Source organism: Tachypleus tridentatus, chromosome 10, assembly GCF_004210375.1.
Source record: "Tachypleus tridentatus isolate NWPU-2018 chromosome 10, ASM421037v1, whole genome shotgun sequence".
Classification (NCBI taxonomy): domain Eukaryota; kingdom Metazoa; phylum Arthropoda; class Merostomata; order Xiphosura; family Limulidae; genus Tachypleus; species Tachypleus tridentatus.
The window spans coordinates 140879603-141103202 of record NC_134834.1 but is presented as its reverse complement, the minus strand read 5'-3'; the positions used below and the strand labels follow the sequence as shown (position 1 = coordinate 141103202).

The following is a 223600-nucleotide window of genomic DNA, read 5'->3' as shown; positions in this document are numbered from 1 at the left end:
ACTAGCAATAACTATCCAATGAAGTTTGTAGAGTTTGCAAGTTGGGAAAGAAATTAGAGATTTAAAGAGGATCTTAAGCTTTTACGTGCAATAGGTGCATCAGCTAATAGTGACTCCAACGTAATTAGAACCTGTACTACTAGGGTTAAAAGTAGTTGGTTTAATTGTAATAAGCATGTTCTAACGAGCAATGGATTTCAATTTTTGGTTTGGAGGGAAGGAAACAAAAGGGACAGAAAAGGATGCGAATGGTAAATTTCGAGAGGATCTAGTTAAAAGTAATTCTTTAATAAGGCATGAGGCTAGGGTAAAGATGGAGAAAATTAGATGCTATCTAAGAGCATGGATGGAGGCTATAACGAAGAGAGGAAAAGATATAATAAAAGAGGTAAGCAATACACTTAGAGACTAATGATGCAGGGAAGGTCAGCCAGAGGAACTAGTTGATGAGCAATTAATAGGTCTTATAAAAGCATTTAAATAAAAAAAAATCTATAACTTATTTGTGTCAGAAATACTGATGAGGATTAATTTTAGAGATGAAATTATAAGTAGGCCACGTGGACTAAATGCTAGGCTTCGGCTAGTATACTAGGATGAGCAGATTGATTGGAAGAACGAGAGGGCGTCGTTTGGGACAACAACACACCAATTACTACAGATTTATTTTAAAAACCGGGTTTACAGTCGTGAGTGGCAATTGAAGTCAACCAAATTGAGGAAATTTAAAAGTAAAGTAAGAAATAAATGATACGGAGTTCAATTATACACCCAAATATCTATTCTTTATCAACAAAAATATGGAAGTGTATAATAAATATAAAACGGTAACATCGATTACATAGAATTGTATTAGATTCATAATATTGTTAACCCTAGCAACATTACCTATTTAATGAATTTTGCATTATATATTGTACTTCTACCTGGCAGTATTTTAAGTGTAAGAAGAATAGCAATTAAAACGTACGTGGAATTAGTGTAGACTGTAGTGCGAGTCTTGTATGTGTAGATAAATTGCCATTTTATGCCTTTATACCTCAGGAACTTAACTAAGAGAACTGGAAATCTTGGAACAGTTCTTGCTGTCGGGGAAACAACACTTTGGGTTCAGAGATGTCTATTTTATATGAAAGTAGACTTTGCAGTAACTTGTCTTTTTTTTATTGATTGATACCCAATGTTCAGGTGCTTGAGTCAAATAATGTAAAGGTTTATGGGAAGGTTACTTGCGTATATAGTTTCTCATCCTGAGTAGTCTGTCTTGAATAAATAACTTTCCTTCAACACAGTTGCTTACACTTACATATCCATCTACTTAGAATCACGCTATGTGAGAATACATTTCAGTATTACTGATGTGAAGATATTGTTAGTTCTTGACAGTTGTGTCCATTGTTCATCTTTCGTTACTGTTTCATAACTATTATTTTGCTTTGTTAAAGCATGTGATTATTGTAAAGTGCACTTCAACTTGGAAGAAAGAAAGCTGAAACGTTTGTTTACTATTTTGTGACATTGCCACAAGCTCACGCACTGTAATTAGCCTGTGAGAAAGTATAGTTGAAATATTTGGTTATTCTAGGATGCTTCATTCCTTCCTCTTTAAGGACATTTTTATACTCTATAAATATTTTTACCACAGTACCTCCATGTTTGTACTCTCGCCTATAGTTCCAGTAATAGTTCATTAGGATAAACCAGTTTCAACATCCCCCTCAATTTACGTAAGAGCCCTGTTATTACTTGCAATCAACTGTATCATCATATAACTAATCGTGAGTTATTAAATGAATATAGATACAATACGATGCTATATAAAATTAACCGTAAGGAAAAAGAGAAATTAATGTAACAGAAATTAATTCATCTTGTCCAATCCAAATAAATTCTCATTACGACTACTCAAGTACAAAAGTTTGGTGTATAAATAATATACATCAAACAGCCCATAATTTGTAGAAATTTCTACCTGACTTACAACCGATCAAATGTGGTTCACACAAACAAAAATTTATTACCTTAACAAAAAACAACAACAACAAAATGCACATTTTCCATAATTTTACAATTTTTCTCTCTTTGATAGTTACAAGATATATTTTATTTTCTTGTGACTGTCCGATTTGCTCTGGTCCATTTCTAGCATTCTCTGTAATCTACTAGGTGGTAAGAAATGACAATTCAATTTTCCGTCAGTAGCTACGTATTAAACATGAACTAACTTAGCTAATTCTGTCCTACAATTTTCCACTGTAAATGCTAAGTGTTATGAATTACCCTGGACTCTAGCATTGAAAACCAGTGTTTCCGCTCCAGCTTTATGATCTTCTCTTTGTTCGAGAATGAACTATTTCACTAAAGCTACTGATACTCGTTTAATTTCTCAGTCATATGTTCAGTTGTTTGATTCAAAGAGTTAATTACAGTCGCCTGTCAAATCATCTGTCTCTGCTGCTCTAAAAAGAAATTTTAAAATACCTCAACTCGCAATAATCAGTGTAATTTTTGTTTGTGTCTGTCTGAAACTGAAATGCTATTATTAATATCGCCTAGTTCGTTCAGTAAGTTCTGGATGATATTTATGTATTAATCTACAATTATTTATTAATTCTGTCTGCACTATCCGTTAATATTTATATTAAGACACATCTTTATTTGTAAACGTTGTAAGTTCTTTGTGTTTATTTAATTTAAAATTGACACTGGGTTCTTAATTAAACAGTTTTTCGAATATTACCATTTCTTCCTGTAAACGACAATAATCTGAAGTATGGTGAAAATGGAATATCTTCTACAATTATTCATTTATATCCTGATAAAATAAAGTTGCAACAAACACAATTCCTCCTTATCTTCCACTGGGACAATACTCGTATTTTATCCTGCTATCATTCCGACAAGTAATATTACAAAACAACCTAGTGTAATTAAAATATACCGGTAACTAATCTGCATAAATTAAGTAGTAAAAAAGAAATAACATAACATAACATACACATACACACAATCACGCATAATAATACTCCACGACTAAAGGGCCTGGCATGGCCTAGCGCGTTAAGGCGTGCGCTTCGTAATCTGAGGGTCGCGGGTTCGCGCCCGAGTCGCGCCAAACATGCTCGCCCTCCCAGCCGTGGGGGGGTTATAATGTTACGGTGAATCCCACTATTCGTTGGTAAAAGAGTAGCCCAAGAGTTGGCGGTGGGTAGTGATGACTAGCTGCCTTCCCTCTAGTCTTACACTGCTAAATTAGGGACGGCTAGCAGAGATAGCCCTCGAGTAGCTTTGTGCGAAATTCCAAAACAAACAAACCCACGACTAAATATAGCAACTAATCATGCTTAGCGAGATAAGCTAACATATGGTTAACCACTCTCATGACATCTGCTTTATATTTATTGCTTTTATGTGAATTTGGTGTGTGCTGGGTCAAATCTTTGAGTTTTGGGGGCTAGTGTTGTTTTTGGTTGCTAGGTTATCGAACTTCGTGACTTTAAATGACAATAATGTTCAACCGGTGGAGGAACTGGTTCTACTGATGTTTCTTTAGATATAATGATTTATCCTGCTTTATCATCCCCTTTACTTTCTGGTTCACTATCAGGTTATCGTCTGCTGGTATTGGTTCTTTTTAGGTGTAGCTGTATCCGTAGGTGCTACTGCTTCTGAGTTTTCTACTTCAACTTTTTATGTTTCTTGTTCACTTTTGTCGTTTGAGTATGGTTGTCATTCCCTAACTTTCTTCAATCTATTTACATCTACTAACTGTTTAACTCTGCCATATACTTCCTGAATTCCATAATTAACTTGGCTTATTCGCTTAATTACTCTAAATGGACCTTTCCATAACTTTGATAGCTTCTTAGTACTTCTTTATAACACGAGGGGTGCTCAACAAAACCTTGTATCCTATTTTCATATCATATATTTGAGCTTTCATTTCAACTTGTTTCGCTCTTTGCTCTGCTGCTTTTCTTAATCGTTCTTCTGCTGATTCAAAAGCGAATTCAATTATCATTGCTCTATAATCTTCACTTATAACATAACTCATTCTCTTAAGTGTTAATATTTCCTGCATTGATAATACTACATCTCTACCGTGAAAAAGGGGAAAAAAATATTAGTTTTATGCGCTTCTATAGGCTATTAATAACAGCTGTATCTACTCATCCCAGGTGGGCTTTTGATATATTTCACAATATTGTGAGATCATATCTAACAATGTTCGAATGAATCTTTCTATCAAGCCGTTAGCATTGGGATGATAAGCTGCAGTTTCAAAGTTATTCATTCTCAAAGTTTGTGAAATTTCTTTTTTTAAGTGAGAAATAAAGTTACTACTTCGATGTGTTAAAATATATTGGGGCACTCCATACCTAGCAATTATTTGATTTGCAAATGCTTTTGTGATCCATTAAGTATATGGCTCCAAGAAATCTAGTAAAGTAGTCTGCTACTGCGAATACATAGTTATTTCCTGCATAGGATGTTGGTAGAAGACATAGCATATTCATAGCTGCTAACTGAAATGGTGTGGTTAAATTTGGCACTCTTTGCAAGGGAACATTTTTGAAATGTGAGCTTGTTTTTAGTTTTTGACATTCCATGCTCGATTCACAATACTTTTTAATATATTTTCTTATGTTTTAATCTACCATCTAAGTGTGTTGTAAAAGAAATGTCACGACAAGTTCTCATAATTTTGTACTTCAAGGAATGAGGTACAACTATTTGAATTATTTTTTCTCTAGTTTTTTTATTGCTAATTCGTTTGTATAATACATTTGCATTAAATATATATTCAGCTTCTAGTTTTTCTTCTTTTAACACTTTTCGTCTTAATGCGTTAACTACGGGATTCTCATTCTCCTTTTTGATTATAAGATCTAAATCTCAATGAGCTTCACGGCTGTTTGATCCAGTTTTTATTTTCTTTATGGGATTAATGAAATTTTCTTTATTTTCATCATCTTCTACACTAGTTTTACTCAATGATCCATGTTCAACTTTAAAATAATGGTCCTATTCAGCAGAATCCATAATTTTTGGTTGTCCTTAACGAATTGCTGATTCAGTATTTTTTTTAAATTTTTGTGAATATGTTGCAGCCTTTGGGAATTCTTGTTTCTTGAGTTTTTTATCACTCTGCAGTTTCTTGCCATTTGACCATGCATTCCACAGTTAAAACATGAAATCTGCATCTGTTACTTTTGATAATAGTTTTTAGTTAAATGCTTTGACTTACTGCATCTAAAGCATTTTAGACCCTTTTCTTTAGGCTGAGCTTGATTTTTGATGCTTAGTTTTAGTAAACTTCTGCTTTTTAACTACATTTAATGTTGAATGTTGCTTCTAATATATTTGTTCTTCTTGTAATTCTTCTTTGGTAGCTACTTCGATAAGATTTAATAATGTAGCATCATGTGTGTTTTCTTTATTTACGTTTCTTCTGGTTACACTGCTGATTGGCCCAATCTCATAATTTTGTTGCAGGATATTTTGAACCTTCTCTTTACCTGATGGATGTTCGTATGCTCTTCTTAATCTATTTCCTAAATTATGTAGCCAGTGTCTGAATTATCAGTCTGGTTCGCTTTTTACTTGAACTGTTGCTTGTATTCTTTTCATTATTGTGTTAAGTGTTTCTCGCATACCTTGTGTGAGAATCTACGAGCTACATACTCGAAGTCAATGGATTTTCTTATTTACATACAAGACCTGATAACATGATGAGCATTTCCAACTATTATTAACCTAGGTACATCTGCCTTTGTGGCATCAGACCAGTCAGATATATTTGCTGCTACTTTGATGAAGTTTAAAATCTATATACATCATCATCATGCTTGCCATAAAATACTGGTATGGCCAAGATTAGATGAGTAGCACCTCGTTATGTAGGGGCTACTAGCTATTTGTTTTCTTCATGATCATTATCAGCTCCAGTTCAACTATCGTGAATCGATATTTTGTCTGCTTTAGGCCAAGGTTGTGTACCTTGTTTGAAAGTAGCATCAGCACCAGCTGTAATCATTGTAACCTTTTATATCTATTTTTCTTAACTATACGACTTATAATTATCTCTACTACTCTTCTCTATACTAACATATTATTAAACATACACTACCTTTCTTTACAATGCTTAACTTGTCATTTATTTACCTAAAATATAATCTGTGGGATGAGCCATTTGTAACAGGTTGTTCTATCATGGGAACGACAGAAAGAATTGTTTGGGATGACAAGACACCAAATACAATAATTTATTTAAAAGCCCAGGGTACGCAGTGGCGAGTGGGCGTGTAAGTCAACCAACTCGAGAACATTTATTAGTAAAGCAAGGAATAAATGATAAAACGTCCAGTTCTACATGAAAAATATACACTTTTAACCCAATGAACGAAAATATAATGAACGAAAAACAAGAACGTTAGTTACATAAAAGTTTACACTTTGAGTAACTTATATTATGTTTATTAGATACATAATGTTTCTAACCCTATCTACATTACTTATTTAACTTTAATTACTTTTGCATTGTACATCATTTTTCATCCCGGTAATATTAATTATGAAAGGAAAATAGCAGTTTAAACTTACCTGGAGTTAGCGTAGTCCAAGGCTTGCACATATTGATAAACTGCCATTTTTCTCTCCGTATATCTCTGGTATTTATTTAAAAGAACAGAAACAACTGGAAAGATTGGAACAGTCTGTAACACTTTGTAGCAACCTCGATGCTGGAAACAACCCTGATGTTGGGACAACTACACTTTTGATCCAGAGACATCAATTTTTATATGGTTTTGCAGCATAATCCATTCAAATTCAAGGAGTTAGGCCTTGAAGTGATTGATCCAGCAGTTTCAGTGGACTCGTCTTCCTTTAGTGCTTGGTTTTTAGTGACCAAGGGCTTGACATCATATAACATGAAGGTTATGAGAGAGGTTATCTGTTTAAACAGTTTCTCTTGCTGTATACCTTGATACACCATGGCTTCAATGTCACCCATATAATATGAAGTAGCTATCTTTATTTTTGCTATGAGCAACTTTCTCATTCTTTCAACAGTTAATGCACGCAGGTGCACCTTCTCTGTCATCTGGTAGTCAGATACTCGACTGGTTATCACTGCTGCATTACTACACCTAGTGTCTCGTGGAACTTTCATTTTCTTGAAACCGACATCTTCTTCACCTATTATCATGTTGCCATTTGTTGGCATAAGTTATTAAATAGCAGGTATTAATAGATTGAAATTTGGTTAATGTTACTCCTATTTTCAAGAGAAGTGATAAAGATTGTTCCACTAACGATAAGCTTATTAGTCTTGCATCATTTTTGGGGAAGGTTTTGAAAGTCTGAATAAAAGATGTTTTGTAAAATCTTTGAGAAAGTATAGAATGCTATTGGATAGTCAATATGGTTTCACTAAGAGAAAAATCTTGCCTTACAACTTTTTTTCGATTCATTAAAAAGTTACTACTTATGGCGTATTTGGATTTTTAGAAAGCATTTGGCCAGGTGTTACCTAAATGGCTTGTAAAAATTATATCTGTAGGTATTGCGGATAAGTTGGCTAATTGGATAGAAATGTGGCTGAATGGAAGATAGCAGAGGGTTGTTATAAATGTAGTTCAAGCAAACTAGATTAATGTTGTTGTTTTGAATTAAGCACAAAGCTACACAATGGGTTATCTGTGGTCTGTCCACCACGGGAATCGAAACCCAGTTTTTAGCGTTGTAAGTCCGCAGACATACTACTGAGCCACTGGGGGCAACTGGATTAATACTGGAATATCTCGGAGGTTAGTGTTAGGATTCTTGATTTTCATAAATTACAAAGATGAAGGAGTAATCAATAATGTATTTTAATTTACAGATGACGTTAAATTTTTGAGTTTGTTTGTTGTGAGAATTAAACTATTTCTTTACAAAAACAGTTAGATTATTTGGTAAATTAGGTAAAAAATGACAGATGACTTACTTATAATATATGTAAATGAATGCATGTGGATATCACATGGCTATAGTTAGTATTAAGGAAGAAAAAGATCATGGACCTTTGGTTCATCAATCTCCTAAGCCATTTCATTCAAGCAATCTACTGTTGTTAGTGGTAGGGCGAAAAGATTTTTTTTCTCTAAAAAGGTTATGATTTCATTTTATAGAGATATTGTGTTTAGTCTTGGGTTCCTTACTTTAGGAAGGACACCGAATTGTTGGGAAGGGTTTAGAAGAGTGCTTCCAGGGTGATACCTGGGATTGAAAGGTTTTCATATGAGGAGAGGATAAGATTTTTGAAAGTGTGTACTCTTGAAAAAAAAAAGAATTAGAGTACAGCTGACATATGTTTAAGATTGTCAATGAATTAATAGTGTTAATTCCTCTTTTTCATTCTTATTGGTGAGAATGAGAAGATTAAGAAGCACAGATGTAAATTTTTGCATGGTAGGAGTCATCTCTAGCTAAACAGTTTCATTTTTCTAAGAGGATAGGTGGTAACTTAGTGTGGTATAGGTAGTAAATTTAAGTGGGTTTGAGGAAGACTTGATAAATATGTTAATGATAAAGTCTGGTTTTGGTTTTTTTTTTATAGTTTAATGGATGGGCAGCCAACTATCACTTTCAATGAGTACTTGGAGATCATTCATTTGGCTCTTAGGTGCAGAACCATTATTTAGACACACATTGAGTTACAGGAGTTTCCTTCTATCAACAGAGATCTGTACAGTCATTTTAAAGCAGATTACTTGGACGTTTAAAAATCTCGTTCTAATAAACAAAGTTATCTACCCCGTTATTCTCCTCCTAAATAAAAAATGACCACTTTGATACAGTGAAACAGTCGAGGTTTTGCTCTAATTCGGATGACATTAAGATATTGTCACATGTTTAGTCTTGCAAGAAACATTTCTTTAGTTTGCTGATACTGTCACCTTTAAATAGTTTTACTTGCACAGGAATAACAAGTTGTGTGAAAGTTGAGTGATAGTTGAGTTCATGGAGGCATGGTGCTGCTGGTTAACCAGCACTTACTCACCTTTTCTGTGCCAATTGATAGATCCAGGAAGGTTACAGTCATTTATATCTCTGTGGGTTGTTCCATTAGTGTGTGTTCTGTGAACCTGTCTCCAGGAAAGACTTGTGATCAATTATATCTTAATGTTGTTATAGAACAGTTCAACTTTCCACTTTTCCTGTTCATTCTATCCCAAAACCCTCGAAAATTTCCCATGTTATTTTCATCCATGATGATCTCCTACCTGCCAACAGGTACAGAAGTGGAATGTCTTTTCAGCTGCATTGGTTTTCACAGGCCCATGCCCTTTCTTTACTGATCAGAGTTGAATGTCAGATATCGTCTGGGAAAATATTTGGAAAATCAATGGGAGTATATTTTTTATCCTTTTTCTGTCTTGATCTCCAATAACTAGGAAGTTGCTGATGTACAGAACACTTCCGATACTCTTGGGATTTACTTTACCCACCTTTCCATCACTATTTTTTTTTCTCCCACCTTCTTCGCCATTAAGTCTCGGACTAAGAGATCACTATTTTCCTTTCGGGTAGATCATCTTTAAGATTATAATCATTAAGTTACACTTGTGGAACTTAATATTGCTCTTCAATGGGCTGGCAATACATCAAGTAGCACTTGATAACGTTCACTGTGAGATGCAATGCCATCTCTCTCCTGCTTCTTTTGCACTTTTTTTGGATATTTTTCTGATGCTTGGCACAATGATATTGTTCTCCCTTTTCAAAGTCTGAGAAGGATTCCAAAATTCTGTCTAATTATTATCTAATTAATTTGACTAGCTCTCTCTGCATGGTTTTGGAGAAGATTATGAATGCACGCCTTATTTCTTTCATTGAATCAAACAACATCTTCTCACCACCCAGTGTGATTTTCACTAAAAGAATTTTACTATGGACCCCCTTATTTGCCTAAAAACCTCAATCAGGGAAGCCTTCTTTAAGAGTGAGCATTGTGTCTCGACCCATTCCTTCACACAAATTTGGAATTTCTAAGGACTCTTTCTTTTGTGTTATACTTTTCACTTGAAATATCAAACTCATTACCAGTGTTTCCTACGGCTGCAAACAGCCTCTATTTTATCTACTTTTACATTTCTTGTCAATCATTAATCATTAAGTTATTAAGAAACGGTTTCAGACTGCTCTTACTTGCTTTGCTGAGTGTACCATGGCAAACGGTTTCACCTTCTCTCTTCTTCTAAGACCATTTTCATCCATTTCTGCTACAAGTAGGGTATGCATCTTGATAGGGAACTTCTTTGGGGTGATTATATTGTTCCTATGGTGGTTGAGATAAAGTTTTTGGGGCTTATCTTTGGTTGTAAACTTACCTTCATTTGTCACATTAAGCAGCTTCGTGTCAAGTGTACACTGATACTTTGAGTCCTCTCTTCCAGTTCTTGGGAAGTGATCAATGTTCTACGTTGAAGATCTATCATGCCCTCATATATTTCAAGCTGGACTATGTGTCCCTGGTTCAAAACATTGGACTGTGTGCTCCGATTGGGTGGAGGCTTTTTACACTTCGCCAGTGCAGAGTCTATACACTGAGTCCAATAAACTTACCTTCCATCTCAGACACTGCAACTTTCCTTGTTTTATGCTATGAAGCTTCAATTCTTATGACAGAATTCCACCTAGGTTTATTTCTTTTATCTTCAGTTGACTGTATAATTTCAAAATAAATAGTTTGCCCCTCCTCCTTTTGGCCTTTGCATCCATGCACAGCTGGCTAACTTGCATATGTCACTGGACAACGTTATTGGGTCCGGTGGTTAGCACATCCCATCATGACTCATTACCATCCTCACTTGTGACCTTTCTTTGAATCATCTTAGAAGGTTAGATACACCAGAATGGAAGTGTCATATTCTGTTTGCTGAACATATTTTAACTATTCTTTTGTTCTCGTTTTCATGGATGGTTCGAAATCAGGTTATTCTGCGGGCTCTTCCACGATTTATTGTGGCTTCGTGATTTCTCACAGAATCCTCTCTGCAGTTTTGTGTCTACTTCCGATCTATATCCTAATATGCTTGCCTTGGATCGTGTAGAAGCTAAGCATTACAATAAATGTACTATTTAAGCTGACTCTCTTAATTCTTTACTGGCTCTATAATCACTTAATGTAAGTTATCACTCTGTTCTCTCAAATATTCAGAAAAGACTTACTAAGATTTCTCTGTCATCCATATCTATCCAGTTTTTCTGAATACCAGGCCATGTCAGTATTCTAGAAAATGAACATACTGGCATAGCAGCTAAGTCTGTCTGTTCTGATGTTGACATAGTCTTGTCTCTTTCACATATGGACTATGGTTCTGTGACCAAGACCTGGATTCACGCCAGCTGGCAGTGAATTTGGAGAGAACAATTTCACAACAAGCCTTTTCAAATCAAACCTATTGGTGTTTTTGGCTGCTTAATTTGCGTAAAGATTGAAGAGAGGACGTTGTTTTGTACAGGCTCTACATTTGGTCACAGTTATTTTACTCATTGATTTCTTTTACCTGGGGCTCATCCACCAATCTGTGATCTTTGTGACACACAAGTCACAATTGCTTACATTTTACCTTCGTGCTGACATCATGTTTATGAGCGGTGGCACTATTTTAAACTTGCTTTTTCTTGGGGTTTACCCCTGACACTGACAGTGTTAACGGCAGTGGGAACATTTTTTAATTTTTGTAGTATAAATATCTGAACTGCAAAATTTTATTTCTTTAAGATCAACGAAAACAATGACCGGTCCACATTTTCATCTGTTATGGTTAGTTACTCAACTTCTGTCTTCCTTACAAAACCTGCTCCCCAGTGGCATAGCGATATGTTTGCGGATTAACATTGCTAGAAATCATGTCTTAATACCCCTAATAAGCAGCGTACAGATAGCCCTTTGTGCTTTGTGCTTAATTCTACAATCAAAGCCTACAAGTTTTTAATTCGATACCAAAATAAAAACAAATATCAGCGTGAAGGAAACAAAATCAGAGTTCTCCTATTCTCTGCGTCATTGTGGTATAAGTTAGTCACTGTGGCCTCTAATAAATACAAGCATCTCGGTAATAAAGACAAATTCTTAATTTGCATGAAAAGTTGTGCTATTCTATATATTTGATTAGTTTGCATATTCAGAGATGCACAAACCAGTACATATGTAATTCTATACGTTATCTGAATGCCATATGAACCAACGCATAAAATCACTGTTCTGTTGCAAACCTTACAACCACGAAATGAGTATTCGTATGCTGCCTGAAAATGTTGGACCATTCCAACTCAAATGATATCATGAAAATGATAGTTATCACAGTGGGAAAGAAGCAGTGATAGAGCAGAAGCCAAAATTATTCATACACATAATAATTCGTGCTTTAGACTTCAAAACAAAACGAATTTATCCAGTGTCTGGTACAATAGAAGTATTTTGATGCAATAGCGGCAATGAGCTCATATTTATTTACCTCATTAGTACCATTATTTCGAGGTCATGAGAACTCAGTACATTGGATAAAAAAGAAAGATAACTGGAAGATACAAATTTAGCAAATGGTTTACATTTTGCCCTACTTTATGCATATTGTATTAATTTTAAAGAACATTTCATACAAATGCACTTCAAGAAGATTGGTGTGGCCTAATAGATAATCAAGTGCAACCTCACGCATAAAAAGGATACAAAGTTATGTATGCTTGTGTATTCAAGAAGTTTATACAAGCAAACGTAAGAATCACTAGCTTCAAAACATAAAGCGTGATCAGAAAGCAAAGTCTTACATACTTATACTGACTTCTCGTCAAAGTGAGAATGAACATGATGTAATTGGCGTGACTTAATAACCATAGTCTCTTAAAATGTTTAGAAATTGATTGGAACAATGCAAAACTCAAGTTAGACTCCAGCAAACTAACACCGATTGTTGAAGTAGTAAGTTTACTGACTACTCTATTATAAACTGATCATTCAGTTTAAATTTTGAATATTGAATTTGTTTGTATTTTAAGTAAATAACAGAAATATTGTGCATATAAAACTTAGAAAGTAAAATTGATGATTTTAGCATCCACTCTGAATTTAAGCATATCAGCGATTATTAGATAAGCTAATGTGTAAAACTTGTACTCGAATAAATAATATTTCATTATCGTTCAAGTTTATTGGACTTTGTATTATTGTTTTACTGATTAATTCAAAAACAACTTCCATCAATAGAAATTAGTACTTGTGACAGGAGTGGGATTATTTTGATAAAAATAACCTATAATCCAGACTCAAGTTTAAGATATTACTTGTTAAAATCAGTCATAACAGCTCGAAAATGATAAAAGAGTTAAGATAGAATTGGAAATGAAGAAACAGAACATTAACATATCATTAAGAAGAAGGGTGAGTTAAAAGAAATCACAGAAAATAGATTAATATTTAAAGAACTGAGAGCAAAAATAAATGTGAACAAATACAAGATTGGAAAATTAAACTACAGATTTCAAATTAAAAACCATAGTTTATGTACAGAAGGATTACAATAAACAGAATAAGTTCATGAGGAAATCATTCCAAAACACTGGCAAACCATGGCGAAAAGGAAAGTTTGGAGGTATAGCAGATACAGTTTGAAATAATGTTTATATAACATGGATGAAGTAGTGAACATCTAGCTATTTATCTTTCTGCACTTTTGAAAGGACCACTTTTAATATTATTAAAAACCTTTCAGCATAGACTTAAAGTGACCACTTATCAAAGAGATTTGAAGCATCAAATTAGGTTTATGCTATTAAAGGAAAATTTAAGAAATAGACAAAAGACGAAATCCTGGTTGAATTTGCATAACATGAGGAATGACTTTCTCAGTTACTCAAATTCTGCAAGAGAAATGGTAAATCCTCTGCATATAACAATTTCATAGATGCCATAATAAATGAGGAGATATAAATTATGTTAATGCAAAGCAAGTGTCCATCCTTAAAGGAAATAATCAAATTTGCAATGAAACCTGAATCAATTAAAGCTGTAAATAAATAATTAAAGACCCAATCCAAAATTTACAGAACCACTTTCTTTTCATGGAAGTTTAGAATAACTCGAGGAACCATTAAACAGCCAGTCACTTAAATAAAATAAATAAACCGAAAACAGTGGATGTTAAAACTGTAACTTAAAATAACATATTTCCAGGAACTACAGACTAAAACCTATAAGAAATAAACCATGCTTCCAAAGGCTAACAGAAACACAAAAGTGCTATATGTAAAAAAAGGAAATTATAATTAAGATGTTAAAAATTAATGTATGGCAATAAGCAAAAATAATGATTATATGAGCATGAGGTCGAGAGCTTAAACAGATAAATAGAATTGACTAGATGCAGAAAGCTAGACATAAGAGGCAAAGTTAAGCTGAAAATTCTACATCAGCCACAACTAAAATAAGAAGTTCATTAATTCAAGAAACTAGCGAAAGAGTTGTTATATTAATTGACGGGAAGCCATGTAATAAATATTGATCAACACTGATTTTACAAATATTTTTGTTCTACTCAATCTGATAAAGCAAAGTGGAAATCGACTTTGATGTGATAAAATCATATACTTCATCTTCACGCCAAAGATGTTTCATTGGAAAGATTCTGATGGATCTAGCAGGAAGAAATGCCACTCATTAGTTTTGAAACAAAAACCATGACATCTAAATCAATTGTGTACAAAGAGTAATTCCACGATAAATACCATCAGATTTAGTCACTTTGGAAATAAGTCGAAAGAAATATAAGGTCGTATCTTCATATAACCCTTAGAATATGACCATTTAAAACAATTTCAGGTCAAACTAAATGAAAGATATTAGCTAATGGCATTCTTGATTAATATCAATTTATATCAAATAAAGGTAGCTCTTTCATAAATAAACGACAAGCTACTTTATGTGTAATATGTGACTTTTATAAACATAATCCTGGTTAATATAAATTTATATTAAATATATGTAGCTTCTTTTTAATAAACGATAAGTTACTTTACGTGTATTGTGTGCCTTTGACAAACATATTCTTGATTACTATCAATTTATATAAAATTTATAAAGCTTCTTTAAAATAAACGATAACCTACTTTATGTGTATATTCTGAATTTCATAAACATATTCTTCAATAATATCAGTTAATATCAAATAAATACAGCTTTTCTTTAATAAACGATACACTACTCTAGGTGTATGGCCTGGCATGGCCTAGCGCGTAAGACATGCGACTCGTAATCCGAGGGTCGCGGGTTCTCAGTGGCACAGAATTACATCTGCCGAGTTACAACGCTAGACCCCAAGTTTCGATACTCGTAGTGGGCAGAGCTTAGAGAGTCCATTGTGTATCTTGGTGCTTAACTACAAAGAAAGAAGACTGTTCTCATAGATCATTTTCGTTTATTAACATGTGTTTTTCAGATTATTTTTTTGTCAAAGTGAAGCCTAAAATTTTTCCTGATGTAGTAGTCTGGGAAATGTTCCATCTAGATAAAGCTCGGGTTTCTTTTTATGAGTTTGACTGGCTTTTGAGAACATTAGGACTTGTGTTTGTCGTACATTAGTTTTATTATTTCCTTTTGGTAGCATGCGGCTATATCATTAATCATGGACTGTAAATTTGTGACTGCTATGAAGAAAGTTTAGGAACTTTCTCAAACTTCTCCATCATTCGCAAATAGTTAATCAATATAGGAATTTGTGTGAGTTAATGGCATATCGCTTATGTACGTGATGAATAGTATGTCACTATAATATAACCCCCCTCCCTGAAAGACACCTGCCTCAGGAGAAATTTCTTGGACTAGGTGTTCTCTACATTTGCACGACATTTTCTATTATCTAGCTGGACAGCCAGCAAATAATTCCTCGTAGTATTTCCATCTGTAATATCTGGAACCTTCGACCTGAAGGACAAATTGTATCGAAAGCTTTCTCTATAAATGGAGAAGCTTTTTCTTTCCTATTTTATCCTTTTCTATTTAGCAGATATGTATACATATATATTAGTGAAGAGGAAGTGGTTCATGTCTGTATAAGCAAAGTTGTTGCGTAAAGCAATAATATAATTATTTTACCCTATTTACAGCTTAGTTAGGAAGCCAGTAATGTTTAGGCATTTAAGGTAAGTGGCTGATGTTTTGTTTTTGTGTTCTGAAATGTCTATTCGAAAGGAACGTAAGTTTTTGTTTGGATAACTAATTTAGAAAACAAAATAGGTGCCTACTTAGTTGCATTGCTCAATTTTACATCACCAATAGTTCACTTTGTGAGAACCTGCTAATATGTTCCCACTATGATGCTTTTCACAGAAGAATGAAGTGATTATGTGGTATCAGCCAAGCATTAAAACAATAAAACTAAATGGAAATGGATGTGAAAGATTTTTACACTTGAAATTGTGAGTATTATTAAATGAAGATGTGGCAATAAATTATGCATTCAAAAGTGACAGAAAGAAAGATGTTATTAATTTTTCTTTTCATGCTACTATACTTGGTAATTTAGTTGCATTTAGAGTTACGTTAGAGAAAATAAGAAATAAATTGAAAGTATGTTTACCGTTTAGATTAAGTAAGGCATCTGCTACACTTTAAAAATTAATGAATTGTTTTTCGTTTTTTTTCTGGACTAAGAAAGATTGTTCTATTTGTGTAAAATTGATGAGCCGAAATATAAAAAGGTCTTCAGTGATATTTTGATAAGCTGAAAACGAACTAGATTAGCGAAATAAAGTAGATCTTAAGCTGAATCCAAACATTATTAATTGTTCTGTCAACAATGAGTTGTTTTGGAACATATAGTCGGTAATAAGGGAGTGTATTCAGACCCAATCAAACCTAAATCTGAACAATTGGCAAATACCAATGACTCTTATGAGAGAATCTGTTTGAATTTGGCTGGACAGTTACAACTGTCATTTCACAAAATCATTATTTAACGCATCTCGTCCTTTACACAAACAATTGATTGTTGATTTGGGAAAGAAAAAAATCAACTAAAGAAATAACTAGTAACTGCTTCTGTATTAGTATACCCAATTACTGAAAACCTGCCTATGATGGATAGAGATTCAAGTGGATTTGCAGTGAGAGTAGTGTTATCATTAATACAACATAGGAAAGAACATGTAATTGCCTGCTATAGAAAGGCAATGAATTCTGCAGACAGAAGGTCTTGAGCCTTCACTATCTTTATGGACAAAAGCTAAAATGGCTGATAAATGTATGCAAAACAGAACGTCAGATAGCAAGGTGGCTCCAGAATCTTCAGTATAGCATCAATAACGTGAATCACCTGAGTTAGAATCGTATCAATGGTAATACATTATCATGAATACCTTTAATTACTAAAGAATATTCAATAAACACCATGGAAACAGGGAAGCACAGAGTAATTAAGACCAAAAATGTAACAGAACAGAACGAAAGATGAAATATCCACAAATGATAATATTTAATGCTGTTCATTAATCAACTGAAAGATGATCTGGCAAAAATGTTAAGCCAATTATTTAGTGAATGAGGAAGGATGCAGAATGATATTCATGGAAGAAACAACTAATGGAGACGTTAAGCAGTATTCCTCATCTTGAATGATTAATAGACGAAAACAAAGTTGAACAAGACAGTTACATAAATCCTGTGCTATTAAAAAAGTTGGGAAGTTTATAGAATGATAAGGCTCCTGTGATATGTTAACCACTTACAATCAATTTTAAGTCCTTGAATAGTGGACAAGTACCAACTCACTAGAAATGAGTTGCTGTTACCCCGTTCTTGAAGGGAGGTAATCAAAGTTGTTCTAGTAATTATAGGTCTAATGGTCTTACAACAGTTTTGAAAATTAATTTAACAAAGTTTAGAATTTTATCGAAAGGTTAAGATGGTTTCACTAGGGGAACATTTTACCTTACAAATCTTTTCACGTGCTTTGAAAATATTGCTACATGTGTGGATGAGGGTACGCGCGTATATTTTACGTATGTGGATTTTCAAAAAGCTTTTGATAATGTGCTACAAAAAGGCTTGTAAAGAAACTTATCATTATAGATGTGAGGGATAAATTAACCAACTGGACAGAAGAATGGCTTGATGGAAGAAACCAAATGTTGTTATAAATGGAGTTTAGTCAAACTGGATTAATGTTGCAAATGCTCAGGGCTCAGTCTTAAGACCATTGCCTTTTCTGACTTCCATTAATGACGTAGCTAAAGGAATGGTCAATAAATTGCTTAAATTTGTTGATGATATCACGTTTTTGGGTGTTTCTAGCTGTGAAGAGGATGCTGCTGATTCACAAAAGGATTTAGATCATTTAGTGAGTTGGGCAAATAAATCACAGATGGGTTTTAATTATGATCAATGAAAGATATTGCATGTGGGTTATTATAATTTGAATTATATGTACAATTTAACTTTAAATAACCTTAACAGTGTCATAAAAGAAAATGATCCTGGTGTAATGATTGATCAGGTTCTTAAGCCATCCAAGCAATGTGTTATTTCTCGTCGTAAAGCAAATTTTATGTCGCATTTATTGAAATATTGAATAAAAGTGTAAAGAGGTTGTAATGTAATTTCATAGCTCACCGGTTATAGGCCATATTTGAAGTATTGTGTTCAGTCTTGGGCTCCTTGCCTTAGGAAAGACATTGAATTGTTAGAAAGGGTTCAGAAGATGGTTACTAAAATGGTAGCTGGGACGGAGGGGTTGTCATACGAGGAAAGATTAATATCGTTAAAATTATTTTTACTTGATATAAAAAGAGAGTTATAGGGGTTCTGATTGATTGATTGGAATTAAGCACAAAGCTACACAATGAGTTATTTGTGTTTTGTTATCAAAACCCTGTTTTAACAGTGTGAGTCCGCAGACATATCACTGTATTATTGGGTGGGGTGGGGAGACAGATCTGACTGAAGTATTTAAGACTGTTAAAGGAATTGATAATGTTAATGCACAAACATTTTTCATACTTAACAGCGAGAATTATAGAACTAGGGGCACAAATACAGATTTAGACAATTTCATTTTTCAAATAGGGTAGTTGTCCTATGGAATGAGTTGTTTTCGGATATTGTGGTGTAAATAAGTTCGAGTAAGTTTAAAAGAAAACTTGATAGATATGGAAATGATAAAAAGTGGCTTTAATTTTTAGAAATTTATTTATTTAATAGTTTTAGTTTAACTTAGAGGATGAGACAGGGGACATGAACCAACAGGTCCCTTGTTTTTCCTAAACATTATGTTATGTTATGTTGTGTTAAGGGTTAATTTACTGGTAATTATGAAAGTTTAAGTTTAATGTAATATGTTTTCTATACGTTATACAATTATTTAAGGAGTTTACAATTCAGGAAGGGTCAGTTTTTAGGCTATGTTTTTAATTTAAATGCATGTTTTATTTTTTTTTCCAAATGGAGGTTAGAATTTATAGGTATGCATGACTTAATGACAAGAATTAAATCATTTTTTATTACAGTTGAATAAATCTGACAGCGTTTCTAATATTTCCTTAAATTTATTACGGTCTCTGGGTTCTCACAGATATACGATCTGTAAAAACCAACAACAGTTATACTTTTAAAGCTTTTAACTACAATTTTGTAAGCAGTTCCTTTCTATTTGCCCTTTATATCACTAAAGCTTCTTTTGACAAAAACTTTAAATTCTTAATCTCAAAACTAAAAAGAAATTCAATCCAGGTATTTAAAGACAGTTTTGACTTAAAGAACCTATTTACACAAGTGCCTGTTGAAAAAGCAATTCACTGTGTTCAGGCGTGTTTTCAAAATGACTCCAACACTAGGCTTATCTCAAGTGTTTCTGTTACCAAAAATATTCATTTTGCTGCTTTTCGAACGAATGTTCTTTTACAAGTTGTCAATTTTGACCAGTTCGATGATCTAGTTTAAACATGGAATATTCTGTTGAACCTGCTTTTACTAATTTATTCATGGTCAGAATTGAATAAACTACAATCTCCACTTCACTTCATCTGCTATTTTCCAAATACGTTATGTAGATGACATTTTTGTGACATTTAAGTAGAGTCCAGCAACCTTTACTCAAAACGCTATAATGTCGTGTAGTTTATACAGTCAGAATCAGTAGAAAATCCTGGAAATAAGAAATATATTTAAATACGCCTGCGACAATTGTGTTATATTATATATATATCATTATATACAACTGTCATAGCTAACAGTAGAGGCAAACCTAACTGTCTTTTATTTCAGAAAATCACCCTTAATGGTAAGTATCACATTCTATTCCTTCGAAAAGTACAGTAACTAAATACTTAAATAATATTAATAAATTCATTAACTATAGTAAAGTGATGGAGATTGTTTACGATGAGTGCGCTACTCGAAATAACAATCTAATTTAAAGTGAATCATTTAAGTTTTTACTGTTCACACGTTTTATTTGTTCTGACATGTTTGTGTTTATTTGTTTACAAGAAGAAGTGAAGAAATAGTACTTTCGTAAATGAAGACCACGGTTTGAATAAGCAAATATCCTTCTATTATGTTCATGCGTCGCATATTACTATCCATGAAGTATAAAAGTAAAATTTTGAGCATTTATCCATGTTATCTTACGAAAAGATATCTTCAACCGACGTGAATCCATTTATCCATTTACTAGGTACCGTAATTTTCCAATTAGCCGCACGGTGTACGAGCTACACTTTCTACAAGTCAACATTATAAAAATTGCAGCTGTACCACAACTGTCGTCGAGTTATCGATTGGCTTACACGAAAACATTTCACATATTTCACGCGCTAGTTCACGTTAGTTATTACTTTATAAGAAAAACGGCGGCCCGGCATGACCAAGCGTGTTAAGGTGTTCGATTCGTAATCCGAGTGTCACGGGTTCGAATCCCGCTAAACCAAAACATGCTCGACCTTTCAGCCGTGGGGGCGATATAATGTGACGGTCAATCCCACTATTCATTGGTAAAAGAGCAGTCCAAGAGTTGGCAGTGGGTGGTGATGACTAGCTGCCTTCCCTCTAGTTTTACACTGCTAAATTAGGGACGGCAAGCGCAGATAGCCCTCGAGTAGCTTTGCGCGAAATTCAAAACAAACAAGAAAAATGTTATAAAAAATTGTGACTTTTTAATTTTATTATTTTCCAATAAATTTTAGCAACAATTGAAGACAACAACAAATGTGAATGGTTTATTCATTTATATAAGTATTGTAACTGATATAAAATCTTGGATGGGAATGTTCGAAAGTGCTCAGAACTGAACTTTGTTTTAATAATATGCTTCGTCTAAAATTTCACTCTCCAAAGATCCATAAAACTCAGATCCTTTGGAATTTGAGCGAAACAGCTCGAGTAGGTCATTCGACAAGAGTTTGGTAACTTCGTCAAAGGGGACTGTATTATTTATACCAACAGAAAGCCAAAGTTTTGATCTATAGAATGACGTATTTTATTATGTTCTCTATAAAGATAATTGTCTATTTCAGTTCAAACTTCATTCTCAGGAGAAGCACTTCGGTAAGATTAGCTGAATTGTTAAGCGTTCTTATGGCACAGAAAGACAGAAATTATGGTAGTTGTAAGACATTTTGTGTGTTTGTGCGTGTTATTATTGCATATTATTAGGTGAATTATTTAATTAAATAAAACGTTATTTAGTAAGTTTAGATAGAAATAAATTATCGAAGCATATCGATATTTGCGGTAAACTTTTCATGTAATTTAATCGAGAAATTATCGTTAATTTAACAATTGTATCGTTTATTCTGCAAAATAGATTAATGTATAAGTCGCACATATGAATAAAACAAACTTTATGATTGTGCAGACAAAATTAATACAAAAACGCCGATTATAATTTGAAAATTACATGATTAAATTTAACAAACAAATCATGTTTTACTTTATACTCTGCTAGTATATAACTTCTTTTTATAAGACCTATTTCACGCGTTTAGCTACAGATAAAAGCTGAAGGTGGTCATGTGATTGACTACTCCGTTATGTGGTTGGCCAGTTAGCAGCCTAAAGTCAACAGTCTAAACGCTTCCTTTATAAGTAGTAGAACGTGTGATTTTTTGATTCAGGTGGAATTACAGGAATAATTAATCGGTCGGTTGGTACCGTTTTCAAAAATACTTTACCTAAATAATAGTTTGAGTTCCATTTGTAATTTCAGTCGTAGCAATTGGATTGTTATTTGGTTGAAGCCGAAATGTTTAAGTTTGAAATGTTGCTCGTGTTTACATCTGCTATTATCAAATGCATCATAGAAGGGAGCGCTAGCTCAGGTGGGTAGACTAATGTAACCATTTTAAAATATTAAGTAATTAAGAGTTGAATGGCATAACAGTATGTTTAAAGATTTTGAATTTACTTAATAAGGTTAAAAAAACATTAAGACGGTGACTGTCCAGTATTACAGACACTGAAGTAGCCCATGTAAGCAGATTTAATATTAATAATTTTATTGATAAAGTAAGACACACACAAAGAAATATTCGGAAGTTAAAGCTTTAAGTATAGGGATATTAAACGGTTATTGTAAATTTATATTATTAATAATTAACTGTCAAGGTTGGTAACTTTGTGTCAGCGATTTAAACTCTATGAATAATACTAATTAAAGTATTTTAATTACAGAAATGTGTGTCTTGAGCTTTCATTTTTAGTTTTTTTATATGTTAACGTTTTATATATATCCTTAATCCTTTTAAAATAAGGTCATTTAAAAAGTGTATCGAGTATTCTGCTGTAAATGTGGTTTTAAAAGTTATAAGAACAAACCTGGTAAATTCTATTTGTAATTTGTAATTAGTTGTAACGTGTATTAACTAGCACCTTCAGAACTATTAAATAAAACACAAGAGTTTTTGATGGCCGTTAACACATACATCGAGAAATTTTCTAAGTCTCCTTCTGTATTTAGATCACCGTTTCACATATCTTTCCCGTCCATAGACCTACTATATATTACAATAAACTATTAGTCAAACCTGCGTTGTGCTGGTATGGAACAATTTTGAACAAACTAGTGTATTAGGTAGGTATGATATCAATATATATTTAAACAAATCAAGTATTTTATCCTTTAGGGTGCAGTAAAAGTAATGTATAAAGTGTTCCTAGCATAGCAAGGTCCCCTAGTGGTAGAAGTAGTATAGTATCTGGATTGTAAATAAGGGAGACCGGTCAAACAAGTAGAATATAGGACATTGTGTGCTGTAAAAAATAAACGGGAAGTGTATGAAATGATTTATCTTGCCGTAAATGGCAGTGCTTTGAGTGTTAAAAAATACATACTTTTTGAGTGGGGAAAAACAACCATTGTATTACCTGCATGCACAAGTTTTGTAAATAACAATTTTAATTTAAGTGTTTCGTATACTAGTTTTAGAGAATACTATATCCTTTAATACTTTTCCTGCCTTTAGAACTATCACTTGTCTCGTAAATACGAAATAAAAAGCTAAAACACACACGCACACACATATATATAATTAATAACAATATACAAATAGTTAAAACAAGTAATGCCAGTAAACTATGCATTACGTAGAATTTGTTTTGAATTTTGTTTAAAGCTATTTAAACAAATTTATCAATTTATCAATGGTAGACACCCTTCATCAATTCTTGGGCTACTATGATCAAAGAACAGTGGGACTGACCCTAACATTATAACGTTTTCATGTATGAAAATTGAAAAGGCCACTATGCTCGATGATGGGGAATCTAATCCGCAGATTTCAAGTTTAACCCTGTAAACACCAGGTTTTGTCAAGCCGTAAGTAGAAAAATCACGAAACTAACTGAATGGGAAAACGGACTGTTTCAAGATCAAACGATTAAGTGGTTTAAATAGCTTAAGGAAAAGCAGGTAAACTGAACATCGAGTATTGAAAAAAAAAGCACTGAGTGGTGGTTGGACTGTAAACTTCGTGACGTAAAGTTTGACATGTTTGTTTGTTTGTTTTTATTTCGCGCAAAGCTACACGAGGGCTATCTGCTAGCCGTCCCTAATTTAGCAGTGTAAGACTAGAGGGAAGGCAGCTCAGCATTGACATGATTCCAATCAATTCTAAGTTAACTAAATTCCACGATTAACTTTTAATTTTTGTACATAAAGCCTAAATTACTTGTTTGTTTGTTATTAAGTGCAAACTAAAAGAATGAGCCATCTGTGTTATCCCCACCGCATGCATCGAGCTCCAAACTTTAACGTTATAAGACCTCGGAGTTGCTGCTGAGCTACGAAACATTACCTTATTTGATATTTCGTAATAACTGTCACAGATACGTAGCAACGATTTAGTAATTTCTTTATAACATATATTTCAACCTATTAATGTGTTCTAATCGCACTCTAAGGGTTGATATCCCACAAGCTCACTGAACCAATTGATAAAGTATCAAACTTCATTAACACCCATTTCATTAAATTAACTATATGTGTAAGTGTGTTTATTAGAAACGCTTACAACAAATTCTTATGCTCCAAAGCCATATTATATCATTTGTGCAACGTGTTTCAAGATCTTTATTTTAAATTGAGCAGGTTTTCAGAATAAAGTTGTGGTCTGCTCTTATATATTTGTCCATTTCTAGGTTTTGTTCAACACTATAGATACTCTTTCCTTAAATATATGGTCGACCAAAATGGAATACTTTGATGTCTACTGATTACCCCAACAGCCGAAGTACTTTCCATTATCTTTTTCTTTATTATTGAATAATTATTCGTTTTTTACCGCAATGCTACACAATAGATTATCTCAACTGTAGTTTGTTTTGTTTTTGAATTTCGCACAAAGCTACTCGAGGGCTATCTGTGCTAGCCGTCCCTAATTTAGCAGTGTAAGACTAGGGCTACTCTTTTATCAATGAAAAGTGGGATTGAGCGTCACATTATAACGCCTCCACGGCTGAAAGGGCGAGCATGTTTGGCGCGACGGGGATGCGAACCCGCGACCCTCAGATTACGAGTCGCACGACTTAACACGCTTGGCCATGCCGGGTCCTCAACTGTAGTAATTGATCTCCTAATTTTCAGTCTTCAAGTTTATACCATTGAGATACTTACTGTATAGAAACTTGTATTTTTGTCAGTGGCTGTCCAACCATCAGTGGAAAATGTATATGGTTTGTAAGCATGAGAATTCCAACTGTGTATTTTGATGTTGCTTGCGGTAATATTATTAACTGATCATATAAAGTATGTAAAGTTATACGTTAGATAACTGTGTAAAAGTCTTAACATGATAATGATTAAATTACATATAGATTATTTCATTAACATTATATATTGTATATTACTGCAGTTTCGTTTTAACGTCGAATTTGACTTGTATTAATGTCAACAACGGCTTAACTGGTGCTATGAACAAAAATTAGGGCTGTCCTGCTATTTAGCTGAACCCTCTGTGTACTTGGTACCACAGGAGACTCCTTACATTGCTTAACTTTATTGCTAGGCCTAGTTCTTATTTCAAAAGATTAAAAAAACAACAACTTGAACAATCTTCTCTCCTTTCGATATAAATAAAGCCATTACTACATTTGAATCACAGTAAATTAGTTTGTTAAGAAGAAAAAAATGAAGGAAGCGGCCAAGGACGACCAGTTAAACTGAAGAGATTCGGACGTGAAGATGTCACGTGACCACACCTGTTACACGAAATGGTTTTTGAATTAGGTATTCATAAATTATGAATAATAATCTACCTAGACTTAGGTAGATTTGTTCCTTTTGGAGTCGCAATCATATTTTTCTACAAATATGTAATGATAAAGTATTTTTGCACAATTATTAAATAAAAGGCTTCATAACGTTTTTAAGTTTGTAACGCATATTAGAATACCAAAACGACAATCATTTCAGAACAAAAAGGAATCCTCAATAGCCGTGGCTGTAATCAGATGTCAGGTTATAATTTTGCTTCTTTAACGTTTTTATTTACCTTTTCATCAATGACATTTTAACACACTTTAAACCAATACCGGATGACGGAGGCCCAAAACTTGAATGGTAAATAAAGTTTCTGAAATTAGTGATCACTTACTTTCATAAAATATTTCTTTTCCGAAATATCAGCTGTTTTGTAAATTTTTCCATCTCGTACTACTTTTATTAAAATCTAAGATACTCGTTGTAAAAATCATGCAAATGTACTAAGAAATGCATAATTCGAAGAGTACGCTATCAATGAATTTCTTACCAGAAAACATTCATGAGGCGAAACATTCAGTATGATAATAAACAATACAAACACAATAGTCATGAATAGCAATATACTGAACGTTTTGGAATATATACATTTCATATTCAGTAAATCCCATGAGTAAAAATTAAAACTATAATTAGAAATCATCACCAAAAATATTAATTAAAAGTTTATGTATTACGACATTAGTAAGGGTTAAAACTCAAAGTGAAGGAGTCTATAAAACAAAGGAGTAAACTTGGATATAATGTAAGTCTATACTCATTGAGATAGTAAAAGCATTCTTATAGGTAGTGAGAGAATTAAAACAAATTCAGTTATTACTGAAGCTATGTTTGTTTGTTTGTTTTGGAATTTCGCACAAAGCTACACGAGGGCTATCTGTGCTAGCTGTCCCTAATTTAGCAGTGTAAGACTAGAGGGAAGGCAGCTAGTCATCACCACCCACCGCCAACTCTTGGGCTACTCTTTTACCAACGAATAGTGGGATTGACCGTCACATTATACACCCCCACGGCTGGGAGAGCGAGCATGTTTAGCGCGACGCGGGCGCGAACCCGCGACCCTCGGATTACGAGTCGCACGCCTTACGCGCTTGGCCATGCCAGGCCCCTGAAGCTATGAATTTCTATAAACGGAAATTCCAAACCTTTACGGCCAGTGGCTAAAACTTTAAAGCCAGTTGACGATATTATCGTTTTGTTAGCTTTTGTGTGTATGGATAAAAGACGAGCGGATAGCTGATAGATTGGCTGGTTCTATAGGAGATCTCCATGTGCTCATAAATGTGTAATTTTTCACAATTGTAATTTTTATCATATCACTGATCTTCTTTAATTAGTTTTGTTCAATTTCGTGCAAACCTATTCGAAGGCTACCTACAGCTAATAGACTAGAGGGAAGAAAACTAGTAAATACCACCAATCCCAATCCTTGTGATATTCTATTCAAATTGTGAGATTTTTTTTCGGTAATGGGAGGTGAACAAAACCTTGCATTAACAGTCTAGTACGCTAATCACTTGGCACTCTTTAATCAATTAGTTATGCATTTCTAATCACCAAGAATCTTCAAAATATTTCACTCATACATATTTCTAGCTGCAAGTACAGTTTTAACAATAGACGATTACGAAATGGGACTAAGTTCCTTCAAGTACAGTTACTTATTGTTCTAAGTCATACCCCTATAGTATCAAGTGAGCTTTCATGTGAGAAACGTCGATGTAAACTTAGGTACACTTTGTAACGACTGAATTGTTTTAAATACTGGCATGTGAGTTTGATAGCTAGAGGCAGAGGAACAATGTTTCTTATTTTTCTATTGGAATGACCACTGTTAACAAACGATTAGAAGACGCATTACAGTATCTTGTATATAATAAGATCTCTTAGTTTTTAAGATATATATATATAGAGAAAGAATCATAGCTCTAAAATGACTTATGACTAAACTTCTTCAGTAAAAAAATGTTGTTCTCTCTCCAGTGTACTTGTAATTTTCATTGTTTTTGAAAATAAGATAGATTTTTTGATTCGTTACGCGTGTTCAGTCTCTTTCTTTCGCAAATTAAATCAGAGTTTATGTTTACTCAGTAATACATTTGCGAAAACTACCTTTAAGATGTTCTTGTGAACATTACATCAGCTATGAAAAACATCTAGTTATAAGAAGATGCAGTCAACTCTGTCAAAATAAAAATTCATACACAAATGTTACTATGAATTCAGTTTTATTAATTATTTCGATAGCAATACTTAACAAAAAGTATTTCAAGAAACATATAAATTCTTATAGGTCAATATAAAGTTTCAATAACATTTAATAAATTCAAATTTGTACTAATGCTTTTGTCTAAGCAAAGGTTGCATACCACAAATATTATTATGTAAGGGTTTTATTTGCTTGGCCCTTTTTACGTGTTACGTGCCTTTCTGGAGTGAACTTATGCGGATTTCAAGAGATGTACATATTAGTATTAGTTTGGATTTCATCTTCCTTGAATAGGTATGGTCGATGACATAGGTAACCTGGCATCGTAGTATATTGCACTAGAATAATGGTCTATCTTAGTTAAAGGCATCATATCTTCATAATTTTCTGTTGTTTTTATCTGGTGTGGACCGGCTTTTTTAGATCCAGTAACCAGAACGTTCAAAACATAACATGAAAGTTGTAACAACCCAAACATACTGTCATCTGTTAATAAATATTTTATTTCTTCGTTTATTTTACTTGTTTTTTACTTAGATGTCTCTGATCTCAAAACAAAATCTGCATAACTGCCATCTTGACTATGACTGATAATGATAATAGGATATATGATACTTTCTGATCGTGAATTTTATTAACTAGAACGAGTTAAATGATTTGGTAATGTTTTTTATACTTATGTAATAACAGACGTCGAGTAACGCTTAAAAATGTTTGTTTCCATAAAGTACGACTAAATTCATTCTGAAAACGAATATTCTTCTTGTACATTTTGATTAAAAGGCAGCAACAATAAGTTTGAAGAATTCGATGAAAATTACAAGTAGAAAATTCATATAAAGGAAATTTGGATATTGCGTAAATACTATAGTTTAATGGTAGCTTAGAATTAATATACACCGTTTGTTGCCATTATTTATAAACTAGTAGAATAACACAGTTTCTCGTAAATTAGTTCCTCTAACCCTTATTAAGACGCACAAAATTATGATTTAAGATAATCACTCAACTTATGCATGTTATTTTTTATTTTGAAAGATGAAACATGTTTATAAGCTAAAAACGAATTCTTCCTTATGCTACGGAATGCCCTCTGTAAAGTATAATAGGTTTCAACAAAGTTTAAGGGTGTTATTTAAAATCATTTTAAATCATTAAAAGCCATTTCCATTTTTATCAACATATCACAAAGGCTAGATCTTACCACATTATAACCTAGCAACTGACTACATCTTTATTCACTCGCATATCTAGGTAACTATAAAACCTTTCTATTACAGTTAATTTATGCTAAGTCGAAGTCGTAATTGAATTAACATATCTTCCCTCGGACGCTTAGTCACACGTAACACTTGGTAATAATCACAAGTTCACGGAGGTGATTGTTTTTCCCCTCTCTCAAAGAGAATTTTTAAAAAATGTTAAAATGGCAGTGTGAGAAATTGTGAACGTATTTAAATCTAAATGTTAGTGATCAAGAAATACTTTTTAAATACTGCATAGATGCACGAAAAATTTCTATACAAATAATTGTCTTATACATGATTAAACTCCAAGTTAAGTAAAATCGCTCAGCCTAAACTCCTGTGAAACAATCATTCCAGGTACAGAAGATGTGGACCATTTACAAGGAAATGTTTTCACAAGCACATATCATTGTTTTGTTGTCATTTTTATGATGTAAGTAAAATAATTAGTACTGTAAGGAGAAGTTGCATTCTTCCATTTCCTTCTCAACCCCCAGTTACAGTTTTATTTTTGAAGAAGCCTAAGACTTAAGAAACTATGTTCTATGTAAATCGCTGGATCAGATAGAGCTTTTTAAAATTGAAGGATTGTACGCTATAACATATTCTAAAACAAGTTTAAGTGTGCAGAGAAAACTGAAAGACGGTTCAGAAGAATCAATTCTACATTAAATTAGACCTAAATATTTAGATATTTTGTTTCATTTGTTATGAGAGTTGGGATAACTATTGTGCAAACTTTCATTTTGTGTTGTTATGAACTTTTGTACTCTTTCTATCCTCTAATCTACATCAACATATATTTTAACGCCTGAGATGATAGATCATCTCGTACTGTGTTTGTATAAAATTACGCACACACACACACACCTATGTGTCTGTCTGTCCGTTATCTAACTACTCCTAGGTCGCTGTGCCAATCTTAACAAAACTTTGTGGGATAATAATTTGGAACGAGGAACATGTTATTGATGGACTCACAACTCCCTCTACCCTCAATATTATTGTTATTAACGTAGGTTAACATTAGCTATATTCATAGATGGTGTTACTTCCTTACACCAAAAAAAAAAACCGCTAGTACAGCGGTATGTCTACGGATTTACAACGCTAAAATCATGGGTTAGATTCCCCGTGGTGGGCTCAGCAGATAGCCCGATGTGGCTTTACTATAAGAAAACATACATACACCGAAAACTTTCATTAAATTATGTGTAACAAAACATACGCACAGTGTAGGGGAGGGCACACAAGTGTCATATATCTTGTAGAGTGTGCTAGTACTATCTAGTGAAGAATGCAGTGTAAAAAAAGGTCACCACTATTATAATAATACATAAATTCAGCTGATTTTTTCTTCCAACAGCCAACATGAGATTTATACAAAAAAAAACCCTTTCTTGAATTGTATCTTCTTCCTACTTTGGCCCTAAAGATACATCTGGGGCCAATGACCATCAATTAATTAATCACATGAAATACTAGTCAAGAACATTAAGAAGTAAGTATTAAAAAGGGGTAAAAGAATGCTCCCACTTCTGCCACCAATTTGGCTGTTATCTCTTACTACAAAATTACCCTGAACATAGCGCAGAATACACAACGTTTTAAGTATATGCATATTGGGTTATAAAAGCTCGTACAAAACGTTTGGTAAGCTCATAACGAATACTGTAATAATATGTTATAAATAAATTGTGTGAAAGTTGTGATTTTTGTGTTATTTATCATGGTATCCACCTACATATTTTAAGTGTTTTAAACTGATAAAGGGCAGGTATTAAATAAACTGATGAAACTGTTATGCCTTTGACATGTGGATTTGTCTTCATCCTTTGTCCATAAAGAAGGCAGATCTCTTTGTTGAAACTAGTTTTCATCGGATTTGTTTGGATTTAATTTACCAAACGCCAGTAGGGTAACTAGGGCAGGCCAAGATTGGTAGGTAACCTAGGCACAGAGCTATAGCTTCCAACAGATCTTCGAAAACAATATATGATAAAATGATTGATTTGGAAAAGATTTTCACATATTTTTATTACCATTTATATTATGCTACAGTTTTTCAGCGAAGCCATGGTAACCGTGACTTAGCCATATGTTTTAATGAGAGACAGATAACGTTAAATAAGGTTTCGCACTATTTTGACAAACAACTCACTCTTTTTGTTACATTGCGCTATGGTATGTTTCTCTAAGAATATTTGTAAAGATAGTAGGTCTAGAATGGTAGCAAAAGTAGCCGTGTTAGTTGAAATTTAGCCCATGATTACTTTCAAGTTTCGATATAAAACAAACGATCTGTATATGCAGTTGTAATATTAAATGTTCACATAATTTATTTTAAGTCTTCGTAAAACAAGATGTAAGTGAAGTTTTTGTAGTAGATTAATCATACTACGTATTATTATAATCTGCTTATCAAAATAAACTTTTCGATTAACGCTATTAACTCTTTTTATTCATTCTTTGCGTTGCAAGGCTTAAGCATCTCAGTCTCAAACAACTTATGTCCTGGAACACAAGTATCACAAAGTGATAGAGATGTTGAAATATAGTTAATGTTACAGGATAGTTATTGCAATGATTATATAAAGTGGAGTCGAGTGGCAGTTCAACAGACTGCCCGGACGCAAAAACACCTTATTACGTCACTGCCAAACAGTTTTTTATTCAACGTATTTCTAAGCATTATCGATTATGCATGTTATTAAATTCTGAGAACGCCCTCAAGGTAGTTGGAATCGCACAAAACAAGTAAGTAATACATGACTTATTAATGTTTTACCTAATTAAGTGGAGTAAAAAGGATAAGTGATCAATTAATGAATTATTCAGTAAAGTTTTATTTAAGTGGAGTAAAAAAGATAAAAGTAATCCTATTTGGAAAGTGGGTAAACAAAAATTAAAGATATGATGAATAGGCATGTAACATGCTTAAAGCAATTCACTATTAATAACAATGATCATCTGTTAAAATAATATCTAAAAACTAGATTGTTTACGTAATATATACGTATTCACTCATACCGATAAAGCAGTTAACAACTTTGTTTGCATTTCTAATATATATATATATATTTTTTTTAATATAGAAAATTTTGATTATTTTGTTTAGTTACTCTCTATACAGTTTATGCACAAACGCGTGGTCCAAAAATCATTGAAGTTTTGTTCTAGTCGCCTTTGTACCTTTGTTTTCTATAGTAGATAATTTATACTCTGTGTAAGGGATATTGCAGTAAGTTGGTGCACTAGTATATCCACGTGGAGTTAGCACGTGACTGTTTGTCCTCTCACAGCTTTTGTCAGACGTAACATTCACGTGGTAACTTCATTATAACTTTTATTTCCATTCAATTCTACTTGGATTTCTTTATGTTTAGTCCCACAAATATTTCAACTTGAAAGACGGAAAGTTCCATCCGTAAATCAAGTAAAAACAATTGACTAAACGTCTATGCAGATTCACACACTTTTTTGCTTTGTTATATAATTAAAATTGTTTTACATTTAAAATCACACGTGTCGATTCTCGTTACTTCCCAACGCTTAAAATCAAGTTGATTTTCAAATTTAGATTATTCCACAAATTTCCTATTCAATATTCTAGTTCTTAAGCAGACCTATTTAATATCTGTATGAAAATCAGGTTATCTGAGAATACTGCATGATCTAATTAAATTTGGTATAGATTTTGTTATATTTTATACCATGGTACTTAAATTATTTTCGATTCCTAACTACATAAAATATAATACGAATATAGGTTTATTACTGGAAATAACAGAAATAAAACAAAACATAAACGACTGTATTTGTGAGTTTTAACAGATAATAGCTTGAAATACATTAAACAACATCTAAATAATTACTATAATATTATCATAGAGAACCGGTACTAATATATTCGCTTCCATCAGTAATTCTATTTAATGTTACGAGAAAATTAAAAGATATGAAGCGACAACAACAGAAGTTTTGATTTCAGTCATTTTTACACTAATCTTCTTATTTGTAAAAGGTTTTTTCATCATCAGTTGATGTTCTGTGTCAATAAGCAGAAGTTTTTATAACAATGCTAAAATCACCAATACAATATTAAACGAATTATTGTTGGCCATGTATTTTTTTACTTTACAACATATTTTTGTGAAATGTGACCTACATGTCTTCTAGCAAATACAAGAAACTCCAATGAAAGGTAATTTCAGCCCATAGGTTGCAGATTTATATTTATTCAAACTGAAATTTTGGTTTATGAAAAATCTTTGTGAGAAAGATGACAGTAATGTTTTGTATATCAGTCGTATCTGTGCGTATATTAAAGGTATTATTTTACCAAAGTATCAAGGTGTCTCTGCCATAGGTGAACATATTTATCAACTGGAGTTACTCTGAACGAAAAGCTCTTTCACTTAAAACGCAAACCTGGATTTAGATTCCAGCAAATTCAATCAAATAATCAAGAGCAAGGTTTTCAATAAAACGGATTCTTGAATAGATTTCATAAGCTTGCTCTCATTTTTCACAAACTGTTTTTCCTACGATATCTTAAGTAACTTTTTAGAAATACAATAATAACCTTGTTAGTAGCTATGGACTTTGACTTGGACATTTTTCAGAATATCACGACTTTTCTAAACGTCTGCACTATTACCTTAAACTATTTCAAATTAATTAGTGTATTGAGAACAACTACTTTTACCTTCTCTTGTTTTATGCTTATTACGTTACTTTATTTGCCACAGTACTTCCCTTGCTACAACAATTGAACTTCCTCAAGAGTTAACATGTTTTCTTCCACAGAATATTTAATTTTATTTATAACTTGCACTTTCCGAACCCACGAGTTTAAATTTATATGTTAGTTAAAGTGGGAGCAGTTGTGTTGGACACATCTCATAGTTTGTTTAACATACTATGTATTTTTGTATTACATTTAATATTTTTATAATTTAATTACAAAACCAGTATTAAAGGTGTTGATTGTATGATTTATTTATTCATTATTTTGTATATTCACAAGCGTTAGGTTTTGGCTGTACTCTTGATAACTAATATCCTTCTGCTTGACTCGGACATAAATAATAAAATATGTTGTAGTAGCTTGTCTATGAAGTTAAACTGTTGAAGTTTTGTGGGTTTCAATTGGTCACAAGACGTTGTAGGAAGAGTTGTGTGAAGTTAAGTTTATGCATGGCTATACTGATGTTACACTGGACAACGAACATTAAGTCTGACAGTACTTTAATCCAACAGTTAGTACAGTAAGATATATTATGTTATTATTTCTTTTGTTCCTTTCATTGATAACAGTGGTTAGAATGTTTAATATGCTTAATTTTATTATAATTTGTTTACATTTTGATAGCTTTACTTTTATTATTTTTGCATTGTTAGCTTAATAGTTGTATTTAGGATTAACTTAATCTCCTAATCTGGCTGAACTTATGGAAATATTACTGGTTTTAGGGCCAGAAATATTGTTAACAGATATTGTACCCAAATGATGAAACAATACATTATCATCTTTATAAGTAAGAACGTAAGGAAACTATATTTATTTTATTACTTAAGCTTGTGGTGATTGGAAATTAATATTAATTTATTAGTTGGTATACAAGAACAATATCTTGTATAATATATATCTCTCAAGGTTTTGTAGCACTCTATGTAGGGATGGCATGGATGTATGTGCTAAGGCAATAAAAAGTTCTTTTGTTCTTTCTCTGAGACTAAAAATGAAATTACTTGGTCCATTGCTTCATTTCCGGTGTATATTACTCTTTTCAGCTATCCATAGTCTTAAAGTCGAAAACTGGTGAAAAGCTTTAAACCGAGATTCCTTATTTCGTTCGTCGTCATCCTTCTTTGACAGACATAGCACCTACCTAGTTCCAGCAGTAATTATAAGTTTATCGTCATTTTACAGAGCAAAACAGTTTTCATGATTTGTTTTACCATTATTCAATGCAACATTTATAAAGTTTTATAATACACACTTAAAACTAGTAAACCACGGTTGAACAGTTGGATTGCTGATCTAAATACAAATAAATCTTATGACATTAATCAAGATGCTGAAATCAGTGATTTCCGATCATTAGTTTGTTCTCTGTCAGAAAAATTTTTTCCGTGTTTTTTACAATTTTCACCCCTAATATTTCTAATGCTTAACATAGACGATTAACATAAATAATATTTTTCATGATTGTCAGTTTTTATATATTGACCATATTCTTTACAATAGGTGTCTGTGAATTCTTGACAATAAGTGTCAACAACAAGCAAACTGCACACAATCCACTTGTTGTAAAATAGTATATTAAGACAAGTCCAACATATATACAAAAGTGCATTACTTTGCTGGTTATGAAGAGCTTCAAATAATTGCCTCTATTTGTTGTCAGATTTCACACAGGATTGTTCACTTACTATCTAGTTGACAAGACAAATTATCTGTTATATTCTCTTTTATTACAATACAAATCCGTAATGATTTCACTTTAGAAATCGCCAATAAATGATCTTTATGGCTAAACTTACAATCAAACATTTTAAAGCTATCTAACTAACTCGAACTATATTTTAGGCTCGTATTTATAGCCTGACGCTCTAAGATAATATGATGCAATAATATTCAATTAAAAGATCTACAAAAACTCAGAAGCTTCTAGTAACATGATGCGATAATACAACAATCGCCAATCTTCAACACTTAAAATACAAAGCATGTGATTTGTATACAGTGGTGTAAAAAATTACTATAAACTACTAAAAATAACTAAACTGAGCACTTGCATTGGACTTAAACTACCTAAAGCATAACTTTTACACTAAAATTAAACAGGCATGTATATGAAACCAAAATACCCTCGTTCAGGAATAGTATTTACAGTATTTTTCTTATACTATATACAAACTGTTTTTGGTTCTTGCACAAAGTATACTTATACAGTTTGCACCAACATTTGCAGCTCCTTCTTTGATGACTTCATTGCAAAACCGATAGTTCTGGAAGTATAACGCCTACCTCATGATCCTCGTACTACAAATTTTCGACTTCTGGATGCATGTAAAAGGCTGGCGTTTCATCTGGATGATGAACTTCTTTCTACTGAGGTAGTTTTAGAATTTTCTGATGTCAATCCCAATATTCTTATTAAATCACAGAGTAATTTCTTTTTACTCCTCAACAGGTTTTTATTGATGCACATTACAGTAAACAGTCTGTTCACACGTTCTTGCAGAAATACCGTTCCAATTCCAACATCTGATGCATGGGCCTGAGCTATGAACAGTTTGTTGAAGTCTTGTATTCTAAGTATTGGCGAACATCCTAAATTGTTCTTCAACCCCTAGAATGCCACTTCATTTTGTTGGGTTGGCTTTTTTTTTTGTTAGGTCAGTCAATAGTGCAGTGATTTTGGTGTAGTTTGGGATGAACTTTCTATATTATCCTGCTAACCACAGGAAGGATCTGATTTACTGCTTGGACGTTAGAGCTGATGCATCTTGTATCCAGATTAGTTTCTCCTCTTCCATGGCCATCTGTTGGTTGCACTCTTTGTTTCCAACAAAGTCCAGCACAGCATAGCTAATGTATCACTTAAGTGGCCTGATGGTCAAACCTGCTGCCCTCATTTGCCTCATCAGCTCTCTTAATTTTCTCCAGTATTCTTCTTATCTGGCTTTGTGGACCAAGATGTCATCCCTACAATATTTCATCTTGAATTGTTTTGTGCAACATCTTTGAAATCATGCAGTTTAATGTTGTTACATCATTCTCGGTCTTCTATTCTGTCTTCCCCCATTGTTGTGTGCTAAACTTTTTCAAAGTTTCTGCAGCAAAGTGTCTTTATTCTGTGCTTCCTTCAATTTCCATAGACTTGCATTTGGGATTTCACCTTTCAAGACTTCCAGGGTTATAATGTTTTGCTTTATTTTGTTTTCTTGAACTCTTGTGGTTACTGCAGAGGCATTATCAGTTTCCTAAGTCTAATTCCTCCAAACGTCTTCTGCCTAATGTGTTACTAATCACCACACCTTAAATAGGTGCGTTCATATGCATGGCCTCAAGGGCTTCCATGTATGGAGTGTCCATCTGTATTCTTGCTATGGGGAAACGTTTCACTGTCCCATTAATTAGCACACACAGATGCACCTTGCCTATCTTCAGGACGTCAGACACTAGACTGGTTCTTACTATTGTACTCAATGTCTTGTCCTCAACTACTGGCTGGTTGTAGTTTGTTAGCACCTCAATTTTTGTTATATACTTCGATCACCACTTGCACTGTTGACCCGTTTGATAAGTTGAGCTGACTATCAATCATGTAGTGTTTAATCATGGTGATTGTGTTTTATTATTGTGGTAAATCTGATGAATTGTTTCTATTCTGTTCTTTCTAGCAGCAGCATTCATTGTAACACTATCTTTGTAGATAGCTCCAGCTACTTTATGTTAATATTTTCGTAGTTGCTTGCTGGTAATAGACTTGCACTCACTTGCAGTATTCAAATTTAATAACAAGTATTGCACCTCTTTTCCTATTTGTCTGTTGATTTCTTTTCTACCTTAGTGGCATCCTGCTTTTAGTCAGCCACATATTGTTTATACTTTGACCTGTTTTTGTTGCTGTTTTTTTACTTGCCAGATATACACCCCCAAGAACTTTTATATACTCTTTTCCCAGCTTGATTATTTCGTCCATGTCTTTCAGTGCTTGTTGGATATTCAAGACTGTTTAGTGTAACCGTTTTTTCAGTTTATTTTGTAACCTGATATTTAATTATTGTTTTGTTTTCAAGACAGGGGTATTGAAGGTTGTCTTAAAAGCGTTAGTTGTAACAAATGTTACGTAACTGACTATAAATTACGTAAAGACATTTGTGTATGCAGTTAGACTGTTGTACTAGACTTCAGTAATATTGTTGACGTGAAATTATATTAGGCATTTTTCTCGATATCTTAAGCGAGTATTGTTCCATTATAGCATCGCACAGTTTATAGAAAATACGAGGTCTCAGTTGGGTAATGAATAAATGTAGACGAGCACAGTAGAGTAACATCCAGAAAATGTTAAGCTAGGGAAAGTGAAGCTAGACTATGAGGTTGTGAATTTAGCCATAATGAGCAATATTTCAAAGAGAACTTCAATTTCAACAGAGATAAAGAGAATAATTTGTCTTCTCAAAGCGTGTTTTAAATAACGGAACCCAACTCTGTGTACTTTGAAGAAAAGAAGTCAATTACTTAAAGTTCTGTATAGAACCCAGGGATAACATAAGTGAAGACTAGAGAAAAACAATTCATTGAATTCTAAAGTCATTGAATCAGTTAGTGTGACCTTTTAACTATAAGAGAGAAATATTTAGAGTTGGAGATGCAGCTGTTATGTTCACAGCGTAAAGAAATTTTGTGCATATATTTGACTTCTTTTGAATATATTACTATAAAATATGTGTGCTGTCTGTTTATTGTTAGAATTTATCGCCAACACGCCACAGACACTTATTGTAAAAAATTCAAGTGCATGTACAAAAAATGTTGCCTCTTTTAGGAACAATGACATGTCATTAGCACAAGATAATGAATTGTTCACGTTTTAGATCTGCCAGTCCTTGAAACTGTCTTCACAAAACTTGGCCATTCAGTCATCTGTGAAGTACTGCTGTCGATGTGCGACAAACGGAAATACAGTTTCTCGAGTGTCAGGTTTGACTTCTCTGAATTTGCAGTGTAAACCTTCCATAATGTTTCAACAAGGTCCTTTTTAGTTTGTCATAGTTCATGACATCTTGTAACAACATGCCCACATACACTTGTAAGCCTTTTTGTGTAAGAAGTGGATTGAGATCGACTGCCCTGTCATCTTTGTCTCAGTTCTGACTTTGAGTGAATCTTTTATACCTCTTCACGACAGCATCCATGTCATCTTTCTGTTCAACAGATTTAGGAAGTTTGGATTCTTGGATCCTCCACATTTCTGTTGGGTGAGCTTGATGATATGAATATATGTTCCTGTTCTTCCTATTTCTAGCTTCTTCTCTCTCTCGTTTTCTTATTTCTATTTTTGTCTTCTTATTCTTTCTTTTCCTTTTTTCTCTCTTTCTTCCTGTCTTCCTCGTTGATGCTCTTCTCGCTTTAAGTCTCGTTGTTGTTTAATCAACCCTCGTAAATCGCCATCCTTGAGTCTAGTTGCTCAACCAACTTATCAAAGTCAGTCAACATGGTCAAAGTCGCTATATATGTATTGTGACCTTTACATATTTTCACCAACACTACAGCTGTGCGTATATAGGTCTGCTTTTCCCAGTATTATTTACATCTACCACCATTTACCTTTGTATAATCGTAGCTGGCTTACCAATGTCAGGTTTTATTTATGTACATGATTCTTTACATTCGATGTCTCTGACGTATCGGCAATAAATTTTAACAGTAAAAAACAGCAAACAGTCCACTTATTATAAAAAAACACAACAAAACAAGTGAAATTTATATACAAATGTTTGTTACTCCGTTGATTATCACAGTTGTATTCAGAGCTTTAAATACAATCTAACCCCGAGTCACGCGAACATTATTAAAAAACTTCAGGCATTATGTCTATTGGAAATAGGGCGATAGGGGTATGGGACCAAGTTTTGATAACCTTCTTTTCTAATAAAAAGATGTTTAAACACAAAATAATGGAATTAGTAGCCTTATATTGTGTGATACAAAAAGATACGTAATAGGCCCACCTCCGGTATCGAAACCCGGTTTCTAGCGTTGTAATCTGCAGACATACCGCCTTATTAAAACCTCTACTCATAAATTATAGCTTGATTGAATTATTAATCAATAAACTTTTAACACCAACAAATTACAGAATAAGTTATTCGTATCGTCAAATAAAAGCTTAATACAACATAATATTAATACAGGGAAATAATTAGAGGAAGGAAAGATTTTTGCAAAGGTAAGGTTAAAGAGAGGGAGATCTAAAGTAAACACATCTATAGAAAAGATGAAGGATAAAACAGAAGGGAGGAAAATTAAAAGAAGGCCTAATATAGTTTAGTAATTATTTCAAAGTAAATCTTTTGCTTAAACCACATGGGGACTTAGAGTTAAATTGGAAGATAAGATGGTTTTTTTTTATATATTTTGAGAAGAATATTCATCATTACTGAGATTAACATGTCGGCAAGTTTTTGTTTTTCGTTTGTTTAGCCTAATTTCATTGTAACACAATCTGCATTGCCTCACAAAAAGCATCTATTCGAATCTTTGTATTAATAAACTAAACTTTTCAACCCACTGAAAACAGTGACCACATTTTAAAAGCATGTATACATGAATCAGAGCCCAGCATGGCAAGGTGGTTAGGGCGTTCGACTCGTAATCTGATGGTCGCGGGTTCGAATCCCGATCGCACCAAACATGCTTGCCCTCCCAGTCGTGGGGGCGTTATAATGTGTCAGTTAATCCCATTATTCGTTGGTAAAAGAGTACCCCAAGAGTTGGCGGTGGGTGGTGATGACTAGCTGCCTTCCCAATAGTCTTACACAGTTAAATTAGAGACGGCTAGCGCAGATAAACTTCGAGTAGCTTTGCGCGAAATTCAAAAACAAACATATTATTAAAATTGAATAGCTTTTGAATAAATGTTTTTACATTTATTTCTAGATCTAACTCGAGTTTTTCAAGCAACTTACTACTTTAGGATCTAACTTTTATGAAAATAGTGAAAAAGTATTTTATATAAAATCTAATTTAATTTTATACCAAATATCCGTACCTGTTTCTTTCCATTCCTTCTTCTTTTTCGTTTGATAAATTCGCAGTTGAAATATAAAAAATATTTTACTTGTAGTAAATTTGCAAGAGCTAGTACAGATTTATTAACTTGGGTGTGAGTGTAATACTAATAATAGTTATAATATGCAAGATATTGAAATTATACTTTGTGCGAAATTCAAAAGAAACAAAACTAGAATCCGTGAAACTTGATTTCGACTGCAACTGTTTCTTTTTTGTCAAATAGGCAGGTTCCTTTACTTTATAACACAATTGACAAGACAAATTATATCTTCTTATTGTGTTATTATAATGTGTGATAATTTCAAATTTAAAAGTCTCCACTATATTCTCTTTATGGTTGAACTCATAATTACGCAGTCTAGATTTATTTAACTATATCTCTTTATCTATATCTAATGCGAATTACTTTGTAGACACGTATTATTTATTAGCCTGTACAATCCAAGGTCTAGAATGTTCTACACACTACGAGACATACAAAGTTCTAGTGACATACATAGTAATACAACATTCGTGAATTTATAACAGTTAAGCAACACAAAATACATAATTCGCAAACAGTGATGTAAACAAACTTGCGATAAACTATTTATATTGAAAATAACTGCAACAATTGTGCTATACTTAACCTATCTAAATTATAACTTTTGCATAAGCATACGTGTAGATCTAACAATGACATCTCTTGAACAGTTTTTTGTAAAAATTCTTCGTAACTCTACTTTCTTTTACTTTATGAATACTCGATGTCTAAGTTCTGCTGTTGTCTCTTTACCACACCTCTGTTTCTATAAAACTGGTTGTCAGGGCCCTAAAAAACTAGGACACTTCGTAGACGATTTAACTATAAAAAACATCCTGCCCCCTTGTTTCACGTGTTAACAAGGTATTCATTACGTTTTTTGAGTAGTTGTGTAATATCTGTATTATTTTCGATTGATGATTTTGGTTTGTATCTCAAATCACTATAATATAAATTATTTAATTTTAGGTTATGCCTTTAAACCGTTTATTTGAAGTGTTCGTAAATTTTACTTCCGCGTTCCCATTTTCGTTATTGGCGGTTACACGAAATTCTTGCATCGTGAGAATCGCTAGCCTACTTTTAAGTAATTCAGTTTTTAATGTAATATGATTTAAAGTGATATTGAGCATTGTAAGAGTTTCATTGAACACCTATTTATTAATTATTAACTAATGTTAATAGTAAAAGTTGAGACTTCATGAAATTATCAAAAATATGAATCAAACGTTAAGAAAATGCGTTGCGTCTTGTATTTGACGTCAGTGCCAATAAGTCCGGTATTTACAGTTCGTTAAACCTTTTTGTTAAATTGGTAAATGTGATTTAAAAAACAATAAACATTGAAAATAAGAGAACGCTAACGTGAAACAAAATCTTATCTACTTTTATTACACCGATTTTCATAATAAAAAAGTGGGTCCGCTATTACCGTGTTATAATGTGTGTGCTGAAACAAGTCCATTGTATTGAAACAGGGGTGTATTATTGTTTTGTTATCGTACTTGTGTGAGGTTTATTCACAAGCATGTTTTGATTATGTAGTTGTTAACACTGATAGTGTTGAATTGTAACTGCTGTTTACTTTCTCTTTTTGCAGTAATAACCATTGTGTCGTTTCATAAAACACAAAATTAATAAGATTAGCGGTTCCAAAAGATAAAAATTGGATAAAGAATTACTAAATATGGAGGAGAAACTATTAAGGAGTCAAAATTATTTTGTTTTCCTTCATTAATTAAAGTTCAATGGCGAAAGAGCCTAAAAATCAATTTTTAGAGATTTGGTTCAAAAGCTTACTCAAGACCACTGTTGATTTAAGTTGGTATTGAAAAACAAGTTATGTGTGATAGTGTTAGCACTAAACTAATGATAACTGATAGACAGATTCTGAAATTTGAGATGATTGAAGAAGTGACATGAACTCAGTTTTATCTGATCCTGTCACATGATTGAACCTCTATGAAGACACTACTAACCGTATAATACAAAATCCTACCCAGTAGAATACCAATGTAACTGAGTTTGTGAAGCTGGATTCAGTTATTGGTAGAAGCTGTACCATTTGTCTGAACACAGAGTTAATATATAACATCATGAAATTATGAGTTTTATCGTACGTTTGAGTGTTTTTTTTTTCCTAAATCAGTATTCAACTGAACGAAACTACAAAGTGTAGTAAGAGTTATGAAAGTTTCAAGAAGATGTGGATTAGTGTTCCGTGGTATCAATAAATTATTTAAATCAATTATGAATGGAAATTTTCTAGGTCCTTAAGAAATAATTACCGAATTTGACCCATTTCTCACAGATCATGTTGAAACAGAAGGTAATTCCAGTAAATCAAGTGCTATTTTTATCAAAGACTATTTATAATAAATTCATATAACTCATAGCTAGAAAAGTGACTTTCTACACTAAAACAGAACAAATATTATTCTGGACTCATCACCAGATATCTCTCACTGACCAGTATGGCCCGGCATCGCCAGGTGGTTAAGGCACTTCACTTGTAATCCGAGGGTTGCGTGTTCGAATCCCCGTCACACCAAACATGCTCGTCCTTTCAGCCGTGGGGGCGTTATAATGTGACGGTGAATCCTACTATTTGTTGGTAAAAGAGTAGCCCAAGAGTTGGCGGTAGGTGGTGATGACTAGCTGCCGTCCCTCTAGTCTTACACTGGCTTATATTAAGATGTATAACAAATTACTGTTTATTATTATAATCATCAACATAGATTTAGAACACTATTTTTTGTCTTTTGCTGGAAGCATTCCTTTCATCACCTCTCTGTCGGTTTACTGTATTTTTTTCACATTTCTCAGTCCTATTTTTTTCTCTTCCTTGTGGTAAGGCCCGGCATAGCCAGGTGAGTTAAGGCGTTCGACTCGTAATCTGAGGGTCGCGGGTTCGAATCCCCGTCGCACCAAACATGCTCGCCCTTTCAGTCGTAGGGACGTTATAATGTTGCGGTCAATCCTACTATTCGTTGGTAAAAGAGTAGTCCAATAGTTGGTGGTGGGTGGTGGTGATTAGCTGCCTTCCCTCTAGTCTTACACTGCGAATTCGGGACGGCTAGCGCAGATAGCCCTCGTGTAACTTTGCGCGAAGTTCAAAACAAACAAACTGTACAGTTAATTTTCTGAAATCATTATGTTTACTAAATTTTAGTGTTTTTCCTCATCATTCTCATACATGATTAACATATGTGTTTAGAACTTTGTGCTAAAAACTGCATTAGTTCATTTATTGGGCTAATGACGATCAAATTCCCCTTATAAAGCCCCCCAGTGGCTCAGCGGTATGTCTGCGGACTTACAACGCTAAAAACCGAGTTTCGATACCTGTGGTGGGCAGAGCACAAATAGCCCATTGTGTAGCTTTGTGCTTAATTCAAAACAACAACCTTTTATAAAAGTTTTTTGATAAGCAAGTTGGGTTTTCTTGGTTGAGATCCTACTGATAAAAAAAAAAGAAGAAATTGTAAATATAAACTGTTAAAATAGACAATATGAGTAAATGGTGAGTTAGTTTATAACGATAACTCCAACCCTGTGTTAATGCCAAAATCCGAATTGTGAAACTGATGAACTTTACCAAGAAATATATTCATTTTCTGTTGAACGAAAAGTATACGATAAGATCAACAGTGCTTCTATGGGCTCGAGACGTGCGCGATCTTTAGGCAGTTTAATTTTGTTTTCATGAAAAACAACGGTTGTAAAATTGGCCGCAACAGTTTAAACCTGTTTACAATCGTTGGAATGTTGACGACACCATCACCATTGTTAAGAACTCTGATCATATTTTCCAGTCTCTTAAGTATCTTAACATTAAACAGGACGGCGCAAAGTTTACTGTGGCAGATCATAAACTTTCCTTTTTAGATACCTTAGTTACTACCAATAATGGAGGATTCGGATGTAAAATTATCACAATAAAATATTAACAGGCTCAAATTTTATTGTTGAAAGCTACTTTTTTATTTTTTAAATAAAATTTGGTTAAAATGTTATTACACTGTGTGTTTAAAATATCTAGCACTTACGAAGCTATGCATACAAAATTTACTAACATCAAGTATTTTGTATGCAAAAACGTTTCGATGTGATATGACTGATAAAATATTTCGTACATATTTGAAGTTTTGGTACTGTAAATCCAACTGAAGTGTCAAACTACGTTTTAGTCACTAGCTTCCCATTTATGGGTGACTGTATTAACAATCAACTAAAACAGGTTATCTGCAGGGTTTATACCAACAGCTACAATTAAGGTGTGTATTGAAACCTAACTGTCATCTGCTCCCTTCCTTTAAATATGAGTTTCAGATAACAATATTACGGTCATCGTTAGTACTTTATAAATTTAGTTGGCCTTGCTATCGGCAAGGCTGTATTGGTTCCTCAACAAGGAAATTGTTAACACGTATATAAGAAAACGCCAACATCACCCATTAAGTAGAGTGTATTAGAACATTTTCAAGTAAAACTGACGTTTTTGTTCATTGCAATTATTTTATTCATATAAAAGAATCTTTCTATTCACAACTTGGGTTTGAAATAAACGTGTTTAATACACCAGAAAAAGTTGGTAAAACTATCAAAGGTAAGAGTTAGAAAATCTATTCTTACAAAAACTCTTTAAAAAAATATTTTCTGATTTTGAGAAATTTGTAAATTTGCAGCTGTAATTCAAAACGAGAAAACTTCAACTAAAAATGATATTGCAAAGTTGAGAAAACTTATTTTCTCAAACTGGAGACTTCTAAATGGCAGCACAGTCTTGCTAAGAAAATGATGTTTTTGTTATTTTTTAACTAAAGCGATGAAAGACACTATAGAATTAAAAAACATACTTTGTAGTATTGCACAAAGTTTGACCTGTATGCCATGCTTTTGTATTGCATCAGTATTCATTTGTTTGAGATACTCACTCGTAGCTACATAAGTGCTATCGCACTAGCCATTCTTAATTTTGAACTAATATACTACAAAAAATGAATCTAACTAACAGCACTTGCTGGCAACTCTTGGGTTACTGTAGTTAAATAGTGAACTTTGATTGTCATTCTGATAACTCACATACTTGTAGTTCTTTTCCTGTGAGAAGTGGGCTAAGACAGACTGCCCAGTTGCCTTTGTTCCACTTGTGACTTTGGACGAATCTTTCATATCTCTCTACGAAAGCATCCATGTCATCGTTTTTTTAACCAAATTTGGACAACTTGGGTAGGCTGGCTTGAACCCCATTGTCATTCTTGGGTTTTCCTTTTTCTGTTAGGTAAGCTTTGCAATCTCAACTTTTCTATTGTTCTCTCTCTTTATATTTCCAGTCTCTTTCTTTCTCTGAGCTTTTATTCTTTCACTCTTATATTTGAAGTTTTTCCCTTCTCTCATTTTCTTCTCTCTCCTTTTCTTCTTTTAGTTTTTCTTTCTCTCTTCTCTACCTGTTCTCCTCTTTCTCTCTAGTACTTGTTGTTTAAGACTCTCGTAATTTACTGTCTTTTAGCCCGAGATGCTCTCGTCTTTCTATCCTTTTATCAAAATTTGATATAGTCATATAGTATGATTGCAACCTCCACACTGCTTGTGCTACTACTACACTTGCGTGTATACAGGCCTACTTATTCTCGCTTTAGTTCACGTCTTTATTATTTTTTCGTAACACTGTTTACCACCACATAATGTCTGAGTTTTTAAGCATGTAAGTATTAGTGTGGGATAAGAAATCTCGTTTGCGATAAATTCGACAATAAACAAACAGTACAAACTCTACTTGTTTTTAAAATAATATACATATTCGAAACAAGATAAATGGAAGTACGAAAGTTCTCTACTCTATGGATGTCATAGTTTTATCTTAAGTCCTATACAGTCCTCTTCTTGTTATCATAAGTCCACTTAGGCTAATTCATTTGGCAAGCCAAAACAATTTTTTCTTTATTTTCTTTACTTTTATCGCAATTGTATCCGTGTAAAAACTGTCGCGTGAGTTACCGCAGTTGTATCCTGGACTTTCAATAATCGTCTGCCTTTTGTCGAAGTCCACACAGATGAATTCAATAGGATTAGAAAACAGGACAAATTATTCTCTTTTATCTCTTTCAAACTGTATATCTCACTTTAGCATATCAACTGCTAGGCCATTCACTTCCATGATGGTTAATTTTACGTTTTCTAACTTTTCTCTCATTGAACTTTCCTTTCACGTAGCTTTAGTTTTTATATGTTTACGCTCATTTGTCTAGTGAGACGGCAGTAAGTCTTCGGGTTTACAACGCTAAAATAAGAGGTTCGGTTCCTCTGGGTAAACAGAGCAGATAGCCAGATATGATTTTGCTAGAAGGAGACACATACGCTTGTCTAGTCGCAGCTATTTATACATCTATCACTTAAGACTTTCTACAAATCTGCATAGCCTCAACATCAATGACTTGCAGACACTAAATAAATAAAGTAATAATAGTAGCTACACTAAACAGTATTTTATATCTTACAAACATTAATAGCATATTTATATTTAAGATACTAATATGATTTATGATACCAAGTGTGATACTTATGATAAATATTATATATATATATATATATCAAACACTAACAAGACTTGTTATAATATATGCGATATTAATGGGACATAACATGCGCAACACCAGTAAGATATATTTTTACACTTAGAACTTACCTTTATGTGTGAGACACTATTAGGCTTTATTTTTACGTGTAAGCCATTAAACACTTATGTGTGACACTAATAGGATTTACCTTTACATGTAAAAAGTGATGGGACCTATCATACACTGAATTACATTAACGTGACCTTTAATAAATGAGACAGCACTGGGCTTTTTTGACGTGTAAATTGTATCTTTGGTCTACGATACTGAACACTAGAAAATAAAGCACTTTTTCGGTAGTTTCGCTGTAGATAATACTCTTATAGATGTGTATATTTCTTTGCATTGCTACAATTTGTCACCAGTTTCCAGTGGATAAACCATTCAGTGTCATCAGTTTGGTTCTAGCCAATACTGCCTAGCTCGTTGGTGTTGGAGTGAGATATTCATTTTCACAAGTTCTATCGTCTTTAATACAAATCCTCTATGTACTTTTGGGTCTCCGAAGTTTCATACTAATATGTCAGAAGCGAAATTTTGGTATATTACAATTAGCAAATATAAAACTGCTGTTTCTATTTTCATTTATTTATGTCTTGATTAAACAATATCATCAGATTACAGACATTATGGAATGCGTTACTAATTTCGTGTTTTTACTGACCTAGAAATATTAATAAATTTCAAGAAGTGAAACCGGTGGTGCTGTTACGACTGATGAATATCGAGATAGAATTTACCATATTTATAATTACACTCATATAATAAATACTTTTAAGAACTAGAATCACATATCGTAATATCATTTGAAACAAAAATCCAATAATAGTCATAGCACACAGTCCTACGGGTTCTTGTAGGCCTTTTGGGGCGACAGAGCGCTAGAATGCGAACCTTGACATCAATAAGTTTTGGCCGGAGAGTTGTGGATTTTGTTCTCCCATGGTTATCAATTGAGTAACTAAAAGAAAAACGAAAACTGTTTTATTCTTTTCTAGTTGTTTAATCACTAACGTACATTAATGATATTTATTTTGTTTAAAATCCAAATCCGTCATTAAATGCGGGAAACTTAGGAAAACATTATTTCTTTATCGGACCATACAACCAGACAAGCTATTAAAATTTATAGAAGGAACATTCTTAAAATCGTGCATATAGATTAAGTTAAGTCAGTTTTAATTATTTATTCTATTCAGGACCGCTCTTTATTTACAAAAACATAACAGAATACATTCTCTGAGGTTACAGGATTACAAGTCGAAAGCTAGCGAGAAGACAGCCATTCAAGATTATCCTATTATCACACATATTATTTTCCACATTAAAATGAATTACGAAACAGACGCATTTATAACGCGTTCACAGTTGAAAGTGCGGAAAATGTACAGCGATACAGCGTCATGAACCTTGGTCCTTACGATTCATAGCTTATCAAGTTATAAGGTCACACCCAACTCTGTACTGCGCATAAGATGTAATTTTAAGCTTTTTTTTGCAGTGTCTGGTAATAAAAAAAAACTACACTAGCAGTAATACAAACAACAACAAAAATGTTATGTAAAAAGTATAAACTTTCGCTGCAGGTTTTTTTCAGAATGAACAACACTGTTTATAATGTTTCCTTCTACTTTTATTATTGGTTACATTTTTCCGAGACTTCTGCTAGTAGTTATGATCGATGGTCTAACCTAGCTTACAAGTTCAAATATCGAACGAAAGGCTTCTTGGGCAGCGACTTGCAGAAATGTTAGATGATATGTTTGCTTTTAATTTTGCGTAAAACAACACGAGGGCTATCTGCGCTAGCCGTCCATAACTTAGCGGTGTAAGACTAGAGGGAAGGCAGCTAGTCATCATTGCCCACCACCAATTCTTGGGCTACTCTTTTACCAACGAATAGTGAGATTGACCGTCACATTATAACGCCCCCACAACTGAAAGGACAAGCATGTTTGTGACGGGAATTCGAACCTGCAACCTTCAGATTACGAGTCGAGAACCCTAACCACCTGGACATGCTGGGCCTAGATGATATGAAATGAAAATTTGTACATCTCAGATGTAATATACGTAATGAAGAGGAATATGAAACAATATCTGTCTAATTTACTTTTTGTCGTCGTTTATTGTTTGATCTGTATGTTGTGTTAATCTGATTAATTCTTACGAAAATATTCAGAGCTCTGTGAACTAAGAACTATGAATTATCTTGGCTTCAGGCAGATGATTTGATTGTTATTTTTATAAAGGTGTGTCAGTAAAAAAAATGTTGTTAATATTATTATTGTTTTTTTTAATTATACTGAATGATCAATGGCGTTGTTTGCTATATTTCTATGTGACAAAAGTGCATTTACTTTCCTTATATTTTTAAGACAAACAGCAGTTAACTGTAGGTGGCACTTGACGCTAACTAACTGGAAGGTTGGCTTTCAGCGGCCATACACTCCATGTTTAGTATACGTTTTCCCGTCAGTGGGAGTGCGATCAGAGGCGTTCACTTTATTGGTAAAATCGTTTATTTAAAAGGAAGTGAATTTTTTTTTTTTTTATTTTATACGTGGATAAAAGTTGGGAAGTTGTATCGCGTTGGTTGAATTATCTGATGTAATTAATAAAGTTGGATAAAATGTATAATCAATAGTTTGTATTGATGGACGTTGCATTTAGTATTATGACTTATAATACCACTTAGAATCACCCATGAATGTTGACCAGTGGGCTGGCGTTTGTGGTTCTAGTTTTAAACATCCTGGCCTGAGGTTACACCTTTTGCAACTGCTATATAATTAATATATGTACGTGTGTGTGTATTCGTCTTGTTTGTCTTATGACATTTATTTATAATTGTCATCACTACTACATTTGTTTTTTCGCTGGTTCGTTGAGCTAATAGTTTGTACACTTACAGTTGTTACAGATATACACATTCTTTTGAACCTTTTCTATTATTATTCAAGCAAATTAAGATTAAATCTCAGATATGAACTAACTGCCTGATGGTATTAAAATTATAAATTTTTAAAGTAAGTACCTCTCTCTCTCTCTCTCTTTGAAAGGATATTTTTATTATGATTTGTTTAAAAGCAACAACTTGCGGTATTTACTTATTTTGAGTATATAAATATAAATGATGAAATGCGTTGACAAAGCTGAAAAATTAGTTAAAAAACGAATGTTTTATTATGTCACTGTTGAAGAGAAGTCTTAAAAACAAAGAAAATGTTTTCCTTAGTGTAAAGATACACAATGGATTAGCTGTACTCTGTCTACCACAAAGAATCGAACCCCAAACGTTAACGTTCTAACTATATAACTTTAACCCTGTACCATTGGAGAATAAAATAAAAGATAACATTAATTTAATTATAAAGAAAAGCGTTAAAAATTTAAGCTGCACTAATTGTACTTATTATCTTCACGTTCCCCGCTGGTACAGCGATAAGTCTACGTATTTACAACGCTAAAATCAGGGGTTCGATTCCCCCTCGGTGGGCTCAGCAGATAATCCGATGTGGCTTTCCTATAACAAAACACACACACACTATCGTAACGAGCTTAAACAAACAGATGAGTAACTTATGGTTATAACGATAGATTTCATCAATTGTTTACAATTCCTCCTGTATGAAATGTCTGATTGCGACTCGCGTATTTCACAAAGAAAACTTCTCAGTTCATTACAAATAATAATTTTATTTGGTGCCTGTTTCAGCTGTTGTCCATTTTGAATGTACATTAAACATGTTAAAAGAACAAGTGTACAATTTTTTTTTTTTTGGCGGAGTTGTTTTAATGCTTGTTGTTTAGTTCTCAATACGTATGTAAGTCGTGTGTTTGTGTATTCTGCTGAGATTTTATTGCGTGTGTTGCACCGAAAGTGATCAGAAAAGTAAGAGTTGTTTAGGTATTTATTGGAATATGGTTAAAAGTGTCTTTCAATTACGTAAGTTAGTATCCCAAACTCAACGGTTGTACATCTAAAAGAATCGTAAACTTATAAATAAGTGAACTTCTAATTATTGCACAAAGAAAATACAAGATTAATACACAAATAACGTCTAAATTTCCTTTACTAATAGCTGCCTTTTCTCTAATCTGTGTCTTTAAAATAAATGAGGGCTAGCACAAATATCCCCACTTTCTCCTAATAGCTTTGGGTGAAATTCAGCAAGAAAGAACCAATTAATCTTTAACACTGATATTTAGCGTAGGTTTGGCAGCTTTCTAGCGTTGTTACATGTACTTGGTGTAGAGTAGTTCAATTTCTTAACCTGTACCCATAAATTTAACATTGTTGATACATGCGGCAAGCGTGGAATCCAGCTTTATCTCTTTTTCAGATAAGTTACACATTTCTTGAAAGCGTGTTTGAGGTCATTACCTTCTTGAGATATAAAATTTGGCCAATTCGGCTTCTATCTAGAGAGTATAACAAGACGATATAATATACTGTGACACTTATGTTTATTCTTGATTCTATCAATTTTGTGACCAATACCATTCGTAGATTTTGCTCCCCAAACTATCCTTGTGTTTGTTTGATGTTTTGTAGGAGTAACTCCTTCTACCTTTTGTTCACTCTTTAGTGAACATGTACACGCCAGTAGGAACTTAACAGTTCATAAGTATGGTAGTACTTATAATAATAATTCGTGATACAAAATACATGCAATACAAACTACTTACCCATACACACCTTCAACAACCAATAATAAGCTTTAAAAGATAGTTGAGAGATACCTTTGGGTGACTGTTAAACCACATACAAAATTAAAGTCATACAACTACTTGAGAAAGTAAGAAAAGCAGATACAAAAAATAAAAATAAAATTCACAAATTTAGAAAGTTTTCAATCTCACTGACTAGGCCAGGTGGTTTAGGTACTCGACTCATAATCCGAGGGTTGCGGGTTCGAATCCCCTCGCACCAAACATGCCCTTTTAGCCATGGGTGCGTTATAATGTGACGGGCAATCCCAGTATTTGTTGGTAAAAGAGTAGCCCAAGAGTTGGCAGTGGGTGGTGATGACTAGCTGCCTTCTCTCTGGTTTTACACTGCAGAATTAGAGACGGCTAGCGTAGATAGCTCTCGTGTAACTTTGCGCGAAACTCAAAACAAACCAGACTCACTGACTGATATGTTAGACGCTTGTAACTATGTAACAAACAGACATACCATAGTTATAAGTGTACCAAATACAACAAAAACATAGGAATTATGTGCTATTCCTCTCTGTCTCCAAAGAGACATTCTTCATCTCGTGGCCATATCAGACTTTGATTCAACACCATAAAATGATTAAATGGTGGACAGGACGACAGAACATTTACTGTTTAAAATACAAAATAGAGTTAATAGTAACATTGCTAGCGTAATTTCATAATGATAAAATAAAAACTGCATACACAGTTCAATGCATTCAGGCGGGGATGAATGAGAACCTACCTTTGTTTATATGCTGCTATTGGTTAGTCCAGATTTCTGTGGTTGGCTCACTCTAAAGTTTTATTAATCAGTGATGACGAGAAAACCCACTTATAGATAAAAATATATATGTTAAAATGGCTGGTTTGGGTTGATTTTTTTTTTTTTTTATGCAGAGGAGTGAACAACGTTTCGACCTTCTTCGGTCATCGTCAGGTTCACAAAGAAAGAAAGAGGTAACTGACCGATAGCTGACCACATGTTTGAAGGGGTTGTGTAACTGAGTGTAGGAATGTAGAGGGCGTGTTTAGATGTTTGATTATATTTATTAATATAGGTATAATGGTGTTCCTTTGTATTGGTTTATTTTGGGCTTGAGTTGTTGTATAAGTAAGGCTTCTTTAATTTTGCTTTTGTTTATGTTTGATTCTTTATTTAGTATTTGAGTGTTTTCTATGGTTATGTTGTGTTTATTTGATTTGCAGTGTTCGAAAACGTGTGAAGGTGACTTTTTGTGTTCTTTGAATCTGGTTTCCATTTTTCTACTTGTTTCTCCAATATAGAAGTCGTGGCAGTTATCACATTGTATTTTATAAATAATGTTGGTGTGATGTTTGTCAGTGTAGTTTTTACACAGTATAGACCTTAGTTTTGTGCTTGGTTTTTGAATAAATTTGGTATTAACTGGAATGTCATATTTTGTTGCTAGTTTTTACCAAATGTTGGTTATTTTTCTGCGGATGTCGGGAGTATATGGTGTGCAGCTGTATATTGTTTTGTGATGTTTTGATTCGTGGGATATATTTACTTTTGTTGGTTGATTTTGCTTTTTGTCTATGTGTGTGCATATAATGTTTTCTACGGTTTGTGGAGGAAACTTATTGATGTTGATGAAGTATTCTTTTATTTTGTCTAATTCGTCGTTAATTTTATCTAGTGAGCATAGTTTTATGGCTGTGTTTATTTGTTTTCTTAGTATGTTGAGTTTTTGTTTTGTTTCATGTGCTGAGTCCCAAGGAATGTATAGTCCTGTATGGGTGATATTTCGGTGGATTTCTGTTTTAAATTGTGTATCGGTTCTTGTAATTTTGAGGTTAAGAAATGATATTTCTGTTCACATGTGAAGTTAATGTTGGGATATATAGAGTTAATGTGATTGAAAACATTAAGTGTGTGTTCTGTAGATGTGAATCCCGCAATCGTGTCGTCTACATATCTGTACCAGTATAGTGGTGAATGTAATGCTGTGTTAATTGCTTATGTTTCAACTTGTGTCATAAAATATTAGCTAGAACTGGTGACACTGGGCTGCCCATGCTTACGCCATTTGTTTGTATATAGTTGTGGTTGTTGAACATGAAGTTTGTCTTCATCGTGGTGAATTCTATGAGGGTTGCTAATTGGTTGCTGAGAATGTCTATTGACGGGTTAGGATCTCGTATGTAGAGTTCCAAGGCTACCTTGCAGGCTTCAGCGGTTGGGACTTCTGTACAGTTTTATTGTTCAACAATAGGCCAGTCACAGTTTATTTCAATTCCTGAAGAACTAAACGCAAATAAAATTAAAACCCCTCCCACACTATATGGTCGGATTGTCAAAGAAAATTATCTGTCAAGTGTTACTGTCAATTAAAATTCCTATTTTTTTTTCTTTGGAACGACTAATGAATCATAATCACTTCTGAACGTTGTGGACGTGGAAGTAGTAGTACCTTACTTACTTCTTGATCACTTACTAACATATCAGAAAAACAAAAGGGTTCAGTTAACTATTTGCAATATATTTTTAACAGTAAAAATAAAAGATGTAAAAATATGTCCACTCAAAATGAAAATCGCTGCCAATGAAAGTCGGTTTGTTCTCTAATTCAACACAACGAACTTCACAATGACAATGAATGTAAACAGAAATGAAATACCATCTTTATACTGTTTTGCAAATGTGATATTCAAAAAATAAACATATTTAGACTCCTACATCCGATAGAAAATATACTCAAAAATATAATTTGTCAACAGCAGACAGAACCCAGCAGAGAGACATCAAAAACTAAATTGACTGCCCTTTATAACCATTAGCAGGCATAGCCAAACAAGCTTGTCCTATTGTGTTGCTATCTGTAGGCCATCAAACCTAAAACTGGAAACTTAAAAAGAAAACTATACTAAAGACGTTAGAATACCTGTAAACTTGCTTCCAAGTAATTATTTTATTGTGCTGTGGATCTGAGGTTATTTGCATCTCGTCATCATAAACAAAAATCATGCTCTGCACTTTAGGGCTGTGAGTACATTATAAGAATGATTTCAAATTATACTTTTCAGTCTGACAAGAGTTGTTGGTAGGAGGTTGACTAGCTGCTTTCCATCTGGTTTACTATTTCAAAATTAGATTAAAGTTAATACAAATAGAATTATGGGTTATATTAACTTTAGATTAATGTTGAAGCTATCAACTCTTCAATTTAAAATTATAAACTGTATTGAGGTAAATCAGGGTTTAAAGTAAAGTTAAAATTCAATATAGTTAATTTGTTTCAGATTGCGAAAATATGGTATTATATACAAAGAACAATAAGGTTAGTTTGCCCATGGCATAGACGTTACCCACTTGACTGAGAATTATTCTGAGATCCAAAATTATAAAGCAAAGGTTTTATAGCCTCAGACTATCATCCAGATTGCTGGTCAAAACACATCACTGTATGTTTGTACAACATGCAATATGTTGCAGCCATCTTTCCTAATACAAAGTTCTTGTGACACCTATTTGAAAACCCAGCTCCATGTGTAACTAGATATATAAGTACCTAGTTGTGCTCTTGACCTGATGTCTATATTGGGAGTAAAACATATTTGGTATTAATTTTTTATTGCCATATATCCCGTTTATTTCTACATCATTTAGTTACCACAATTTAATATGTTTCTATAGTAATAGTGATATTCCTTGTTGCCTTACAGACTCTAAGTTATACAAAGTCTAAATATCTTTTGTCACAGGGATTTCAAGATCAATAGCTGCATCACAGTTTGCGCACCATACCTGTTTATATGATACTGATAACATACCATGCTTCATTATTTTCCATTTAATTGAACAAGTACCAGCTGTTGTGGCCTTTCCCGGTGTTTTCATCATTCAGTGAAGCTCATAATTTACCTTGCACAGTACAAATTGTGCCCAAGGTATCCCTTAGCTCTTCGGCTGCCCTATCTAAATCCTTTGAACATAAATAATGTTGTCAGTCCCCAAGTATTATTCTTATTCCTTGCAGTTCTGGATATTTTTGCTGTAACCATGGCTTTTGTAACAATTATAATGCCTGAGATTTGTATATTTTACAAATGGGCATACTATCACCAGTTGACTGGAAAGCATATCTGTGTTATCATGCTGCTGTCCCGATTCATGCTGAACTGTGTATTGTTTTTCCTAAAATGTTATCTAAATTGAACCATATTTTCTGGGGGAATGAAGTTCAATGATCATGGTTGATTTTCATAGTGTTATTGTTATGCATAAAGGTAACTCACACAGTGATGTTTAGCAGTTCATCCTTCATCATTCAACAATTGTGTTTGGTAGTGCTAATGCGTAGTTAAAGTACACATGTCTTGTACCATATTGGACTTGCAGTAATCCTGCTATGTTACCATTATAACTGACATCTGATTCTAAGATGAATGATGTTCCGTTGGTAATAAACTAAGCTTCATCTATAGGTTGTATTTAAATTTGGGTGTTCATGTCTTTATAAAATACTGCTACCTTTAAAAGGATGACCACAAATTTCAACAGTATGGTAAAAACCAAGAACGTTTTAAATTCTTTATTTCATTTTGAAGTGTGTTTTCTTGTTTGTTGGAACATCGTACCAAACAACAGAGAAAAGTCATCGTTCCCGTAATAAGCTGAATAAAAGTGGTTGATGCATCAGACAAACTGAATTACTGAACAATGAACATTGAAATAAAAGTTCTGAAATCAGTCTATAGTCTGCCTTTGTCCTTCAGTTGTTATTTCCGAGTAGTCAGGCACAAGATCTAGTCTAGTGTTTTTAACAGATGGAATTTTTCCGTTGCATCTAAACATTCACTGGTGTGTGAAAGGAAAAATATAATTATGTGTATTTATGACATTTATCTGCCAAACTTCCAGTACAGGAGACAATAAAGAACACTGTGAAATTGCATGACATTATACCCCAACATTCAATAATGTATTTTACACTAGTTATATTGTCTCCTGGTGACCATCTATTTGATAAGTTCTTTCAGTAACATGCAACATACTTAATTCTTCAAACTGATCTTTGAAAAGGTTGTTCTCATTACTGGACTAAAGTTTGTTTTTATCTATGTATTTGTGCCGGATGCTGTGGTTAAGATTATTCTTGCTGTTCCCTTACAGTTTACATAAATAATATCTTCTTCGTGTTTATAGTCTACAGGCAAAATGTCCATAATTATAATATAATACAAACACTACACATGAGAATATTACACTTAAAGGAAGCATGGTATTGTATGAACAAAATAAACAGTATATTTTAATTTGTAGTTGAATGACTTTTTCTTTCCGTATAACCGCATGGGATTGCTTGTGCAGTAGAAAGTGTAACTTCTTGTTCATACACCTACACAGTACAATGTTCTTCAGTAAGATTTTGTTTGCATTGTGTTGTTTTATAACAACATTGAAGCTTACCTATGTCACAAACATTGCTAGTAGATAACTATTCCAATAAGCCCATCCAAAGAATACCATTTCCTTTGCCAAAATCGGTAATACCAGAAAATGTTACCAATAAATAGTCAAGGTTTTCTTTTTACTTTCAAGTTAATAACCTTACATTACCAAATAAAAGTTATTGTTTACTAGCCTCACCAATAGTTTAGGTTGGAAAATACGAGTTTAAGGCCAAGCAAAACCCTTTCTGTACTTTTGTCTACCAGGAATTTTAAGGGTAAATACTAAGCAAAAATTAATCTTGTCATAACCAAGTTGGCCACCACATCTACGAAAGTAGAATGAATTCTATCTTTATATATTAGAGTCCATAACAGATATTGGATATTTTATTTTAAACTCAGAGTGATGTAATTCCAAATAAATTTCTCATTAAACTTCCTACTAATGCTGGATACTTAGGCATAAGATATACGCAGTTTCTGCTTCAATATTCAGCCAATTCCCAATTGAAGCAAATTCTTTGACGTCTCTCAGTGGATAAATGTTTACAGTGACCTCTTATTACAATCACAACAGCAGGTTTATGTAGTTTTATACTGATTCCACCCATCTTGCTGAACAGGAATGCCTTGCAACATCAGCAGTTAAGGTAATATTTTAAGAGATCTATGCAGAAAACATATCCACTCCAGTGAATTTTGTCATTTGCTGTAAGCTTGACAATGTGTTTCAGGTGATGATGTGAAACCTTATTGCCGATGCCACACCTTCTATATAGCTCATTACATCCTTTATTTCCTGTGATGCCTAATGATTAGTTTGGCTGACTCTCTAAATATTTATCCATAAGAAGGTTCTCAGAGTTTACCACAGCATGTAAATATAGACTTACCTATGTAAACAATTTACATAACATGTATAGGAGGTTAAGATTTCACTGATCTGTAAAGCATTGAACTTAGCCTGATGAAAGATTCAGTTCTCCACAACTATCTCACTACAATATCACATTAGTAGACTTTGACAGAAGCCAGATGACATGAGGAGCTACATTGTCGTGGCGTAACAGTAGACATTGTATACCCTGTTTTTTAGACAAAGAATTCTATTTAAAGGCTTGTCATAACTACATGGTGAAACTGTTTAGATTATTTGTAACCATGTCTCTGATAGATGATTTATCTTCACATGTCTGAGGTAGCGAGGCATATTCTCAGGGGTATGTCATTTCTGGAGCCGAAAGAGTAGGAATAAGTCTAACTCCAGAGACCAAGCCCTAGCATCGGAAGAATCTTTGGTCATTGCTTAGATTTCATTGACGTGATTGGCTCCTTAGCAACTGTTACGTCTTAGCTTCATTAGAAATTAATTTTTAGTCCAAAATCTGGAAAAAATGATATGTCTCTCTATGAAAAGACTCACAGTTTATATAGAAGTTGTACGCGTCGTAGTGGGAATTTAGCTACCACATCTGGCAGCAAAGTGATTCAAGGAAATGGTATCTACCCTCCATCTGTATTTTCTCTTTGTAATTTGCCCATGTATCTATACACAGTCATAGGTCTATTGCCTACTGGAGGTCCATAACCAAAGTCCTAGCAAGTTGTGACTCATTCTGTTGTGCTTATGGCTGGTCACTCCAATTTTTTTTTACACTGAAACTATTAATCCATCCAATGTTAACAGATACCTGAAAAGGTTTAGGTTATAGTTTTGACCTTCTCATTGGGTAGCTAAATGATAATACTTCAAACTCTTTAGTTAATAAAGGAAGAAAAAAAGAAGAGTGAAAGAGTGTCTGTATAACTTACAAATAGATTAACACAAAGCTTTGTCAACAGTTGTAACTGAAAACGAAATAACAAAGCAACGAAGAAAATGGGATTTGGAATTAGTACAATGAAACCGAAAAGAGGTAAACATTTTTCTGACAAAAATAAATGTAAAATTTACAAACTGAAGGCTACAGTATATTAAATAAAACAGAATACCTAAGAACTAAAACTCGGAGATGAAATAAAAAACAATACGCAGTCGGTGAAATAAAAACACAAAACAAGTTTGTTTGTTTTTGGAATTTCGCACAAAGCTACTCGAGGGCTATCTGTGCTAGCCGTCCCTAATTTAGCAGTGTAAAACTAGAGGGAAGGCAGCTAGTCATCACCACCCACCGCCAACTCTTGGGCTACTCTTTTACCAACGAATAGTGGGATTGACCGTCACATTATACGTCCCCACGGCTGGGAGGGCGAGCATGTTTAGCGCGACGCGGGCGCGAACCCGCGACCCTCGGATTACCACAAAACAAGAAAAAGCAGCTTATAATCGAACTATACAACTTTGTACAAAACTGAACTACATAAAAATTTATAATCCAAGCCAAAATTTGGTTTCAGTATCGTCTTTGCTAGTTCAACCACCCACAATCACGAATTTTAACAACTATGTCTTCTCTCATAACAGCAGAGTCAGTAGCTTCAAATGACCAAATATAAATGATCATATGCTACTAGGAGAAACTACACACTTAGGGTCACGTTTGCACTTTGCGAAGAGTTGACTTCCTTTTTGCCAATTAAATCAAAAAAGAAATTTAATTATGTATTGAAAATATTATAGAAAGACATCTCGAAAGTGTGTCTTATAATATCATCATTATTTATTTGGAAAATTAATTTTATATCACAGTGTAGATAACTATTAATAAGAGTATTATATACAAATCAAAACCGGCCTTGCATTTTGAGGGTTGCGGGTTCGGTCAATGTCGCTACTCGTTGGTAAAATAGTAGCTTAAGAGTTTGTAGTGGGTGATGATGTCTAGCTGCATTCACTCTAATCTTACACTGCTAAATTATGGATGGTAGCGCAGATAGATCTCGCATACCTTTACGCAATATTCAACACAAACGAATACAAATTAAAATCAGACTCACAATACGATGGCTTTGAAGAAAAAAAAAGTGAAATTATTGTTTAGATATAACAACTAAATACTGCGTTTATTTTAAATATAATTCTAGTTTATACAGAATGTTTTAAAAGGTAAACAAGTATAAACATGTATTCCACAGACTTTATTTTGGTTAAGCCAACCTGCTAATGCTACTATGGTCTCGTATTTTTGGTTTTCATTTTGTTATAATTTTTCTTGAACTTTCTCCATATTAAAACCAGTAATAATACATTTTTTTTTCTTTTTCAATAGCCCTTACTTGCAACCACCCAGCAGTTCCTCTGTATGCCAAAGTCACCTTGACCAACCAAGCTCGTGCGTCGGGTACTGTAGCTACCTACGCATGTGATGAAGGATATGAGCTGTTTGGGTGAGAATATTTTTCTATAATAACAATAAAACGTGTTATCTGTAGGGTGATAGAGGGTTATCATTTTAATTGTATAGTATCATACAGAATAATCAGCAATATTAAATATTTATTAATACATTATTAAATGCTACCATATAGCAGAAGTGTGTCTGTTTGTAATTAAGCACAAAGCTACACAAAGGGCTATCTATGCTCTGCCCACCACGAATATCGAAACCCCGTGTTTATCGGTGTAAGTTCAAAGATATACCGCTGTACCGCTGTGGGGGCAGCGGAAGTGTAATTAGTATTTGGTAAGAGTAATAAGTTAAGTACTGTGAACTTCCAAAATTTATTTACATGAAGAAAGAAAGGAATTTCGTTTTTATGCAATTTTAAAACTTTCCATCACGCAAACATTAAGATAAATTTATGGTTTATTGGAAAAGTTGTTTAAAAAGTTATTTTCAAGTGTGTGTACTGTATAGAGAACACTCGTATTTAATTGTAAAATTTACATAAAATTTTTCATTTCTAAAGAACGTAACTGTTTGCACTGCATTAAAAAAAAAAACTCAACATTTTTAAAGGCTTATTTGAGTTAATAGACCGGGAATGGCCAGATGGTTAAGGTACTCGAATCGTAACCTGAGGTTTGCGAGTTCGAATCCCCGTCGTACCAAACATGTTCGCCCTTTAAGCCGTGGAAGCGTTATAATGTTCGGTCAGTCCTACTATTCGTTGGTAAAAGAGTAGCCTAAAAGTTGGTGATAGGTGGTAATGACTAGATGCCTTCCCTCTAGTCTTACACTGCTAAATTAAGGACGGCTAGTGCAGATAGCTTTCATGTAGTTTTGGGCAAAATTCAAACCAAACCAGTTGTAATATGTAAGAATGAACGTGAATACCAGTAAGGTCGTGATGAGGATCGAAGAATCTTTAACAGTAAGACATCTCACTAATGAACCTATTGAAAGTTTTGTGTATTCTGACTAATTCTTAGCTTAAACCGTTTTATTACCATTTCTCACCTTAGCATCTTACTTATCTATTTAGATTTTCAACTGAACCGAATCTGGTAATTCAAATCAAATACGAATAATTTCAAAACGCTATTATTCCAAAGAAGTAACAAAATTGTGATACAATTAAGTTAAAATATTGTCTTAACTTAATATAAAATGTTTTAGTTGAATACTAATTCCTTATTTTGAAATCTTTACTTTAAATTATATGACTCAATTTAAAACTATCCTCATTTGAATCTTGTTTTATGTCATAAACTCAATTTATGTTGACTATAATATAGTAAAAAATTGTAAACTGTTAACATCAAATGAACAAACAAGAATCGCTGAGTGTGAAAACATCAGAGGCTCCTCCATTGACCTTGCTTTTTTCTAACCTCACCTTGAAAGTCATCTATACCTCAAATAGAGGACATAATATCTGCAATGAGTAAATTGGGTAAGGTCACAAGAAGACTGAATGACAAAGTAATACAGAACAAGCTAAAAACGTACAGGAGTGTAAAGCTTTTTGGCAGTATTTCTACCCTTCAGTATTGTTCCATCATCAAGCTATCTCAAAGCAACATTATCTGCAAAACGAACACTCCATACTGATGAAACAGTGATAGATGGAGTCTGTAAAACATTCACTCAAGTCCAGGCTGAGTTCGTGCAGATAAGGCACAGGAACCAAATCCGCAAGGGCTGTCTGCGCTCGTCGTTCCAAATTTAGCAACGGTGGACTAGAGGGAATGCAGCTATTCACCATCACTCACTTCCAACTTTTAGGCTACTCTTTTACTAACAAACAGTAGGATTGGCTATCCCACGGCTGAAAGGGTAAGGCATGTTTGGTGTTGGGGATTTGGACCTGCGTCCCTCAGAATGCGAGTCGAGCGCCTTAACCATCAGGTCATGCTAGACTAATGGTATCAGAATTTTAATAATATTAAAAGGCTAAACTTCCAGATGATTGTGTGAACATAACTAAAATACTCAAAGTTGATCAGTAAAGTTTGAAATTGGTGGGTCTCAACAAGAATGTATAACAGCAATAAAACGTTAAAACTATATAAGCATAATTTTGTTTTAAATCACAAAAATAGGGAGTTTGCATGAACCTCTTCGAACCCACATTCTCCTGTATACGTGCATGATTTTATGTAATGTGGTTATGTGCACATTTTAAAATACCGTTATATTTCCGACATGAAGTAGTCATTAAATCCGAATAATAATAATTACTTTTAAAAATGAAACAAAAGCAGAGATTTTGGCTGGATTTCACAGCAGTGAATATTTCTTTGAGATGGAAGTTGTTCGAATAAATTGATCCTTTATCATTAAACCTGTTGTATAGTGTCGAAGTTGAACATCTCTCAAAAATGGGAAAAACGAGACTGAGAAACTAAACAAGTACATAGAATAACTTCTTTTTAAAATTTACTTTTTATCCTGACACATTGAGTTCACCTCAGACGCACCTCTGAGGACGTACGACGTTAAACATATGGTTTCGATACACTACAGATAACTCATTGTGTATCTTTGTTCTCAACAAGAAACAAACCCATTTAATTTATTAATATAAAACTTTCTTCTGTTTAGTTGTGACAAATTCACACAAATAAAAGAGAACCTTAAAAATAGGTATTTAATAAATACAAGATGTTCTTAATTTAAAGTTTAATAGTTAACTAAGGAAATACAACCTTGCAGTGTTCAATATCCTGTAGCCAAACGTAGAACACCCTTTAGATTAATGGAGCCTTCGATCAGTACCATATTATGTGACGCCAAAAGTCTTTTGGAAACAATAGTTACTTGCGTTTAGAGTGTTTAAATATTAGCACAATTTGGGGAAACATGAAATCCTGTAGGCCTACTAACAGTGATAAAATACTAAGTCGGCACAAGTGTTTTCTTAGGACCTTTCTTTAGATGTTGAATACTGTAGTAAATTAGTAACGGTGTATTACAGATAAAACACCCTCGGCTAATACAGCGGTATGTCTCCGGACTTACAACACTAAAATCAGGGGTTCGATTCCCCTCGGTGGGCTCAGCAGATAGCCCGATGTGGCTTTGCTATGAGAAAACACACACACACGTTAGAAATAAAATCCATAATTTTTATGGTAAGAGAAAGCTAATGTACAATGCAATATGTTTCTAACAAAACCGTCTATGTAAAATATAAAAAGAAACATTTTCAATGTATTATCAGACATCTGTTTTCAGTTTAAATTAATATAGGTCACGCCCTTTTTAAAAAAGAAAATTAAATCTATCCAGTTATGAAGCATGAAAGTTAGTGGTTTTAAAATTAGACTAATAGATTACAATTTTAATTCCTTCTTTTTGTAAATTTTGTATAATAAAAATTCAGAATATTATATGTGTGTGTTTTTAATATGATGGTTTCCAATATTTTTTGTAATGGTGTATTCTAAACCTACCCATTGACGTTTTAGCGAATTTTGTTGTTTTTGCCCAGCATGAATTAGATTGTTTGGTAGTATTATAAGAAATCGAAAAAATAAATATGTATAATAATTGTCTCAGAACTGTGGCCTAGAACACTGTTTCCCACCCACTGGTCTACTGATCGGTTCTGGCCTATGACAACGACCTTGCCGGTCCGTGGGATTTCACACACACAACATGGTAGAATATTTATATGTAATAGCAAATATTTTCGCTCTACTTGCATCTTAGGGGTCCGTAACAGCTTAGGGAGGTGGTAAAATCAGACCTAGTTTTCGAAAAGGTTAAGTAACTCAGGGAGAATAGCTTGCTGGACTGCAGATCCAAGGGTTATTGACTCTCATCATATCACAAAACAAAAAGAGAGAGAAAACAAGAAAAACTGAAAAATCGATCTCCACATTATGGGTGCATAGGTGCGTTTGTTATCCAAGGATTATCAGCGGAAGATTTCCCTCCAGTCTATCGGTTTAAAAATAGGAACAGCCAGATCAAATAGCCCTTCTGAAAAATCTTAAATAAACCTACAGAGTCTAAATAAACTGACTATAAATAAGTAGTTTGTTACATTTGTATACTAGTGTTAGTGGGTGTGTTTTTTGATGGGCATAGTTAATTTAAAACGCTTCACAAAAGAGAAATATACTTTTATATGCAATCCAATTTCAGACAATTTAACGTTTAACTCTATACACCCCTCATAAACGTTTCTGTTATGTAGAATAAGTAGAATTATTTTTGTATATGTAATATTAATTATCTTAAAGCGAGTACAATATTTTTTTTAAAAAAGGAGTGAAGCGTTTCAGCATTATTTATTTTTATGCTAAGCATTAAGGAAATGTTTAATATTTCTTTTTATGAAACTGTTTTGTAAACTGTTTGACAACATTAGTGCATTTCAACAAAACATGCTTCACTTTCCATAACCCTTACACACACCGGGTTGGTCTTATGTAGAGTTTCTAATATAAAATTATAATTTTTGACGTCAGAAACTTTATGAAGTTTCGAGACACTCTTAGAAATTGGAATGGGATAAATTGATTCTCGGATTACACATTTATATATATGTACATTTTATTATTAGAATGAGTAAACTGATGATTTCACCAATATTTGACAATTTTTAGTTGTCATTTATGATTAACCAGAATATATGTATTTTTAAAGCAAATTTAACAACGGAGAAAAATTATTTTATAATTCTTACATATGTAAATCAGACTTCTAAACAAGAAAATATTATCTGAGGCTTAATACCTTTTTCACATCAGTACAAATGTCAGAAATACAGAAGAATTCTTGTTAAAAAGCGACAACGAAATAAGTTTTCTACAGTACTTTAACAAAGTATTATTAAGTTGTGATATTACAAATTACTTAGAACGTGCGTTTTTTGTTCGGCTGCCTCCCCACTTTTATAGCCCTTCCGACGCCGTGAAAATGACTTTATCAAACTTTTTAAGTTTCTACATAACTTGACACGATTAAGTTAAGATACGATTGTTTTGAACTTCAATTACTTCAAAGATGTACAAAACTTAATTTAGTAGTCTTAAGACTATAGGGAAGGCAACTAGTCATCACTGCCAACTCTTGGACTGCTCTTTCACTCACAAATAATGAGATTGACCGTCACATTATAACACCCGCACGGCTGAAAAGGCAAGCATGTTTGATGTGATGGGGATTTGATTCCGACCTTCCGATTACGAGTCGAGCGCCTTAACCACCTGGCCATGCCGGGCCATTCAAAGATGTGAGAAAAACTTACTTAAAGACGTTATCTGTATATATATGCACTGAGCAGGAGGGAGTATTCTGTTTTAGGAACATAACATTGTTGATTTTTTAATGCAGAATGCGAATAATGATAGTAATGCACGTACACTTCTTCCCACAACAAATTGAAAAAATCATGTAAGTTTTCTACAGTACTTTAAAAACTCATATAGGTATTATATTATTAAGTTGTGATATTTTCTACTAGTAAAAACTCAGAATCAGACACATTAAAAATAATCTTTCGCACGTTGAGACCATGAATGCGTAACAAGAGAGACAGTCAAATCACATTTATATTTTATTCTAGTACAGTGCAGAATTTCTGGGTGACAAAACAGAGAATTAAAAAATATAACTTAGCAAATGTAGGATATAAATATTATGGTTGCAATTCTTTCGTAACTTGAGCATATTTTCAGATAGATTTTATGGTAGGTTGCGTTGTAACATGATTTACTCAGCTGTAAAGAACGTACAGTTGTACTCCAGCGTCGTGTGTGTGACTTTATGAAACTTAAATTTCTACATGACATGAATAAGTCAAGATACCATTTTTTGCCTAAAACCGGCTAATAAAAGTGTAGTTCAAATTTCATTTAAATTGTATCAAAGTTGTTACATTGGAGGTTTTGGCTAGTGCCTTAATAATAAACTCATAATTCTGATAGACTAGACATTTCAAAGATGTGAAAAAAAACGTACTTTATGACGTTATATGCATATTTAATTGGTTTGGTTTGTCCACAAAGCTACTCGAGGGCTATCTGCGCTGGCCGTCTCAAATTTAGCAGTGTAAGACTAGAGGGAAGGCAACTAGTCATCACCACCCACCACCAACTCTTGGGCTACTCTTTTACCAACGAATTGTAAGATAGACCGCCACATTATTATGCCCCCACGGCTGAAAGGGGGAGCATGTTTGATGCGACGGGGTTTTAATGAACAAAACATGTAGTTTTTGTGTACTACTAGCCATTAACTTACATTAGCTGCATGCATTAAATATACCATGTACGTAACCAGCCAAAAAAATGTCACTGCTGCGCCCATCTGACTTACGTTAAATAAATGGAGCATGACCTTCGTACTAGCAGAGTACTGGTTTTTAAAGTGGAATGAGCCCCCAGGGCTTGTAAGAAGATTAAAGAGAATATAATTGTATTTCAAAAACCAACGCAAATGTATTAAAAAAACAATTACAGATAACACTCATGTATTCAATGCTTTTGGATGCTATTGCCACAAAAAATCTTAATCATGACCTTTGAATTGCGAACTGTAAAGTGCGATGAGTTTTTATCTTTAAAAAAAAATTGAAATTTTATCATATTAAGTTCATTATTGATTGATAGTGCTGATTTTGACTGCCTATTGACAATTAATGTGAATAATATAATAGTTTGAAGCTACTGTATATATAACAGGCCCGGCATGGCCAGGTAGGTTAAGGCGTTCGACTCGTAATCTGAGGACCGCGGGTTCGAATCCCCGTCGCACCAAACATGCTTGCACTTTCAGCAGAGGGAACGTAATAATGTGACGGCCAATCCCACTATTCGTTGGTAAAAGAGTAGCCCAAGAGTTGACAGTGGGTGGTGCTGGTTAGCTGCCTTCCCTCTAGTTTTACACTGCTAAATTAGGGACGGCTAGCGCAAATAACCCTTGTGTAGCTTTGCGCGAAATTCAAAACCAAACAAACAAATATATATAATAAAAGAGTCCCCCGCTGTCTACGGATTTACAACGCTAAAATCAGGGGTTCGATTTCCCTCTGTGAACTCAGCAGATAGCCCGATGTAGCTTTGCTAAACAGAAAAACAAACAAACAATAAAATAAAAGCAAGATATTAGAAACAGGGAAACGAAACAATTCAGCAACATCAATATTAAACAAATTATCTGGGGTTGCTGACGACTGTAAAACAAAACCTACCAATACAGTTAAGAGCGGAATCCACTGCTACTTGTGACAACTTTACCTTATTTCAGGAATCAAAATAAAACAATTTGACTATTTAATGGATTTATAATGCGATAGAGAATATGTTGTTTTATTTTTTACTTTATGAATAAACATGTGTAAAAACTACACATTGGGCTGTCTTTACTACATCCACCACAGGGATAATTTTTTTAGCATGAATAACATACAAAATTAACTTGATAGAAACTCGTAAGAAAAATGACATTCTGTCAAAAAGTATTTGATAAAAGAAGTGAAAGTTTAATAACTAATAAAAATAGTTACTCTAGCAAAAGGTTTTTTTTTTAATTTCGCACTAAGCTCCACGAGGTCCATTTGTGCTAGCCGTCCCTAATTTAGCAGTGTGAGACTAGAAAGAAGACAGCTACTCATCACCACCTATCGCCAACTCTTGGGCTACTGTTTTACGAACGCCCCTAGGGCTGAAAAGGCAAGTGTGCTTGGTGTAACGGGGATGCGATACCGCAACCCTCCGATTACAAGTGGAGCGCCCTAACCATCTAGCCATGCAGGGCCTCAGCAAGAGGAAATAATCCAACTGTTAACTTCCCCCGCAGTTTGTCCCACATAAGATACAATTAGCTAAAAATAAACTGAACTACATCTAAACTACAACTGATTATCGCGATACATAACCTAGTTGGACCTTGCCATTACTTTTATGGAAGGAGTTTGCTCGTAGGTGTCTCTATTGTTTGCCCCTTATTATAGCCACGACCAGTTTCACACTAATTCGTGTGAACCCGGAAGGTTGTAAATAAATTGGAAAACATCTTTTCTTCCTACATTTTACATATATAAGTTATACAGTGTTTTATCCTCGTTTATGTGTCTTCGAAGATGTCTGCTAAAGAACTGATAAAGTTATATACATTAAGATTTTGATCAGTGATGTCGTTTATGGTCATATTGGGAATATTTATTCACACGCTTTATTTATGTTTATGTAATACCGGTTTGAAAGACTTAAATGCAGCATTTAGCAACTCTTAGTCGCAGTAGAACAGTGGTTTTCAAACGATAATGATAAACTCTAATTGATATTCACTTGATACAAATAAATCAAATTTGCTTTATTGTAGAAATTATTTAAAAAAAATTGAAAACTAATTCAGCCGGGCACTTTACTTACAGTTTAAAACTGACCTTCAGTATAGAAATCAAGACTTATGTTATACAACAGGAAATATAGAAATGTTTGCTCATATGATCGTGTAAATAAAACAATATTATAGATACAGTGACAGGAAACTCGTCAACAATAGGTATTTTGACTGTACATATAAAATGTACAAACAACCTAGAAATTCTATTTGGTTCTTTCAAGTTTCTTGTGATAAAAGATGATAAATACTTTTCCATTCACGTTTTATAAATCCAGTGTGTTTACAATCCAAATAAGCAATCACGTATATTATACTAAGTTTCGATCTGAGCTCGATCTGTATCATAAAGATACAGCTTCGACATGGACAGGTGGTTAAGGCACTCGACTCGTAATCTGAAGATAGCAGCTTCAAATCCCCGTCACATCAAATATTCTCGCCCTTTCAACCGTGGGGGCATTATAATGTGAGGTCAATCCTACTCATTGTTGGTAAAAGAGTAGCCCAAGAGTTGGCGGTTGGTGGTATTGACTAGCTGCCTTCCCTCTAGTCTTACATTGCTAAATTAGGGACGGCTAGTGCAGATATTAAAAGCAAACACAGAAAGAAGTCTGAACTTCTAGAAGGTGGAATCATTTAAAAACGTAAAGAAATATCAGTATTGACCTTCACACAATTTGGACAAATTTTATCCGACAGTGAAATTACTAAATGCATAACTTCTTACAATATTTCAGAAATCATTCACATTATTCAAACGAGAAAGTTATTATAATATAACTGATTATTTACCACCGAACTTTCAGACTGTCTAAAGTTAAACAAGACGCTAATAGCAAATCACACGCATACAATCTGGAAACAGAGGTTTAAGAATGATAAAGGTCTGACAAAAATTGTGTGGTCCTGTCTAATTTGGAGTGTGTTACGTGGTCACACATGTAGTGTATGGCTGCAAGATATTTCCAAAAGGTTAAGTCTGAGTTGACCAAAACTATCTCATTTGCAAAGTAAAGTACTGTGTTGAAATGTAGTAGTAGAGCAGATTTTGAAGAAATATAAATAAATCACGATAGTCTGAAGTGTTTCATATTTAAGGCTACAGACCATCTTGGTTAAGAAAATATACAAAATTAAAAAAAAAAAAACACAAGATTAGAATGACAAAGTCTATCTTGTAATCACCGACGAGCTAGCACAATAATTTAGTGATTTGATAATAATTCTGTGTTTGTAACAAAAAGCATCGGTTACTATAATCATTGATATTCACTTTTACAGATCACTAACTGCATTTGATTAGACCCTAATTATAATACACACTATCTGTTAATGGACTCTACGTATGTGCATTATACTTTAATTACTGAAATTTAAGTGTTTATGTAATGTTTAAATGATTAGTTTATTAATTAACATAGATTATTGTATAATGTGTCTGAAAAACTGTCAGAGCATTTCATTTTACTCAGAGTTAAATTAAAGTTTTTATTAAGCGTCCGACATTTTTGTTTACAGAAAACTTTTATTAAAATAAAAGTTAAATATAACACATTGTTGCTATCTATGTATTTACAATATGTTTAAAATAAATGGTCCAATGTAAATATATAGTGATGCATGTCGGTTAAATACATTTTTGTTTTACTTAATTAAAGTGTATATTTTTAAAACGGAAATATCAATGGTGAACCATTGTAACTATCTAGGTAAGTTCATTACATGTTCATACAAAACATTAACTATACATTCTCAATATCTGAAAGGTATGGCACAGTTGTTGTATACAATGCCTGATATACTGTCAGACTGTGTCAGTTGACTTATAACAAAATTAAAGATCGTTTCTACTTAAATATGTGATATTTTATTTATATTTTAATTACTTAATGTTTCGAAACATTCTTGCTATATTTCAAATGAAAAGTTCAAATAATTGAAAGCGGGGTGTTCTGATTTATCTACCAGCAGTGACAAGTTTATTTTAAATCAAAGACAGAACAAGAATTCTATTTGCAAAAATATTTCCATCAGGATTTATTATACTTACAATCAATGTCAAAACAATTAAGCACAAAACAAATAACTGTTTAAAATATCTTGAGACTGTTGGCATCTCCTCAAAAAAGAATTTCAAGTGTTACAAACCTTGCAATTGTTTTTTAAGATTAAAAATACGTGAATTATACGACTAGATTTGATTACATTACAAGCTTCCTAATTAATTTTGCTACAACTAAAAACGTTTCTATTAAAAACTACAATGTCTCTATTAAACGTTTACAAGACATTTAAACTAATGCATAGATCCACACAAACTTGATCAAAGATCATGCAGTCACTTTTGCTGTGAGCGAACGATGATAACATGATTGCCTCAATGACATCATCAATGGTCAGAAAGAAGATGCTATCACTGTCTTAAGAGTCGTTACGTATTATTCTTTAATCAGTTAGTTACTAATACTAAAATAGCATATTTACCATATTCTATAGATTATTCAATTTACATCATACCAAACAAATAAAACTCTTAAAACTTTGCAGCTATAATTCTTTGCCATTGAAAGCTGCTAAAGAGGTATAAAATTCAGTTCTGTGTGAGTTCAGTCAAATTTCGACACTGCTCTACTTCTAGGTAGCCGTCTTAGCAAATATAATGTTTCTGAAGCAGTGAATGCAGATTTAAAGCTATATTGACATACATGATAAAGGCCACTTCTAAGTGGACAAAGTCTATTTCGCCATACACAGTCGAACCGGCCCGCTCGATCGTATTTACATTAATTATCTTTCATTTAAACTATTATATGTGTAAAAATCATCAGAGTTTTGTGAATATCTTGTATGAAACTACTTCTCATCACAGACTAATAATATATTTAGTATACGTACCGAAATATTTGTTAACAAAACTTCCAAATACACTATGATACTGTTTACGAATATTTTTTAGTTTATATATTAATGTCAAGCTTAGTATGTTGTGGTTAAATTATACACCACTGATATTAGTTTCTAACAAATCTGTCACGATCTGACCCTTTCTTGATAAATGCCACCAGGATATTATGTGTAACACATGCTGTGTTCTCCATTAGCAAATACATTCATTACTGTGATGCCAGGACACGTTTATCTCAAGCTGCTATTTAATATAGTAATTACACAGTCAAAACCAGACTTCTTATTGTGCTGGCCTCAAGAGTTAGTCTCTAGTCAGCAGGTTCAACTATTAGTACCCACCATTAAGGTCCATTACCAAAAAAAAATAATTTGTACTGCAAACCAAAATTATGCAAGCTACTTTGCAAACAATGACAAAAGTTTATAATATTTAAAGTTTCATAACATGTCTTCACAACCCCAATCCTGCCTTGTGGTACACGGTAAGCATAACATGAATAAATAAAGTACAATTATGTTTGGTTTCACAATTAAATCCAGAATTATGTTCCTTAAGTTAAAACAAAAATTATGATATAATATTTTCAGTGAAATTTAGTTAGTACAAAAGTAATAAATTACAACTATCTTGGCTGATATAAATGTTTGTTTGTTTTGGAATTTCACGCAAAGCTACACGATGGCTATCTGCGCTAGCCGTCCCTAACTTAGCAGTGTAAGACTAGAGGGAAGGCAGCTAGTCATCACCACCCACTGCCAACTCTTGGGCTACTGTTTAACCAACGAATAGTAGAATTGACCGTCACATTATAACGCTCTCACGGCTGAAAGGGCGAGAAGGTTTTTGCGACAGGGATTCGAACCCGTGACCCTCAGATTACGAGTCAAACGCCTTCACTTCCCTGGCTGATATGATTTCGAGATAGAAAAAAAACAATGTTTGGAAATTGCTGGATAGTACAAGTCAAACATATTTATAAATCATGTTTCTCTATGTGTCATTATTTTCGAATGAAAATGTGTCATTATTTCATCTTTTAAAGCCTGAGTTGCACAATTTATGAATATCATATTTACCAAAGCAGAAAGATATTCATTCACACCGCTAAGGAAAACGGTGTGTTCACCATGGTATGGTGGAGATTTTATAGCAACCTCCTGTCTTTCTCTCGGTAAGAAATTACATGTTTATGAATATTTCAGTTCACGATTAAACTACACGTATTCTTTCCTGCATTAAGAAAACAGAAAACACTGTTTTCTATCTCTAAAGTAATCACTGCATTTGTCCATCAAATGTATCACCTCTCATGTATTTGAATGTATTTGAAACTAAAGTATCTTTATTAGTATGTATTATGAAAATATCACATTTATGTACATAATTATACAAAATCTTGTATAGATATGTGAAAAACATACTTTTGTTGTCACTTTTACAAATCCACCATCAGATATTAATTCACTAAAATGTACTTGCAATATATGCTATCTGTGGTGAATACTCCATCATTACCAACATTGTGATCAAGAAACTGCACTTTTGCATGTATATGCACATATTCATGGTTTAAGTTTTAAGCTTTCATCTCTGATGCACTGAGATATCATTCTCAGGTTCTCAGGAACTCATCTTCATAGATTAGATATTTCTATTACAGTCCTTTAAGTGTAAGCTCCATTTACCTTGTGAAGGTAACAAGCACGTGGGAAGACAAGGAATTCATACAGATGTTCTTGAGTGCTGCAAACATTTTAGCCGTACTTTTGTTGTTCAGTTTGACTTTTCAATATCTAGAAGATATACATGGGATACTGAAACAACAGGTATTTTCTAAAAAAAACATCCAGTCATCCCTTTGTGTGCAGTGAAGGAAAGATGTTGAGACACATTAACGTGTACACCAGTCCAAGTTTAACTCGAATCGTGGTGTTGCTTCATTCTGACAATCACCACTAAAGGTGACCATACATTCTCTGGATATTTTACTATCCAGTCTTTCAGTTTTTGCTTAGTTTAATATATGCCATCTTTCTGTTTGTCCAAATAAACCTGCACAGTATTTGATATATCAGATGGCATCATCTGTCTCTATACGATAATATGTGATGGATATCTAACCCAAACAGCCATAATGACCTTCAAACACGTCAGCAAACTCCCCGAACAATTTGCTGACTTCAAATATGTGTCCCAAGTTCATATTGTTTTCAAATCCTCAGCTAGAGACTTAAGCTGCACTGAACATTGTACATTCATTTCCAGATGTGATACAATGGCCGAAACGTTAGATACTTGGTTTGTTTGCATCACCTCTTCTCTATGTTACTGTTCTTATGAACATTTTAACTACAAGTTGAATAATCAAATGACCATAATTACAGACTCACCTGTGTTTATATATATTACTGTTTCAGCAATTGCATCCAGACAAAATTAGTGTTTCATGTGTAAGTTATATCACTGCATGAGAAGGCAACAACACACTATACTGCATTCATAGTACAACATGAATACTTCTTCCACATTGGGGGAGGGGGGAAATTACCACACGTTTTTTAAGGTGCATGCATGAGATCCACGACTCACGGGTGTCCAGTCTGGCAAGCACCATATGGTTTTTGTTGTAGAACTCCCATTCACTCATTCCACAAGAAATACTGGATGACAGTTCCTACAGTAGATCCATACCTAAAGTACTAATAATTGAGGCCAAAGCAGAGACAAGTACTTTCATTTAGCATGGTATTTCTGCCTGTCTACTCATATCTAGATCTTCTTAACTGACCAAAGTGGTTGGTTTATACAAAGCGCCTACTACATGACAATGTCACGTAAGGTTCTAGCTGCATCATTATCCACTACAAATTCAATCTTGTCACAACGTGTTATTGTCAGCACATAAAATGTTATGCCAAATATGTGGTTCTCTGGAACAGTCACAGTAAAGTTATGTGCAAACTGACTCATGCAACAACCAAAGTCGGTCATGAGATCAAACTCATTCATTTAAATAACTGAAAGTGTTTTTGTTTTTAGTTTTATTTGGAGATAAGATAAGAATAGCCACTAAGTCGGTGACCAGTTAATTGTTTGTTTCGAATTTCGCGCAAAGCTACACGAGGGCTATCTGCGCTAGCAGTCACTAGTTTAACACTAGGGGAAGGCAGCTAGTTATCACCATCGCCAACTCTTGGGCTACTTTTTATCAACTAATAGTGGGATTGATCGTCACATTCTAGCCCCCACGGCTGAAAGAGCGAGCATGTTTGGCGTGACGGGGATTTGAACGCGCGATCTTCATATTACTAGTCGAGCGCCTTGATCACCTGGCCATACCGGACCTAACCAGTTCATTAACCCTATTAATGCTTACTATAATTTCAAATTTTTTACGTGTACTTTAACGAAATTTGGCAAGTATTCGGTAAACATTAAAAGTACTTCATACACAAAAAATGTAGAACTTTTAATAAATTAGTTTTATTGATTCATTGAGACAGTCTAACTCAGGCCCTGAGTAATTTGAGTGCACGTTTCTTGCATTTCATAGAATAATTAATTATGTAGGATTATTTAAGTGGCAGAAAATAATACGTTTCATGTTAAATTTCGTTTATTAAAAAAAAAAAGTAGCTGAAACCTTGGGATATGCGTAATAAATAATTTCCGGTGCGAGAGGGTTAAACAGTTTTAGATAATTTGTTCTTTTAAAAAGTATAAGAAATATGTGCTATTTTTTCTACTTTAGTCAGTTACCAGTTACCCTCATATAAGAAGATAGTGGTGTGTGGAACAGTTATTCGGGGAGGAATTATTCCTACGGAGGCAGTTGTCTTACAACCCGTGAGAACATACCTTACCATCACATCTCCTCTAATTCTTCACCACTGTACACGATATCATGACATCATCAGTATCCCTTGCCGACTTGTAAAGCTCCAAACTAACCCCAAGTTCTCTAGGATGATAAGATGCTACCTGCATGGCATATCTTCATCCATCGCATGTCTCCTCAGTCAAACCAGTACCTATTGATGCCTGGGATCATTATCTAGCACCTTGATATCTAATACTGACTATCCTGCTAAGTCTCGTGACGTTTGAGCTGCCGAAAGCCACCATGATATCTCTCAACCTCCTGCACTTCAGTACGCAGGAAGTGGCAACTGATAATTGTTGTTGTATAGGAAAACCGGACAGATAAAGAACTTAAACATTGCTCTCACCTATGCTTGCAAGAAATTCTAGGTCTTATATAATGCTTTTTCTTGTCCGTATTACATTATCCAGTCCATTCCTCATTTCAGATATAGTTATCTCTTTGGCGTAAGTTCTACACGTTTGTACGTAAGTGGGGTGGGGTTTAGCTGAATCCCATATTTTTGTTTCTGGTATTTCAATAATATAGCAGTGTTGTAAAGAACCGAATTAGCTAGAGTGAACATAGATCGTTAGTCGCAACTTATCTTCAAGTAGCAGTAATGTTGCAAACAATTCTAATGTTAGTATGAATACCACGAGCTAGTCAACGACAAATCCAACGTGCAAGTGCAGAATATAGTTCCGTGGAGGAACACTTTGAGGAAACAGTAACCATTCCTTTTGTTGACCACATTATCAGTAATCTTTCCTCCACGTTTGACCCAATTGTAAAGTAATTTGCATCAATTCAGAAACTTATGCCTTTTAAACTTATACAAGAGCTTTCTATCTCTGATGTCAGACAAACTATAGATTTTTACAGTGAAGATTTGCCAACTTCATCGATGGAAGAGAAGATGTCTTTCTATACCTCTCCTGGTCAGGCTCGAGGTATTGGCTGATTGCTTAAAAACGTGCTTCAGTGTACCAACTATCTTTACGTTACCAAAATGCTTTGTTACACTGTCACTAAGCTCATGTTCATCTTGAGCTTCTGCTCTTCGACAATTGAATAATTTAGTTTTGATCTACGTTAATAGCTTTCTTTAACTATGTATTAATAATAATACGAGTGTGTTTTTCTTATAGCAAAGCCACAACAGACTATCTGCTGTGTCCACTAAAGGGAATCGAACCCCTGTTATTAGCGTTGTAAATCCGTAACTTACCGCTGTCCCAGCGGGAGACAATAATACGAGAGAGAAAGGAGAAAATTCGTGTCGTACAGTATATTTTGAAAGTGTTCCAATGATGCTCTTTTTCATAATAAGGAATTTATCATTTTGCGTTAAATTTGCTGAAAGGTCCTTATAGCAGCAGAAAAGTTTTCAAATACATATTGTTGTTTATTTCTTGATATAAAAATTCCCACTAACTTATATAACCCCTTTCAACACGTACTATAATTGTTAACTTTAATTAACTTTTTAACAACACTGATCTATTCAGCGCTGGTTTTCTTGATAGAAAAAAGGAATATTATAATAGGTATATAAGTGAACACGCCTTTAACAATATACAAGAACAGCTATAATAAAGATTGAGCGAGCAATGCCGGTATTCCTACCAAATAGTTGTGACTCCATGCTAAGGCCACACTAAAAGTTAGGGACTCAAATATTAAGTGTGCAGGATATTATAGTAGTTTAAAAAAATCGGCTTTAGTTACGTTATGTCAACTCTGATTCTATTTTTTAAACCTTACTTCAGTGACATTTAGTCCTGAAATCATCCTTAAAAATAAGTATAGGTGTTTACTTTACCAAGGCATGTACTCATGGCAAACGGTGTACCAAGTTTTCCGCAAGTTAATGATACATTTTTGTGCACTATTCAAATTGCGCTGCCAAGAAAAGCAAATTAATAATGAAAAATGGAAGTCAGCACCAATTTTACAATAAGAAATGCTAATGCACTTGATATTCAAGAAAAAACCAATAAATAAATGAATATGAGTGCTGAGTTCCATCAGAATTTCATTCATATTAGCATAAGTAGAAGTTTACTGAAGCAGGTCTAAGGTGATACGCTTCCTTTTTTTTTTGAGCAATTAGACTATGTAAACCTCCATTAATGTACTTTTCTTTATCAGTTACAAGTGTAAATCATTTCTTACGCCATTATAACTCAGGACTTTGTGTTATGATATTCAGTATGTGACGGTTATTATGCAGGATAAAACTTGACACTGTCAATAAAGTATTAGTAGAATCAGAATATGAGTCCTGTAAATAAGTAGAAAATACGTAACGTTTGGATATCAGTAAACTATCATGGAAATAGTCCTCTTTCTTTTTATGTCTACACTTTTAGAAACAAGAGAATTGTACATCTGTGATTATTCTCATAACAGTTTGCCGGAAAATTTGACTGGATGGAATATTAGTGTGAGAACAAGTGTGGAAGATAAGAATTGAGCAGTTTGACAAAAATAACGAAGAACCGTTTATTGTGTTCAGGTTGGGAGGACGAAATTAAAATAAAACAGAATTAACTTGACACTTAGAAAACAAAGATAAAATAAAATATGTGAATTCAGCAAGGAAAAGAATGTAATACAAAAACTGGGCTTCCGCTGCGTATCCTGGTTTTTCTCCGATCAGAGACGCCTTCCTCGAAAGTTGAAATAAATCTTATCTGAGAACCACAAAAGTACTTCATGATACAAATTTCTATACGATGGACCAATAAAAAAAGTGACGCCAATAGGCAAAAATATCTGTTCTGTACGACAGAATAGGCATAATCTAGAAGGAAGGATGTTAGATTCGCAATCTACACTCAAGATTTCGAATTCCATCATCAAATATGCTTGCCCCTTCAGCCTGGTGTCAGAAATAACAAGTAAAATACGTAAATAACATAATTTTACAATAAATAAATACCCAATAATGATATTGTTCTTTATATAATATTATTGTGTATCCCACTTTTAAAATTCCCTAAAACCGGTGTGCTTTCAAAGTAATAAAAGGTAACTTTTCATGTTGTTGTTTTTTTGCTTTGTTTGTTTCTCAAACACCACGTTAGTTCTTTTACGTTGACTTTAGCCGTCATTTCGTAACTCTACTGCTGTTGCTGAGATGTCAAAATAAAGTCCTACTTATTGAGATGTCAAGATAAAGTGCTATTTGTTGAGATGTCAAGATAAAGTGCTACTTCTTCCAGTCAAGTTGGTAGCACTAAAATCTTCAATTTAATTCGTTCTTAGTTTTCTGGAATTTTCGGGTACTTTTTTAAGTGTTAAAAACATCTTCGAGATTTTGAAGTATAATGTGGACCTGAATCACCAAGTAGAACGGAAATAAATGGAATAATTTATCACTGGGTATAGAATTCGGTTTCAATGCTGTATTTATGTAAATGGTATGACTCAAATAAATACATATTGTGTTAACACAGTACAATGGTGTACCATATATTCAGTTTTTCTGTTTTGGCTTTAAGTATATGATAAAACCTCATCGCGAATATCTTCTTCTACAACCTATTCATTTCATTAAACCCCTTTTCACATGACATTTGGTCTTCTCTGAAGAAATACAACAGAATCTTCGTTGTATAACAAAAAGAAACAACTTAATATAATTTTCATGCAGTAATTCTTTTATAATTTATATTTATTATATTGTTAAACTGATAGTACTGTTTATCAAACAGTTTCTGAGTTTTGATTTTTTTAAATGATTACGTACGACTGGCATTCATCACTAAAGCACGTTTATAAACTGATATATTAGTTTATTAACTGACTGTCCTTATTAAATATTTTGTTCCCTGGTGAGACAGCGATAATAAGGCTGCAGACTTGAAACATTACAATTCATCGTTTGATTCTCCATGGTGGACACAAGAGAAAGCTCCATATGGCTTTGTTCTAAAAATCAAACATCTTAAATATTCCAATGAACTTTACTAGTGTATTTAAGTAAAATGCTGTAAGATTCCAAAGCAGTGATTGCTTAAGATTACATTTATTTCTCTGTTATAAGGATAAATTAAACTTTTGTTTGACAAAGAAAGTTAAAACGGTACTCTGGATGAAACATTTTAAAGAAATTAGAATGAGATTTAATAAGAACATCATCATATATTTCAAAACCATTTCACATCAGTTTTTTCGTATGTCAAGGAGGTTTTTATTAAAAATAAAAATATCTGAATAAAATTATGTTGGTTTATTTAACTTTTTAGTGACTCAAGTTCAGTTTGTACTGACAAAGGTAAATGGAGTGGGGACCTTCCTTACTGCGGTATGTGTATTTTAATTTTATTAGCAATATCAGTTTCGCGTATGGATTATATGATTTTACTCTAGTGCTTTACAACGTTACTTATCTGGTATTAAAATCAAACTTTTATACATTAAATACGTAGTGATTGTATCAATTTCTTCATAAGTTTCATTATTTTAGATGGTACTGCCCGGCTAGAATTAAAAACCAAACTGATATTTATTTAAAATTGTTTATCTTGTAGTGAATTATCCTGTATATCTTGATAAGATTAATTTCCTTTACTATTGCATAGGTATATAAACTTCAATGTTTAACTTGAATTATGAAATTAAAATTTCATAAAATTTACATATAAATATATCTTGTATTAATACAAGATATATTTCTATTTTAATTTAACAAAAATCTGTATATAATGTGGTAACATTGCTTTGATGCTATTAAACACTACCCTTTGCTTAGGAAATGCGAATGTCTCAAAAAAGGAAAAAAGAGGTAAATTAAAATATTACTACTGAGTTGTACAATAGTAACTTAGAACAGTGTTTTCCAATGGGTAATAATTAGAGTTAACAATAAAAGTATCACGAAACAAAATTTTAATTTTAATTCTACTTTATCAAAATAATTCGCACTAGTTTTTCAGTTCTTTAATTAGTGTAATTGTTTTCATGTTTAATGTTATTTAACTTTTTTCTTTTATATTGCAAATGTTTAGCTGTAAATGTTGCTTATGGCAAGCCCACTCACCAGTCAAGTACCACAAGGGAAGGAAATGCTAAAAATGCTAATGATGGAAACGCAACAGCTGTGCACGATAGCAAGTATTGCACTGAAACGAGAAAGGACATGTCTCCTTGGTGGCAGGTTGACTTACTACAAGGATATGAGATCAAAGTGGTACGAATTGTCACTAGAGGGTGTTGTGGTACGTTAAATTATGGATAGTGTATATATCGTGAATGAGTTATGATAATGAGAAACACTCAGATATTATACTACTTAATCTGTTTATCAGCATATCACACACATTAGTCTTTGTCAACTGGTTCTTATTAGAAGTAGGGCTTTTTGATATACATAGTACAATGGGACATATCTTCATTTCATGATGCCCGAAATACAGATAAATCTCATCATTTTTTAGATATCGTCAAAACAGTACATCTTGAAAACCAATCAATTTATATATTCCATTCTCTTTACCTAAATTACTTAAATGAACGCTTCCCCGTCCTAAAATTTAAATATACATACGTACTTCATTGTTTATTTGTATTTAGTTTATCTTAATTTAACTTTTCATTAAATCAAACACAATTTTAGCGCAGCAATATTGTTAGATTGTATATATATATATTGTTATACGTATTTACCAAAGTACATAGTCTATAGCTCTATTCACAATTTGTTAGTTCTGAGGAAAAGTAGTAGCTCAAAACATTGCCTGGGCTAATAAATACATCTTTCATCCGTATTGCTTAACCAGTTTGTTTTTCATACTGATTTTCATTGTCGAACCGGCTTCTTTCAACTTTTTAATTGCAACCGAATTGTAACAATATGGATTATCTGACTCTCAGTCACTGCATAAAAATGTATTATAATACTCGTGGTTTCCAGTTAAAGAATATTGAAACATAGTTCAAGATTTGATAAATACAAGTATATACGAAGGGTTTGTAGCTTTTTAGAATCATCACAGTCAGCGCCCAAGTTTTCCATCCATACAGCAACATTGATAATAGAACAACTTGATACAACCTCATTTTATTTTGGATTATACGGTGTTGTTTTTTATAGCAAAAATAAATCCACTGATGAGTTACAAACCCTTCGCAGCTTCACCGCCTATGTTTAGCCACTATTGTTCATTGTTCAACTCGCACAACGTCCAAGGTGACATTTCGATAATGTCTTTATCAATGACGATTAAGTTCATGATTAATTTCTTCACAATTAAAATTAGCCAAACATTTTGTAACTTAAAGAAATAACTGTAGTAAAAAAACATGCAGTAATTGTACCCGCAAATCGCGGCATTTTCTAACCGAATTAGTTTTAAATTCTAAATCTTAAATTTCATGCGCGTCTCATCATATTCACATGAACTATTTGTCCTATTACACAATTTCAGACATACAGACATATGCTTTTACTTAGCACAACACTTTTAATAGTGACTTGCACAGGAGGATGGCTAGGTGGGCTTAATCCCTGCCTTCCTGCCCGTAGTTCCAAAAGTTCCCTTTTTCCCTGCCATAAAAAATGTCAATAGCTATGAAAAAGATAGTTCTGATTCAACACCTTGCTTGCTGCGAGTTATTAGATAAATAAAAGGATTTCAACTTTAAAATAAACAGTATACAGGGTCTTGTAGCACTTTACAGTAAAATAAGTGAAATTTTTGTAACCCCTTTCTATATGTTAAGATTGGAGTAAAGTTCTGATTATTTATAACAATTAGATCGATTATGTAACGAAAAGTATGTATCTATATATATAACTTGGGATTTGAAACGTGTTTCTTAAAACAATTTTCATTAAAAAACAAATTGGCCATATGTGAAGAGAAGTTCACTCCCATTGGAATATCAACTGTTTATATAACTGTTATAAACACATGAATGAAGAATATTGGACTTTATAAAATTTAAATATTGGAATATGTATTTCTGTGTCTATAAAATTATCAAATAATTCATTAGATGATTTGATTAAATCTTTCACATCTATTTTAGTATATAATATCGTAAAATCATATGCTGAAAAAGAACTGGCCATATCTGAAGCATTTAAGTTATTAAAAAATATTCAAACCTGGAATGTTATTCTTAATGATAAAAAAAAACAGTTTTATCGATTACTTAACCATAGCATTTTACTTTTTCAAACACAGCAATAATAAATACAGATTTAGTAACTGTCTTCAAATGAAAATAGAATAGGTAACCCATTGTGTATCTATGCGCTTAACTACAAACAATTAGATCAAATCACAAATAGTACAAAACTAAAATTTAAATATAATAAAACATCAGGAGTACAAATCCATGAAGACGTATTATTAAAAATTGAGTTCAAAACGTTTTAAACAGTGAAATTCTATCAGTGATGTCGAGAAAACCCACTTGTAGAGAAAAATATATATGTAAAAACGACTCGTTTGGGTTGAGAAAATATTTTACGTAGAGGAGCGAACAACATTCCAACCATCTTCGGTCATCGTCAGATTCACAAAGATTTGTTTGTTTGTTTGTTTGTTTTGGAATTTCGCACAAAACAACTCGAGGGCTATCTGTGCTAGCCGTCCCTAATTTAGCAGTGTAAGACTAGAGGGAAGGCAGCTAGTCATCACCACCCACCGCCAACTCTTGGGCTACTCTTTTACCAACGAATAGTGGGATTGACCGTCACATTATAACGCCCCACGGCTGGGAGGGCGAGCATGTTTGGCGCGACTCGGGCGCGAACCCGCGACCCTCAGATTACGAAGCGCACGCCTTAATGGGCTAGGCCCAACTCACAAAGAAAGAAAGAGGTAACTGACCGAAAGCTGACCACATGTTTGAAAGGGGTTGTGTAAATGAGTGTCGGAATGTAGAGGGCGTGCTTAGATGTTTGAATATATAATTTTATATTATTTATTTTATTATATTATTTTTAATATAGGTATAAAGGTGTTCCTTTGTATTGGTTTATTTTGGGCTTAAGTAAGTTGTTGTATAAGAAACCAAATAAGCCAGCCATAAAACTATGCTCATCAGATAAAATTAACGACGAATTAGACAAAATAAAACAATACTTCATCAACATCAATAAGTTTTCTCCATAAACCGTAGAAAACATTATACGCACACACCTAAACAGAAAGCAAAATCAACCAACAAAAGTAAATATATCTCACGAATCAAAAAATCACGAAATCATATACTGCTGCATACCATATATTCCCGACATCAGCAGAAAAATAACCAACATTTGGCAAAAACTAGTAACAAAATATGACATTCCAATTAATAACAAATTTATTCAAAAACCAGGCACAAAACTGAGGTCTATACTATGTAAAACTACATTGACAAACACCACACCAACATTATTTATAAAATACAATGTGATAACTGCCACGACTTCTATATTGGAGAAACAAGTAGAAAAATGGTGTTTGTGTGTTTTTCTTTTAGCAAAGCCACAAAGGTTATCTGCTCAGCCCACCGAGGGGAATCGAACCCCTGATTGTAGCGTTGTAAATCCGGAGACATATCGCTGTACCAGCGGGGGGCAGAAAAATGGAAACGAGACTCAAAGAACATAAAAAGTCACCTTCACACATTTTTGAACACTGCAAATCAAATAAACACAACATAACCATAAAAAACACTCAAATACTAAATAAAGAAACAAACGCAAAATTAAAGAAGCCTTACTTATTCAACAACTTAAGCTCCTCTACGTAAAATATTTTCTCAACCCAAAAGATCCGTTTTTACATATATAGTCAAGTTCTATATAAACCAAACTGTTTATAAACACAGTACAGTATATACACTCGACACAAGTAAACACAATCTGAGCTTTAATATTCGCTTTTGTAAGTTGACACAGGTTAAGGCTCGGCATGTCCAGGTGGTTAAGGCGCTCGCCTCGTAATTTGAGGGTCGCGGGTTCGAATTGCCGTCACACCAAATATTCTCGTTCTTTTAGCCGTGGGGACGTTATAATGTCGGTCAATTCCACTATTCGTTAGTAAAAGAGTAGCCCAAGAGTTGGCAGTGGGTGGTGATGACTAGCTGCCTTCCCCCCAGTCTTACACTGTTAAATTAGGGATGAATAGCTCAGATAGCCCTCGTGTAGCTTTGCGCGAAATTCCAACCAAACAACATTCTACTATTCAAGTTTTAGAATAATACAAAATAATTCTAATCGCAGATACCCAAATCTTTAAGTTCACTTGTCTTGAGCCTACTATTAGTTAATTCTTTAAGTATGGTCTAGATTCGAAAAAGAGAAATTAACATTTTATATTGTGTACATTTTAGTTTAGTTGGGACTAAATTTTATCGTACTTGATACTATTAGTAAATAAACTTCACAATGTTAGAAACACATGTGCGTTCAAGAAGTCTTGATAAAAATGAAGTAGAAACCCCATAACCCGAGCGCTTTCCATTGGTGAATCTTAATATTATTGTACGATCTAACTTTAGACCTTTTTTGAAAGTTTTTATAAGCTTTTTTAATATATTGTGAGTAAAATGTATTTATATCCGCCTTTTGTTTACATCCGTTGAAATGATGTTAACCTTCAAATTTTATATAGATTTAGAAAATTCGACGGCATCTTAAATTCATTACCGTTTAAACTCTCGAAGAAGGTTACATAAAAACAAGTACTATGAGTGCCAGTATTTGAAAGTCTGTCAATCCAAGATATACTGGACGAATCTACTTTTAGATGTATTCTTTGAAGCGTAACTATTCAAATAATTGTGTGATAAATCTACTACTGTTGGTGTATACTTTCCAAACTAATGCTTGCTCAACACTTGTAAACTGTTCATTAAACTGCTTTGAAATTTTTGTAAAAAACGTTTTTGAAAGTTTGCTGATACGTTAATGAGAATAATTTTTTATTTCAGTTTGTATGAAAATATGTGCAATCAGTTAATGCTAAGTTATTTAGCTAAAGGCTTTTGTTTCTTTGTTCATGAAAGATGCAAGCATTAATCTGGTTTATGCTATTTTTTATTTGTCTACAGGCCTCGATCCTCTTCGTGATTTAGAAATTAGAGTTGGAAACAGCTCCACTGTACAAGAAAACAGGCTCTGTGCTTGGTATCCTGGAAACCTTGGTAACAGAAACACTTAATATTTGAAAAAAAAAGTATTTAAAATTGACTTAGTTATATGATATTTGCTGAATAATATACGTTTTATAAGTTAAGATAGTGTATCATCATTGTGCTCATATTCAGGGCTTTAAGGAAGAAGTATGAGTTATGATTTGTAAGTGGTCTTAAATATTTAATATACATTCACATAAAAGATGCTTAATTTTTTAAAGTAGTCTTGCTTGAATTTAAATAAATCAGTTTTAGGAAAGTATAAATTAACAGTGAACCTATCAATAATGAACACAAAGCTTCATTTACATTTCCAGATAAGAAAATGATTTAAATTCAAAATTTCATTTTGACTTTACTTGTTCATTATAATATTATTTTATTAGAAGTTACAGTTTTTACAGTAAAGAAGAATATTTTTAAAACATGTACAACGTTTTGCTCACTGGTCCGATCATTCCCAAGTACACAAGTGTCAATGGTAGAGAAATATTTGGTATTTAAATCAACATTCAGTAATTTAATAATTTATTTAAAATTTAGATTCGATAGTGGTTACTTATGCATGAACTCCCAGTGGCAAAGCGGTATGTCTGCCGACTTACACAGCTAGAAACTGGGTTTCGATACCCTTGGTGAGCAGAGCACATATAGGCCATTGGTAGCTTTGGGCTTGACTTGAATAAACAACAACAAAGAATTCTTATATCAATCTGTGTGAAATAAATTATTTATTTATGGTTGAACAGATAAACAAACAAAAAGTGAATGAATGTGAAATGTTATGCGAACTATTTGCATAAGATTAGGAATATCTAGGGAAATAACAATCAGACATGTACAAGCTTTCCCCCTGTATTCGTTAATTGTTTGATTTTATTAATCGGGTTTCTCCGATTTTTATGTGTTAAATGTCAGGTTCATGTTTTAGTAGGATGATATTCTGTTCAAAATGCTGTGTTTCTTTTTATTCATATGTTCGTTGACTTGGAACAGGGATTTTTAGTGTTCATTGAACTGAATGTTCAAGTTATGCCCTGTAAGTTCATCTACGTAAAAGGCAGGGCAATTGTAACACTTTATTTTGTATATACTTCAGAGTGAAGTGGGTTCGTTATATAACTTTCTAAACATGTATTTGATTTTCATTTCAGGAGTGAAAATGGATCTAGTTGTTGTGGTAAAGATGTTTATGTGCTAGTCTTTTTCATATTTCTGATAAAGGTATGTCATTTTCTATATGGAGCCAGTGTAAGTGATTAGGATTTCTTTGTTTTGTGGAATGGGTTTTTTTTTTTTTAGTTTGTTTATTAATGTGTCTTTGTTTATTAAATATGTTACTAGTTTCTGAAACTGTTGTAGCAGGTAATCGATTAATGTTAGTAAAGTATGAAGTGTGCAACTTCTTCATTGAATGTTTTCTGCGATACATATAGAGTGTAGTAAATTTAGTAAGTTTTACAGAGTAAAATACATGATTAGAAAACCAGTTTGCTATTTTCACTGTATGTGTTGTTTTTCTTTATGTCGTTTTGTGGTGAAGTTTTGGGGGGCTCGTGATGTTAATGTTTAAAAATATATCGCGTTGTTATTTTCGTTTTCAACTGTGAATTGTGTGTCTTTTTGTAGGTTTTTTATGTGTTGAAGGAATTTTGTTTGTTCGTGACATCTACATACCCAAGCCATATTGCAGACATATAAAAGAAAGTGACTTTCACATGTAAGGAAAAAGTTGCCAAAGTACCTGATAATGGATTTTCCATTGATGGAAGTACGAATCTTTGTATTCAAACCAAATCAATATAATTAGTTGTTACAATTCTATTAGGTTTCCCTGATTCATGTTGATTCTCTTTTCGAGGTCTTGTATTCACCTAGTAACTGGTGGCTTGAGGGAATAGGTTTATGGTATCAAAGTAAGATATAAAATCATTATCTAGTGAAAATTTTTTATTACAAGCTCTGATAACCTGAAACTACGTTTAAAAAATCGCCTTTGTTTGGTATTATTTGTTGTCAGTTTATTATCAGCTTTAAAATATTTCTGAGCTCTAAAGCCGTATCCAAATCTAATGAGAGTAGTACCATCCTCTATGTATTAGATTATCCACTATATGCTAATAGTAGGACTATATGGTGTGTGCACAATAGAGCCATCTATGGTATTGAGCAAGAGAATCTAGAGATAAACATCAGGTTTCTTAATAGTTGGCATGTTCTCCCTCTCAAGTATAAAGTCAAATATTTTACTTCAGCATCTGAGGTGTCAAAATTTTTTGTTTTCTTTTTTTGTGTGTTACAGATTTTGTCTTACTGACTAAACTGGCGTGTAGTCTCGCTTAACATGTATTTTATGTTGGCTAATTTGTTTCCTTAAACAAAGTTGATGTTTAATCACAGTCTGGGTAAAACAACTGATAGAAAGTGTATTCTGGAACATTATTTTTTTTCATCAAACTTATCTAAGAGACAACCTCTTTGTTTTGGAAAACTTTAGAACGTACTCTTATGTTCTAAATAACAGAGTAGAGCAGAATAATAGTACTTGGTGGAAAAGTTCTGACTTCAGATTTAAATATTGTGCAGATCTAATTAATTGTATGAAATTGAATTTTATGTTTTTCTTTAAAGTGATTCCTCATTTTAGAGATGCTTACAGAAGTTCAGTATTTCCCAATTGAAAATTATATTTCGTGAACAAAGTCATTGTCATTTTCCAAAAAAAGAAATAAACATGCACGTACAACATGAAAGGAAAATGTTGTGAGGATGAACATTAAATTATTGATGAATGAAATTTATTAATCAAGTCAACCAACTGTGCAGATGAAAAAAAGGCAATCTCAAGTGTTATGACTGAAAATTATATGATATAGAGAGAACAAAAATATTACAAACAAACATCTACTGTATTTGGTAATCTACAATAAAATATGTTGGAGAGAGCAAGACAGACAGATAGAGAGTAAGATATCTTATCATTCATTACAATGCAGAAAACTTTGAAGTAAAATTATGTGCTGCCAAAATAATATGATATAGTTTGGAACAACTATTCAAGACAATCAGATATAATTAAATGTTATTCATTCTTTTAAATCATAATTTTGCATTTTAATACAAAACATACTTTTATAAAAATAATATGTATTGCTTGAAATACTATTGGGTTTTAGAGCAAAGAGGACTCATTTGACTGGAGGTACAAGGAACTCAATACAAAATTTAAAACACTACCTAATAATTAGAATGACAAATTCTACAGAAGCAAACAAACTTTGGAGCCTATGATCTTACTTATTACTGCTGCATAAAACAAATCAAATTTATCTGTTCTATAATACCCACTCAAATGATCTAAGATTTAAGCATTATCTGTGCACTACCTAAAGAAAACCTGAACTTAATAACCAAGTATTTCTAGTGCCAATAAATGCCAAACAACCAAGCAAGCTCTAAATTGTTCCAACATCAGTGCATTTTCTCCAGTTCTCTATACTTTGCCTTAAAATTTTAGTGACATGAGTTTCATTCACTTGAATATTTTCAGTGATACCTTTGTCTATGACCAAAGATGTAGCCTGTTTGAATGAGTTTTTTCCTTACTTCTGTGCAGTGAATAGAGTATCATCCAAGATGTTGATGGCAATGTTTTTTTTGCAAAAATGTGAACCTATTCTTTAGGTAGCTGATGGTTTTGAGCATTGTTTTAATCTTGTATGAACTCTCTGGAGCCCATTATATATGAATACCTGCTTGGGAGTTTAACTTGATTTGATTGCCTTTTCTTTGAAGACAAATTTAAATCTCTTTGACACATATTGGCAGCCAGTGAGTTTTAATGTTTTCTGATTTGAAGACTCATTCCTATGCAGGGGCATGCGATTTCCATTTATGATGTGGCTCTTTCTTTGAAGTTATAAAGAAATGATAGACTCTGTAAATGTTCTTCAAGAAGTTTACAATTCTCTCAACTTCAGTCCCCATCTTTTGGATAATATAACCTTTAGAATGAGAGTAAAGATCAGACACTGATCAGTATGAGTGAGCTGCAGGTGGAAAAAATATGAAAAAAAAACAGTGGAAGGACAACTTCAAAACCACCAAGAAGTCTAAGCAGTTTCACCCAGCAAGAAAGGTGAGCTGTAATATCCTTGCTTCTAAGGTCACAAATGCAATGACCACCAGAGAACCCATGAAGATTTGAGGAGCTACTACCATCACTATTTTAATGGTGTAATGCTTAGGGTTGTAGGTGTTATCAAGTTTTCTCTAAATAGCTTAAATAAACTATACAATATTACACTGTAACTACATTTTTAATCATGTTTAGTATTACAATATACTAGGTAGTTACTGATATTTCTGGCTTTAATTACTACTAGTTGTTATTTCTGTTCTACCTTTTCATAGTACTAGTTGTGCTTCATGTGTATTTTCATTTCATGTATTTTGTCTTTAAACTGTTAATTATATTGTAAGTAATGGATCAGTTTATTTGTGTGTGTGTGTTTATTATTTGTATGTGTTTCACATGTTTAATTTCTATAGCACAGTTTTATACTTATTTAACATTTATTTTATATTTGCAACTTATTATTGTTCTATTGTCCTGCAACCAATTTCTTGTCATCCCTTAGTTCAAGATTGATGCTTTTCTCAGTTTAAGATGAATGTTCGTCTTTGGGCTTGAACAACAAGGGCTAAAAGTTTGAGATGCATTTCTTTACATTCTAATTTGTTGATCATGAATTATGTCTTCTGGTTTTACGGTAATGGTGAAATTTTGTAGGTGCTTCCCTTTGGTTTGGCTATAGCCATGTACATTTTTGATCATGTTCTGAATGCATTTATGTGAAGGATACCTTCTGTGTCTTGGCTGCAGTTTCTGTTTTGCTTTAGGAGTCATCTTATTTGGCTTAACGATTCAAACTCTCTAAATCCATATTGAAGTTTCTGACTCAGTTTGAAAAGTTCATTTGTAAGTGTCAAAAACTTTTTTATTATATATATTAGTTGTGTATATAGGTGTGTTGGGCTAAGGATCCTTCTAGAATAGATGTACATGACTCATTGGCAATAAAGTTGATAACAAATAAACAGCATGTACTCCACTTCTTTTAAAATGACATGTATATTTAAAATAAGTTAAACATATATATATATATATATATAAAATCTACACTATGAAGATCCTAGTTATATATTAAACACTATACAGTCCTATTTCCCTTGTCAAAAGTCCATTTAGGCTAATTCAGTTGCTTTAGAATTGAGTTACAGCAATTTACTTTAAGTTCAAATAATTGTCTGCTTTTTTTATACACCCAATAATCATATGCCTTTTGTCAAAGTCCATTTACGTTATATCAATTACTTTAGAACACCCACTGATGAAAAAACTTATTCTTTTTATCAATTTCATTAAGTCTTTCACTCCCACAACTTTTAACTTTATGTTTAACTTTTCTCTGACTGATCTTCTATGTCATGTGACTTTCCTTTTTCTTGTCACTATTATTTATAAGTCTATTACTTAGGTCATCTAGAAGTCTCTGTAGCCTCAACATCAATGGATTGTACAAAACATTTGATACTCACATCATCGTTTATTACAAATACAAACAGTTCGTGATAACGAGAAACCCACTCAAAGTAAAAATGTATTCTCAAGATGACTGCTACAGGTGTTTGTACTTTAGTTTAATTAAAGTACTAATACCTGTACCAGCTGTCTTGAGAATACATAAATACAAACAATGGTGGATTTAAAGTTCTGTGGTCCATGGGCTAATAAGTTTTGTGAGCCCTCCATCCCATGTAATTTTACATAGAATAAAATTATCTATGGGCTCCCATTAAGACCATGGGCCCTGAGGCTGAGCCCATTCTAGCCCATACGTAAATAACCCACTGAATACAAAATTAATTAATAGTACTACATATACTATACTCTTATTCTAATACTGTTTAATCATAAACTAGGTCAGTTTATATATATATATATGTGTGTGTATATATATATATACACACATGTCAATACATGATACAGGGGTGGGAATTTCATTCAATACTTTGTGCATGTACAAAACTGTTTTTGGTGGTGGTGCAGGTAATAGCTTTTGGTTCTGTGGAGAGGTGAGTATATGCTTAGTTTAGCCTGAGTGTATTTTGAATGCAGTTTGATACTTTCAAAGAAGAATATTTTTTCATGTCTAGAAAGTGCAAATTGCTTTCAACTTTGAAGAAATTACAACATTATACAGAGGTCTTGTCTTTGTTTCCAACACCATCCAGCCTGGTGATTGCGTGATTTTTGTTGCCTCACTTTACTATTACTGTATTTCACAAACAATAATCTACTACCATTACTTGCTCATCCATTCCTTTATTTTCATGTTAAGTTAGTGTTTTATTTTTACTTCAGGTTTAACACCATGTCTTATCTTTTTCATTTCATCTGTGATAAATCATTAAACTTTTCTTTCTTCACGCTAGCAACTGTTATAGAATCAGGTAAGTGTATACTATGTGTAACCTTGAGGTGATGAAAACCTGGTAAGCTGGATGAATGTAATGTTATTTCATTATCTTTCTCTTTATTATGTTGGAATTATCATACCCTGATATTTGTTTTATGCTTTGTACAGGAATTTTACTTGATAAAAACTTAAAAAATCTTCCATCAGTACTCTTTGTAATAACTGATTTTTATTTCTATACATAGAGGATGGAGTAACCAGAGACTTTCCCTGTGCCTACCCCGTTAAAGGCCGTTATGTTTTTATTCAGATGGTGGGTATTGAAGGATCATTATCGCTATGTGAAGTGATGGTATTTACTACTGAAGGTAATGTTTGTTATTTATTACTTTGTTATGTAACTGTGCATGTATATTTTTATCTATATTCAAGTCTCAGAAATTTTATAAGCAGAATTTCATTTATGAGTGGTTCATATTTTAATAATGGATTTAGTGTGTTGCCTCAGTTAGAATGGACAACATCAATTATGAGATATTGTACCATCTAGATCTATCCTACCTTTTTTGATCTCCTGGTTCTTATTTAAGTTAATTTGGCAGAAGGAAGAGTTTTAGTGTATGGTATCAGGCTGTTGTCATTCCTCTTTATAGAAGCCTGGGAATGGTATCAAGATTCCACCAAATTATATAACTACTATGTTGGCTAACTTGTTTTGTAAAATTCTGAGAAGGATGATTAATGCCTATCTTGTTTGATTTGAGAAATCAAATAGAGTTCTCTCCATCACATAGTGCAGTTTCTACAAATGATGATCCACCATGTATTAACTTACTTTACAAAGAGCATCAATCAAAGAAGCCTTTCTCAAGAGTAGGCATCTCAACATGTTGCAAGACTTAAATATATATAGATTGCCTAGCCATTTACAGTGATATCTACCATGCACTTAGAATCTGTTTAACTGGGCTATGAGTCTCTTCTTTACACTTTGGTCAGGGATTTGGTACTGAAAATATTTGGATCTTGTGCATCATCAAATGCCTTGGCACAGAGATTTCCACATCTGTATAAACATAGTTTGTAAGCAGACCCATATAAACATTACTAAACTTCAAAAGTTTGAAATTCTCTTTGCTGTGTGCTAAAAACGATTTTATCACTGTTACAACATCTCACCTAACAATGTGTCTTTATTTCAATAAATTGCATTTATCAAGCACGTCTTCGTATTAATTGAAATGTCACTATGTTGCATTCTTCAACAATGGGAATAGTAGAATATTATTGTGTACATTCTTTAGTTATGATGCTTATAACAACCTCTATTTACTGCAATATGTTTTAGTCTTTTGAAAATGATCTTATATCAGTTTGAACTGTAATACAGTATTGATATTATTAGTGTCCTAGTTATTGCAAACTGTATACATACAGATACAAGAATTTTGAAATGTAACATTTAACAGTAAATTGATCAACAATGCTTTATAAGAATACTTAATGTGATTTTATATAAAGGACATATTACATGTTTGAACAATAACTTAAGAAGACAGATCATTGTTCTGTTGAAACATGTTGAAATTTCTCTACATAATAAATTTTGGTTGTAATTAAAAATGATTGTTAGTCATTTTGCTATTATATAAACATAATATGCTTCTATATACATATAAAACTAAAATTTGTACAACAGACTATGTGTGTATAATCACACATTTATGAAATGGAATTAATGTTTTTGGTTTTAAATTCTGATAATGGAGAGAAATACTGTGAACAAAAACATAAGCTAAACAATCTGTGCTTGCTAATAAATCATTTTAATGTGTTTTTGGATTGTTGTAAAATTATACAAGTATTTGCAGGAACACTGTTCGACAATATTAAATTTATTTTTTTTTTTTACCAGAGTAGGCTTTGCTTTTTGCTAATTAATTCTTTGCTTTTCTTACTTTTAGCTTTGTTATCCAGCTGTTGTTTTAGTTGGGTTTGAGAATATTTGACAGCACTGAATCTGATGATTAGCCTTCCCAGCTTGGTTTGTTACTAACCCATATGTGATCTTTAATGGAAAAATATCAAGACCTTAGATTCTTTTGAATGGAAGTTAGCCCCCAGAAACAAGTTGTTAAAGTGCAATAAAAATTGATGCAAGTTCAACTGTGTCAAAATTTCTGTTAAAAAAGTCAATTGCTCTATTAGTTTATGAAACAGAGACACAAAATAATAATAATAAATTGTCGTGAAACACCACTAATGACATATTTAATAACCACTGTGATAAAACAGTTATAACAATTGTCTAATAGAACTACTTTTTTGCTTTGAGAATGCTTCAGTTGCTGCCAACTTCACCTACTTCCTGTCATTGTCATGTAATCAAACAAGTAAGATAAAAATTTTTGCTGAATATAGTGTATACAAAAATTGAATTGCCAGTTAAAGAAGTAGAAAGTCAATGTAATTAATTCTTTATCTGATTAAGCAAACCTAGGTGTGGTTCTCACAGCATTTTCAAGGCAGAGTACTGGAACTATTTTGGACAACTTTACTATAGGAAAACTCAGCACAAAGGCCAATACATGTGGATATTGCAAACAGATTTGTGCTTCTGAGGTTTGGCACCAGCAGCATCACCAGTAATTACAATACATCTGCAGAAAAATTCCAATACTTTTCTTCATGTACAGAGTTTTCCATGATGTGTGCTTCAAAAATGCTATACAACATGATGAAGAGGATGATGGCAGTAACATTGTCTTATCTGAATGATACAGTTGTTATCACTACAAAAAACGCTTCCTTGAATGAACATTTGAAAAATGTGCTTAACATAAAGATCACTTCTGCTAGCATGTCACAGATTAGTTCAGTAGATTCTGGACTAAGGCCTGTTGATTTTAATTTTGTTTGCCTATGTTACTAATGGTAGGGATAATATATCTAGTGGGTCTACTGCCTTATTCTACATCTAGACCCAACATTATGGCTCTCTAAATGGTTTACGACATTTGTAAAGTCTATTTTAATATAAATGTACTAGGCCTAGCTGGAGCACATGTAGCTCTAACTCCACAGGATGATATAGGCATGTATCAAAGCAATTACAATATGTATGTCATATGTTTTATAACAAATCAGCCATAGTTTAAATCAGAAGTGTATAATAACTAAACTTCTGATAATGAATACATAAGCTTATAATACAAATGATAATCATGTTTGAATGCTTGTTTCTTGTTTTAATGATGCATCAGTGAAATCTGTGTTTTTTAATGTTCTTTTAGTTTTAATTTTTTTCAATATCAAAATTATTTTGATGTAATGCACTTTTAAGTTAATATTATTATACTAGTGTATAAGGATACACATATTTATTAACAATCACATAAAATGGTTAAACCCCTGTGCATATGTATGTTGTAGTGTGATCCACAAGCTGTTGTTGTACTGGATAGCCTGCCTAAATAGACAAAGCATAATTTAAGACAAAAGAAATCACTAATATTTATTTAGGGTTATTTTACTTTTTCCACAAACTTACAAGTGCTGATTTCAATAAATATAGACCTAGATTTGCTGTAGTGAAAACCACAGAGAAGTTATTTCAAAATTTCTCTATATGGTTTGTTCTTGACATGAATCTCTTTGTGAAAATTTAAAAGCTATCATTCAGTTATTTCTTTGTAAAGAATTTTCAATTATTACAGCTTCCTTCAGAAAATATACTGAGGAAAAATATATTCTACAAAGTATATCAAAAAATAACATTGGCTGCTATTCAAGAATTGAAACGTTATTTGAAGGGGAAGAATAACAAATATACTGGTACAAATTATTTAGGTCTATGTGTTTGTTTCTTCAGCGATGATTGGTGCTCTTGTATTGGTTTACCATCAGTAAATTCATCCCCTCCAGACTGTGAAGGCACAGCAGGTCATTTGAGAATAGAATTGGCAAAATGTTTCATCAACATTTCTTTTTAAAGGACAAGCAGCTTTATGCCATTCATGATAGAGCAGCAGCAGTAAAGAAAACAAGTAGAATTATGAAGTTGTAGAGGAGCCTCTGCAGTTCACATGCATTGTACTCTGTGCTTATAAATGATGGCATATCAAAAATATCAGACTTGAAGGGTTCACCACTAGTACAACGGTAAGTCTACAGATTTACATTGCTAAAATCAGGGGTTTGATTCCTCTCACCAGTCTTAGCAGATAATCTGATGTGGCTTTGCTATAAGAAAACACACACACAGACCTGAAGGAACCTTTGAAAAAAAATTGCAAAGAGTTTCTTCAGGCTCTTTATTATAAAGAGCATGTGTTGTGGGAAGAAGTTCAGAATCAAAATGATTATATAGTGCTTTTTCAACTTTCAAAACAAACAAAGGAGAAAAGAAGAAGAAAGCATAATGACTAAATATCTGGATGTAATTGAAAGTATAAGTGAAGCTCTGCATCTTGATGATGATGTTCCTGCAAGCTGGAAGAACCTGTTGAGCAAACTCTAACTGAAGACCATCAAGCGAACATATTACAGATTACAAGAAGATGTGGCTTACAGCAAGAAATATCTACTTTCTGGAACTCCTTGTGCAATGCTTCAAAGTATACTGCACCCAAATAGGGAAGTGAACAGTGTTATGAAGTGAATTAGGTCTGGTAATTTATACTTCCCTATCTTTGACATGAAACACACAACACAAGTGTGTAAATTTCAAAAATTTTGTCACCTCAGTTTAGTTACCTCATAAGCAGCGTAGCTTCCACACTGTTATACATTACCCTCATAAGATTAGACATTCAAAATGATTGTAGTGTGTATCCATATAGTGAGGGCATTAAAGCTCTGAGAAAAAAATTTCTGGGCTTAACAACCACTTCCCTCTAGATGATTAAGTAAAACTTGCTTTAGTTTGTGATATTTTATCCATTCCCTAAAAGAAAAGACAGACATGATAACTAGGTTATTAAGAAAAAAGCAAAAACCATTCTTCCATCTTAAAAGAATTAGCCTGCTGAAGACTGCACAATCACAGTAACAACAGCTTCATATGTAGCAGTTCTGATAGTATTCAGTCTGATGCTGTAGGAAGAAAATAGAAATATTAGCAGAGTTAACAGCTGTAACAAAGATAATGTAGAAACACAATTCACACTTGAAATATAGTCTTACTTGACTTATACTCCTTCTCCAGAAGAACAAGGAAATAACTTGCTGTACTTGTAAAAATGTTGTAATTCACCGCTTGCAGGTTCTGCAACAGAAATCTTGTCCTGCAGTACATCTTCTCTAACAGTTGAGACCATGTTTTCCAACACCAGTTTCATAGTTAATGACAGAAAATTACAAATGTATCATGGAAATTTAAACAAACCTCTTTTTATTCATGACAATTACAAAATTGTTTTTCTTATTTTTAAGAAAAAAACTTATTTTAAGCAAGGCATCATGTCTGTCTATGAATAATTGAGAACTTTAATACATCTAATATTTGGGTGTTCTAATTTTTTTATTACATTCACATTGAAATAAAAATCTTTTGATGCTGTTTAATATTTGGTTATGTTGTTCATCAGTTTCACATGTATGAATTTTATCTAGTGTAATGCTATAGTTCCTGGAAACTTGATGCTAAATTTACTTATTGAGTAAAACATCCCTCTTTTGTACAGACATGTACACTTTTGACATGCAATAACCAACTACTTTTCATTCCTTATTGGTCTTGTGATATCATATGCATATTATAGTAACATTATTTATATTTCTTCCTTAACACTCCCACTGTCTCTACACTGTTGACTGGTTTTCATTTTTTAGAACAGAATCAAACTATCTTTTGGCATATCTTCCTCAACAACCACAAGATAACAAATCAGTTGAAAAACTTCACACAGCTGGAGTTGTAAAAAGTTACTAGGTGAATAAGTTAGTTGAAACTTAATACAGTTGGTCAGAAATAGATTTGTGACTGATTTCAGGGGCTACTGGAAGTATCTACTTTTTCAAGACAAAGATAAGCCATCCTTTCATTCCCATTTTGAGGGATAACTTGAAATCAGGTAACACTTTGGACTCTACCTTGGTTTGTTGCAGCTCTATGTCCACTGCTGCATTCTATGCGATTTTATTTGCTCTGGGTCATACAGGAAGTATACAATACAGTAATTGTTCAATTATGCTGACCTACTAAGCTTTTTAAAGACCTTGTGATTGCTTTACGTCAGTCCTCATCTACTTCTTTTGAATATTCGGAAACTAAAGACTGGTGTTCTTTCTGAGATCTGTCTCTTTACATTTTTTCTGGAGCCTTGACCATGTAATAATGAAAGTAAGTGAGCTTTCTGATCCTACAAATGAATTGGCTTCCACTTGCAACACGACATCTTTGTCTTATTTTGATTTCAACCTTGTCATGAAAACATATTTCATGCCAATTAGCCTGACATGGGATGAGCAGGACACTAAGTTTTTTCAGGTAAAACCTGCTATTTCTATTTGGTTGTCATCTTTGTGCAATAATAAGAGGGAGGAAGATGTCTTTGCACAACTACATATTGACCAAAGCTATATTATGCATCATGTACTCTAGTTATTTCTAGTTTTGTTGCAGACCATAGCCCTTTTATTTCCAACTTTGTTAAACTATAACTTGCTATATGTATTTTCTTATATACATTTCTCTTTTACTTTTAAATTTACTTTTTTATTTTTTAAATAATAAAAACAAATCTATGGTATTGATAGCAAGTACTTTTTATGCCAAAGAAAAACAAGCAAAACTTGTAACTTCTGTTAAAAATTTTCTTCCCATTAATTATATATTCCTGAATACTAGCTTAAAGTTGCTTGAAAATTAATCATAGGTTGATAAAATGTTTTACATTATTATTTAAAGACTGTTATCTGCAAAATGGATCTTTAAATACTTATAGAAACACTTATGCATTTTGAAGTAACATACACTATTGTTTTGTGCAACAGTAAACTTAGTCTTTCACTAAACATTTTTTTAATGATATCAGTTAGCATTAGTAATACTGAACTGTTTATAAATGGCATTTTAAAATCCTGCATTGAAAATTGTCTTTATTAGAAATTTCTTCAGGAAGATGTATTAATCGGTTGGAGCCACTAGAACTTGTTACCTTTAACAGAACCTGCTATGAATTCCAAATCAAACGAGGTGGGGCATTTCAAGATGCTGATGAATATTGCCAATCTAAAGGTGGTCTAATGGTTCATCAAGTAGGAAATATTTCCCATTCCTTCTTGACAGGAGAGCTGGAAAGACTAAAAGACCAGCTGAAATCAAAATTAGTTTGGTTAGGAGCACGACGGAAGCCAGGTTTGACATCAGAAGATTGGCGTTGGGTAAATGGTGAGGCTTACAATTAATTAAGTATCATTTCTGTTTGTTTTTGTTGTTACTGTTTTACTTATAGGAATAAATTCTGCAACATATTTATTTGACATGGTGATCTATGTATCATTGACTGTAAAATAGAAAACTTAGAGCTTTTCTCTTGGTGAAAGTCATAATAAATTCATATAATTATGTGATATGAATATAATTTTGTTAATAACTTGAATAAGGCAAAGGACATTATTTTGTAGTAATTCTAAATCAAAATTTATGTTAACTCAAAATAGCGTTAAGTAGAATGTTTTACTTGAGTCTAAAGTAACTCTTAAAAACCTTGACTACTGTTGGTTACCAGATAATTAGTTTTACAGTGCTGTTCTAAAGTAACTTTTAAAAACCTTGACTACTGTTGGTTACCAGATAATTATTTTACAGTGCTGTTCTAAAGTAACTCTTAAAACCTAGACTCCTGTTGGTTACAAGATAATTAGTTTTACAGTGCTGTTCTAAAGTAACTCTTAAAAACCTTGACTACTGTTAGTTACAAGATAATTAGTTTTACAGTGCTGTTCCTTTTGAAGCACCAAACAATTTAACTATAATTACCGTTAGATAAATCATAAAATATACAAAGAAGAGAAAAATAATTATTTTACATTTCATTAGGATACTAGATCTTTAGATTTTTAGTATTAAACTCATAAACTTAGGAACGAGATTTTTGGTGTAAATTAAATTAACATGGATAACAAAGGATAATCAAATAAACAATATTAAAGAAATTAAATAGATTTTATTTGCAAATAAAGTTTAAGTTTGAACTCATCTTAGGTCAGTTTTTGTATTCATGATCTATTTTATGGTTATCAGGGACATAAAACAGGTTAGAAGCAAAACATAGGTATAGGAAAGAGATGAATTCAATAATAATAAATAACTACAGTGTTAAGAGGTACCAATATTCTAGTACAGTGCCTCAAAATTCTTAGATTACCTGCATCAGTGAGCATTTTCATTAGATATATTCAAGGGAGGTAATTTTGTATAATTAATCCCAAATATAAACTAATTTTTACAAGTTTCAGAACCACTAAATTAAATTAATATGATCTATGATCTTGCTTTAGAGAGTCATGACACTAATACAGGACCAAGCAAGTATAACTCATATTGAATACTCACAGTAGTACGTAACCTTTGTCTGAGATAGAGAGTACTGTAAGTTTATCACCTTTCCATATCCAGTGTACAAGTAATTTCCTAACTACATGCTTAATAACACATACTTGAAATATTTTCTTTAAAAATGTTCTGGAGAAATAAAATTGAATGATTTTTTCCCACTAATCACATTAATAAAAGGCAGTATTCTGTAAGGTTATGTTAAATCAGTGGTATCTGAAAAATGTTTAAGACTGTTTTATATTTTTAAATACAGTACATTTTTTCCAGGATCATATACATGTGGTCTTCTGTTAAAAAACGTGATATACAAGACCTAAATTATTTTTATTTGAGATTTATAAATTATTCTAAACGAAAAATACTATACTTTTATTTAGTCAGCCACTGAGACTTCTGGATTTGGTTTGTGAATTATGTGGTTTCAACATTTACTATATTCAAATATTAATTAAAATCTTGAACAGATACACCTTGAAGAGAGATATCTGTTTTTTTTCTTATGAAATCTAGTTTTAAAATGGAGAAGCCCTATCTTTTATTTTAATCATAGTCTGTTTTTATTGTTAACACTTTTTACATTTGTTGGAATAAATTATCACTCTTTTTACAAGCAAAATTCAATTTAAATAAAATTCTCCAATCTGTTTAAGGAGTTTTGTTCTGAAACTTTTCAAAAAAGATTAACTAGATAAAGGTTGGGACTTTAGGTTTGCTATAGCAAATTCTGGCCTTTATTTATCTAAGATCTTTTCTAAAACATGGCACATGGTATGACATGGAATTTTAAGTTGCTGTTAGGAGCATTGTCTTACTAATTTGAAATAGAGCTTCATTAATGCAGCCAATACAGCTTTTCTAGAATGTTGCAATATAGTAAAGTATTCATGACTCCTTTAACCATTATAGTTTATCGTGTCTAAAGTAGCTAAAGAGAACACATATCATGGTATTTTACCCATGATTTTCACAGCTGGAATAACACAATTTGAAATTTTTTCCAGGCTACTATCAAATCCTTTATCCTCTTTATCTAAAGTAAATAATGAGCAGAGGGGCTTGTCGCCTCTCAGTATATTTTTATGTTGTTCTTTATTATAGTTTTAACCCATAAACCAAAGACCTTATATTCATCACTTTGATTAGAGGCTTATAGGCTGCAACCTGCACAAGAAATTCAGCAGTATGTAGATCCCTATATAGCACATGTAGTGACCTATAAATTTAACTGAACTGTTATTAAAATCCTGGGAATTGATTTAATCCAAGATGTGCAGTTTTATTTTACATTAGATTTCAGAGTTTACATGTACCAGGAACTGATTAATTTTGGGTAGCCAGGTTGATATTTAACATAAACACAATAAATGTTTTATCCTTTTTCTTCAACAGATTTCTTTGGAGTTTGGTATGAGTGACAAGTTGAAAGATTTTAGACACATGCCATCAATGCTGCTCCAAAATCTAATAATTATTTCTTACTGAAGGCTTATGAGCTACTTTTATTCTGTAGTAGCTGATTATCTTAATAACTCCTACACAGCAGGGTACTATTGGATCCATAGGAATCTTCAGTTGGGACAGGCCCTTATAATGATTATTTATGTGCTTTCAGTATTTATGCTCCTTTTAGATTAGCAGTAAGAATGAAGGCTTACAATACTAAAAGTCTGGTTTCAATACCCATTTTGGGCAAAGCACAGATAGCCTATTGGGTAACTTTACTATTAACAACAAACTAATACTTATGACAACTTACTGTAGTATTTATATCAATGCTTTCATAGTTTAAACATAACTTGGTAAACAACTTTCTTATTTATATTTTCATTCAAAGATGATCATGTGGTAGAATATTTATGGGCTTCTGACCAGCCTAACAACTATAATAGTCAACAGAATTGTGTGGTATTAGATGGAGAGAGGAAATGGCTATGGAATGATGTAACTTGTGGCCTTAATTATTTATCTTGGATATGCCAGTACGGTAAGTTTTGATTTTTGTATCCTAAGAATATTAATAAATTCTTCTATTATTACTGTGATTGTTTTATTTTTCATTAGAAAATTTAAAAAGCATATTAACAGAAAAATTGCAAAAATCATTGAGTAAGTACCATATGCCTAATAATATGGTGTTTCTTACTGTCCAGCTCTCATGATCTTTATTTAATTGTCTTTTCCATAGGCATTTAAGAAACTAAATAATTATACCGAAAGATTTATTCTAAAAATATTTGTAACCTGAAAATGTTATCCATAGCTACATGACATAAAATAAATGTGTTGGTTAATTTTTGATTAATGCAAAGTACATGTAAATAAAATAACAATGTAAAATATCATTGTTTTAAGATACCACAGCATAACATCTGTCATTAACTTTAAAATACTCTGTAATAATTAAACATTACTACAACCAGGGTTAAATAAAAAAAATCATTAAAATGTAATGGAAATCCAAAGTAAAACTTTCAAACAACTACAAATTTCACCACTTAATAAAAACAAATGTACAAATGTTAGTAAACAATACAACATAAATCTCATTGTTATTAACTTCAATTAAAGCATTTAAGAAAAACACATTAAGGGAAGTATGTGTCAGTTTCATAATACATGCATACATACTCAGAATTAACATAAGAAGGTGAATTAGCACTTTAATATAAAAAATTAGGAGTTAATTTAATGTTAGGAGGAATAATAAAGAATAGCAACAATAACAAAATAAAAGTAGAGTTCACTACATCAAACTTCGTCTTCCTTAGAAAAATTAAGTGATGACATCAATCACTTCACACATGTTGTCCTAATATAACATCGTTACTCTGATCTCCATATTTATACTGCCACCAAGAATCTTTTACAGTTAAAGTACATATACCTAAATTACAAGAAGAAAACAACAAATTATGTTCTGAAATCTTCAGCATGATGTTAACTAGCTTCCAGTTCTAATTTGGCTTACTTTAAGTTTATTAACAGTTTGAAGATTAGCTAAACTGCAGTAATCAACTCTGCAATTTCTTTTGGAGAAAGTTACGTCATTAGCAGGATCCATTGAATGATGAGATTTGTAAAGTTTGAAATATAGTTTTATGAAGCAGCTTAAGCTTCTGAGGCTTCATGAATTTATTGCTTACTCTTGCAGAACCTTCAAATTGTGGAAGTCCAGACATAGAGGAAAATACAACTATAAGTGAGAATGATTACAGCATTGGAAAGTTTGTGACATACCAGTGTCCAGTTGGACACATGGTGATGGGAGAAAGAAGAAGAATTTGTGGATCAGATGGTTTCTGGACTAGCTCAGCTCCTACTTGCAAATGTAGGTTTTAGGAGTAATTGCAGTTTAAGATTAATAAATTGAGATAGTGTAGTACTAGATATATAGCTTTTTATCTTAAACCCTCCTGAGTTATAGAAATTACTAAATGACAAAAAATTATTTTTTTTAAATGAATAGCAAAGTCAATTTTAAGTACAGTTAATTTTAACTTCTTATTGGATCAAGATACCTGCTTATAGCAAAACTCAAAATTATCATGTTAATTATTAAAACAGAACCCCAGTGGCACAACAGTATGTTTGTAGACTCACACTGCTAGAAACTTGGTTTCAATACCTGTGTTGGGCAGAGCACAGATAGTCCATTGTGTAGCTTTGTGCTTAGTTCCAAACAAAAAAACAGTTATTAAAACAACTTAAGTAATTCATTTTGACTATTATGTAGTTTTATTTTTGTCTTCTCTACAATTAATTAATATATATCTCTGTGAAATAAAGTAATAAGTCCATAGCTCTTTATTATACATTTATATGATGTTTAGAACATATACATAACCTTGTTGAAATATTCTTTTAATGTCAGATGTCAACTGTGGGCCCCTTCCGAATATTAAAAATGGAAATGTGAATCTTCTTGAGTCACGTACTACTTTTAATGCAACTGCTGTGTACTCGTGTGACCAAAATTATACCCTAATGGGAAATCAAACCAGAGTATGTGCTAGTGATGGCCAGTGGAGTGGTGAAGAACCACAATGCTTGTGTAAGTAAACCTGAATCATTTTCATCTAGGAGAAAGTAATTATTAGAAATGACAAAAGATGAATTAGAGTGTCTGTATAATTCAGTACATTATTCTTCCTTTTGACACTAAACATTCCTACTGTGTTTGAATTATTACTATAAACCACATTTTCCACACAGTCTTTGTTCATGATGAATGAACCATTGTATCTTTCTAACTTACTGTCATTAATTACACTGAGTGCATAATTTTTCCTAGGAATGAACTGTGAGACTATAAGAAACAAAAATGTCTATTCTCATAAACATATTCGTATATTGAGGAACATGAAATATTTTGTGATTATTCCTTTTATGATTTGTGGCTATGAAGTTTTTTAACATTTTTTACTTTAACATGCATGTAGCTCACCCATTAACAGTTCTCCAGACAGAAAATTATTTGGAGCTTAAAAACTTTAAATTCATGTAGTAAAATAAATCAATCTTTTTTTTTTCTGGTTAATAAGTGAAAATATTAATAATGTAATTTTCTTAAAAGAAATAACATGCAGAATTAGTTGCAACTGTTGAAAGAATAAAAACGCCCATGAATTGGTTTACCTTTCTATTTAGAGCTTTGTATTGATGTCATTGAAATATTTTATGGAAAAACCACTTACTAATAATAAGAAAAATCATCTATTTGTCCAAAGAAATGTCTTATTGTAAAGGACTCTCATGAGTTAATGCCACATACCTCCATCATTCATAAAAAAAAATTAGTTTTTCTCTTAGTTTTTCTAGGTTTACAAGTTTTTACCTTATTTAGATAAAGTTTTATATTAATACTGCTCCAACATTTTTTGTGTTCATACTGTTATTGTTACACACAATTTACTGATTTGCTCTATCAATAATGACAAAGTATAGCTACAGAGCTATTGTAAGTTTCAAGGTCATTATGTGTTGCAACTGGCTGGTTCTGAAAGAGCTTCTTTTTTCTGTGGCACAAATATCAAGCAAATGAAATTGTATCTCCACAGGTTGCTGACTTTAAAATGCATATTTTTGAAAAAGATGAAAGCACATATTGTACTCAGTGTTTCACTGTTGGATTATCTGATTGCAATAGTTAAAGAATTAATACAAACTCAGGTTTGCAACAATATTTGTTTTTATGGAGGACAAATAACATCATTCTGAAAAATTACCTTCATTTTTTTTTTTAGAAATTAAATGAATTGTCAGATCTCTCTAATTGTTCCTTTTAATATTTAATTCTGTATTATTGTGGAACAATGAGACAGTTTCCATAAGTAATTTGAAATAGAAAAGTATTAATTCAGTGTCAATGCATATTTAAGATCTTCAACTAATTTCATTTGATGAAATGTATCTTCACTGCTACCACCTAAAGATAAGATAGGTTAATAGCTGTGATAGAAGAAATCATCTTTTGGTAAAGTAACTGTCAGGTCAGAAGTAACTCTCAGATTAGAATTTAAACATTCATAGTTTAGATGTTAATCATCTACATCTTTGTTTTCAGAGTTTTATTAGTTACAGACTGGAGCTGTATTATTTTGAATAGAATAAAGTTTATAGATTTTTTTTATCTTTCATTGCTAGACTGTATATATTTTTAACTACTAGTGGTTAGTACTTATGATCTATTAATAAGCACTAACATTTTTTTTGACAACACATATCAATAATTCATGACATGAAAGTAATAACCAACGTTTTTATTTTATTTTTATAATTCAATGAAGCTTAAAGATTCTTTTTTGTATACCATTAGTAAACTTGTTATCTGTTTTCTCAGTCAACTTCTGTCCCTTTATTAAACCTCCAACCAATGGTAATTTGGATATAACTGGACATAAACATGGGGACACAGCTAGTTATAGTTGCAAGAAAGGACACATATTGGTAGGTGATCAATTCAGTATCTGTGAATTGGGTGGAAATTGGACAAGCAAACCTCCTGAATGTAAACGTAAGTAAAAGTAAATCTCATTCTAAAGATAAATTCTGCATGGTATTAACTTTAATAAGGATTAGCTTAAAAGATTAAATAGCAGAGTTGTAGAGCCTTATTTGCTACTAGAACATCTAACTGGTTTTAATTCTATGAAGAATGTTCAATTATGTTTGTACGTATGTCAATCTTAACAATGAAACTGATACTTCCATTGTAAACTTAGGTAGTCAAACATTTAAAAAGTTTACAGTGTGTAAGGAATTATTTCCTGTTTGTTTAGTCTCATTATTTTACTTCTAAATCCATAAATAAAAGTTTTTAACTAAAATCTGCATCTTCATGATATATAACTGTCAGAAACTAAACCTTTCTATAAAGCGTAATCTGAACACATCTTTCTTGATATAATTTTCCACATTTAAACACAGTGTTCCAGCTTCAACAGCTGTGTTCAGTCTTTGGTTGTGTGATATATGAATACACCATGTGTTTTTATCTTATAGCAATTATATTAGTTCTTCTGAATTTATTCTTTCATCTGAATGTATGCAGATTTCACAAGTGGTTGAGAAAACCATTAAGTTGATTGCACTTCATGTTACCCTTATTTCTTTGTTATTCTCAAAGTAGATAACACATGTCACTGGCTGGGATGAATATTGCTGAATACAACGGTGTATAAAAATGTCACCAGCAGAGTATTTTTCAACAATCGTTTAGGTGGCATCTAAAGGTTACAGTCATACCTATGTGTAATGAGAATGACTAGTTATTTAGTTGTGCATGTTTCTCTGTTTAAACCAAAGTTTTTAAAAACTAGAAACCTGATATTCAGTCTGAAAAATTCTCCATGAGTTGGTCAAGTTATTTCTGGAACTTGGTATTGACCAAGTATATGTGCAAGAAATTACTCAATGTGATTATCCAAAGTAAGTCCTTCACAAAAGCATCCACTTTGTATTTGGATTTGATGCATTTAAATTAATAATGATTATTCATTTTATGTATTACTTGTATCCAGTTTATTTTATTTCAGTTGAAATCAATTCAGTTAAGTAAGGGTTTCAGTTACACTTTATAAATGATACCTTTACACCTATTATTAGTGGCCTTATTTGAGAGTTCAAACATATATTCAGTTCACATGAATATCCCACAGAATGGTTAGGGATAAGAAACGTTTGTTACCACAACCACAGGATATCATTATTACAGAGTGTGCTAACAGCTACTGAAGTGTGTCCTTATCTTCTCTTGAACTCTTCTGTGATTTAAGTTTAGAAATACTTCAAAGTAAGGAACTGGAATTTTTCATCACTGGAAGGACTTACATCCAGGTTGAAGAATAGTCAGTCACCAAAGGGAGGTATTGTTTGAGAGAGTTATTGGGCTGAAGAGAAGTCTTTTCATGGATGTTGGATGTTGCAAAAGTCCACAACTTTAATCTTGTTACTCCTTACAGCTCAGGTAAGAGAACAGCCAACATACATAGCACCCAAATCTATTGATGAAACTCTTTTTCAGGATGAACCTCAAAAAGAAAGAGGCGCTAAATGAGGATCATTATGGTGATTTGGCATTTGGAGAGCAAGACCACTTGGGGTGATCTGTATGGATCTCACAACCCCTCGACTAATATATACAGTGTTTCTTTGTGGTGATTTGATATTTGGAGAACAAGACTGCTTGGGGTGATCTGTATGGAACTCACAACTCCTAGACATATCTACAGTGTTTCATTGTGGTGATTTGACACTTGGAGCACAAGACCACTTGGGGTGATCTGTATGGGGCTCACAATCACAAAACTTGTGTCTACAGTTTTTCAACCCCAACACTGGTCAAAGCCACCTGGAGAATAACTGAGACTGAAGACAACATTGTTGGATACTCTGCCAACCTCAAGGGGGAGACAGTACTAAACCACAAAAGTAGGACATGGGACAAGGTAAACACGGTTTGTGAAGGAACATGAGACTAAACATACAAGCTGCCTAGAGAACCTCGTTTCTTTGTCACTCAGAATTAGAAACCTATTGAGTGTCAGAGCATCTGAAAGCTCTGTATACTATTCCAATAATGTCAAAGACATTTTGGTCAAAGGATGACTGAAAAGAGAGAAAGGGCAATTTTTGGTCATGATATTGATTCCCAGTGAGCAAATTAAAGCAGATTACTCCATCATTTATGCAAAGAAAAGGAAAACTTAGACTGTTTCCTGAAGCATTTCAGGAACAGTTGGACTCAGAACAGGCTGAGCCTGGTCCAAAGTCTAAACAGTCTGGCCTTTGACTCATTTCAACATTTGGAGGAGAAGCAACTGTATCAAGTAAGTGAACTAGTCTGTGTGGAGTTTTGACAATAATCCACTTGTTATTTATATATATATTCAAAACAAACTGAAAGAAATTCATAACTGAGTTGCACTGAAAGCTTGACTTTTTGGAAACCAGAGCAATACATCAGGTTGAATTCAAAACTCAAAAGAAGTGTGCCATAGAAAGCTTGGGTGCTTACATAGAATATCTGTCCCATTTACTCTGTAAATGGCTTTAGCATATTGAAAGGATATCCTTGAAGATAACTTTGTGAAAGGGATATGTGAAGAATGATGCAGCATCACCTGGATGTGTGAGACCTTTTCACCCTAACTGAGGTAGTACTTATTATAATGCAATATGTAGTGCTAACTTCAATTCATGCACTGGAAAGAAAAACGCCTACAACATAAACTGTAGTGATTTCACCTCAAGCAGATTGTCCTACCCAAGGAACCACATATTGCCTGGTTCAAACCCAGCTAAGAGTTAACCAACCACCCACACATGTCAATGTTGCTGTGTAGCCACAGTGATTAGTATTCAGTGAATGAGCAGGACTGTCCCAGTCCTTCTGTGGTGTATATGCTACAACCCCAGTCACTAATGCCTCTACTAAGACATCATTCTATTATGGATGAGCAAATTACTTGCTTTACCTGTGTAATATTTGGTCATTTTTGAGTGAACTGATCCTATCTTGCCAAGCAACAAAGTAGACAAGGTTATCAGTTTCATTCAATGGAACCACAGGTTCATGAGAGCTAATGGCAGTCAGTAAGTACCATAGTAGTAGCTCCAGCAGTGTACTGTCTTCAGAAATAGCAGTTTTATGGCCATCATGAAAGATCCAAGACTCAGTTACCATGAAAGTCTAATCTTTCTTTTCTAAGTCCTTCAGCCCACTGATCATGTTTATCTAACTTTATTTTACTCACTATTTCCATTTAAATGCAGTTTATGTTTATTATTTACAGTTTAATGTAGTTTTATTCATTTATGCTACTTTGTTTCACTTTGCACCTCATATTTTCTTTCACTTCTCTACTAACAACTCACAACACCTGTTCTTCCACAAACTGGTTTAAAAACTGTAGTTATTGCAGGGATTAAGTATCTTTTTACTAGCTTTATCCTTGAATATCAATAGCAGCAGTTTTGGATGGCATTAGCTAACAAAACTAAATATTATAGACATAATCTTGCATTTTTCAAAATATAAAATATTTAACAGGATAATAGAAAAAAAAGAAAAATCACTAACGTTTTTAAAAAGAATTTTGAAGTAAGGAATACCTTGGTCCTGATAATTTATCCCACAGTTGAATTCAACTGGCATTTACACATGGAAGTTTTAATTGTTTATAATGAGATACTAGATTACCATAAGATTTCTATTTCCTGATTAGTGTAATTTTTCATTTCAATTTTACTTAATGCAATGCTCATTTTAAGTTCAAGTGTAAAATAAAGTTGAATTTAAATAGCTTCTTGAGCCAAGGAAGGCCTAGAGACAGTTCCATGAACAGTGCTAGGAATTTTTCAGAATGTGGGAGAGTTGTTCCTGAAATCATTAATACATGTAGACATAAGTAAACTATGTGTTAGAAACAGCCCAGTATATAGTTCATAGCAAAGTTTGTGTCAGATTGAAAAACACATTAGCAAATGAAACAAGTTATAAACATAACATTATAATGCAAAGTTTAGAAGTTTTTGTGGCACAAGAATTCATTTTCTGAGATCATTGAAAAGGCAACTCCATTTTTGTGAGCTAACATATAAGACATATAAAGATACAGCTGAGATAAATCATAGAAAAGATAAATATACAAATAATAAAATCATAATTGAAAATAAAAATAGAAATTGCTACCTTACAAGCTATAATTTAATATTTTTTGTGTCATAACAAGTCAAACTTTTGGAAATAAAAAACTCAAAAGGAATTATTTTGTATTTAAATATTGGTTTCCTTTTTAATTTGATTATAATCTCTTTTTACGTAGTTCGTCTTTATTTTCACAGTTTTCACTACTTTTTGTGACTGGAAAAACGAATTAATGAGCAAATAAAGTACATACTTGTCACTCATAAAACACTAAAATAAACTGATGGCTAATGCTGAATTTTTGTTTTTAATATTAACTTCCACTCAGAACAAGAGTGAAAGTAAAAACCGAACAATGATGGCTATAGCTAATTTAATTATTATGTTCTTACGTATAAAGGTTAGAATGCATTGTTCACCAATTGGGTACTCACTGTTAGTGGTATTTTCTTTACAATAAAGTGTAGTAGTTGTATTAATTCACTTTTTGACTTCCAAAATAATTAAAAGACTGGTGAATCATTCTCTCTTTTTATCTGTAAATGGATAAATCCTGTTAATTTGGCTTATGCATGCTGTTGGCTGTGGCACAAATAAATTATATTCTTGTGATTGATCACGTATAGTTGTAACACAAAAGCTCTTATACAGTATATATGTGTGTGTATACATATATATATATACATACATACATACATACATACATACATACATATAGTATAAGAGCATGCATAAGCCAAAATAATATAATTTATCTATTTTACAGATAAAAAGAGAGAATGAGTCACCAAACTATTATAATTGTTTAGTTGTGGCACCATTAACATATATTTTGGTGGCTCATAGTTGTTGTTGTTTTTTTTCAAATTATGACAAAAATCATTCCTAATATTTATTCAAAATATCATTTCCAGATTTTAAGATATGATTTACATTTATATTTATTTTCAGACATTGATTGTGGCATACCACCAGATGTACAGAATGGAAAGTTTGTTTTATTGGATCAGTCCACCACTTACTTAAGTAAAGTTCGATATTATTGTGATATGGAATACGAACTGGACAGTCAGAATGAAAGAATGTGCTTAGATACAGGAAGTTGGGAAGGATCGGATCCTCTCTGTAAAAGTAAGAAAAAAATTTTAGGAAAATTTTGTGATTTCAACTCAATTCATTTAACTGTTGATATTTCAACTATGTTTTAAAATACACCATAAATGATTATACCATTATAGCAAAACATTATTCCCATATTAGAATCTTGATTCACACTATTAATTGTATATATAATAATTAATTGCAATTACAATTCAAAACATAGTTTAATGAAATATCTCATAATTTCTGATTTTAATATATGATCTGAAAGACAGTAATTAAAGTATTATTTAATGTGAAGAGGTATTTATGTGTTTGCTTTGAATTTTGTGCAGAGGTCACATGGTTTCTCTGCATTAGCTCTCCATAATTTGGCAGTGATAAACTAAAAGAAAGGTAACTTTTCAGTGATACCCCCTACCAACTTGTTTCTTACTCTTTTACTAATGAAAAGTTGGATTGAATGTCACATTATAATGCCCTATGACTGAAATGGTGAGCATATATGGTGATGAGGATTCAACTTCTTGTCCCTCAGGTTGTAAGTTAAGCTCTCCTACCACCAGACCATTTAGAAATCAGATTTATGTGATATGCTTTCTTAAGCATTTCTGCACATTTATAACTGCAATTTCTTTATAGAATGTAATCTTCTTATCTTATGTTTGTACAGTGATTGAGTGTGGTGAGCCTGAAGTTCTACCAGGGTCCTACGTAAAACCTCACAATGTCACAATTAACTCAACTGTCCAATACATCTGTGAACCAGGTCATTTCATGATTGGAAAGTCCAAAAGGAAATGTGCATTGAATGGATTTTGGACAGACCAGCCTCCAGTTTGTAAATGTAAGTATACCATTTGTAAATTGCAGCTGATTTTGTTTAGAAAATATACAATACTAAATGAATCTAATGTATTTTAAATGAGGTTTTAGTTGGACTGAAATATATCAGCGATGAAATTTCTCTTTACAATATCTTTTGATCACTTTAAAACGTTGTAACAATCAAAATGCAGTAATACTCTTTTCTTTTTTTTTAAGTAACAAGAAATTTTAGGTGATGATGGATTTTCCTGATACTTAAATTTTACTTTCACACAGTTATAAAAGTGGAATGTAATGTGGGAGTACATACATACCCCCACTTCTTGTGCTGATCATCTCATTGTGATGTGTTATTACAGATTACATAACAAAATGATTTAGTAAAACATGGGAGTAAAGGATCTTCATTGCACTAATGCACGGGGCCACAATTATGTACTGTATCATGATGCACTGTTTAACCATCCTCCATCCATTCAACCACACTTTCACCTCCATGTCTCATACAGTCTGTTACATCTTTGTGTTACAGAGTTTAATACATTTTCATCTTCAAATGTCTTACAGTGTGGAAATGAGTCAGAGTTGCCAGAAGTATCAAATTTCTTCATCTATTCACACAACTTATTTGAAAATAAATTATTATTCTCATTTTTTTTTTTTTAATTTATCTTGACTTTCATGAATTTGAAAACAAAAATGTCAATAAGGAAAGAGCATCCAGATTTTGAATTACAAAACACTATTCATGGAAGCCATAACTAAAAGCATTAAATACACTAATATTGCCATCCTTTTAATGCATTGTTTCCATATTGTTTAAAGCAATGTAATCAGTAATAATACCATACAATACAATTTACAGGTTAAAAGAGACATGCATCTTGATCATAAATTCTAAACACTGGGAAATGCTATCATAATTTTATGAATAAGCTTACTCCCACTTTTTGGCAGTCACAGGAGATAAACAAAGGAACATAAAACCTATATTCTGGTACATACACTAACTACTGGGCTGCACTTGGCCCAGTTTTAAAATTTTCACATAAGATGCATGTTATGCTAGCAAATGAACAAAGACCACTACATAGATAAAAAGAGATATTCTAATCTTTAATAAAAAATATATTAATTTATAAAGTTCAAATTTTGTTTCAAAAAATTACAATGAATTGTATATTTTTCACCATCTATAGATATTGATTGTGGTAAAGTACCTCTTGTGTTGAAAGGAGAGGTAACTTATCCAAATAGTACAACCTTCTTGAACAGTCTAGTGACTTACTCTTGCTCAAAAGGATACAAACTCATTGGTACTAGAATGCGCCATTGTGAAGAAAATGGCCTTTGGACAGGAAGTGCTCCTAGTTGTGAAGGTAATAAAGATATACATATGGCTTTGAATATTAACACTAGTAACAGTGGGTTTAAAGTTTCTTAAATCAATTTTTGAATGTGTATAAGTGTGTAATATGCAAGTACTATATATCTTACCTTTCTATACTCTGTATTTCTTATTTGTAGAATTTAAAAATTTTTCTGTGTTAAAATTTTGGAACATGCTATAGTCATTTGAGATTGTGTGCAAAATTCAACCTGTGGTGTTTTTAAGCTTAACCTATTGAGGAATCTATCTGCTGTTTTAATGGATAGTTACTATATAATCTGTTTAACTTTGGAAGATACCTTGAAACTGTCCCATAGAATAATAATAGTTCCATATATATCGTTTCACTATTCTTCCAGCAGAGCAGCAGTATGTTTGAAAACTTATAATGCTAAAAATCAGGTTTAAATACTAAAGAGTGGTAGTCAAAACACAGATAGCCTATTGTGTAAATGTACACTTAGCAACAAACAAACCAATGCCTTTTTTTCTGGTTGGTCAATAACAAAGTTATATTCAGAGGTGAAATTCTAACAGTACGGAATGCCAGGACTTATTTCTAAGGTGGTACAAATACCAGAACTTATTTGAGCTGCTATGCCACTTTATGTATACATTTTTTTCCTTTTAATAAATATGTCCATTTCACCAAGCTGAATATTTTAATTTTTCTTTGAGAATAATTTCATCCCTGGTTATATTGCAATTGCAGGGTTGGTACTTTCAAAAGAGATTGATTCTAATATTTGAGGATGACAGTTCTCTATTTCTTGAGTAAGAGTCAAGACTTGCTGTGAAAGTTCCTCACTGTTTTAGATTTTCTGTGCTTGCTGATTGCATACATTTTATTTTATTTTGTTTTATGTCAAGCCTATTTTAATTTATATTTCCATTTAAATACACTTTGCTTTATTTTTTCATCTTTGTCATGACACAGTAATCACCACAGTCACACTCATCTACTCCTCCTTTTTTATTTCAAATAAAGCAGCTTCAGTTATTTTGAGCCTCCAACATTATGCATTTTCTCTTTCAATTTACTTGTAGCAAATGTCTACACTTTTCATATATTACCTCAACAAATCTTTTAGGTCTATAGATGTCAGGTAACTGTAAAGAGATGTATTTTTGAAGTACCACAAGAGGAAAAATATAAAGTATTTTATGTCATAAAATTGTAGTTAAAAGTAAAATTAAATGCTGCTGTGATGAACAGGGGTAATTATAGGTTTGGGGTAGATTCTTTTAAAACTGTAGCAGTGTCCCAGTACTGATCTGTTGTTGGCCATGTGGTCAAAGGAATATCATTACAACAATATTTAAAGGCTGGAGTATAGAACTGGGTAAACCACAAGTTCTACCTATACATTTAAAACTTTAAATTGTTTGATAAACATGTTAGAAGTTTTGCTACTAACTTTATTCAAATAGCAACCAAAATCCTAACCACTACACTAATAAAACTTTGTTACTTGGTAATCTGCTAAATTGGAGTTTTTCTTACATAACTTTACTATTTACAAGTAAGTACTATCGTTATATTGATGAAAAAAAGTGTAATTCTTCTTAATTTATTGCTCTACCGAACTTTGTAAATAATAAAATGTATACTCTTCAAAACAAGAAACGCAAAAGAGATATTTTTGTTATTTTAAAGAAAAATATATGTAATAACGTTACAAGCTCAGAGTATGTGATGTTACACGTGTTAAGGCACTGATTATCAGACCAAAGTGACAATAAAAGTTGTGCACCTTGAAAACGGAGGAAAACATCGGATTTTTCACCAAAACGCATGTGTGTCCAATACATTTGTTTGAGAGATCTGCATGTTCTGCAAGTGCAACATGTGCAAAATCCCTATAAAAGTGACGGGTTCTCGGTTTCCATAGCTCAGTGTTAAGCCACCGACACGCAATACAGTTACGCCAAGACTGACTGAAGCACAACGCAACAACGCCATTGGTCACTTGGAAGCAGGAGAATCTTGATCAGATGTTGCCAGAGCTGTGAATGTCCACCCAAGCACCATCACATGGCTATGTAATTGTCACCAACAACATGGGTCAACTCGTGGCCATCCACGATCTGGCAGACCTCGTGTGACCACGCCCGCACAAGATCGCAACATCAGGTTACGTCACCTTTGGGATAGGAACACCACTGCGACGTCTACTGCCTCAACCATACCAGGGCTGCGTAGGATTTCCGATCAGACCGTACGCAACCATCTACGAGATTCATAGGCCCCAAGTGCAACCCATCATGGTGAACGTCAACGAAGTTTTTCAACATGACAACGCCCGTCCTCACACAGCCCGACTCACCACTGCCTGCTTGAGACACCACAACATCAACGTTCTTCCCTGGCCTTCCAGATCACCAGATTTAAACCTCATCGAACATCTTTGGGACGAGTTGGACCGACGTCTGCGACGGTGACAACCTCAACTGCAGACTCTACCTCAGCTTGCAGCAGCTTTGCAGGCTGAGTGGACAGCCATTCCACAGGACGTGATTTGTCATCTCATCACTTCCATGGGCAGGAGATGACAAGCAGTTATTGATGCTCACGGGGGGCATACTCGTTATTGACGTTGAGTGACATTAAACTTCACCTGGTGAGCGTGGACTTCGCCTTTGCAGACTTTGGATGTTCAGCAGTGAATGTGCAAAGTTTCACACATGTCATACAGAACTACCGGGAATAAACTTGTTAACAATTTGTCTCATATTTTGCCTTTTGCGTTTCTTTTTTTGAAGAGTATAGACACTCTATTCTAACTACATTTTTCTACACTTCAGTGCTAATAAGTATAAAAGAAGTTGATATATATAACTAATATTTACAGATTAACTTCTTGCTATTGATGTAATTCATTTAATTAAATATAATATTTAAATTATTTATTTTTCATAATAAAATCATGTATACTGCATTTCCTTCATTTTGTTTAGAATTTGCTCTTAACTTACTTAATTTAATTAAATGTGACTACTTGATCAAATTTCCAATATGCTAAGCTGATAGGGAAAGATTAAACAGATTTCACTTTGAAGATAAGATAAATTAATATCATGTAGTCAAAGACAGGTGCAAGAAAAATACTACCTTTCATGAAATAATATGTTCTTCATCCTTTTTTATATTGTTTATATATTTTTTCTGATGCACTCATACAAATGTACTGTGTTTGTGGAGAAGTCTTTCCCATAATAATCAAAGTTTGTCACAAAGTGAAACAATTTGAGGGTGAGTCAGATCATAAAAAATTAAAATATACTCTTCAAAAAAAGGAACGCAAAAGTCAAAATATGAGACAAATTGTTGACAAGTTTATTCCGGGTAGTTCTGTATGACATGTGTGAAACTTTGCACGCTCACTGCTGAACATCCAAAGTCTGCAAAGGCTAAGTCCACGCCACAAGGTGAAGTTTAACGCCACTCAACGCCTATAACAGAGTATGCCCCCGTGAGCATCAATAACTGCTTGGCATCTCCTGCCCATGGAAGCGATGAGATGACGAATCACATCCTGTGGAATGGCTGTCCACTCAGCCTGCAAAGCTGCTGCAAGCTGAGGTAGAGTCTGCGGTTGTGGTTGTCGCCGTCGCAGATGTTGGTCCAACTTGTCCCAAAGATGTTCGATGAGGTTTAAATCTGGTGATCTGGAGGGCCAGGGAAGAATGTTGATGTTGTGGTGTCTCAAGAAGACAGTGGTGAGTCGGCTGTGTGAGGACGGCGCTGTCATGTTGAAAATGTCGTTGACGTTCACAATGATGGGTTGCACATGGGGCCTAAGAATCTTGTCGACGTATGGTTGAGCCGTAAGATTCCCTCGAATGTGCGAAAGGTCTGTTCTGGCATTGTAGGCAATGGCAGCCCACATCATGACGCTGCCACCACCAAATCTGTCAACATCCCGCACTCAGTTTGCTGCAAAATGTTCACCTCAACGACGGTAAACACGGGTCCTTCCATCCTGCCTACAAAGCATAAAACGTGATTCATCGCTGAACCAAACATGCCTCCATCGTCGATGAGGCCATACCCGATGTGCCCGAGTCCACTGCAGCCGTGCTTGACGATGTTGCTGGGTGAGAATGACGTCTCTGCCTGGACGTCCAGGTCGGATTCCTGCATCTCGTAGACGGTTGCGTACGGTCTGAGCGGAAATCCTACGCAGCCCTGGTATGGTTGAGGCAGTAGACGTCGCAGTGGTGGTCCTATCCTGAAGGTGACACAACCAGATGTTGCGATCTTGTGCGGGCGTGGTCACACGAGGTCTGCCAGATCGTGGACGGTCACGAGTTGATCCATGTTGTTGGTGACGATTCCATATCCTTGTGATGGTGCTTGGGTGGACATTCACAGCTCTGGCAATATCTGATCGAGATTCTCCTGCTTCCAAGCGACCAATGGCGTTGTTGCTTTGTGCTTCAGTCAGTTTTGGCGTAACTGTATTGCATGTCGGTGGCTTAACACTGAGCTATGGAAAAAAACGCAAACTAACGTGGCAGGGGTTTTGTTAAAACTGACTTTCATAAGTGTCTTGCACTTGAAACCATTTACCACCATTATAGAATCCACAGGGCTTATTTTGATAGTCAGCTTTCTGAGTTTTACAGCGTCAGTCACCAGTACTCCTCCTATATGCATCGTACAAATAAAATTTTTGTAAGTATTTCTACTTTTTTATACAGAAAATGTTACCTGCTGAGCTACTGAAAGCTTCTTATGGGATAGTAGTCAAGCTTATCTAAAATTGAATGTTATGTTATAAAATTGTGTTTCGTATCAGATGAGACATAAAATCTCACAATGGCTCTTTCTGACCAAATATATCACTTCCCTGTGTGTGCATAAACCAAATTAATGTCACAAATTGTCAGGATTTTAGTACATATGGGCTAGGATTCTTTTATAGTAGATATTTGTGAATTTTTGGCAACAAAATTTAAACAATAAATGGACAGCACATATTCTACTTGTTTTAAAATATTATGTTCAAAACAAGTCAAATATATGTACAAAATTTTTTTTACACTGTAGAACATTACAGTTATTTCTAAACTTCTAAAGAATTCTCTTGTAAAAAGTCCACACAGGCTGATTTAATTACTTTAGATCCAAGACAGATTATCCTTGTTATTTCTGTTAAACTGTGAAAGTCACTTTAAAATATTGTCTATTTCAGTTGTAGTACCAATCACACAGACTAACTTCACTTTCACTAACTTAACTTCTGTTGATTATCCTAGTTGTATCCACAGCTTTAAATAATAGCCTTTTTTTTAATTTATTGTCAGAAGTTTACACAGGCAGTTTGAGTTACCTTATAACCTAATTAACAAGACATTATTTTTTTTATCTCTTTTGTTATAATACAGCTGTGAAAAACACTAGTAATTATCTGTTAAAGCTAATTATTCTCACACCAGCTATCTTTGTTTTCTTTCATTAACCAACTTTCTTTTATATATTCATTAACTTGCTGTATCTGCATGTTTTCACAACATATAACAGAAAAATCTGGAACTATCTGGCCCCCTGATAGCAACGATATTATGCATCACTAAAAAACTTGGGAGCTTTGAGTAAGATGACATCAACAATATTACTAAAACTTAGTACATCAATCAAACTCCATACACAATATACAACTCATACTGAGTTATGTAACTTGTTATAACTATTGCTTGTAAAATAATCAACTTAACACACTTCTTGTGAAAAGAAAATAATCATTAAATATTAAGTAATTAAATAGACTAAATAATAACTATAAAGCTAAATTGTCTTGTATATCTAACACAAATATATACTTCAGATTTACTTATTTTTAGATGTAAGACTTAATTCAGAATTTAATTTGTAAGTTCTAAGTTCCATAACTACTAAGAATTCCAATTTTTGACAAGAAAACTTGTCTTCAAATACTGGAAATCAGTAAAACACGTGGAAGCAAGTACATAATAAAATGTGACAATTTTCAAGACAGTGGAAGTGTACACGTGCTTTATCATATTTAAAGTAATCTATGCTGACTCTGAGCACTATAATGAGTGAACTGTCAACTGTCTGAGATTGAGTACTTGGACATACTTCCAAAGTTAGTTTGAATACTATAGTATATACCATTATTTTTGTTATTAAAAACCTAGAATGCTAACTGTATGATACGTTGGAAGGAAAAAATACCACGTACTTTAAACCACCAGAATTTCAGTTTTCTCAAGAATGTATCTTTCTTTTGTATATTAGTATTAAAGTTTCTGTATGGTAATATTAAAGTTCTATATGATAGTATTAAAATTTCTATATGGTAAAATTGGTATGTAACTTATATCACTAAGTATTGCTGCTATGTTGAGCCAGATGAAAAATAAGAGCTAAAACTTCTTTCAGCACTTAAAAAAGTTTATATGAATTTTATGTCATAATATTTGATCTTTGTAACATGCCAGCTACTTTTAAGAAGCTGATGAACTTGCATATGTGTTTTGCAGTAGGAACTGTCTGGCTTATAATGAAAATATTCTGGTATTTGGTCACATATTTCAGGCTTAAGTTTAAAACCAGACATGGTATTTCAATGTTCACAACAAGCATCTGTAAAAAGGAAGCTATTCACATTTCCTTTCATTTAGATGAATGTACAGATTCTTGGAAATATACTAAGTAGGAAGAAATGTCTACTGATCATGGTGTAATCTAAGCAGTGATAGATTGGCCCACATCTACAAATATAAAAGTAGTCTAAAGTTTTCTTGGCTGATTTTCTTATTATAAACATTTTGTGACAAACTTTTCAACTACAAAAGCACCACTATCATCACTAACTAAAGTTAAATCATATTGTGGCTAGACTGTAGATTGCATATAGTCATTTTGGTTTCTAAAATGTGACACTTATATACTGCAGTATTGTATTATTCTAAGAGATATATTTCATTCATTCAGGATACTTATGCCAGCAACAGGGGAAATGGAGCAGTGCTATCATGAGGTGGCAGGGCTTATGAGAGGAGGGGGGCAACTGTCCCAGGGTTGGGAGTCTGTTGAGAGGCCAGGCAGTGGAATATGACAAAACTCACCAGAAATGCATACTACTTTAATGAGCTAAAAATGCTTTTTGATGTTTTTATTAAGAAATTTGTCACCTAAATTTCTTTAATGAAAAATCAGCAAATGTTAATAAATATATTTAAAGGTAGCCCCAGTGATAATACTAACCCTGGGGCCTGACCTGGGCTGGTTCTTGATGCTACTACATAATAGTATAGAACCTGTTATGTTGTACATAAGCCACATGCTCATGCCTGTTGAATAGTGCTATTGTACCACAAAGAAGGAGCTACTTGCAGAAGTAGAGCTTATTAAGTACTTTTATCACTGTTTGAATTTACTATTAGAGTAAATCATGTATTGAAATGGCTGATGAATTTTAAATTACCCAAATTTTAAATTATAGGAAAATTGTGTTACTGTGTAGCATCATTTGACCTTACAGCATAGAAGTGAAGGTCAGCTTGCTTGCCAGAAAGTGAAAGCTTGTTTGTTTCTGGAATGTCCAGATCTTATCTTGAGAAGGTCTCAGCCATAACAATGAACTATGCAAGTTGTATGAATCTTACTGTCAGTTGAATATTTAATTTGATCAATAACAAAAACAGTTTAAAGATCCAGACTTAGCTGTGCTATTACTTATTGTGTAGTAATAAGATATTCTCAAGTCAGTGAATGCACTATACAGTTGTGCAGCCTCTGGCAGTTGTATGTCCATCTGAGGTACAAGAAGGAGTATGTCTTTTCTTTATTTCATTATTTCTGTTTAAATACATTCTACTCCCAAATTAACTGGTTTACATTTTAACTTCAACAATCAACAATTGTTATTCCACTAGAAATCAGTTCAGTTTGTAATATTCTTTTGTCTCTCTGTGTTTTTTTGTAAAAGTGTTTCAATTTTATTCTTATGCTAACTTTAATAGTATATTTTCTCTGTTTCAATGCACCTATCACAAGTCACTCATGTTACGTTCATGAATCTCTCATTTTTGTGGAAGTCAGGTAACTGTGCACAAGTATAATCTGGAATGACTACAGTTATTTAACTTGAAAAAGTATAATGACTTTTATGCATTGAAGTGTGATGATAAAAAGAGATATCTGTTCTACCTGTTTTATAAAACAAAATCTATCATATTTAGTTGAAAATATTTTATATACTGGTATTTGAAAACTAATTATTGCTTTTTGTATCATTAAAGATAATTACTCTGTAAAAGCTGTTGTTCAAGTCATGATAATTAAGTGTAAATTATGCTTACATGCAAGTTACTTTGTAAGGAAATATGATTTTACATCAGTTTTAGCTCATCATATTACTACTTTGAAACACACCTGTTATATTGGAGAATGAGTGACATTTTATGTGCAATAGAATAAATTGTTATAAAGATTCATGTATAGAAAATAAGAAATAAAGGTAGTTTTCACTTACATCATTCAATGTGCAATAGTGCATAATAGTACATCTCCTTTGTATCCAGTTTTTAATGAACAAATATTGAGATCCTGTGTAGTGTACTGATAAATACATTTGAAGATAATTTCTATTATTTCTTTCAGTTATTGACTGTGGTGTTCCATCCCTAATAAATAATGGAAGTTGGCAATTGCTTGGAAACACTACTTATTATGAAAGTACTGTAGAATATAGTTGTAAAGAAACCTATAAAGTGGAAGGACCAGTCAGAAGAATGTGTCTGGAAAACAGCACTTGGAGTGGTGAGGAACCAATATGTGTGGGTAAGTACATTGAACTGGTGCAGCAGTGAATACAATGAAAACAAAAACAGGTATAACTGCATAGGAAATAAATTTACGTTTTTTTTAAACTAAAATATTACAAGTCAGTAAATAAAACATAAATCAACATATTTTAAAGAAATTATAGAAAAAGGGTTGTTTTATCCTGTGAGTACATTTTGATTTTTAAACATATTTGATTTGTACAATTTCTTAAGATCCTTATTAGATCAATTTATTGGTGTGAAACAAGTGATTTTGCATTTTACTTATTTATGATATTGTTTAAAACTAAGAACTCATTCTGGAAAATATTTCTTGCATTTCTGTATATAGATCCTTGAAAAAAATGGAACGTAATATTTTACTCTAAATATTTTGTAAAACTTTCAGTCATAATAATAAGCATAGAACGAATGAACAATCTTAAAACGAATATTTATCAGAAATGTCCTGTGGTAAACCTGAAAAACAAAATCGAAAAATGGTAGTGGAAGGCCAGAACTTCTCTTTTGGTGGTGTTGTTCATTATTCTTGTGTGCCAGGATATCATTTGAAAGGTCAACTCACTAGGACATGTCAAAAGAATGGTCAGTGGTCAGGTGCAATGCCATCATGTATAGGTACGTTATTTTATATGAATAATTTACATAGTCCCAATTTTATAAATATTAATATGAAAATAAAAACAAAGTATAAAAACTTTTTAGAATTTAAAAAACCTTTGTTTTAAAGATTATGACAAATTCTTTATTTGTTAAAAGTTTATATTTTTTGTTTACATCAAACTTCAAATTGAGAGAAATGTTTATTGGTTTAACACAGAATATTCATTGTCTAAACCGTTTTAATAAAAGTATTGAACTTATGGATCCACAGATTCATTGAGAAAGATTAATAGCATTTAAAAATACATAGCTGTACAATTGTTGAATATAATTTTTAAACTATCCTTCCATTATAGTAAACACCACTTATATCTGTTAAATAATTTTAACTCAATTTTATTAGTGCAGATAGTTTTTATATATTGGTATTTTTATGTTAAGAAAATGTTTTCAAAATTAGCACCAAAAGGATAGAATGTAGATATTTTGCTTTATTTCAGGAAGTAGTGACAGTTATGAAATTGTGAATTATGTTAGGCCTAAGGACAATTAATTAACTGAAATTAAGTATACATTAATATTATTTTAGTGGTAGACTGTAAACACCCCAGTGTGGTTCTAAATGGAAGAGGTTTTCTTGTAAATGGAACTACCACCTTTGGAAGCATTGTGGAGTATGAATGTCTTCCAAATTTTAAAATGGTTGGAATACCGGTCCGACAATGTTTAGTGTCTGGTTATTGGAATGGTCAGGAACCAAGATGTGAAGGTGAGTCTATTGGAAAAAATAAAGAGATCTAATGGTGAGGAAGAAAATTTGTATTGCAGGTTATTAAATCTTGTATATAAATACAAATAACTAACATTTGAAAAGTCAGAGAAGATTGTAAAACATTTCATAAATGAGCATTTGTGATGGCTAATCATCTTTAAAAAAATAAAATAATTTCAAACTTGTTATTTCTAATTTTGAAAAATTATGAAATGAGTAAATTCAACTTTTTCTTGGGGAAACCATAAACAGAACAAATTAAATTGAAATAGTATGGAATAAATAATAAAATTACCTTGCGTTTTAACACATAAAAACTTAATATAATTTTAAAGAGTCAGACTGAAATTAAATAGAATAATTACTAAAAAATTGCATTTCTGACCATTATGAAGTATAGACTGACTAAGAATGTTGATGATGATAATGAAAATACTTTTGTTGAATAATAACACCACCACTAAGAAGCCTGGCGGTTAAGGCACTTGACTCGTAATTTGAGGGTCATTGGTTCGAATCCCTATGACACCAAACATGCTCACCTTTTCAGCCATGGAGTTATTATAATATTATGGTTAATCGTATTGACAGTTGGCAATGGTTAGTGATGTTTAGCTGCCTTCCCTCTAGCCTTACACTGCTAAATTAGGGATAGCTAGAGCAGATAGCCCTCAAGTAGCTTTGTACAAAATTCAAACCAAACTACCACTAAGAATTTATTATATCATGTTCAAATAGTGTTAGCATAAGCCCAGTAAGAAAACAGTATTACCAAAACAAAAAATGAAATTCGCTTTGCAAACATCACATTTTAAACTTACATTAGATTATTATTTTCAGCAGTGTAGTTAAAAATTTAGGCTATCTAAACTTAAGAATGGGCCATGCCATATCCTATTATCTACACAGTAAGATTAAAGTACAAAAAAATTACAATACAATCTGTTCTCATTCCACTTTAAAAACTGCTAGTGTACTCACTTTATGGTTAAACCTACAATCACACAATTTAGATCTAACTAACTTAAACTACCTTTTGAATGTATATTTATAGACTAACAGAAACCTTGAATGTTCTAAACACTATGAGATATTATGATGCAATAACACTCAATGAAAACAATAAGAAAAACTTAGAAGGTTCTAGTAACATGGTGCAATAATACAGTCGGTGCCAGTTAACAACTAGACCACACAACATATGTTATACATACACAGTTATGTAAACAAACCTGCAATAAGCTATTGCTTCTAAAAATGATAAAATTTAACACTGTGTCAAACTTAATTTGAAACAGTCATGTATGTCTAACAATAAGCCCCTCTTCATGAAAAATATTTACAATATTCTTTGTACAATAACAAAAACTGTTTTCAGTTCATGCACAAAGTTTACTCATACAATCTGGACCAACAGTTGCAGTCCTTTTAATGACTTCAATGTGGAATGAGTAGTTCTGGAGGTACAATGCACTATTGATTTTGCACTTTCAGATGTATGTGAGGGACTGATGGTCCATCTGAATAATGAACTTCTTCCCACACAGGCAGTTCTAGAATTTCCTCTGGATGTCAAATATGATGACCAGACACACTCATTCAATCACAAATTAGTTCTTTTCACTACTCACCAGTGTTTTTACCATTACACATTCTTGGGTCAGGCTTTCTTGGTCCGGTTAGCCAGTAGTTCAGCAACTTCAGTTCTCCAATGGCCAGGAAGTTGCTGAGGTGTGGAGCATTGCCAATACTCTCAGCAAAAGCTTTTCTCATCTATCCTGCACTTTCTTTTGCCCCTGCTGTCTTGGCCATCAAATCTCAGGCAGAGCAATTGTCTCTTTCCTTTAGGGCCAACTTTCTGCAACTACAATAACCCCTTTACTCTGGTGAAACTACAGTTCACTCTTCATAGTTCTGGTGATACTTAGGTCAAACCTGATGATATTCACTATGAGATGCTGCACCATCTTTCTTCTGCCTCTCTTGCTCTTCTTCTTTTGATTGTTTTTAAGTGGATCGAGCAGAAAAACAATTTTCAAGGTGCTTGGTGCAAGGTTATTGTCCTAACTTTTTCTATGCCTGAGAAGGATGCCAAGGTTCCCTCTAATTATTATTCAATTACCTTGATCAGCTGTCTCTATAAGATCTTAGAAAAAATTGTTAATACCCATTTTGTTTTGTACCATGAATCAAACAACCTTGTTTTATCCACCCAGTGTGAATTCTGTCAACAGAATTTCCTCATGGACCACTTAATTAGACGTGAAACATCAATCAAGGAAGCCTTCCTTAAGAGAGAACATCTTCTTCAATCTTTAGAAGGCTTATAACACTACCTAAAGGTACAGAATTTTGCAGAACCTCCATTCATATGGGTTGCATAGCATTTGCCCATTTTTATTTGTGAGTTTTTATTAGACAGGAGATTTGAAATGTGTGTAAGTTTGACCCTTTCTCTTTCTTTCTCACATGTATTTGGAGTCCCTCAGGGTGGTATCCTGAGTGTCACACTTTTCAGTATCAAGATTAATTCTGTTACTACACAGCTTCCTCCTACTTTTACAAATGGGCTCTATGTTGAGAACTTCCACATCTCATGTTCGTCATCAAGTATGAGGATTACTGAGAGGCAGCTTCAGACTTCCCTCAATCACTTGTTGAAGTGGACAACAGTAAACACTTTTACCTCTTCTTTTTCCAAAATCTCTTGCATGCATTTTTGCCACTAACAGGTTTTACACCCCATTCTGGAGCTCTGTCACAGAGATGTTCTTCCTCTGTTCCTTGAAGCAAAATTCTTGGGGCTTATCTTTGTCTGTAATCTTACTTTCATTTCTCACATTAAGCAACAAAGTGTCAAGTTTAGAAAGGCATTGAACATTCTCGGTGTTCTCTCTTCAACCTCTTTGGAATTGATGATCTGTGCTCAAGATCAATTATGTTCTCATTTGATCCAAACTGGATTATGGGTTTCTGGTCTATGATTCCTCCAGAACCTCAGACTTGAAGATGCTAGACGTCATTCACCATCTGTGGCTTTGCTCTGCATGGGGGCTTTCCACAATTCTCCAGTCCATAGTTGGTACACTGAGTCCTACAAACCTCCTCTTAACCTCAGCTATTTGCAACTTTCTTTGCAGTATGCTACTAAACTTTGATTCCTATCACAGCATCCCACCTGGGATTGTGTCTTCATTCCTCAGTGGGTTATACTTGTTTGGAACAGAAGGTTTGCCATTCTTCTTTTTGACCATTGTATCCAGGTGCAACTGGCTGAATTGGGTCTGTCATTGGATAACATTGCTGTCTCCAATAATTAGCCCATCCTAACATAGCTTATTACAATCCCCACCCAAAACCTTTCTTTGAGTCATCTGAGGAAGTTGAATCCTCTAAAATGGAATTACTACTTTCTATTTGCTGAACATCTTTTGAACAATTCTTTTATTCCATTTAACTAATAATATATAATTAATTGACTTGAACTACATATTGGATACATATTTTTAAAATGACAGAGACCAAGAACATTCTATACACTAAAAGATACTATGATGCAATAATATTCTATCAAAATAATTAGAAAACCTTATAAAGTTCCAGTAACATGATGCAATAACACATGTGCCAATTTACAACAGTTGAACTACATAACATATAATTCTTACCCAGTTATCTATACAAACCTCCAATAACCTATGACTTCAAAAAATAACAAACTTTAACGCTTGCATTAAACTTAAAACAGTCATCTATATGCAATATGGTGGAATGAAAGGTATAGTGTTGAGTCAAAGTAGCAATAAAAGTTTTTTTTATTTCGTTTGATTGACTAGTAGCAAACTATTGCATTATAATGTAGAGTAAAAATATAATATTAAATAATAAACCATATTAAGCTAATGACAATAAACTGTGTTTATGTTTAAGTGAAAATTACAGTGTGAATTATCAGCATGTTAAAAAGTATGGGAAAACACACGAGATTTTACAAGGAAGTCTTGATTACTTCAGGAAATAAAACAAATTTACTTTCTCTAAAAACAGAACAAGTCCAATTCATATTCTTTCTGAATTTGACCAATCAGCCTGTCAGTCATTCAATGAGAGAAATGAAACTGCCTTAAGGAAAATCTATCTTGTCTTTTGTAACTTCTCAATTTAAAATTATTAATCAGAGGCTTTTAGTTATCTTATCAATCCTTCAAATAATCGAGTAAAAATTAGTATGATCACCTCTTAGGCTCATAATCTTTTTTTTTCTAGAGGAAAACAAGTAGGGAAATTAACCTACCTCTCTAATATAACTTTTTTGTCCTAGGATCCATTATTATAGCCCTTCTCTGAATCCTTTTCAGTAAGTTAATATCCTTTCTAAGATAAGGAGGCCAAAAGTGTAGTGTTCCAAACAAAGCCTAATTAGTAATTTTTTTGGCTTTTAATCAACATGTCTATAAATACAGCCAAAATGCTATTGTACTTGCTGCTATAAATATTAAACACATGGTCCAAATTATGATAACCCAAATTTATTACCTTTAACTTTTTGTATTTGAAGGTCATTTGCCAAATATTTGTTCAAACTACCAATTTAATCAAGTCATTTTGTAATATCTCAACATCCTCATGCTAGAAGTGCCAAGGAATTTAATGTCAAAGGCCCAAGCACTGACCTTTGAGGTACTTGACTAGTAACAAGGACTTACTTTGACTGAACTCTATTAATAATGGCCCTTTACTTTCTTTCATCCAACCACTCAAATATTCCTAATAACTAGCTTGAGCAGTATTCAAATATGAGTGAGACCAAAGAAATAACCTTTATTGCTGGTTTCTCTTTTTTGTGGTTAAGAGGTCCATTAAAGTGGACGACTGATTACTAAGTTAGAAAGCTTATTTCACTTTATAAGCAACATTAAGCTTGCATTTCAGGAAAGTATCAGAAATACAAGGACTACTTAATGTACCAATAAAATATGCAAGTAAATAAATTTTGTATTTTATGATCTACTGAAAACTTCTGGAGCATTGTTTAATCCAAGTTGTAAAACTTGAAATTCAAGAAGTAAAATTATTTTTTTATCAATAAGTCTATTAAAATGTGGATTATAATAATCAAATATTTGTATCAGTAGTGGAATTATTTAAATAAAAATGAAATAACAACCAGACTGAATTTCAAGATAATGACACACACCTAAAGAAAAATTAAATGAAAATGATGAAACAGTGGAAAAAAGAGACAGAAGAGTAAAAGAAAGTTGCAAAATATTTGAAGAAAATTGCTAAGAAAGTTATAAAATTTTGAAAAAGATCAGAAAGAAAAATACAGAAAATTAAAAGATAATAAAGAAGAAAGAGACACAAGATTAGAAGAAACAGAACCAAATTGAGAGAAGATCAAGAAGTTAACACAGGAATAACAAGATAAATTAAGACATGATACTTACAGAATAATTATGAACAAAATTAAATTTTATTGAGAACAAGATTAAAAAAAACTAAAGAAAATTTACCTAATGAGTCTTGGTATTGGTAATCCTTGGCACTGGATATGATAGGTGTATATATTATCACATATACATGTCTGTATTCACCCTGTGGTTCTTAGAATTACAATTTAGGATACTAATAATTGAAATATTAATATATTGTTGAAAATTTGTAAATGGATTAGTTGAAAATATATATGATTATAATGTGTCTTATAGTGATGTCTTACATATTCCAAGCTGTAATTTTTACTCTTTTATCTAAAAAAATAGTTTTGGTCATATTATAACTAGAAATATGGAAAAAGAACTAAAAACATTTGAGTACTATTATTATTCCCTACCTTACATTGTAAATGATATTTATTTTCTGTTGTTCTGTAGGAAACCCTATTAATTTTAAACACACACACCTCCCATCCTCAGTGGCACAATTGTATGTCTACAGACTTATACTGCTAGAAACTGGGTTTTGATATCCCTGGTGGGCAAAGTAAAAATAGACCTTTGTGTAGCTCTGTGCGTAATAACGAGACAAACAAACAATTTTGCATAAAACTTAGTGCTGGTGCCTCACTCATATTTTTTCTATACTTCAATATTATTAAAACTTTCTCTCATCACTAGTATTCTCCATTTATAGCACTGCCTTAAATACATTTTGCATGTGAACAAAATTGACACCATTCATAACCTTTAACATAATATTTACACATTTAAAGCAAGGTACTTATGTTTATTTGAATTTTATGATAGTGAAAGTTGTACGAATATATAACAATAGCAAATTTTGATTATTTTTTGTGATATTTCATTGTTAAGTGTTTTGCTAAATGAAGTACAATACCTTTTTCATTCGTCAGATATCACTCAAGATCCTCATGAAAACACTGTGGATGAAAAACGTAAGTTTCATTTAAAATGTAAATTTAGAAATTCAGTTAAGTTAATCACTACATAATAAAAAATTAAAGACTTCATCTTGCTACTATTTAAATGCAGAAGTTTATTAATCTTATTTAGCATATTTTTGTTTTTTGATTATGTCTGCATTTCAATGTCATAAAATATTAATAAATTGTTTTGACAGTTGTTTTGTGGAAATGATTAAATTCAAACTCATGACTGTAATAAAATGAGTTTTCAAACTCTCAAGGCACATGGTTTGTAAATAGTTTGTTTCTTGTATTATGCTTTAATTTCTGTTTCTATATTAATATACAGATTAGGCATGTCACCATAACAGAATAACAAGTTGTATGGGCATTATGAAACTTAAATATTGGATTATGTGCTCAAGGAAATACTTAACCATTAGAAGAAGCTTTCATACAAAATATAAAAAAGAAATTGTTAAAACAACTGATGAAAATGTACCTAGTATACAGAACTAGAAATTAACTTTATTAAAAGAAACGTCTTAATATTCAATACAATATATAAGCAAAATTATTATATACAAGTTCAATCATTGTTGATTGTTGATATTTTTAAGTCTATATGTATGGTTTCATGAGTAGATGTTTCAGATAATTATATGAATTGTACCACTTAGAAATGTTCTACTTGTAACATATAGAAATGCTTTTTCTTATACAGAGGTTGAGTACATTATATTTAAATAATTTTAGAGCCTCATCACACTATTACAGTGCATTTTCTCATATCTGGTCATGCTGTATCCTATGATTGTGCATATTTACAATAGCTCTGCAGCATAATATCCATTAAACAATACTCTATCATAAGACTTTTATTTCCTTCTTATAGGCCTTTCATAATCTATCTATTCCCAGCACTTGTTTAAATGATTTAATTGAACAGAGGTTCATAGGTGTTGTGTCTGGTAACTTCAATGGAGTGTGTTTGTATAGAATAGCATAAATACCAGCTTCATTCCCAACAATTTTAAAGTGTGAAGTGGTTCAGCATGAGGTATGAATGAAACACTTATCAGATAGATAACCTCCTTTTTGATTGTGTTGCTTATTGTTGTTGCTTTTGTTTCCTGAGCAGCTTTTGCCTTTCCTTGGTGTTCATGAATTTTTCACCTATTACAAGATGTAACATGATGCTTACCATGGTTAGGATATGACTTGTTACAGGTCCCTTTGTAAATGGTCCTGGTGCCCAAAGTTGATAAAAAAGTTCTAATGCTTTTAAGTAAAAGGATATCTCCATTTAGAAACACATTCTTATGATCTGAGTACATGAATATTTTGTTTCAGAAAGTACTTCTATATACCCTTTCCAAAAGCAACATATCTTCAATGACATAACACTACCTATAAAGTACAAAACAATGTCAAAGACTAGTTCTAATATATATCATTGCATTGAGACTTTATATTGACTCAGATTGCCATATAACTTGTTGACATTCATATTCAAAATCATTTTTATATAACATACTCAATAATCTATAATACTTAGAAATTTTTGTCTTTTAGCATTACAACAAAGATACCTTTGTTTTAGCATTTAGACATGCCATTTTATTGTACATAGAAATGCTTTTAGAGATATATTATCTTTAACAATTAGTAATGTTGTTTTAGCTTTTTCAAGTGTCTTGTTTCTCAGTAGTATAGTGGTTAGTCTCGGGACTCACACTGTTAAAACCTACCAACTTTCAATACTTGTGGTGATCAGAGCAAAGATTGCTTCTTGTGTAACTTTGTACTTAAATAATAAACAAATAAAGAGAAATATTTTTTCTTCTGCTACATAAAGATGTGTTTTCTTGGCCACTTGTAAGTTAAAATTGTAATTAATAGTTTTGTTTTCAGCTACATTGTCAAGGTATTCACTAATGTTGTAAATGCAGTTTGTAAAGAAAGTATAGATGTAATACAAAACAACTTCTTAAATGATTATGAAACATTCATAATAATACATTATGAATGATTCATAATAAAAAGTAGAGATTTGTATATGTGATATATTAAGGATAGGTTAGTGGTTTATTTCATGAAATGAAAGAGACAAGGTGCAGTGTGAAGTTGAAATGAAAATGTAACAATTATTAATATAGCATAAAGAAATTGGCAGGTAATGATAACACTGTGTAACACAAATAAATTTTGTCCTGGATAGTACATGTTATTTCTTAATTACTTATGTTGTAAAAGTACAGAAAATGGCAATTATTCCTTTCAAACTCTGCTTTTGTGACCTGGATAATGAAATTTAGAAATTAACCTATTTTGTATGTAAAAATGGGCAAATTTGCACATATTCATTCACATAAGGCCTGAATAAAACAACATGTGAATCAAGATTTACATGTATTTATATTAAAGTTATACAAAAATGAACAAAAATGTTTAGAAGTGAGTAATTTTTCGAGATTTGCGACTGTAATGTAAATTACTTTCAAGTATCAGCCCCCAAATATAGTCTCCCATCATGTTTTTGTTATATGCTCATTAGTAGTGGTGTTCAAAGTCCAGTATATCTTGGTGGAAGTGCTCCCCCTGCTCCTCTAAGTATGCTTCCATGTTATCCTTGAATTTATCAAGATGAGCATCAAGGATATGGACTTTCAGGGACATCCTGCAGCCCATTTTGCCACAGTTCTTGTCCAGAGCCTCAACCAGTTTGACATAATTTTCAGCCTTATGATTGTCCAAGAAGTCCTGAACCACTGTGGCAGATCTGCCCCAAGCTTTTTTTTCATTCCTACTGAGCTTCTTGGGGAATTCTGTGCACTCTAGGATCTTCTTTATTTGTGGTCCAACAAAGACACAAGCTTTGACTTTTGCCTCAGACAGCTTAGGGAAGAAGTCTCGAAGGTACTTGAAGGCTGCAGACTCTTTGTCAAGAGCTGTGACACACTGTTTCATAAGACCAAATTTTATATGCAATGGTGGGAACAACACCTTTTGGAGGTCTACTAGTGGCTCACACTTGACATTGTGTTTCTCCACAGAGAATTTGGTCCATTGTGGCCTGCCCCCCAGTGGCTCAGCGGTATGTCTGCAGACTTACAATGCTAAAATCCAGGTTTTGATGCCCATGGTGGGCAGAGCACAGATAGCCCATTGTGGAGCTTTGTGCTTAATACAAAACAACCATTGTGGCCAGTTCTTCCTGTTGTAGCGTGCTGCAGTGTCCCTGATGTTCCAAAGGTAAGATAACAGGGAAACTTGGTAAAGCTTCCTTGGAGACCCATCAGGAATGCCACCATTTTGAAGTCTCCAAAAACCTTCCAGCCATACTCGTCATACTTCAAGGCTTCTAGCAAGATCTTGACGCTGTTGTATTCCTCTTTGAGGTGCACCGAATGAGCCAAGGGAAGAGATGGAAGCTTTGAGGCTTCTGAATAAGCTATCAATGAAGAGGTGCCACTTATTTAGGTTACAGGCAATTCCAATTGCCTAGCACAGACTGGAATACATTGTGGCAGAAGCAGAGTTTATCTTGACGAGTGAAGAAGCTTGAAAAATGTTGGTGATGCTTCCTCTGACTGGCGACTTGCACACTTTCATCTAACAAATCCCACTCCTTGAACTTAGATGTCAAAAGCTCAGCATTCGACTTTATTAGACCAAGATCTCTGATCAATTCATTAAGGTCTTTTTGTCTGGGGTGGTATGGGTTTCTCTCACCAGCTGCACCCCTGAAATTGTAATCTGGATCTTCAACATCTACCTCCTCTTCCGATTTGCTGCTCTCTTCTGATGATGGCTGCTTTCTCTCTGATGGAGTGGGTACAGGGAACTCAGGGCAGTGTGGCACTAGGGCGATGGATGATGGAAGGATGGATACATGATAGCAGATGCATTCTTGCCAGCCAGATGTTGGAAGGGCTCACCGTGCAGAATAGCAATTGCTTGAGTGATCAATTGGTTCATGCCAAATTCTTGGAATATTGAACTTTATGGCTCTCTTTACCCTCTGTACCATCCTGCAAAAGAACAAAATAAAATTATTATGAAGAATAAATTTATTTCATCCACAACTAATGTGTAAGAGGTTCATTCAAAATATTTTATATGTGATATTTTTTATATACTATTGGAAATTAAAAAAAAAAGATATTTAAATTTTAAAAGATCTAGAATTTGTATAATATAAAATTTTACTATTCAAGCAAGTGAAAATTGTCCGTCTTACCTTCTAGAGTTTTTTTGCAGTGCTCGCAGGTAAAATGAGGTGCCCATGGTTTGTCTTGATCCCCGATAGGTATGCTGAAATATATCTTGTAGCCTTCACACATTTTAGCAGATGCTGTCACAGAGTACTTTTTGCTCTTATCTTGATAAATTGGCCACATACGTTGCTGAATGCATCTGGAGAATGCTTGTAGTTTCTTGATGCCATTGAGATGGCATAAATTCAGATAAGTCTACGTGTTCACTTAGGCAGCGAGAATTAAATTGAAGTCGTGAGTGGTGAGTCCCTGTATATATATTACTATGGAAAGTTCTGGAAATTCTAAAAGGTTCTTGAAAATTCTCTTATGTTCTACAACATGCTAGAAAATTCTTGCAAGTTCTACAACATTCTAGAAAGTTCTTGAAAATTCTTCAGTACTGAATCTACCTGGAATGTTCTGGAAAATGGATTAAATTTGAAAATGTAATTACACAGGTCACAAAAGCAAAGTTTGAAGAGAAAAATAGGTCTTTTCCATTTGCTCTAGTCATAAGCAATTGGGAAATAACACTTTCTGCCCAGGAACAAGAAAAAGTAAAAATTTTGTTACATAGAGTAATGGAAGAATGGTTTTTGGAAGAATGGTTTTAAGGTACTGAAATTCAAATGTAAAATTAATAATGAAGCTAAAACGTATTTAAATAGAGAAAGTAAGGAACTGTTGTATTTAATTAATAAATAAATAGATGAAAATATGTTTAACTGTAACTAGGGTAAAAAAAATATACAACCAGCAGGCATTAGGAGAAAATAATGAACAGTAACAGAGCTTTGCAGCAACTTCTGGCTCTCTTAGATGAAACATTTAAGTAAATCTTTTGAGAAAGTAACAAAAATACATTTATAATACATATTTTCTCTGTAACTGCCCAATCATAAAGAACCAGAATGCAGAAGTACCTGTGTTTAGTGTTACAATTTCAAGGTAGTTTTCACAAGGTGAAACAGAAGATAAGTTCCTTCACTGGACAGTCTACAAGTGTAACACCTCAGGATGGACATAGCACAGGATCTCAACTGGATTTATAATGTTCCAAACTAGCACTTGTAAAAATTGAAAAGATTCTGGATAGGAAATATATACTATTGGCAACTTGAGGAGAGACTTAGGTATATTGAGATTTGTATAAAGTACAATATAAATTGGCTAGTGCTATTTTCAAATGAAACAGATATAGAACTTGCTAGAATTGAATTATTAAAACTTTTATTTCCTAAACAACAATTTCAAACCATGGGTTCAAGCATACTAAAGTTATATTGGTCATTAAGAACTGTAGCAACATTCCCTGTTTATAATATTGTGGATACTCATTTTAACATAATGCAGTATTGTATGATTTAGTTTAGTATCTTCTAAATCACAAGTATGTGTGATTTATTTTCTGAAAATATTTTTGTCAGCAACCATTTATATTTGTTACCTTCATCATATGTTTTTTTTTATTTTTTTTTCCCTTATAAATATACAGATTATGAAAACCAAACAGGAGCCAATCTGGATACATCTAAAACAATTGGTAAAGTCCTTATTACTTTATAATATTAATAATCTTTAAGTATTATTAGAGAAAAAAATAAAGTTGAGAAATTTAAAATCATATTGTGGAGAAAAATGATAAATAATAGCCAACAGATGATAGTGAATCTTATTTATGGATGACAATATAGCAAACAGTTTATCAATAACTGATAATTAGCATTTTAAGTGAAGGAATGTTGTGTCCTTGGTAAAATTAGAGGTGAAAGTGCATTAACAGTGTATCTATTTAACCTGAACTAGTATATGTAGCCCTTTATGATAAGATTTAATAACATTATAATGGAGAATTAGGATTTTTTAAATAATTTGTATGATAAAATGGCATTAGTATTGGAATTAACGACTGTTTGTTACTTGTCATTGTCAAAACTGATTAATATAAAAGTGCTTAATAAAAGAAAAATGAGAGAAATACTGAATAAAAGCATGATTTAGTACTTCAAGATAAATTGTTGTTTTCTCAACACTATTTGTTATGTTGTTACTAGGGTAACCTTTTTGTGCATCAAGATTGGTAGAAATGTTGTTTCTTTCTGCTAAGATGAATAACAATTTCATAACAAAATTTTTGCAAAGTACAATTTATCAAATAGGGATCTAGGAGTAATTTCCTAGAAAATTTTAAAAAATTTATGTTGTGAGGTGAATTATCATGCTTGGTAGAAAGAAATTATTTATTATTAATAATAGGAATATGAACAATTTTAATTATTTTTTGAAGGTGACCTTAAATTTAGTCAGAAAACATTTCCCAAGATAGTTTAAATATGAGTGCCTCTTTGGATTGCACAGTTTGTGCCACTTTGGGTTTATTACCTGATACAACACAGTGCTAGGTTAGAGGGGCATATTTTACAGAACAGCATAAGTAAGGTTATCATTTTTTAAATCAGCATTTTTCCTTTTTTATACAGAATCAGAATCTACTACTCTAATCCAGCATCACAAATGCACTAATTTGAGACAAATTAGATAACTTTTCATTTGATAATAAACATGACATAACTACACAAAAATAAAAATTAACCTTTCACACCACTTTTAATGGACTTCACATCCTTGGAACCTTCTACAAAAACAATACCACTATAGTTGGAGAAAAAAAAATCTTTAATTTTTGAGACTATGCTGATAACAATCCTTTACAGTATGAAAAAAAGAGCAAAACTAATAATGTAGCATCAACATGCTACTGCCTTACAGTTCATTACGATGTTTTCTGCAGTTTCTTTCTCATTCGTGTATTTTTTAAAATTCCATCCTTCCATTGCTTTAATAATTTTCCCTGCCTTCTCTTGCCACATACTGGCATCTCGAATGCTCCTAGACTATCATATTAGAGGAAACATATACAATATTGAATAATATAATGACAATAATAATAACAACTTTAATATCAGTTAATGCACATGTCAATGACTTTATCAAAATACAGTTGATACTTCAACATTTGATATTATATAAGTTTTAATTTATATTTTCAAAAGAAAATATTTAAATAAATTCTCAATCTTCACTTTTCTGTATCACATGACACTTCGTCTATCAATTGTTAATTTTAAATGTACCACTATATAACTTCTTAACCTTCCATGGGATTTCACACTTACTCTAGTTACCTCCCAGACTACCAGACATTTCTCAAATCTTCATACTAAATAAGATCAGTCTCTGAATTCTTATTAACTCCATGAACTATGCAAAACGTTTTTTTTCATGAGCAGGACAAAGGGGTTGTCCTGAACACCCCAGTTTTCTTTCCTTTATAAACTAAACACCTGCCAAGGTTTTTGTTTTTATTTGCTAAAATGGCACATTGTAGCCTCCAAGGTTCTTTTTTTTCATTGACATTATATAGATATATATATATATCTGTAATAACATGAAATCCACATGCCATACTTTCTTTCAAAAAAATATCAGTAATTCTCTATGACATCTGACATTGGATTATTTCTAATCAATGAAAAAAGAAGATTCCAATTTACATAATGTGGTGAGGTACAAGCTGTTGAGATAATTTTGATAAATTGGCTTGGTTTGTCTTCATTTCCTAGTTTTTCAACTGTGTTTGACCAGGTATATGAGTTATATAACAGAATTCTAGTTTAGTCAGAAACCCATATAAATTTTATTTGATTCTCTATTAGTGACATTATTTCATATTTTAAATTGTATTACTACAATTTTAAAAAGTAATTTCTGAGACCAATGTCACTAAAATTTGGGCCTAAAGTTTGATCTAGGCTTCTTTTCTGTGAGTACAAAAACTTGACAAAGGTAAGATTTCAGATGTGAGTATTACATTTCTTATATTTATGGATGCATTTTATTAATATAAAAATAGCTAAAGAAACTTGCCAGTTTAGACAAGAAAACTTAAAAACAAAATGCTGGTGTAACACATGCTCAGTGCAAGTATGACTGTGTAAATTCAACATTCATGCTGGTAACTGGAATTTTTATTTACATAAAGCTGTAAGGCTTGATAAATAGCACTACTGCAGCCCTCAGAAAGACTCTAGATATCACTGTTAAAAATGAAACTAAATAAAAAATGTATTGGTTTGGCTCTAATGATAATACAGGGTGTTTGGAAAGTCACTGTGCACGTATATATTTATTAACAGACATGTTTCAATATAGAATACAGGAGGTAAATATGAATGACAGTTATAAACAATGTTGAAAGTGACCGCCGTTGGCATCAATACAGGCCTGGATCCTTCTTATTTTGTTTCTAAACACCGCTATCAGTTGCTGGCTTGAAATAGACTGAATGAATGCTATTATCCATGCTTTTAAAACTGCACAGTGACTTTCTGAACACCCTGTAGTATCTAGTTATCTGTCACAGTGTTCAGTCATTCTAGGAAGAAATAAAGATCTGTATTTTTATAGGTGGTTACAAAATCATTCAAATCAATCAAGCTCTTATGTAGAATTAGCATAGAGAAATTTAACAGATAAAATATAGATTTATTGAAAAATAAAATGTTGATATTCTTTTGGGAGGCTCTAATGGTTATGTAAATGACATTTGAAAACTGTAAGGAGGAAATAAGTATTTTTATTCTTAGCATGAAAATCACCTCATGCTTGAACTAACATAAATTTACAAACCAGTCTTTAATGAAAATACTTAATTCGGAAATTAATGTTTTTGCAATCTGTACAACATTTTGTAAAGTTTACTAAAAGTCTACTACATTATGTGAAGATACACTTATTACATTAAAAGTTACAGTCTTTATAATTTTATGGTGGCAAGGTTGATCAGAATGATGAAAACTGAACCATACCAGATGTTAGAGGGTTAACTAAATTAATAAATATGATAGTTTCCGTTTTGATTGTTAAAATAAATGGAATCCTCTTTGCTAATCCAGAAATAGGAATTTGTAGATGGATTATTAATAAAAATCATTATGTGTATTAATTACATTTATTGAACTGCATTATTTTATTCACATGTGTGTGTGTTTATTGTAACCCTTATCTATTCCTCTGTTGGTTACCTGCACACAACAAAATTAAAACAATTGTGAGGGAGACTCAGGAGTCAAACTTTTTTGTGGCTATCAAGTTTGACTAAAAATATTTCATGTGGCAGTTTGTATTAACATGTAAGGAAATGCTCAAAACAATAACCTAACTTAAGATTTTGGAAATTTTCAAAATTTAACCATGGTATGGGGTTGGTTACTTTGCTAGAAATCTTTTATTATAAAACTTAGCTCTTGTCTGTCCTGAAAATGGGCAAGCACTTCATTTCAATGGATGTAAACAAAAGATGGATGTAAATATACCTTAATATCCATTTTAATCAACAACATATTAAAAGCTTATCAAAGTTTTAAAAAAGGTCTAATGTTAGGTCATAGATAACATCATAAATTTATCTATTGATAGAATTAAGTATGATAAAATTTAGCCTTAACTAAACTGTTGCAAAACCCTACCCTGTCACATCAAGCTTGCTTTCTCATTCAGAGTTGATGGTGGTTGGTGATTACAAGCTACCTTCCCTCTAATCTTACACTGTTAAATTAAGAACAGCTAACACAGGTAGCCTTCATGTAGCTTTGTGCAAAATTCAAAAACAAACAAACAAAGCAAAAACCTACACAAGTTACAGTGTTTATGTGTCTATTTTATCAATTATAAGTAGTATGTAACAAACATTTAACTAACGTTAGGCCTGAGACACACAGGTTTTGATGTCTGTTAATAAATTATTTTGCATTATTTTATTAATGCTATATTTAAAGAAATACTGTTGCAATGAAGATAATAATTTGACCACAGATGTTTTGTGGGTCTCTGACCATATATAAGTATATTTATGTATATATATATATGCACATATGATTTATTATAGGTATAGCAGTAGCTGTTGGATCTGGAGCTCTTCTAATACTGATCATCATTATTGTTGTAGTCTGTATAAAAACGTAAGTATTATTTATAATATACTCCCACATTGATTTTACTAAAATCATTTAAGTAAAAACAGTAAAAGAAGAAACAGGACTCACTAGTATTTTGTGCTTATATCTTATTCTTATTACACATTGACATTTAGGCTTATTACTCTTCAGAATTAAATGGTAAATATTTTACTTTAACCTGGACATTATGTACCTATTGAATTGGTGTCTAACATTTTCAGTACTCTTCTATAAAACAAATTGCACAAGTATTGTCTTTTATGATACTATGAACATGAAAAGGAAAGTTCTGTGCACATGTATGCTTTTGCTTTTTGGTTTTCAGAAATTTAAAATTGCCTCAAAATGGTTTTTAAAATTACCTAAATTTTATTGTTATTACCACTATGAGAAGCAACTTCAAAATATAAGTATGACCAAATGCAGTAGCAAATGGTAGACTGAGTGCTTGCAAGTCAAGCATCTAGCAACTACAAAAAGTGGACCTTACTTTAACTCTCACAGATTTTAAAATATTAGATTATGTTATTATCATAGAATTATTATGTAAATCCAGTCTATTACTACTTAGTTGAAGTGACTACCTACTTCTTTTTAGTTGTCAATAAATATTTATTATTGAAAGCCTGCCACATAAGTGGTGAACAAGAAAGAAGTTCAGTTGACAAAAATAAAAAATAATATTCTTTGATTTATATGGTCACTTTCATTCAGACAGATCATTTTCCATAGCTCAGCTCAGAATGAGCGTTATCTAATGTGACTCCTGTTTCCACCTCTTTCTCACACATTGTCTTCCTTAAAGGGTACAGATTTTCCAGCCCCAGTTAATATATTTGTTAATATGTGCGATATAAGCAATATCTTGATCTGTATGCCCATTGTATGAATTGTGCCCTTTTTAAATTGTACTTAAATAATAATGATTACAGTAAATAAGTTTGGTTTCATATAACACAGAAAACTCCATGATCCACAATTCTCCTTTAGCTCACAATTTGTGATATCTCATAAACACCTCAAAATAACAGCTTGCATAACTACATTCCATAATTTTATTTATGCACTATAAAACTGATTTTACAAGCATTTTAGCTTTTAATTTGTGGCATTGCATTACACTCAGTGTAACTCAGTAATAATTTGTAGATATAATCTACTGTTTGGATCAAAGCAGAATATTGACTTTTGCAACAAATATTTATGAATAAATTCCTTATGTAATGATACTTTGTACATTATTGAAAATCATTTTAATCATGATTTAAATTATTCTCTATAATGGCATATATAATGAAATAACTTTAAAGGATCATATTTGCAATGAGCTATTTAATCAGAAAAATAAGGTCATCTTTTTTGCTGCTTTTACTTCAAATCATTTGGTACATATATATATAAGTTATTTTCTGTCTTCAAAATTCAGAAGTTTTAATATGAACTGTTACTCTTTCTCAGGAAGAAAGCTAAACCTGTGAAAAATATAGAAAATGTAGATGTCCAAGGACAAGAAGTAAAAGATGCCACAGTAACCCCATATTCTAGGTTCAGTATAGAACCAGAAACATCTGTGGACAACTACAGTACAAATGAGAGTGGAGAAATCTACCACCACAATAATGCCCTTGTAACATACAGTGGTCATCCACAAACTAGATACACAAATATTACTGTTAATGGAGAAAATCTTGCCCTCCCTCACAATATTGGGAGACAGAGCAGGAGGCCCCAGTCATTTTCCATGCAAACCTATCCAATATAGCTTAATTATTTACCTTTGTGAATTACGTTTGTGTTATTAAGTAGTAATATATGTATTAATTTATAAAAATGTTTATGAAACTTCATAAACTTTAATCAGATGATGTTAGATTAACATACTTTTACTAAAGACAAGATAGTAGAATAAATGTTTTTGATTCTCTTAACCTGAGTTCAGTTTATAGTGTTTAATAATTAAATTTCTAACTTAGTCATTCTTTTGCTCATTGTATTTTTTTAATTATTTACCACCACAGTGACTTTGTGGTAAGTTGAAGAATTATACAGTATCATTCAGGGTTTGACACCCATGATGGGCACAACACAAATTACCCATTGTGTAGCTTTGGACTTAAACAAACTAATTAATTTTTAATCTCCTCATAAGATGCTTTATTGATAATAAGTTTCTATATGGTAATACAGTTCTTTAATTAACTAATATATGAAATTGTTACTCTTATTACTGTTTTTAATTTTGTGTAGATGTCTACAATAAATTTTTAGTTTAATAAATCATGGCTATTATATTAAATTATCCATCATTTAATGAAATGAGGCTACTTCTGTTATTAATATATATATAATTAATTATATATATAATGATATGTATTGTCCACTTGCATTTTTATGTGCAGTTATTGCTATTATTACTGTTGTTGTTACATAAATGAGATTGTTTGTATTGTAACTATTATACAATTTGTAGGAGTTTTCAAACTAACATAATTGTACACATTTTATAACGCTGTAACTCTTGTAACTGTTCTTAACAGTCCATATATTTATGTTGTTTTTATTTAAAAGACATAATTTCTAAGTAGCAAATGATTTAAAGATGTTTCTGAAAGGACAGTGTAATGATGTTCCAGTATATCATGATCATATCGTGACAGCTCTGTATGTAATAATTAATGTTAATGCTATGTTACTATAATATGAAGCTTATTAGTATGGGCACAGGAATTGTTACTTGTATGATAGTTTTAAATTCCTTTTTTGTTTAGGCCAATAGTGACTATATATTGCTAACCACTAATCTGAAATCTCTGTTAAGTTCTTTTTTATTCTTCTAACGTGGATTGATTGTTAATCTATTTGGTTCAATGTTTTGTTTTATTTTTCAATAACATGTTTGGAACTGGCCAATACCTAGTATTTTTAAAATCTTATAGAAGCCTTTATAATAATACCTCCAAGCTTGTATCTTCTTTTGCCATAAATATTGCATGAGCTTCCTGTGACTACAGAAAAGTTATGGTTTCCTTAGATGAAGAAATACAAACATTGAGCACTAACATATAGTAATTGACACTTTAAAAGAATATTACCTTAAAACCTGAAAACCTTTTAATTAGAGACCAAGGAGTAGTCAATAAGTTACTTACATTTACTGCTCATATTGAGGTATTGAGTGTTACTGGGTGTCAGAAGCTGCTGCTTTACAGAAGAATTTAGATCATTTGACATATTGAGCAAATAAGTGACATGTGGTAATGGAAGTTGGTTATCATAATTTAAATTATGGGAATAGCCTTAATAGAACTGTGGAAGAAAGGTTTCTCTGTGGTTTGGATGATCAGTATCAAATCAATCCAACTTCAAGCAATATGTTTTTGCTAGTGGTAAGGCAAACATGATTTTGAGATGTATTTACAGATATACTGAATGTTATTTCATGGTATGTGTCAATGGTTAGGTCTCATTTGAGTATTTTGTTCAGTCTTGGATTTTCAATGTAGGAAGGACATTGAACTGTTGGAAAGTATGCAAAGAAGGGCTACTAAAATGATACCTGGGATAGAAAGGTTATCATACAAGGTTAGAATAAGATCTCTAAATCTGCTTCCTGTTGCTTTCAGATCTAGTGAATGAAGTAAATTTATAAGAAGGTTTGATAAATATTAAAATTACAATATTTTAGTTAGTTTTAATTAGATATGACAGGTACAGTGGACCAACTAGCTCATTCATGATGACGAGAAGTCCACTTGAAGTAAAAATGTATTCTCAAGATGGCTTGTATGGGTACAAGCACTTTAATTAATATAAGAATAGAACAATGTTTTGACCTTCTTCTTAACATGAAGGTGACCTAAGAAGGTTGAAATGTTGTACTATACATTATTTTAATTAAAGTTTTAATACCCACAGCAGCCATCTTTAAATGTTATGCATTATGTATGTTATGAGCATACTCCTTTTTACTGCACATATGGATGGCATTAGTTTTCTTGTTACTACTGCCACCATTCCATTTTTTGGTATTGCAAATTTGATTGGAAACATTGCTCAAATATTATCTAGAGATCATGGCCTCCTTCACTATGAATTTGTTCAAATCTTTAAGTATTAGTGAAATTCACTGATTAAGCAAACTTCTGAAATAAAGAAAAGCTTAAAAACATTTTAAAAATTATAACTTTTTCTTTCTCGTGCTACAAGCTAATAAAGGCAATTTTACTGTAATTTTGGACAAAAAAAGAATCCAATTCTAGACAATAAAAAAAGTTAAGCTACAATCAATTTCCAATAAAAGAATAAAAAACCTAGTTGTAGCAAGTTCCAAACTTACACATAGGACCATATACAGTTGCCATAGAAAGCTGTCCCACTTTTATGTTAAATGTCTTAATTTAATACCAAGTTTACAATCTTAAAACAAATAGCTTCAGATTATCCATAAACTCAACTTCAAGTCAACGAAAGAAATGGAATGGTTTCCTGTCTTTATTAAAGTTTGAACTAGTTCATCTCTAACTGCTAACTAAGACATATTCAAACAACTTTCAGGGATTTTCTGTATCTAGTTCAACTTATTACACTTGCCATAAAAACTTTTAAAAAAAATAAAACCAGATCCCAGAACAGGATCACAGTTTCACTTATCCCAAAGTAAGATACACCACTCTAAATATTTCAAGAAAATTTTTCCATTTAAGCATGTTTCAAAGCTAAAAATACTTTATGAAATATTCTATTTAAAATAACTTTCAAGCTAAATGATCTGAGAAATAAAAGTTATATGTTAAACATTTTATATGGAGTTTTATGCTTTTCAGAAACATAGGTACCTAGAACAACTTTTCAAAGAACATTAAGACATTATTTACTTAGTGAAAACGAACACATCAGTTACTACTTAAAATGTTATTGACACAGAGAACCACATTGACTGAAAAACTTGCGACCAGGTTTGCCTAGTATTTATATCAGTATATGTGGGACTGTTTCAAGTACAAAATTTTACATGTTTCGTAAACTTATTACTGATATATTAACATAGTCTTCATATGTATGAGATTTTTTTGTTGTTATGACTGTTGCTCACTCTGTATGATTCTTCCAGTTACACTGTTCTTTCATGTTGTGTAAGGTATACTACTGATTTGAATATTCTTAACATAGTATATATTTATATATACGAAATACCTGTTATAACTATCACACATTTTATTAGATATCATTATAATGATGTTTTAACATCATACAAAAATGTCACATAACACTGATTAAAATTTGTAAAACCCTATTTGCATAATTTTAACTACTTGTGCATCTAATTATAAGTTAATTCCTCATTTCTTCAGTGTTATGATTGTTCTTAAATTTATCCATATAATTTTGTTGTTTTTATCAGTACGATTTTGGTTATGTAAAAAAAAAATTGAGACGTATCATTTATTATACACACCTTAACACATGCCTGAATAGTTTCTTCAGACCTTCAAAATTCCAAACAAATTCATCTCTCTCACTCATCAGAAAGGAATGGTGTGGAACAAATATCAGGCTATTATTTATTCTGTTGCAAGTTGACTGTCTTAGTACATTTTATTACTAGCTGGAATGCTATTGTTGTGATTAACTTATAGAAGGTAGCTGCATTTCTTGTTTTTTTAATAAAATATTCATGCACTTATTAAGTTTTACGTTTATGATATTCCTAGACTTACTTTTGCAATAGATTATGTTTTACACTGTCAGTGATGTTTATAAGGTTATTACTAGCATATATCATTATATTAATGAAAGTTTTACTTGTATTCAATGATGCTCATCAATCATATGATCCATAAACATATAGCACAGTAGGTATAATTTGTGTCCTAAACCTTATTATGAATAATGTTTCTATTTTTCATGTTTACAGTAAAATTCAATTGTTTTAAGAGAAAGTATCCTCAAAACCTAAAATAATGTTGTTTTGTATATTTTACTTACTTATCCATCTCTAGAAAGTCCAAGCAGTAAAAAGTTTTAAACCACTAGATCTGCTTTCATGAATAAAAGAGGAAATTTCTAAAACTCTGCCAGCTGTAAAGTTTCATCAAGTTGTGCTAGAATTTTTCTATTAATCTAATAGGAAATGAAAATTCAAGAATATTTTCCTATGTGGTTCTGATACCCACATTCAGGCCAAAGTTCTGAAATTAATCCAGTGGATAAATTACATTGAGTTGTCACAGTATTTCTACTGAAATTGATAAATTCTCTAATGGGACTGGCTACAAATCTAGACTTTAAAGCTTTCTGTATTTAGTTTTATAAAACTTCCAAATTTGAAATGTTGTTGACTTAGTTTTTTAAAACATTTTAATAGGTTATATACAACCAAAATATATTATTAAGAAACAATTACATTATTCAAAATTTACTTTAGCATTCACTTTAATTTATAAAATTAATTTATTCCACTCCTACAATGCATTTCTCATAATTATTGCCCATAAAGTATTACCATAAAGATTGATTTTTTGTTTTTTATCTATAATTGTCCATTTTAACAATATCAGTTCATTAAACAGCATTAAGTCAATACAATATCTCAGAAGTTTTTTGAGCGACTAGATTCTGATCTAGATTATCAGATAGTTTCCTATCCTTCAAGTTAATATATGACAGTTTCTATGATAATGAAGTTTTTTAACTGAAAGTAGTGTTACTTCAATTATGACATAAGTTTCTAAAAGAGTGATAAGTCATAATAATGTAGTTTGTAGTACACATGTGTAAGACTTAAAGATTCTAGAATTTGATTTTATTATTTTTTGTGACACTTTTTCTCTGTTTTAGTAAATTAGTTGTATACTTGTAAAGTAAATAAAAAATGTATTTTGCATATTTTATAAATCTTTGTGAAATAATCATGTACACCAAATAAACAAGTTATAAATGATGTATTTGATGATTTTTGTTTATGTTTCAATGAAATCTCACATAATGCAAATATTAATGTCAAAAAAATGTATTATTAGTGCTTCATCCAATTATAATTTAGAAGAAAAAATATCTAAAGTCAAAATAAGAGATAATCATAAATTTTATTATCTTGGAAATACTAGACTTTATCAGCAAATCTGAGAAAAGCTGAGGTAAAGTATAATATTAGAGACAACCATGTTCATGATAAAAAGTAAGCATATAATTTCACCTTCTACGTTTTAGGAAACATATCTAGTCCTTTCTCATTGTATGACTTCTAATACCAATGGCAATTAATTCCAAAAGCTAATCACCTTGTTTGAAAAATAAAACTAGCATAACTTGAACTTAGTCTATAATTGTCCAAATCTTAAATTTGTCCCCTTTTCATACTGTTTTTAGAGAACAGCACAAAAAAGTTGTAGAGGTCTTGATCATGTAAAAATGATCCCCATCTAATCTTCTAATTAACTTATTAATAATTATTAATAAATTTTAAGTAATTAGATTACTTCTTACACTCTTGCATTTGTTTTCACAAGAGAAAGTAAGATAAGGGATATTAAATTGTTCATATAAAATAACTTGTTTGAATCATTTCTAATAAGTTACTATCCTTTTTTAGATGTGCTAAGTGACAAAAACTGTACACAGTATCCTACGTGAGCTGTAACTAGTCATTTCTATAGATAGATAATTGCTTCTTTTGAATTGTAATCAGTATCTCTATAAACACATCCCAAAGTTCTCTAGCCATTACTAATAAGAACAGAACATTGCTATTCAAATGTCCTTTTGTTCATACACACTACTGAGTAGGCTCCAATCAAAAATAAACATGTGATCAAAATTGTGTATTATTTTACACTTACTATAATTATAGATATTTGTCCATCTGGAGCAAATAATCAACAATTAAAGCATGTTATGACTATCAGCCTTTGGGAGAGGACAAGCTATATCCAGAGCTATTTTCTGCACAGAAAGACCTTAGTATGACTAGCTTGTTCTTTTATTTTTGTACAATACGCACAACGTGGTGTCTATATTGTTTCTCATTGTCAGTATATGAATATAGCTAGATAAAAAGCATTCACATATTTACACAAGTTCGTGAAATACTAGTGTTTTCTAGTACTTGAATCATGTAAAACCTAAAGTATCTCACCCCAGAACTTTGGGGGACACTAGTTGCATTACTGTGTGTCATATTCAGGTGAACTGGATTAATATGGGATCTGTTTCAAATAACCCTACCAATCAAGGTATGGTATTAACAGTGCTAAACTGTTACTAGCTACATTTAAATTAAGGAATAAACAGACTTGGCACAAGGTGTAATAAACAGTCTTCATTAAACAGTGTGTAACATTCAACAGCTGCTTTCTTTGGATTGTTTCTAAAACCAGATCGTCCATCAGACTGATTAAATGTTAAGTTTTTATCTTCAAACAAACTTTACATTTGTACAACACGACATGCATACCATGTGAGTGGACATTCACATTACATGTAGGTGTGTCGTAACCTTCAGGTGTTACCTGTACGATCATTGAAAGGGAGTTTGTTTGACTTCTTGACATGAGATCGCCAGATAATGTTTACATGACTAGCAACAGTTATTATAACAATTTCAAAAATTGCAAAAGAAATAAAATGACTTGAAACATGATTAGTATAGTTTATTCTTAACCACATATTGTGTGAAAACCTACACATAGTCATAACTGATCTTCGTAGGTGTCTGGGAAATTATATGCATTTTACTGTGGAGTATTATATGTAGTTTAGGTTATATCAACATGTATTCATATACATTATAGATTATAGTGGCAACACAAATATTAATCCTGAACAAAATCATTCAAACTGAAAAGTCTTAGTCTGATTGAACTACAAACGATTGTTTCGTAATGGCGAGAAAATATGCAGTATGTTGTGGCACCAGAGCAATAAATACATAGGTAGTAGATACTGCCTTTGTAAGTTACCATATAAATGACATACGAACTGAAAGCAGTCTACAGATACTAGTTTATATATGTGTGTAATGTCCTTCAGATACATGTATAAATTAAGTTATGAGTGGAGGTTTTCACATGTGCACAGGCGTTAAACATAGTCATACATCTGTATGCAAAAACGGCTCGTTTGGGTTGAGAAAATTTTTTTACGTAGAGGAGTGAACAACGTTTCGACCTTCTTCGGTCATCGTCAGGTTCACAAAGAAAGAGAGAGATAACTAATCAGAAGCTGACCACATGCTTGAAAGGGGTTGTGTAACTGAGTGTCGTAATGTAGAGGGCGGGCCATAAAATTATGCTCACCATATAAAATTAACGACGAATTAGACAAAATAAAACAATACTTCATCAACATCAATAAGTTTCCTCCACAAACCGTAGAAAACATTATACGCACACGTCTAGACAGAAAGCAAAACCAACCAACAAAAGTAAATATATCTCACGAATCAAAAAATCACGAAACCATATACTGCTGCATACCATATATTCCCGACATCAGCAGAAAAATAACCAACATTTGGCAAAAACTAGTAACAAAATATGACATTCCAGTTAATAACAAATTTATTCAAAAACCAGGCACAAAACTGAGGTCTATACTATGTAAAAACTACACTGACAACCATCACACCAACATTATTTATAAAATACAATGTGATAACTGCCACGACTTCTATATTGGAGAAACAAGTAGAAAAATAGAAACCAGATTTAAAGAACATAAAAAGTCACCTTCACACGTTTTCGAACACTGCAAGTCAAATAAACACAACATAACCATAGAAAACACTCAAATACTAAATAAAGAAACAAGCATAAACAAACGCAAAATTAAAGAAGCCTTACTTATACAACAACTTTAGCCCAAAATAAACCAATACAAAGGAACACCTTTATATCTGTATTAAAATATAATATAATAAATAATAATAAAAAATAAAAAATATAAAAGTATATATTTAAACATCTAAGCCCGCCCTATACATTCCGACACTCAGTTACACAACCCCTTTCAAACATGTGGTCAGCTTCCGGTCAGTTATCCCTCTCTTTCTTTGTGAACCTGACGATGACCGAAGAAGGTCGAAACGTTGTTCACTCCTCTACGTAAAAAAAATTTCTCAAACCAAACGAGCCGTTTTTACATATATATTTCTCTACAAGTTGGTTTTCTCGACATCACTGATTATAGTCATACATCACAGTTGAAACTAAGAACACAACTACCAAGCATCATATGAATCAAAATATATTATTTTATCTTCATATTTAGATCTTGAGACTTGAATCTGCTTTTGGTCTCTGGTCTGTAAAGTATTATTTAACACAGAAACAGTTTTGCAGGTAATGAAGTTTTGTGAGAAATGTAAGAGTAATGGTTAAGTTTACACAATGCTTGTAGGAAAACATAGTTTGACCTGCTGTTTTTGCTGGCAGTAATGAGTAATAAAAAAAAACTGACAGTCACTGGAATATTAAATGCATGTGTTATGGTCACATAAGAAAAATGAGTAACCACATATTATTCAAATATGTACCTGTAATATTAATATGTATGTTATAGTAATAATGATGTAATGTTTTGTTTATTTATTGAGAATTAAGCATAAAGCTATACAGTGGAATATCTGTGCTCTACCCTTTATGAGCATCAAAACCTGGTTTTTAGCAGTGTGAGTCTGCAATCATACTGCTGTGCCACTGAGGGGGGAAATGGTGTAGATAGACGTAATATATACACCTTCTTTAATATATTTTTAAAATAGCTAAACTACAGATCTTTACTATTACCCTCGACGGATTTCAAACGCGCAGTCTTCAATTTAAAAGACTGTCTCATCATCCATAAGACAACGATGGCTTTGGTGTAATGTGAGATGAGCAAAAAAATAATTGTTTGCTAATAGAAATTAATTATATTAAATTCTATAAGTAAAAAAATTGTTTGTATGAAGAGCTTTTGTACTTACAATTTGATACCACATTTAACATTAACACTGCAGATACTGACACTGCTAAATTAGGGACGGCTAGCACAGATAGCCCTCGAGTAGCTTTGTGCGAAATTCCAAAAACCAAACCAAACCTTATATTAAGGATAGTGGCACAGCGGTATATATGTAGACTCACGCCGCTAGAATCCGGGTTTCCACACGCGCAGTAGGCAGAGCATAGATATCCCATAATCAGCTGTTAAAAATAACTCTTTTAAATCCCATGTAAACATTAATCTGAGACAATTGCTGCTGCTAAAATAAAATGTTTTCACAAGTTATGTAAAAAACATATGTTTTACTAACATTAATTTTTTTGCGTTATTAACAAAGAGGAAAGACAGTGTTAGTGCAATCTCTTTACCTTTATCATCAAAAGGAATAGCTTAATATTTCTATAATAAAGATTTATTTAAACGACAACATTGAGAGGAATGCATGTGCAAATATGCATATCCAAGCAGATTAATTATTATTGTTATTTTTTTTTATATAGGTTTTGGGATAAGTAGTTGTGAGAAAATAACAGTTTCCAAAACGTGTCAAGAACGTTTTTACTGTGAACAACAGTTTTTCTGAACTTTTATACACAATACTTAAAATACAATTGTATTGCAGATTTACTTATGAAAGTGAAACAATAGGCGTGATAAATATTTCTCAGAACATATGAATAAATTAAATAAAAGTAAAGGAGACACCATAGGATCATCCTAATAAACTAGTAACACTGTCTTTTATCTGCTTAAAGCACTTTAATGACACTATTCGACACTAGCAACATGCCTTCTTATGAGTCATTATTATCTCACCATTCCCCTAGCAACACGCTCTCTGATTCCATATCGTGGAAATATGAAATCATCCCTCAACTTACTGTGTTGCCAACAACTACTCAGAGAAACCTAAAATAAAAAAACTCTATAAAAGCAGGCATTATTAATGATTATGTTTTAGTAATTTTATAAGCTAATTATGTTCTATTCAGTACGTAAAAAGAGAGTAGAAATATGTTGGTTAGACAGTTACAAAACGTCCAAATTGCAAATCATTTGACAGAATTCAAGTTTATGGTTAGATCCTAAATGAGAATTGTGAGAGTATGAAATGAACTTATTATGGTACTGAGGATGAGTAATGTGGGATATATTTTACAGAGTAATCATTTAATATCGTTACATGCTTTGTACATGCATTTCACAAGCCTGTCAATTTGAACTTCATAAAATCTGTATTGGTTTTAATAGTGGATTTTACAAGCAGGTTTCCAAAATAATATTCTTTTTTTTATCCCATAAGAATTTTTTACAAATCGGAAAGAAAAAAATCTTACTTTAATCAAATTATTATATTATTATTTCGTTTACTACAATTAACATTTTTTAATATTATGTTTGTTAACAAAAATAGAAATGAACTGAAGAAAACATTAACGTCAAACGAATGTGCATGCGTATTCATCCTGATTTATTTGTGAAATCTGTCTTTTAGTCTTAAACCTAGGTGTTGTCATTTTGTTTCAATGACCAGCAGTAATCAGTCATCCCGTTGATGTGTTACATTCCCGGATACCTCCTCCTCATTTCCCTGATATCTTGATGAAACCCTTAGCTTTGTTCTTCGCTGATAGCAACGAGATTATGAGGAAAATAATCAATACATGAGTGTAAAAAATGAACTTTCAAGCTAATATTACAACCCAACTCTTTTAATTTATCGAGTGTGTAACTGACAATATTTCAGTAAATTAGGCCCTTGTAGTTTCCTCAAAATTTGTCAATAACATCTTTAAAGGTAATCTACGCTAATTTTTCTACTTTCTTCATTGTCTTTTGGAACTATTCATCTGAAGTTAGTTTTCTAATCTGAGGTCCAACAAAAAACCTTCATTTAAGTTTCGCTTCTGAAAGAGTTTGGAATTGTCCACATAGATACTTGAAACAGTCGCCTTCTTTGTCTGAGGCATTTTAAACTACTTCATCAAGTCCAATTTTTGTGAAGTGGGGGGTAATAGGACTTTCTCTGTGTCAACCAAACTTTGGCCATTTTGTTTCCAGAAGGATCAGAAGGAGGAAGTTATCCTGGTCACAGTTTTTAAAACTCATCAGCTTAATTTATCTGAGACTGATGCAACGATGTGTGGTCTTTGTATCACTCAAGTCACAATAGCGCACATTTTACTGTCGTTCCGTTGTTACGACTGTGAACGACGGCATCATTTTAAAAATGTTTTTTCCACAGGTATATTTCTGTTGCTAGGAAGTGCTATTGGCAACGGCAACACTGTCCACTTTACTTGTATTTTTAAAACTTTTAAGGGCCGTTGGCATTTTAAAATTGTATTTAAGTCTTCAAATTTCTTTAGTTTTACTTTGACTCATTTTTACATTTTACAATGTTTTTACTTACACGTTGTTTGGCGCATATAGCTCAGTTACTTTGCACTAGTTTTTGTTTTGTTTTGAATTTTACGAAAAGCTACACTGCGCTAGCCGTTCCCTATTTATTAAAGTAAGACTAGAGGGAAAACAGCTAGTCATCGCCAGTCACCACCACCTTTTGGGCTACTTACTCTTTCATAACGAATAGTGAGACAGTACGAGCATGTTTAGAGTTATGGAGATTTAAACCCACAACCCTCAGATTTCGAGTCAATCGCCCTAACCACTTGGCTATGCCGAATGTACGGCAATGGGAGTGTTCCTATGTGCACATTGTTAGCTGATATAATAGGATTAACTCACCATGACCCAGTTTCGACAAGATAGCATGAATTTATCATTATTATAATATGCAATTATATGTTCTCATGAGGCTAACACATGATTATAATATTTAATAATGTGATGGAAGAAATATTGAGTAAAAGCAGGACGTTTTGTTGTTTGCACTAGAAATCTTATATTCGTCATAATGTTGTTTAAATTTCAGATGGCACTTACAATGTTCGTCTAGATGATTATCGCAAGTCATTTACAAATTAACTTGATGGACATCAAATCACATCATGGGTCACTGGTGGGCCTAAGAATTATGAATACTTACATGACGATGGCAACAAGTCTTGGGGTATGATTTGTGAATTTACCCTTAATTTTATCAAAAGTCTGAACATAACTCTCTCTTCAATAAAGAGAAAAATATTACATATTTTAAATCTTCTCAGTATGGCATTACAATAAGAAATGACAAGAAAATAATCTGAATATGAAAACATAATCTATTAACAAATTCAAAAAGGAAAAAAAAATAACGTCCTTTTACACCAAAGACATGTTATCAGAGTGCCATACTGTTATTACATTAAATTATTTATTTATTTTACTTCATGAAAGGTAGGTTCTTTGTATAAAACACTATTCATATTGTATATATTGTCATTATAGTTTAAAACTGATTACCATTTATAACATCCTTTCACTTGCTTAGTGTTGGATTCAACTGTTAGCGGTAAAACTTAGTTTCTTAGCAATATGTTATTAAATTATCATGATATTCTTTACCCTACTCCAAAAACATTTTATGGTTCTGTAGTGAATTTCAACAGTTGTATGCTAACTAACTGCAAACCATTCCTAAAATCCATTTTGTCAAACGCGTATCTGAAAATTTCCATAATTGTGCACAACCCAAAGAAGCCAAATCTTTTATAATTGATATTCTTTTCTGTGAGGTGAAGAAAATAAGAGAATTTCCCAACTTTTTATATATGGAAGTCACCATTTGAACTAATCTATATTATATTATACGGAATCTATTTCATCAAGGTGAATAAAAGTGTAGCATTACTTTAAACTCTCAATACATAATTGTATTTATGAATGTCTCACCTGAATATTTTAGTGAAGCAAATGTTTCTGACACATGTCAAATCCTTCGAAGAAGCCTACCAAGATGCAGCCTGGCGTCCGTTTGAATATTTAATAATTGATTTGAAACCGCAAACATCTGACCAATTACGTTTACGAACTGTTTTATTTTCATTCTAAGAAATAAGATTGTAATCTACATGTCCAAGTGATATATGTACATAAATCGTCATGCCTTCGGCTGTGATAGATACTGAATGATCTTATCTGAAGAACAGACCAGCTTTACAACTGTGTTTATCAAGGGTAGTATTTATTTATTTGTAAACAAGCATAAAAGTACACAATGGGCCATTTGTGTTTTGACCAGCATGTGTATCGAAACCTTGTTTCTAGAAGTATATAAGTCTACAGACATACCACAGTGTCACTGGGGGCCAAGGGAAATGAGAAAACCAAAATGTTGAAAATCCTCTTTCAAATTCCTTGCTATACTTTGAAGTAAATTAGTTGTACCAAGGTTAATCAACTTCATAAATCAATTCTACACTGCCCAATTCACAACAATAATATAGCTTGTTATTGTAGTGTTTAAAAAGTCGATGTTGTATCTAAATGGATTGTAAACGATTTTATAAATGTATTTTTAAGTAAATAGATATATATATATATATTGTTCACATGTTATTTTTTGTCATCCATCATAACACCTAAAGGTAAACACCTTCATATTTGCTTGGAGGGTTAACTAAAACTACAAGAAACAAGTTAAAAATATTATTGTTGGAGCTAACAATTATTTTATAACTTGCATTTATGAATTCCTTTTTGTCACAATCTTATGTATGTGGGTTAAACTAAGAATTCTTCCAAAGTCGGTTTTTGTGATTTGTTGGCAATATATTTAGACAATAAGCATACAGAGCATGATCCACTTATTTTAAAATAGTGTATATTCAAAACAAGTAAAACGTATGTTCAAAAATTCTTTATACTAAAGTAAATCACAGTTTTATCTGAAAGTAAATAATTAATTCAATTACTTTGGAATCTAATTATTAAGATGAACTATTTTTCTCTACATTATTTCTTACTGTACAATCTGCAAAATATTTACTTACTTTACTTCATGAGTTACAATAGCTGTATTTTGAACTTTAAATAATTGTCTCTTTTTCGTCAAAGTCCACACATATGATTCAATTACTTTAGAACACCCTTTGACAAAATAAATTATTCTTGTTAGCTCTATTAAACTGTGAAACTCACTTTAAATTATCGTTAATTATAGCTATTCAGTCCCATGGTGATTAACTTAACGTTTTCTAGCTATTTTTCGTACTGAACTTCATTTTACTTTATTTTTTAACTTACGCTTACGAACCGCCTATAAGTATTTAGTTCATTGAGGCTTCTATTTTTCGCTAAACTACACAGGCAATGATATAATGTAACCACACCCACAGGTAACAAGAAAAACATTACAACAATTGAACCACACACACACACACAACGTTGTTCTCTCCTTGTTGAGGCCCAGCATGGCCAGGTGGGTTTAAGCGTTTGACTGGTAATCTGAGGTTTGCGGGTTTGAATCCCAATCACACCAAACATTCTCATCCTTTCAGCCGTGGGGGCGTTATAATGTTATGGTCAGTCCCACTACTCGTTGGTAAAAGAGTAGCCAAAGAGTTGGCGGTGGGTGGTGATGAGTAGCTGCCTTCCCTCTAGTCTGACACTGCTAAATTAGGGACGGCTAACACAGATAGCCCTCGTGTAGCTTTGCGCGAAATTAAAAAACAAACAAACTATCCTTATTAATAAAAGTGTTAATACCCATACCAGTGATTCTGAGATACATTTTTATTTCAAGTGTGTTTCTCGTCATCGAGGACTATGTACGAATGTCACTTAATTATGCTACCAGCCCTATTAGGTTATTACAATGTCTTTAAAATGATTAACTTTTAACACTTTTGTTATAAATTCTTGAGATTAAATATTAACTCACAAAACAAATTAAATAATTCAATAGCTTTAAATGTTTTAAAAGGTATGTTCCCACAAAGAACATAGAAAACCAGAAACTTAAACAGTACAAGTCATTATTGAGAGAGTTGGCTAATAATAAAATATCTGTTGAAACAGAAACGAAAGTTACTAATACAAAAATGAGAGTTTCTATCATTACTCATTGCATCAATACTTTGATTATTTGGTTTTTTTGCAGCTTTGCTGCTCTTTAAAATGGAACATGCAAAACATTCCTGAAAACTTATATATCGGCTTTATCAACCTACAGTTTATGAAAGATCAATTCATAAACTGTTAAACTCTATATGATATGATATGTAATAATTATCTACTTGCCGTTGATAAAGCCAAAATGTTAAATAAGTTGCAACAACGTCATTAAATCTTTGAATTGCAAGCCATGGAACACACTAAAATTAAAACGGAATCACTGACTCGTGAAAGATTGAATATCATCAGCAGCGTACCGCTAAAATATAAAAAGAAAACTGACACACTGTTAAACTTGATATGTTCAAATGAACACGTAACATGGAAAATGATCGAAAAGGAGTATTGATTAATGGAAGACTTGACCCAAACAGTAACATAAACGACTTAATCAATGATGTTTTATGGAAATGAAAGAATTCTAACCTAACCAGTTGGAAAGGATTTGAAGAACAACTATCGTATATAAATAACGCACAAGAAGTTGTTAAAAACATAGACAAATGGTCACATAAGAAGTTTGAAGATGGTACTCTTGAAAGATCCAAATGACCTTTATGTAAATAGGCTCACTTTTGACAAACGAGTGTTATATTATATAATACTTTGTTTTTATTGTCCTCCTTTACTGTTGTCAACTGCTGAATCCTGTCAATATTGCAAGTCATCTAGGCTTTAACTTTGCTTTCTCTGAACATCAAATTATAACTATTGCTACAGACACTAAATGAAATAGAAAAAGTTGGTTGAAATTAATCAGTTGTAGCTAATAATATGGATAAAACCCTATAATCTATTTATTATAATAATTCATATTCTGCTATTTACATGAGTGTACAGGCTTTATATAGGTCACAAAACCATTAGGTAAAGCCTTCAAACTACAGTCAAGTCAAGGACTGTTTGAAATGCCAAGATACGTATAGGTTGCATAAATCTGTAACATACAGAAACAGGGTGATCATTTATTGTAGCAGGCTAATTTACTCGATATATCTACCTTAATATACTACAACAATCAGTTTAAGTATTTCTTGACGTTTTTTGAAGTGTTTTCGAAATATGGATGAGTTGTTTTACACAAAAGATAAAAAAGAAGCGACACTCCTAAAGGCCTTGAAGAAGAATTTAAAACATGGTCGAAAGCATTGTAAGTTTTAAACCGATTCTAGAACAAAATTTACAAATACACTGTTTCAACATTATCTTAAGAAACAAGAAATTTATTTCTTTATTACACATAATAAAACAAAAGCTTCTATAGTTGAACGTTTTATTCATACTCTTAAAACTAAAACGTGATACTGTTTTAACCACTATGGACCATTGAAGTGCATTTTGATATTAAAAACTTTAGTCAGTGTCTATAGTAGGTCGTACCACCACAAAATTAAAATGAGACCAATACACGTTAATGCTGCTAATCAGAATGTGGTGTGGAAAAATATCTCTTCATACCACACATAAAAGGGAAATTTCGATTCCAAGTGGGTGATCAATAGAAGAAAGGATATTTACCTTGGTGAACAGACGAAATATTTATATTTCACAAGAGATTGGTGAAAACCTTCACTGTTGACACACTGCAAGACCGCCTCAGTGCTGGAACATTTTGTGAATCTGAATTACATGTTATCAAATCCTCGAATGATGTATATGCTGTGGAAGAAACATTACATTAACAATGACTTGATAAAAACAAACAGTATTTTGTTAAATGGAAAGGATATCCAGATAAGCTTAATAGTTGTGTCCCTGAAATCCATCTGAATCAGCTGCCATCATAACATGCAAAGTATAATTCTATTACTCATTATTTGATATGGATCAGTTGTATATAACATAATCAGCAATATTTCTATGAACTATTTTGCCAGGAATACTTTGGCAAATTATGTCACACATATTATGGGATCTTTTACCCATTTGAGTTGTAAAAAGTGGCCTTCGCTGAACTACAGTATCCACATAGTAGGCATCATGATTTTACAGGATGAATCATCTTCATTCCTAGCTCTGATGCTCACAAAAATCGTTTAATTTGACTCGACCATAGAGCAATTAATGAAACACGACAAGTTTTAGAAAACTATATTATTTATTATACTGACATAGAATATAGCTAGTCTTATGCACTTTCACAAAGGAAGTCAGATAGTTTTTCAATATATTCACTACTTTTAACAAAATCAATGAGATTTAAATTCTCACACTCATGTATATGTATTTAGTTTACTAGGTGTATCCTGAAAAACATATAATATAATGGTTTTATCCACTTAAGTCAAAGTAGTTCTCAGATATAACCAGATGCCTTGAACAAAATTCAATATCATGCAAGTATGATCAGCTTTACTGGAATCATCCATTTCGCAAGACCAGCAGTTCTCCTTTCGATGACAAGGATTATATAATCAGTGTATACTTCGAATAACAGTTTTTAATGTGATTAATGGTATTAGATGTAGCTTCAGATTCCATTTGTTTGAGATATGAATCAATAAAGTGGACCCTTCCACCTAACCAATACCAATCAGATATTAAGCCAACTGGGACCATAAACATAGTGATATTTGGAACACTATGTATATGTGTGATATAATGATGCATCTTATTGATATATTCAACGTGTATTTGTACAACCCATATTTATTGTGACTCGTACATAAATACATCAGCTTACTGGAAAATCGTGTATGAATTAATCCAGATCAATTCATGTTACTTTCACTCTGCTACATGTACCACAAAAAATTAACGTTTCAAATTTGAACATTCATTCTTCCACCATCCAATCACAACATTTCATCTGTCATTGAGTAACTTTCCCCAGTTGTTGTTTGGTAAACTTGTGCACATTCCTTTGGACATTGAAGAATATATCTCTATGTAGAAGGATTATGCATGACATCAATATAGAAGGTATTTCCTGCTTAAGCATAAGCTTGATTGGCAAACAAGCTTTAGATACCTGTTCCATTGTTCAATATGTTATTCCCACTTATTTCTTTTGGAATTTGGAATAACAGACATATAAAGTATTATTATGATAGATCGTGGTTCGTTAGTTCCTCTTCCCAGAGCTCTTGAAGTATTAAATTTGATATTCACCTACCAATGGAACCTCTTACTTCATGAGTTGTTCTTGCTCTCATAGAAATAGTTTTGATTCCATCTTCCATACATTTTTAGGATCAGGACATTCCATTGGAAACGCTGTCTCACCATATCGCCAAGATGATCAATCTGTGTCACTATGGGATGAATCCAGGTGATGAAGTCATATTCTTGCAGTGTTATGATTAAATATGCAATCACCCCTGAAGATTTTATTATAGTTCATAAATCATTTCAGTGTAACATAGCCCTCTAACAAAGGAAACTTCCAACGATACGTGTATAAATGTGAAGAGGGTCTTCTTCACTATAATGTCTATATCAGTTCTAATTGCCCTTAGTGGTATAAAATTATGTCTGCAAACTCACACTACTAGAAACCGGGTTTCGATACCCATTGTGAGCAGAGCACAGATAGCCCTTTGTGTAGCTTTGTGCGTAATTCTAAACAAACAAACCATTTCTAATTCGTACTTTATGTGAAATAACATTGCTTTGATTTCATTATCATTGGCATCAATGTCTGACAAAAATTAACTGTAATATTCTGGATAAACTAGTTCTGAAACATCCACTAAATGAAGTTGTAGAGATGAGAAGGTTTGGCCACATTCAATACTTCACCAAAAATGTGTCTCGACTTATGAGCAGATAATGACGCTACCTTCATGGATATATTGGCTACAAATCATGAGTGATATAACACAAGCCAATGCAAATTGCATACTTTTAATTCTCCCACAGGTTGAGGCTAATGTCTCGTCATAGCTACTTAGCTGGATCTGTAAGGACTCCATCACTCTCAATAATATTTCCAGGAATCTTAATTTCTTTTTGCTTGAATGAACGCTGTCCATGTCTTTCATTGAAGCCTATTTTATTTATCCACTAAAATTCCATTCTCAGGTTATTAACTGCATTGTCAAAATTGTGAATAAACAGAAAAACACCATCAGAATAAATAAAGTATCTCTCCCATTGCAGCTCCTCTATTATGAGCTCCATTTATCTTTTTTATGGCATATTTTTAATAAACAAAATGGCATGATACAAATTTTTGACAAGCCACCCATTCTGTTAAAAAGCAGTACTAGGCCTACACTCATTGTCCAGTCTGATCTTCCAATAACAAGATAAATGATCTAGGCTGTTGAACAAATATGAATATTTTTACACATCCTTACATTCATCAGCTCCTGGTAAATTGAAAACATTAATACAAGTTACAGCATTCATTAATATAAAATCAATACAACACCTTGATATACCTTCCTACTTCCTCATATTTACTGTTGTGAGACATTAGAGCATTTTCAGAAAGTTTCATCACGCCATCCTTCAACAATTACCGTATTTCAGCGCTAGTGATTTCTCAGTGCTCCAGAGAAACAGGTCGGTGATTGTTGTACCAGATATATATCACCTTTATATGTGTGTACGATGGTGAATCATCATTGCTGAACCTAATTAGCCAACTTGTCCCAAAAATACATTTGTGTTTTCAACCAACAGGCCACTGAGTTGTTTTCACTGCACTAGTCCTAACTTTTTTGCACAATTTCAACCAGTTATTTCAGAAATGTTTGTTTGTTTTTTTAATTTCGCGCAAAGCTACTCAAGGGCTATCTGCGCTAGCCGTCCCTAATTTAGCAGTGTAAAACTAGAGGGAAGGCAGCTAGTCATCGCCACCCACCGCCAACTCTTAGGCTACTCTCTTACCAATGAATAGTGGGATTGACAGTCACATTATAACGTCTCCACGGCTGAAAGGGCGAGCATGTTTGGTGCGACGGGGATTCGAACCCGCGACCCTCAGATTACGAGTCGAACGCCTTAACCCACCTGGTCATGCCGGGCCATAGAAATGTTGGAATCTGTTCATTTTCCTTCAGCCATGTTGTGATGGATACAACTATATCATTACATAAATTACTTTTACTTTTCATTTCCTTGGCCTATAATCATTCCAACGTACATCTGGAAAGCTGATCCCCATAATTACAAACCAATATTGGAACTTCATTCCTTATTGGACAGATGACTATTAAACATGAAGTTGCTACTTTCTAGATAAAAAAAAAGAACAAACAAAAAACATTTTATTTCTTGTATTGGGGCCTGGTATGGCCAAGCGCGTAAGGCGTGCGACTCGTAATCCGAGGGTCGTGGGTTCGCGCCCGCGTCGCGCTAAACATGCTCGCCCTCCCAGCCGTGGGGCGTATAATGTGAAGTCAATCCAACTACGTTGGTAAAAGAGTAGCCCAAGAGTTGGCGGTGGGTGGTGATGACTAGCTGCCTTCCCTCTAGTCTTACACTGCTAAATTAGGGACGGCTAGCACAGATAGCCCTCGAGTATGCGAAATTCATAAAACAAACAAACAAACAATTTCTTGTATTATTTCAATAAACATTTTACACAGTATTGATGCATTAGAGTTTGTCCAGAGTAAGCCATGAGATACCATTTGTGTATATGGAAGTACTTTTATTACCTTTGCTAAATATATTCTTGCATTCAGCTTCTCAGGAGCTTCATAAGGTTTAAATTAGATCAACTTGCCATGGAACATCATATAACCTGTTGTACAAACAATACTGATGTATAATGTCCACAATGTGCCCACTCTAAAATGTCAATTCCAAATCCGAGGTCAGTTACCTTTATTCTGTGAGCAACATTTTTCACACAGAACAGGAAATCTATCTCTTCTCTAAACTTTTGACATTTATCTGAACAAAGTCAGTATTCACTGACTGAGGCAGCAGACTTGCTTGTGTGTCTTTAAAGATTAATAGGTCCACTTGTGTTCTTTCAGCTTCTATATTAACCAAAAACTTTATCGTTTAATCCTTGTTTTCTCACCCATCCTTGACAGAACTGGGATGACCTCTAAGCTCTTCGATGTAAGTAGTCTGCTGTGTTACCGAAAGCCAGTATCTGTGTTTATTTGTGGTTCCTTTTATTTCTGGATCACTTCATTTTATATCTGCCTCTTTTTATCGGTTTTAGAGAACTTTTTATTTTACTGTCAGTATTCTTTAACCACGTCTTCTCTGCTGCTTAACAAAGTGCTGGCACCTATTTAGTTGTTGGTTGAAATTAATAGTTCTGCTGTCTTTACTGCTCGACATAACACAGAAAGTTTATTTTTACCAATCCCTCATCAGCCTAAACGTTAAACAGATGCTTTGCTTCCATCGCTCCAGGCAATTTCATCATGAATACATCAGCGTTTGCTGTGGTGCATGTCCCGTGGGCTGATATTGTGGTGATATATGTACCATATAGGCAAATCTTGTTGTAACCTACTGATAGGTCCAGGTATATTCAAGTCTACTTACAGAAAGCCATTATGGGTTTTTGGGTCTAACAAGACACAGTGAAAGTGCCCGAGTAGGCTAGTCCAACTGATGGGTAACCATGACGGTTGTTGCTGAGTTTGTTTCGACTGTAATAACCAGTTTAGAGTTACCCTAATGGTTAAAGCACTTCGCTTCTATAGTACGAGTTATGGAATGAAATCCTAGCATCGAACATTGTTTACTCTTTTAGCTGTAGTGAAGTTACAATAGAAGAATCAATCCAAGTATTTGTTGTTAAAATAGTTGGTGCTTCACGCTAATTTTGTTTCTTCTGGTTGGCATTTCAGAATTATGGACGGATACAGATAGCATTTGTAGCTTCGTCTTCATTAAACAAACAATTCCCTTATCTTTCAAATATCTGGTTTCAACATTTTTCTTGTCCTTGTAGCCCAGCAGTAAGTCTTAGGGTTTATAAAACTAAAAATCGAGATTGTTTAATCGCAGCGGTCACAGCATAGATAGCTTCATATGTAGCTTGACATTAAACCACAAGTCTCTTTTTCTTTTGTACTTTTATTTGCTACCTGATGACGGGATCATAGTTCGACAAATTTTCCTACCTGCGTGGATATAGTTATCATGAAGAATTAAAATATCTCAGCCTCGCACTGTTTCAGTTACTTTGTCCTATCATATAAATAAGTATTTAATTTAAATAACTAACTATCGGAAGGAATTTGGTATTTTTCACAAAGAAGCTCCAAAGTCACAATACATTTCAACTAAGCAATGACATAAAACGTGCATAAAATATAAATGTAATTTATGATAATGAACACAAAAAAATTGTTTGTAGTCAATCACAAAGCTGCATAATGGGCTATCTGTACTATGCCAATCATGAGTATGTAAACCCAGTTTCTAACAGTGTAAGTCCGCAGATGTGCTGCTGTTCTACTGGCAGAGTGGGACAAAATATGTAGAAGAAATACAGTTTTTCGAAACTTCGTTGTATATTCTGGGATTCTGGAAATATTAATAACAAAAATTTTCCTTTTGTGGAACTATCTTGGCTCTTCAATAAAATTCTGAACTTTGTTAAATGACTTTGCAACGCTTCTTCTCCCACAACTGATCTAAGACTAATGGATCTAAAAGAACTGAAACAATATTTACTACCTCCCTGGAAAAGCGGAGTTACATCAGTTTCAATTCTCTGCTACCTGCTCATTAATCAAAGACTGACAAACAAATAGTAATACCTGGTACATATTTTCGATCTTTAAACTCCTTCAAAATCCTCTGGGAAATATTTATCTGCCCAGGAATGATATTCTTTATAAACTTGCAAATTCGGCATGGCCATGTGGTTGAGACCAAATTCAATAGCTCCCCAGGCATTTCAATGGTAAATGGTTTATTTTATTAAATATTTGGGTTTAACAGTCGTTGTGGGCACAGCACAAAATGAGATAACCAGTATTCTAAAGAAGGCTGGTATGGGTATTTGTACTTTAATTAAAATAAAGTACAGAACAACGTTTCGACATTCTTAGGTCATCTTCTAAGCCCAAGAGTTGGGCTACTCTTTTACCAACGAATATTTTACCAACTAATAAATATAAAATAATGTATAATTTAAATATCTTGCATATTATAACCATTATTAGTATTACACTCACACCAAAGTTAATAAATCTGAACTAACTCTTGTAGTTACAGCACATTTACTACAAGTAAAATATTTTTTTTATATTTCAACTGTGACTTTATCAAACGAAAAAGAAGAAGGAATGGAAAGGAATAAAATTAAATTAGATTTTATATAAAATACTTTTTCACTATTTTCATAAAAACTAGATCCTAAAGTAATAAGTTGCTTGAAAAACTCGAGTTAAATCTAGAAATAAAAGTAAAAACATTTATTCAAAAGCCATTCAATTCTAATAACATGCATAAATAATCTAAATTTTGGTGTCTTCTGGAAAATCACAGGGCTTTTCATTCTAAAAATTGGGTTTTGGCATTCGCATGAGGATTGGTTTGTTTTAATTTCGCGCAGAGCTACACGAGGGCTATCTGCGCTAGCCGTCCCTAATTTAGCAGTGTAAGACTAGAGGGAAGGCAGGTAGTCATCACCACCCACCGCCAACTCTTGGGCTACTCTTTTACCAACAAATAGTGGGATTGACTCTCACATTATAACGCACCCACGGCTGAAAGGGCGAGCATGTTTGGTGCGACCGGGATTCGAACCCGCCACCCTCGAATTACGAGTCGAACGTCTTAGCACGCTTGGCCATACCGGGCCCGTTGTGCATGTTACATTAGAGTAGATGTTATATGAATCCATCGGTAACGCAGGTATAAAAAGTCAGGTTGAGTTGAATGTTTCAGAAAAATTCTACTTCATCGAAAGATTCTGTCCTGGTTTAAATTTGTCAACAAAGGCAATGAGCTGCCTAGGGGAGAAATCCGGGGATTATCTTCCCAGGATTGTCGGGTATACTGGCGCGGTTCTGAAAGAAGAACTATCAGACTTGGGAAACGTCTCGCCTCAAAAATAAACCCATTCTGTTTCGAGGTTACATTTGAGGTAATCAAATTGGTTGAATTTTCACAATATTACTACCTCAACTACACCGCTAGGGGAGATTTACGTCAGTTTCATATACATTCTGAAATTTAGTGTGTTTTTCGTAGAAGGTAAGTGAGCATGGTAATGGAATTTAATTGTTTAACTAAAAAGTTGAAGGAATAATAAATCAACAGCAAACGAAACCATAACAAAATTAAAGTAGAAATTGCTGGGGCACAGTGTTTAAATGTTTCGGAGAAATGAAACCATAATAATAATATATACATATTAATTATTATACACCAGCATCATTTTACTGAGTAACGTGGTCTAAAGAGTAAATTAAAGCTTGACCATTTTGCGTTGTATTTGTAGTTTATTTGTGCAAGTAGTTATACTTTTTGAAAACAATTCTGCTAGTGATTAGAAAATTGGTTTTGTTTTTCACATTAGGAATAGGAAAGAATACCTTGATGTAATATAATATTAGTAGTAGTAATAACCAAGTAATGTTAAATGTAAGATTGTAATTAAGTTATACGTGAAATTATAGTTCTTGTATTTCATGGTTTAATGTACTTATCTTTCAACTTGAAATTCAAGTTTCAAATCTATATGTATGCAAAAACGGCTCGTTTGGGTTGAGAAAATATTTTACATAGAATATTTTCTCAACCCAAACGAGCCGTTTTTGCATATATATTTCTCAACAAGTGGGTTTCTCGACATCACTGATTAAGTTTCAAATCTGCTGTATGACAGCCTTCCTTTGGATTTCTCACACATCAGAAATAGGAGGCTGAAGTTAGTTTTTCTTTTTTATCCACAGTTGGATGAAAAAAAACAACAAACAACAACACACAAATTAGCTTACCCACATTTTCAGTAAAAACATGAAATAAAATTTTTAAACTTTGCTATAGAATTGTAACACAAATTACAGAGTTTAACAGAACTTGACGATGATCAAAGAAAGTCAAAACATTTACTTCTCTACATAGTGCTTTCTCTGTCCATTCCAACCGTTTTTACATATATAATTTTCTTGAAAAGTGGATTTTTTTGCCATCACAGAGAGTTTAGCAGCACACTTCAAGTCTTAAAAATACCAGAGAAGTAGCAGAAATTCTAAAAAATATATATACAAAAACTGAATATGTAAACCTGGAGTAAAATAAACAGTGAACAAGATCTGTATTTATCTTTTGAAAATCATCACTAATTAAAGCAAAAGTTATCATTATACTGCAACTCCTTGTGTATGGTGGTTATAACATTTGTTGCAATAACCATAAATACCAAGTTACATAGGGTGTTAAAATTGACACTTACAGCAACACCTTAATTTCTAAACAATTTACTCTGCCTCAATGTGTAACATGCAACTTGTCAAAACTCAGCATCATAAACTTTACATCCAAAGTTATAAATTTTAATCAGACCATAAATAACTGTCACATACAGCAACAAGATTTCCAAACAATATTTATCATAGTTAGATAAAAGTAAATTCAGAATTTGCAATGTGGCATGAACAGTCTCTTCAGTGTTATACATTTTTAGTTATATTACAATGCAAATAATTGGTTAAAATGTACTTCATGTTTTTCATTTATGGCAGGAAAATTTCCAGTCAGTAAATCATATCAGAATTGTTTTTGACACCTGATGGTATTCAAAGATATAGATTTTCAATTACACCACAACTACTATATGTAACTGACCATAAAAGCTTATAGTGTTGTTACTTAATGCACAACATTTTCCAAACAATGATTAATATCCTTGTTCGATAGGTTTTTGAGGATCTTGTGTGAGCAGTTTCAAACTGGCAAAGGTTCCAGACAAAGTTATAAATATTTTGTTCAGTTGTTTGCTACTGAAATCATATAGAGGTTGTGATTTCACCCCTGTGTATGTGTGTGTGTCAGTAAGATTTCTTGAAAATGGCTAAATGGATTTTGATGAAAGCTGATATACTTTCGGACTCTGACCTAGCTTATAAATCATAAGGTTTTAGAGGAACAAAAAAATGAAAAAAAAAATGTTAACATGTCTATCTGTTAACACGGTAACCAATTTTTTACAATTTTTTGCTCCATGATACAGTTAGAAATGATAGGACATATGTAAAGAAATATTCCTTCTTGTCTTTCCAAAAAGTGGTCTGTATTCATTGATAATGATGGACACACACACACACATTATCTTATTTTTTGAGATCAAAATGTGATTAATGCTGTGTATATTTCTGTTTATATATCTAGCATGAACCTATACCATTAATAAAATTTTCAGATCTAGACCAGATAGAAAAGTCAGTATTGTTTGTAAATTTGAAAAATTATTATTTACAAATCTTTGTTTGTTATTTTAAAATATATTTGTGTTAAAAAAGAAAATTGTGTGTATCATTCTTCTTGGCAACTATCATAAAGTGATAAATATGGACATTTAATTAACTTCTAAATTAAAATTAACATTTCCCGCTATTCAAAATTGTAAGATGTAATGTGCATAACATAATAAATCAGAGACTTTTCCAAGATAAATTATAATACATAACACTATCCTCTGCTGGATGTGGATACCCAGTGTATCTGGTGTTAGTTATAGCTGGAAGCAGTACACGTTCTTTTGCCTGTATATGGCCAGAAATTCTCCTTCTACCTCAGAGTGGAAGTACTGTACTCATTGCCATTTGGTTTTGGACTAGAGATGTCATTCCACTGGAGTTTTCTACCTTCCTACTGTCTGTTGGATCCTGACAAATCTGGTGTTGGAAATGTGTCCAAGTGGTAATGGATTTTGATACAGAAGCTTTTCTTCCTACCAATTTCCCATTTTGAGGAGGAGAAGTAGGTGATCCATTACCTACTGCAGATCTGATCTACTATTCCTAAATTGGATCATTTTTTTATCAGCTCTCCACCAGATCATTGTGGGATACTAGCTGTTATGTTAGGAGAGGTAAGATATCATTTTGCAAGTTAGCATTTTTCAACTTTCACATATACCACCCAGTCTGCTTACTTTTGATGATATATATGGTGTTGGTCTTCCCACCAATCTTTAAATGATTAATGAGTGCAGCTTTTAAGAGAGGAGGACTCTGGTTTTGATAGGAATGGTGTCACACTGGTACTAGTGAAGGGCTGTTACAGACAGAATTATTAAACAAGTCAAAGATCGATATGCCACCAGACTTCATCAACTAGAACCAAGTACAACTACTAAACACTGGAAAACTCATAGAAGCTTTTATATTTTTATAATGACTTATTAATCAGCTTTCAGCTGTGCTCAAGGGTAGATTTTAATGAATTTTGGATGCTTTTGACCTGCTCTTGTAGTCCAGTTAAGTGAGATTGCATACAAGCTGGACCCTACTCTACACAACAGACTGCATTACTGTTAGTACTTTCAACTATCTCACTTGCTCTGTACTTAATGGCTGCTACTACTGAATAACTTAAATCTAATTCATTTTTTTTGTTCACCTTACAGTTTCTCCTGTCCATGTGTCATAGCAAATAATCAATGATTATAATTATAACTTCTGAAGTAATTAAAAGTTGAAAATTGTTATTAATGGGCTTCACATGTTTAGCAAGTTTTTGGACAATATTTTGAGCTGCTAGCATCGATCTTCATTAGGTCAGATTGTTCAGACTATGAAGTAGGAAAGTGATTGTAATGTTAGCTTTGTAGTTTTGAAAAAATGTCAAGCATAGTACTAATGAGAGTGGCAAGAGCATGGCTGTAGGTTAAACCACACAGCTAAATTTTAGAGAAGTTAACTGATATTATACTGTTGTAAAAAGTGAAATATTACAGCTAGTGTGGAGAAATTTAAGAACTTTTCACTTATTAATGTTACTACAATAATACTATATTATCTGAACAGACATTCTACTTTTATTTACTTACTAATAATTTTCAACATTGTAAGATAAAGTTATAACTGTCAGAAGTTTTATATCACAAAGTAGATTGATGATATTCTAGTTTTTATGTTTGACTAAAAATTGAAGCTACTTGAACAATATAAAAAAATACCAAGTTTTTACCTTTGTTAAACACTTGATCACTAAATAAGTAAAATGAGTTAATTTTCCTTGATTGCTCATAAAATATTAAAGTAACTGTTCAGTTTCAAACATGTAAATGTTATTATATCAATTTTTGAGGAAAAAAATGAGATATTACTCTCAATTTTGTGTATATATACATGAACAACCCATAACAAGTAATACTAAATAATATATATTAAAGACTGTTATAGGCTGTGATGTAAGATATAAGGTCTCTTATATATGCAGCATTTTTATTGGTTATTAAGGCTTGTTTAGATAATTAAAATGTTTTTCATCACAAATTTTGTCTTTTTTTAATATAGTCCTTCCTTTTGATGCTAATATTTACGTAATGTTGAAATAGTGTTTCTTATATGTTACACACAAAAAAAAAGGTAAATCAACAAAATAAGTATTTGCATTTCAGATATGAAAGTGGCTTCCTTTGATTAGAGAGCAAACATTAATCACTTACATTATTACAGAAATAGTATGCTTGCACTTCTAGCATATGTTTGTATAATTAGCTATTTTGGAGAACTACCTGATCACTTTTAGGAAAAGTCAGTGCACCTGAAAATACCACAACCATCAGTCAAAATGTTGGGTTGACAAAATTAGTGGCCAAAATCATTGCCACTGTTATTATTCTAGTAGTATCTCATTAAAAGATATTTAAATGGAAAGAAAGAAAATTTTTGAATTGATTTCATGTCATTAAGATACACCAATAAAATGGTGGATGTGTATGTTTTGTCTGGAGAGGGTGTTGCTGTGTACAAATATTTTTACAGACAAAAATCAGATGATTATAAAAAATCACTTAGAATATGTTTGACCACTAAGAGAATTTTGTGTAGATTGTTATTCTATTTAAATATTTTTACTTTTTGCATTATTATACCTAAAAAATGGAATGTAAATTCCCTGATCATTTAACTTTATGCTAAATACATAGTTTTAAGTATTTGAACTCGTTTTTAACAGAAGAATGTCTTCATAAGAATGTTGATATACAGGTTAAGAAGGTATAAAATATGTCAGATAAAGGTTAGTAAATGTTTGGGAGGATAATGAGGCATAACAGTATATTATTGTGATCACGTGTGTATTTGATTTGTGTGAGATGTTTCATGTATATGGCTTTGTTTTATTCTGATTACAGCTTTATACGTTGGGTGTAATTAAGTTTATCTGGAAAACCACTGTTATTACACTTGTCTTGGTCAAATATTTACATATTTATATTGATTATTTATTTAGCTTGTATTATTCAGGATATTAGTTGTTTGTTTGTTTTTAACATAAACAAGATCATTGGCTAAGAATATGTTTATAACAATAGGCATTAAAATCCAAATAATTAGTAAAAGAAAATAATGAAAGAAGTGTGCTGTAATACAGTGGTCACTCAGGCTGTTCAATATCTATGAGGTCTGCATACTGTATTCCAATGACTTTTATGCTTTTCCCTTCTATAATACTCTGTGGAAAGAAGCAACAAAAAGTGGGTAAAATCTCTTATTTTACAGAGAAATCCTAGCAGTAGTTCATGAAATTAGTTACAATACTGATGTTTTTCAAAGTTGTTTTTTTTATATGAGTTATTTATTGTTGGATATACAGAGTACGAAACCTGTGGTTACTGTCAGATTTTATGTATGTGCTGAATTTCTTTACAGTCAATATATGTGATTTGCTGGTGATAAATTTCTACAATAAACTAACAACACTCTGTCTGCTTATTTTAAGTAATAGAGTAAAACAACTCAAATGTATATAAAATATTTTTTACACTGTTGTTCACCAGAGTTGTATCCAGAGCATTAAATAATTTTATATTTTTCATCGTGGGTTGGTTCAGTTTCTTTTAAAACACAATTGTCAAGACAAGTTGTCTCTTCTATACTCTATTATTATGATATGTGATATGTTTAGTATAAAAAATACTTTTTATTTGCTTTTTATAGCTAAACTCACAATCACACAGCTTTAATATGTTTCTCAAACATTTCTGGCACATTTATATCCCTAATAAGATCTAGAACACTCCACTCACTACAAGGTAATATGATGCAATAATGCTCAATTAAAACAAAAACTCAAAAGGTTTTAGTGACATGATAGAATAACATAACTAGTAAACTACATCATATTATTATGTAAACAAATCTGTAATTGACTATCCTTTCTAAATATAACTAAATACTTGCAGCAAACTTAAATCAAAACAACTGTGCATATCTAATAGTTGCTACATTCCATCAGATTAATCTGGCTATCATTAGATACAACAACAACAAGGAGTGAGCTCCTGATCTAAACAGTACAAACAGCTTGTGAATGGAACATTAGTGTTTGATTGTTCGAGTTGCAAAATATAAAGATGTTGCAAGTGGTCAAACAGTCAGTGCTATTTTTCTGTAGATGAAGAACTTTTATCATGAAATCAAGTGGAAATTGGGCACATTGCTATATAAAACTGGAAATTGTGTGAATAGTAAAACTGGAAGGTAGGTTAATACATAGGTTACTAAACATAAAAACCACTTAAGATCAACTTTAGCTGAACCCCTCTCCGATGTCATATGTTGTTAAAGGACTTTTGATTTAAGCTATAAAATAGTGTATTTGTTTCTCTCAATAATGAGTTATTGAACTGGGAGGCATGTAAAAGTGTCAACTACATATAAATCAATTTGATATTGTTCCAGAATAGTAGTTCAAAAATATTTTTGTTGGTATGTCAGATATTTTCAGTAGGTTAATACTGTCTGATAGTATTATGTTATAAATTCTCCTTAAAATAGAAAAGACAAAGCATACACACACAATTTCCACCTTAGAAGTTTTAAATTGTGGTTAGAAGAGATACAACTGTACACCAGAATGTTTATTAATTTTTGGTTAAGGCTGTTTAATTGATTAGGCTTTCTTTAATTTGTGCCAAGTTATATTTTTTTCTCCTGAAAATTTCAGTGTTTTCAGATTGAAGTGAATGACCTTTGTTAGATATACACAACTGTTCACTTTAATTTTAATACAAGTGTATTATTTAGTTTATATTGTGCAAACAGTAAAGTAAGTTATTTTTAGAAACAATAGCTTGGTAAGATTGCCTATCTAAGTGTTTATGAATCATTTGATGCAGTTCAGTTCAGTTGTAAATTGACATCATATTACTTGAACCTTCTCAGTTTTTATTGTCACTTTATTGAGTGTCGTTTCATCGTATTGTCTCGCAGTTTGTAGAAAGTTCTAGGCCTCAGTGGAGCAATATATATATTTATAGATGACCAAGTTATTATAAATAAAAAAGTGAAAGTTACAGTTAAAATGTGAAATTAAGCTGCGTGTCAGTTTGGCTGCATCTGGTGATATCTAAAGCTAGTTTCACAGTTGTTAATGTAATAACAGAGAAAGAGGAGAAAAATTTTTTTGTCTGAGAGTGTTCTAATATAACTGAACTCACCTGTGCAGATTTTGATGAAAATGGAACAGTATTTTAAAGCTCTGGATAGAAATGTGGTAACTGACAGTATAATGAAGTTTTGTAAGTACGTGTAACTTGTGCTGCATATATGATTCTAAAACTTGTGGATTGTGTATTATCCATTTATTGTTGAAATTTATAATCATAAATTACAGACACCTACTGTAAAGAATCTGGCCATGTGAAAACCTGAAATCAGTAAGTAGTGGTAGAAGAAGAAATGAACAACAGAAGAAATTGGCCTGTATATGCAAAATTGTAGAATTGATGAAAATAATGCAAAGATTACAATTACTCTATATAACTGTGTTCACTGATTTCAATAAATGGGTAGAGAGGTGAGCATCTTGGGCTAAATGATAATGATTTTTAAGAGTTTGTTAGATAACAACAAGATCTAGAGTGTGTAGGAAGAGGAGAGGGGAAGAAAGACTGAAAGAAGAATAGGATAGAATAAGAGTACAAATTCAGAAAGAGGAAAGAGAGAGGAGAGACTACAAATAGAGAGCACAAACTGATGAAGAAAGGAGAGAGAAGGGAGAGACTGTAAATAGAGAGAATAAAAGATCAAATTGAGATTGTAAATCTCATCAAAAGAAAGTTAGAAGACAAAAGAATGACAGTATGTTTAGGGACAGTTGTCTCAATTAACATAAAGATGACATGGATGCTTTCTTAAAGTGGTATGGAATATTTGCCCAGAGTCAGAACTGGGATAAAAGCAGCTGAGCAGCTTGTTCCAACTTACTTTTCACAGGAAGAGATCTACAAGTGTGTGCAGGCATGATGTCACAAAATGCCATGGACTATAACAAGTTAAAAGTAGCATTGCTGAAATGCTATGAAATAGCCAAGATACATTTTTGTCTGAAGTTTAGAGAATTCAGACCTTACACTGAAGAAACTGTATTTTGATTTGTGACACAGCTACAGAGATAGTTTCCAAGATAGACTGACATGGCTAAGTGTGAAAATAGTTTTGAGGGACAGGTAAATCTACTAATACATGAAATGTTCATGATCATATGCTCCACTGTCATGTCACTGTTTCTACATGAGAAAACAACAAAAGACAGAGATGAGATGATCAAGCTGGTAGAACAGCAGATGAAAGCCCAGGAAAGGAGAATAACTGGCAAGTCCAAAAATAACAGTCAAAATTCAAACCAGGGGTGGCTGACCAAAAACAGGATACCACAAAGATAAGAATGTAAAAGGAGAAAAGATACCACATTTTTTTTATAAAAGGGAATACACTGAATGAGTGCAAGTCCTTCATCGACGTACAACAGCAGAAATTTTAACATGAAGTAGCTGAAGCTATCTGCAAAGATAATACTGGAAAGAAACAACAAAAGAGTGACTATTAGTATGGGTGTTGCTGCCAGAATAAACAGAATAGAGACAACCCATCAGATTCACTACAAGAAGGAAGCGTTACTTCCTTGATTAAACAGTGCACAAGTGATGGTGAGCTCAAGTTAGCTGATGAATCAACAGTGATTGAAGGAGGTGAGAAATGTGAGATTGCCCTTGTTTAATCCTCCAATGTGGTAGTTACTGAGATCTTCAAATTGAAAGTTTTTGTAGTAAGTGGTAAAAAATTGAGATTTTTTTTTTGCTAAATTTCACAAGAAAGTGAAGATTTACGAGTAAAATTGTTTATGACATAATAAGGAATACAGTTCACTGTTTCAGAAACTTACAGAGTCAAAATGTTTCAATTTTTAACATTTTTCTGAATTTTTTAAGAATGTTGAGGCACATTTGATATAAGGAGAAAATACCTTAGCTTTATACATGTCGAAATTAAAAGGTCTGTAAGATAAAGTAGATTAGATGGAAAACTAGATTTATGAATGTTAGGAAAATCTTAAATTTGTGAATTCCTTGAACCATTTGGTTGGAGATGGTTTTACAAATCATTTGAAAGAAGCTTCAGTGTTTTTATTTCAACTAGAAAAATATAGTTTCCTTACTCTTGTAAGTGTTAAGTTTGTGTAAAATAAATCTTTATAGTAGAGAATTTCCTTTATTTTTGTGATATAATCAGAATGATTTATGTTTACGATGGAGTTGCCTCGATGTGCTTTTAACAAAATTATCCTTTTTTTAGGATTTCAGATCTTTAATTTCATAGGGTTCCAGATTCAGTTTAATGTTATGATATTTGTTGATTGTAGTTTGAACACAGCTGAAAAAAAAATTTCAACAAGTTTGTTATAGAGTTATATGAGAGAGAAACTGCAGGATTTTTTTAGAATATTAAATACTTCAGTTTCTTTATTTTTATAATGATGAAAAATAACCTTTAATATACCACACTGACCACAATGAAATTTATTTAAAATAGCGTACATTTGCATAGGCAACATCAGGAATCAGTACACCAGATGTGATATTCTATGTTATGGAATATTTTCATGTAGGTAAACCATTCTCACATAGTGAGAGGTTTTAGGATTTGATGTATTCCACAGTATTTGAGAGAAGAGGAGAGACAGGAAACTTTAATGAATACAAATGTGAAAGCTTTATTTAACTATATATGAGCTTCACATTTGAATGGAGTTTACTGTAACTAATATAGTCACATTAAACAGGACAATTAAAATGCAGGAATCAGACAAACAGAACTTGTTTAATATTTAAATAAAATATTTCCATTGACACAACATAGAGCAGAATGTTTAGAAGGCAGATAAATTTTAAGTTCAGTGCAATAAATAATCAACTGTGTAAAAAAAAAAAGTTAGTGTATGGAGCCACTTTCATTATGTCTTCTTTCATAGTCTACCAGCAGAACATTTAAATGTATATTTAATACAATATGCAGTAGTGCTTTCAGTAGGATGGACAATTAGAAATTGCTTTTCCATTTACTTGTGGCAATCATGCAGGTAACCTCAACTGGCAGGAACAAGACATCAACATTTAAATTAATCATATTATAGTTAGTGAACAGCTATTTATTGGTGATGAGAACAACTGATTATCTGTTGCTCCTAAAGCACAAGTTAGTAATTGTTTTCTACTGCCTCGACCATCTCCTGTTTTAGTTTTCAGCTTTACTAAAATCTGATTAATTTACAATGTCACGTAGTTTATTTAGTCTACATCCTGAGGTTTAAAATGAAACTTTAAAGTTTAACATTTCATTGAAGATTTTGAGCTTATTTTAAAAATCGGTAATAAATCAAGGACAATTAGATATTGCTAAATATTGAAATTATAAAAGCCATTCATAATATGATTGTACCATTAAACACAAAGTACAGTATGTTTCTGTCCATTCAGTATAACATTTATCTAGAATTCTAGTGAGATTTCTGAGAATGTTTATAAATTAGGCCTAAATGAATTAGCATGTATTCTCTGTGCTTCAAAGTTCTGTTACTTAAATAACTTTGCACCTCTTCATTTGTGGGTAATTGAAATCTTATGTCACAAAATATGTCCAAATCATTTTATGTGTTTAAGTAAATTGTTTATAATTAGTTAAATGTTTTTCTCTGTGCTGCAAAAAATTGTCATCTGCAGAGTTCCACTGCAATGGGTGCAGGCATAGTAATGGCCATGATAATGAGGTGGCATTGATGTAAATTTGTCTCCTACTTTTCAATACAACATGAAGACTCTTCATATAACATGATAATGTCTTAGTCAGTTATGACAAAAAATTAATGCTAGGCATAAAAGTCTAAATTGATGTCCATCATGGAGGCTGCACCCCTAAGGTTATGTTTTGCATGAGATCACCAATGAATTTTCTAGTTTTAAACTTAAACTTCGAAATATTTTAAATTTTGTATATACATCTGAAGTAATATTCATAAGAAATCATAGTTTGTATCATATGCTACTAAGTTTACAAAAATTGTAATGATTATATTTCATTCACTGATCATATGGAAAGACTGCTCAGCAAATTACCATGCTACAGAAAATGATACACAGTATGATTTTTGTAGGAATAATTTCACTGTATTTTGTCTTTGTAGCATATATTAAAATACTTTTTTTTAGCATAATAACCATGTGAAGCTTGTCATTTTGTATAATGAAATTATAACAAACTGCAAAATGGAAATTTAATTATCAGCTTATTCAGTTAAGTTTTTTTGCATGAAGATATAAAACACAAAATGATTTGACTGATGGTGTGATTTTTTCATTTCTTATTTATGTCTTTTGTATTTGGAAGATTGTCTTCACATACATGGTTTGTTTCTTTATTGGTTTAATTTTTATTTATAGATTTCAAACTGGTTTAAAATATGAAGATTAAACGACAAAAGCGTCTTCATCGCAATTTAAATTTCTATAGAAACAACTTTGGATTTAGAGAACCATACCAAGTTCTCCTTGATGCAACTTTCTGTCAGTCTGCACTCAAGTACAAAGTGAATATAAAAGAGCAACTTCCAAATTATTTAGAGGGAGAGGTCAAACTCATGACAACAAGTTGTGTAGTGACAGAAACAGAAAAACTGGGTAAGTTTTTTTTTAGTTTGTGGTAAAGTCAAAATATTTATGTGTGTAAAAAGAATGGAAAGCATGTTTTGTGAAACAAAAAGTGATCAAAGTATATGTGTTTGATAAAAAGGTTTCACAAGTCTAAACAATAATTCTGTTCTTTGATGCATATGGTGTTTCAGGTTGTATTCTTTTTCTTCAGATAGTGTTACCATGACAATCTCATTCCCTCCTTTCATCAGCTCACAATCAAATCTGAGACTTTTGATTTAAGCTATAAAATAGTGTATTTGTTTCTCTCAATAATCAGTTATTGAACAGAGGAGGCATGTAAAAGTGTCAACTACATATAAATCAATTTGATATTGTTCCAGAATAGTAGTTCAAAAAATATTTTTGTTGATATTGTGCATTACTTACAATTAGAATATTAATAAACATGAAGAAAATCTATAACAAAACAGTTTATGTTGTGAAATATACTTGAAACATAATTCTAAAGCATGTCAGGCATTTTCAATAGCTTAATATAGTCTGATAGTTTTATGTTATAAATTCACCTTAAAAATAGAAAAGATAAAGCATACACATTCATCAGCTTACAATCGAATCTGAGACCTGCCACATGTTAGGCAAATGCTCTACCAACAAATAAAAGCGGTTGACCCAGTAGTACTTAGTAAGGCACTTTTAGTAACTCAAACTATAAGGTTACCAAATAAAGTGAAGAGTCAATTGAAACCCTTTAAAATTTAGAACAGTGCATAAATTTTGTAATAAAGAAATGTACAATAGAGAAGAGACTTATAGTAACAATGAAAAAAAATTAAGTGAATTATGGACAAAATTATAAGCAAGTTAATATAAAGAGTGTATTAAATGATGAGGATTATATAATAAAGAATGTTTTGCAAAATCACAATATTTTGTTTATTAGTTTAATATAACATGACCACATATTTAGATATGCAGATGCAAAGTTGTTTAAATGCTTTCAGATTTAAGGAAACATATTTGAAAAAGAAAACCATTTATTGGTTCCAGTTGAAGATATTTTGTTTTTCCAATTGTAATAATTTTATTATAACTTTGTTTTTTTAATTTTACACCATCCTTTTTTTAGTTGTTATAAACTTCTTTCCTACTCTACATTTGATCATTTTGTAATTTGTTGTAGTAGTCATGTGATTATGAATCTTACTGTTTATGTCCCACTTACTATACTAAGTTCATAAACACTACTCATCTCTCCACAAAACTATGAGCTTTTACATTATGCAACTACAACAAATTTTTTTTTGCATGCACCAAGCTATAAATGAAACTCCTACTCCAATGTATAGTATGTACCGAGTCAACCTTCCACCAATAGGACAGCAACACATTCTTCATTAGCAGTCTTCACTTGAGTACATTGAGTATTCCAAAAGGTTATTTTTTCTAGTCATTGTTTGCAATTCAGTATTTTTTTATGAATTATTAAATTTTTCACTTATTATTTTTAGACTGTTATCTGAATTACATGAGAGAATTCTACAAACTTTTAAACTTTCAGTTTGGCTTTCTGTTACAAATTTATTTTTATTGATTATTGATTCAGTTCCTTTTTGTTAATCAAGTTATGGGATTTTTGGATACATGTTCCTGACTCTATAATATACAGGGTGGCCTGTAAGTCCTTACCCATCCATATATCTTATGTATCCAGGGTGTCACCAGTATTCTTGCGCTCATGTACCCACGTATTTGTCACAATACGCTCTTCTAGTGTAAATGAGCTTACATCAGCCATATTTCTCTGCAAAAAAGAAACGAATTTATAATACATGCATTATTGAATATAACATAATAACATATGGATGGGTAAGGACTTACAGGCCACCCTGCAGTTTCCTTGACAAGACACTTATTCATTGTTATCAACTCAGTGTTTAAGTTTTCACACATAATCAGTTCTTATCAGTATAAAAACATGAAGGATACATCACACCTGGGGAGTCTTAGCTCCCTGCTTCTCTAATTTTCTTGCTGAGCTTGCCTCATCATTAGATGATATTGAGCTGCTCTTTTTAAAATATGCCTTTGCTTCTGGTTCTTTTATCCCTAATTAGGATCACGTAACACCCATATTTGTCCTTTGCTTTGCGTTTGCACAGGTCCTGGAAAGCGTTAAAATGCTGGAATTTAAAAATAAAAATTTCCAGGTTGGGAAGTAAAGGAAAAATTCAGAGTGTGTATGGGAGCTATGTAAAGTGGTGGAGTTATAAGCAGTTTGGTCTATTGTCCTTTTATTTTTTGCTGCTCACTATTAAAGAATGCATAATTTTAATAAAAATTTGAAAACTCTGATACAGTACTTACCTCCTTTCACAAGATTAACTATTCTCATTCAGTGCTTACCTTTATGTGAATGTTTACTTCGTGCAGGCCACAAGCCTTGTGCTCTCCCCATATTGGAATTAGTGCATTCCAAAGTGTCTCTTATGCCAGTCAGCATACACCATTTATTAACCAGTAGTAGCATAGTATGCTCTAGTGATGCATACGACTCCCTCCACAATCCTTCACTTCTCATTCGGCAGTTGTCAAGTACAGACATTTTCTTTTGTACCTCTATCAGAGGTGGTTCCTGATCCTAATGTTAGTCTCCCACATGCCCAGTGTTTTTGCCTTTGTCTTACCTGTACTAACTTTATTTGGTATCTCTCTTCTATACATCTTTAGTAAGCTCTCTACAAAAATCCGAAGGGATTTGGTCCAGCATGGCCAGGTGGTTAAGGCGTTCGACTTGTAATCTGATGGTCGGGGGTTTGAATTCCCATCACACCAAACATGCTCGCCTTTTCAGCTGACATTATGATGTGATGGTCAATCCAACTATTTGTTGGTAAAAGAGTAGCCAAAGAGTTGACTGTGGATGGTGATGACTATCTGCCTTCCCTCTAGTCTTGCACTGCTAGATTAGGGATAGCTAGAGCAGATAGCCCTTGAGTAGCTTTGTGCAAAATTCAGACAAACAAACTAAATCCAAGGGATTTACTACTGTACCCTTCACCTTCTCTCTTCAACTTTGGCATATATTTCATCCTCCATTTTGTCATACATATGTGGTTTCTTTCTTGTTGGAACATTATTTGTTGGGACTTTATTCTTACTTGTGTTCATTTACCATCCACTTATCTCAGGGACTTATATCTTGCTCCTTTTCTTCAACATTATGTCTTTGACACTGTCCTTGATGATATCAAGCTGCAGTAACATCTGCCTCACAGTAATTCACCCTTTCAACTTTTATAGCCCATTTGTCTTGAGCAGAGCCTTCTATGCCACCTAATCTTGTTTCCCAAAATTTACCTTTTCCTTTAAATCTGGGTACTTTCTTTCATAGAGGTCATAGCTGACTTATCATTTGTCAACAACTCTGCCAATGACTACTCCATGTGCTCAGAGCCAGAAGGAGCTCATTTGTTGGATTTTCTTCATTGCTGGCTTCCCTTTGTCAAGAATCAATCAGTGACAAAAGTTCTTTTAGAAGAACTCATTCTCCCATTTCCTTTCATCCTCCTCAAGATTCTGTCACTTGCCAGCATCTGTGAAAGATGCTCATAGAGCTCATCCATGGCTCTGCATGGATTCCATAAAAATGGGGTGTTCCTTAAAACTACTGGAAAGTTAAATACATCACAGCAGTTACTTCATAAATATGTCTTTGAGAGGAAATTATTAGTATTTCTAAAGTTAAAATTTTCTTTACCCCAAATATTATTTCAAATATATTTCTGCTCTCCACTTTTTTTCCCAACAACTTGTGTGTGTCTTATTCATAGTGAAGAATGAGTTTTGTTATGCTATGAATGGGTACGGTTCATAACAGATGTGACACACACACCCCTGTTGGTGAAGGGCTGTAGTTTAGTTTTTTTGAAAGGCTTGACACATGATAAAACACTTCTTCAGGAGTGTGATAAATTAATATATTTTGGTTATGTGGACAGGTATCCATGAAAAATAAATTTTCAGGTAAAGAAAATATCAATTTTGGAACTGTTTGATCCTTCACTGTGTTAATGTATACTATTTATAGAAGAACACAGTCTGAAACATTTTATGTACTAAAGCAATAATATGAAGAATAGTAATATTTTTATAGTTTTTTTGTGAAGTTTCTTTTAAACTTTTTACTTGTATGTGTATGCTGGACTTAAAGCTTGAAAATAATTATGGGACTATTCCAATGTGTGTGTGTTGGGTTCAGCTTGCTGTTTATATACAGATGCAGTTGCATTTTAAAATGTATGTTTTAAGAATTGGAATGAAATCAAAAAGTTTAAAAAACTTTTATTCCATGTAATTATTAGAATGTTATATTAGGTAACTTTTTTGATTAAATACCCTTGTTAAAACACCCACTGAAAGATGCATACATGGGCATTTCTTGTTGGAATATATAGAAAGAATGATGACAGAAAAACTTAGGTTAACAGAAAATGCTGGGTATTTTGTTACAGTTAACATCTGTTTTGATTCAATTGTAAAAATTAAAAATATACAAGTTAATTCTGTAGCAACTGTTTATACGGAATAATTATAATCTATATTTTACCATTTTTAAATATATAACAAAGAATTACTTAAGCTTTTTTACTATTATTTCCATAATTTTTTCAGTTTTTTTTTGCTCATTATTTGTAAATAGAGCATAATGTTTCCCATCAGATGAATCCCAAGTTTTTCATACCATTTATCAATTTTGAAACTTTTAAAAGAAGGAAAAAGCTTGTTTTGTATGGTATAAATATTTGTATGTCAAAACATTTACATATATATTGTATTAAACTGGAAATTTCTTTCACATAAAATCAGTTAATACAGTCGATGCTGCTTATTGACAGTTGCTTGGTTCTGCAAAACACTTGCATCTACTGAATTTAGTTACTTGTGTAGATAGGGTGACTAGATCTTAGTGCCCAGAGAGAAATAGAATTCTCTGGAAAAGTCTTATCTCCACTGTAGGTGCAAACAAAGAATATTAGCTAGAACTTAGCAAGTGATAATGAAAGAGAGTTGTTTAATGGTATCAGTGATTTACTATAAATATTGAATTTTGATAAATAGTTGCTTATTCTTTCTTCTTCTTGGAAGGGCATTATCTTTAATTTGTCTCATTTCATCAGAATTGACATATTGTCATGTCTCTAGATGCTCCATCATCATCCTCTCAAGGAGGTCATCTACGCTGGAATAAGTACTACGCCATGTACCTTTCCCCTTAGTTTGGATTTCTGTATGTGGTGAGGGGACCTCCCAGAAATCCAAGATTCTGAGCAGCAATCTTCAACATCTGTAACACCTGTTATACCTCAATTTCTTATCCTACATTCTCTTTCAGACAAAAGTTTAGGGCAAATGTCTCCCTTTCTCATTCAGAAGGGACTAGAGGGACTTGCTGGCTCTTCAAAGTCAGTAAAGAATCTTCGATCTTGTGGCATATTGGTGGAAACATCCACATCTGAACACAGTGAACTCCTCTTGCATTTGAAGGCAATTGGGGATATACCTATTGAGGTTACACCTCATGCTACTTTGAATTCATGACAAGGAGTTATTGTTGAGAGGGAATTGAAGAACATCACCGAGTCAGGGATTCTCTCTGGTTTTTCCACCCAAGGAGTTTCTGCAGTGAGGCATATCTCCACTCACAAAGATGGAATTACGATGCTGACCAGTATCCTCATTCTGACATTTACGTTACCACGGCCATACATTACAAACCCTCTCTGATGTTTCCAGTGTCAGCGGTTCGGTCACTCAAGGACGTCTTGTCATGGTTCCTTGACCTGCTCGTTGCAGTGGCAAGGACCATGATATGCAAGTTATGCAAGCTGGCAGTCAACTTTGAGTGAGCAATGCAAAAAGAAGCTTTACCAAACAAAACCCTATATTTGACTTTGGCTGTCCTGCTTTCATAAGGATCGGAAATAGGAAGTTGTTCTAAGTAGACTACACATTGGTCACAGTTTTTTAACTCATCATTTTCTTTTATCTGGAACTGATGCACCAGTGTGTAGTCTGTGTAACACTCAAGTCACAATAAGCCACATTTACTTTCCATTGTTACGACTCTCAATGATGACACCATTTCGAGAATGTTCTGTCCCAAGGTTTGTTCATAACATTAGACAGTGTTATTGATGGTGGTAACACTGTCCACCTTGGTAATGTTTTTAGTTTTTTTAAAGGCTATTAATCTTTTTAATGCCATTTAAGTTTTTTTAATTTATACATAAGACCTTTTTTTAACATGACTCCCTTTTAAGAATCAATGTCCATCTAGTTCAATTCGAAATTAGAAAATGGCCATAATGTTAAATAACTTGAAACCAGGACTCGATAGGCCAACTTCAGAACTACCCATTAGTCATCCTAGTGAGTTATTATTAAAATCTTTCTACAATTTTTTTTAAAGCTTTAATTACTTTACTTTTTGAAAATGGACATAAAGTCAAATAACTTGGAACCAGGACTGGAAAGGTGAATTTCAGGTGACTAACGGTGGTTTTTGTACTTACCCGTTAGCCTTCCTGGCGAGTTATAATAATTACAGTTATGCTACAGAAAGTCCTTTACAACTTGTATTACTGTAGTTTTTTTCCTAATATTGTAGACTAGATGTAAACATTGGTTTTATGCTATTTATGTTTTTTTAAACTTTGTTTTGTTTTACCTTAATTTCCTTCTATGAATGTTACTAAATTTACTTTAATTTTAACTTTTCACTGGATGTTAGGTGTAGATAGCCTAGCTGCTTTGTGCCATAAAACACTAAATCAACCAACCAGCCACATACCTTTGCCTCTCATTACCTACTCCATCTGGCTGTGTCCTTCTTTGTTGAATTTTGTTTAACTTCTTTGGTAGTTCTACAAGTACTAGTTTGACTCTTAACTTCATTTAGTGTCTTTTCTGTTATGTTACTTCAGGGGCCTCCTTTTGCTTTGACATACATTTGGATCCTGCTTAATTGCAATTGTTGCCTGGCCAGATATAAACCAGCACTGAATACCTTTATGGTTATAATGCACACTGTTGAGACGGGTGTTTCACAAGATCACTAGCAGGTTACCTAATAGTATATCTCTCTTTCTCAGTATGTAGAATTTGATACGTACTTGGTAGGCCATCATTTATGGGCTATAATGAGTAAAGCAGGATGAGATTACTGTCCAGTTATGCTATTCCTTTGCTCAAATACACCAGGAAAGTGTCTGCTTTTGAAAACAGTTTTGTTGTCACCCTTTTGCAGTTTGTCAGGTATTATGTTCCTCTGAACTCCCTTGTATCATCCCTCCTTTTCTAGAGTAGTGTTTTGGAGTTCTTGCTAATTACCAGTTCCTATCCACTATGGTGGTAGACTATGGGGAGGCTCCCTGGAGGTTTATTTCTGGTGTGCTAATGTTGGTAACGTAGATAGTATCCTGTTCCTATGGTTAAGACTGGTAGATGTCCCTATTTTTAGTAATTCCAGTTGCAAGATGTTTCCTTGCTTCTATGATTGTTCTTAAGAGACGTTCTCTGCCTTGACACACCATTTGTAGGACACATTATGTCATGTTCCTGTGGTTGTGCACTTGTTTCACATCTTGTTTGTAATACTAGCATACAAAGCACAGTTTAGCGTGGGCTCAGAATATTGTACTTCTAGACTCCTGCAGTTGATTTGGAGGTTTATTTGTTGCATGCTGTTTACTTATTTCATCATTGTCATTCCAGTTGTTCGCAGTAGAGCACTCTATTTACTTGTGGGTAGGGTTGGTGTATATTTTAATCATGATTCATTTGTCCAGGCTACTGTACACTGGATATCTTGATTTCAAGCTTTCGTGAGATCTCTACCTCATAGTTCTGAGGACAGGACATGAAACCTTGTCTGTTTGGTTGGGCTTGAAGAAGATATCTAGCAATGTCTAAATGAATGCCTCCACTGGTTTTTTCATTATTTTCATGTGAGTTCAAGGCTATTATCTCACACTTTTCTTTTGTTTTTACTCTATACTCTTGTTACTCTTATTCTTCAAAAGTTGGTTTGTTTTTGGCTACTCGTGTTTGTTATTTATACATGATACATTGTTTTCTCATACCAAATCCAGGCCTTGATGCTGCCCATTTCTTCAAGAGTGTAGAGCACACCTGTTGTAGAAGTGGTGCAGTCAACCACATGTGTGCTCCCATTCTATTATAGTTCTCACTTTACTGAATCTCTGTAGACACTTTTTGTAGGGGATCTCTTGTTATATCTTACACCTATTCATATATATTCTTAATGTGGGATTCTCCCTATACGTATCATATTTTCTTCCGCAGAAAAATATATTTCCAACAGATATATCCTCTGATAGACGTCCAACCCTTCCTCCCCACTTCTGTGTTTTTATGTTTTTTTGTGGGCCTAATCTTTAAAGTGAGGCTCACATAAAGTAGTGCAGAGAAAGTGAACTGCTCCAGGAAAGTGTTTCATGGTCCTGTTGGTGGAGGATTGTCACATGTTCTGTGCATGCTAAATAAGCATCTTAAACTTGTGGAGTCATAAAGATTAGCACATTAAGTGGAAAATTTATTTTCAAGTGTATTAGAGTGCAGTATCTATTGGAAATTTATTCTCACTGTAAGAACATGATAATGTTTAAAGGCAGGAGTTGATGAAGTTGGAAGACAATAGACCAAAAGTTTGTAAAAGAAGTTGTGTAAACAGCAGATTTTATTTTTCTACATTTTCTCTAAATTTGTCCATTTCAAATTCTAAATTGAAGGCATGTAAGAATAGCATTTCAGATTAACCTTTGTACTCCCACAGATTAAAGGAAAAGTGAAACAAAAACAACCGCAGTTTACGTAATTTTGGTCACGTATTTCAGGTCTAACAGTTGATCAAGAGTGACTAGCAAAGCTTTTGCTTTGATTATTTTACACCCTGTGATGTGTGGTAAAGAATTAATATGCTGTTATTGCCATAAAAGTGTGGTGAAACAATAAATAAAAATCGTTTTGGGTACAAAACTTCCCAATAAACAAGTATTTTTAGATAGAAAAAAAATCTGCTCCATAGACATTATTGTCAGTAAGTGGTGCCAGTTTCATTGGAAGTTTAGAATAAAGTAACAGGTGTTTTATGTAATTGCCTTTTTTTTTTTTATGGCTAAGGTCCTGCTCTCTTTGGTGCTATGTTAGTTGTTAAACAATTTCATGTGAGGAAATGTGGTCATGAGAAAAAGCCAATTGTAGCATCAGAATGCTTGTATTCAATGGTGAAAAACAACAGTGATCATTATTTCATTGCTACCCAAGATCCAGAACTGAGTAAGAAGGTTGGTATAACTTTTTTTTCCTGAAACAATAGGATTAATTTTCCATATTCAATTTATCAGAAATTAAGGATTATGGAAATTGCAGACAAACATATCAACAAAATGAGAAAGCAATAATTGAACCAAAGGTACAAAGATAAAACACAAAATACTCATGATGTCACTCAGACTAAAAAATAAACAAGAAATAAAAAGTTACGGAAAAACGACAGAGGAAACATGAAGAAGCTATAATAAAATTGTAAGAATAATAAATAGAAAAAATAAATCAGTTGCAGGCAATGACATGTTGATAGGTAGTACCAGAAATTCATGCTCATGGGTCATTTTTAAAGCATTTAGAAACAAAGATGATAAAAACTATATCGGTACCACAGAAGAATGCTACTATTGTGTAGGAGAATGGTACTGAAATAGAAAACAGTGACATCAGAATAGATTCAAAGTTTCTTTTTTTGTATGCTGTGACATCAGAATAGATTCAAAGTTTCTTTTTTTGTATGCTAGACCTTTTCCTCTAAATATTTTCAATCCTGGAAATTAGTAGATACTAACATCAAAGTAGTTATACCACATCACAACAAGATATAAAAACCACAATTATAGTTTAATTCTTTTCAGCAGTCTATGTGTATATATAAATGAGAAACTCAAATTTACTACTCAGACTGACTTTTCAGTTGAATATCTATTAATATATTTTGAAAGATTTAATGTGTCTAATGTTTTGCAAGCACCTTTCCCCACAAAATGAGCATAACATATTGTATATTATACTTAATATATTGTATTTTATTACACATATAGTGTTCAAGGTTTTAAAAATTTAGACTAAAATGCTTGAGCTGGCTAAATGTAAAAAACAAAACAAAAAAAAACATGAATAAACATTACCTGTACATAGTAGGTACACACACAGATACAATATTTAATTCTGAGCATTTTAGATTATCACACAACTTTACTACTGTTGAAATCCCCTGCTGGTACAGTGGCAAGTCAATGGATTTCCAATGCAAAATCAGAGGTTCAGTTCCACTTGGTGGACTCGGCAGATAGCCCAATGTGGCTTTGCTGTAAGAAAACATAAACACACACTACTGTTGAAATACACAAAATACTGTAATGTAAATAATACTTATGTATCATAACATAACAAAAGAGTAAAAAAAATTAATATGGACATATATTATTTATGCAAGTCACAATCAGATATTTCTATATGATAAATACTATAGTTCAATAAAAAAAGTGTACACATTTACTTTCATAAATCAGTATAAGGTAAACATTTCTGTTCTAAAGAGCCAGGAAAGTGATTAATTTTTCAATATTAATGTATCTTTTCACACTTTGTATTTTTACTGATTTTGTAATTATTTTGATGACTTGGTAAAGAATACAGGAAATCTTGAATAGTGAACGATTGTCTATGTTAAATTAAAGAGTACTACAAATGCAGGAAAATTAAAAAAGCTTCATGATTTTTAATGAAGTATTTTCCTTTTGTTTTGCAACTGATCATAGCTGTGTCAAGTTTCTAACTTAAAAGACTAAAAGCTAAATAATAATCTTTCATTTTACTAACTTTTCATTGTTCCAGTAAGGTTAAAGAAACTTTCATTTATTAGCCAGAAACCATTTCTAATTTGATTTTCATATTGATTGATGTTTAACTTGAGGGTAATAACTTAGTGTAAAATTCTCTTGAAATGTTGCATAAATGTTTATTCACATTTTTAAACCATTTGATGAATATCCTTACTAAATTGAATATTCTTTGTGAGTGTTAATTTTACATAAATGTGAAAGATGTTGAAACCTGAGTATGTATTTGGTCTTCTCTGATTTTGTTTATTCTGTATTTCAGATTAGAAATGTAGCCGGTACACCATTGTTATATATGAATTTTAATGCAATTATATTAGAGAAACCATCAGATTTTAATGTTAAAGCAGCTGAAGAAAATACACTGGAAAAACTGAATGCTTCAAACTTTCAGAGTTCAGTTTTAGACAAGCTAAAAAAAGAATCTGAATTAGGAGAGCAAAAGGAGAGAAAATCAACAAAAAAAAGGAAGAAAGTGTCTGGACCAAATCCTTTATCCTGTAAGAAGAAGAAGGTGAAGCCTAATGCCATAAGCAAAACAAAAGAAGAAAATCTGAAAAAAAGAAAACGTAAACGAGTGAAAATAGCAAAACATGTTAAATACATTTTATCTACAGTTTCACAATAAGGTATTAATATCCTCATGTATATAAAGTATTTTTATGAAAGAAATGATGTGGTGTTACTGAGTGTAGTTTTTGTTACAATTGAAAAATTATGTACTGCAAAATATACTTTTCAAGATACCTCACTTTACACACAAAATATCTTTATTCCTACATGCATTTGCTCATGAAACTTGCATACCACTAGCCTCGAGCTGATATCCATCCAAAACACATTGTGAACTGCACTACTGCATGATGTCATATTGATACAACAATAAACCTTTATCAGTAGGAGGGTGACACTACTACTGTGCTCAAATTATCTTCATTTTTATCCTCAGCATTTTCTAGAAAGAATGTGATTTTCGAATTGTTAATAAGTTACAGAAGATATAGCTGGTTTAGTGTTGGTGCTGAACCAAGTTTTTAGTTTTATTAAGAAAAAACAATTATGTTCACCCACCATTATAAATTTCTAAATGACAGTGACTTCCACTTCATTTTGCAAGGTTACTAATGTGGGACTTGGGGCTACTGGAGGTTCATTTTCTATTGAAGATGTTCAACAGGTTGTGGGTTCCTTCATGCATGTGAAGTCTCCACTTCCTGTCTATTTGTTTGATGTTTCTCTTCTCCAGTTTGAACATAACCAGGATAATGGTGATCTTGACTGACCATTTGTCTGCCAGAGTCTGCTCTAGACTGAGCAGCCATAGGTGAAGAAAATCTTTACCTAATCTCTTCCTTGGCATGAATTAGCAGACATACTCTTTTCACTCTCTTTCTTCTGTGTCTTGATTATTCCTGTACTTTACTACTGAAATCAATATGCAGTATTACTGCCTGATATTATTGTTCAATGAGAACTTGTTTTCCCAAACAACAGCTTTTGGTAAAACTGCAGTTAAGTCTACAGATTTGCAGTTTGATTCCCTTTAATGGCTTTGCTATAAAACATACACACAAACTAACAACTTTTCTATTTGACATTTTTTCTTTCCTTAAAATCTTTATTCATTTTTTTTCCCTCAATTCTCAGTCACTGCAATCTTTTATGTGCTTGGGAATAGATTCCTTAACTTCAATGCTCCAATTTCTGTCTCTTTTTTTTTTTCTCTCTCTCTCTTTTCTTGCATTACATCTTGTCACTTCAGTTTATTTCTGAAGCAGTTCACCATGCTCTAGAAGGGTTTTCTAAAGATATTTGTTCTCTTTTCATCACATCAGTTCATATGATTCTTTTGCTCTGTCCCTTCTTATTTAGATCCCCTCCTGTTGGGACAAGATACTCTTTCATGTGAAGTTCACATTCTTCACTCATATCACCATGACAATTGTTGGAGTCCTTTCCCTTAGCTGAAAATCTTCAGTGGTATTCCTGAGGCAGCCTGGCATCAGTCTTTCTTTTTTATTTTGTTTTTTTTCATTTTTCTCGGCTTTGCCTACATGTTCCTGCTTTACGGCTGCTCAATCCATTTTTTCCCTTTTCATCCCAGCTTTCTAATTTCATTCTTCATGTCATGGCCTTGTTTATCTTACTGATGATTATATTATTAAGACTGGCCCACTAAGTGTATCTGTAACTATTTGCATTTGACATTTGTGTAAGTTCTCATACACAACCTTTCTCTCCACTTTCTGGTTTTCTTTCCTCATTACCATGATCCCATTTTCTCTTGTATCTCGAGGATGTGATTTTGGAACACTCAGCCAGTAATGCTATCAGGAAAGTATTTTCCCCATTCGAGGTAATACCTCTGTTCATTTATTGTCTCCAAGAAGACCAGGCACTAGCATCCAGTTACTGAGTTGTTATCTCTTAAACACTTTCTTGTCATCTCTCAGTTCAATATAGAAGATTTTTTTGTCTCTTGTGGTATTTTTCACATGTTCTGTTGATAAAAAGGTCATCATATTTGACACCTTTTTGCATAGTCCAATTGCTCCATCCTTCAGATATTTCCTTTATTTTGTTCAAAGAGATCAAGTCTTCAAGTTCTGTTTTTCCTTTTGGCAGTGTATATGCTCCTTCTGTCTTCATTGAGTCATGTGGCACTCACTCCACATGTTCTCAGATTGGAGTTGAGGTTGCATTATTACTTGGATGATTGGCTTTTTCTTACCCCCTACTTATAAGGTCTCTTTCTTTCCTGTCTCTCTGCTGTAGGAGTCTGGCTTTCAAGCATTCCAGATATTTTCTGATGTGTATCCAATATTTGTTACATCTGGATATGTTCTTCAACTCTTCATCATCTCAGTTGGAAATAGCTTTCACCACTTTGGCTGCAAGCAATGAAATATCCTATCACCAAGATTTGAACTTCTTATTTATGCACTGTGTGAGAGGTTACTTTGATTGTAGGGACTCTTGCTCCCCTCACACCACTCATTCCCTTAGGCCCTCATATTTGCCTCATTCAACAGACATTGTGGGACAGTAAAACTTTTCTTGGGATCCATTATCATTGACTGTGTGCCATCTCCTCCTCTTTTTGAGGACTTGCCTTCATGGCTTGACCATACCTATATCAAAGTGGGCATACCTTTCTTACCCCATTCAAATTTCCATTTTGTTAAAATTGCTTTTCTGTCAAGCATGTGCATCTAAACATCAACTTGGTTTCGAGCATTTTCGAACTTCTGTGATCACTTGGGCATATTTCTATTTCCTCCTCTTTCATGTGGATTGATTGTTCCTGATCCAGTATATTTCACAATCATTTCTTATGTCAGCCATGATGGGTGCTACTCCAAAACTGTTTGCTTCTTGTATTGTACCTACTATCTTGAGCTCATTGAATTTGTATAATGGTTTGTCATTTGCTGGTGGTTCTGAATTTGTGCCTGATCATCTCTCTTGGTTGGACAGAATTCTAACTGCAGAATGATCTCTTCACCTTTATACATTACATTGTGTTTGTTTCTAATTGCACAGCTCTCATTGAAGTCTTCATCACTTCTTTCAACACCAAACTTATTTTTCTCCTCCACCTCAACCAGACCTTTCTTCTGAAGACTGGTTGTTCTGGAAGGTGCCTAGTGTTTGACTTGTATCTCACTCCCTTCAGGTTCTTGCCTCGTTGCTCATTCAGATTCTTACGTTTGTTACTTTTTAACTTGAGACACCTCTCCATTAAGGGACCTCTTGCTTTCTACCCTTATAGGATGGATTTATCATTTTCTGCACTTAGCCAAAGATATTGATGCTTGCAGGTTCTTTCACATTTCATTCTTACAGATACAACATGTGTATCACTCTCTTGTGATACACAATTTTTGCACTCCCTTTGATGAGATCCTTCAGGCTCACATGTGGGCAAATTTCCACACATTTGTCTCCCATTATCTTCATTGTTTGGCTGTTTCATCTCTGGCAAGATTTCATCCATTTCTAGTTACTCTTCTTCAGTACACATACCATTTTTGAGGAGGGTAAGTACATTTAATTCTCCATTACTCTCTTCTCTTTTATAGGATCCCACAAGATGGCTGGTGTAGCCTCTTAAGGTATGCTTCTCTTCCAAACTCTTCATTAGGCCAAGAGTAATGGAAAGTACTCACCCCATCCACCATGGCTCCACCACCATTACCCACTGTTTATGTAGGGTGTTCTACAGGACTAGTATATGTATCTTCATACTATCAAAATTACTTAATTTCCCAATCCATATTGGAAAAAACTGTCACTAGGGAAGTGAATGGATACATTTTTGGTTTATGCTTGCTGACTATGAAATATATAGTTTTGCAGTCACTCATTTCATTTTCTCCAGTAAAAGACCTTTCCAGCAGGCATTTCTCCAGGTTTCCCAAACATAAATCTCCTCCCCACATTCAAGTGGAGTGTGGAAGGCCCTTGCCAGTTACCAGTTTGTAGCTACTGGGATAGTGTATATTGAAGAATTCCTCAATTAATGTGTGCAATGTGATCACCACTCAGACAACTAATATGCCTTCCACCTACAGTGGGATGGGTTCTTCACACTTCTATCTATAAAGTGAAGTCATGGTCTGATTATGTCTTAATTAACCACAGTACATTTCTTAGCTTGCCAGTTACTAGTATGCTTTGTTGGTCAGGCAAATGTTCCACCCATCCTGAAATAATAAGGGCTTATTTTGTCTTTCATTCTATTTCTGTCCAGGCACAAATATACCCTGGATAGTAGAAGATGTGGTCTCCCACTGGTGTGTCACCTCTATCAAATGTTGGAGTCTATGGGCACTTTCTCAAAGGAGCTCATCTGAGTTTAGTATCTGCACCTTTGCCTTTCCATAATTTTAATGTGAAATTGTGGTTGTTCTATGTATGATGAAGTATCATCCCTAAAATTAATACTTTCTTTACTTAAACATGTATTTCTAATAAACACTCACTTCACACCTTCCAGTGCACTTTATTTTTGCCTGATTTAAAAACGAAGTTAATGCAAGCACAAGTGCCTGAGGGAAGCCACAACACAAGAGGTTTTGTCACCCTTCTATTGGCAGAGAACTACCATTACAAGATGACATCATGCACTAGCACAGTTCACATTAACTATTTATCAGAAGTAAATTTTCAGATATGGAAAATGTTAACTTTTTGCATTTCTGAGTGAAAAAAATGAAAGTGAAAGCTTCAGATTGGAAAATCTAGATATATTTCATTTGTGTGGAAAGACAAATATAACTTATGTTACAGGTGAAATCAAAGGGCCTACCATAAAGTTTAACAAAAGTAAGTAATCTTTTTTCTGAAATGTTTGCTGAAAGGTAAACTGTTAGATTGTGGTGGAATTAAAAAGGACAAACTGTTTAAGTAAAATAGTAAATGAAGAAATTAGTGTTACAAAAGTTGAGTTCATATAAACTTTACAAGATGATAAACTGTTTGCACAAAAGAAAACTTAGAATCCACAACAGCAAACTAGGTGTATTTGAAACATGGATGAGACTATAAAAGTATGAAATCTTCAAAATAGAAGCATGTCTGTGAAAAAAATTAAACAATTAGAAAATAAAGAAATACTTTTGCAACACATAGCAGTCGTAAAACAATACTATATTCACTGGTTTTTGTAGAACAGAAATGGCAGATAGTTTTCATAATGAGACATTGATATCAAAAAACTAACTTCTGTTTTACGTCAGACGAATTTATTATGTATTGAGTTACAACTGTAGAAAAATTGTAATATTTTAAAAATATAAAATGTATGTTAGAAGCGAGTTAAATATGTAGTATTTTCCAATCACAAACTACTCTTATGTTAAGCTTGTTCTCAAGCCAACTTTCAATTAAACACCAGTTAAAAAGTGATTTGGCAAAAAACGTTAATCAGTTAGTGTAACAGGATTGCACTGAATACACGTCAAGAGAATGCACAAGACTTGCAAATGTGACAAAAATGTTCATGTATCCCACAAACAGTCAAGTACAAATACAAGGAAAAGCTTTCAAATACATTGATGTACAATGAAAACTAAAAGTAATTGTGTACATGAACTAAACTTTTCAAGGCATGAAAATAAACACTAAAGTAAAACCACACAATGGAAAAATAGTTCCATCCTTTTAAAGTACAATGAAAATTACCGTCAATAACAATACGTATTTACGTACAAGCTATTTAAAGCCCTATAAAAAATAAGGTAAAATATAAGTTAAACACTGGATTAATATAGTATTAAATTACTTGATTAAATAGTTTTGCATATGAGCAAATCAAAATACAACTATCTAAGCAGAAACCAGGAGAGTGGCAAAAAAGAGGAAGAAAACGTGGGAAATCTAAAATTAGACTTTTTACGATGCTTAATAGAGTGGCATTCTATGAAATTAGCTTTCAGGTCACAATCGCATTGTTCTCTTTCATCAGACTAAGATCTTAAGCAGCCCAGGTGGATTTTTAATATCACTGTTCTTGAGTTTGCTTGGCCAGTGCTGGTTTTATGGCTTTATTAGTGTGTACTGAACGTGTGATTTATTCACCAAATTAAAAAGGTAGTATGTGATATTGTTAGATAAATGAGGTCATTGGTAGCCACCCTTTCTTATCCCGCTAAGTTTTTGTTTGTTAAAAGGGAAGGGAGTATTTCCACGGTATTGTTGGAAGACTTTTTTCTGTAGTCCTTCAACAAAAGAACCTTGATGAAGTACTTAGGGCTCTAAAACCATGGTCCAACTGAAGGTGAGCTCGCATTTTATTTCTGTAGTACCAACATGTGACATTCCTTCAATAAACAAGCAGTGTCACTCCAAGTATTTTTGTTCATCTGGATGATCTCAACTGGTCAGTTGTGGCAGAGGACAATCTTCAATAACAGTAAATTGGGACTGAATGCTAAACATTCTGTGACACAATTTTGTATGCCATGGAAACATGATGATTTAAACTGTCACTCATTTTCTTCAGAATCTTATTCATGCCTTTATCCTCCATGGAGATCACTAAGAAATGTCCGTATTCTCCCATGTTACAGCTGAGAATCTCCATTGACAAACGTGGTAGTAAGTGGAGTCTTGCCAAGTCTTCATTGCTAGATTGAAAACAGAATAAAAAAACATCCTCCACGATAAAGCATTTCACATTTAAAACTTTTTTGCGCGCACGCATTAAACTCTAGGGAAATTAAGACTCAATTGGTTGCTAGTCATAATAGGAATAATTGGCAGACTTTTATATCACTACAGTGTACTGTAACTTTCAAGTATAGAGACCGAGTTGCATTCTTCCTGCGATCTAAGTAACTACTTATTAATTAATCTGAGAAACAGTACACCTCGTAACATTTGATATCACAGAAAAAGTAAAAGGTGCATATGTTACTGTTGCTGTCAGTCTAGTTGAAACGCTACAATAAGTCGTAGTGTTTAGGAAATACAGTACTGTCTATAATGAAGTAATTCATTCTGAATCTTTTCGAACTCAGTATTCCAAAGAATATGTTTAAAGCTATTTTTAAAACTTTATCAAAGATTGCACTTTTTTTTGTCCCATGCTAGTACAGCGATATGTCTCCGGATTTACAACGCTAAAATCACGGGTTCGATTCCCTCGGTGGGCTGAGCAGATAGCCCGATGTGGCTTTGCTGTAAGAAAAACACAAACTTTTTCTTTCACTTATACTCTGCGATTATTAAAAGTTGTCTTTTCCAAGTTAATTTGATTTTACAGAGGAAAACAGTTGCACTAATTGCAAAGGTCTTTATCAAACTCAGCACGGCATGACCAGGTGGGTTAAGACGTTTGACTCGTAATCCGAGGGTCGCGGGCTCGAATCCCCGTCGCACCAAACATGCTCGCCCTTTTCGCCGTGGGGGCATTATAATGTCACGGTCAATCCCATTATTCGTTGGTAAAAGAGTAGCTCAAGAGTTGACGGTGGGTGGTGATGACTATCTTGGACTATGGACTATGCAAAAAGGTGTCAAATATGATGACCTTTTTATCAACAGAACATGTGAAAAATACCACAAGAGACAAAAAAATCTTCTATATTGAACTGAGAGATGACAAGAAAGTGTTTAAGAGATAACAACTCAGTAACTGGATGCTAGTGCCTGGTCTTCTTGGAGACAATAAATGAACAGAGGTATTACTTCGAATGGGGAAAATACTTTCCTGATAGCATTACTGGCTAAGTGATCCAAAATCACATCCTTGAGATACAAGAGAAAATGGGATCATGGTAATGAGGAAAGAAAACCAGAAAGTGGAGAGAAAGGTTGTGTATGAGAACTTACACAAATGTCAAATGCAAATAGTTACAGATACACTTAGTGGGCCAGTCTTAATAATATAATCATCAGTAAGATAAACAAGGCCATGACATGAAGAATGAAATTAGAAAGTTGGGATGAAAAGGGAAGAAATGGATTGAGCAGCCGTAAATCAGGAACATGTAGGCAAAGCCGAGAAAAATGAAAAAAAAAACAAAATAAAAAAGAAAGACTGATGCCAGGCTGCCTCAGGAATACCACTGAAGATTTTCAGCTAAGGAAAAGGACTCCAACAATTGTCATGGTGATATGAGTGAAGAATGTGAACTTCACATGAAAGAGTATCTTGTCCCAACAGGAGGGGATCTAAATAAGAAGGGACAGAGCAAAAGAATCATATGAACTGATGTGATGAAAAGAGAACAAATATCTTTAGAAAACCCTTCTAGAGCATGGTGAACTGCTTCAGAAATAAACTGAAGTGACAAGATGTAATGCAAGAAAAGAGAGAGAGAGAGAAAAAAAGAGACAGAAATTGGAGCATTGAAGTTAAGGGATCTATTCCCAAGCACATAAAAGATTACAGTGACTGAGAATTGAGGGGAAAAAAATGAATAAAGATTTTAAGGAAAGAAAAAATGTCAAATAGAAAAGTTGTTAGTTTGTGTGTATGTTTTATAGCAAAGCCATTAAAGGGAATCAAACTGCAAATCTGTAGACTTAACTGCAGTTTTACCAAAAGCTGTTGTTTGGGAAAACAAGTTCTCATTGGACAATAATACCAGGCAGTAATACTGCATATTGATTTCAGTAGTAAAGTACAGGAATAATCAAGACACAGAAGAAAGAGAGTGAAAAGAGTATGTCTGCTAATTCATGCCAAGGAAGAGATTAGGTAAAGATTTTCTTCACCTATGGCTGCTCAGTCTAGAGCAGACTCTGGCAGACGAATGGTCAGTCAAGATCATCATTATCCTGGTTATGTTCAAACTGGAGAAGAGAAACATCAAACAAATAGACAGGAAGTGGAGAAATTACGGTAAAACAAAACAAAGTTTATTTTTTGAATTAAAAACATAAATAGAATTAAATCCAATTTTTACCCTTAGTCTACTGCAATAAGAGAAAAACTACAGTAGTACAAGTTGTAAAGGGCTTTCTGTAGCATATTTGTAATTATTATAACACGCCAGGAAGACTAACAGGTAAGTTTAAAAACCAGCGTTAGTCACTTGAAGTTGGCCTTTCCAGTCGTAGTTTCGAGTTATTTGACTTTATGGTCATTTTCAGAAAGTAAAGTAATAAAAGTTTTAAAAGACTTGCAGCAAAATTTTAATTATAATTCTCTAGGATAACTAACGGGTAGTTCAAACAGTAACGTTAGTCACCTCAAGTTGGCCTTTCCAGTCCTGGTTTCGAGTAATTTGACTTTATGGCCATTTTCTAATTTCAAATCAATATAGATGTACTTTGATTCTTAAAAGAAAATCACATTAAAAAGGTCTAATGTATAAATAAGAAACTTAAATACCATTAAAAAATAGTATCACCATTGCCAATAACACTGTCTAACGTTATGAATAAACCTTGGGACAGAACACGTTTAAAATGGTGCCATTGTTGAGAGTCATAACGACAGCAAGATAGTGAAATGTTGCTTATTATGACTTCAGTGTTACACAGACAGCACATTCGTGCATCAGTCCCAGATGAAAGAAAACGATGAGTTAAAATCTGTAACCAACGTCTAGTCTAGTTATAACAATTTCCTCTTTCCAATCCTTATGGAAGCAAGATGGCCACAGTCCAATAGAGGGTTTTATTTGGAAAAGCTTGTTTTCAAGTTGCCTGTCAACTGACGCGGAGCCAAGCTTAAATACAGGACAATAGTCCATGTATGGAACAGGCACTGCAATGATGGTGCCAGAGCAGATAGATTTAGCTGTGGTATTGACTAAATCGTTCACGCGAATACCAACGTGGCCCGGGATTCAGTAAAATTGGATAGAAGTAGATGTTAGAGAGAAATGTGCCAATCAGTTTTGAATATCGGCGAGAACAGGGAGTGATCTAACTCGAAGCAATTCCAGGGCCTATAGAGAACTAAGCAAATCAGTATAAATAGTGCAATTTGAGTACTGCTTAGCTTCTATGTGATCTCGGGCAAGAAAAATGGCATACAGTTCAGCAGGAAACACAGAAGCTGCAGAGGGGATCCTGCGCACAACCACCAAGTCACAACAAACCATGGCAAAGCCCACACAATCACCTGATTTTGGACCATCTGTATAAATAGGAATGGAAGGATGGTTTGCAAAATGTCCAGCAAATAACAGCATTTCCAATCGAGAGTGCCTACTTTTCTCAGATGACTTAAAGATATGTCACATTTGGGGACTGTAATAAGCCATGGTAAGATGGGCTGACCAGTCGATACAGCAATGTTACCCAAGAACAGATGCAATTCATCCAACTGCACCTGGATACAAAGGCCAAAAGAAGTAATGGCAGATCGTGTGTTCTGAAAAAGTTTGGTCCACCAAGAAAGGAAAACACATCCCCAGGTGAGATGCTTTGGTAAGGAACGAAATTTCGAAGCACTTAGTAAATGGCAGAGTACAAAGAAGGTTCACAAAACTGTGAACTGAACTGCAGAAGTGCAAAACGCCCGGTGCAGAGCCAAAGTCCTTGATGATGAACAGGGTCCAACATTTTTAAGGCCGAGGCCCTGAAAGAGCCACAGACCAGTGATCCATAATCTAGTTTCGATTGAATATGAACACAATATATCTTTAGCATAGAACGTCGATCTGCTCCCGAAGTGGTGGAAGAGAGGACATAAAGGATGTTCAGTGCTCTTGTGCATTCGACCCGTAGCTGTTTGATGTGTGGTATAAAGATCAGCTTATGGTCAAAGATAAGCCCCAAAAACCTTGTCTTAGGGACCACAGGCAGCACAATTTCACCAATATGGATTTCAGGCGAAAATGCATGCAAACAGTTTTAGAGAGAGATAAGTTAAAGCCTTTTGCTGTGATCCACTTCAGTAAATGATTGAGGGCAGTCTGTAGCTGCTGCTCAATATGCCTCATGTTCGACGACTGACATAAGATATGAAAGTCGTCGACATAGAGCCCGTTTGCAACAGTAAGAGGGAGTTGTTCAGTGATGGCGTTAATCTCTATACTGAAAAGTTTAACACTCAAAACACAGCCCTGAGGGACTCCAAGTTCGTGTAGCAAAGAATGGGAAAGTGTGGAACCCACACAAACTTGGAATCTCCTGTCCTTTAAAAACTTTAATAAAAATGGGCAAACGGCCACGTACCCATATATATGAAGGTCTCGCAAAACGCCATACCTCCATGTTGTATCATAAGCCTTCTCAATGTCAAAGAATATTGATATAAGATGTTGTCATTTGAAAAAGGCCTCTCTGATTGACGTTTCAAGTCGAATCATGTGGTCCTGGTGGAGCACTGTCATCAGAACCCACACTTGGTGGGCGAGAGGAAAATGTTTGATTTGATGAACCAAATAAGACGAGTATTAATCATCCTCTCTAAGATTTTACAGAGACAGCTTGTCAAAGCAATTGGATGGTAGTTCAAAGGAATCTTGGGATCCTTCCCAGGTTTAGGAAAAGGGAGTACAATAGCATGGTGCCAAGCATCAGGAAAACATTCTCCTGCCAGATCCAGTTTAAAAAACAATCAGAAGAATAGCAACAAAGACAGGGGATAGATGGTGCACCATCATGTAATGAATATCATCAGGTCTAACTGATGTACTGCCAGACTGATGAAGGGCAAGTTTAAGTTCCACCAGTGTAAGGGGCGATTATAGCAACAGAGAGACGATCAGCTTGAAAGGAAAGATGCGATTGTTCTACCCATGTTTTGATGGCTAAGAAGATAGGGGATAAAGCAGAAGGGCTAGATGCATGAGAAAATATTTTGCCGAGAGTATTGGTGATGCTCTTGATATCAGCAACTTCCTGGCCATCAGAGAACAAGATTGAAAAGAGGGGCAGAAGGATACTGGTCACTAACCTTCCGAATTTTGTCCCATATGACTTTGGAACTGGTCGTAAAGAAATGCTTTGAAGTCTGACCTCCCAAGCATGTGCACGTATCTGCTGAAATGCAATGAGGTATAAAAGTGTGGGATAATTACGAGAGGTATTCCAAGCCCATCTTTGAGCTTTTCTTGTCAGGTGGCAGGTAGGATTCCACCAAGAACGAGGATATTGTGGGAAACATGTCAAGGTTTTAAGAATATGCTGAGTACCTGCCTGGATAATACAGTAAGTTACTGGTGCCATACAGTCATCTATCGATGGCTTACACACTATGGGAGGATCAAGTTTTGAGAGAGTGATGAAAAAAGGCCAGAGCCTGGTCCAACTTTCGCCGAGGCACGCTGGTCGGATGGCAGCGACCACAGACAAACACTCTCAAAATGACAGGAAAATGATCACTGCCTCGTAGATTACTGTTGACTCTAAAAAACATTAAGTGAAAAGTGAAGGGTAGCAGATAGAAAAAACTATAGCAATAAAAGACTGACTACATGCATGAAAATAAGTATAAAAACCAGTACTGAAGAGACACAGGTTGTAGTCCAAGAGCATATGCTTTATACCACGACCCCCTCCCATCAATACTAGCACCACCCCAAAGGGGATATGTCCATTAAAATACCCCAGTAGTATAAAGGGAAATGGTAACTGCTCAGTGAGTGTATCAAGGTCTGGCTGATTATAGATCTCTTCGGGAGGTAGGTGGGGAGAACAAATAGTGATGGTACGACCCAAGGAAACATGGATGGCTACAGCCTCCAAGGGTGTATCAATTGACAAGGACAGGGTGGGCACATGCTGATCAACCAGCAATGCCTCCCAACCATGTACTCATCCATCACATGACCTGTCATTTCTATACAAGGAAAATTGCTGAAGGGTGATTGTATCAGCAGGTTTCAGAAATGTTTCCTGTAAGGAGAGGCACAAGGGATGGCAAGAATTACTCAAATCCTTAATATCATCTAAATTTGATCGAAGACCTCGACAGTTCCAGAGTGGCCATTGTTATTTATGTGGAGAAGAATATGGCAGGGAGATCTTCTGTTTGCAACCACGTTTTTTTTCTTTATTGGACGAATATCTATAAATCTCCATGGGTCGGGTAGGTAGATCTCTGTCTGTGGACAATGATTCCAATGACTGAGGGCATGAACGAATGGTTGATTTACTTTACAGAGTTGCAAGAGAGATTGCACCTGAGGAAATATTTGAGCCTGAAGGAAGCGAAACTGGGTAGTCACTGGAAGGAATGGTAGGGACAGATATGGAAGTAGACATAGATGCATCAACCTTTTTAATTATGGAGGGCACAAGATTCTTAAGATGTTTTGTAATGACTCTGTTGTCGTGGAATGGAGTGCAGCAGCATATGTCCAAGATAGAATTGGGGACAATGATTTCCGAGCCACTGAGTAGGTGGTTATTAAGAGTCTTTAAGTGTTGCACCTCTTTATCTTCTTCCCAGTTAGAGCAAGAAATAGAGTGAGAAGGGTATGGACCACTACAATTAACACAGGGGGTTCCAGGTTGCACTTGTAAGCGTCGTGGACTTTACCACCAGGACGAGCACATACCCTAGAACCATGACTTGATGTTTTAGAGTGAACAAACCACTGACATTGGAAACATCTGAAAGTGTTAGGAATGTAAGGCCGTGCCTTGCAGTTCAGATAATCTGCTTTGACTGTGGCAGGAGGACGAGGTGATGTAAACGTTAATATCAAAACACTGGTAGGTCCATAATTCCATCTTTATGGGTGAAGATTCGGCGTACCATAGTAACGCCTTGGCTGGAGAAACCACCAAGAATTTCTGACTCAGGAATGCTCTTTAAATCCCTCTCAACTGTAACTCCTCTGGAAGAATTCAAAGTCGCACGGGGAGTAACGTCGATGGGTATATCTTCAATGGCTTTTGATATCAAGAGGAGTTTGGTATGCTATGGTGAAGATGTTTCCACCAAAATGTCTTCAGAGTGCAACTTCTTTACTGACTTTGGGGAGCCAGCAAGTCCCTCTAATCCCTTCTGAATGAAAATTGGAGACATCTGCCCCAAGAATTTCTCCGATAAGGAATGGAGAATCAGAAATCAAGGTGTAGAATTTGGCTGTAATGTTGAGTGTACAACAGAGTCGTCCATGCGTGGTTGTTTTCCAATGATCTGTTGTTTTTTCAATTCTTTCATTTTAATTTATTCTGTTAGAAAGAGGAGTATCCATAACAAAGAAGCTACATTTCAGTGCCCACTGACCCCACCCACCATGAAGCCCCGTGCCAAACAAGGATACTGCAGTAACTCCAGGGTTTCGTGAGTACTATACCCAAACGCCAGCATCAAATACAATGTCCACAACACCTGTTGAGAACATCCAATACTTTTTGGTTGACCCTAGTCCAAGTGAACCAGCCAACTGACCCTAGGGGACCACCCCAAGGCCACCCGTCTACAGGAATTCAAGGCCAAAGTGGTGTGTTATGATTGGACCCCTCAACCACCAGGATCACCTCCTCTCCTTCATGGGTCACCACGCATGGCAAACACGTGGGTGGATGTTTAGATCCTATAAGAGATAAACTGAAAGAACAGAACCTTTCCTGGGAGGTCCCTTAACCACATACAGGAATCCACATCAAGGGGAAAGATTCTAGGGAATAGACAAAGAGGGACCTTGAAAGAAAGTCGTATGAGCCATGCAACACCACAGGAAGCAATCCCGATGTGACCTGGAGTAAATATCGGAAAGGGAAGGGATGGAGATGGGTGTGAAGGAAGAATCACCCTCATGGACAGCTGAAGTATTGGGAAGGAGGGAATGGTCCAGATATGACACAATATAGGTACTATGATAAGGTTTTCACCTCCTTGGCAATGTCAGTCTCAAAACTTTGGTAACAAGAATTTGTGTGTTACCAATAACTTTAAAAACCATGGTGGTACTGATGGTAACTTGTGTAAAAATAGTAATGAAAGTAGCACGTCAAAATCTAAGAAACTGCAAAGCTAACTGATTCAAAAAGATATATGTATTTGAATAAATTCCAAAATATTGGGAAAACAAATACTGAAAATTCAAAGCAAGTGAAAAATATGTCCAACTTGTTTAGTGAAAATTGAGAAAATGGGAGTCACGTGAAGTAGTATAAAGGGAGTCACCAACACTAGGAGAGAGTGTCATGCTCCTATTGGAAGAGGGTTGTAACATACTAAATGAGCAACTCAAATTTGTGGGGTTATAAAGGCTATTATAGATCCCAGCCCTGAACAGAGGCCAGTTAGAACGCATCATAATCATAACTTGTAAGTATCATAATTACAGCATCAAAATTTTAGTATCAGAATTCTTGTTAACCAATATCATGTGTTTTAACTATGTTGACATACCGTGTTTGCATCTCTCTGCTCTTCGACCACATTTACGTTAAGGAATTCTTCGAGTGGTTGTGAATGGGGTGATGAATTTCTCGCCGCATTCTTCGCTCTCTCTCCGGCTCGCAGGCCTCCTTCGCAGCTGGTTTCGACGCTCCTCTAATAGACGCACAAATCTGTCAATTTCACAAGGTCATTTTAGACCATCACTCTAGACCGACAATTAACTAGATACTCTAATTCAGTTCACAAGTTTCGAAACCAGGTGATCAATTTACTCTCGCCGCGTGTGGGGCGAAGAGAAACAATAGTTTCTGACCGCCCCGGGTTATTTTTCGTTCCCCTTAGGAAAACGAAATAATAAGTTAACCCAAATATCTACCCAGTGTCACACACAAATACATTTCAATGCATTAGAGGGCAGTGGAAGATCAAGAAAAGCTATTGTAAGAGAGGAGGAATGTATTGTTTTGAAATGTAAGTTCTCTTGAACTGTTTGCACTGTTTTAGGGTTGTGTTTCACACAGGTGGTTTAAATCACATTGTTATCCAATCTCATTCTGTGTTACAATGTTAAATAAATGAAATAATCTAAGTCTTGAACAGAAAGTCCATATCATTTGTGACACCATGCAGCCTGTTTTGTCTGTAGAACTGTTAGAAACCTTGATTTTCAATACAAAACACTTTTCTGCAGCATAAGGCTCTTGAGCATAAAGTGTATGGTTTTCTGTGGACTAGTAAAGGCTACATGCACTTCTTCATTATCACTTGCTAAGTTCTAGCTAATATTCATTGTTTGCACTACAGTGGTAATAACTTTTCCAGACAATTCTTTTTCTCTCTGGGCTCTAGGATCTAGTCACTCGATTTACGTAAGTAACTAACTGCAGTAGATGCAAGTGTTTTGCAGAATCAAGCAGCATCGACTGTATTAACTGATTTTATGTGAAAGAAATTTCCAGTTTAATACAATATATATGTAAATGTTTTGACATACAAATATTTATACCATACAAAACAAGCTTTTTCCTTCTTTTAAAAGTTTCAAAAATTGATAAATGGTATGAAAAACTTGGGATTCATGTGATGGGAAACATTATGCTATATTTACAAATAATGAGCCAAAAAAAACTGAAAAAATTATGGAAATAATAGTAAAAAAGCTTAAGTAATTCTTCGTTATATATTTAAAAATGGTAAAATATAGATTATAATTATTCCGTATAAACAGTTGCTACAGAATTAACTTACATATTTTTAATTTTTACAATTGAATCAAAATAGATGTTAACTGTAAAAAAAATACCCAGCATTTTCTGTTAACCTAAGTTTTTCTGTCATCATTCTTTCTATATATTCCAACAAGAAATGCCCATATATGCATCTTTCAGTGGGTGTTTTAACAAGGGTATTTAATCAAAAAAGTTACCTAATATAATATTCTAATAAATACATGGAAAAAAAAGGTTTTAAAACTTTTTGAATTCATTCCAATTCTTAAAACATACATTTTAAAATGCTACTGCATCTGTAGGTAAACAGTAAGCTAAAACCAACACACACACACATTGGAATAGTCCCATAATTATTTTCAAGCTTTAATTTAAGTCCAACATACACATACAAGTAAAAAGTTTAAAAGAAACTTCACAAAAAAACTATAAAAATATTACTATTCTTCATATTATTGCTTTAGTACATGAAATGTTTCAGACTGTGTTCTTCTATAAATAGTATAAATTAACACAGTGAAGGATCAAACAGTTCCAAAATTGATATTTTCTTTACCTGAAAATTTATTTTTCATAGATACCTGTTCACATAACTAAAATATATTAATTCATCGCACTCCTGAAGAAGTGTTTTAACATGTGTCAAGCCTTTCAAAAAAACTCCTGCCCCCTATGTAACAATCTGTACTGAGCCAGCCATGATGCAACTAAACTATAGCCCTTCACCAACAGGGGTGTGTGTGTCATATCTGTTATGAACCGTACCCATTCATAGCATAACAAAACTCATTCTTCACTATGAATAAGACACCCACGACTTGTTGGGAAAAAAGGTGGAGAGCAGAAATATATCTGAAATAATATTTGGCATAAAGAAAATTTTAACTTTAGAAATACTAATAATTTCTTCTCAATTGAGAAACATAATTCCACATTGATAAGATAAGGGAAGGACTATTGTCCATAAAGAAAATTAAACAATTGAGCTACTTTCTGAGAATATTGTAACAGAAATAGAAAACTCATAGAATTTTTCATCTACTGGGAAGTGGACCTAGAGGAATCGCTCAGTAGGGATCTGCATATAACTCGTTCAAGAAATATTATTAGTCCAGAATAGGTAGTACACCAAAAGCTACTCTCAAAATAACCTACTGCCTATTGCACAGGTAAGTAAAATTATTGAATGCTCAACAGGCATGTATCTAAAGAAGTTGAAGGGCATGTATGTATACTGTGGCTGGGAAAATAAGTCAGACTATACAATACATTAGAAATACTTACAGGACAAGCAAATGCAAGGATGAATAATCTCACAAATAAATCCTTAGAGAAATGCAAGACCAATACAACTGGAATGACAATCAGGAATGGTTTGGTTCTTGAAGTAAGAATGGTCTGTATCACACTTCCAGATAAAACATTCTAGCCTTTAATTCAATCAAATAAAAACTTCCTATTATCTTCACCACTCAACCTGACATCAGTGGGACTACACTGATCTGAAGTAGAATTCTTTACATCAACTGCTCAGCAGCTTGAGAATGTAGAAGCAAGGGTTCTCCAATTACTGCAGTAGGAAAAAGTGGGATGGAAGAAATTTTACAACAACAAATACCAAACAAGTGTGCAGATGAAACAAAAACTTCTAGACTCTTGGGTTACTACACATAAGGATAGTAGATACTAACCTAGTGTAAGGAAAGGATCACACATGGTATGGTGTTTTTTTTCTTTCTTGTGGAAAATTCCATCTGAAAATCAGGTATTGTGCAGGGTTAGATGGACTTAACACTTTTTGTTATCCACCACTTACTGGCCACATGTATATAGACATTCTAGCATAAATAATGGTTATATGGGAGCTGTAAAAAAAAGAAAAGGAAATGGTCAAAAATCATCTCCTTAGAGCTTTGGAAAGATTCTACAACAGCAACAAGAGGAAGACAAAACCTAGATGAAGATGAAACCACAAATGTGTTGAAGGCCATTCACATTCTTACCTACAAGAGACACTGATGGTTAGAAGCAAGAAAAATAATAAGATAAGCTTGATAGGAGGTGACATGGAAAGAACAAAAGGCATCACCTACCAATGAAGAATAAATAAGACAGATCAGTTATAAAACCCAACAAGATAAAATGGAAGAAGATAAGTTATGAAAAGGAAATCCATGGGAAAAAACTATGTAAATAGCTTTGAAAGGAAGCATTTTGAGCTAGATAACACAAAACTGCTTAAAGTGGAAAAGGGAAGTGATCAGGGTTAGTATAAATGTAAACAGAAAAAAGGGAAAGTTACTGTAAAAAAACATACAATCATCCATCTCAAGAGCAGTCTGGAAGCAAAAATCAATTGTTCATGTGGTGAAGAATATGGGAGGTATTCAAGGTAAAAATATCAGTGATGTCAGCAACAACTGAGATGGAGAACAAATACACTGTAAGAGAAAAAAGACAAGAAACAAGTAGCTAAAGGCTAAATTGAACAGGAAAGAGTTTTGAGAACTACACCTGATTTCAGCCCAAAAAAAGAGAGAAGATTATTCAGAAATATCTGAAACAATTCAGTAAACCTGAAAAGAGAATAATGGTCATGTAAAAGATACAAGGGTGGTGACAAAATGATTGAAGAAATAAAAACACCACCCTTTTAAGTTATAGCTAGAACTTGAATGGAAAATATCTTTATCTTTAAAAGATATAATTTTCCTATAAAGAAAATGTATTTCATACCCTATTTTAAAAAGCAGACCATGCCAAGTTATTTAATTGAGGCATGGCAGGGATTGGAAGCTATTCCCTTCTGCTTTTCCCATTCAGTCTGTGGTTGGCATCGTTAAGAATTGACATAATTATGAAGTATCTGGTGTGATGTAGATAACTTTCCACTGTATTATAGCACACTTCTTTCATTATTTTCTTTTACTAATTATTTGGAATTTAATGCCTATTATTATAAACATATTCTTAGCCAATGATCTTGTTTATGTTAAAAACAAACAAACAACTAATATCCTGAATAATACAAGCTAAATAAATAATCAATATAAATATGTAAATATTTGACCAAGATAAGTGTAATAACAATGGTTTTCCAGATAAACTTAATTACACCCAACGTATAAAACTGTAATCAGAATAAAACAAAGCCATATACGTGAAACATCTCACACAGATCAAACACACACGTGATCACAATAATATACTGTTATGCCTCATTATCCTCCCAAACATTTACTAACCTTTATCTGACATATTTTATACCTTCTTAACCTGTATATCAACATTCTTATGAAGACATTCTTCTGTTAAAAACGAGTTCAAATACTTAAAACTATGTATTTAGCATAAAGTTAAATGATCAGGGATTTACATTCCATTTTTTAGGTATAATAATGCAAAAAAGTAAAAATATTTAAATAGAATAACAATCTACACAAAATTCTCTTAGTGGTCAAGCATATTCTAAGTGATTTTTTTATAATCATCTGATTTTTGTCTGTAAAAATATTTGTACACAGCAACACCCTCTCCAGACAAAACATACACTTGTCCAGAGTCTTGTCAAGGAAACTGCAGGGTGGCCTGTAAGTCCTTACCCATCCATATGTTATTATGTTATATTCAATTACGCATGTATTATAAATTCGTTTCTTTTTTGCAGAGAAATATGGCTGATGTAAGCCCATTTACACTAGAAGAGCGTATTGTGACAAATACGTGGGTACATGAGCGCAAGAATACTGGTGACACCCTGGATACATAAGATATATGGATGGGTAAGGACTTACAGGCCACCCTGTATATTATAGAGTCAGGAACATCTATCCAAAAATCCCATAACTTGATTAACAAAAAGGAACTGAATCAATAATCAATAAAAATAAATTTGTAACAGAAAGCCAAACTGAAAGTTTAAAAGTTTGTAGAATTCTCTCATGTAATTCAGATAACAGTCTAAAAATAATAAGTGAAAAATTTAATAATTCATAAAAAAATACTGAATTGCAAACAATGACTAGAAAAAATAACCTTTTGGAGTACTCATTGTACTCAAGTGAAGACTGCTAATGAAGAATGTGTTGCTGTCCTATTGGTGGAAGGTTGACTCGGTACATACTATACATTGGAGTAGGAGTTTCATTTATAGCTTGGTGCATGCAAAAAAAAATTTGTTGTAGTTGCATAATGTAAAAGCTCGTAGTTTTGTGGAGAGATGAGTAGTGTTTATGAACTTAGTATAGTAAGTGGGACATAAACAGTAAGATTCATAATCACATGACTACTACAACAAATTACAAAATGATCAAATGTAGAGTAGGAAAGAAGTTTATAACAACTAAAAAAGGATGGTGTAAAATTAAAAAAACAAAGTTATAATAAAATTATTACAATTGGAAAAATAAAATATCTTCAACTGGAACCAATAAATGGTTTTCTTTTTCAAATATGTTTCCTTAAATCTGAAAGCATTTAAACAACTTTGCATCTGCATATCTAAATATGTGGTCATGTTATATTAAACTAATAAACAAAATATTGTGATTTTGCAAAACATTCTTTATTATATAATCCTCATCATTTAATACACTCTTTATATTAACTTGCTTATAATTTTGTCCTCAATTCACTTAATTTTTTTTCATTGTTACTATAAGTCTCTTCTCTATTGTACATTTCTTTATTACAAAATTTATGCACTGTTCTAAATTTTAAAGGGTTTCAATTGACTCTTCACTTTATTTGGTAACCTTATAGTTTGAGTTACTAAAAGTGCCTTGCTAAGTACTACTGGGTCAACCGCTTTTATTTGTTGGTAGAGCATTTGCCTAACATGTGGCAGGTCTCAGATTCGATTGTAAGCTGATGAATGTGTATGCTTTATCTTTTCTATTTTTAAGGTGAATTTATAACATAAAACTATCAGACTATATTAAGCTATTGAAAATGCCTGGCATGCTTTAGAATTATGTTTCAAGTATATTTCACAACATAAACTGTTTTGTTATAGATTTTCTTCATGTTTATTCTAATATTCTAATAGTAAGTAATGCACAATACCAACAAAAATATTTTTTGAACTACTATTCTGGAACAATATCAAATTGATTTGTATACAGTTTTGACACTTTTACATGCCCTCCTCAGTTCAATAATTGGTTACTGAGAGTAACATATACACTTTATTTTATAGCTTAAATCAAAAGTCCTTTAACAACATATGACATCAGAGAGTGGTTCAGCCAAAGTTGATCTTCAGTGGTTTTTATGTTTAGTAACCTATGTATTAACCTACCTTCCAGTTTTACTATCCACACAATTTCCAGTTTTATATAGCAATGTGCCCAATTTCCACTTGATTTCATGATAAAGGTTCTTCATCTACAGAAAAATAGCACTGACTGTTTGACCACTTGCAATATTTTTATATTTTGCAACTCGAACAATCAAACACTAATGTTCCATTCACAAGCTGTTTATACTATTTAGATCAGGAGCTCACTCCTTGTTGTTGTTGTATCTAATGGTAGCCAAATTAATCTGATGGAATGTAGTAACTATCAGATATGCACAGTTATTTCGATTTAAGTTTGCTGCAAGTATTTAGTTATATTTAGAAAGGATGGTCAATTACAGATTTGTTTACATAATAATATGTGATGTAGTTTACTAGTTATGTTATTCTATCATGTTACTAAAACCTTTTGAGTGTTTTGTTTTAATTGAGCATTATTGCATCATATTACCTTGTAGTGAGTGGAGTGTTCTAGATCTTATTAGGGATATAAATGTGCCAGAAATGTTGTTTGAGAAACATATTAAAGCTGTGTGATTGTGAGTTTAGCTATAAAAAGCAAATAAAAAGTGTTTTTTATACTAAAAATATCACATATCATAATAACAGAGTATAGAAGAGACAACTTTTCTTGACAATTGTGTTTTAAAAGAAACTGAACCAACCCACGATGAAAAATATAAAATTATTTAATGCTCTGGATACAACTCTGGTGACCAACAGTGTAAGAAATATTTGTATATCCATTTGATTTGTTTTACTCTATTACTTAAAATAAGCAGACAGAGTGTTGTTAGTTTATTGTATATATTTATGACCAGCAAATCACATATATCGACTGTAAAGAATCAAGCACATACATTAAACCTCTCAGTAACCATAGGTTTTGTACTCTGTGTATCCAATAATAAACAAGTTTTTTACATTTTATTAGTTACAATTTATCTAACAATGTACAATTCATTCAAAAAAACTTTGTAAAATATCCGTATCGTAACTAATTCCATGAATTACTGCTAGGATTTTTCTGTAAAATAAGGGATTTTTACCCACATTTTGTTACTTCTTTCCACATAGTAAAAGCAAGGCAAAAGCATAAAAGTCATTGGGATAGAGTATGTAGATTTCAGTGACATTAAACAGTAGAAAAACAAATTTGTGATGATAAGAAACCAACTTGAAGTAAAAATGTATCTCAGTTAGTAAGAGTATTAACACTTACTAATAAATAATATAATCAACGTAAGAAAGTCGAAACGTTGTTCAGTGCTTTATTAGGAAAAGTATTCTGAGATACAGAAAAACAAATTATCTTCACAGTTAAGGTATATTTTACAAAATTAAAGCATAATAAAGAAGCACTTAGAATAAAAACTACAATTGTTTAGAGTTGTGCCTATAAACACAGGTATAAATCTTTGTATAGCAAAGATAAGAGCAATAGAAGTGTGTGTATAACAAGTTTTACTAACAATCTTGAACTTAACATATACATACATGCATATAAGTAACATACTTGTGCAGGATCATGCAAATGATTCTGTTTCAAGGGTAAATAAAACCAAAATTAAAAGTTCAAATATTTTTATTTCTTGCTTATCAATTTTACATGTCATACTGTGTTGTAGCGTACAAAATGTGTAATTCTCATGATCCATAGCATGTGTACATTTTATTGAAATCACAGTAGTACAAGTTACAACATTAAGCATCCCGTACATGATGTCATTTTAGTGTCTACTGATTGACAGACAATACAGTAGTGCAAATGGTTAAAACGGGAGACCCCTCTGAGTAGCCTTTGGTACCCTTCAGGGTAATAATTTAATCTGTTAGAATATCTCAATTTCGGTTATACAATGAAGGGTCTGTTGTTTTTTTTTAGATTAAATGCTTTAAGTCTACACAGGAATATTTTCCCTTCACACTTAGTAACACAAGAAGAAATGCAGTTGGCCTATAAGTGGATTTTTATTAAGTTACAGAGATAATTATACAGCAGGTGATGTTTTTTGAAAAATTATCCATTTCAGATCAAGACATTATATTAAAAGGTATTATTTTCTTTAAATGTTATTTACCAAAACTCTTTTATAATAAGAAGCATATACTTATCTAATTTCCTACTGTTTTAATGTATATTCACTTCTACGATAAAACACCTTAGAACAGGTGTTTTGTACTATCTAACACAGCTTGTTAGATAAATATAAGAACATATTGTATATGTCATACTTAAGTTACACAAAATAACACAGTTAAGGAGAATAATCCTCAACAAAAGTTCATGTAAAAATTAATTTAACTGCTAATAAAAATTTGTTCAAATTCTTGAATTCTTATTATACAGTATATGCCATAAATATCAGCCTGAGTGACCACTGTATTATAGCACACTTCTTTCATTATTTTCTTTTACTAATTATTTGGATTTTAATGCCTATTGTTATAAACATATTCTTAGCCAATGATCTTGTTTATGTTAAAAACAAACAAACAACTAATATCCTGAATAATACAAGCTAAATAAATAATCAATATAAATATGTAAATATTTGACCAAGATAAGTGTAATAACAATGGTTTTCCAGATAAACTTAATTACACCCAACGTATAAAACTGTAATCAGAATAAAACAAAGCCATATACGTGAAACATCTCACACAGATCAAATACACACGTGATCACAATAATATACTGTTATGCCTCATTATCCTCCCAAACATTTACTAACCTTTATCTGACATATTTTATACCTTCTTAACCTGTATATCAACATTCTTATGAAGACATTCTTCTGTTAAAAACGAGTTCAAATACTTAAAACTATGTATTTAGCATAAAGTTAAATGATCAGGGAATTTACATTCCATTTTTTAGGTATAATAATGCAAAAAGTAAAAATATTTAAATAGAATAACAATCTACACAAAATTCTCTTAGTGGTCAAACATATTCTAAGTGATTTTTTATAATCATGTGATTTTTGTCTGTAAAAATATTTGTACACAGCAACACCCTCTCCAGACAAAACATACACATCCACCATTTTATTGGTGTATCTTAATGACATGAAATCAATTCAAAAATTTTCTTTCTTTCCATTTAAATATCTTTTAATGAGATACTACTAGAATAATAACAGTGGCAATGACTTTGGCCACTAATTTTGTCAACCCAACATTTTGACTGATGGTTGTGGTATTTTCAGGTGCACTGACTTTTCCTAAAAGTGATCAGGTAGTTCTCCAAGATAACTAAAGTTGTGCTGTACACATAACTTCACAGGTAAATGGCCTATCATCCAGAGTAGCTGAGGCAAAAGGAACTTTGCTGCCTTCTGAACTAATATCCCAAGTCAAACCATCATATAGCACATAGAGAAAATAAGGTTACTTTGAGGTTATTTTATTGTTTACTTGCTACTTTTGTCAAGTAGCATTATTGGCAGATAGCATGACCCACATTCTAACTTAATCTAATTAATGTAAAAGAACATAGTTTAATTGGAAATACTTTTTAAGGCATTGCCAACATTATCTCCTGCTGCATAGAAATATAAAAAAATATATATGCTGTTCTCTGCTGAGCTTAGTTACAGACATTAATTACAGAGCAAGTGAGATAGTTGAAAGTACTAACAGTAATGCAGTCTGTTGTGTAGAGTTGATGCCAGCTTGTTTGCAATTGCAATTAACTGGGTTTCAAGAGCAGGTCAAAAGCATCCAAAATTCATCAAAGTCTACCTAAAATCCACAGTTAAGAGTTGATTAAAAGGTTTTATAAAAATACAAAAGCTTCTATGAGTTTTCCAGTGTTTCTCAGTATCTAGTATTTGTACTTGGTTCCAGTTGATGGAATCTGGTAGCATACTGATCTTTGACATGTTTAATAATTCTATCTGTTTCCCTATGTAGGATTTTTTCACACAAATCTGGTCTATTTTATCAATGTTCCAAGTTTAGACTAGATGTATAAATAGAAATACAGTATTGTGGAACAACTAAAACCTTGTAGCATCTGGAACTGTATATCAGGTCTGCAGTAGGTACTACTATGTATCAGCAACACCTGCAGAATGCCATCTCCTTACTCTCAATTGAGTAGCATGATCTATCACTCAGGAAAACAGGCCTCCATGATCCACTACCCAAGCAGTTAGGAACATGTAAATGGTAAGGGCTCCCATACTCCACTCAAAAAAAAAAAAAGAGAGGAAAAATGCGTTGAAGAATCTGCAGAACTGCATCACCTGAGGCAGTACAACAAGTGACCATAATATCTTATTTTGAAAAGCAGATCTTTTGCATCAATGGAATTGATCAACCAAAACTGGCATTTGGAATTGCACAACATGTCTACAGTTGGAAGAGATCTATGCCATAGAGCAGCAGAGAATGATAGCAATCTGCATGAGTATGCAGTTCAGGACAGACATATTTATGAAGCAAAACAAATCACTAAAGAGGACTACTCTCCAATCTATGGAACATCCCATCTCTATGGTGAAAGAGATAGGGTTTTCCATAACTCAAATACCTGTGACAAAATTGTTCAGTCACAGATAACAGTAAAATGGAAACACACAATGAATACCTGGCAGCATTTGGATATTGTTGCACCTCGCTTAAGTTAGCTAGCTGTTGTTTCTTGATTGACCTTACACCGGTTACAAGCTGACTCCTTCCACGAAGATATTTGACGCCCTCGTAGAAATTCTAAAGTCTGAATTAATTCACTGAAGTTAAAGGGTGAATAATTTACGAAATCTATAACGTTCCTTGTCCGATCCTGTACTTTTCCGATTAATAGGCGTTAATCACAATAGTAGCTACTTAAGCTTATAGCGTATTGATGGTAGCTGTCAAATAATATTATCTTTTTGGCGCGTTACTTTTATACAAATTACGTGAGTCTCTAGAACTTTCACCAAACTTTGCTTGGGATAGAACAATGATCTGATGCGTTTTCATAAGCAAGTGTTGTTGCTTCTCACTTTCAAGAATTCTCTACACGTCAAGAATATACGTCACATGCAAAAATGAAAACTATGCAGAAACAAACGTAGACACTAAAACAAATGTACAGCAGTAAATCTTTTACACAAAGTATTAGCCCTCCCGCAAGTACAGCAGTACGTCTACGGATTTACAACACTAAAATCAGGGGTTCGATTCCACTCGGTGGGCTCACCAGATGACCCGGTATAGCTATAATAATTTGATATTGTTATTAATCTTAAAGTTGTTTAAATTCGCAATTTTATGTTGTTTTTTTGGAAATTAGTTATATCTCTGTTTTCTGATATCTTTATTTCTTGAAACAACTGTGTTATTTTGTTTTTAAATTTCGTACAAAGCTACACGAGGGCTATCTGCGCTAGCCGTTCCTAATTTAGCAGTGAAGGCTGCTAGTCATCACCACTCACCGCCAACTGTTGGGCTACTCTTTTACCAACGAATAATGGGATTGATTGTAACATTATAACGCCCCTACGGCTGAAAGGGTGAGCATGTTTGGTGTGACGGGAATTCGAAACTGCGACCCTCAGATTACAATTCGAGTGCCTTAACCACTTGGCCATGCCGGGCTATGACTGTATTTGCCCTCTTATTGCTATTGTATTGTTCATTAACGTTAATATCAAGTCTTGGACAAGCACGTATTTATTAAATGTTTCTTCATGAGTAGTATACTTTATGTTCCAACTGTTAAAACGTTTTATTTTGGATCTCTGTGAATGTCAAAATTTAATGAATTTGTTTATTTCTTAAATCTTGTTGTAGGGACTATCTGTTTTAGTCCGTAATATCATTCCTAACCCAAACTGTAATTTTCAAGTTCGTCGCTTTTGAGCTTGACCATAAGTTCACGTGCAGATACAGATTACGATATTTTAGTTAAATAGTTATTGAACATCATAGTGCTATTGAGAATGAAATTAATACTAAAAGTAAAGTGTCGCTAACAGCTAATAAACATAAAATAATCTATAATTTAAATATCTTGCATATTATAACCATTATTAGTGTTGCACTCACGCCCAAGTTAATGAAAGTGTACTAGCTCTTGTAGTTAAAGCAAATTTACTACAAGTAATTTTTTTTTTCCATTTTAATTGTGATTTTAACAAACGAGAAAGAAGAAGCAATGGAAATGAACAGGAACAGTTATTTGGAATAAAATAAAATTAGGTTTTATATTAAAAAATGTTAGTATTGACATAAAAAACTAGATCACAAAGTAGTAAGTTGCTTAAAAAACTCGAATTAAATCTAGAAATAAACGTAAAAAAAATATTCAAAAGCCATTCAATCCTAATAACACACATAAATAATCTAAATTTTGGTGCCTGCTGATAAATCTTAGGGCTTTTAATTCTAAAAACTGGATTTTGGCATTCGCATGAGGAACGGCACAGATAAACTACTAATAGCTGTGTGTTTAATAACAAACAAAACGAACAGAGTTTCATCCATTTCCTACTGACTCATCAGTAAGCTTTAGGAATTATACACTAAAATCTATAAAATGTATTACTTGGTCCTTCAAAGTTATCATTACACACACATCCTTGAGAAAAGGAAAATAAATACAAAAGGGTTTGAATGTACTCTATTTCTATTAACTCATTGATTATTTCTTTATACTTCTGTGACGTGTCTGTTTGTTTTGAATTTCGCGCAAAGCTACTCGAGGGCTATCTGCGCTAGCCGTCCCTAATTTAGCAGTGTCAGACCAGAGGGAAGGCAGCTAGTCATCATCATCCACCGCCAACTCTTGGGCTACTCTTTTACCCAAGAATAGTGGGATTGGCCGTCACATTATAACGCCCCCACGGCTGAAAGGGCCAGCATGTTTGGCGCGACCGGGATTCGAACCCGCGACCCTCAGATTATGAGTCGAACGCCTTAATCCACCTGGCCATGCCGGGCCATTTTTCATTGCAAAAAAGCGGGGTGTGTAAATCGAGATAGAACCAGTTGTTAAAATTTTTAATCCTACCACTGGGCATGAGTACTTGTTAAACTGGTATATGTGCCATTTTGCCAGTACCTAGCTCAAACTTAAAAACCGAAGGTTACGACATATTTTATCTATATGAACCTTTGATCAGTAAACCTTTACATTTGGACTTGAATGCTTATTATCTAAGAGTAAATTTTAGGGTTACATAAACTTTCTTGTTGAATTGCTAAGGTTCCAGAGTTGGATCAGAGTTCATGTGCTGCTCCTACATTTCCAGATTTAGACTAATATTTCAATTCTCATATGTTATAATGGGATCATAGTAAAGGATATGAATCACAACAAAAAGTGAAGATGCCTAATGAATGAATTCATGAATGAAGATATACATATTGCTGGTCAATGTATCCAACTTGCAAGAACTTGCTAATTCTGTAGATGGGCTGGTACACATATATCCCCAGTCTGAGTAACCCATGATGATTAATAAAAGTCATGATTCCAATGAAGAGTTGAAGAACATTTCTAGAGTGAAAATGTCGAATTAATGAACTCAAGCAACCCAAAACCAGGGGTCACGGCCTGGCATGGATAGGTGGGTTAAGGCGTTCAACTCGTAACCTGAGGGTTGTGGGTTTGAATCCCCGTCGCACCAAACATGCTCGCCCTTTTAGCCGTGAGGATGTTATAATGCAACGGTCAATCCCACTATTCGTTGGTAAAAGAGTAGCCCAAGAGTTGGCAATGGGTGGTGATGACTAGTTGCCTTCCCTCTAGTTTTTTTCTGCAAAATTAGGGACGGCTAGCGCAGATAGCACTCGTGTAGCTTTGCGCAAAATTCAAACCAAACCAGGAGTCACTACTGCTGTTATCGATAATATGGAAGTGAAAATTGAGAAGAAGAAAAGTTCAGTGACTTGTCAGGAGAAGTAGCACAACAAGGAGGAAGAGAGATGCATTTGTATTTCCATTGTTATCATTATACCGCAAAACTAAAGAACTTTCTGGTGACAAATGCGTCCCAAAATACATTTAGAGACAGAGATAACCCAGAAATGTCTCTAAGGCATTTAACACTGTAAAAAACTTGGTAACAATGACATCACTTGATCTGAAGTATTGCTCAACATTTCTTGTAGTTAATGAATGAACAAACTACAACCTTAAACGCTCAGACTAGTAACAAAAAACGAGTTTCTACGTCGCCATAATTGCCAAGATGCCACTATCAAAGACATCCTGGGAAAGAAATAACTTACAAATAACCGAGTATAGATTTCCCATCCAAACCACTAAAGTAGATCTTTAATTAAGTAGTGTGGGCGACAGTAATAACTTATCTATAGAGAGTGACACAGAATATGAATTTCTGGATGAATATCAATCAGCAGGTAATTTATCCGATTATCTTCCTGCACATGACCCCTGGTGTTTCACACCCTACAGTTTGTGGTCAGAAAGAAATGGCTCACTGCTGAAAGAATTTCCAAAGAATTAGCCATCGTGTCCTGGATTAGGAAATCAATGCAAACAACTGACCTACTTGAGGGAAAGGACAGAGTCCATTCAATAATATCAACGTGATGGAGCCCAACATGGCCAGGTGGGTTAAGGCGTGCAACTCGTAATCTGAGGGTTGCGGATTCGCATCCCCGTCGCACCAAACTTTTTCGCCTTTTCAGTCGTGGGGGGTTATAATGTGACGGTTAATCCCACTATTCGTTGGGGAAAGAGTAGCTCAAGAGTTAGCGGTGAGTTGTGATGACTAGCTGCCTTCCCTTTATTTTTACACTGCTAAATTAGGGACGGCTAGCGCAGATAGCCCTCGAGTAGCTTTGCGCGAAAAACAAACAACGTGATGGCACTTGGAGATTAAAATGAATAAGTCTTTATTGATCGAACTGTTGTTACATATTTGGTAACAATACTGACACCTTTTGAAAAGACAACATATTTCACTAAGGGACGGAAGAGTGTTACTTCCAGATATGTAATGCTATGTATTTATAGGCTGATGAATGAAAACGACAGCATGCAGTTCGGGTATAATTGAAACCTTGTTTCTACGCTGAAAAATCTGTTCGTGCCCAACTGACACAATATAAGCAACAAAGTGTCTTCTGCTTGGCTGCAACATTGAATCCTAGACTTAAACTTGGCTGGTGTTTTATTAAGCCTATGTTTTATGAATCCAATAAAAAACTCCTACAATAAAAAGGCAAGAAGTTGTTTTCAATAAATAATTTTTCAATGACCGAAACTCTCGTATCCTATTTTTCTTAGCAAAACGCTACCCGAGTGTTCCAGCATTCTCTACCCTCAGACCTGAATACTACCGTCTCAATGATAAGACATTTGAAAAAATTATGTTCATACAGAACAATAGACAGTTATAATGTTTATAAATCTCCTTTAAAATGTATTTTGTTCTAAAACTTTGTCATTGCATTTAAGAAAACTATTGAAATTTCATTAATAATAATTTATATTAATAAATACACTACTGGCCAAAATCTTAAGGCCAATAAACATAAAAAATATATATATGCATTTTGCGTTGTTAGACTCAATCATTTATTTGATTAGAGCTTCGAAAGATGACAATAAGAAAAGGAAAAATAAAAATAAAAAACTTTTAGCATTTAATAGGGAAAATGTGAACACCATGAAATTAGCCTAAATACTAGCTTGTCAAAAGTTTAATACCATAACAAAAATAAGTCCTAAACAGGGTAGGAAATGCCCAACAAGAGGTCTCAATAGTGAGTTGCTTGGCCGTTATTGTGAATAACTGCAAACATTCGCTTTGGCATGGTCGATATAAGCGTTTGCAGAAGGCTGTCTGGAATGTTATTCCAAGTGGTGAAGATGGCTTCACGAAGATCATGCACTGTTTGGAATTGACATCCATTTCTATAGACTTCCCTTGCCATCCACCCCCAAACATTTTCAATGGGGTTCAGTTCGGGCAAACACGCTGGATGGTTCAAAAGAATCATGTTATTAGCCATTAAAAATTCTTTTGTTCTGTGGGCATTGTGGATTGCAGCGTTGTTCTGCTGAAAGATCTAGTCATTTCCAAACAAGTGAGGGCCTTCAGTCAATAAGGATGTTCTATCCAACATGCCAATGTAGACAGCTGCTATTTGATGCCCCTGTATAACCTGAAGCTCCATTGTTCCATGGAAGGAGAAAGCACCCCAGATCATGGTGGAACCTCCATTTCTGGGTCGTGTAGAAAATGTCTCCGGTGGGATATCCTTATTGTGCCAGTGACGTTGGAAACCATCTGGACCATCCAGGTTAAATTTTTCTCATGAGAGAACAAAACCTTTGTCCACTTTTCTACGTCCCATGTTTGGTGCTTATCAGCAAAGTATAACCAAGCTGTTTCGTGGTGTGGAAGGAAGCGTGGCCTATGAAGACGTTTGCGGTTTTTAAAGCCTTTCTCTTATAGATGCCGTCTTATTGTTCTTGAGCTGCAATCTGCG

At 33.0% G+C, this 223600-nt stretch overlaps 2 protein-coding genes across 10 annotated transcripts; both read left to right on the top strand.

The window, feature by feature from the left end:
- Window positions 1–22064: 22064 nt before the first annotated feature.
- LOC143230463 (sushi, von Willebrand factor type A, EGF and pentraxin domain-containing protein 1-like) lies at window positions 22065–148728 on the top strand. 5 transcript variants are annotated; one of them, XM_076464066.1, is made up of 21 exons: window positions 22065–22359; window positions 61044–61161; window positions 80545–80603; window positions 81307–81516; window positions 86351–86443; window positions 93162–93284; window positions 100025–100309; window positions 103314–103463; window positions 104631–104807; window positions 105351–105530; window positions 107319–107492; window positions 112578–112757; window positions 113401–113574; window positions 114755–114934; window positions 123581–123760; window positions 124207–124383; window positions 124958–125137; window positions 131496–131537; window positions 137265–137312; window positions 141717–141789; window positions 143245–148728. In XM_076464066.1, the coding sequence occupies exons 1-21, from the start codon at window positions 22284–22286 to the stop codon at window positions 143546–143548; spliced, it is 3183 nt and encodes a 1060-aa protein (XP_076320181.1). In that variant the 5' UTR covers window positions 22065–22283; the 3' UTR covers window positions 143549–148728. The 5 variants fall into 5 exon arrangements, with proteins under 5 accessions (XP_076320181.1, XP_076320184.1, XP_076320185.1 ...); XM_076464070.1 differs by lacking the exons at window positions 22065–22359; window positions 61044–61161; window positions 80545–80603; window positions 81307–81516 and adding exons at window positions 85933–86048; window positions 87589–87658; XM_076464069.1 differs by lacking the exons at window positions 22065–22359; window positions 61044–61161; window positions 80545–80603; window positions 81307–81516 and adding an exon at window positions 85719–85763.
- Window positions 148729–167808: 19080 nt separating this feature from the next.
- On the top strand, window positions 167809–191514 carry LOC143230462 (rRNA-processing protein UTP23 homolog). Of its 5 annotated transcripts, XM_076464062.1 has the most exons (5): window positions 167976–168036; window positions 168100–168164; window positions 179654–179890; window positions 189071–189234; window positions 191105–191514. In XM_076464062.1, exons 3-5 carry the CDS (start codon window positions 179674–179676, stop codon window positions 191468–191470), a joined length of 747 nt encoding a protein of 248 aa, XP_076320177.1. In that variant the 5' UTR covers window positions 167976–168036; window positions 168100–168164; window positions 179654–179673; the 3' UTR covers window positions 191471–191514. The 5 variants fall into 5 exon arrangements, with proteins under 5 accessions (XP_076320176.1, XP_076320179.1, XP_076320177.1 ...); XM_076464061.1 differs by lacking the exons at window positions 167976–168036; window positions 168100–168164 and adding an exon at window positions 167809–167955; XM_076464064.1 differs by lacking the exons at window positions 167976–168036; window positions 168100–168164 and adding an exon at window positions 167946–167968.
- Window positions 191515–223600: the final 32086 nt, after the last annotated feature.

What these genes read in the sequence shown, in the direction of transcription:
- LOC143230463 (XM_076464066.1), top strand. Translation starts at nt 22,284, where the DNA reads ATGTTTAAGTTTGAAATGTTGCTCGTGTTTACATCTGCTATTATCAAA. An exon ending in CCAGCCTCCAGTTTGTAAAT is followed by an intron (nt 113,575 to 114,754) that starts GTAAGTATACCA and finishes CACCATCTATAG; the next exon opens with ATATTGATTGTGGTAAAGTA. An exon ending in AAACACTGTGGATGAAAAAC is followed by an intron (nt 131,538 to 137,264) that starts GTAAGTTTCATT and finishes ATAAATATACAG; the next exon opens with ATTATGAAAACCAAACAGGA.
- LOC143230462 (XM_076464061.1), top strand. Translation starts at nt 179,674, where the DNA reads ATGAAGATTAAACGACAAAAGCGTCTTCATCGCAATTTAAATTTCTAT. An exon ending in GACAGAAACAGAAAAACTGG is followed by an intron (nt 179,891 to 189,070) that starts GTAAGTTTTTTT and finishes TTTATGGCTAAG; the next exon opens with GTCCTGCTCTCTTTGGTGCT. An exon ending in ATCCAGAACTGAGTAAGAAG is followed by an intron (nt 189,235 to 191,104) that starts GTTGGTATAACT and finishes TCTGTATTTCAG; the next exon opens with ATTAGAAATGTAGCCGGTAC.